Below are 288,358 nucleotides of genomic sequence, written 5' to 3'. Positions count from 1 at the left end.
AAATAAACATGTTTTAAATTGCTTTCAAGTCATGTGAAGTATTCGCTCACTTTTATGGGTATGATTTTGCCAGCAGGTAGAAATGCATTTTTATTATGTTTTCTATTTCTTATTTAGTTAGTAGCACTTTGCAGATCCCGTTTCACCTCTCCCACCCATTTCCATCTGCTGAAATAACAACAGCCCAGAGTGCAGTGAAAATAGCATTTTCATACATGTACTGGAGAAATCAATTTGTCACTCTTAGGAACACTGATTTCCTCTAGAGAATCTGTCTTGGCTTACTTAGCTTACAGGAAGAGGTTAATACTTGCTGCTTTTTTTTTAAAAAAAAAGGTAATAATTGGTTTAAGCCTTAAATGAACAAGCATCGTTAAACAGCTGTCAACAGGCTTAGAACTAAGGAACACCATTTAGCTTTGCTTAATTGTGATGTGTTGCTTCTCAGAAAGTGAGGCTGCTGCTCAGGAAACCAGCCTCCTCATCCCTGCCCCATTTCAGAAGACAAAAGCACTTGAGGTTGATATCATCAGCATTAAATGAACTTTAGGATGGAAGTATTTGAAAGGAAAGCCGCTACCAATAATATTGCTCTGTGACTGAGACTTTAAAGACCTGAGAATCAAGTTGCACACTTTTAGGGAAGGAAAATGGTACAACATCCAAGGAAGATATTTTGAATGTGTGAAGGGATTGGGGTTTTCCCCCTCCCTTTCCCTCCTTTCTTTTTCAGAGCTGAATTTTGTGTAATGAGTGCACTAGAAAATTAAAAGAGGAGATTAAAGTCCTGTTTGTCACGGACAGAGATTTCCGAAATGCTTATCAGCCCTTCGCAGCTGAACGCAGCTCAGATTAAAAATGATCTGACAGAAAACGGGTTGACTGCGAAAATGGGGCTTTGCTTCCAAGCTAATTACAAAGTGCATATTAAACACGGGGCCTGTGAGGGGAGCAGCTGCAAAGGTCTTTATCTATATTAAGAGACTGCCCACCTACATAATAAGTGTAATTATGAAGAGGGGTTTTTTTGTTTTTCAAAAAAGGGAAATTACATATAAAGGGGCACATTACATATTTGCTAATTTTATGGATGTGTTTAACGGCTTGTGTAAAGGTGCCACTTTTTTCTTCTTCCCTAGGACAGGTGCTTTTGCAGTGCCACAAAAGCGTCTGTGGTTTGCTCGGCAAAACCAACAATTTATTCATTTTCTTTTTCAAGGGAGCCTGACTCCTCTGGGGATGGAAATTCTAATTGAATCCAGGTGCAGCAGCAGCGCCAAGTCTACACGACTCCATTACAGTACCGTGATTATACCACCGCTGCATAGAATCCAAAAAGAAAAAGAAAAAGCAGATTTAGAGCCAACCAACACATTATGGAGAGTGGGGAAGTAGAATTCTGGATTACTGGGGAGGGTGGTTTTTTGTTTTTTAATGCTTCTTCATGTGAAAATCTCCCTGCCTGTAGCAAACTAGTACATCAGGGCAAGGACTATTCTACACTCCACTCTCTTTCTGTGATGTGCTAGCTTCTCCTTTATATTTTGGAAAGTTATTCATTATGTATTTGGACAGCTCTTATAGTAACCAAACTTTGCATGGTGTTTCTTGAGGACAAGGAGCAGGTTTGGAGCTATGTTAGACATACCCTCCAAGTGTCCCTATTTTCCAGGGACAGTCCCGGAATCACAAAAGCCATCCCTGCTTCTGATTTGATCCCAGAATGTCCCTATTTTCCCTGCCAGTGCCATTTGTTTTGTCTAAATTCAAATACCACTCTGGGACATTGTTAGGGAAGGGGGAGCAATTTGATTCAGTTCATGTTGAATGACATATTTACAGTGGTACCTCAGGTTAAGAACTTAATTTGTTCCGGAGGCCTGTTCTTAACCTGAAACCATTCTTAACCTGAGGTACCACTTTAGCTAATGGGGCCTCCCACTGCCACTCCACCACCGCCACATGATTTCTGTTCTCATCCTGAAGCAAAGTTCTTAATCTGAGGTACTATTTCTGGGTTGGCAGAGTCTGTAACCTGAAGCATCTGTAACCTGAAGCGTCTGTAACCCGAGGTACCACTGTACCAACATTCAAATGTTCCAAAACAATTGAAGCACAGCCATCTTTTGACATTCCTACTTCTGCAAACTTTGCCATGCAGCTCTTCATCAAAAACATTATGAGAAATTAAAATGGCGGCAGGCCCAGCTGCCCAGTGTTGATTGGAAGGCCTAGAGAAGGCATCCGTGACTGGGCACTAAGACCCCTGAGGATACTGCATCTTGATGTCACATCTGCATGCTGGTCCATGCTCTTTGGCAGAGCCTCATCCACTTGAGAATGGAGCAGCTGCACAATGGTAGCACCAAACTATTTGCACCCTCTTGATCCTTCACCTCTTTCTGTCTCTCCATTTTCACAAGGGAAATGAGACAGAGAGAGACAGAGAGAAGAAAATGATGGAGTACGAATGTCAGGAGCATGTCACGAAGCAATTAGGACAGCTCTATTTTTCCCCCTTCCCGTTTTTAGAAACCAATTGTTCAACATGTTTATTTTTGGCAACGGTAACAACAGGCATTAGGCTGTTCATTAGAAAGGCACTGAGCACACCCTTAAGCCTGAGGGAGGGGGGAGTCTGAGAGGGGAAGTCAAGATCTTGCTTTTTGTTCGGTGATAGGCCTAAATGTGGGATGCTCTCTCTTCCTGCATATTAAGGATTTTAGTGGTAAGCCTAATTATGGGGTGTTTGTTAGTCTGTGCAAACAATTCGGATCTAAATAGACCAGTGCTCTGACTTGGTATAAGACAACTTCCTATGTTCGGATGACTTCTCTGCAAAATACTGTGGGAACAGGACAGTTATGTGAATTTCTTCTTTGAGACAATCAGGACAATAAAACTTTGTTTATTTTTTTATTTTTTTTATGGTGAGGGGGAGAGATGAGAGGATGAAGTTCTTCCAATCTGGATATGTTTCTGCCTGAATGAAACCACTCTTTTGCTGGGGCATAGTCACTACGCTAGTTCCTTCTCAACTGGCTTAGTTGCTGGGAGGGAGAAGGCAAGGGACAAGGTGACTGGGGGTCAGTACAGTGCAGGAGTACCAGATTGGCTCTGCCAGTGCATCAATCTCCCCACTTCCGTGCCCCCTCTGCTTCCCAGGGGGCAACAAGGCTTCACCTGAGAGGCTAGTATAGCAGCTATATCCCAGCCTGAGAGTTGCTACTGCTGCCTTGTGTATGCAAAACTTTTACAATTATGCTTCAGCTAGCATAATTGTCTGTCAGTGAAAGCCTGTAGCTAAGCCAAAACAATTGCTATCCGACTTGCCCCAGAATAGTTGTTGTATTTGTTTATGCATTATTGTATTTCAAGCGTGTTTTTTTTTTTTTTAATTTGGAGGGCTCATGTTTTTAGAACCAGTAATAATACTCCCTACGGGCACTGATGTACCTCCTGAGGAAGATAAGCACGTTTACACCCATTCCGAGCTGGTTTCACTTTTAAGTGCTCCTTGCACTAAAGTGTATTGTGCTGACAAGTGCAAATGTCACATCTGCCTTGGGTCTTCGGAGATTAGCCATTACCCAGCTTCTGTCAGACTTTTGTCAGTGTGGTAATTCACTAGCTAAATCTAGTATTTCTACTGGGAATTGAAATGTTCATCTTCTAATGCAGTCTCGTCTATACTTTTAGACCATTGGAAAAGTTGGAATGGTGTTCTAGGAGACTACCATTCTAATCATAAAAATGGCGGCTGTCTTCCGGAACCGAGGAATCACTTGAGAACATCTTAGCTCTTCTTTGGAAATGTGTTTGAGAAGCTTGTACATGCCTTTTAAAATCAACGTATTATTATGTCTAAGGGTAGTATACAATGAAGTCAACCCATTCACACAAGGTTTTCCACTTGCTTGACAGAACTTCCCCTTCTGCTCCCTCCCCTCCCCTATCTGTTCTGGGGTTCCCCTAAACCACCACAGTAAATTGAGAGGGGGTGCAAGGGAGAAAAAATATGTGTTCTGTTGCACAGGGGGAAATAGTTGCACTATTGGGACAGCTTTGTTGCATACTACCCTAATTTTATAATGTCCTAATGTAGACGAGCAGTCTGGAGCAATTTTGGCACCAGCTGCCTCCCTACACTGAGTACAAATCACTGTGCTGCTCATATTACCTATAAAACCCTAAATAGCTTAGGCCCAGCACACATGACAGACCACATTCTGCCATGATGACCTCTGAAATCCACTGAAGGAGCTCTTTTTTGATATCAGCTATGTATCTGGTTCAGACAGGAAGAAAAGGGAGAAGCACCCCACTGTAGATTCTTCAAAGTTTAAGCCTGAGCACAAGCTGTACAGTGGAGAAAAGGAAAAGCTACAGCTTCCCAATAGAGATCAAAACGAAAAGTAATAACCCGCTACACTATCCTGAACCAAGCATAATTTAATATGAAAATTTAAGGTTTGCTTTAATAATAATAATAGTAGTAATAGTAATAATAGTAATAATAACAACAACAACCATATAACATCAAAGAATCCTTCTGTAACTTACCTGTGTCTGGATCAACCAAGCATTACTCCCATTTGGGAATGGAGAGAAATATGGAGGGTGCACCACTGCCAAATCAGATTGCGTTGCCATATCATGGATTCTGGTTTTCAATTTGTATTTTGTCAGCTGCTATCCCATGTTTCATTAAGCTTCAGAGAAATCACACCTCTCCATATATATCAATGTGTGATATATCAGCTCAAGGATTTAATGACCCTTCCATTCCCAGAGACTTCTTCTGCAAGTAGATGCATTTTCAAGGATTTGTTGTCCTCCATGCTATACATCAGGCATAGGCAAAGTCGGCCCTCCAGATGTTTTGGGACTACAACTCCAATCATCCCTAGCTAACAGGACCAGTGGTTTGTCTATGCCTGCTATACATTTTGATCCATTCATTTAACTGATGAAAGCCTCACAGAGGAAATAGTGTGCTTACTAACCTTGTCCCTAAAACACAGACCTAGACTGTAATGTTTGGAAACAGATATCCTGGTGAATTGTGTTCTAGGAATTGGAGGACTTTTCAACCTAATGTGTGTGGTAGAGGGAATAACCACATCACTGAGGTGAGAAAAACGAGCCAGCTGATTGGCACGAAGAGACTCATCTGCAATAATAGGGTATTTCTTTGTTTTTTTAAAAAAAAACACATTTCTAATCCACTTAATATTTAATATCTCTTATGTGATGTACAAAAATATAAACATAAAGCCCATAAATGCAAATACAAATCATTGTTGTGTATTGCATACTTACTTTTAACCACAGGAGGCTTAACTTCACAGCATGTTTCCCATTTCCACAGTTGCCTCTCTAAACAATATAATATAGCTCAGATTTACCGTATTTTTCTGTCCCCATGTATAAGACGACCCCTAGTTTTTGAGCCCAAAATTAAGAAAGAAATATTTTAGACACCAAACAGAAAATTTTTGATATTTTCTTAAATATTCAAAACTCCGGTATATTTAGTACCGTATATTTAAGCATCAAACAGTGAGGCAAGCTGTGTAATGGCGGCTGCTCCTGTCAGCTCAGTGTAACTCCACTGTAGCTGCAGCTCCAGCTCTCCTGCCTCTGTGCTGCGCTTTTGTCTCAGTATTTACGGTATGTACTGTATTTACTCCACGAGCGAATTCGTGGAGATGCGAATTCTGATCAAGGAGCTGAGACTGCCAGAGCTGCCTGAGTGACTGCGCTTGGGGAATGAGGGGTCTGGGTAGCCAGGGGGCAGCTGAGGGAACTGGGTGGAAGGGACAATGTCCGGAGTGGGGGCTGCTGGGGGGGGGAGTACCAGACCAGGGTTTGTCATGAGGCCAATAGTGAGGGGAGGCTGGGGGGGGGAGAATATGGATGGTGGAATGTATTTATATATTTAATTGCAGCATTCCGTGTATAAGACAACCCCCAATTTCAAACTTAAAAAATTTGAATACACAGAAAAATACGGTACTTTTTCCTCATCATGTGCACAATTGACTTAACTGTGCATCACCCTGCATGCAAAGCTTCAATTATTCTCCCAGACAGCGGCGTAGCGTGAGTTATCAGCACCCGGGGCAAGGCAAGTAATTTGCGCCCCCTCACCCGGGGCAAGGCAAGTAATTTGCGCCCCCTAACCCCGGGCCGGCTAGTCCCCACGCGGCTTCTTTCTGGCGCGGGGAGGGGGCGGCTCTGGGGCCAGTGCGTCGACCGGCCTCCGGCGCGGGTGGGGGGGGGCCGTCGGGGCGGGTGGGCAGTCTTGGCGCGCAGGCACTAGAGCGCCGCCGATGGCGCGTTTGGCGGGCTGCGCGCGTCCAGACAGCGACCAGAGCCTGGGCGGCGTGGCGCTTGGTGCCGGAGCCTCCGCCCGCAGCGCCCCGTCGGGAGACCCGGCCGGAAGGAGCCTCGAGCCGGCTGTCGGACGCAGTTGAAGCTTCCTCGAGGAGGGCCGGCCAAACGCGCCCCCCCAAAATGTTGCGCCCGGTGCGGCCGGCACCCCTGGCACCCCCCACGCTACGCCACTGCTCCCAGATCCCACAAAAAATATTCTTAAAAATTGCTGTTCAGGACACTCACCTTCCGATTTTGTATCAGGAACAAAAGATCACAGATAATCTCAGCATTCCTTTCAATATCTCTTTTGGTTTCCAGCAGTGGAATTAAAGTTTCTGTCATTTACACATCCCTCGCTGGTTGTTTCGAAAAATTGTCAGCCGTTTGCATCTCTTTTTCATTCTGAACAAAGAGACATTTCTAAACTCATATTTGAGTCTGGAAAGAAAACCAACTTTCATCAAGTTTCCCAACTATTTACAGTACTGTGAAAAATTGATTCTGCCTTTCTAGCTGACTTCCAGATATATATATATAAAACCCACACGGCTGTATCAGAAAGACAAAGCATCATATCACATCAGTGGGAGTAAAGGGCAAATTTCACCATATTGGTACTTAGCTGGCATAACAAATACCCCTCATTCTGACATCTGGCTTCCAGAATTGCATTTGATTTTGCTGCAGTGCAAACAGGTGATCCGTTTTCTAAAATGTTATTCAGGCTTCCTGTAAAATTATATACCGTATTTTTTGCACCATAACACTCACTTTTTTCCTCCTAGAAAGTAAGGGGAAATGTCTGTGCGTGTTATGGAGGGAATGCCTACGGGTGGCATGCCTGCGGATTTTCCTCCTCTAAAAACTACGTGCGTGTTATGGTCGGGTGCGTGTTATAGAGCGAAAAATACGGTATGTTGCTTCTGGTTAAGATCATGTCTGTTAATTTTTATGCGGGGAAAGAGGGGAAACAAAACTGTTAACTTTCCTAGCAGGTAGGTAAATAACATTGATTAGGCATTGGTCCTCTTGAGTCAAACACTGTTGAGAGCAGCACCAATCAATGGGTCACAACAGCAAATATATGCTTCTCAATATCGCTTCAACTTGGTGTAATTCTAAGCAACTGACAAGCATTTTGAACACACACACAGAGGCATGGATAGGCAACTTGTTAAAATATCCTCAAAACCTGCTGTTTGCATGCTGTCATTTGTAAAGTCTTACTGCAGAAGAAGAACTAATTGTATCCCAGAGATGACAGGCTCCTAGGAGTACAAGTCTGTCAAGACTACTTGTCATAACATCTGCTCTTGGGACAATTGTTTCCTGTCTGCTTTCACGTTTCTGATATATCTTCATTTTTATTTTTATTGTTTGTATTTCCCCAAAGTGATTTCTCGTTACATCTTTTATGCAATTTAAATCACCAAGAAGTGTTCCCTGACTTGTCACAAAATGAGGTCTCCATCCTACCTGATTTGACAAATGTGTCACCACCAGCACAAAGGTGTCTCGAGGCCTAGTGTTTGATAAACACAAATTGATCACCAAAGGATTAATTAGCAAAATACTTTATACAATACCACAAGGAGCCAAACTGTTCCATAAATGCAGACACAGATGGGTCTTTTCAAGTGTTACATTTTATGTCACAGTAACATCAAGTACCTAAGACTTGATCTGACTCATCAGGAAAAATTATATGTTTATTTATTTTGAAAGCATTTGTAAACTACTTCATATTTAAACGTCACTAAGCGATGTGCAATATAATAAGCAATATCATTAAAACAAAACAAAAAACAAGTAAAGTAATTGCAACTATAAATGTTTTTTATTGGATTTAATTGAGGTCAACAATACATCCTGAAACCTCCCACAGGAGGCAGTGATGAGCATCCACTTAGATGGCTTTACAAGAAGATTGGACAAATTCATGGAGGAGAAAGCTATCCATGCCTACTAGCCATGATGGTTACGCTCTGCCTCCGGTCACAGGCAGAAATGCTTCTGAATACAAGTTGCTTGAGACCACAGGAGGGGAGACTGCTTCTGTGCTTGGATCCTGCCTGGCAGTTTCCCATAGGCATCTGGTTGGTCACTGGGAGAACAGGATGCTGGACTGGATGGGTCAATGGCCTGATCTAGGCAAAAAGATACATGGTATCTGAAGCAATTGATGGCAAAGGGAAGGGCATTCTACAAGACCAAGACAATAACAGAAAATGCCAGTTTTCAAGTCACTACCCTATGATATCCTGTAGGGTGCAGTGCCACAAGTAGAATTTCCTCAGATCATCTAAATCAGCAGTTCTCAACCTCTGGGTCCCCAGATGTTGTTGGACTACAACTCCCATCATCCCTGAGCTCTGGTCTTGCTAGCTAGGGGTGATGGGAGTTGTAGTTCAACAATATTTGGGGACCCACAGATTGAGAAAGGCTGACTAAATGATCTTACCGTCTATACACAGGGAGGTGGCCAAGCTGTGCCAGATCATAATGTGTTGTATTAGATTCTCAGAGGTTGGCATCTATGGGAAGAAAACTGCTTTTCTTCAAATCTCCCAACAGTTTACACTACCCTGAAAAATTAATTCTGCCTTTCTATTTGATTTCCAGATATATACAGGGCTATATCTGAGAGACAAACATTTCCTACCAGCCGTGGGAAAAATGGGTGAATTTTGTCACGTTGGGGCCTACGTGAAATAACATCTCAATCCCTTATGACTGTAGGGATTCACAGAATGCTGTGTGAGATAGGAAGTCTGCAGGCTTGAGTTTGCTAGCTGATGCAACTGGCTGATGCAATCAGCCTGCAATACTTTCTATGGAAGTTCTGGGTCAGAATGAATCAGCAGTACAGTGGTACCGCGCGTTAAGAACTTAATTCGTTCTGGAGGTCTGTTCTTAACCTGAAACTGTTCTTAACCTGAAGTACCACTTTAGCTAATGGGGCCTCCTGCTGCCATTGTGCCACCGCTGCGCGATTTCTGTTCTCATCCTGAAGCAAAGTTCTTAATCCGAGGTAATATTTCTGGGTTAGCGGAGTCTGTACCTGAAGTGTATGTAACCTGAAGTACCACTGTAATGTGCTGTCAGTTGATTGGCTGTCATCGGTTTAAAAGGGAAACCTGTCCACCAGCAGTAAGGGGTGGTGTAGAAGAGTGTGGTCAGAGAAATAGAGAGATAGAAAGGTCTTCCTATTTGCCTTAAGGTGCAGCCAAGTACTCTGTTTGACTGTATGAACTTCTCGTGCCTGAAGATATTTGTATATATAAAGGTAAAGGTAAAGGGACCCCTGACCGTTAGGTCCAGTCATGGACGACTCTGGGGTTGTGGCGCTCATCTCACTTTACTGGCCGAGGGAGCCGGCGTACAGCTTCCGGGTCATATGGCCAGCATGACTAAGCTGCTTCTGGCAAACCAGAGCACCGCTCAATATATAGCTCACAATAAATATACTGCACTGAAGAACCTGGAACTCTGAGCTTTTCTGCTAAAGCACTGCAAAGAATTTGCGACAATGACAGCCTTCCCCAACCTTCTGCTCTCCAGATGTTTTGAATGACAACTCTCACAGCCAGCTGAAGAATCCCAACAACAGAAGAGGGGCAGACAGATCTCCCTTGCCTGAAGGAACTGAAATTCTTTAGGAATACTGCCTTACTCACAAGGAATCATGATGCATTTCTACACTGCAAGCCTATATTGGTTGTATACCATTTTACTACAAAGGCCAGGAGTTTGGTGAGGATACAAGCAAGCTCTCACAGCATTACAATACCCAGAAATGACCATTAAATCAGTTTTTATTCCTAATGAAGATGTACCCATTAAAAAAATGGTTTTTTTAAAAAAATATTTATTGCATTTTCAAAATGCAAAATGCAAAAGAAAAGAATAAGTTAATCCTAGACTATACATACTGAAATGAAAAAATAGTGCAAAATACATAGCAGGAAACTTTAAAGATCTAGAATAAAAATAAAAAAAGTATATTTAAAAAAATACAAAAGCAAAAAGATAAAAGAAAGAAACAAAAACAAAAAACCAAGATATTTATCAAATATATCAATATATTAAGGAGTACAAACCATATCTTGAACATTTTATACAGCAACTTTCTTTCTTTTCCCCTAAAATGGTTTTGTTTTTGTCTTCCTTCTCATTTTGTGGAAGTGGCAGATATTCTGGAATTGTTATACTTCTCTTTATTTTTTTAATACTTCTGCAAAAATTTCTAAAGATACTTGAGCCCCTCATGTATGGGAGTCAACCGTTGTTGTGTTCCACTAACTATCCTTTGTTGCTCAAGCAAAATTCCTTTTAAAAGGGGAAACTCTCCCGATATCTGTGTGATGTCACTGTCAGCTCAAATCACATCCCAGCTGACAGTGGAAGAATGTTGTGGTAAGTGTAGTCTCTGAAAAGCACAACAAATTGAAAAGCTTTCTGCATCATGAAGATAAAATGGTTCGGATGGACTCTGTGGAACTCATCCAGCTCATATTGTAAACATGTCGGCAAATGTGAGGAAACGATGGAATAGGCTGCCAAATTGCTATAGAATTCCTGAAAGAGTATCCAAGAACCTGCTTCCTGCCAGCCAGTAGAGGAGGCTTGTTAGCATACACCAAGCCCCCAACAATTCAAGAAAGAAATACTGAAATAAAACACTGACATCTGGGAACAGAAAGAGACAATCCAGGTGTCGGGCATTTGCATGTGGATTTTTCTTCTTTCAAAGTTATGAATTAATTTGAGGTTTGTGAATGTATCTGTCTTGACTTGAGCCAGAGATTCTATGGATGACAGTATTCCTCAGACAGCTGCACATGTAAACATCTTTAGAAATGCTGCTCTTTTGAGTCTCTTTTTAAAAATCAAGTAATTATTTAATAAAATACACAACGGAAAGAAGGGGGAAAGAGTCAAAGTATGGGGCGATTAAGTGTGGAAATACTTACAGTTTATTTAAAAATAAAGAAGGCACTTTAAACCTGGAGAAAACACTGGCAAGTTTTTATTTAAGGACCAAACACACACTCTCTCTCTCTCTCTCTCTCTCTCTCTCTCTCTCTCTCTCTCTTGTGCGAGTGTGTGTGTGTGTGTGTGCGCGCGCGCTCACCTGTGGAGCTCAAGTACAAGTTGGGAGTATAAGTCAATATTAGAGGGCTGTGGAACCTGCAGCCCTCCAGATGTTGTGGAACTCCAACAGCCATCAAGCCCTGCAAACATGGCCAATGTCTGAAGGGCTGCAGGTTCCACATCCTTGTTGTACTGTTGTACTGTCTGTAAATGGAGGAGGCTGTATGGCAGGGCTAGGGGCCTGTGGCCCTATAGACAGGGGCAGCTAGTGGGAAGGTGTACTGCTGTGCACCTGGACTTCTGTCTCGGATATTACAGCCACTCTTCTCCCAGCCTAGGTCCAATACCAGGAAGGGGCTATAAGCAGGGATGCGGGTGGCGCTGTGGTCTAAACCACAGAACCTAGGGCTTGCTGATCAGAAGGTTGGCGGTTCGAATCCCAGCTCCTGCCCACCTAACAGTTCAAAAGCATGCCAGTGCAAGTAGATAAATAGGTAACGCTCCGGCAGGAAGGTGAACGGCATTTCCATGCGCTGCTTTGGTTCACCAGAAGTGGCTTAGTCATGCTGGTCACATGACCCAGAAGCTGTCTGCGGACAAACACCGGCTCCCTCCACCTATAGAGTGAGATGAGCACCACAACCCCAGAGTCGTCCACGACTGGACCTAATGGTCAGGGATACCTTTACCTTTACCTTTATAAACAAGTTAAGATAGATGAGGAAGCAAGATTCACCTTGCCCACTTCTTTGTTGTAAAAATAAGACTTTGTACATGGGCAGCTCAGACACTTGACTAAACCAAGATGGCTGCCCCATTATTACTACTATTATTTTATATATCACTTACCTGCGAAAATGTGTTCTAAGTGGTATGATAAAAATGATAAATCTGTATCCGCACATAATTAAAATGCACATTGAAACCATTTCATCAAAACATTTAAAAAATCCATAATTAAAATGTACAAGGAAACAAGCCCATTAAAATGAAAACAGTTGAAACAAGCCTTACAATGATTAGATCAGGGGGGTTAGGTTAGATAATCTGGGGAGCGCTTGCCTAAGCAGGTACGTCTTCAAGAGCCGGTGGAATGCCAATACTGATAGGACCCCTTGTATTTCAGCATCATTATGCTAGGTTTTGCCTTGAGAGCTATTCTTGAACAGGAATAAGAATTCTCTTTGGGAGCACATTTATCTGTGTTTAAAAAATACAAAAGGAGTTTCAAGTTAAAGATTACCTTCCATGATTTAAATGATCACAGAGGTCATGCTGGAAGCCACACAGAGTGGCTAGGGAAACCCAGTCAGATGGACAGGGTATAAATTATTATTATTATTATTATTATGCTAAACTGTGTGTTACTTATACTCATTGTGTTGATGAATGAATTGCTTCTTTTTAACGAAAGTATGTGTTTTTTGTATTAATGCATATATTGCTACATTAAGAAAATGATCATTTGTGTCATATTTAGAGGACTTCTGTTCTATAAATATTTACTTGATTATTTTTCTTTTTGGCTGTTTGTAAATGTAGTAGTAGAAGCTATAGGATGCCCCATGTTATCTGCAATTAAAAGTCTCTAAAGCAGCTGCACATTGCGCGCAACCTCGCCGCCGCTCCCGTAGCTTGCGGGGCTGGAGACGGGGGAAGCCCAAGCTCCACCCAACCCCAGCCCCCAAAACAGGTCCAGGAGCGGCGGCAAGATTGTGTGCAACCTCGCCGTCGCTCCCGTAGCTTGCAGGGCTGGAGACGGGGGAAGCCTGAGCTCCACCCGACCCCAGCCCCCAAAACAGGTCCAGGAGCGGCGGCGAGATTGCATGCAACCTTGCCGCCGCTCCCGTAGCTTGTGGGGCTGGGGGCGGGGGAAGCCCAAGCTTTGCCCGACCCCAGCCCCCAGAACAGGCTGCTATCTGGGAGTTGGTGCTGCGCTCCCCGGGCTATCCGCAAGCCTTCAGAGCCCGGCGGGAACTCCCACCACGCTCAGAAGGCTTGCGGATAGCTGCCTGAAGGCAGGGGAGCGCAGCAGGAGTTGGTGCTGCGCTCCCTGGGCTTCAGGCTGCAGGCTGCTATCCACAAGCCTTCCGAGCGCTCTGAAGGCTTGGACACTGAACCCTCTCGCTCTCCAAGCTTCAGCGAAAGCCTGCATTCACTCCATAGGATGCACACACATTTCCCCGTCATTTTTGGAGGGGGAAAAGTGTGTCCTATAGAGCAAAAAATATGGTACACACAAACATACAAGTAAATATGCTTTTACAAAGTTTCTTTGGAATTTCTTCAAATACAACAGTCCATGACAAGGTACAGCCACGACAGCTGGTAAGGCCAGAGGTCTGAACTGATGTTCTTTATAAGGAGCCTCATGTCATTTTCAAAGACTTGATTTATCTGAACCGCTGTATTGTACCAACTCATTCAGCCAGCTAGCTATATGTGAGATGCTTTTTAGATGGGCCACCTTGCAGTCAACATGTTGAGACTTGGACAGCTGTCTGTTTTGGCCACATAATGTGCCGGCAGGCTTTTAAAGAGATATTTTTTTGAGACTGTAAAACATATTTTTGCTTGAATGAACCCTAATGTAAAACGGCGTTTGCTGTAGCATTTCCAGTTTTAATGGGATTCAGCTAGGATTTCTCCCCTTCAAATGTACAAAACAATATCTATACGTGGCTATATTATTTAGGTGCAGTAGTGCCTGAACAGTTAAAGTGGCTCAGAAGTATAATGGGAGATAATACAGTGTCGTCCTGATGATAACTATTTCTGTCAGCAGATCTGCCTGAAGGGCCAATGCCATTTGTAATGCTTTTACTTCCCAAGAGTTGGAGTTCTATGGGCACTTTCATAAAAGCCTTAGTGAATAAAGGACTTCCCTAATCATCTTAAAAAGCAGGGATATCACCTTGTCAACAAAGGTCTGTGTAGTTAAAGCTATGGTTTTCCCAATAGTGATGTATGGAAGTGAGAGCTGGACCATAAAGAAGGCTGATAGCCAAAGAATTGATGCTTTTGAATTATGGTGTCGGAGGAGACTCTTGAGAGTCCCATGGACTGCAAGAAGAACAAACCTATCCATTCTTAAGGAAATCAGCCCTGAGTGCTCACTGGAAGGACAGATCCTGAAGCTGAGGCTCCAGTACTTTGGCCACCTCATGAGAAGAGAAGACTCCCTGGAAAAGACCCTGATGCTGGGAAAGATGGAGGGCACAAGGAGAAGGGGACGACAGAGGACAGTGTTCTCGAATCTACCAGCATGAGTTTGACCAAACTGCGGGAGGCAGTGGAAGACAGGAGTGCCTGGCATGCTCTGGTCCATGGGGTCACGAAGAGTCGGACACGACTAAACAACTAAAAAACAATCTTTGCAATGCTGGAGCAAGCCCTGGTATCTCCCAACAGCGCAATGAATGAGAAGCTCCAAGTGAACATCACTACTATTTGTTCTGTGAAAGCTTTGACCTAATCCCTTGGGCCTCATCTCCAAGCAAAACCTACTTTAGAGTTTCAGACTTCTGGAACACAAGCAGGCATGGCGGGATTGAATAGTGGGCTGGTACTGTGGAGGTGCAGGGGCAGGGCATGGTGGCATCGAGGGAAGGGTGGCATGGTATGACTGCGCAAGAGTGCCAGATTGGCCCAGAAAGTCAGTCTGACATTTTCATGCAGCCTCACCGCAGGTGGTGAAGAGAAGAGCTGTGTGGCACCACCCCATGTGGGCTGCTCCTGAATACAAATAATATTTTTCAGTCAAGTTATCAGCCCCCCTTTCCCCTGCTCCAAATATTGGAGCGGGGGGCAAGTTTCATTAGGATCCCAGGAGAAATGATTAAATACTTCCTCCCTCCTCACTTAACTCCCAAACATGGTGTAACCTAACCGAGGAAGAAAATGGAAATACGCTGACATGAAGGCAATGCTATTTTTTGTAATTTAATTTTTTTTATTGCACTAGCCAAAGGCCATGACAACATCCAGAGAAGGGGGGGGGGGGAACAGTCACTACATATGCAGTAAAACCATGATCAAATGCTATTTTGAAAGGGACAGGTTGAAACAGAACCAGTTCCTAGATATCTTTGGAGAGATGCTGTCTATTCCTGATTTTTATATCCCAGCACAGCTGTACGATGGGTCATCTACACCTGAGGAAATAGCTAAATTTTTCCCATTGTGTAAAAACCAAGGAGAAAAGAAAAGAAGTATTTTCTGAACATTAGGGTGGGTGGGTGTGGAATGGTAGCAGAGCAGGGAAAACATGGGAGCATAATGCTTTGATCCTTATGTCATGTGGATGCCCCATAAAAATGAGTAAGTAAAGTGTGGCTGTTCCACAGTAAACACATGATGCAGAAGCAGCCTTAGGTCACATTGGCGCTATACATTTAAAGCATTTGGATACATTTAAAGCACTTGGGATGGGGTATATCTTAAAAGTATGCACTGTGTACAAAACTGTGACCTTCTAAAGTATTGACATTTTTTCCTACCTAGTCCAGTTTGTTAGTGGATAAATTAAACAAGAGACAAGTCATATTAATGAGTCTTAGGGCAGAACAAGAAAGGGGAGCAGGGGGAATGGGTTCAATCTGGCACAGATTGTTTGGCATAAAGTTGCTTTAGGTATCTAAGCTTCATCATTCCAAGAATGTGTGCCTTCAGTTTACTGTTTGGATATAGACTTTGCCAGAAGAGGGTAGCTTAATCTAGGTTGACATATGCAGCCATGCAAGCTTAAAAGTGATGCTATGTATAGTATATAAATTTACAGTCACTTTAAATTTTAATGTTCCAGTAAAAATAACCTGCCAATTTGATTTTTGTTTCAAACATTTTCTAGACATTGGCAATTATCCAAATTCTACTGAGACGCTTGTATTTACATGCAGTGTAAGCCAAGCTATATTTACCCAGAAGTAAGTTCTACTGGATGTTACTTTCCCGGAAGTTTGTACAGTTTCCATTAAAAAATTGTTTTGTTTTTGATCACTCTGTCTAATAGCAAACCCACATAGTGAGTACCACTGGATTTGTAGCTAAAAGGGTGCAATTTAAAAATAAGAGGAGGTTGCAGTATGCTTGGGAGAACCCCAACACTTGCAGAAATAGATTCCAAATCATTAAAAAAAACAAAAACAAAAACAAACCCCAGTGGTAATAAAACCCTCCAAAACAGCCCAGGGAGGATTGGGCAAAGTGAGCATGCTCAGTAGCCACCAAGTATCAAGTGACCATCAGACAGAAGAATGGGGAAGTGGAGAACCCTGGCTGTGGTTGGAACCCTGAACTGGAGCCCTCCTTTTAGGAGAGAGGATATTTTGTTGCAGGCCCCATTTTTGCAGCATCAGAAGTGGCAACCTCTTTTTTGGATATAGTTTACGGATTGGACAGAGTCCTAATCAAGAGGCTCCAAGACATTAATGAACTACTAAATAATCAACATCTTTATCAGTGACCCAGGCAGAGGGCCTTCTCGGTGGTGGTGCCCGCCCAGTGGAACGCCCTCCCATCAGATGTCAAGGACATAAACAACTATCTGACATTTAGAAGACATCTGAAGGCAGCCCTGTTCAGGGAAGTTTTTAATGTTTGAAGTCCCCCCCCCCCCGTTTTTAGTGTTCTGTTGGGAGCCACCCAGAGTGGCTGGGGAAAGCCAGCCAGATGGGCGGGGTACAAATAATAAAATGATGATGATGATGATGATTTGGACAAAGGAATTGAAGGAACGCTCATCAGATTTGCAGGTGACACCAAACTGAGTGGGGGAGCCAGCATCGTAGAATACATAAAGATGACAAAAGTTGACCTTGACAGGATGGAGAACTGGGCCCAGACATGAGATAAATGGGAAGTTCTGCATTTAGGCAGGAAAAAGCAACTGCACTACAGGATTGGTGACACCTGGTTTGACAGCAGTACAAGTGGAAAGGAACTAAGGATCAGCCATGTGATATGGGTGCAAAGAAGATGAATTCATTTCTGGGTTACATCGACAGAAGTACAGGGTGGTAGCCAGCATTTCTGTCCTGCTAGCACAGGAGACTTCCACTCGCAGGATGACCATTCTCCTCCTCTTCCCTGCAGCCCTTCATTTGCCCCCAAAGTCATCTCCCGAGGGTCTGGGGATCTTGGGTGGGGTGAATAGGGGGAGGACAGCATTAGTTACAACCTAAAATGTCTAGATCATTAGAAGTAATGGTACCAATTGTATTCAAGATTCCTGGCCATGGGCAAAGGAATCCCTCAATAATGCAGTGCTTTATTAAAGTGCAGTCTGGAATGGGGATTGCCATTTTAAATCCGCTTCCAGCTAATTGCAGAAAAAGCAATGCTTCAGCAGTGATAAAGCCTTTAGGGTAGAGGCAACCCTATAGACGAAATCTCCAAATAATGTATGGGTTATTGTGCATTCAGATATTGTATTTGATGCAGGAACCATTTAAAGCATGTTTGCTTTGGTTGACAAAAGCTAGCGCAAAAAAGGAACTAGGATAAAACTGAAATATTTGTATAGTCTTTTCTTATATCCTCTGTTCAAAGCTGACCAAATCCGAAGGGATTCTCTTGGCAGAAACGCTATTGCAAATGGCAGATTTATTGGCACAAAGTAAAGCAACCTAAAACTATCTGTGCCTGCACATTATTTCTACTGTGCACTGAAAGCTCAGATTTGATTGTGTCTGATTACTTGAAATGATTTATGAAACTGCACTCTGGTTAAAGCTTTAGAGGAAGATAAGCTTTTTTTTCTTCTTCTCTGAATTCCCCTTCTGAAGTACAAGAACAGAAAAGTTGATTCAAATATCCCAAACAGCAGCCAACTCCTTTGTTGTGCTATTATGCTGCTACTGAACACTGGTACTGAGATCCAGAATCTTGACTTGCAATTGTAATAACAGCAGATTTGATGAGGTGCATATGAGTCAGATTACTTACAGTCAGGATCCCCAACGCAGCACAGTGGTGCTGCCAGTTACCTCCCCATGGCCCCCTCAGGTCCCTCCCATTTTTAAATTCTTTTTTAAAATTGAGTTTTTATTTACTGTATTTTTCCATGTATAAGACACCACCTATTTTGGGGGACTCCAAATTAAGAAAACACTCCTCACCACTACCCATGTATAAGCCGAGCCCCAATTTTAAACCTAATTTTTGTGTTGTTTTTTTAATAAAAAAAAACCCTATTCTTATACACGGAAAAATACGGCATTCAATTTTTGGGTGGTTTGTTTGAGGGGGATTGTTGTCTTACTTTTTCTTTTCTTTTCTTTTCTTTTCTTTTTCTTTTTGCTTGTTTGTGGGGAGATAATAATGTTTTGCCTGTTGAGGTGGAGTGTTCTGCGCAACACCAGTTTTTATTCTGTGAAATGGGCATTTTGTGGTTCCCACAGGGGGTTCTTAGAGTGCCAAACCTGCCCCTCCACCAGCCCCCCTCCCCCCCCAAAATTGGGGGACTCATAATGAATTGTCATCTGGACTTTTTAAAATTAAAAACAGTGACAAACTGATGTGGAAATGTGGACAACTGGCTGGAAATATAAAGAACTGGGGGAAACCAAAATAAGGAACTGAGGGAAACCCGTCTCTAGGACCAAACCCAGGCGCAGAATGCATTTTATCAGTCCTGCGTTAGTAGAGCGTTCTCATCATCACAAGTTCACATATTTTGTTGCTGCAACATAACTAAAATCTATTCCTTCTAGGGATGGTTTCTGAATTGCTTTTTTTTACTTCTACCATAGAGAAAATGGGAAACGCATTGGCAATAATTCACCATGTTCCATACTGTGAGCGCATGTTGACAAGACAGAAAGCAAGAGATTGAGATCAAAGAGTTTGCACTGTGCTGTCTCTGTAATCCTGTCAATTGTGTGGCAATGGAAAGGAATCTTTTCAAAGTAGCAAAGGCTTTCATTAAAATAAGTTAGTGCTTTTTTCCTCTCATGCGCTTGATATTTTTGGCATCTGAAACTGAAGATGGATAGAACCTTTAAAAAGACAAAAAAAAAGCCACCCACCTTCATAACTTGGGTTCCAAACAGAGTTTCCTCTGACTGTTCCACCTTATGGTGGAGTTACCAGCCTTCTGTTGCAGCAATAGGAAATGTCAGGCCACTGGCACGGAACCACTCTGACATACATTGTTTTCCTCTTCTGAACCGAGGCTGAGATGCTCTTCCTTACTGTATCTGCAGGGTGTGACAATGTGTGCTTCTCTGGCATTTTCTTTCCCTGTTTCATAATGGTATTTTGGAAGGGGCACAACACACAATCTGCCATACAACTGGGCTGAACTTTTCAGCCGAATGAAACATTAACAAATATTTCAAGCCTGAATTCAAGATTTCAGAGTGCAAAGTCATATAAGCAAGCAGATTTTTGTCTTCTGTGTCTTCTGTTCTATTCCTTGTCAAAATAATTTAAAAAGCCAAAGCATTCCTCCAGCCAGCTTCCATGGGGTTTGCACTAATCATGAGTTGCTCTGAGAGTCAGGCTGGATTTTACCTATCATTTCTGCAAAAGGCCAAACACTTTTTCTCCCCTTTCTCTCCCCAGACTGGATGACCTTTTTCGCCCTGTTCACTCAAGGAAAATGTGGTCTGTGAGATGGTGTGTTACCTTTTTAAATGAGTTCATTTTCAGAATTTGTATACAACTACAGTGGTTCAGATATGTTGTCATTGTCCCCAGCTCTTGATTCAGGAAAGCTCAGGTGGCCTCCAAAGGGCTCCCCCTTCAGGCACAGAGTTGGACTTACACCCACTCTCAGCTCCAACAGAACACCCATTCCAGACAGTTAACAGCCTCTGGTCTACTGCTATGGAGCTTCTTCAGATATCTTATTGATTGCTCGTTCATGACAATTTATGCTCTGGATGGTATCGGTACAGTTAGACGTTATTCCACTTTCATTACTGTTTGCTCCTGCAAAAGTTTCATGGCAGACATACTGCACTGCTTCCAATCTGGGGTTCATCAACAGACTCAACTGGACCAGGCATGAAGTCAAAGACTCAAATTGCTACTGTGACCCAGGGTCAGGCTAGATCTATGATCAGACTTTCTATCTCTTTAGTTTTTTGTTAGGTGATTGTGTGTGTGTGTGTGTGTGTGTGTGTAGTTTGGATCAGGACCATGGTTCTAGAAAAAGGGGTTCTAATCCTTAATTCCTATGCATGGAAGAAAAGAAGGGAATCTGTGACTCTTCAGATGTTGTCAGACTACAACTCCCATCAGCCACTGGCAGTATGGCCAATGATCAGGGGAGATGGGACCTGTAGTCCAACAACATGTGGCGGGCCATAGACCCTTGTCCTGTAGCAAAGTTGCAAGACATATTTCTCTGTCACTATTTGGAATGCAGACCGTGTGGCTGGCACTGGCAACTGTGGGCATTCCTGCTCTGTTCAGAAACATACCGAATGCACTTCCAAGCCTGCCCTCAAAGTGTTGCCTTCTCGTGGAGCAGCCCCTAGGATAAATCAAATTGCACTTGAGGATCCTGAGGAGCTGCTTTGTCAACTCCAGATTTACAGTTCATTCCGTAACATTGGGTGAATGTAGCCATTCATACGTTGGGAATTATTGGACATATGTCTAGGTATGGAACAGGAAACCTAAGACAGATACTTACACAAGAGTCCTGGCATCTGTGGGGTCGTTTCTCTACGGATCCTGAATGTGTGGGATTTTGTGTTGACCTTGCTTCTCACAAAATGCAAAGGAGTAAGGAGTCCTCCCTTCTTGTTCAGATGCTTGCCAATAAATTTTCACAGGGCGTAATCCTTTCTTGTCAGTCGTCACAATTTTCCTGGTGGAGGAGTGAGATAATGAACTATGAAATTCTCTGTAGCACGCTAAGAAGGTGGACTAATCTCAGAATCCCTTCATCTTTCGCGTGAACCCTTGATGATGTCAGGTGGGGAGGGGGAAATTGCAGCCGGCTCTGCATGCAGTGAAGAATGCATGGGAAATATCAGTCAATAACCTTTGCTTCACCCTTTGAAGGAAGTTAAGAGAATAACTCTCCCTTCCTCTGCTCTGACAAGAGGTTATTAGATAGAAAGGAAGGAAATGAGTTCAGATTGTCACCTGCTCTGCAGACTGCCAGAAATGCAGTTAAAGCCATCTTGGGGGGTGGGGGTGGGCTGGGCTGAGCTGACAGATCCTGGAAACGAATCAACAGAAGAAAAATTGAACACTGGTATCCTTTATCACCTTCTGACTTTCCCGCAACACCTGGAAAGTCTTAGTTTGCTCCAAACCACATTCTACAAAGCAACTGCATCCGCCACAAGATATTTCCATGTGATAAGGAGCAGAGAAGGAAGACAATATTTGTATAAATGGCTCACTATCAGATTCTGATATATCTCCAGGATTTAATTTTTCAAGAAATGTTAGATGGATGGAGGTCAAAATGCTAAATGAGAGTTAGGGCTGCAGGAAGAAATGCATTTAAGAAGCTTGCATTTAATGGAGAATATACTTAATTTCCACTTTCAAAAAGAATACTCAAACCAAACCACAACCGTCCTTTGAAATCTGCACTCCTCTGAATTCTGCAGAGCAATTGTCCAGCAAAGTAATGTGTAAAGAAATGCATGTAATAAGGTAACGTATACACACACACACACACACACACACACACACACACAGAGAGAGAGAGAGAGAGAGAGAGAGAGAGAGAGAGAGAGAGAGAGAGAGAGATGCATTATATAAGAATAATTTGCTTTGCAAGAATGCATATATTAAGAGTATATTAACAAAACTTAAAGATTGGAGAAATGAGGAACTTAAATAGACAGATTCACCTATCCCTAACGACAGTGACTGTAGTGTGCAAGCTCTGCCCCCCCTTTCTTGATCTTTGCAGTCTATTTGGGGAGAGGAAACTGAAAGGGAAGACAAATAGGAAACTGCAAGGAACCGTTCCTTTGTATGCACGTGGTAACTCGGTAGATAGCGTTGACATAATTTGTGAACTGTCCTCTTTGGCATTACCATTTGCAAACTTTTTTCAGTATTTCATAGCATTAAACATATTACTAGGGAATCTTGGATAGAGCCACCTTGACAGAGTACAAACTATTTAAAAATACTAACTGATTTATCCTCACAAGCAGACCCTGAGGTAGGTTACGTTAAGAGGCTTGCTCAAGGCCACACAGAAGGCTTAACCGCGGATAAGAAAGGCCAGGATCTCACACGTACGAAATGAATAATGCTCTAGGTCAGCTTTCCCTAACCTGTTGCCACTCCACATGTTTTGTACTACAGCTACAGCTCCCATCAGTCTCAGCCAGTGTGGTTGATGTTTGGGAATGATTGAAAATAGTGCATCTTCTGGTTAAAATATTCAAAGAGCATAAAACCTCAGTGGGGTGGGGGGCAGTCAACTGCCTATGATTCATGGCCCACACAACATCCTTGAACATGAGTGAATCTACACATAACCAAAGCTTGGGCTTTCCTTTCTTTGTTGTTATCAGGCCTCAGAGCTTGCTGTGCTGGAGTGGAAACCTACAATACGTTGCCTCCTTTTCTTTTCTTTCATCTTGCTGCTGTTTCAAGACTGAGCTGGTGTGTTGTTGCTGTGAGCCTCTGCTACTGATGCTTCTACAGCCATCACACTGCAGGGCCACTCGACTTTCCATTGGACAGATCCCATTTCCCGTCGCCGGTTGGGGTCTTCTGAGGCAATTATTTAATTCCCCCATCTGATTCCACACAACTTTTAAACAATAGTCTCTATGCCAAGCCTGAGTTATCTTCGCTAACATATTTTTAATTCATTGATGGGAAGCTCTATTTTTTTATTATTACTGCATCCAAGCACGATCAGTCATTCAATTAAAGGTGGGTTTGTTCTCCAGATACACATCTGGAATTTTTATTTTTATTTTACAACCGCTTTTGGTGGCCAAATCAGTGCTCTTGCTTCAGTCAATTAGAGAGATAAGACAGAGAGATTATGGCTCTTCTGAGCGCCTACACAAGTTTACAATGCCGGCTTTGCTGTTAGAAATTCTCAGCATGAGTTCATGAGCACTACATTCACAGTCCTTGAACAAATCCCCTTTGGCCGGCTGCAATCCTCATAGCTTTTAAACCACGAACTTGCTTCTCCTAATGCTATTCTTTTTCAGTAGTCACTTTTAATCCACCTCTCTGTGTGTGTATTGATTGAGGGAATGATGCCTTCCTTGCTAGTAACTGGTGTACAGTTCCTGAAAGTCTGGAAGGATCTAAATCAGGGGTGGCCAACATGATGTGCTTCAGATATTGTTGGACTGGAACTCCCATCGTTCTTGACCAGTGGCTATGCTGGCTGAGGCAGATAAAAGATGGTTTCAAACAGCATCAGGATGGCATCACACTGTCAACTCCAGATCTGAATCTGGATGTTGGTAAGTGTCCATGTTCCCTGGTTCAGAGTACGGATGCTTGAAGTAACTAATATTTGTGAAATTTGATATGAAGCAACCTCATCCACACCCTTGGCAGATGTTCAGATCAGAACCTAAATTACCCACAAGTTCCTGCATCTCCCAAATGTTCTGACATAGTTCTTGGCTCAAAACCCAAAAAATCACTGGATTCCAGTGAGGAAGTGTTTGTTGTTAAGCTGCCATGATTAAAAAAAAAATAGACATCTGCTGAACAATTGCTTATCTTCTCTTTGGATATGTCTGCAATCTTTTAGGTGTGGTATGCCATCAGTTTCCAGTTTACTAAAAAGGGCTGGATGATCCAGAGCAGCTGTATTGCCAAAAACACACGGTGAGACATTACCTCCTCCCTGTCTGGCTGATTTAGGATTGAATTTATCCATATGAAAGTACTTTCTTCCTTTTCAATGTGTGTGGTATACAATAAGAAGTTTTCATTCTGGTTCTGGGTTACTCTTAGGTAGTTCCATTAGTCATCTGTTGAACAAATCCATTCCCTCCTTTTGGGTTTGTTTCCATGCCTAATCAGCTGCACAATAGCTAGAGTCCATTGACTGTGATCTCCATTAATTGCAGTATTTCCTGTTGTCCACAGTCCCACTCATAAAAGAGGGACATAGATTAATCTTGTCCTCCTCTCTTTCTCCCCACTCTCTGCAGCCCCCTGAGAAATCTGCTCTGAAGTAGTCATGGATGACCCAATTTGGATCAGGACCATGGCTACATAGAAAGTGGCTCAGGAGAAGATGAATCTGCAAGGGAAAAAATACTCCCCCTCCCTTCTAGCCTTTCCTGGATCATCATCTTTTCCAGAAATGGATGGAGCCCTTCCATTCATGCAGGATCCAATCATTTATAAATATAGTTTGTAAACTATGGCTGTGTGGAAACAGGGCAGATAAGGGGGTTAAGGTACAGGTTAATTGTTCATTCTATTGCTAGATCCTTGAGGACAGCTTTAATTTAATTTGCCAGTTGTGCCTTTTCTTGTTTATAACTGGGAACACAATAAAACTATAAGAGAACAATCCAGGTTAATCTGGTGTCTCTCACACTAATTAACATGGATTAGAAACCACAGCTATGGAAAAGCCCTGGGCACTTTTCTTTCACCACATAAATTATATGAACTGAAGAGTGATTGGAATGCACTTAACGGGCAACTCAATTTGGATTAGTGGTCTTATGAACAATCCCTGAAGAACATTCTTGCTCTACGAAAGTTTTCAAGTCTGAGTGTTCCTGCTTCATGTCCTGGCACCTGGAAATATGATGAAGAGTCAAAGAAAAAAGCATCTGGATAGGGTCCTAGCCACATCATAAATGGCTTACAAGTTGTGGAAGCTAGCACACCTTCGCCATGTTCACTCAACAGGGGTGGTGTGACTGAAGGGAGATACTGACATTATGTGTATAATGTTATATTGATTCGAAGCCATCTGTCTCCTCCTTGGTGAGCCTCTAAATTATAACCAGTGAATGCTAAGACAGTAGGAGGTGCATTATAAGGAAGCCTTCCCTTCCATTTGGACCTACTGTCTTGCAAATGGAGAAAATTTAATAAAATTACATGAATATGAAAGAAAATTATTTACAGACCATTAATACTATCATGAAACTTTATGCTCTTTTTATATTAAACTTTAGAATAGGTAATAAAAGGACGCCATACATTTCTCAAAATGCATCCATTTGTATCAGCTCCTGACACTGTCAGTGAGCTTGCCATTTCAGCAACTCCCAAAACTGTTGGCTGCCACTCAGATTAGCAGAGGGGCTGAGGATTTTGTCATTGCTATGCATTTGTACTTTTAGACATCGTTCTAAGCATTGTGCTTATTGGATCCATTTATAATCGCTTAGGAACTACATCATGATTAAAAAGAACCAAACTTTTTGTTTTCTCATTTCAGGTTGTGGGAGAAGGTGAAAAACCCACCCATTATTTTAACTGCTTCAGTACTTGCATATTTCCCTCGTGAACTAAGGTTCACACTACAGAATCAATAAGTACCCCATGTACTTACTGCTTATGGCCATCCACTTGGATGGCTGTAAAAGGGGATTGGACAAATCAATGGAGGATAAGGCTATCAGTGGTTGTTAGCAGTGATGGCTAAGCTGTCTCAGTGTTTGGAGGCAGTCATGCATCTGAATAAGGTAAACATAAAGGACCCCTGGACAGTTAAGTCCAAGGTGACGATGGGTTGTGGCGCTCATCTTGCTTTCAGGCCGAGGGAGCCGGCATATGTCCACAGATAGCTTTCCAGGTCATGTGGCCAGCATGACTAAACCACTTCTGCTGCAACGGGACATTGTGCCAGAAACCAGAGCTCAAGGAAACGCCATTTACCTTCCCGCCACAGTGGTACTTATTTATCTACTTGCACAGGCATGCTTTTGAACTGTTAGTTTGGCAGGAGCTGGGACAGAGCAACGAGAGCTCACCCCATCATGGGGATTTGAACCGCCAACCTTCTGATCAGCAAGCCCAAGAGGCTCAATGGTTTAGACCACACCGCCACCTGCGTCCCTTGCCATGCATCTGAATACCAGTTGCTGAAAGCTACAGAAAGGTGGACTGCTCTTGTGTTTGGGTCCTGCTTGCTGGCTTCCCACAGGCATCTGGTTGGCCACTGTGGGAACAGGATGCTGGGCCAGACGGCCATTGGCCTGATCCAGCCGGTTCTTATATCCTTTTGTATACATCCATGCACAAGCTCTATCTCCTAGGGGCTTCCTAATTATTTAATCATCAGTTTCCTCTGTGTTTTGCTTGGTGCTCCACAGTCTTTCCTCTTCTTTCTCCCCTCTCTTTACCTCAAGGATTAGGCTGGTCCTTTCCCCTCTTTTCCCGCTTGCGTTTGTGTGTTTTGTGGTGCCGTTTTGCACCGTTAGGTTCTCAGTTCACCATCTTAGCGGAAGTCCGATGTAATCATCAGTTGAAGCTGAATTGAGGGGCAGAGTGACGTTACCACATTGATGTGTCATTGGGCTAAGAATAAGACAGTTTCTATACTGTCCAGTAGGGCTCTTGTTCTAAAAATTGCAAGAGTCATTCGCTACTTCATCATCTCATTGACATAACACCCATGTTCTCTAAGGATATTTTGATTGCTGTGAACATTAAGAAACACTGATAGGGGCAACATTTTAAAAAATCACAGTATTAGGGTTCAGGTGGAGACACCCGTCTCTGCCCGCCTAGTAAGCGAAACAGCTCTAGACTGCATTTACTGTCGAAAACATCCAAAGCACATATTTTAAAAAGCCAATGTCACCCTTGTTGACTCAGAGGTCTTGCTTGAGCTGAACAGAGTGTTATGACACAGGAACAAAGTTCATCAGATAAGGCATTTTGTATGATTGGGTGCATATAGTTCTTCTTTGGTCATTCCTGTTATTTAAGGAACTGATCTTTATTTTAGGAGAAGGCATCCTGAGTGCAGTACTTTTCAATTTGAATCCAAGGGGAACTGCTAAAAAGACATGCTTGGAGGAGGATCAGGAAGCAGACTCCTTCTACCCATGTTTCAGAGGACTTATGATTATTCCCCACGTGCAGATATAGCACTGGTGGGGTTTTTTTCCCCAGGGTGCGGGCACTGCCAATACAGTACATAATACATCCACGCCCAACAGGAAATATTATTAATGATTCCTCCTATTCGGTGCTCCAATCTATTTGGTTCCATAAATTTGCATTTTATTTTATTTCTGATTTAACATGCACCTAATTTTAACATATTTAACCCAACTGGACTGGGAGAATACGAAGGAAAGTGGCTGGTTTTTAAATGGCTGACAAAGCTCAACAGTGTCACACATAGTAATGTGTCAGAATTCTTGGATCCGTTCACAGCTGAGCGGCTTCTCGATAAACTTTGCACACTTTGTTGCAAAGCACAGAATATCGCAGCACGCTCACACCTTGTCTGAAAACAAACCTGTTGCTTATAATGACTACCTTCTCCGTGTACTGCATTTCTTTACAACAGGTTTTTGCTGTTTTCCCTAACACTTCAAAAGAGGATTATCTTTTCAATGCAATTTCCCCGTCCAGTTGACCTTTAGGAAAGATGAGCATTTCCAAACAAGGAGGCCCCCAACTGACCTCCTCCATTTGAGACAAGACAAGTCACTTTGTTTAACTCCACTACAGTATTTTATTTTTTAAAAAAGCTTTTGTTAAACCATGGCTTAACATTTCAAAGCTAAGGACGTGGGAGTTAATTTTGAAATGTCACCACAAATAATAAACAGATTTAAACCTTCACTGCAAGACCCCTACGTTTGTGCTCTGAGCTGAAGATGAAACAAATGTTTGCAGGGATTCAGACAATTCTGATCCCCATTCCGAATTGCGTTTGTGAAATTATATTGAAATATGCAGCCTCACGTAGACTCCAGCAGACTAGGCTCCAGCTGCCCCTGTTAAATAGGAACAATCCTTAACGCCTGGCAAATGACTCTTCCTATTTTGCCTTTTTGGAGAAGCCTTGTAAAGCAATTATTAGTATGAAATCAGGGCTGGGTGTAGCACCAAACTGAGCAAGGTGGCAACTCAGATGACTGATGGTTTGATTTTTAATTCACTAGTGTATTTTTACTGACAGAGAGAAGGTGTGGAAGAGCCAAGGTGTCAAAACAACTTCACTGGCCTAGGTTACCATGCATGATTAGGGTCTCAGCTAGATTGGTAAAGTATAAGTGATTTATATGCATTGTATATGCAATATAACATTGTGCTACCAGACGGCACTATGGAGCCCCGTTTTTCTCTACCAGCTTTCTCTGTTTAAATTTCCAATGCGTTGAACTGAAACGCTTCTTTGATGTGTCTAGATCCAGCTTTGGTTTAGTCCGGTGTGAGTTGCTAGTGTCATCTTCAGGGTTCAGCTCTATCCTCAGAGCCCTAAGGCTGTGTACACACCATGCATTTAAATCACATATAAAACACACACCCCAAAAAGAATTGTGGGAACTGTCATTTACCCAGCACTCTTAACAAACAACAGCTCCCAGGATTCTTGGGGGAGTGCATTAAATGTGCCTTAAATCACATATAGGGTGATTGCAGCCTAAAAGTTTAATTTCTTAAGTGAGTGCATCTAGATCCGTTGTGGACGTGTGGATAAATGCACAGGAGCACTAAGTATTCAGTACTGTATTCAGCCTCCCATTCCACCCATTTTGGTTCCTGAAGAATGCTTTGATGATAACAATGATGGGTTTTCTGGTATAGTCTGAAGAACTGCTACCCTCTTGACTTTTCTATCAGTAGAAGACTAGCGTGGGGGGGCAGATTAGCCTTCCCAATGTGCCCGTATTGCTCCTGCTTCTGGTGTATTCTTGTAACAGGAAATGAAAAATAAATAAATATTCAAGATGGCCCCTCCTTCTACGGTAGCTCATTTGTTATCTATTTCATGTATTCCTTCAACAGCTCAACAACAACCTGCTCTACAAACATTTCTGTTCCAAATTTATTGAAATGAAAGCAATGAATGAAAGCCTTGCACCCAATGTAGTGCAATGCGGCCGTTCTGTCAATGCGTGGAATTATACTTGTGCAGTGTGATTTTCTTCCTCCTCCCCTCAAATATTCCTCATGCACTCCAGCGAACAGATTAGGAAGTGGTTACTTTGCACCAGGACACAGGTGGTGCTGTGGTCTAAACCACTGAGCCTCTTGGGCTTGCCAATCGGAAGGTTGGCGGTTCAAATCCCCGCGACTGGGTGAGCTCCCATTGCTCTGTCCCAGCTCCTGCCAACCTAACAGTTCAAAAGCACGCCAGTGCAAGTAGATAAATAGGTACCACTCCAGCAGGAAGGTAAATGGCGTTCCCGTGTGCTGCTCTGCTTTCGCCAGAAGTGGCTTGGTCATGCTGGCCACATGACCTGTCTGCGGACAAATGCCGGCTCCCTTGGCCAGTAAAGCAAGATGAGTGCTACAACCTCAGAGTCGTTCGTGACTGGACTTAACTGTCAGGGGTCCTTTATCTTTACCTTTACTTTGCACCACATTGGATCAGAGGTGTCCAGCAGGTTGATCCCGGACTCCTCCATGGTGGAAAAGGATCATCCGGCCGTGCCCCCTTACTCTGTCTATCATTCGTGGCCAGTTGTGAAGATGGAAGACAGACTTATCGTACTTGCCCAAGAAAGTGGCAGAAGTATTTTGTTTTGTCCCCCCCCCCCAAAAAAGCTCAACAATTTGGCTTGCCCTCCCTTAAAGAAATCTCAACAACTTTGGGTTCCCCCCCCCCAAAAAAATGGGTAGATCACTGCTAGTCCCCCCTCCTCCGGGAGTAGATCAGTCCCTTGGGAGTTTGTACTAGATTAAGAAGTTTTGAGTTTTAACCAGCTCCATTTTTAAAACCTGCTCTTAACCCCAGTGATAAGTCTTCTGAATAGGAACTGCATGAATTCTCCGTTATGTACAGCACCTAGCACACATTCGGCACTAAATTGGTATGTTGTAGTCACTGTAATGTTACTGCGGTATCCAGACAGATGCCAGAGCCTTTGCTAGAATAATTATAACTACAGTCACACCTCATGTTGCGTCTGCTTCAAGTTACGTGTTTTCGTGTTGCGTCCCGCGGCAACCCAGAAGTACCAGAACAGGTTACTTCTGGGTTTCACCACTCGCGTATGTGCAGAAGCGCTAAATTGCGCCGCACACATGCACAGAAGCAGCACTTCGGCTTGTGTCAGTTCCATGTTACAGACGGGCCTCCGGAATGGATCCTGTCCATAACACAAGGTTCCACTATATGTTCCTTCTGCTCATTGTAGTGGCCTCACTTCCACTATCGTCCACTTATCACCTGCTTGAACCTACAGAAGGTTACCTGTACTCCTGATAATTTACCTGCATTCTGTTATCTTCAAGATTTAATACAGGGGCAGCTCCAGTTCTCTACATAAAGTAACCCCACACCTCATGAATTTAAACTGGGAAGTCCAGTGCCTGTGTTATCGAAGTGTATTCTGAATCACAGATGCAAGAAACATGCTGAAGGTTATCTAAGATGATTGCAATTAAGTGTGAAACTGAAGCCATCTCTACGGGCATCTCTACAGGCGACAAAATGCCTTCAGGACAAGGACAAATATTCCCATGTCATATAAAGTATAAAATAAATCAATGCTGCACCTCATTGAATTAGATGGGTGAAATGCTACTCTCCCAGCTTCGTGCAGGCAGGGAGGAGAGGAAGAGAAAAGAACAAAGAGTTGGGCGCATGCCATTGTGTGAGCTTTAAATTTTATTTGTGCTTGAAAATGGACAAACCGGTAAAATTTCAGCAAATTCAGAAATGGTTCCCATATGCTTTGCGTCAGTGCTTTCATAAATCTCCTTTCATTGTCTCTGTTCAGTATAACTTTATTAGATCGCCTGCCTAATTATTCCTCCGTGTGAGGGTAGGTTTCTCAGCCCTCCAGAGAGTAGCAAGGCATCAAATGATATCTAGCAGCTAGTCCCAGCTGTGCACATTACTAATTCCAGATGTGGTAATAAAATAAGGGTTGACAAGAGTGTGCTGCCCAAGATAAGGGGGAGGGGCGGGTGACATGCACGGCCTGTTCCCCATTCCTAACTTCCATGCACATTGTTTTCAGTCACCCGAGCAACACAGTAAAATGAAGTAAAAATCAATATTTACATTTTAATCTGTGGTTAATTTTAAATATTACAGAATCAACTGGATAGATAATGAAAACCAGTTTGGATGTTCTTTGAAGCCAGTCATACTTTTTCCCCTCTCTTTTTTTGGAGCGAAAATTTAAGCAACTATGAGCATAATTTAGTCAAACCATGTTCTCCCCCTCCCCTGTATAATGCCACAATCCTGTCCTGTCAGTCCCAGGGCATTTGTGGCCCTGTTTTCAATTTCAGTTGCACTTTCCAGTCACTTCAAGATGCTATTACCTGTGCAAAAAGAATGAAAATGTTTAGAAGGCTGCCCTCAGAGCACCGTTAAGTAAATTGCTTTTTACAGAAGAAAATAATAAACATTTAAAAGAAAACGCTATATCAATGTGCAAATGGTATGCACTGGACTTGAAAATAATAGGAAACAAAAAATCCAGCACAAAACAAATTTAGATTGATCTCTCCATCCCTAACATTACCTGTTCAGCCCTAAATGGGTTTGATGAGGAAACTTGAATGACAGTCTTTCGCCCACATGATTCTGCCCACCCCAGGTCTTCAGAGGAGGCCCTGTTCCGTATCTCGCCACTGACAGAAATTTGGTTAGGTTAGCACGTATACAAGAGAGAGCTGCCTCTGTTGTGCTGCCGAGACTCTGGGATACTTTGTCTTTAGAGACTTGGCTGCCCCTATCATTGATGGTTTTTGAAGCCTAATACTTTTTTATTGTTTCCATACTTTTGGCCTAGAGATGAGATTCTTATTTTACTCTTGTTCTCCTTGATAAAGTTGGGCTGAATGAATCTGTTTTATTTTGGGGTTTGTGACACTATCGCATGTTTTTACTCAGAATTCTATTTCATTCCGTTTCTGCCTTCACCTGCAAATTGCAGTTTTATTTTTAAAAATGCTTCTCAAAATATTCATTTAAATACATATGTTAATACATACTTGAAGCGTGCACCTCCCCTTATAATACATATCGATATGTTTAAACTTCCGAGGACTACACCGCAACATTCAGATAAATGAAAAATCAGTTTAGTTAGTATGCAACACAAATCTAGCTCTGTTGTTCGATGGGTAAGTTCCAATTCATGCATTAGTCTTTTCGATGGTTTTCCCTGTCACTTTCCTAACTGCAAAATGGAGCAAAACTAAATTTCCTACTAGGTGTGGTTCTTCTTTGTTCTGTGTGTGGTATGTGTGCATGTTTGAGTGAATGGAAGTCTGCATGGTCTGATTTATCTTGCTGCAAGGTAGCTGTACTTATACGGTCTCTTTCTAATCAAAGGAAGCTATTCATCAGCCTACCTGTCTCTGTTGAGCACTGACTTAAGAGCGAAGCCAGCTGATGCCTGAGGAAGTTCTCCAGCCCTAGGACCCACAGGTAAAGTGGAAATAGTATAATTAATGTAGCATTTTCAATACAATGACATAAAAAAGCTATATGGATGTTGCTTGTATCACCAGTTAACATTAGGGATGGACAAATCACTCTATTTCTGGTTTGTGTCAGTTTCACATGTGTTCATTCACAAATCCATTCTATCCCATTTCCACATTAGTCACCATTTTTAAAAATTCCACATGAAAATCCGTATTTTAAAAATGAATTTAAATACTTACTTTATTGGAAAGTAAATATATAATCAATTTCACACATTTCTAAAGGTACTTTACCTTAAAGCATCCATTTTCAAATACATTTTGATATTTCTGAACCATTAACTGTTATCACGGTTAGAGAAGCATGAAATCCATTGGATTGTGTCCAAACTGTGTCTGTGTCTGAGATATGTCAATTAGGTCAGTTTGCTTAAAAATGAAGAAGAAACAACGTTCTCCTCCATCCCTATTAGCACCTTACACAGCAGGCTTTGATTCATATTTTTGACACATGTACACACAGATTTGCATTTTCTAGGGTGAATTTCCAATTTGTGTCCCTTCTCAAACAACAGCACGCACAATTTAGTTTATAATGGTCGACATATATCCATGTAAACTTGTTTTTCGTTCTTCCAAGTTCATAAAGAGAACCAATTCACCGCTGTGAATTCAGTTCCTTCCTTTTATGCAGGTACACTCCGTGTGTTTAGATCGTGTAATTCCACTTAACATATTGGATTATTTCCATTTTCCAATTTTAATAAATATTTCTGCTCCTTTTTTTTTAAAGCCATTTTTTCTTGCATTATACCACCTCCTCATTGCCATTTTAGTGTGGTCTGCTTTCTGTCATGAAGAAGCTGGCACTGAATTTTACAGGAAATCCCTTGCAATCCTATGTGAAGGTGTTGGAATGGAATAATAAAAGAAAATGTGTATTGAGAGATGGGGGGAATGTATTTTTCTGCCAAACTTAACTTAAAATTACCCTATGTCAATATATGCTGAGAAATTTAAAAAGGGCTCAAGTTACCACCTTACATTGTTGGAGCAAACAAATCGATGTTTGCTCCCAATGGAGCGCTCTTCTAATTTCCCTCATTTCCCACAAAAAGTGGCTTTTTAGCCTGTTCAGCTGGGGATGTGTCAACACAGATCTGTTGGAAAGGGTCAGATAGATCTATAGCGCATTGTGGTCGTAGCCTCGGGCAGATGGCAGGATACCATTATCATCTTACTCCTTGTCTGCCATTGATTTTTGCTGCTTCTGAGTCCTATTAAATATTGAAGGGTACTCCTGCATTTATTTGGTCGCAAAATAAGAAAGATTTCCCTGTCTCCAGACAGATTGCTGTCTTTTCAGTCCCATACTACCTGCAATCATGCTCTATTTAACATTAGCCGAGTGTGTTTAAAAAACAAGGCCTGCACACCAGATGCCTTTTGCCAAGTGTGTTGACAAGAGGCGACCTGTCTGTGTGCATTTGAGCCTAGTGTCCATATAAATGTCCCAGGTAATGCATGGCTGAGGTTGCTATGGTTATGGCCGAGAAATTATTGGTATGGAGGCCAATTACAATACCATAGTGCACCGAGTCACGTCGCTGGCACCAAGCTGAACACAGTGTCCTCAAGATTCCTAGCGGGGCGGTTTTTGTTAGCTTACATATCTTCTCTAATTCAACAAAGGTAATATAGTTTGATGCTGATAGAAGAAATCAAGCTTGCCTGTAAACAGAGGTCGAAACACTCATAAATGGAGGCCTGGAATTAACATGAATCAAGGAGAAACGGCACAATGTTTACTGTACAGTGGTACCTCGGGTTAAGAACTTAATTCGTTCCGGAGGTCCGTTCTTAACCTGAAACTGTTCTTAACCTGAAGCACCACTTTAGCTAATGGGGCCTCCTGCTGCCATCTCGCCGCCGTTGTGCAATTTCTGTTCTCATCCTGGAGTTCTTAACCCGAGGTACTATTTCTGGGGTAGCGGAGTCTGAAACCTGAAGCGTCTGTAACCTGAAGTGTCTGTAACCCGAGGTACCACTGTATGACTAAGGTAATCTTTTCCCACTAGGACTTGAAACGATACAACACACCAAGCAAGGCACAGCCTTTCAATGTGGCCTGCTGGGTTTGGAAGCATAGAGTCATAGAACTGTGGAGTTGGAAGGGGTCATCGAGTCCAGCCCCCTGCAATGCAGGAATCTCTGCTATATCATACATGACAGGTGGTCATCCAACATCTGCTTAAAAACTTCCAAGGAAGGAGAGTCCACCACCTCTCTTGGGAGTCTGTTCCACTACCGAAAGCATTTACTGTTAGAAAGTTTACTCAGAATCTCCTTTCTTGTATTTTTGCAGTTCTAGGAAAGCAACAAAATAAAACCCTCAAAGGGCTGCGGGTAGGTCTGCCACTTTAAAAAATAAAAAAGCTGGAAGGCTTCTGAACATAGCAGCTCCAATGGATTCAAATTCCCTAAAAAAGAGCTTAAGAACTACCTAGCTTATTGTAGCAGCAGCACCTGAGCTGAGTTTCAGCATAGCAATGTTTGTTGGCCTTGATGCACTGGCATGTCTCTCTGTGCAGCACAATTGTGCTCAACTGTGGTGCCCAGAAAGTGCAAGATGAGCTTGAAAAACAAAACTTACCATTCCTTGTCCAAACAAAAATTGAATATTCATTCTGTGTTACAGTAACACACAGAAGCAAAGTATTCTCTCTTCAAAAACAAACAAGTCAGCTCTTAATTCACAGTCCCTCTGACCAAAATGTGTCTTTACTAATAACAGCCGACCTCCACCACTTACATCTATTTGCCCCACTGAACCCCAAGTACCTTGCTTCCAGGTAAGTGAATATTGGATTGGAACTTGATCAGTTGAAGTTCTCATTGATTAATTTACTACAAATCTAAAGTAAATGTAATGCAAATTCTTAAAAACAACAGCAACAACAACAAAGTTGAATCACACATTAATACTCTATACTAAAATTCTGAATCGACAAATATTGGTCTTTTCTACGTTATACTGTTTGGCTTCCTGCTGTACTATTTTTCTGATTCTTTTGAAATATATTTCACTCTATTCTCACATAGCCTCCGAATATAGATTACTTACCTTAGAATTTGTTCAGAATAAATTGCTAGAGCGTACATGACAGATGCTACAGTGAAGCTGCTTGTAATTAAATGATACCCAAACTCTGTCATACATAAAATGACAATATTACCAGCAGGACAAATACAACCCCCTTTAATTAATCTGGATGATATCACTGGCTCAATGCCAACTTTTAATTGCTGCACATTAGCTCGAATATTCAGGACAACTGAAGAACACTTTACCAACACATCAGCACGCATGCAGAAAATCAAGAATGGTCAAAGTCAGTTCATTACACTTCCTGATTTAGGACTTTGTGCATTAATGAAAAGAAACCACAGAATGGTGGAGTTGGAAGGGACAACCTCCAGGTTTCTATAGTCCTTGTCAAGAGCAGCATGTGTGGTTGGGTGAAGCTGCAGAGCCACCTTTCCAACACCAGTGTTGCTGCTTATCTGGACACAGCTGGGGCAGACAGAGGCAAGCCCAGGGCTATATAGGAATTCCCCAAGACAGAAAATGCTCTCTAACAGGCTACTGTTACCATGACCTTCTGAAGAAGGTGGAACTGCCAAGAGGGCCTAGTCTGCTGATTTTAACACCCAAGAAGATCTGTATGGAAGGAGGCAGCCATATGCCTGGCACATCTGTGGGTATGATTGTAGATCCAGTCCAAGTCCAGTTTAAAGAGAGACATCAGAAGGGAGGGAAGGGACTTGGGATGTTGATCTGGGCAGCAAACTGAGCAGCACACAGTTATTCCAGCTATGGTGAGATGTACTGTATTTCTATTTTAATTACAGCCATTACAGTCATACCTCGGGTTACAGATGCTTCAGGTTGCACACCGCGCTGAACCGAGAAGTACTGGAACGGGTTACTTCCGGGTTTCAGTGCTCGCGCCTGCGCAAAAACACTAAATCGTGTTTTGCGCATGCGCAGAAGCGCCGAATCACGACCCACACGTGTGCAGATGCGGCGCTGGGGGTTGCGAACATGACTCCCGCACGGATCACATTCACAACCCAAGCATCTACTGTATTTCTAAACATATATCTGCACATATAAATTAGCATGCTCTCCATGTCCTCTTTGGACCTTTTTTTTTTTTTAAAAAAAAGTATTTTCTTTCATTTTGGCAAGGGATAAGGAGCCACCCTACAGCAGCATCAGCTTTCAAAGGGTTAATGGCATGCAGCATCATTAGCATGTCTTTTATAAATGCTCGGAGTCAAGTGTTTGAAATGGATCCCAAGGACAATAGGAAGAGAGCCCACATGTTCACGGTTTCATGTCGTGTCTAAGAGAAGAGAAGGGAATGTCTTCTAAAAACACCACTTCATTGTAATGTTAATGAGCATTGCTGGTGAATTTATTTCTCCTGCCTTTGGGCAAGCTCTCCTACAGTACATTTCATAGCCTATGCAATATTCAGCCTCGCTAACTCGTATTGAATTTTTTGGAACTCCAAGGGTTTCTATTAAAAAGGGGTTTTATTGACTCAAGCACAGCATTAGCTGCATAAATAATTTTACATACACATAAAAATCACTGTCATAACTTCATCGCTATGCTTTCATTTGAACACTTGCAGTACTTTATGATTTCATTCGGGGTTGGTTTGTTTATTATTATTTTTAAAGAAAGATGGGTTGGAATTCCATATATGGCTCTGTTGATAGGACTGCACACTGTTCTTATGGCCGACAGCATTTCACTTCAAAATGGAACACACGGTATACATAAAATTACAAAGAAAATGCCCACCAACATTTACCAGATGAAAAGGGGGACCGATTTGTGCACTTGTCACGTCCCTCTCCACCTCTTCAATGTTGCTGAAAACAATGCTACACATTGGACTTGTTTACCCTCTCCTGCCTCAGTTTCAGAAGCAAAGCGTATTAGTGTATATTTCCCCCCTCACATATAATTTCTCCATCAATATTTGTTTCAAGTATGCAGATATCATCTAGTTCCTGGGAACTAGAACTGGGAAGAACGCTGTTGCACTCAGGTGCTTTTTGCAAGTTGCCCTCAGTTAGTCACTGTGAGAACAGGTTGCTGGAGCAGATGAGCCTTTGCCCTGATCCAGCAGAGCTCTTATATTCCTATATTCTCATGTACATGCAGTAGGAATAGGGAGGACATTTGATTCAGTTCACATTTAAAGGTGAACCTACCTAATTTACACTTTTTGAAACAGTATGCAAAGGAAAACACAGCCATCCCTCAAAATTCACACCTCTCTGAATTGGACTGCAATCCTCCGTCCAAGTATTGTGTAAAAAATGCATATACTAGGGTAAAGTGTATATAAAAATGCATATATTAGTGGAATTAATATACAGAAGTGGATTATATTAGGCAGGCACAAGCCAACTCGGCCCTCCAGATGTTTTGGGACTACAGTTCCCATCATCCCTGACACTTAGTCCCAAAACATCTGGAGGGCCGAGTTTGCCTTTGCCTGATATTAGGTTTTCCTCCCCTCAGAAATACATTTAACTATCCATTAACCAAAATGCTTTTTCTCTAAAATAAAAGAACAAATTATTTCAGAAAAAAGACTGCCCAGTTGAGCCAGGGCACAGCAGAACATGTTTGGAATGCGTGGCTCAGTCCTAGAAATGTGAAGCAATAATCTCTGCTCATGGACAGAGTACATCACACCAGACTAACCATAACCAGACTCTTTTGTCTGAGATTAGAGCAGATACCTTACAGGTTTGGGGAAGGATGTGGAATCAGTCAGTTCCAACGAAGCATATCAAACCTCATGCCCAACATCCCTTTCCAAAGCAAAATACAGATGTGTATTAGAAAACAGGGGTGCTCTGAGGCATTTGACTTTCCCTTGCTATACTTGCCATAAGTTCAGGGCCTGGTTGTCCATTCAGGAGCAAATATTCTATCCTGTCCATCCATTCCACAAATATCCTTTTGTAGAGATGGAGCACGCCTTTGAAGAGCAGTCTCGCTATAGCTATGACAATGCAACTTTAAAAAACCTGGCCAAATGAATCAAACCGGGGTGTTTTTTTCCCCTGCCATGCTTACAATATGGAATTAGATTAAAAGGAGGATGCTGTTTAATTAAATTTCAGACACCCCCCCACCAAGAGAGGCTTACGCTTGGTTGCCTGGCATTTTGTAAGCAGTAACACACAACAGGGAGTAGAACTGGGATGCCTTGTATCTCTCACAAAGCACCAGCAACGCACGCAGGAAGATGAGGCAGGTAGCTTACAGGCTGTTGCCCTGCTGTGAAATAAGAAAAATTAAACCAAACATCAGCAGGAAAATTATATGACAGGCAAACAACAGCACACGTACACGCACCCAAAAGTTTGAATTTTGTGTTAAGCGAAAACTTTTACAATATTCTTTCAGCTTTTCAGTAGCTTATTGAAAAACTACTTATGAAGCCTGATCCTGCTTGCATTTTCTTGAAAGTAAATGGGACTGTATGTCTATGCAAGCAAAACACTTATTTGTTTCTTCCAGTTATTTCTAGCTTGCTCATCTATCCTAAAGTGTTGTCAAGGCAGCTTACAAATAAATAACAACTGCAACTCATAAAGACTGCTTCCTGTGATTCTGACAGTGTTGACCATTGCGGCCCAGTGAAAGGGCTGAGGGAGGGAGACATTAGCGTAAGCAGTCAACCAGTGTCAGGACTGGCCTCGGCCACCCCTGGAGGCTGGTGGGATTGCCCGCCAAATTTCAAATTTAATTGGAGACCTGGAAGTGGGGAGTGATGCTCCATCAACAGACATGGCTGGAGTAATCTTACATTAGGTCCACTTGTGGGACATGAGTGCTGGCTGTGCAGGTACCTGGGCCAGTTGAGAGGGGGCCGGCTCCTGTGGCAGAAAAAGGCATTGGGTTGTATCCTTAGTCTTAGCCTGGGAGGTAGGTGTCCCACGCCCCCAGTGCAGGATAAAACTCAGGGTATCCCAGTAAAGCGGTCCAAGGATAGGATTGTGTCCAAAATCCCAGATTGGGGGGAGGGGGCTGACTGGCCATAGAACATTCTGGTGATTTCCTCATTAGATTTGCATCAATGGTGATATCCATTTGCCAGGATCAGCCCTGATGGAGATATCAGCCAGCAATCAGGTCATGTACCCAATGCCTATGGCAAAAACCAACTTACATCTTTAATCAATAAAGTTGTGGCCATTTTGACCCCAAGCTGGTGCCATGTCTTTCTTAGTGAATACACCCTGTCAACCCCCTCCCTCGGTAGCCACTGGCCCTCTATGCTGTGGCCCACAAAGTACAGAATATAAGTAAGAATGAACAATAGCATAGTCACCTAAGAGACTTCAGTCACTATACTAATGTAAATATAAAAACCACATCCAAATGAAAGCAGCACATGGACTGCTAAAGAGCAAGATCTCTCTTGAAAGCCCAACATAGTCTAAGAAGGGCAGATCAGAAGAGAGTGGAATTGGACCATACTCTTGAAACAGGGATCAATCTCTTGCAGGCCTTTGCAACTCACCACTCACCAAACCAAGTACAGTCAGCCATTTGCAAATAAGAGCTCCCCAGGGACTCAATAAACGTCCTGTTTTCATTTGTAGGGTCTGCCTGGGATTGGAAAACAAAAGAACTAGCAAGCACCTGGTAGACCATAATAAATGGTGAGTGTCCTGCCTTCAGCTTGGTCAGCCAGCAACTGTTGAGGCCTGACGCTTAGCAGCCCACTGCCATGAAGCTCCCTAGATGAGTCCATGAAGGGGAGACTCCAGAAAAAGCAGTTTGGAGGAGTGAAAGGGTCGCAAGATTTTTGCTATATATTAGAGTTGACCGTCTGATGTTCTTGGGCGATAGCTCCCATCTCATCCCTGAGCATTCACCATATTGGCTAGGGATGATAGGCATTGGAGTCCAACAACATCTGGAGAGCCATAGGTCATCCCTCCTGCTATGTACTGTGATTGAAAGCTTGGATAGTGAATGGGGTGGCAGGTAATATTTTAGGAGAGTGCCGCTACCCCTCATTACCCTTGGAGTTATCCTGAGCTGATTGCAGTTTGAGTGTCCCTCATAAAAATACACACTATAAGAGGAGAAGATTGACATGACTCTGGAGGGCAGCCAATTCCTTGGAGCAATTGGTGGGTGTTTCCATGTACTTCATACAGTTTATTGTTGTGTACTCCAAAATAAATTGCTCCTGCGAATGGTTTTCTTTCTCAGATCTGACAGTTGAGTGCTCAAGAAAGTTTAGCTGCTCCCAAGTGTCAGGAGGACTAAATTTGGAAATAGAAATCCAAAACGCGGCACCACAATTATTCATGCTCGGCTGTCTCTTGGCTTCAGAACTCATTAAAATGGGAATGTGAGTGATGTGACATCTGTGTTATGTCCAGATGATCTCCCTGCAGACTTGCAAAAAGGTGACACAGTTTCAAAAGCCACCCGTTGGATCTGCTTCACTCTGAGGCCCTTGGCTGGGACAAATATTGCAGTGCTGCTATGGCTGTACAAGCTACTTCTAACCATGTGGACTAGTCCCACTGCCAATACAACCCACAGCTGCTTCCCCGCCCCCCACTGCCCACACATTCAGAAAAAGCTCTAGATACATCACAGCTTTGCCGGGGTCCTCTGAGCACATACATTTGAACATACACAGAGTGCTTTCTGATGTGCCTCAAATAGGTGGGAGATGTGCCCAACAGGCACATCACTGGTGAAAGCCCACATAGCCCCACAATCCACTCATGCAATTTCTCCACATGTGAGAGGCTGTCAGCCCTTGCACACCAAATATGTTTTATCTGCACCCAAGAGAAAGAGTGTTGCAGTGCTTGATCTTCTTTCCCCCTGCCCCACACTGTGAATACACTGTACATTGCTAAGGAAATGAAGTTCTTAAATAAATCTGTATATATTGCTCTCAGTATCCCCAAACCAGCCCATAACTCTATCCATAATATATTCCTCTTATTGTTTGCGGTTTTGGATAACAGCAGTTTAACTCTCTGGAGTGGAAATAAATAATGCCTGGTAACTTCTTCCAGTGCCCTCCACAGTCTGGCATTCTTTGAGTAACTTTGTACTCTTTTTTTCACTGTAGAGGGTTATGGATTGATATCATCTCAGAACATGAGGGCTCCAGGAAGTAATGATCTAAGAGAGTTTCTGTGTTATAGCAATTTATTTCTCTTTGCTTATTGGTTCTGCATCTGCAATTTGTTCTGTTTAGTTATTTATGATAATGAAGGATAATAGTTGCCCACATCATCAGTCCTGGAATCAATTTATGGTAGTAATGATAAAAGTGGATAAGAATGCTTGGCTATTACCACTCCCCACAAATATTTGTGTATCTTCTTTGTTCTTTTTACACATTTAATAGGAAAGGAAAGCAGGACTGAGTCAAACCACTGGTTCATGTAGCCCCCTCGTCTCTACACTGAGTAGCATTGGCTTTCTCGGGTTTCAGGCAGGGTCTTTGTCAGCCCTATCTGCAGATGAAACTGAGACCTTCTACATGCAAAGTACATACTTGCCACTGACCTACTGACCTTTCCCTGATCTGACTGATAGAAAATCATTTATGGATTAGCTACAGGTAAAATGTATCTCTAGTGAGTAATTGTACCTGACTTCATTGATGTTGCATGAAAATAGAAGCACAGTGAAAGCCAACCCCAAAGTTCTTTCATTTCCATCTTGGTTTTGTGGGTTTACCAAGAGTTCAGAATGAGACATATCCTATCCATTATTACGTATATTCATGGATTTCATAGTCATTTGCCTTCGTTTCTCCCATGTATCTCTAAAAGCGATGAGATGAAGCATGCAGAGGAAAGTGAAATATTCTCTCCTCCTTCTGGGCTAGAATGTTGTCTTTTGTGCAAGACCTCCAGATCAGCTTTGAGTGACCTGAATTTGCTGGCATTTGTTTGAAGCTCACCTCCAAATGGTGACAGCCTGGAAGCACCCTCCGTTGATTATTTCAGTTCTGTATGCAAGTGCATTTTTAGGCAAATGTAGCAGGGAGTGGGGTTGTGGCCTCTACCTGCCCTCAACATGTAGTCATCAGAACTTGTGAAAAGGCATATGTGCAATCAAACTGTGCATGGGCAGGCTCTGTACACCTGATGGGAGACCCTGCTCTTTGCAGGTATCCTAATGGTGCACATTGAACCTATGTACACACAGAACCTATGTACACATTACACCTAGTCAGGCATAATGCTATGCACATGCAGAAGGTGAACAGGGTTTAGGGACCCAGGGTCCTGCTCCACCATCTAGGTAGGGGATTGCTCAGAGATAGTCCTCAGGCATCTTTAAGACCGCAAGCGTGGGAAGAAATGATTCAAATTCTGGCAGTAAAAAGTAATTCTTTTGGTAAAGAAGAAAATGAGATACTTAATTGCAGCATAACAATTCTGAAAAGCAGCACTCAAGCTGTATTCTGAACTTAGTTACTCATTCATGAGTCTAAAGGCGTCTATTCATGCACAACCGATGGTAGGATTATATGATATTGCAATGTTTATCTGTGTGTCATCTTTTAAAAAAATGGCTATTACTACACTCCAGCTGGGTTATTTTAGCAGGGGTCAACAGACTCATCCATTGCATCATCCACAAGAATGTTCCAAGTGGATTGCTTCATATTGTCCACAATGCAATAGACTCTGCGCTGTGACCTTTCCCCCTGCCTCTTCCCATCCTCGTAGCATCATTTCCTTTTGTGCTTATTAATAGAGATCCTGGTTTTCTTTCCCCCTTCCCTTCCCTTTCCCATTGAGCTTGCTGTTTAGCTGCCTGAACATGGTGACCTTGTCATTTGCATGCCATATGCATGACTCTGTGGCAAAGCGGAAGCCTCAAGCCTGTGTGCAAGAGACCAGTTGCAATGGTCTCTCACATTTAAACTCCACAATGGAAGCTTTCCCAAAGCTTACTTTATAGATTTTATAGGAACTGATGCATTCCCCCAACCCCAGGAAATGCAATGCAATGAATTGTAATCTTAAAAAAATAACCACAATTTTATGGTTATGTCAGCAAAACCTTAAAAAAAAATAAAAATGTTTTGACTCCTTGGAGGAAAGGAATGTCTGGATCCAACACAAAATTACCGGCAGGTGGGGGTGAGCATAACAAAGTGAGAACTCAGTCTGATTGGGGTCCCAGCAAATATTCTTCTTCTTCTTCTTCTTCTTCTTCTTCTCCTTCTTCTTCTTCTTCTTCTTCTTCTTCTTCTTCTTCTTCTTCTTCTTCTTCTTCTTCCTCCTCCTCCTCCTCCTCCTCCTCCTCCTCCTCCTCCTCCTCCTCTAGCAGCATGGAAATTGTTATGAACTGAAGTTCTCACCCTGGGCCAGCAGGGGGATACTGTAGATAGTTATGCAAATGAAGGATTGAAAGTGACGTTCAGTGATTGGATAGTTTTAGAAAGTTGTTACAGTAACGTGGTACTGGAGCTCTATATAAGCAGGCTGACTGAGCCCTTCTGTTCAGTTCTGTCCTGGCCTGTGAATAAACAAGAGCTGTTTGAAGAATCGCTGTGTCGTCTGATATGTTCACCCACAACTTAACAGAAATCACTCACCCAGAGGCAGTGATGCCCACAACTTGGATGGCTTTAGAAGAAAGCAAGTCTATCAACTTCTACTAGCCACAATGGCTATGTTCTGTCTCCATTGCCAGAGTCACCCCCCTCTGAATACCAGTTCCTGGGAATCATTGGTGGAGCAGAGTGCTGTTGCACTCATGTCCAGCTTTCAGGTTTCCCACAGGCATCTGGTTGGACACTGTGAGAACAAGATGTTAGACTAGATGGGACACTGGCCTGATCTAGCAGGCTTATCTTGCATTCTTATTTGCTACTGCTATTGCTACATTCACAGCCTGCCTTTCCCCAAAGGAGCTCAAAGCGGTGGTTCTCCCCCTGCCCATTTAATCCCCACAATGACCCTGTGAGGTACATTTGGCTGACAGACAGTGACTAGCCAAAGGGCTTCATGTCTGAATGGAGATTTGACACATGGTCTCCCACTTCCTAGTCCAGCACTCTAACCACTGCACTGCACTGTCTCTGGCACTAGCATGATCTGGTGTGATGACTGGTTCTTGCCTCTACTGATTGGTGTGGCCTTGATGTGGCCAGCTGTGGAATGTAATTCAACCTCACACACTTCCTCAGTTGCTATGTGGTGCCAAAGCTTGTAAATACTGCAAGACCTGTCCAAGTCTCTGTGTGACATGAAAAGTTCTTATCTTATGGTGTGCATGGAATTTTTAGTGCACAATCTACAATCTTGTGTGGAAGAGGGGGAGCGGGATGTAAAAATATGCATCTTATGAGGTTTTATACAATTACTTTATGTATGACTGTGGCGCTAATTTGAATGTAATCCAGTTTTCAAAGCAAAACCTTATCCATAATTAGATATAAAATATGTATCCTTGGTAATGCTGCATTTAAATAACATTGTCAAATATTTACTGATTGGTTATTATTATGGGAAAACATGAGCTACCATATACAAATCTTTTGACAGAAGCTGTCCGTCAAAAATAATGATCCTTTTAAGACTCATGAATAAATAATGATGCTGATCTCTTTTACATAAAATGTGCATTGGCTTACATTGTGTCCGCAGAAATGAAATATGGTTATTTAACATAATGATCTGGCGATGCTTAGCTAATGAGCCGTGATGCATTTGATGCCCACAATATTTTGCACTTGTGTTTGGACTACTCAGATTAAAAGATTACATTCCTGGGCGCGTTCCTGTTTACTCAGTGCCTCCTATGTGAATCTTATGTCAAGTGTGCTACTGTGAATAAGTACTCCTTTCCATTACCTTTATTACAGAGCAGACGGTAGCAATATGGGAAATCTGAAATAGCAGATAATTTTAGGTGTTTGGATATGTTCTGTATTTATTAAAATGGCAGTCTTGATTTGCTTCAATGGGCTCAATTATCTGCTAATTTTGACTTGCGTTTCTGGAAGTGTGGAAATATTTCTGCACATTTCTAAAGCCCTATTCAGGGATTCATATGGGTGTGCTCCCTGAATCTGCTCCATCTCACACTTCACCATCACAACCCTCTCACACACACCTCCTACGTTGGAGGCTAAACCTCTGCAGTCAGGAGCCTGATCTATCACTATTTTGAACCCTTGAAGTTCAGAGTTCCAAAGTCTGCAAGAAAAGGTTTCAGCAGTTCCATTGTTGTGGTGATGATGATGTTTTCTCTCCCATGAGAGTTGGGATGCCTGCCAGTGTGGTATGACTGCATGCATCAGGATACAGGCAGTTTAGGACATCAGGGACAGAAAGTTAAGAAAACTTTGCTTGGGAATTCCATTCCCACCTCAATTCATTTCAGCCGTAATCCAGAACAGAAAAATGAAAACAGTGTGACGAAATCCACAATCATCAAGTTAGCACAATGTAGCGCTTGGAGTGGGAGGTTCAAATGGGGGGAGCACTCAAGTTTTAAATCCCTGAGCTAAGAAGCCAGGTAACCTTCAGCTAATCATAAGGTAAAGGTAAAGGACCTCTAGGTGGTTAAATCCAGTCAAAGGTGACTATGGGGTTGCGGTGCTCGTCTCGCTTTCAGGCCGAGGGAGCTGGCATTTGTCCACAGACAGCTTTCCGGGTCATGTAGCCAGCAGAACTAAACCACTTCAGGCGCAACAAAACACCGTTAACAGAAGCCAGAGCGCACAGAAACGCCGTTTACCTTCCCGCTGCAGTGGTACCTATTTATCTACTCGCACTGGTGTGCTTTTGAACTGCTAGGTTGGCAGGGTGTCCCACCACGCAGATTCGAACCACCAACCTTCCATTTGGCAAGCCCAAGAGGCTCAGTGGTTTAGACTACAGTGCCACAGGCCAATGCTCCATCTAGCCCAGCAGTGGCTGACCAGATGCTTATGGGAAACCTGAACACAGCAGTACTCTCTCCTCCTGTTGTTTTCAGCAACTGGCATTTAGGAGCATTGCTGCCTCTGACTGTGAAGACAGAGTTCTCCTACCTCACAGAGATGTTGTGAAGGTAAAGATGAAACTGTTTGCTGCCCTGACCTTCTGGGGGGGAAGCATGGGATACAAATTGTTCCTCACTCTCAAGAAATAATATAGCAATCTCTCTTCCAATTAGAATGCGTGTTCTCAAAAATGTTATTGTTTTAAAACTATATGCTCTCAGAGTTGTTGCTAGGCATTTTCTTGTATTGATTTCCTTCTTTTCTTTTGAGGCACTTCTTTCTACAGGTGTGTCTAATCTTTTCAAGGTCTCCTAGAAAGAGCCGCCTGAATTTTAATGAGCTCATATGCTTCAGAAGAGTCCCCCCCCCCCGCTTTCATTGTTCCAAATAAAAATTCTGATTATGTCACCGCTGAAAGCCCGGGCTCTTTCTTTCAAGGATACAGCTGAATTCTTTTAATTTCTTTTTAATGTATACGAAGTTCCCGATGACAGGAGTTGTGTCCGGGCCAAATAATAAAGAGAGAGAGAGTTTGGAGCTGGAGAGCCGGCACAATGGCAATGATATTAAGCATATTGCTACATTTTTGGAAGGGCAAAGTCTGAATTAAATGTAACTGCATTTACACGGAGCCAAAATTTCCATCCCCTTAAGCTCCTACACAATAAAAAAATAAAATGAGCCATACTGAGCAAGTCCAAAGGCCCATCTTATTCGCCATTCTCTTTCTCAATAGGAGTAGCCGGATGCTGCCCGGAAACTCACAAGCAGAGCTTGATGGCAATAGCCCTTTCCTGTTGTTTGCCAACAACGTGTATTCAGAGGCATCGTTGCACCTGACAGATACGTGTGTGGGATCACAGCGAAGCCGTCTGGTTAAACCCCCTACTTACTTGCCATTGCCCCGACCGAGCTCCCCATTCGCTGTTTGTAAAACAAAACAAAACAAGCTACCGAATGTCAAACTGCAATGATAAAAGTCACGTTATGTTTGGCGCAAAGTGAAAGAATTTAGTAAGCCAGCCAGGGGAATAACTCGGCGACACAAAGTGAAGGCACAGATTGATGGAACAGCTATCAGGATGTGACTCAGCACCACAGCACAGAGCGAGAGGAGGGGGAGCACACAGAGAACGCGAGTTTGAAGCTCTCTTGTTTAGTAAAAGGCTTTGCTCATATAATTTCTGTCTCGTTCTTTACTGGCTGCAAACATCGCTTTGCTATTAGGGCCAGGGGAGGAATTCAGTTCAGTTGACATTTTAATGCTAGCCTATCCTGCCAACCTAGCAGTTCGAAAGCACATCAAAGTGCAAGTAGATAAATAGGTACTGCTCTGGTGGGAAGGTAAACGGCGTTTCCGTGCGCTGCTCTGGTTCGCCAGAAGCGGCTTAGTCATGCTGGCCACATGACCCGGAAGCTGTACGCCGGCTCCCTCAGCCAATAAAGCGAGATGAGCACCACAACCCCAGAGTCGGTCATGACTGGACCTAATAGTCAGGGGTCCCTTTACCTTTACTATCCAATTTGCACTTCCCATAAGCAACTCTATTTCTGAATTCGCGTTTCTTTGAATTTTGCAATGCAGTTCTCCTACCCACCCCTTTGCACAAAACTTCTCAGCATAGTTGCCCCAGCCTCTATAGTTTCCATGCCAGTCCAGATATATGTAAATTCTACAAAGTTTGGCTTATGACATGGTTTACAAACCATGCAAACAATGAGCGAATGGAAATGATACTTCCAATTGGAACCCAGGTCAGGGGTAAGGGCACCGCCAGCATCTTCTCAGCCTGCCCTCTCTGCTCCTGACCTTTCTGTGCTGGACAAGCAAAGTCTGAATGGGTCTATCTCCCAGCATTTGCAATCCTATGCTCAATCAGGAACTTGGATAAAGAGAGGTTTCCCACCACAGTGAGCCTTCAACTCATGTTTGCCATTTAGACCTTCTCCACTCGATCAGAGAAGGGCAAGGGCTGAGCAGACAGGGACATTAGGGATAGAGCCAGCATGCATAACCCATGTCCCCTATAGAAATAAAGCCTGCACAGGACTTGCAATATTGAATATTTTGTTCTGTTGATTTCAAGAAATCTGTTATGTGCTTGGTCCTCCCTGTGATGTGTTATTCACTTCTCTGCATCTCAACAGCACCATCTAAAAGTATGCGCCTATCTGTTTGTTTACCCATTTATTCACCTCTTCAAAATGCACGCTTCCACTCCATGAAGGTTTGCGGTGAAATTTATTTAGATGACACTCAGTAAAACACAGTCTGAATGTATTGCACTGATGTTAACCAGTGTAGGATATTATGCATGTAAAATATGCACATATTAACAGGATGGAAAACAGAGTTTAAATTCAATTTACTGAGCACTGCAGAGTTTCCTAGTACTGCTCTGCTGCCAAAAAAGATACAGAAACTAAATAGCATGTAATACCATCTCATATTTTAAAAATTGTCAGCTGATTTTATCCTTCATTTCTTGCTACTGTATCCAGCTACAGGGTGTAGCATAGTATACTCAGGAATATACTCCCTGAGTATATTCAGTGAAATAGCCTCCTTAACATTGCCTGTTTGGGGTGCAACTGTGGGTCCCATTTCAATATTGCTTGATATTATTCGATACAGGAAGCAAGAGGCTTTGCCCCATACACTTCAGCTCTCCTGTCTTAGCTAACCCTCAACTGTGCCCAAAAAGATTGCATGGGAATTTGGGGGAATACAGTACATTGGCTGGGTGAGAATTATTGCCAAGAGTCCCTATTGGATTTATAGATCCCTGCACACTGATTCTGTTGCAAAATCAAGAGCATTTTTCAAAGCTGGCAATGGCCTGACTCCTCAAGGTTAAACTGTGCAATTGGCTTACACATTTAACAATACACACATCTCCCAGTGTACACACAGGAGGCTGCATTCCTCTGGTTATTTGTTGAGAATGAACTGGTTTCACATGAAGAATGATTACCCTGCTTTACATTACTGAGATTAAAAAAAAAAAGTCCCACTGCATGAGAAATGTTTTCCCTTCTTTTATTTATAACCATTATTTACTTAACAGCAGCTTTGATTGCCTCACAGCCGACTAAAGTCAGCAATCAATAAGATCAGCTCTATTAGATCCTGGAGACTGGAAGAGATGTATGATAATTCCCTAAACCAGCTTTTCCAAGGGGTTTCCCAAGGGTACAGCCTTTGATTTGCCGATATCCTGTGCAGCTGATCTTCCTGCTTTTCAAAAGTCATAGACAGAAAATGTCCCCTTCTTACCAGGAGGAGGAACCTGAAATGGTAGGTTCTGCCTTACAACATTTCAGGGCTGGCTGTGTATGACTCTCTTCTTCAGATTTTCAGTTTTTATTATGTATGACAACCTGTCACTCCTGTTTTCCATTTATTTGGGTGGGTGGGTGGGAATGCACATTGCCAGATTTTTCTATAGTTGGTGTTTCAGCATATGGTAAAACAGGTTGTCCAATGTCCACATGGAAACTCCTCATATAAATCTGTTGTCTCCCTTCCTGCCTTAGTAGAGGGAGGATATATCCACCAATACATGTTGTTTGCTTCCATAATCACCGTCATCTTTATTATGAATTACTTGCCCTTCACCCTAAGGTTCTACAACATTAAAACACAATATTTAAGACAGTTTAAAACTACAGTCACACAATTAAGGTGGGTCCTAAAAATATAAAGGTAAAGGTAAAGGTACCACTGCCCGTACGGGCCAGTCTTGACAGACTCTAGGGTTGTGCGCTCATCTCACTCTAGAGGCCGGGAGCCAGCGCTGTCCGGAGACACTTCCGGGTCACGTGGCCAGTGTGACAAGCTGCATCTGGCAAGCCAGCGCAACACACGGAAACGCCGTTTACCTTGCCGCTGGTAAGTGGTCCCTATTTATCTACTTTCACCCGGGGAGTATATAAAAGAGTATATAAAAATTTACTCTTTGTCAAAAACCAGGGTAAAGGGGTACATCTTCAGCTTTCAGCTGTATAACGAATGTGCTGGACACATCTCTGTGGAGAGGTAGTTTCACAACTAAGGGGCTGCCACAGAGAATACCCTCTCCCAGCTTGCCACCACCACCACCCGAAGCCTCGGAGGGCAGACTTCAGGGCCAGCCTGAGCTTGCAAAAGCGGTCCTAATCACACCCATTGCTCTACCCATGGCAGTGACATTAGGAATGGATGGGTGGAAGGGCAGAGATGTGATTCTCTTCCAATGCTTCCCTCTCCCCACATTTAGGGCTTCCAAAAGGTGAGAAAATTGACTTCACGATTGCCTCCTGCATCTCCAGCAGACTGCCTTTCTGGTTTCAATTATATGAGGCATGGAATCGGTTTTTAAAAGTCAGCCTTGAGCCCTCCGGCTGAGCCCCGGGTGCTGGCTGCTTAAATGGGCAAGGGGCGGATCCGAGGTGAGCCCACCGTCAGCTCAACACACACCGCACAGCCCAAGTCCCAGCCTGCATCATCATTTGCCAAAGCAGGGTGCAGGCCTAGGATCCGGTTCCTGATAGGTAGAGGGGGCTTATGCCCTCTCCACCCATCAGGAAGGGCCCAACCAGTTTGAATTCCCTCATCGGGACCCCAGTGAAGCCTCCTCCGTCCCGCAATGCCATCACACTTGAAAGGGTGAGCAGGCTTGTGCCCTTCTTTGTTCCACAGCAGTGATATCAAGGAAGGACCAGAGAACAGGCAGCAATGGGAACAGCCAGTACAAAATCATGCTCTCTTGCCTGCAGCTTGTATAAGTGCAAATTCTAACTATGAGGTGAGTAATGATCAAGAGTGATGATAAAACACTCTGCACGTGCTCACAGTTGCTTTCCTCTCTTATAACTTCACATGTTCTGAGGCTGTTCATTGGGTTCAGCTTCAGCCTTGATAAACACCTACAGTAATTAATTAAACATTGTCCTAATTACTGCTTGGATGCAGCAAGACCTGGTTCTGCCTGTCATTTCAAAGTCCGGGTGAGGGGAAATTCTGGGTCCCCTCTGACTCCTTCTGTGTATATGTTTCCTTTTCAATGTACTTTCTTTTCTTGTTCTTTCTTTTCCTATCCTTTTGTCTTGCCAAATTCCTTATTTTGCTATATGGAAGCATGCTGGAAAGCTGATTCTGTCCCTTTAAATTGGCTCTGGTATTTCAGGCAAAATCTTATGGAAGGGCTTGTGGTAGGCCAGTCACTCAGCAAATCTGAACAAGAATGACAAGGGACAGCAGCGCAGTGCTTTACAATAAATCACATTCCCTGGGCAGTATGAGGAAGAGTCAACAACAAAAGCCTATCAATAAACAGAATCATTTGTTTCATGTTCCTGTTCAGAATCTCCCAGTATGACTTATCTCAAAGCTGTCTTTCTGCCTTTATTCTTCGACATGATTTGAAAACAGTGCTTGATGGATAAAGCCACCAGGGATTTCAAGCACTGAATCAGACACACGCACACACACTTAAAAAGAAAAGTTCAGTACACAGTCATTTTCCATGTGATATTTTGGGAATGCAGGCAACAAGCTCTTTCAAAAGCAAATACTTTGTGATTTCCCAATTCTTATGGCAAGTGTTCAGAGTTCAACTTGGTTCTTGGAAAAGCTGGAAAAACTTTGTTGTTTTTTATTAAAAAAACAACAAAGCAGGGGATGGGAGCTTAGTCTGTTGTACTGTTCTATGCTTCCAACACCCCATCCATTCACACACTTCCATCCAAAATGCTAGAGACAGTTTATGTTTCTGCTCAGTTGAGTTTATGTGATCCTGGAAAGCTCTTAAAGGGAGCAATCAGGGCTGACCCACACATGAGGCAAGGTGTGGTGACCACCTCATGTGGAAGAATCCACAGGATCCTGATGTAGATCTTCACTCACCCCTTTTTCTCTGGTGGGGAGGGTGTGCCATTTTGTGGTTCACCTCAGGTGCCAAAATGTCTTGGGCCAGTCCTGGGAGCAATGTTATATATGGGTTAATAAATAATATTTTAAATTAGGGATATATCAATACAGTCTAATGATGGGGAGGTATCTAAAAATGGTAAAGAGGGTTGATACTGGATAGCTGGAGCCGCCTTCCCCATCCTGGGCCATATTGGACCAGACCAGGATCTTCCAACTTCCATTGGAAGAGCAAAGAAACTTAGCAGTGAGGCTGACAAGCACAAGGGATAGGGCCTTTGCAGCTATGGTTCCACACCTGTGGACACTGGGGAAGGAAAGGGGGCAGGGGGGGTGCATCGCCCCCGGCACCATTGGGGAAGGGGGACCATCACAGCCACCACTGAAGATGGGCATCTTCAGTGCTTTTTTTTCTGGGGGTACGCAGGGGTATGCATACCCCTAAACATTTTGTGAATCTAAGTTTGGCCTCATTGAGGGGCAGTATTTCAATATGAGTAGGAAAATGAGACTACTCCTAAACACTTTTTTTAAAGAAAGAAAAAAAAAGCACTGGACATCTTCAAGACCCCCCCCCCTGCTCTTTCTTCTTTGGGTTCTTCCATTTTAAAGCAAACTTGGATGGGGCAGCCCTTTAAATAATGAAGTAAATGTGGCCACCTTATATATGTGGGATATTGCCTTGAGAGTGTTCAGTCTTAAAGGTGTCCTACAAATAGTTTAAATAGATAGATTAGCTAGCATCTTTGCCAGTTCAGAATAAATCTGCTTACAAACCAGTTTAATTTCAGACAGACAGCTGAAATTTGCCCAAACCTCTGCGATGAAAGGACATGCAAGTAGGAATGTGGAACATTCATATTTGAAGGAGGAGCCATCTTACACCCAAGAAAGCATGTAAAAACCAACCAATGTGCTGGTAGTTGATGTCGCTGCTGCTGCTGCTACTGCTACTAGGATGACTGGCTATAAATAGGAGCTCTGCTCCTTGGTTTTGTTTTTATCCTAAAATAAACAATTTTAAGTTATTTCATAATAAGCTGTATCTGTTGTTGCTGAAAGCTAAAGGAAATGTCTAAATCTGTATACCAGTACCGTTTTCTTCACAGCCTGTTCTTTTTCCAAGTACCACTCTCAAGTTGTTCCTGTTTCTCAGCCTGAACACACTTTGCACCATTCCTTCAGCTACCTTTTTCCTTTTCAGATGTTACTTGAACATGTGTGTGTGTGTGGGGGGGGGGTGATAGCAGAATTCCACATACCCAACAAGTATTTGTTCTGGAAAAGCCCACCCCTATGCGTTGATAGATGCATGAAGGGATTTCTTCACCAGATCATGAAACTTGAAAACTGTAGGCTGCCGGATTGCATGGAGAAATTCCTTTGGCACTGATTTTTTCAAGGTCAGTTATGCACAAAGCTATCCCTCCTCTACTAAAGTTGGGGCAGAAATTTGATTCAGTTTCATTTCAAGAGGAATTTATCTATTTTGCACTTTCTAAAACAATACAAGAACCAAAAAAGCAGCCATCATTTGAAATTCTTGAATTTTGCTATGCAGTTCTGCAGCCAAATATGTTATATTAGGGAATAGTGTGTTGCAAAACATTAAATATTGGGCAAAACTACATACAAACATTTGTATATTTAGAGGTGTTCACACTGAAATGCTGATGGGTCACAAACTGAAGGGGAAATGTGGAGAACAGAAAACGGGGGGAAACAAGATACAGATAGAAAACAAAAGTGACCAATTTGCCCATCCCTACTGTCTGCCTCCTGATCAAAACCTCTTTCCAGTCCTTCAATATTCACCAAACCAGCTGAGCCAATTAGTCACCAATGTTTTACAACCACAAGTGCAATACATGGTACATTTCCATACCTGAAGGCTTTCTTCCTCCTCTGTGATGTCCTCTTTGTCTTTGCCCTTCTCCCCCTTGCCAGCTTGGTATTTATTCAACTTAGTATACTAACAATTTTGAAATGTATAAATATGGAACATCTGACTTATTTCTAGCCATAGTGGCAATCATGAGCCAATTTTAGACTGTCATATTGCAATGCCCTGCAATATATGTATGACATTCTAGGAAATACAAGCCAAATCACCAGCATTTAACTCCTGTTTTTTGCACATTTAAGTGGAAATGCTTACATTTATCAACAGCAGTACATTTTCCATCCAGTTCCAGCCTTCCAAGTTAAGCCTATTACTGTCAGCTGTTCTAAAAACATTACCCCCCAAAAGTATTGAACCTTATGTCTTCACTATGAGCAAAAGGATAATGCTGTTATTGTACTGGTGCAATGTCCCCAAGAATGGCAGGATTTGAATTTCTTTTTCCTTTACTTCTTTTCTTATCCGTGGTGTTTCTATTGTTGTGCTATTTTTGAATATGAATCAAACTTTATAGAAAAGGAAAAAATAGAATTGAATTTTAGTCATATCCTTATAAAGCAGTCTGGTTTGTACTTGCACAGAGTGCATTGGATCAGCCAGCTAAGAAATTATTAACTTTTAATAGTGAGCCAAACTCTGCAATTCTACTCCATGTTTCATCAGGTTGTCAATCATATTTTGGCACATCCTTTGGCAGCCCGGTCAGTACAACCTGTCACAGAACAAGCAAACACCTTGCACCACAACAGATGAAGAACAGCTTAATGGCCTTTTCTATGGACTCCTCTCTTGCTTAGATTCATTTGGATTTCCTCTTTCTGATTAGAAGTTAAAGAGAAACCCTCAATCTCCGTAAAGTTATAGCTTAGTACAAATCAGAAGCCAGAATGAGCAGCGCAAGGCACCAATATAATTTTACTGATGAGTTTGGTAGGCTGGTCTCAAAGCACGGAAAGAATTCAGCTGACAGACTTCCTTTGTACACAGGCAAGGCACCACTGGCTCAGAAAAAATAGTCTTGCTGTGGATGCTATGACAGAGCACAAAGGTACAGTTTGGCTGATTCCATGGGCCAAGGATCCTGTTTCCATGGTGAAGCAGTGGGCATGTCTCCTTCTGTCACACTCAGTGTTAAAAATGAAAGGGTGGTGCTTCACATCAATGTTCATAGGTGCAGAAGCCTCCAACAAAGATTGGGGGATAGAGGGAGGTCATTGGGGTGGCCCATTTTGTTTTGCCACCTGAAGCGAAATGGGAAGGTGCCGCCTTTCCCCCCTGCTGCTGCCCACCCCTACCGAAGTCTTGCTTGGTGTAGTGGTTAAGAGCGGTAGTCTCGTAATCTGGGGAACCGGGTTCGCGTCTCTGCTCCTCCACATGCAGCTGCTGGGTGACCTTGGGCCAGTCACACTTCTCTGAAGTCTCTCAGCCCCACTCACCTCACAGAGTGTTTGTTGTGGGGGAGGAAGGGAAAGGAGAATGTTAGCCACTTTGAGACTCCTTAAAGGGAGTGAAAGGCGGGATATCAAATCCAAACTCTTCTTCTTCTGCTGCTTACCAGGGCTGTGTGGGTGCTGGGGTGGGGTGGGGGACACCTGTGGGGGCAGCACCTTGTGGGATTCCTCCACTCAAGGTGGCTGTTTGACTCTGCCTCAGGGCCGGATTAAGGTTTGATGAGGCCCTAAGCTACTGAAAGTACTGGGGCCCTTTATATGTCCAGCTGTCCTTTGTCAACAAGTTGTCGCTGTTTTTGTATGTTGAATATATGCTTTATGGTAATTTATGGACCTAATAGGTATCTACAGCCATTTATACATAACACATAGGAGCCTACACAACACAAACACTGTTGCTGTATGTAGGTTTTATTTTATTTGTTTTTTATCTTATATTTTGGAAATGTACATCCAGGTTTTTTCCCCTCAAAAATTTTTTTTTTGGGGGGGGCACTGCTCTGCCTTATGTGTGGTTTGGCCTTGGAGAACATGCAGTTCAGCAGTACATGTGTATACCAAGTCTCTGGGTCAGCCTGTTGCGTTATAAGTATGGCTGTAACTCGATGACTCTCTCACACACGATTAGTGCCAGGCTGAGGAATGTCAGATTACATTCTCCCCAAACCAGAAGAATGTTTCATTGTATAGCACATTCCTAGGGAAAGTTGGTGTTAGTATGAGCTCAAGCAGGATTTTTCCGATGCGAACCTAATTCCTGAGCTCTGAACTATAGCTCCTTCTGCTGATACTTGACATCTACGGTGAAAGCAGGGTCAGGCTCTCTTTGCTGGTTCTTTGATTAGTAACTCTAATGTTTCCATTTTCCTTCTCATTCCCTTTGTCAGGCCGACTTGTAAGAGAAACTGCAAGGTCCTGGGGAGAAAATGTAAAATAATCCCTGCCCAATGGCTTCTTGAACAAGCTGAAGTTCCAACTCACATGTGATGATTCTGTCAACCCAGGATCTTATTTATTGGTTTCAATGGAGAGGACAGATCTGGGCACAGAATCTGATGGATTCCTGTTGAATCAAAGTCCACTTAGGAAGCTGCAGAATATCCTCAGAGAAGTGTCTTGGAATAAATATAAAGACAGGAAGAAGAAGGAAGGAAGCAACTGCTTCACATTTCCTTTGCAGTAATTGGTACAGCTAGCCCCAAATTCATCTCCATGCTTCAAGCGAAATGTTGCAATATTAGTGCTTGTCAGCATAAGCATTTCCTCACAGAACGTGTGTGTTCTTCGGTATTGTTTATTCATGCTTACAGGGCAGAGTGCATTATCCTGCAAGGTCATCCAAAAAAGAGCAGAAACTAGTTTGCTTTTGTAAGATGCTGAGGAGACAGTAATGGCAAAGCTCTATTGACGCTAGGATGCGGCAGTGCATGTTGTACTGGGATTAAAGACATTGATTTTTGGCCCTAAAACAATCAAAATATTTCCCTTCCCAATCAGTGTAATGGTTAATACACAATTTAACATTAAAGGTCATAGTACAAATGTACCAACGTACAAAACTGCTTACTAATCCTTTCAAGCTAATAAAAGAAAAATCTTTTTTGAGACAGAAGAGTCTACTTGCTTTCTTATGTTAATATGCTCAAATTTTTAAAACAGCAGATTAACATCTTGCTTCTACTATTTATTTATTGCAGAATACAGTGGTACCTCGGGTTACATACGCTTTAGGTTACAGACGTTTCAGGTTACAGACTCCACTAACCCAGAAATAGTACCTCGGGTTAAGAACTTTGCTTCAGGATGAGAACAGAAATCGTGCAGCGGTGGCACAATGGCAGCAGGAGGCCCCATTAGCTAAAGTGGTGCTTCAGGATAAGAACAGTTTCAGGTTAAGAACAGACCTCCGGAACGAATTAAGTTCTTAACCCGAGGTACCACTGTAGTTTTTAGCTTGGCCGATTATATCTCAAGATCTCAGGGTGGTGGGTTATAGTGCTTAAAATAACAAATCAAATAAGCAGGTAAAAATAAAAAAATGACATTACAGTGTGAGCAGTGGACAAATATCCCATTAAAAATGGGCAACATGGTAGCCTGATTATGGAAGTCTGGAAGAGTATTGATACATTTTTTGAGTCAAGAACTCCATCAGAGTGCCCACCCATGGGTCTGGCCTGGTATAAGGCTGCTTCTTAGGTTCTTAAGAGGCTGGAGAAGAATAGTGTAAGTAATATGCCCTTTCTTTTCTGCTCCCCCTGCTTGTTTGTGCAAAGTGGTGTAAATCCAGAACTCCCTGTTATGTTCTCGGGGTTCTTTATTGCCTATAATTGCGAGAGCTGCCTTGAACATTTTCATGGAAAAGTAGGATGCAAAGCTAAGTAAATAAATAAAAGACATACAGGGTGGTATCCAATGCTACATTCGCTTAGTTCCACTGTTGGAATGTTTCCTACTCCTACTCCACATGGCCCAGAATCTGATTCAGAGGGTCCCCCAACCTTCTGGAGCTAATTTTGCAGGCATGTTACTGACTGGAGAGGACAGAATAGGAACAGGAAGTTCTGTTGCATGCACAGAAGTCTGTTGCACCAGCAGAGATGCACAATTGGATACCTCTTACAGAATCAAAGCACTCCAGGCCATAGATTACTATGCAACATGTGATTGGCTGCACTGGCACATTTCCATTGTATTGATGTTGCCACCACACCCTTCGCCCTTTCCGTCCATCTAGAGACTGAGGTCAGCTTAGCCCCACCAAGTCTTCTGCTGCTGATTCACAAATCTCTGTAGAGTTTTCTGAACATAGAAAAAATAGCCTAAAGCAGCAGTACTCAGAAAAGGTACTTATGTAACGGATCTTTAACGGGGAGGAAAACTCAAAGTACAATAAAGAACAGCTCATCTCCATGGTTTTATGGGCCAGAATAATTACTTTGGCAAGATGAATATGGATATGCAAACAATAATGATTTATCATAAACCTGGAAGATGTGGGTTCTTACTTTTAATAAGTTCAAGATGGTAGGTGGGAAGGTGTGTTAAAATTTTATAATGTGATTCACTATTTTATTTTAAGACATGGTGTTTGGTCGTGTTAGCTCAGCCTCTTTTTCTTGAAACAAAAGGGGTTATTAATCTGACATTCTTCACCCAGTAGAAAATACTCAGAAATGCTGATGACTTAGATGCATGAAGTATAGTCCAGAAGGCCAGTTCTTCCAGGAAAAGTGAGAGAGGGAGGCAAGCAGACGCTATGATCTCCCTGCTCACTTTGCAATAACGCCTTCTGGATAATCGTAGGAATGCTGTCTTAGCAGCAGATCCATGACTCCTAGCAATGTCTACTTTGCTGGTCTGCTAGAAATCAGAACACTGCTGAAGTGTTCAAAGAAGTCCTTCCTCCTACACATTGTGGCTGCATTTCACCAGCTTGGGTGGCCCACTGCTAGGGTCTAGAATGGGACACCAGTAATGGAACAATAAATAAGACTGATTTTGTGTGTGTGTAGAATACCTTGTCATCACCCCTAAAGAGAAGCATGCATTTCAAAGTAGGAATGAGCTTAAAATGAGGGAGAGCATTAGTTCCATACTGACTTGGCCTGAGGCATCTCTCACTTTAGATCTGAGGTGCCATTTTTTGTGCCATCAACATTATTATATTGTGGTCTAGAGGCTGCTAGTTAAATGGAGCCCACCAAGCTAAATGAAGCCAACCTAAGCCTTCGCAAGCAGCAGACATGAGATTTTTAAAAAAAATATATTAGATTTTCCACAATGATAACAAAAACCACAAAGCAGAATGATACACAAAAACAGAAAAAGGAAACAAAAACAAAAAAAGGAAAATACATCAATGAACAAAAAAAGGGGGGGACAAAAAAGGAACAATGAACAGATAAACAATAATAACAAACTTAATTCTTCACAAATCCAAACTTTTAAACATCTTGGTTGACTTCCTCAAGTCCCTCGCTTCTGAGGTTCCTTGTAGTTAAAAGTAACAGCTTTCCAATATCATTATTAAACTAAAACAATTTCCAATTATAGTCCATCTTATTCACTTTTCTTAACATTCTAAATCCCATTTATTTAATTATAACTTAGTTTAATCCTAGGCCTATTTGTTTCTTTCAAATAATTTCTATTTTTTTATATTACAATATTTATTCAAATAGTTCTTAAATTTCTTCCAGTCCTCTTGAAACTCCTCTTCTTTCTGGTCGCGGATTAGCAGACATGAGATTTAACATGCTTTTAGTGAGCTGCTCTAGGTGGCTGGTTGGCTATGTTTGATTTGGTGGGTCATAACACATGACTCGTAGGTTCCTTCTGTCAATTGAGACTGCAGTGCTTTTCTCCTATTAAGCTTTTGCTGAACACCAAACTATTCTGCTACCCAGTTTGTCTTTCAGAGCTCCAGATGTATCTGAACGTCATACTGAGCGTGTCTATCAGAAGCCAGGGATAGGAGACCAAAATAATGGCTCAGCATGCTGCAGCAGTGTGAGCAAAGCAGCTGTGATCTCCTCTCCAGGAGCTTGCACATTCATGCCTTCACACTAAGCTATGGTTTGGCTTAGTGTTATCTAAAAACTTATCGCTATCACAAATTTTCAAAATGGCTTTTGTATATATTTGACTGAACAGACACGGAAACTTTGTGAATAACTATTATGATCATAATGTCTTGTTAACTCAGTTTCTTACTGGTTTGTGATAATCTCCAATCTGCCCTACAAACCAGGAGATCCTGTTTCAAGCTTTATTTCCTGTTGTCAGCCATGGTTTGCTTGTTTCTCCCACAAGGTTAGTTTCAGCCCCACAGGAACAAAGAGAAAGGAATAATTGTTGAGTGCAAAAGAAGCAACATCCCAAGATCAGCTTGGCATGGTGTGCTAGAAGAAACTTTTCTTTTTCTTTACCAAGAGGCAGCTGACAGAGTCAAGTGTTACATCGATAATCTGCACACAAGTATTAAGAAAACTTTGCTTTCCTAATCGGGCCATTTCTTAAGCAGCTTAGATTTTTCTTTGTCTATGATATTCCAATAAATAGGCCACTCACTGCTTTAGCATAACAAGTGTCTTAAAGGTGCTTAGTGGATAGACAGGTGTGCCCTAGTTCAAAAGCCCTATGCAGATGCTCGAAGTGTGCACAATGAACGCATGTAATCAAGCACTATTTCTGAAGTATTCTAAACCTATGACTAGTAATACATTTATTAAATTGTTTATTTAAATACTTCTGTTCCCACTTTATAGCCCCTAAAGTCTCTCAGAATGGCTCACAGAATATTTTCACACCATGTAAAGATATTAAATAAGAACCTAATGTTTGTTTTAACTTAGAGAAAGAGGGGAAGGGGGGAAGATTATTTATCTAAAATTCCAATTGGGGTTGAATCGTTGCTCGAGTTTAGAATTTTTATTTCATTTTCAGGATCTTGAACATGATTTTCAGTTGTTGTATTTCTCACTTACTGTATATGCACTCCTTCTCTTATCGAACATCATTAACTTTCTACAAATGGCTTGTTGTTGTTTTTTAATAACAGGCAGCTGCTGAAAATTCAGAATTCTCTGAAGGAGGGAACAAAGTGTTACTTTTTCTGATTCTTATCATAAAAGAATGTCTTCAAAAATTGTCCTTGAAGAGCTTTCTCCAGCATATGGAAATAATGGTAAGAACTGCACTTCTCTGCCTCACTTTCTTCTTGGTGCAAGGTTAAAAAAAAGTTTACTATCTTGCTATACCAAGGTTTCCTTGTGGTACCCCAGAGTTCTGACAACTGTTCTTCTACCATGGCCTTGTGGTCATAAAGACATTAGGACCACATAAAGCCAAGGACAAAGGAGGCCTGTTGTAGGCTACAGCGCCTCAAGAGAACTGGCCCATTATCCTAGAAGCTGAAGCAAATATGCGATTCCAGCTCTAGAGAGGAAGTTCAGAGAAAAGAGTCAGATACAGATGAACTCTATCTGTAGGCCAGCCAGACACTTCCTGAGTAAATAAGATTTCTTAGCTTTAGGGAACTGTTGAACCCATGGCAAGAAGACAAAGGGGGGGAAGACAGGTTATATTTTCCACTGTTTCCACAACAGCAAAAAAATCCCTGCCAATTCCTAGGTTTGAAGGACAAGTTATATGATTCTACTTGATGTCAACCCAGTTCTTTGAAAATTCCTATTCAGGTTCATTTCATCAGATTGTTTCCAGAATTCTTAAATCCTTTTCAATAGGTCTGTTTCAGTGGCTTGTTCTTCTTGTGGAGTAGCTGGATGCTGTGGGAACAGAATGCTTGGCTAGTGGGCCTTTCATCTGATTCAGCAGGTCTCTTTTAATGTTATTAATCTATTGTAAATGGCATACAAAAATGACTAGTGTTTAATTGAGCAGTTTAGTATTATTATTCTTTTCTAAAATCTGAATTTCCTTTGGTTTGTTTCTGCAAGTACGGTTGACGAAGCCAATTTGTTCCCCTTAAAGATTACATGGCACCAGTTTTGCTTTGAGGCAGAGCCTGTAATTTGGCTGCTAGCAATATCTGAACTGTTAGAATCTGGCTGACACTCTGTACAGACCTGTATTATCACAGGAAACAGCAGTCCTGGACTGCCCATGGCCTCTCTCTACACACACACACCTTACATCAGAATTAGAGCTCTCCTGCTAGTCTACAAAACGTAAAGTTTCTTAGAAATCTTCTTCAGAGTGCTAAAAGGCTTGTCTTTTTAGGTGAAGACCAGGAACCTAGTATGAAAAGTTGTTTTGATATTCCTAGCTGGAAATCCTTGCTGAACAACGCATTTGATAATCATACAAGGTCTCATAGCTTCCTACGCTCATGCCCATCTGTCAAGATGGCACTGTGCCGGCTTTCCAGATGGCTTCCCAATTTCAGAAGGGTAGAGGTGCTAGAAAAAGATGGGTTTCTGTAACATTGTTAACACCACCTTTTTTGCATTCCTTCCGCCCTGACAGCTTAGATAAATTGACACTGCCACAAAGTATACAGGGCATCTTTGAAAACTGCAGGAATCAGAAATAAAGGGTTGGAGTGGGGGGAATGTCAGTGTAGATGACCTATCTCCTCGCTAGAGCCCGATCATCACTCTAAACTCCTCAAATATGACTATTGCAATGCAAAAGAGAAAAGTGGCCTGATCCCAGATCCACAGTTGCCATAAACCAAGCTAGGGTTTAGGGCTTGCATGTAGGAAACACTGGGACCATATGGGCTGTCAGAAAGTGTGTTGCAAGAATTTGACCTGTAGGCAATCTATATGCAAGTGCATATCTTCCGTGTGATATTCTTAGGAGGGGATTTGAAGCAAGCCCTAATGAGGGTCGTTTCCAAGATATTGTATAACCTATGCAAGCTGTTCCCAGAACGTGTTCCCTGTTGAAACAGCTCCTGTATATTCATGCAAATTGACATGGGAGGCGCCCATTGCGTTTGGTAGTACGTCATCCAGTAAGGTAGGTTAACAGCTTCAGTCCACACTTTAGTGACATAGAGGCTGTGGGAAAGAATAGAAGCAAAGACTTCAAAGAGACCAGCTGAAATGTATAAATGGAAAAAGGTACATATGAATAGACCTGGTCACATTAACTTCTCCTATGGTTGCCAATTCTGTATTTTTTAAAAATATAATCAGTGAAAAGAATCATCTTGCTAGATCAGATAAAAGTTATGTCTAGTCCATAATTCTGTGTGATGATGTCCCAAAGTCTGGTTGTGGTTGTACTTTGATGTGTGTGTGTGTGGAAAAAGGAAAAAACTGGGTATTATGAACTGAATTACATGCCCTGGTCCAGCAAATGACATCACAATCCTCTGCACACATAATTAAAGTGTATGCACATCATCACTAATCACTTGTGACTAGTTACCCATTACTACAGCTAATTTGGATCCCACTGTCAATCTCTTTTGTCACCCGGAAGCAGCCATTCTCCCTGGCTGCTGCAGCAGAAGTAGAGGTGAGAAGCAATGACCGCTCCCCGCTTAAAATGGGGGGTGCCCTTTGCGTGGACGCGCACAGCCCCTAGATCTGGAGCGGCTCCATCAGCATAGGCTTGGCTTTGCCTTCCCTCAGGTGGGATACCTGGAGGTCTCCGCCTACCTCAGTCAGTTGTCCAATCCCACCTGGGGGAAGCGTTGCCAAGGAGACCAGGCCAGGTAGGGGAGGGATTACCTGCCCACACAATAGAGGGAGGATCTTACCTGGGAATCCTCACTTGGCTCCAGAGCTTCTCCCACCCTACCCACCCTCAGTTAATGTCTTATTTTGCAGGTTAACTTTTCTTCACAGATTTTGCAGGTTAACTTTTCTTCACAGGTATGCGGGCACTGCTACGTTTAGGTCACTGTTAAAGGGCTGGAAAGGAATTTCCCTGCATTGGCAGGTTTCGCCTTTCCCGTAGCAAAACATCACAACTTTGGTGGTATCAGGCCTTGGGCGGAATCGTTTAGTCCATCTTCCTCTTTGCGGCGGCGATACCAGGGTTCCCCGTTAAAGGGGTTTCTGAAGGGAGGCTTTGACCGTACACCAAAAGGTCGTCATTACTCTCCCCTGCGGTGGCGGTGTAACGGGGGCGGCTATCTCTGCTTGAACATATGTTCTCCAGAGCCGGCCCATCCCCCCCCCCACTGGATAACCCTGATGCTCCCTAGGTCCCCGGCTGGGCAATGGGGAGGGAGAACGCCCAATGCCTGAGCCAAGGTCTACCCACATTTGAAATTTAATAAAGTTGTGGCCAATTTAATCCCATAGCACGTTGTCTTGAGTCATTATTCCACATGACGGGGGGGGGGCCGCTTGGGATCTGGGGACTCCGCCTGTCCACGCAAAACCATGATATTGGCTGCACTGAGAAACACAGCCCAGCCCCCTCAAAAAATACATTGCGGGTGACAAAACTGCCTCAGCCCCTAGGAGCTGGCACACATGGACCTGAAGATAAGGTGACAGTCCTCCCAGTTGAATAGGCTCCCAATATTCCGGAAAACTTCCTTTCACAGCCTCACATTCTGTCTATCTGCTATTTCTCAGGCAAAGAACATCAAGCCACTAGCATGCCCAGGCAGAAACTGCATCCTCTGCTGCCACCATGCCTCCTGCCTACTCATTTTCTACAGCTCTAAGGGAACCAGAAACGGCATTTCCCCCACAATGTTCTCAGTTTGGCCCAACCTACATAGACTCTGGCATTAAGCATCCAGGCGGTTAGCTGTATCACTTTTTTTTTTTAACTCCACTAGTAGAATTGGCTCCTCTGATGTTGCACATGCACCTCTGGCCCTTTGAGAGAAGACTAATGCAACATCCATTTCCATTAGGCCTCCCTCTTCCTTCCTTCCTCTCAAGCACATCGTGTCCAGGTAGCCTTGACAGCAATGGGAATTGTCATTGTCTGTGCATACAAGCTATTTGATTGTTTAAGTATGAGGCTTCTGAAGACTGTCATTCTCCGGTTCAGTGATCCGATCCAGGTTTGTCAGGAGACAGAGAGGATTCAGAGCTCCAAGGAAGGTTTCTGGCTTACAAAAGTGCAGCGTTATTTGCTAAGAACCCCATCAAAGGCCTGGTGACCTCATTTTCTTTCTTCCACAACAAAAACAAGCCTGAAGCAAGAGAGACAGAAGGAAACCAATGGTCTTTGCTTCCTTTGTGAAGGGCAAAAGGACATCTAATGGGACCAAATGCCCTTCAGACATGATGCTCAGTTACATGTAATTTCCTTTAAGGGGAAAAAATTGTGAGAGAACACAGGAGGCTTTCCCCTTGGACCATTTTACTGCCCAAAATCAAGCCTCCCAGTTGTTTCTCTCGCTGAGGAGGAAATGATATGGGAATCTCTCTTTTTTTACCCATGGGGAAGCCTTTATGGGTTGTATTCAATGCTTGTCCTACTCAGAGTTAGACCCACTGAAATTAATTGACACGAGAAACAAGTCTACAGTGAGTTGGAATAGCATTGCTGTGACCCTATGTGGACAAATGGCAGGAATGGAATCCCACACTGGAATTTAACACAAGAGCATAGCTTCCTGAAGCTTATTTCCCCCTTTGGGGGGGGGGAATAAAACCCATGGGAAATTTCCACAGAAGTGTTATTTGTCATTACATACTTAGTAGCTGTTCTTCTACTATGTCTTGTTGACCCCAGGCTTAGAAGCAGTGAAAAATGCATGCTGAAGGAGAAGGTTTTTCAAGCAGCTCTTCCCCTGAATAGTTTAATTTCTTCTTGAAATCTCTCTCATGCTATTTCTTAAATACCGTTAATTTATATATGAGACACTCCATGTGGAATTTCACACAAAGATCTCAGAGCTATGGGTTCTGTCTAGCAACTGTATATATATATATATATATATATATATATATATATATATATATATTACTATTCTTTGGCTGATAAATTATTCAGCTTGTGGAACTTGGAACACCAAAGTTTTGCAAGAGAAGTGAATTTCTGTCACTTCTTCCTTAAGAGTTAAGAACCACTGAAATTGCTTTACTAACAGTTTTCAATGAAACCTCTTTTGGTTGAAGATCAGGACCTTCCCATGATCCACTGCAGTGGGAAACTTTTGAATGCCTAGATGCTCTGGAAACAGAGTTACCAGCAGGCAAAGGAGAACAAGGGTTAGGCTCCTTCAACAGTTGCAGGGATGATAAAGTGTCCCAGTACAGCAGGCATGGCCAACCTGGCCCTCCAGCTGTTTTGGGACTACAGTTCCCATCATCCCTGACCACTGGTCCTGTTAGCTAGGGATGATGGGATTTGTAGTCCCAAAACAGCTGGAGGGCTGAGTTTGGCCATGCCTACAGTAGAGGAAACGCTGGCAGCTGCAAGCTGACTTGGGGGGGGGTTAAGAAAACTTTTCCCCTTGTTGACATTTGCTGTTGCCTCAGAAGTTCAGAATAGCCTCACACAACCACCCAGCTAAGGTTGGTTCGGTTACAATTGAGTGTGTCCAAAGCTACCTAGTGAGGTCATTGGGTGACCCTGCTAGGAGTATGAGACTCCTGACAGCTTTGCTCACAAGAGTGACAGGAACATGCAAGCCCACTCACCACGACAAGGTGATGATCCAGCGTGTGATCACCTTGCATTGAAGCAATGATTCTTCAACATCAACTTCGTTGGACTGGTCATGTTGTGCGGATGCCTGTTGATAGTCTTCCAAAGCAACTACTCTATTCCAAACTTAAAAATGGAAAGTGGTCAACAAAAGAGGTTTAAAGACTGTCTCAAGGCAAATCTTTAAAAAGTAGTATAAACACCAACAACTGGGAAAGACTGACCTGCGAGTGCTCCAGTTGGAGAACAGCCTTTACCAAAGGTGTCATGGACTTTGAAGACACTCAAACTCAGGATAAAATGTGCTAAGAGAAAGGCACGCTTGGCAAACCCTCACCATGATTACCTCCTGCCTGGAAACCTATGCCCCCATTGTGGAAGGATGTGTGGATCCAAAACTGGCCACCACAGTCACTTATGAACCCACTGTTAGAACCATGTTCATAGAAAACAATCTTACTCAGCTACAAGTGATCGCCAAGAAAGAAGAAGTGAGATCACTGTGCAGCATCACAACTTGTTGGCATTATACTGCACTCAGAATACTGCACTGATAAAGCAGAGTATCCTTTTCTGTGGATACTGAGCACACCTCCTTTTGTACACATTTGACTCCTTGTCATCCACAAGTCCAAGCACAAAAGGTTCTCTCTGGGACATTCATTGGTTGGTTTTTATCCACTTAGCAGCTTTTCACCCTAAAGTATTTTTGTACTTTTGCAATCTTGGGATTCTCCCAATCCTGTTAATATCTCCCTCTTATGCATGAATGCTGTCATTTTGCCTACCTAGGCAACAGTCATGACTGAACACCAGGAAGTATAAGGAATTATATCAAAACAGAAAACACTTTTTAAAAATGTGCTCTTTTTCATGGCAGTAGCTAATAAAATGGTCCAGAAATTCAGAACATTAAAAACATTCCATCGCATAGATGGAAGCGACAAGAGTTCTATTCAGCTTCACTGAAGTGCCCCTTCGGGGCAAGTATTCTATGAGCAATCAGAAGTTCATCAGGATAAAAGGAGGTAAAAAAAAAAAAATCATTGCATTACAGCACACAGAGAAGCCTGGGTGACTAGCCACAATTTAATCTGTGAAGTTCTGCCAATCTATGTATTCAAAAACAAAAACAGGAAAGGCCAACTTTGCATTTACAAAAACTGAGCTGCCTGGCACAACACAGAGGAAATAATATCTGGATCCAAGAATCTATCAAGGCATTAAATGTGCCAAGGAAATTACGGGTGTTACATATCTCAGCTAAAAGAGTAAAAGATTTTAAAAGTACATTATAAGCAGGAAACCAATAATATTTCACTAGGTTAGCAGATATATAGGCCAGTGTCGTATCTCTGGTTGTTTAGAAATGGTTGAGATAACTGGAGGGGTGGGGTTGAGACTAACGAAACAAATAAACAAGCTATAAAATCGGGGGGGGGGGCGCACCTCCTACAGGCCCTATCAGCAGAGGGAGCCCTCTTGGTAGTTCCACCACTCTGACATGACTCTCAGACATGCCATTCTCTGTGACAGTCCCCAAGTTCTGGGGCTTTCTTCTCACAGTGGTACATGTGACACCTTCATTATGTAGTGTCTGTTCTATGCCCTGAGACCTTATGGTGAAGGGCAGGTAAGAAACTGAAACAGCAGCAGCAACAACATTAGACTATGTGCATCCCAGAATTACAATAGCTGGTTTGTTAATATGACCTGTATTAGGTTCCATGACAGTCACTTCATGCACCAGGCCCTTGGAAAATGGGACAAGACTAGAATACAGGTGCTCTAACAGCGGAATCATTTGTTTGTCCTTGCAGAAATAAGCTCCACTGAGTTCAGCTGGACTTCCTCCTAGGTTTCATTCATAGGATTCAGTTCATAGGATTGCAGCCTAAAGTGACTGATTGCCAAGCTAAATTTAAGTCATTTTCACTTTTAAATCTTCCTTCAATTATCTTTTTTTTTTTTTACTTCTAATTTGGAGTTTCTGAACATCACTATGGATTGTGAATTCTCACCTAGCAATAAATACAACTATGTATCTAATATCAAGCATGCAAATAATTGTAATGATTCTTCTCACATGCCTGTAGCTTAGAAGGGGTCACCGAAACTCTCAACTATTTGAAAAGAGCAAATCCTCACCTCACCACACTTTAAGCATGTAATACGACCACTTTAAAGTCCTAAATTTTATTCATTTGGGCTCTTAAAATAGTACTTCTCTGTAAGAGCCCTTTCTCTAGCCCCTCCTTTAAGAATGTTCACTACAGAAAAAGCCAGTAAAACACCTATAACCTTGTCACCTCATAAAATAACACATTGATCCTGTGCTACGTGTTACCTCATACCAAAATCCCTCTCCATGTGGGATGGGAGTTCACCAATTTCCTTTGTACATTCTGACGTAGTATAGTCACACATCAGAGGACTGTACCATAATCATTTGAATCAGTTATTAGCCAAAGGCAGGCAGGAGCAACCTAATCAAAATACCTCAAGACCTCACAATACAGTGGTACCTCTGGTTATGAACGCTTTGGGTTATGAACGCTTCAGGTTATGAACTCCGCTAACCCGGAAGTAGCTGCTCCTGGTTGCGAACTTTGCCCCAGGATGCGAACGGAAATCGTGCACCAGAGGCATGCGTGCAGCAGGAGGCCCCATTAACAAAAGTGTGCCTTAGGATACGAATGGTTTCAGCTTAAGAACGGACCTCCAGAACAAATTAAGTTCGTAACCAGAGGTACCACTGAATGTTGACATGTTACCCGATAGCCATCACTCACTTTTAATGCTAGCTGTCAGATTGATGTCCAGATTCAATGCGAACATCACTCTTATATCGATGCGGACAAAGAAGATGAGCAATGAATTTTAGTCTTAGAACTGCAATTGCATTTTTTATTGTGCATACTCAATAAAAGGTTTTTGTCTGCTTTCATGTGGGTTTCTTGGCTTTTTAACTTTGAGCAGAGACTACTGAGTGTTGTGTGATTTAACATTATGTAAAGTAGTCCAGAATGGAAGGACAGAGAAGACTTTCTTAGAAAAATGCATAAAAGCAAAGCCTGCACTTAGGAGAAGTGGAGAAAATCAGGAAATCATTTCCTGGAAGCCAGGACTATATGGCTAGCCATTTTGCTTAGAACACCTCAACAGAGGCCAAATTAGGACTCCAATTATCCATTAGTATTAATTGCCAAAGCCAATCTTTCTCCTGCTTCCTCTGAGAAGATCCTTTGAGATTTCTGATTTCCTGCAACTTAAAACAGGTCAGCTGCTTTCATCGTATAACAGGGAAGTAAAAGATATATATATACTAGTCTACGGGGAAAGTTTAAAATCCATGAGAACTAGGTTTACAGTACGTTTTTATCATCATTGAAATATAGGTGAGAGGAAGACTCCCTGTGTATTTGGATGTCCGCATTTATGCTTTATGTGGCATCGTTTAGCCACCAGAACTTTAGATTGACCAGATGCTCACTGGAGTAAAATGAATAGGATATCAAAGGGCTCATTGCAACCATAATATAATTATTGGTGTTGGTTTACTTTGATTATTTTAATTATTAAACATTTATTTAACAAAATTTATATACTTCTTGATTGAAGGGGGGGAGACCACTAAGTGGAGTCTGTTACCCTATATACTCCTGGACCTGATTGTTACAAGAGAAAGCAGGACAGGTAGCCCATATTAAGTGTGTGAATTTGATTCTTGATACACAGGATAAACTGTGCACCAGCCATCCTGCTGCCTAACCAACTCTTTGACTAAGCTGGTGCAGGTTGCCTTGATCATCATGTTGAGGTTCCCCAGGTTTATTGTTCCATGCCAAGATTTCAAGAGGTGCTGCTCAAGTAGTTATTGGTCCACCATGACAGTGATCTCATAATCTACATCTATCTGCACATATATTGCAGGTGATACAATCTTGTTCTTTTTATTGCAGAGAGGTGGTTGGTGATCAGTTAGTGATTCTGTTGTCAAAGACAGATGAGTGTCTGGTTCAGTCTAAGTTTACAGCAGCTACAAATATGGTGGACCAGGTTAAGCTGCTCATATCTCAACAGTTGTAGATCTAAATGGTTTCCAGATAGCTTTGGGGCATTCTGTAGCTGATTTGGGTCACATGTCCTTCTCCCAGAACCCTAACTGAATAAGGAATCACTTGCACAGTTGTCATAAAAGCTCCTACGAATCCTGCCAATTGTCACTATTTAGTTCAGTTCTTCCTATGTTTTACAAGGAGGGACTGAAGGTAATGTTTTACAATGAGGGACACTAGGCATGACAACCTTTGCACAGGTAGATGAAAACTTATGGTAAATACTTCCTTATGTACTTCCTTGAAACAATGAGGTCCATAAGCACTAACCTTGTCAGTGCAGTCCAGAAGGATGCAGACACTTTTGGGACACTAGATTGTCCTCAACTATGAAAAGAGTTCTCCGCTGCTGCCCTTTGTTTATGGAAGGTATTGCTGCTTAATATTTTTTGGCTATGAGAACATTGGCTCTTTAGATGTGCTATTAAGATTCTTCCTTTTATGCAGGCTTTTAACCTTTGAGTGTGATAGAACTTGATTTAATTTGGTTTGTTCTTCCAGCTGCTAATTTAGTTTGTTTATTGTTTTTCTTTCGCTTTTCAATATATTTTTGGCAGATTTAATATTGTTCTGTGCTTTGAGAATTCATTAGTCTTGAACAGCAGATTATAAATCCTAATGTAAATAAAAGTGTTCCAGGTTGCTGGTATTGTTATAAAACAAAATGGATTTAATGGCAATTCCCAGTTGCCATTAGAACTAATTGCCTTTGGGCTAGCTGAGTGTCCATTTGAGGTGGGTGGCAAGTCGCTGCAGAGTCTACTAGATATCCCTTCTGGTCTTTCAAAGGTCCAGTTGAGATGCACCACCAAGTGTGGTTTACAAAAACCTCTGACTTCCAGGAGACCTTCCAATAGCCTAGTCCCACTTTTAAGATCAGGTACTAAGTTTGTTATCCCTGCATATGACTTTCCTGATGGAAGTCCAGTTGACATGCTGTGATCTTGGGCAAGTCATTCTCAGCTGTAGGTTTCCATTTAGAATATGGACATAATGGTGACCTTCCTTACCAGGTTGATATACTTGGATCAGCTGACCCTTGGGATCCCTTCCAACTCTACTATTCTATGATTCTATGAAAAAGTGGAGGCATATAGTAGCATTCATTATATTAGCAATATGCATAATCATAAGAACAACCTAACGGATCAGCCCAATAGTTTTGCACCCTTTTCTCACAGTGGCCAACCGGAAGCCTATGGGAAATCCACAGCAGGATTTGAGCCCAGGAGCACTCTCCCTTCTGGTGTTTTTCAGAAATTTGTATGAGGACCTTGACTGCCCCTTAAGCCATCTTAGCCATCGTAGCTGAAGTACAACTGTTCTCCCTAACCACAGTAATAGTCAAACTAATGCCATCTCCGATATTCTGAGAACAATGACCGCTCTCCACATCAAATGGAGGGCGCCCTTTGCATGCCCACGCACAGCACCGCCGATCCAATGTGACTCCCAGCCAAGCACTCCTGGACCGCCTCCCCAAGTCGCAAACCTTGAGGTTCCCGCCAAACCTCAGTCCTAAGAACCAATCGCGACTGGAAAGGAGTAGCCAGGGGAACGGACCAAGTAAGGGTTGGGTCTTCTCTTTAAGCATAAAAAGGGGGTGGAGCCTACCTGGGATATTCTGAGAACAAAGCAGGAAGTAAAGTAAAGCATTGCATTTTCCTCCTAATGCAGTGAGGATGGCAGAGCATCACCCAAGATGCTTGCAAGATACAAAGCTCATTGTAGCTAAGGGAGTTCTGTGGTCTTCCTCAGTTATCATTCAGAGGAGTGATTCAGGACTCAGCGTTACAGGATGGCGCACAAAACACTTAAGCTGCCATGGTTGTGTTTCAAAGTGCCCCCAGTCTCCTCTAAATCAACAGGGCTAAACCCTTTTAAAATCTGCCTGCTAGATTAAGTGGGTTGTTATTGCAAGCTCAAAAGTACTCCCAGACTGATGAGGCCTATCTGCTAAAAGTTAGAAAAGCTAAGCTGGGAGGCATCTTCTCTGAAGCGGCAGAGATACATTTATTGCACTGGGCTTCCTTATGAGCTCCATATAGTTTTTACCGAGCTGTAACAGCTGATCATTGTAAAACTCACCGAGGCCACCATGGCGCAGAGTCGATTAACTAAATGATGACAGATGGTTCTAAGTATAAGCTGCACAAACTTGCAAGTCAGAGGTCAGTCCTGGGGCTCTATCAAAACAACAAATTGTTAAACATTGCCCAATGTGTTTATAGAATATGGGAAACAATTTTCTTTTGCATTTGCGGTTATCACAACCTTCTGCAGCCTTTGGGTGGGTTTTAAAAGAAGAAGAAAAGGAATCAGTTGCTTTGAGTTGCTGAAGGAGGCTATGTGTTGTTAACATACTGCAGGCAGCTAGGATGACATGGGATTATTTCCTTTACAATCCTTCCCCAGCCATGGAGAGAGGCTATTAACTTCCCTGACCATCCAACTTGGCTGTCCTTGAGGGAGAAACCTTCCACCAGCACTGCAGTTGCTGCAGAGCTCTGGGAAGTCAGACTCTACTTCCTCCAAAGCTGGAAGACCAGAGAAACCTAAAAAAAAGAAGCCTACAGACAAATCATCTTGGTACCCATTACAGTATCCATTGCATTGGTAGTGGCTGTCCCTTCTCGGGCTGGAACTGCATGACCACATGATGACACACTGAAGCATTTGCTTGTGTTTTCTGTAGTCCTTTAATGTGTGTTGTCCCGTAAGAGGACATCCTTGCACTCATGTTTTGCAATTCCACAATCTTTATCATGATGTAGATGACTGTTAGCTGATATGGGGGACAGGTTTTATTTCCTGTGTTATCCTCTCATTCAGTTCTTTGGTTGAGTAAGCTTCATTATTAACCAAATGAGGCTAGCATCTGAAGAAGCAATCATTAAAGCAGGATGCTCTGCCATCAGTCTCAATGGTACTGCACATACTTCATTTTTCAACATGTATGTATTTGGAACAATAGATGTTACAGGACTACACACTGGTCTCCCACCTGCCTTTGGTCCAGTCGTTAACACTTGCACAACCAAATAGTCTACATGTGTCGAAGAACCTACGCAACCCCTAGAAAGCTGTATACAATATGTACAATATGTATGTTTCTTCACTCAGGCAGCAAAATGCCTTCAGGCAGACCTGTGCTGTTCAGTAGCTATGTTGAGGCACTTTATAAAGAATAAATATTTGCTTTTATCACAGGGCTTAAGTAAGAATTCACCAACCTGTTGCAATCCTGATGTTTGGGGGGACAATTTTGGCCAACTGGGGTTTATGGGAGTTCTAGTGCAAAACATTTAGAGGAGGCCAGGTTCTGAAAGCCTGGTTTAAGGCATGGAAGGGTTCACATATACATAGCTGTGATATTTGTAGAAGTGCAGGCGCTCATATGTGTAAGACAGAATTAAATAACACTGTTCTTTATTGCCATGCCCATGAAGATGCTGAAGATCAACTTAGGAGTGTGCAGTTGATGTGAAAGTTAAGGTGCATCTACACCATATATGTTCCTCTGAGCCCCACTGAACTGGCTGTAATGTACATAAGACACACATCACTAGCCACAGCTACCACATGTTTCACACTCTTTATGTGGGTTTGACCCCAGTGGCTTCAAAGCACAACTTTGCACTAATATAATCTAGCAGCTGTAAAGGAACGGTGATAGTTGTATTGCTATATCTACGCTGGTCAATAGAAGACTGATGCAGCAGGTGAATAGTGAGGGATAGATAATGAAAAATGCCCTAAGCAACAGCAACCACAGTGGCAGAAATCTCACTGATTCTGCAATGCTGCTGTTATTTGAAGATGTTTTTGAAGTGCTTGCAAGGCTTGAAAGTTGCCTGACAGGCTTGGTTTATCTAACTCATACCCCAGATAGTCAATTAATTCTCTTCTCCGAAAACAACATCGAGTTCCTTACAGTCTGAGCAATTTCCTGCTTTATCCCCCTGATAAACAGAAATTTGGCAAAGGTGTTGCTGAAGCGAGCTTTGCTCAGTTGCCGAAAGCAGTGACATTTGTATCCACAGCCCGGTGGAGCTTAGCGTTATTTCACGTTTCTCTCTTTCCTTAAGCATCACATGTGCTTTGAATGGATTAACAGGAGGGGGATTTAAAGTGTTTAATTGGGAAAACATGCACGGGTTTCTCTCTGTGAGAGATCTCCTCCCGCTGATGCCAACGCAAATCAGGAACCAGTCTACGAGAGTTCAAAGATCTATTCCTGGAAAAAAATCAACATTTTATGTGCTGGCCAGAAGGGAAAAAAAAGCTATGTGGGAGAAATTCACAAGGCCCAGGCCAAACAGGGAAATAAACACTGGGTGGAATGTTAAGTGGTGAAGAATTCCCCCAAAGTACATGCAGCTACGAACGGAGTCCAATTTAGTGGGTAGCTCTGTCATCTCCCCTAGTATTACAGAACGTTGGATTTTACACAGCAGCATTTCATGCTTGCCCCCACTACTTCTAACATGGTGGGCTATAATGTATTTCTTGTCAATAAATAATTGATGTGGCATGAGCAAATTTTTATTCTGAAAGTGTAACAACCCAGAGGGGGGGAAAGCTTGAGAACCACTGGTCTACAGAACTATCTTTCCAATGGGTCACTGAAAGGATTTACCAGCATGGAGTGATATTAGTATGGATTTAGTCCATTACAGCAGTAATGGACTAAAGGGGAACATGACTTCAATCATCCACTTCTTTCTGCAGAAGAAGTTGCGGGTGGTATCTATGGATGTGGTGAATAATAATTGTGTTATAAATGGTACAGTATTAACCACAGTATCATGCATGCCAAGTCAATGTGACTTGGATTCATCAACGTTCGTGTTGAAAGGGGCTTGCTCATTCTGTCAGAGCAGTATTTCTAGTAGTGATGGAGAGGCGGTGATATTTTTGCAACCTTTATGCAATTGACAGTCAGATATTATTATTCCTCTCTAGATGCACAAGAAACTTCAGGATGTTTTGGCTGCACTTCTTTACTGGCCTACTTGATATCTTCACAGGTTCTCAAGCTTCCTGTTGAACTTCACCAACCAAATACAGTTGTCCTTTCTCTGTGTATGGGTCCATTTGCACAAAGATAAATAATATGTGCCACATCATGGCCATATAACCTACAGATATATTGGAGCACTGCTGAAGGTACCATCTCACCTCACCCTAACAGAAAGATAATAATAATAATAATAATAATAATAATAATAATAATAATAATAATAATAATAAAGAACTCTGTTCAAACTACAGGTGGCCAAATGGGGCCAACATTCTGTGATGTTCCCTTAGCTACTGTTTTTAGAAGTCTATAGAGAGGAGCATGATTTGATTAAAACAGGGAGAAGTCATGAGGTAGAAACCTCTGTCTTACCCCTCACAGTTTGAGCACTGGGACAGAGAAAGTACACCAAGAAAGAATCAAGTGGAATCAATACCATTCCTTCACAGATCAAAACCTACATACAGGAAGCTAGCTGACTTGTATCAGTACAAGTGGAAGGAAGTACAGTATGATCCCTTTGCCAGCACAAATAGGATTCATCTTAGCCCTTCTTAAATGAAAGATCTTGTTGAAATGACAACTGGTATTTGAGTTCAAAACCATTGGTGTTTCTCCATGAATTTCTCAGAAATGGCATAATTCAACCCAGTTTCTTACATAACATATACATCTTTGAAGTTCAGCCCAAAGTTGATGAAAATCCTGACAGGCTTGTTCACATATTTTTGGTTAGCTGAAACATCTTACCACATGAAGTTAATTTCATTTCAAATGTTATAGAACATATATAAAAAAATCTCTTTCTTCCCAAACACAAGAAGGAGGAAAAACCACTTGGGTTGGTGGTGATGTATACATTCTGCGAGACCACACAGATGCACAAACACAAAAGACCGATATCATGATCCTGAAAGCACTGAATTGGCACATAAATTACAGAACCATTCCCACTTAAGGTTGTCACAATCCAAGAAGTAAGAGCAGGACTTGGCAGGATTGTTTTGAAAAGGCCAAATGCATAAGAATTGCCTTTGCCAAGGAGGGGGAGAGAGATGATAGAGAGAGGGGATCTCATATGTATGCCAGATGTTTAAGAAATGCCCTGTGTACTTTAAAGAAATGCCCCACATACTTTTAACAGGACTCCAGCACGTCTTATCAGATTCATTTCAAAATTTATTTTAGAAGAAAAGCAAGTTCAGACTTTTCAATCTGAACTGAGATCCCATGAACATGAATTTCCATTCCAATATACAGCAGTGCAGCTTTCTTTACTACTCACCAGCTTGTAAACCTGGATTTTTTCTGAATCAGTTGTTAAAAGCTTCCTCTCTTTGATCTTGTAACAAAATGCACTGTTTGTTACAAATGCAATAAAAATGTCCATGAGTGGCACGGCATGCAGATGACTGTAGAGGTTGAGAAACAATGCTCACATTGTGATCCCAAAATTCTTAGAAGACCAAACGTACCTGCCTGTAGCCAAAAAGAAGCAAAATGTGCATTTATTAAGTATACTGTACTTGACGGCAGGGTTGCATTTCATCAGAATGTAAATCTTGATGCACGGCTGTGTTTCATTGTGCATATTGTTTCAGAAAGTGTGAATTCAGTAAGTCTGCCTTTCAATGTGAACTGAATTACTACTTTCGAGTGCACATATGGGCAACCTGCAGCCCTGGGTCCTCATGTGGCCTTTGCTCTAATTTTGTGCAGCCTTGATTAATTTCTGGTGGCTTGGAAGCAGGGAGGCAATTGGAAGAAAAGGAGATGTCGGGGAAAGAGTGAAGGTGAGCAGGGAGAGTGAAAAAGAGGTCGCCAGAAAAATAGGAGAAGTCTGGCTATACAGTGTTACCTTGGGTCTCAAACTTAATTCATTCCTGAAGTCCGTTCCAAAACCAAAGCGTTCCAAAACCAAGGCATGCTTTCCCTTGCAAAACAGATTAATCCATTCCAGACTTTTAAAAGCAACCCCTAAAACAGGAATTTAACATGAATTTTACTAACAAGACCACTGATCCATAAAATGAAAGCAATAATCAATGTACGGTACTATAAAATGAATAAGATAGTATTGTAGATGTTAAGAATTATTTTTCCCCCCTTACCTGCACTGATGATAGTCATTGTTTGTATGGGGAGGCTTTTATCCATTTCCGCAGCCACACAATCAATCAATCAATCAGTAGCTGAACTGGGTTCCATACAGTCACAAAAACAAATTAACCCAAAAAGCCTCAAAAACAAAAATGCAAAATAAACAGCAAAAACAAAAGCACCAAACTTAATCCATTCTGGAAGTCCATTTGACTTCCAAAATGTTCAAAAACCAAGGCACAGCTTACGATTGATGCAGGCGACCTGGAAACAATAGCCGACAGCCACATTGGACGTTTGGCTTCTGAAAAACGTTCAAAAACCAGAACACTTCTGTCAGGGAACTGACATCGGAGCCAGAGGCGGAGGCGAGGCTCTCAAACGATGCTCTCAAAGCCCGTGGCATTTAAGCTCAAGTTGCCGGACAGCATGAAGATACACCCGGTGTTCCATAGGTCCCTACTCTCACCGTACAGGGAGGGGCGGGGAGTCCTGGGGCGGGAAGGCGAAGTCACCACACACCCGCAGATAGAGGAGAGGGAACACCACAACTGGGCCGTGGAAATACTCAATTCAAGGTGGCGAGGGCGCCAGGTGGAGTACCTGGTAGCTTGGGAGGGAGAACCCGGGTCGGAAAACACGTGGGTTCCTGCGGAGGCAATCAGTGACGGGTATCTTGTGGAGGAATTCCACAGCCTGTTCCCGGACAAACTCAAACCACTAGTGAGATTCTGAGAGGAGCAATTTGGGACCACAGACGATGAAGAGGATTTTGTGGGTTTTTCTGCCTCCGAAGAGGAGGGAGGAGAGGCTTCGGAGGAAGAAGAATCAGACTGGGAGGCCCACCCCGCGGGGAGAGATTGGAGCGGGTGGGAAGTGGGTTTTGAGTCCTCAGAGGATGGCAACAGCTCCTTCCGGGGATTCCCCGCATCGTCGGCCGAGGAAAGGGACGAAGTGGGATCAAAAGGTCGGGCCGGGGGTGAAGGGGGTCCTGGGGGGGAGGTGGATGTCAGGGAACTGACATCGGAGCCAGAGGCGGAGGCGAGGCTCTCAAACGATGCTGGAGAAGGGCCCAGCAGGGGGAGAGGCGGCTCACCAGCTGGGGAAGGAAATCAGCGTAACACCAGGGATAAAGGAGGGCAGATGGGGGAATCGGCGAGGGGGCTCCAGGACTCTTCACCGGAGATCAGCGAGGAGAGCACGGGTCCTCCACTACCCACGCCCTCCCTGCGCAGAAGACTTCCGCGCAGAGAGAGTAAGAGGAGACTTGGAGTCAAACAACTTTTATGCTGGAAAAGGTTTAAGAAACGCCCAGTGACGGATTCTGCCAGCGACTGAACAGCCACGAAGTGTAGGGCTGTCAAGACAGAAAAGGTTTAACAAGGCAAACTAGCCAGGAGTGGCACCAACTTGCGCACGAGTAACCCCTACAGTTATTACAACTTCCTTCCGGGTTTTTGGCGTTTGAGAACCAAGGCATTTGAGAACTGAGGTACCACTGTATCTACTTTAGCCTATGTCCTGCCTAATGTTGACTCTGCCTCCAACAGACGACCCCACACGTGACATGCAGATGGTCCCAGGTTCAATTCCTGACATCTCCACTTTGTAAAAGGATTGGGTAACAGGTCATGGCTGTGTTTCATTGCGCCAGAAGCGGTTTAGTCCTGCTGGCCACATGACCCAGAAAGCTGTCTGTGGACAAACGGTGCCTCCCTCGGCCCGAAAGCAAGATGAGCGTTGCAACCCCATAGTCGCCTTTGACTGGACTTAACCGTCCAGGGGTCCTTTACCTTTTTTACTTTAATGGGTAAGACCTCTGCTTAACACCCTGAAGAGCTACTGCTGGTCAGAGTAGACGATACTGGACTAGAAGTACAGATAGACAGACTCGGTATAAAATGACTTCCTGCATCAGGTCAGACAGCTGCGTCTTGTGCTTGAATCTTCCTTGTTCATGATTTACCAACTATCGAAGAATGGCACATAAAGATGATGGACTATATGGAACTTGCCAAACTGACCAGGAGACTCCGAGACCAGAGAGAAGAGACAGTGGAAGAAGATTGGAAGAAGTTTAAGGAATATTTGAAAAAAATATGTTAATATTTAAATCTTAGAATAGCTTTGGAAGTGGATATAAGCAGTAGGGTTAGAAGTAGAAGATAGTGTATTTTATAAGTGATAAAATGTGAAGTTTTTAATGGTTAAAGTAAGTGTGTGGGGGGGGAGATGGTTAGAAATTATGATATATGTAAACTGCTAAAGATGAAGTAAAATGAAAATCAGATAGGTGAGACTTGGGGAAGCCCACTTAACAATGTTTAGAAAAATAAGGATATGACAAGAATTTGTTTGTATTGTTTGTCTTTTCTGTTTGTGTTATAAAATGAATTAAAAAAAATTGGGGGGGGGATGAATCTTCCTTGTTCATGGATTTCTCTTAAATGGAAGAACTACAGAAAATGCACTTTAAACTTAGATCCGGTTCTCATTTTGTTGAAATCTCTTGGTGGGAAATCTGATAAAACAGGGATTTTCATAGCCAACCTCCATTAAATGATAAAGGTATTGGAATTTGTCCACACTAGGGGTGACATGTTGCCCAGCAAAACGTGTGCCCTTCATGCACATGCAGGAAATGACATAAGCCACTGGGCGGAGCCAAGGAGGGTGGCCTCCAGGCTTCAAGTCGGAAACACAGCCAATGTTGATTCAAGCCAGGATTTCCTAAAAGGCCATTTCCTAGAATAAACATTAGGCAGAGGTTTTGCATGTTCAAGAATACATGCACATTGTGTGTTTTAATTTGTAGCAGCACAGCATAAGGATAAAAAGATTCCGTGCCGTTTGCCTTATGGCCCCGTTTAACACAAAATATATCTGTAGGGTTATGTGTTTTCGTTTTATTTAGCCATGCAAAAGTTTGAAACTAGGATTAGTTCACTATATGAGGGCAAATACCACACATAGTTGTGTTGAAAGGATTAAAATTCCTCAGCCAGTGAGTTGTGCCTGTTTTTAGCTTTTAAGATTAGATTAAAGAAAAAGAGAAATAAGGGGGGGGGGGGACCTGTGGAACTAGCCACAATGAACTTATTTTCACATAACCACGTGAGGGGGGAAATGGTGGTTAGATTAATTTCAGTACAGTGGTACCTCGGGTTACATATGCTTCAGGTTACATACGCTTCAGGTTACATACGCTTCAGGTTACAGACTCCGCTAACCCAGAAATAGTGCTTCAGGTTAAGAACGTTGCTTCAGGATGAGAACAGAAATTGTGCTCCAGTGGCGCGGCGACAGCAGGAGGCCCCATTAGCTAAAGTGGTCCTTCAGGTTAAGAACAGTTTCAGGTTAAGTACGGACCTACGGAACGAAATAAGTACTTAACCCGAGGTACCACTGTACAGTGGAAGCAACTGTTGACAACAGTGGGGAAATATTCCAAGGCTACTGTAAATTATGATGCTTGCATTGGATGAATGGAATGGTAAACGTGGTTGCAGAGGACTCCATTCCTCCTGTGGCAAGGCAATGCTTCTGGCTACCTTGCAACAAGGAAACTTTGGGCTGAGTTATTGGAAAGGTCTGACATACTCCTACCAGACACAACACAACACAACACTACACTGATTTTTAGAGCAGGCTTTAGTAGCTATATGGAATCCTTTTCGCAACTTGGAGCAGGGCTGGCAGAATGTCATGTGGGTGGGACTGGAGCAGCCCTGTTTTTATGGTGACAGGCTTTTTAAAAATCTACAACGCACTGGAACTGGGTCCAGGCATTTGCCCATCCACGCTGCATGGTGGCACCATGGCTAACCCAGAGCTATAACTAACATCACAAGGGCGCATTAACAGCATTTCTGGGAAGCAGCAGGTGCTGGAATGGGAATTCTCCATGCCAGGCAGCGAAATGACGCCATGGCTATTCATAGGAACACAAGAAACTGTTACAAGGGACAAAAGCAGACCGTTGTTCATATAACTTAGTATTGTCTACAGTGACTGGCAGATAGGATGTCTTTTCCAGCCCTAAGTGGTGATTGAACCTGAATTTTTTGGCATGCAAAGCAGGTTCTCAACCAATGAGCTATGGCCTCTTCCCACACTTTTACAATTAATATAGTGCAAATCTTCATTATTTAGGGTGCTGATTATATCTCTATCTCTATCTCTATCTCTATCTCTATCATCTGAATCTCTCTCTCTCTCTCTCTCTCGCTCTCTCTCTATCTCTATCTCTATCTCTATCTCTATCTCTATCCGTATTTTTCGCCCTATAGGACGCACTTTTTCCCCTCCAAAAATGAAGGGGAAATCTGGGTGCGTTCTATGGAGCGAATGCAGGCTTTCGCTGAAGCTTGGAGAGTGAGAGGGGTCTGTGCGCACCGACCCCTCTTGCTCTCCAGGCAAGACATCCGCAGCCTAGGCAGCCCTGCGGGAGGTCCCGCAGGGCTGTCTAGGCTGCGGATAACAGCCTGCTTCCCAGAGCGCCCGGCGCTTCGGGAACGCATCCGCAGCCTAGGCAACCCTGCGGGAGGTCCCGTAGGGCTGTCTAGGCTGCGGATAGCAGCCTGCCGCCCAGCACGAGGGACGCCCTGAAGCAGAGCGCCCCTCGTGCCGGGCAGACATCCGCAGCGTGGGGAGCCATGCAGGAGTTCCCTGCAGGGCTCCCCACGCTGCGGACAGCAGCCTGCCGCCCGGCGCGACGGGTGCCCTGAAGCAGAGCGCCCCTCGCGCCGGGCAGACATCCGCAGCGTGGGGAGCCCTGCAAGAGTTCCCCGCAGGGCTCCCCACGCTGCGGCTATCCTAGGACTTGCCGATCAGAAGGCCACCGTTTCGAATCCCCGCGACAGGGTGAGCTCCCATTCCTTGGTCCCTGCTCCTGCCAACCTAGCAGTTCGAAAGCACGTCAAAGTGCAAGTAGATAAATAGGTACCGCTCTGGCGGGAAGGTAAACAGCGTTTCCGTGCGCTGCTCTGGTTCACCAGAAGTGGCTTAGTCATGCTGGCCACATGACCCGGAAGCTGTACGCCATCTCCCTCGGCCTGTAAAGCGAGATGAGCACCGCAACCCCAGAGTCGGTCACGACTGGACCTAATGGTCAGGGGTCCCTTTACCTTTTTACCTAAGTAGCATCATAGGGGCAAGTACTTCTCCTTGCCTGATGGAATGATCTGGCCATTCCCCCACCTGCACATTGTTTTATTTGGGGGGGGAGTTCTCCTGATACCTCTCCCCCAGCTAATTTAGAGGACTGCAGTGGGAGAAGAAGCAGGAAAGCTCCACTGCATTAGTGGAAGTCCTTATGTGGGCTTCCACTGGTGGGACTAGCTGAATTCAGTCCATGATGTCTGTTTTTATCCATATGTTCTGTAACGAATTGTGTTTTTCATATGTCATGTTAATAACCTAGTTCAACCCATCACTTAGAAAAATAGACTGGTACAGCTGGAAGGAAAACCTGATGATCATCTCGTTCAAGCCCCTGCCATGCAAAAACATGCAACTGTTCCATACGGGGATTAAACCTACAACCTTGGCATTATCAGCACCATGCTCTAACCAACTGAGCTAGCCATCTCATGTCTTGCCTCTTGATTGCCAGGGTCCACTTTCAAAAGTCCATCCTCAGCTCTGTTCCATTGAAATCAGTGGCACTTAAAAGATCATAGCTGGCTAGATCACAGCCTAGATTTTTAATTTAGTGAAGAGCACAAGAAAAAATGCAGGGTACAAAGGAAAAAAGCCCAAACTTGTATCATGATTTTGTTTTAACGAGGGTGAATAAAAAGAAAAATATCCATGACTATGAAAATAGTATTTATGTAGTAGTAGTAGTAGTAGTAGTAATAGAAGAAGAAAAGTATTATACACTGCAGCAGCAGGTGAAAAATAATGATTTTGACAGCTGAAGTCTATCATTATCTAAGGAATCACTTAAAATAATTAGGTAAAAGTGAAAAAGTAGAATAATGAAGATAGAAAACTTTCAGACACTTTGAATTTTGACCCTCTTTGTCTGGTTTTCAAGTGGATTTAACCTTCGTATTCAAAAAGAATATCATTTTGGCACCTTCCTGAGAACACAATGACAGGTAATGCTATCTACTTACTGCACAATTTCGTATCTATTATAGAAGCTGTTGATTTCTTCAGCCACTGCTCTCCTTCCATACTTCAATCACAAAGGAATTAGGGAAGCTTCTTCTGTCAAAGAGCCAGATAAAATGACAGGCCATCTTAATTTTGAAATCTCAGAAATGTGATACAGTTGTCATGCTTCTTTGATGATTGCAACTTGTTTCTTAAAGCAACTTTTTGCAATTATAAATGAGCCCATGAAAATGAATTTGAAGAACTCAACAAAATTATGGAACTCTTACCAAAAAGGGGAGTAAATCTTTTGAAGAATCTCCAATTCTCAGCAATATGAAAATCAAATTCTTATACATGATGTCCTACTTTCAAATGATGATATCACTTTTAAAACTGCATATGTTTCATAGATATTTAATGTCAAACTTTCAGAAGACAGAGAAGACTGACAGTTATTGCTTACAACATAGAATGCATAGCTTAAAACCTAACAGGCACAGGCCAAATAATAAACTGTGTACTTTAGGATTATCTCTCATTACATAGAAACACCAACCATATGTGTTCATAAATGAAGACCATATTTGATCAAAGTCTTTTCTTCTAATTTTGATTTTCTAGGTCACCCTGCATCTCTCAAGCAGGGTTATTAACCCATCTTTAAAACATAATTTCTCTGTCAGTTTGAAGGTAACACAAACAGAAGGGTAGACTAGGAAAAGGAGGCAGAATCACAAGCTGTGTTTAGTAAGCAAACATGGAAAAATTGGGTGGATTTTTGGGTTTCTAGGCCAGAAGGACAATCAGCCTGAGTTCCATTTAAGGGATCTAATTGAACCCACATTTTTAAAAAATCAAAAGATGTCTCTTCAAGGAGTCTGAAAATAAGAGATTCCTTAAATGTAAAGCTTGTGGTTGTATTTACCAATACTTTCTTCAGACATGTCTAATACTGACACAATAGACTTCAGATCAATATGGAAGCAGGATATAACACAGCCACTTTGAGTACCTCAGGTTTGATCCTGGAATGTCCTGCTTTTCCTTGGGACGTCCGTATTTTCATCAGAGAAAGGTTGGAGGTTGTATGAATGCTCAGTGAATAGGTCATCTGGGGAAACAACCAGAATACCAGCATTGCCTATGGACCCTTTCTTAACTGGGAGGCTGGCTTCTTAAACTCTTGCTCTTACACAATAACTTTTCTCTGCTAAGGGCCCACAATCCAGTTGACTTCCTCCTTCTTGGCATACTTCTTGCTTGTTCACTGACCTTTCGCTCTGGTCCAGACCATGGTGACTGTGAGAAAAAGGAAGAGGAGCCGCCACTGCCTGTTGCTTCATTAGCTGTCTGCCAAGAAAGCGAACCAGAACGCTGTTGTGGTACCATGTGTGGTCCAATACCTCACTGGTGAAAATCAAAGCAAAAGGAAGCAGGAAATGTGGATTTGAGGCTTGCCCTAGGGCAGGGATTGGGAATCTCCTAGGGCAAGGATTAGGCTCGCAGAGCTAATTAGGTCCTCCACACACACACACCCCTATTTGGCCCTTGAGGCCATTTTAGGCCAAGCCCGCCTTTCCTATACTCCACATAGCTTCCAAGTGTTCCTATTTTCCAAAGGCATCCCCAGATTTACACAAACCATCCCAGTTTCTTATTTGATCCCAGAATGCTTTTCATTATGACATCCCTATTTTCATCGGAGACATGTTGCATACCCTCCAATATTTCCCCAATGAAAATAGGGTCATCCCATTCCATAATGATAATTTTACTATTTATGCCTCACACATCTTACTGGGTTGCCACTCTGGGCAGCCTCCAACATATATAAGAACACAATAAAACATTAAACATTTAAACAAAAAACAAAAAAACACCTTCCCTATACAGGATTGCCTTCAGATGGCTTGAGGGTCGAATAACTCCATACCCTCCAACATTTCTCCAATAAAATAGGGACATCCTAAGGAAAAGTGGGACATTCCAGGATCAAATGAGAAACTGGGATGGCTTCTCTAAATCAGAGATGTCCCTAGAAAATAGGGACACTTGGACGGTCTGAGGTTGACAGAGACATATCTATTTTCATTGGAGAAACATTAGAGGCTGTCAGGGATTGGCTGGATGAGGAGGAATGGTGAAAGTCACCTGACCAAGAGCCCTCCAGGGAAAGCCCAGAAGGAGAGGATTTGGATCCTGGCCCCTGGTGGTTGGAAACCGGACACACCTCAGAGGAGAGGAACAGCTGTCCCAAGTTCCATTGGAGAAATGTTGGAGAGTATGATATGATGTCAGGTGTGGGTCAGGTAAAGATGCAGCTGAGCCAACAAGGGGTTACAGGTACTGCCAGTCAGTTGATTGGTAGCACCTGCAAAGCCCTGTGCACAGTGCTGTGCAAGTGTCACCAATCAGCTGTTTGCTGAGGCTTGCATGGCTTAGTCCCTGGCACTGTGCAAGCCCCAATGGTTTGCTGATTGTAGGGACTTCCATAGTTCCATGACAAAACAAGCTCAAACAGTCCACTGGTTGTCAGGGTGTGGTGCTTTGCACTTGGAGCTGTGCAAGCCTTGAAGACCAGAACCCGGAGAAACAAGGTAAACCTTCCTAATCTGGGTAAAGCTTCCTATATGCACCAAATTAAGTTTAGATGGGAAAGAGAGAGGCAACTGATAGGGCTTCTGCTCCAGTAACTTAAAATTAGTCTATGTAGGCCAATTCTCCTTTTGCTTCTAAGGAGTTCAAGTTTTAGATATCATAGGAAAGTATTTTCTTGCTACTCCCCCTTCCTGCTAGGTCAGTGAGATACATTATTTAATGTAATTTCTGGAACAGAACTGGGTTTCACAACTATTAATGTGATGCTGAACTCAAAGCACACTCCTGCCACTTGACACTATTTCACCGACAGTTCTCTCCTCATGTCTTCCAGTAATTAAAAAAGAAAAAGAAAATTAGTAAACAAGAACACACAAAAGTATAACTATTCTCACCAGGGAATTACAGTGGTACCTCGGATTACATATGCTTCAGGTTACAGGCGCTTCAGGTTACAGACTCCACTAACCCAGAAATAGTACCTCGGGTTAAGAACTTTGCTTCAGGATGAGAACAGAAATTGTGCTCTGACGGCGCGGCGACAGCAGGAGGCCCCATTAGCTAAAGTGGTCCTTCAGGTTAAGAACAGTTTCAGGTTAAGAACGGAGCACTGTATTCTGCTCTGGTCAGACCTCACCTGGAGTACTGTGTCCAGTTCTGGGCACCACAGTTCAAGAAGGACACTGACAAACTGGAACGTGTCCAGAGGAGGGCAACCAAAATGGTCAAAGGCCTGGAAACGATGCCTTATAAGGAACGGCTAAGGGAGCTGGGCATGTTTAGCCTGGAGAAGAGGAGGTTAAGGGGTGATACGAAAACATGTCACAAATGAGGAGAAGTGCTGTTGTACCTGGCTCCTGTTGTTATACCTAGCTCCTGTTTGCAAGCTTCCTGTTGACATCTGGTAGACCACTATGAGAACAGGATGTTGGACTAGATGGGCTTGAATCTGATCCAAAAGTGCTATTTTTATGTTCCGGAGGAAATGGCTGACATAAGTCAATAGGCTAAACCTGTTGGTTTCCAAAGGCATTTCATTGTTTGAAAAAAATAATGAGCAGTTAATTTCAATCTACTTCCTCGGACAGCAGTGGGGGACCATTTCTGGCCTGAGAGCCAGGTCTTTATCTCCCTCCACCCGTGATAGGCCAAAGTTGACAGGTTGGTGGGGTCATCCATCTGTCAATCACCTGACACCATAGTATTAATGGGGATAGGATTGAAGACTTTCTCTCCTTTTAAGGTGTCAGGGGCTTCTTAAAGACTAACAAATTATATGAGTTCAGAATGGAGTGTGACTAGATTGTCAATAATGAATTTATAAGCTCCTGGGTGGCCTTCCTGCAAGTCATAGTAGATAAAGACGAGCATGAGGAAAGATACTTGTGCACCTACTGTTCTGTTAGGCAAAGTAAGGAGTCAAAGCTTTTGTGTGTGTCTACCACAAAATTTCTCTTTTGGGTTGCTGTTCAAACCACCAATCGATACTCCTGCAAGAGATTAACACTGCTTAATTTTCACATATATAAGTGACAGTGAGATAAATAACAAGAGTGCTCTTTGAATACATTTTGAAACTAAGGATGCTTAAAGATAAAGCTATGAGAAAAGGAGTTGTTGGTTTTTTAGAGGCTAGGATTGTTCATCAGCTGCAAACATTTGCAGTCCCTCAAACAGCAGAATCTTGTTGTCCACATTAGCGCACAGCAGGCTATCTCAGATCTTTAAAATTCAGACAATATCTCAGAAGAAACATACTTTGATCCAAAATCGTATGAGACTGCATAAGATCATAGGAAGCTCCCTTATACCGAGTCAGACCATTGGTCCATCTAGTTCACTGTTGTCCACACTGACTGGCAGCAACTCTCTGGCTGCTCAGACTAGAGTCTTTCCCAGCTTGAGCTGGGAGATACTGATGACTGAACCTGAGACCTTCTACATGCAAAGCAGATACTCTTCTTCTGTGTGTCACTAAGTCTGTGAAGCTGTGAATCTAGATGGATACACACAGTAATGGTCAAAAAGCATCACAATTGAAGTAAAAAAACTGTAAAAAGGTAATTGACCCCCTGGACAGTTAAGTCCAGTCAAAGGCAACTATGGGGTGTGGTGCTCATCTCGCTTCAAGCCAAGGGAGCAAGTGTTTGTCCACAAACAGCTTTCCAGGTCATGTGGCCAGCAGGACTAAACTGCTTCTGGCAAAACAGAACACTGTGATGGAAGCCAGAGCGGTACCTATTTATCTACTTGCACTGGTATGCTTTCAAACAGCTAGGTTGGCAGAAGCTGGGACAGAGCAATGGGAGCTCATCCCGTTACGCAGATTCAAACTGCCGACCTTCCAATCAGCAAGCCCAAGAGGCTCAGTGGTTTAGACCACAGCACAACCTGCACCCCTTAAACAACTTGAACAACTGAAGTATGGGAGAGGGGAGGGGGGGGAGAGAGAGAACATATTATATGAAACCTGCCACAGAAATACTTGGCACAGAGTTTTTCAAATTTCCTACCTTCAGAGAATAGTTTCCATGTTGACTTGATTGTCATGGATCTTAGGTTTTATGGAGAATTCTGTGGAATATTCTGGGATAGACACTCAGCTTACCAGGGCACTGTTTGGCTTCACTGTCATCCTCTGCGTACCAAACATAAAAATGTAAGAAGAGCCTTCTGAATTAGGCCAAAGGCCCATCTAGTCCAACATTCTGTTTTCAGCTAGATGCCTGTTGGAAACACATGGGCAGCACCTGAGAACAATAGAGCTCTCCCCACTCCCCGTTCTTTCCAGCAAGTGGTATTATTCAGAAGCATACTCCCTCCAAAAATAGAGATAGAAGCAGGCCATTGTTGCTAGTAGCCATTCATTGATAGCCATATTCTCCATGAATTTGTCTAACCCTCTTCTGAAATCATTCATGCTATTGGCCATCGCTACCAATAGTGAATTAACTATGTGCTGCATGAAGAAATACTTTGATTTATTTTTATAATCATTTTTATTAGTTTTCAATTGCAATCATCCAATGGTAGACTCATTATAACAATGCCATAATACAATTACTAATCCCATAATACAATTACTAATCATTCATATGCCAAATTATATAGTTTAGGTAGCCTCCCGCATGCTAGAATTGATGGTCTGGTGGTTTACTTTATTTCTGCATTCCAAAATCTTATTCATCTCAATTACACTCCAGTCAAAATAACAATCCCTTATATAACAACTGCAATATTAACGACATCCATTCGCATTGACAAATAAGAAATACTTTATTTTTATACTGAGAGTGTGTCAATACCTCCTTGTGGATTGCAATGAAAGCTTGGGAGACATAGAAATTTTGCCTCCTTCCTGGTCATCTCATGGAAAGTTGTGCATCATGACCAATCATCTCTGAGGAGTCCCACACTCAGTGAAGCTTCAGATCGACTCCAGAGTTGCCTGGAACGCAACCTGACAACCACAGCCTCAAGGTTACATCCATGCCTAACAGGCAATAGCTATAATTATGACAGAGGAGGGAAAGAATTCTAGCACTTGGTGACAAAGGCTAGCTTAATCTTCAACTCTTATTAAAGTGTTGTACAATATGGGCCTGCTTAGCACTTGAAGATCCAACGTTGCCCTGGTGGTTGTTTCACTTCAAGAAAAGCACTTGCAGATCTCATTATTTCCAGCCTCCTTTGGCACATATTTTTTAGAAGCGAGTCAGAGAAGTCTCCGTAACAACACTTTGGGGTCTAATTTGTTGCTGCTGCCAGTGCATGTCTGTAGCTGCCATTGTGATTAACTGGAAAGGGCTGTCAACACTTGTGGGAGATTAAAGCTGCAAACTAAGGATGTTGAAAAGAAAACGAAGAATTTTCTTTGTAGCTTCCTTTTAACAACTTCCATCCTGAATGACTCCTTTCCCGTGACATAGGAAAGCCTCTTAAAGTTTGTGGTCTCTTAAGTGTTTAGGATTAAACTGGGGAAAAATTAATGTGAAAACAAATGGCACTTGAATCCGGTTGTCCTCAGAACAGCAGAATTACCATTAAATAGAAAACAGGCCTGTGAGCAAATATGTTAGTAACATATTCCTCATAATTGCCCCCCAGAAAACACATTCTTACACTGTGATTCTGAAAACCTTTCTTGGAATTAACCAGAGTTACTGCCAAATTGTGAGAAGTAATCCTGTATGCTATGATAATGAACAGATTGGAACTGACAGCGTTCGCCCATTCCAAGGGTATATCAAATGAGAGACCGGAGTGGTGTTTCATATTATTATTAAGCAGCCAAAAAGAAAGCGGTATCAGCAGGATCGTGGGAACTCTATTGTTGCAAAAAAAAAAGGAACTAAATTAGGAGGAGAACCCCAAAAAGCACCCTAGTGGAGACTGAGCATGCTCAGTGGCCAATGGAATTCAGAAGGACTGTTGTGGGGGTTGTGCCCACAGCTTGATGGAAATGTAGGATTGGAGGAAGTCTTTGAAGGAAGAAAAAGAGGTGGCATCAAGGAAGCGTTCTGGGAAGTAGGTCTTGGTTTGAGATCTGAGGGATTTTGTACTTTTAGGGCAGGTAAGAGTTTTCATAAGAGTAGCAAGATTTCTTGTGAGAAAGTGACTTGCATCTCTACGCTGGTGCAAGTTGGTTGGAACAGGAGGACTGTATTCTAGGAAATGGGGAGCCTTCCGCTGAACCAATTACTTGAGTTGGCCTTTAGTATAATAGTTAGCTAGCCATTTGCTGTGAGCGTAATAAATAATAGTTTTGTGTAAAATAAATAAAGCTCACTGATGGATGTCCTTTGGCAGGTAAGTCGGCACATCTGCTGATGTATTGCAATCTCTTTGACAGTCATGATAACATGTCCATTATTACAGTCATGCTCACATGCCTCCTCAACTTCAAAAGCATGGGTTTTGACACCACATTCACTTTTCTATGTGCCAAATCCCATGATTTTGAAAGTGCTGCTGTACAATCCCGCTACAAGGCCATTCATCATGGAAATGTCTTGGGAAGCCCGCTCAAAGAAGAAGACTTACCTGTCAAATATCATCCATCTAGGAGAGTTTTCACATGTAACTACAGGATTTCTTATTTCTCTGGTTGATGGTAACAGTTCTTAGCATCCCATTGCTGGGAGGACACTTCATATGATTAAATTGCAGGAGTGCAGTGGAGGTGTGTGTTGAACACAAAGATGCGCTGAATCTCCCTTTTCAACACTTCCTGAAATCCATAGCCTCTTCATGCCTATCCGAATGGTGGACATTTTGCTGATTACTTAGGACTCCACCAGATGATCTGTTTAATGTGCATTCATCCTGAGTTGGTTCCACAGAGGTTGGGTCATAGCCAGTCTTTATTGAGCATACTAATCTGCTTGTAGGGAGGTTATACAACAATGAACATTCATTTTGCATTCAACCTGATTTGCTCATGGAGTGTTTATGCATCTTCCCATGAACCATTTGTTCATTCCTTACTTTTCAACGCATTTCCTCATTTGTTGTGCTTCAGTGTACTTCAATTGCTCCAACCTAAATTTCCCAGTTTGCACTTAAACCCCTCCTGCAAAATGCTAACAATCTGGAGGCTCCCTTACACATGTCACATTTGTATCCTACCCTTCTTTCAAGCAACTACTTGGTACAGCACTACTACAGGCGTAATACTTCCTTGAAATCCTAGGCATGTCTACTCAGAGGTAAGTCCTACTAAGTTCAATAGGACTTATCCTTAGGTAAGTGTGTATAGTACTGTATACTAATTAAGTATATATGGTGTTGCCTTGTTTTATCTTCTTAAAAGGCATGGGATAAAGCTTTAACTAAAAGCCACCAAAGAAGCTTTCTAGGGTGAATGGGGATTTAAACCTTAGCTTTTCGACATCCAAACCCAACCATTTGGGTTTTAATTAGGTTCTCAAAACACAGTTCTATAAACTCCTGGAATCAAATAATGGGATTTGTACTCTAGCCATTGTCACACTGAATTGGGTGGAAGCGCATAGTCTTGAGTCTCCATTAGCCAGTAGCTGGATCATTTTGTTGAATTTGTTCTGCTCTTCTGCTACCATCCCTTCCTCGGCCTTCATTTCTCTGTGTGTGTGTTTCCATCTACTTGCCAAGTAACTTTCTGAAAGCGATTTCTCCCCCACTATTGGTTTCATTTCTTAAATGACCTCTTTCTTGTCTCTTTTTCTAATTTTTCTGTTAATTTTCTCTTTCCCTCTAGTATTTTCCCTTAAGTATACTCCCAAAGTATTTGCTTTCATCTATATTTTGCTGGGAGTTAAAACAATTGACACCAAGCCTACTTCAACTAGTTATGCATTTATTATTTGTGGAGCTTGATCTCAACATTCATGAGTCATAAGAAAATAGGGATTTCTCTTTGTTTTAAGAATGAAAAGAAAATTTCTAGCACAGCCGGAACCCAGAAGAAGCTGTTGAATGAGAAAAATAGCTAATAGTTCCCACTTAAATGTCACATAGAAAATCTGAAAATAATTCTTGTGAACATCTTTTCTGCTCTATCAAGCCATTTCTATTTTCTCCCCGGGTTAATGTCTCAAATAGTGATTTGGGAACTAATAAACCTTATTTTTTATTATCTGGAATAAGTGGGCAAATCAATGATGTGCTATTTAATATTTTACATCTGATGCATGAATGCATAGTTGCTTTTTATGACCTGGATTCTAATTTAACTAACTTATAAAAAAAGGTGTCTGCTACATATAGCCAGCCAAGGAGAACAAGAAGTTCTTGAAATACATTGATAGCATTTTCATATAGTCTGCAGCAATTAAAAGAGCACTGAAAACATTTCTCTTTTCCACCTTGTTTCTCATGACTGGCCATAAGCAGGGCAATATTAAGGTAAGTTATACTAAAGAATAAGAAAGAAGAAAGGGGAATGAAGAAGACCAAGCTTTTATCTTTTGATGAGCATATTTGTATTATTAATTTATTTGTTAAATTTATATCCCACCTTTCCTCCCAAAAGGAGCCATTTAACATGGCTAAACTTCACTGCTGCTGTTCTGCTCACAGAACAGCATTTAATCCAACAAATGTCTCCACTAATGTAAGAGGAAGCGTGTTTCCCCCCCCCTACCAATGATTCATGATTTTAAAAGCCTAAAGTCGGTGAGAGCCCTGGGTAAGTAATACTTATACTTGAACATCCCATAATAAATGGTGTTCCACCTTGTATAAAAGGCAGACATTCAATCTGACTGTGCATCTCTTTCTTTTATTAAGACCTAAAGGTAAAGGACCCCTGACAGTTATGTCCAGTCGCGATCAACTCTGGGGTTGCGGTGCTCATCTCGCTTTACAGTTTTTCCAGGTCATGTGGCTAGCATGACTAAGCCGCTTCTGGTGAAACCAGAGCAGTGCACAGAAATACCGTTTACCTTCCTACCAGAGTGGTACCTATTTATCTACTTGCACTTTGATGCGCTTTCGAACTGCTAGGTTGGCAGGAGCAGGGACCGAGCAACGGGAGCTCACCCCGTTGCAGGGATTCGAACCGCCGACCTTTCAATCAGCAAGCCCTAGGCTCAGTGGTTTAGACTACAGTGCCACCCGTGTCTTGCTTATTAAGATCTACAACTATGAAAACTAGGAATTCATTTTCAGTGGAACCCTAGAAGAGGAATCTAGCCATGCTTTATATGCTCCTTGCATCTTCAATATAGAAATTTATAATATTAATAATGCTGTTATTAATGTAGTACATCTCCCTGCAAAGGAGCCCAGGGTGACAAATGTGTCAATGCTAAAACAATACAATCTTTAACTATTTTTTGATGTTTCGACTATATAGTTATCTCAAACTCAGACAGGAAAGGAGGAGTGGATCACTAGTTAGCCCATCATTGCACTCAAGGTAAATTTCTACTTTATGGAAAGAGATATGGGAGAGAATGCATGCTAATAGAAGTGGGCTTTGTGGTCCTCTCTCATTCTGATGTCAGATTTCAGGCAGGGGTATCTATCTAGAGCCTAGCTCTGAATTACTAGTTTGTGAAATTCATAATGCCCTGTATTACAAATCAAGCACTATTTTGCCCAATAGTTCTGAATGTAATGAAACTCTAAACATCTCTGTTTGGACCGCTTCTGATGGTTTCTTGCAAACTGTATGTCCTTATTGTCCCCCATTCCAGATGCAAAAGCCTTTCTTTAACCTCTCTTGTTTGGGGGAAGTGGTCAATATAATTCCAAGTGGCTCTCTGCCAAAACTGGTGCTAGGAACTCCAGGTCCATGTGCTGATTGCAATAAGGTATCTGAATGCACTGTCACCATGATGAGCCAGGAGGAGACTCTTGGAAAACAGATGAGCTTTTTCCCCAAAGCTCACTGAGAAAGCTTGTAATTACTGGTCCAATTTCAAGTTGAGTTTCAGGGCAGTACGAGAGTGGCACCATGTCATACTTGCAATCTAACTTGAGGCACATGTGTCACAAAGGTTGGCCACCACTGAATTATACTATGTATGAGCTAGATTTTTGTCAGGGTTTTTTTTAACCAAACTTTTGTTCTATCACTGGGAAAATGGTATAGTTGGGGATTTAAATGTATGTCTTTAGCTAGTGTTGTCATTTGCATGTGAGTGGTGTGACATGCTGTGGACGCAATCACTTATTTAATTTTTGAAGAAAAGAAATCACTATAAAGTTCTGTTATTATCTTTCAGTACAATGGAAAACTTCCAGATCAAGAACGCTGACATACTAAATTATATGCTAGTTTAAAAGAGGCAAACCATGATGTAATCATTTCAGAAACTTGCAAGATTACAGGGTTTAGGTGGAAAGTAAATGAAAGTACACTAAAGCTACTGTACACACCTATAGTTTTGTATAGTACATTAATTGGCCTTAAAATCTCAGGCCCACCCAACAGCTCCAAGAGAGGTGGAAATAGTTGCTAGGGAAAACACAAACTCTCCCAGGAGTCTTCCCGTGGCTGAAAGAAAGTTCTATCCCATGACATTTAAGAATGCCTTAGGGTAAAAAGATACTCCCTCACCTAGCCCCTCTCTTTTTTGTGATCACCTTGTCTCCAGGTCAAGGGCAAAATGAGGCATTGCCAACAGACTGGTCTTTATGTTGTCCCGGTTACACTCAAAGAGACTCAACCACTTGCCTCCCTCAGTTAGGAAATAGGTTAGCTGTGATGATGCTTGAAGACAGTCACCTGTCAAGGATGCTGTAATAGTTCTGTCCAGCACTGTAGGATCCTGCAGTCAGCAAGGGATTCAACTAGATTACCTCCAAGGCCCTTCCCAGTTCTGAAATTCTATGTTTCCATGATCCTCCACAACTGCACCAAGAGATGCAGCAACTCCAGCTGAATTCAATTGACGTGATGAATCGGATCTAGCAGATCAGTGTACTAATAAATTGAGTAAATCTTCTTTGCTATATTGGTGAAACAGAGTAGTATGGTGTGAGGTGTTTTTTAAAATTATTATTTTTTATGCAAATATTGCTTCTACAAAACTCATTACACTCCAGTCTATCATTTAGATCAGTAGAAAATGCCTACATCCCTCCAGCCAAATACAGGCCTTATATTAGACCTCAGGGGGGTTGCAACAGGTACTCATGGAACCAGTTGCCGTCTGTTTGATAGCTGAGTTATGCAACTGAACTAGATAAAAACATATTGTTATTCCAATATACTGAGGTTGCCGGTACCTTTAAGAACTGTCTGTTCTTGCTGCTTAGGGTGGGGGATTCTTTTCTTTTTCTTTCTTTCTTCCCACTGAATTTCCCTTTGTTAAGAGGGTTGAATACCTCATGTTGACACAATCCATTTTCCCTGATCAAGTGCAAATAGACAGAAAATTGTGTCTGGGGATGACAAGGCAACCGAGACAGCTCATCATCAGCATCTCATCTTGCAACAGGCTCCTTGTCTGAGTTCCTTGCCAAGAAAAAAACAACCAGGGAAATGATATATATTTGTTCTGGTAAATATCTTTGGCAGCTTCCCACTCTGCTCCAAGAAGAGTGAGTCCTAAGGAGCCAGGTGTCTGCCTCACACTGCAGCCCAGGCATTTCTGATTATCTAGGCAAGTGAAGTTCTGCCTAAAACTATCATAAGGTGATGAAGTACGTTTCTAAGGAAAGCAGAAAGAGAAGTGTAGTTACGGGGTTAATAGGTTCTTTCTCAGTTCTCCTTCCAGGGGTTTTCCTGAAGATATTTTACGTAGCGTGTATAGGTAGCTGCTGTCTGCAGAGCTGCTGTACAAAGACCAGAAGATAGTCAGGTGTCTAAAGATGTGGCCATGTTCATACTGGGCATTTAGTGCCACCAGCCCTACCATGTGCAATGCTCTTCTCGTGAAGGCTAAGCAGGCAACCTCACTACTAATTTTCAGATACCATTTAAAGATCCTTCAATGTCAAAAGGCCTATTTAGTTGTTTAAACTTCTTCAAGAAGAGCCAGTCATTTTTATGCCTTAAAAAAACCCACAATATTTTTAAAACGGAAATAAACAATGAACCCCTGTTATATGGTATTTTATGTTTTCATTACTCTTCCAGTTTTTGTTGCAAATACCGTATTTTTTGCTCTATAAGACTCACTTTTTCCCTCCTAAAAAGTAAGGGGAAATGTGTGTGCATCTTATTGAGCAAATGCAGGCTGCCCAGCTATCCCTCTTGCTGTTCTGGCTTCTGAGATTCAGAATAATTTTTTTCTTGTTTTCCTCCTCCGAAAACTAGGTGCATCTTGTGGTCTTGTGCGTCTTATAGAGCGAAAAATACGGTATATGCGGTCCAATGAAAGATAACTGAAATAACTGGGATCTGATATACATGTGCACTGCCTCTTCCAGGCTGAAGCTATTTTGGGGTGGGATTCAGTCACATTCAGCCAGATTACAGCAGGTTGCACAATGAAAGCTTATTTGAAGCTCTAAACCACTTCCCCAAATAATCAGGGGTGCTTGTTTGTTTTTCTAAATAAGGAAATGGATAACACTTGCTTTGATGCAACGTCATCCCCTCCACACAAACAAATCAGAGGGGATGCACTTAAAGGAGTGACCAAAATCTATTCTGCAAACTGCAGAGGTTGTCTGGAAGCACCCCATCTGGTAAAAACGCATCGAGTTACTATTTACCAGACTCATTTCTGACTTCCTCCCAAAACTGATTCCCCATCTATTTTCTCTTGAGCTCATGAAACAGTTGCAGGATGATGGTATTCACATGTGATGTGCACAACCCAAGTAATGCCATGATCAGGCATGGGAAAGATATCTTTATCCTGCTGCTGCTGCTCCTGCTGCTGCTGCTGCCGCTGCCGCTGCTGCCACTGCCACCTTCTCCCTACTCTGAAGCATCCCACCATGTTCACGTTCCAGCATAAAAGGAGTCTGGAAATGTGTTGCCTTATTTCATTATTCAGGAAGGGTGGAAGAGGCAGGGAGGCATGAAGGAGCACAGAAAGTTACAGGCTGATGAATGTTTGGAAAAATACGGTATGTATTGTCTGACAACGGGAGATTGTTCCTAATGAGAACAACTCGCCTATTATCTGTTTCCATTATTCTGTGTCTGCCTGGAAGGAAATTAACATGGGAGATTCCAGGCAGGTTAAACCATGAATTAAGAGGCGGCAAATGCTTATTAGCAGTGGCCCAGCACACAAAACAAAAGCAAACAACAACATCCTCCCGCCACAAAAGCCAATCCTACAATGCTAGTTTGCACACATATCACATATAAGAGCTGGTATAAACTTTTACTACTTCAGATTTCAGGTAGTGGATCTCGTGACTGAATGTTTCTCAACACAAGAGATTACAGGCACATAGAAAATTAACATGCAACTGGGTTTGGGGGCAGATTCTTGATTAGTGTTCCTTTAATCTAATCTCACTTTCTATTTGTTGGGAATGCCATATCCTGAGGAACATGCAGTTGTATTAAAAAAAAAAAAACCAACCGCAGGCTGAAATAGCGTGCATTAAGCTAAATGTGTAGCTAGCAACTATGTATGGGGGCTTTATTTCATGCTAAATAATGTTTAGTAATAGTGGTCGGTATTCAGCTTACTAGATCCATGAGCGCAAAATTTTCTGTTTGCACAACAGAACTTCCTTTCTGTCTCCCTTCCCCATGCTCCCCCCACCCTCCAGAAATCTGCTCTGAGTGGTTGGAGGAACCCCCATGTTATGTACTGAGTTGAATAGGATCCAAAATGCAGCAGTCTGATTGGTCCTAGAACAATAGGCTCCAGAATGCAGCAGTCAGATTGGTCCACAGGAGCCACCCAATCCAGCTCCAGGTGGAAGTGAATCCGTGACCTGATTGGCTTACAGGAGAATCCTGGAATTAGCCAATCAAGTGAAGCCCTTTGTGTAAATAATATATATAAAGTAGACATTCTGGGGGAACTTCTATTCCTCCTCACCACTATGAGCTGAATAAAGAGCATGAAATCCACTCTCAACTCCGAGTATACTTCACCCCAGAAATGATTTGGATGTGCAAGGAGACAAGAATGGGGGGCATGGAGTTCCTTTGCACAGCCCAAAGTCCTTGCACTACTGGATCTATTTAGTATAGGGTTGCCATAGTTCAAAAACTGAATATCCGGACACAAAAGGATTTTTTATTTGCAAAATCTAAAAAAAAAGTTTCTGAGCTATTCATAAGGAAATTTGCTGAAAAATCAACACTTCTGACTTCTGACATGTGTTGCCATGTGCCCAGGTTTTCCAGACATTTTTACTGCTCTTCAGAAATTCTGCCCGGACACAATTTCTGACAGACAAATCCCGGACATGTAGCAGCCCTAATTTAGTCTGCTACTGCCCAGTATTAATAAAGAAATGGCAATATTTAGTATTGAAAATGTTCAATATTAGATGTGGGGTGATTTTTATCAGGACTACAGTGCATAGGGGTTCCTCCCCAGCTGTGATTCTAACAACATTCTCCCTCCAAGCACTGTAATTAGTCTAAGAGTGTGGGAGAGGAAAGGATTTTCATCAGTACTGCAGCAGCAGAAGCAACAGTTAGATCTCTACAACATGGCTCAGTCCTGAGAAATATCAGCCCGCCGCCCAAGAAACCCTCCATTTCTGCCTACACATTTAGCATGTCCAATTTGACCCCTGACACACAGGTTTACCACCTCAGTCAGAATTAGGCCCTAGTAAATGTAGGTTTTTACTGCAGTTGATTGTCAATTGTCATGTTCTAGTTGATGTTTTAAAATAGGTTGTTTTATAAACTGCTTAGAGATTTTTGGGGGGGAGCAGTATAGAAATTACTGGCATTTAAATAAATAAAAAATGTGCTACTATTTGGTCAGCGATTGACTGCCCTCACCAATAATTCGAAAGTAATCCTGGCTCTGGAAGGAGAGAGAGAGAGAGAGAGAGAGAGACATCTGTATGTTGTTTATTGTGATTTATATTGTTGGGAGCCACCCCAAGTTCATATGCGATGAGGGACGGGATATAAATTCTGTAAATAAACAAGTAAATAAAACACCTGACAGTCTGTGATAAATAAGGAACATGTGCAATATAAACCATAAAGAGGATAATTTCAAGGACAGTCGACGGTGGATTGGTTTGCCTGCTGAACTTCATATCCCTTAACGGCTAAGGGTTTAACTCATCCAGGGATAATTTGTTGTATACATTTCTTGAAATACTCTATAGGAGTAATTTACGTGAACTATAAATCTGTACTCCAGATTTATTTCGCATACTGGTGAAAGCTGGAAAAATATGTGAATCGTTTGTGTGTTGGGGGGGGGGACTCTTCTTCATCACATGCCTGAGTGCTTTCATTACACTTGCAATTAAGATTGCTCCTCAAAAAACATCAAACCTCCTCTGGCAAGTGAACCAGTAGGCAGTTCAATTACAATGCCTTCCCAAGGTATTGGGGGGGGGGGCGTTGCTATGCTGAAGAGAAATCAGGTTCCTAACAATGCCATGGGATTTCTTCTGAAAACAGAATTTACCAGGACAGAGTTGTGATGTCCTGTTTGGGGAAAAGAGAGACAGAGAGCAAGTAAAGATAAGGCTGGCAAGCAAATTTTGTGAGAATATAGGAGCTGCAAATTATTTCCTCAACCTGGAGGAGGCCCTTGTCCTGCCTTCTGGATTTCAGAGAACAGGATTTGTCCCCTTCTGTGTGAGAGCCTTTCCGCTACCATATTGGCCTGAATACAAGCCGCACCTTTAAAATTGGAGTGGGGAAAAGAAGAAAAGGGGGGAAATACCCAAATATAAGCCGCTTCATTCCACACTGCTCCTGACTGCTTACTGGTCAGGCAGGGAGAGAGCCGCGCTGCATTGTCGACATCCTTTTCCCTTCCTTGCTCTCTCCCTTCCAGGCCTTGGGGGAGAGGATGGGGGATTACGCACGGGTGGACACCGCTTTGCTGTTTGCCCCACGCTCCTGGCTGCATACCGTAAGGTCGTGAATATAAGCCGCACTTTAACTTTTCATGGTTGGAATTTGGGGGGGGAAGTGAGGCTTATATTCAGGCCAATGCGGTATTTGAAGAGTATTATCATGTCTCTCTTCAGCCTCCTCTTCTTCAAGCTAAATACTGTATACCCAGTTCCTCCAACTTTTCCTTGTAAGACTTGTTTTCGAGACCACTGTCCATCTTCATTGCAAAAGTGGGGCTTGCTATAAGTGCAAATATACCTCTAAACAACAGCAGTAACACAAAAGATAACCCCTTTGGGTAATCCTCAAAGATACTCTCTTTTTTTAGTTTGGGTCACCTGACATTGTGAAGTTGGTGATTGACATGGAGAAGGCCCTGTCAATATGGCCCACATGAAGGGAGGGACATTAGAATCGGGCCCGCTGACCGTATCCTGTTCTCCACCCCATTCTATTTTTTTTTATAAAATATTTATTAAAGGTTTTAAACAATACATCACCAAACACATAAAACACCATCACCAAAATAGAAAGAAAAATAAACACAGAACAAGAGAAATACAACATAATTAAGTTTCAAAAACCAAATGTCCATAACCTTCCTTTCAGACTTCCTCACATCTCCCTTTCCTGTGTTCCCTTTTATAAAGTTATAATTAGCAGTGCTTCACCTTCTCTCAAATCTTATTTTTGTACTTTTCAGATATTATGTCTCCAGTTTTAAACTTTGTTATCAAATATTAAGATATTCAAGTTTGACATAATATTAATCAAATTTCGTCCTTGTTCTTATGATTCAATTATTTTCATACTTCTTTCCACTAAGTTACTAATGCCAGATTATTTTCTATCCTGCATCATCTTAACATTCATACAGTTTACAATACTTTTGCAAATAGTCCTTAAATTTTTTCCAGTCCTCTTCCACTATCTCTTCTCCCAGGTCTCGGATTATGCCAGTCATTTCTGCCAATTCCATATAGTCTATCAGTTGCGTCTGCCATTCTTCCAGTGTGGGCAAATCTTGTGTCTCTGTTCTCCACCCCATTCTAACTCAAGCTCGTTACATTTGTTCAGTAATGATGTCTTAGCCTAACTACCTATTTTAGCTCTAGACATGAGGCTTGCTACACAAAGACCTTGCAGATCATTTTACAGTTTTATTTTTTGTGTAAATCTAGCATGGCAGCAAAACAGGCAAACAAATGCCGCCTGCAATGAATATGCAAATGTGACTTCCCAACTGACCACCTCCAGTCCCAATGACCAATTACAGCTGACATCTGCCATTTATCAATGAGAGGCCTTCCCCTCCCTCAAGAACCTACCCTCTAACCTAAAATTAGACGTGTTGTATCAGTTAATTGTTTTAAGATATTCCTCTGCAGATCACTAAAATAATTATGGAAGCTTTATCTTTCTCCAGGGAACATCATGTCCAGAATCAAACAAAGACACAAAGAGAGAGTCTGGGTGGTTCCACCTAATTAGACAACTGGTGCCTAATTAAACACATACACACTGCAACAGTGTCTCAGGGCAGTTGTCTCATTGTGGGGTGAGTTTTCAAATCTTTAGTCACGCAGTCAGATTCAATCGCAAACCAAGATCAGATTTTCTCTCCAAAAAGCCACTGTGGTTAGAGGTATGTTTTGGCCATTGCTGGAATAAAAATTAAGAAAACTGAACAGGGCCCTTTCCATGCTCACACAGGAAACTTCGCTTGCTCACAATGGCCTTCCGTTAAGAATACCAATAAATCATCTTCAATAAGAAATGGCCAAATCTATAAGCCTATTTTAGGGTGATCATGTGTCATGGAATCCTGTCAACTCTTCTGGCATTCAGCATGTTCTTTTTGGCACAGATCCCCTCAGTGGTCATAAACTGAAATAATGCTCTTTAAGTTAATGGGAATCAAATCAGATTAGAACTGTTCGGCATTTCACTTGGAGGTAGGGGTGGAATTCAAGGGTATGTTTTATTTTGTTTTTAAAAAGTCACAGGATTTATGAGATCATGGGATGCAGTCTTAACACTAGGTTGCAATTTAGGTTACGGGTCAAGGAGATGGGTGTTTGGAGCGACCGCTGCCCAAGAACTCTGTCTTCTTTGCACCTATCTTCTTCACACTTTCTCTACTTTTGTTTATTCATTTGAAATGCTTCCAAACTGCTTAATATTTTAAAAGCCCCAAACAGTGTTCAAAATAATACAACACATGCGATTGTTTCAGAAGCTTCGTGAGCCATCTTTGTGATGTGGTGATCGGCAGTTTCAACCCAGCACTCTGCTCTCTGCCCAAGTTGTGCTGTTGGACTCTATTCCTGATTCTGTGTCTTGAGGGGGGGAAATACGAGACAAAAAAGAACTCTGCCAGTTCTAATTATTGATCCACCATCACAGACCCATTTAGCATTTGGAGCTATTTGCAGTGCCTCTTGTTCTTTCTCCTCTTCACTTGACTGCCAGACACTCTCAGAAGTAACTAGGTGTCTGCCCACATTAGCATCTTGTAATGTGCTGCCTATTTTTACAGCTTTCGTTGCATGTGACATGTGGGACTGGAAACAAAAATCTCTCCCACTGCAATGTGTGTGTGTCAGCAAGAGCCACTTCACTTTATTCATTTTTCCGCTACATTGTGCTTCTACATTCTCTCTCATAAAAAAAAAAAAATCTTTCAGAAAGAGTGCTGTTCTTATGGCTCAAATATGTGTTTTAAGCGGCCTGATAGCACAAGAGACAATGTGCACCTTAGGGATGGGAGTGGCGAGTTGATTCAGTTCACATTTAAGAGTGAACATGCCCAATTCACAATTTTCAAAACAATACTTGACTGCAATGCAGCCAACCTTCAAAATTCAGGTTTCTCTGAATTTTGCGATGCAATTTTCCAAAGCCAAGTAATGTGTACAAAAATGCATGTGCTGGGGTGAGGTGCACATAAAGATGTATATTTTAGTGCAAATGACATACAAAAGCACATTGTACCAGGGGGAAAGGCACAGAAAAATGTGAAAGAAGAACGAGGAAGAACGGGGAATGCAATCAAGTGAAATGCACAAGTATCTATATTTAAGTTGCACCTCCTTAAAAGTATTAGACAGACCAATAAGTGTCTCTATTTCTCTGGATTTGTCTGTTATTAAATTCACAGTAAACAGCAGGCAACTACAAGTTTCCCTCCTCTCTTACTGGATTGCCACTTTATAAGAAGGAAGGCAGAAAAGTTACATTCAGTGGGGTGAGTTAAGTGTGTTTCTGCTTTCTTTTGATGGAAATTAGGAGTGCATCCAAAGGATAATAAAAACTTAAAAGGTTCCATGCCTTTAATACAATTTTCTCTTTCTAAAAGGATTTTTGTCATTGCGTTCGTCTTTCCATACAAAACCAGAGTAGCCTAATACAGAATAATGAAGCCCGTATAAACTCAAATGTGTCCTTCAGATACAAATACTTCACTTCCTAGAAAACAGTAATAATAAAGACATAATAATAAAGACAATTGGGAAAATCTTCACCAATAATTTTTCCTATATTTTCCTTAGAGAAATGAGGATACCTTATTCTCGGGTCCGATGAACCATACTGGTCAAATCATATCAGTGAAACCTTAGCAGTCAAATGTTTGACATTTGGTATTACATTTCATCATTAAGTGCCTTTTCAATATTTGACTGTCAGAATCATGGCAAATGTCCCTCCTACTAGAAACAGCTAGCTAAACCACTTGTCAGTCAACTTTCGCTTGAGTTCTAATTCAGTAATAAGAGGATGTGCTTGGACTGACTGAAAAACAATTCCATTCCTAGCCTCAAAAATGCTTGGGATTTCCAGTGACTGAGGCAATGCTTCTTGATATGGCCTCAGGGCCAAATGATATGAACACAAGAAGGAACATAGGAAGCTGTCTTATACTGTCAGACATTGGTCCATCTAGCTCAGTATTGTCTATGCAGTGACTCTTCAAGATTTCAAAAAGGAGTCTCTCCCAGTTCTGCCTAGAGATCTGTGGGTATAGCATGGAAGAAGAAGAAGAAGAAGAAGAAGAAGAAGAAGAAGAAGAAGAAGAAGAAGAAGAAGAAGAAGCATACAAAGCAAGTTATCTGCCACTGAGTTATGGCCCTTCTTCAACATCTTGTAGACTGTCAACTTCTTTGTTAAAATAGTTCTCTATTTATTTACCTATTACCTATGAAACATGTCAATGTGGTTTTCATACAGAACTTCTAGGCAGTCACTGCCCCACCCTAAAGTTGTTGTAAGATACTTCAGGAAAACTGGGATCTAAAAGGTCCACATTACAAGTTATAGGAAATATAATTTAAATTAAAATCCTGTTTAATTTTTTTATATAAAATTGTTGTTTGCCACCTATACTTTTTAGCAGAAAGAATATAAATTATCTTAATTTTTTAAAAAAAAACTCTAAATAAATTGGGTTGTATCCAACTAAAACATTACTCAGAATAGACCCACTCAAATTAATGGACATGTCACAAAGCCACAGACAAAGGCAGGCAGACAAAAATCAGTACAAGTCTGGTCTCTTGCCGCTTTCATTTGTTGGAATATTTTCCCCCATAATGAGGACATGTGGAATATTTTCGCAATCCTTTTGAACTGAATGTTCTTTTCTCCTTTTCTCCCTTAGCTGAGATACATTCCACAGGAATGGAGCCTTCTCTATCCTCCTCGTGCTATTTGGAACCCTGGAACATACCTATCATGGGAATTGGGGTTGCTTGTGGGTAAACCTCCAGCTGTTCCAAACTGCTTAGGGGTGGTTGCGTCTTTCCCTGGCTGAGCAGCCCTTTTGCGCGGCTGCTCAGTCGCTGGCAGAATCCGTCAGTGGGTGTCTCCTAAATTTCCTCCAGCATAAGAATTCCTTAACGGACAACCTTTTCCTTGCCTCTCTGCGCGGAAGCCTTCTGCGCAGAGTGGGCGTGCCAAGCGGTGGTCCTCCACCCTCCTCACTGACTTCACTGGAAGAGTCTCGGAGCCTCCCCTCCGAAGTGCTCTCTGCCTCTCCCTTCTTCCTGGTGTCACCTGGAATTCTTTCCCCAGAGGACATTCTCTCTCTTCCCTTACTGGTTCCCTCTCAGGCAGAATCTAGGAGCCTAGCCTCTCCACTCTGCTCCGATGTCAGTTCCCTGACAATACCCAAGGCTACCTGCTTCAGAAGTTATTCCCATTTACATGAGGGACCAGGAAGATCCATAATGGAGCACATCCTACATCCTCACTGTCTCTTTGTGTAACTAACCCATGAAGAGAGTTTATTTTATCTAGCAGGGTAAAACTAACCCTTTTTCTCTGCCCAAATTTTACCATGTTATGTGGATTTCCTAAACGATTTGTCACAAGCAAATGGTACCACAAACCTCGTGGTTACTACAGAGAATGAAGATATGAAATATTGTTCTCAGAATTCAGTCATGCTGCAGCCAAAGAAGATGCATGTTCTACCTCCATAGTCAGAAGTGGTTGCTGGGAGTCATGAATATTGTGTTCACATCCTTCTTTTCCCATGGTGGTCTGGTTATTCACTGTGAGAACAGAATGCTGGATTAGATGGGCCATGGACCTGAACTAACCATCTCTGTTTATGTTAGGAAGAAACAACAACTAGCCATATGAAAGGTATGAATTGGCCTTAAAAATAATAATATTGGAATCAGCCTAAATTTATTTTATTTTTCCCCCTTTGTTTTTCAGAGCTGTCCTGTTTTGCTCTCTAACATCCCTTCCATGATGTTTGGGCTCAACAGTCTTATCAGAGTGATGTGCTTAGCCCCAGTTATGCTGCATGCATGAGATAAAAGACCAGATGATGATCTCTCATTGGTGGCAATCAGGAGGAGAAGCACTCCATTTGATCATGGATGGCACCGGTTTAAGTGCTGGAGAATAAAATCAGGCTCCATCAATGTTATTCAGCATGACAGCCTGCCAGCAGAAGAGAACCTGATGAATCGTCAGCAAGACATGCTAAAGTTATTTAGCCAGAAAATGTCTCCTGTGCGGTAACCGACATTGTAACTAATGCAATCCTAACTCCCTTAAACCCAGCTGGAATCTTGCCATCTGTATCAATGAAACCAACCCCATCAATCTGTTCTTGTAATTCATTTTTAGAGAAAGATGAGAATGTTAACATAATTCCCTCAAGTTTTATCTGGTGGGGCTTAAAAAAATTAAACACTATTTACAGGGGACATTATTCCACTGTTGATCCATATTAGATTCCACTAACCTTTCTTAGAGACAGTCGTGTTTTTGTGTTTACTGGTGTTGGCATGGTAATGTTTAGATTTCTTTCCCGCCCCAATTTCTGCACTGCAGGTAATGTTGTTTAATTATTTTATTAAAGAATTTGTAGTGTATTCCTTGCATCAAAAATTCAGAGCGGAGAATAATTTTCAAATTATTTAAACGTGCTAGGGATAAATAAAGTATGCAATGAAAAAGAAGAAGTGCATGTCCAACCAGGAATTGTCAGTACAATTCCTTATAGCACCATATTGGGCCTGGGCTCTGAACACTGATAGTAAGATACACTGCACAGTGCTGTCATGCCCTGTTGAGTATGCACACTGAGTATGCACACCGAGCCACACTGGAACAAGACGTTGCATAGCAATCCAGTTGAAACCAATGGAACTAAAGGCTACAACTCACTTACCAGAGAGCAAGGGCTCGCCCACAATTCTGAGCAGCTTTCTAGGCATGGGTCTGAGTGGTTTTTCCCTTGCCCCACCACTTTTCCCAGGAAAACCTACTCTTTAGAGTTAAAACGAAGGAAACATCAATCCAGAGAAAACCCATTTGAGGTTTGCTCCACTTCAGTAGCAAAGATTGGGTTCCCCCAGGGAAAATCAGTGGGGCAAGGACAAGTCTGGGTTACCTTACATCTCTTAAACACTTCATGGACCCAAACAAAGACAGGTAACCATCCCTGAGGCTCTTGCCTCCCCAACCCACAACACCCTGGCTGACCCTGGTTGCTGTGGCCTGTTTAATGGCTGCACTCAGTATAGGAACACCCAAGGGGCAAAATCAGTGGCACAAGCTTATCCTCCACCAAGGAAAACACCAACATTTCTTCAGGCGCTGGCTGCTCCTCTTGCATGTTCATATGAACCTCCAGCTCCTCCTGCTCCACCTCTTCTTCTGGCATCTCCAAAGCCATTGATTTTTCCTGCACCCCTTATTTCACAGCAGGCTCCCAGAGAGCGGAGAAAACAATCAGAAGCAGCTCCTCAGCTCCACTCAGCTCACCTTTCTCTGAGGCCTTGTCTTCCCGCTTGCCTTCAGCTACGGACTGCATCTCTTCCCAGTTGCAGCCCCTTCACTTCCCATCTACACTCTCAATCTCCTTGGCCACCACTTCCACCTGGTCACTTTCAACTCCCTGTAGCATCTCACCAGGTAGGGTCCTCACCTCACAGGGAGTCACCCTTTTGTCTCCAAAGTGGCTTCTCACACTGTGCTTGCAGCTGCTCCACTTCACTGAACCACTGGTTCTGCCGCTCCAGCTACTGCTGGACTTGCTGCTACAGCATCAGCTTGAACTGCTTCAGAAATGCTACTGTTCCTCCCTCCATTTCAGCTCAGGCACACCTCACTCACAGGTCCTCCTCCTCCAGGAAACACGAATCCCACTTCAGTGGTGTCTTTATGAGTTATGGTTTATTTACTCATATATACAGCCCCAGCCTAGGTTGGAGGGAGTCCCAGCACTGACACCCCAATATAGTCTTGCTTCTCCCATAGCCACAGCCTTGGATTCCAGCAGAAATCAGGCATGGCGCTCTCTCTCTCTCTCTCTCTCTCTCTCTCTCTCTCTGCCTTTCCAGCCTACAGCTTTGCTTCCAACTTCTTGCCTCCAACTCTCCTTTCCATTCTGGCCATTTGTCTTTCTAACTAACAGTTGAGGGAAGGAGACCCATCCATTTGACCTCTGGCATAGGGCCAGGGGCAGAGAAACGGGGGTGCAGTGGGACCACTCCAGGTGTCACCAGTGAGAGGGGTGACAAATGCCAGGCAGAACTCACCCCAGGGCCTGCAGCACACCCATGCCACATGTCTTGCATGGTGGCTTGGGCATGTGCAGGCTCCACTCTGCCCAAATGGCCCGTCCACCACCTCCCCCTCAGCTGTAGGGTGGCTGAGTGGGAGGAGGCAGGCAGACTCTTTGGAGACCCCGCAAAGCTTCCTTCCCCAACTGGTCCCGCCCCATGGGTGGCTGGCCCTGCCCCCATGGGCAGCTGGCCCTACCCCCGCAGGCGGCTGGTCCTGCCCCTGGGGGCAGGGCATGTGTGCCGCCCCAGGCACCAAATTGGCTTTCTCCACCGCTGTACAGGGGCACTCCCTTTGTTACCTTAATGACCCATATTTAGCAGGCCATTACCAGGCTAGCCAGGGCTATTCCAGCAATTGAATCAGTAAAAAAGTCAATAGTGTGACTTTAGAAACTTACCCAAAATTTCCAGTCTTGAGGCAGGTATGCTATTCTTTTTTCTGTGATGATTCAATACATTTGATCTGGATCTTGACAAGTCACATTGAGGCTGTGCCAATCCCTAATTGCGTGTACCACACAAGATCAATCGGAACGAGATGGTTGAAAACACGCTGTGATGCAAGCCTCCCTCCCACATTAGCTGACACTTCTTCCTTAAGGAAAAAGGAACATTCCCGTTTTCCGACTTAGTGTTAGAGTACCAAATGAGCCACAGGAAAACGACCATCTGGACACTGCTTGGAAAAAAAGAATTAAAAACCAACTTCAGAACTTTCTGACAAACACAGTTGAAAGTAGAACGTTACAGTTCAAGTCCTTGAAAAAGAACAATCAACTCACTGGAGAGGCTGACTTTGGACAGCTCAGGAAGCTGTCATGCTAAATTACCCCCAATATGTTTCTGAAAGTTACATTCACAGTCCATGTAACATCAGGCCAGAGAGTTAACTTTAGAACAAGTTAGCTTGGGATGCTACTTTTTTAAATGTTTGGTTACGTTTTTATGTATGGGGCTAAGCTCTGATATGAGGCCAACAGTGCTGGAGAGCTATTCGTTTTCATAGAACCAGAGTTGGAAGAGACCCCAAGGATCATCTAGTCCAACCCCCAACAATGCATGAATCTCAGCTACAGCAGCATCCATGACAGATGGCCATCCAACCTCTGCTTAAAAGCCTCCAATGAGAGTCCACAACCTCCCAAGGGAGACTGTTGCACAGTCAAACAGCTCTTACTGTCAGTTTTTCCATATGTTTAGTCGGAATCCCCTTTCTTCAAACTTGAAGCCATTGGTTTGAGTCCTACCCCCCCCCCCAAAGCAGGAGAAAACAATCTTGTTCCCTCTTCCATGTGACAGCCCTTGAGATATTTGAAGATGGCTATCATATCTCCTCTCAGTCTCCTCTTTTCCAGGCTAAAAGAGTTCCTGAGAACTGAAGTTTTACCCATGGTGCTACAGTTCCCAGCACCCTGAAATCCATGTGCCAGGATACTTTGGAGAAAGTCCTGTGCTTTAAATGTATGGTGTGTATACAACCTAAGTTTAATGTTCTTTATCTTCTTGATTATCACCATGAAAGACAGCAAGCAGCACAAAAGCATCATCTATATTTCAGACTTCTGGCAAGATGAAACTAAATGCTACATGCCACAAGATGTGTGGCCAGTGTGGTGTAGTGGTTAAGAGTGGTAGACTCGTAATCTGGTGAACCGGGTTCGCGTCTCCGCTCCTCCACATGCAGCTGCTGGGTGACCTTGGGCCAGTCACACTTCTTTGAAGTCTCTCAGCCCCACTCACCTCACAGAGTGTTTGTTGTGGGGGAGAAAGAGAAAGGAGATTGTTGGCCGCTTTGAGACTCCTTCAGGTAGTGATAAAGCGGGATATCAAATCCAAACTCCTCCTCTCCTTCTTCCCCCGCCCCTGAGAAAAAGAGTAAGCTGTTTGACAAAGGATATTCATCTTCCACCAAACACTATCATCTCACACTCTCATTTGCCATGGTAAAGGAGAGAAAAACCATAAACATGGCAGAAAAACTGTGTCCAATTCACACATACACACTAATACCATATCAAGCCTTCTGTTGGTAGGAAAATACTTTCACACATTCTTATCAAATAAGGGCAAAAGCACTCCTAATGAGCGAAAATCAATTAGTGCAGCAGCAAAATGGATTTATTTGTGCTGTCAGCACAAAGATATTTGCATGGCAGTTTGCAGTGTGTGTGTGTGTAAAGGAGATACTGCAGTCTGTAGTTCAGTTAATGAGGAGTTTTTGCTTGAAGGTGTGATGGAGTGGGGGATAGCAACTCAAAGAGAGATTTTTCTGCCAGCAGCAACTCCTCCTGTGGCAGCAGCTGACACTCTCAAGGCTGGGCGCATCAAAGAGGCATTGTTGGGAGTTTGTGAATTTTAACTCCACTTAATAACTGAAATCCAGAAGTAATTAAATAACAAAGGCCCATATGCTCCATCTTATGTAAATGCACAGGGAGGGGGTATCTCGCTGTGATAACTCTCTGAGGTTGCACAGAGCAGAAACGCTAAATCTGTATCTTATCCTCCCTGCTGATTTCAAAAGCCAGTGTCAGAGACACGGATCATGGATACCTTCGGGATTATTGGTTCATCCCTGTCTTCAGGAAGCACAATCTTCCTAAAGCTGCAGAATGCTGCTGTCTGTAGAAGCCAGAAAATCATCTTCTGAAAGCTGCTCTTATAGAGTTTTGACCCCTGTAAAAGGTAAAGGGCCCCTGACAGTTAAGTCCAGCCACGAATGCCTCTGGGGTTGTGGCGCTCATCTAGCTTTACTGGCCGAGGGAGCCGACGTTTGTCCACAGACAGCTTTTCCAGGTCATGTGGCCAGCATGACTAAGCCACTTCTGGCAAAACCAGAGCAGCGTATGGAAACGCTGTTTACCTTCCCGCCAGAGTGGTACCTATTTATCTACTTGCACTTTGACATGCTTTCAAACTGCTAGGCTGGCAGGAGCTAGGACCAAGCAACTGGAGCTCACCCCATCGCAGGGATTCGAACCGCCGACCTTCCGATCGGCAAGCCCTAGGCTCAGTGGTTTATACCACAGCGCCACCCGCGTCCCATTTGACCCCATAAGATGCAATATTGCAAAAAGGGTGAGAGAGGGAGAATCCAAGGCAGAGGAACTGCTAGATCCAATGCTTTATTGGGCCTGTGCTGGCTAGACAGAAACTTTGTCCTTCCCAAGGCCAATTTAAGATGAAAGTAATGCAATCACATTTGTAAGGTCTTCCTACGAAAGAGTAGGGTAACTCAGTAGGCATGGAAATATTCATTTGCAGAGGACATGCATGGCCTTCAGAAGCTCCCGTGTTCTATGCCTGACATCTCCAGTTAAGAGAATCAGTTAGCAGGTGGTATGAAATGCCTCTGCTTGAGATTCTGCAAAGCCAATGAAAGTCCAAATTGGGCTGTGCCAAAATCTGTCTGCCAACTTCTCAAACATTTTCTTCCCCTTTCCTCCCTCTTGCTGTCAGTTTGTATTTTTTTTAAAAGAAAAAGAAAGAAGGACACCCCACCACCACCACCACCACCATCATTGGTCCTATACTGGATTGCACCCTAGGAGTATTTGGCTAATGCAAATAAGTAGCATGCTATATCTTTCAGGTACCCTGAACTTCTCAGTTCAAAGTATGCGAACAATCTGACATAGATGATCATGAAGATGTAGACATACATCACACTCCTCATCCAGTCCTCATTATATCCTGCCGATTTCAATAGGAGTTACTCTTGTGTAATTTTGTACCATACAGCAGCCTAAATTAGTTGCATCAGGCTCCATGAAAACAAGTGACTTAAGTTCCACTGATTTCAGTGGGAATTCGATGCAACTAATTGAGTCTGGATCCAACCCATTAACTATTTCTAGAGCATGGGTAGAGCATGGGTAGGCAAACTAAGGCCCAGGGGCCAGATCTGGCCCAATCGCCTTCTAAATCCGGCCTGCGGATGGTCCAGGAATCAGTTGTTTTTACATGAGTAGAATATGTCATTTTATTTAAAATGCATCTCTGGGTTATTTGTGGGGCATAGGAATTCGTTCATCCCCCCCCCCCAAAAAAATATAGCCCGGCCCACCACAAGGTCTGAGAGAAAGTGGACCAGCCCCCTGCTGACCCCTGTTCTAGAGTGTGTTCACTCTTTCCATTGGCAATTGTGCTATTATAACCTTTATGCTACTGCTTTGCTGTAGAAGGAAACAATATACACTGATTTATTTAAAGAAGCAGAAACTCGAAGTCCATGAAGAGTGTGGGCCAGTGAAGAATGATCGGTTAGATCAGATGGGGCACTGCTCCGCCAATCTCATTCTGCCTTCAGCCAGCCCCTCCTACTTGCCTTCATACTTACAGCCAATCCAAGGGGTGGCCATGGCCGTCATCTTCCTCTTCTTTAGTCTCAATGTTGCCTTGTAGAACTTGGTAGGGGAAAGACGAGGACAAAATAAGAATCAAGTTGGTTCTGCCAGTTATCAGCTCTGGCTCCATCTACAGTACTGTTTGCACTCCCTGCATTCTGCCCTATCAGTGCCAATGGCCACGAAGTACCACTGATGTGGGCACAAACCTTCTGGATCTGTTTGTTGTTTTAGCTTTATTTTTATATAATTTACAATTTAAATTCTACAAACACAGGCAAAACAAGACAACTGAGAGAGTTTGAAATGCCAGTGAAAAAAGCAGAAAGAATATACCATTTGATATATTAATGGCATTTAGCAGATAAAGAGAGATGGAATACAAATATTTCTTGGTGATCCGATCATTTCCACAGGCTGAGTAATGATGTACCGAAGGATCATTGTTAACATAAGAAATGAAATGAAACTATTGGGCTACACAATTATCTGAGTGAGAATTACTATTGACTGCACACACAATTTTCCCATTGTGTCAATTTTTTTTCCATTAGAGCTAAGCTTCAAACTGTCTGGTACCAATGCACTATATCAAAAACACAATTTTTCTTCCAGTGGAGTGTTGCCTCTTGTCTGGCAGCAAATAGTAACCAGGTGATAAGCAGGTTTTGTGTCATTTATTTAAGCCTTAAGATCTCCATCAGAGACATTAAACAGAATTTGGGAGGTTTTAAGCACTACTAGATATTCTTTTTTCTGTGGAAGCACCAATGAAATCTATGCATGTTGAGTGGGTATATAGCTCTGCTGTCATATAAGCTTCTTTTAATACAGTTTTGATTAAAGAAGTTCTCAGAAGATGTACAAAAGAATCTTTCCTTGCATTTATTTAAAAGAGAGACAGACTGTAGCAAAGCATGATTTGTCCATTGTAGATAATGCTGGATCGAGGTTTCAAACTAAGGGTATATATGTATTAAGTTAGAAACCTTCCTTGAACTTATTTACAAGAAAGAAACAGAAGCAGATTTTTCCAGCCCGCTAAAGAATTGTTGCTCCTGTGTGTTCTGAATGTCAGATAGAGAAATCATGTATTATGTTATTGTTTAGGTTTAGGCATATGAGAACATGTTTCACAGGTTCTGGTAGAATGAATGTTGCTACAGCATCTGATAGCATAATGCACATCAGTTCTCAACAAGCTCCTTCACTGTAAACTCAATTGATTTCAGAATATTCAGCAGGCGAGCTGTGGATCTGATTCTGTTATGAAACCGCAAGTTCAGCTTGAAGAATGTATGACATTTAATTATAGGATCACACCCGAAGCCCATTGTGACCAGTTTATAGGTTGTTGACGACTTCAGTTAGGATGGAGCAGAGCAAATAAGTTCCACTATTTAAAATACTGAGCGGAGTCAGTGCTTTTTTTGCAGCCAGAACTCACCAGAACTCAGTTCTGACACCTCTCAGGTGGGCGCCATTGCCATTATAAGAGAACAAGGGAGGTTTTCATGTTGAGTTCTGGCACCTCTTTTTCTAGAAAAAAATGGCACTGAGTGAATTAGAATGAATCCATTCCTTTCCACACAAATGCTGGAGTGGATTGCAGCATATCACTTCCCCTTCTGTGCTCAGTAAGCTTAGCAGACCCTGGAGGTGATACAAGACCTGGCACAGTCCTTTGGGCTATACCAGCCCTCGCCTTATCTGCAAGGAAGAGCTATGGCTTGGTGGAAGAGCATCTGCTTTGAATACAGATGATCCCAGGTGCAACCACCAGGTAGAACTGGGAGAGACCCCATTCTGAAGTCTTGGAGAGCCCCTGCCAGTCACTGTAGGCTATTAATTCTATTATTCTATTATATATTATTATCAGAGCAAGCCCCTTTCCCTCCCGTGATGGCCTTTGATTTCCACTTCAACTGTTGAGTAAGCTCGATTTGATTCCCCCCAACTTGTTCCCAAGGTAGATCTTCACTCACCCCCTTGTTTCCAATGTAAGTCTCTATTCCCCCCTCCCTTGTTCCTGATGCTGCCCTTTACTCACCTCTGGCACTGTTTTTTGGTTCACCCCAAGTGCCAACACAGCCTGGGCTAGGTCTGGTTGGCATTGTGCCTATGCCCAAGTGTCCCCCAAAATCTAAGGTTGGCACTGCCAGTGGATGATGATAGTCATCTAAAGGTGATTCTATGTCCAACTGTATGCTTCCCTAAAGTGAGGCAATATCGATTTCACAAAATCAATCTGGGATTGTCAGCATTCACCTGTTAACATGGGTATTCACCAAACTATAGACATTCTCTGTAACATTTTTGTTTTCCCCCAATTAGACTCAAATTGCCACATATGTGCTTAGACAACACACAGATTAGAAACTGCCCAGGTTTATTTTTTTAACATCACACATCGCTGCTTACTACATGGCTAACAATTTTAGCTGCCATCTGGGATTTACTCTTGAAAGCAGCCAAAAAATATTTATCCCATCAACTAAACATGTTCATCACCAACCAACCACATCTCAATTCTCAGTCCAGTAATTTTTTACATTACATTTCATTTCAAAAATATTGATTGCTGCTGCATTGAAATACTACCTTTATTTTTATCCTGAAAACCTTTTAAAGAGCTCCAACCAAAAAACCCAAAGAATATCAAAACTGCCAAGTAGGGCTATCTGACAGCACAAATCTCAAAACATAGCTTTTCAGTTTTACTCTTTTATGTAGTCCCAACTTTCTTGGTACTTGTAATTAGCATTATATTTTACAGCTCTGGCAGGCTGGCAACAATGTCAGTGGAGTGTAAAAGTCTTAAAGTGATGCTTGGAGGTCTATAAGTAGCTGAGATTAATCTTTAGTAGCAACACATCCAGCAGCCAAACAGCAAGTCAGAAAACAAATGGGGAAGCCCCTGATCTTAGGGCCAGCTGAAGTTAGTTAATAGTGCTACAAAAAAGCAACATGGTGTGACTAACCATGGCTTGGAGCCTATCTCTACAATTCCACGCATGTCTCTTCAGAAGCAACTCACATTGACTGTAGTAGAACTAAAATGAATGGAAAAGTGTACAGTGTACCTGAAACTGTTCTTAACCTGAGGTACCACTTTAGCTAATGGGGCCTCCCGTTGCCGCTGCACCGCCGTTGCACAATTTCTGTTCTCATCCTGAAGCAAAGTTCTTAACCCAAGGTACTATTTCTGGGCTAGCAGAGTCTGTAACCTGAAGCATCTGTAACCTGAGGTACCACTGTATATGTGTTTCTTGGGTTTTAAAAAAATAAAATGGGTTGGTTTATTGTTTATAGTAGACTTAATAGCTTGGAAGCTGGATCATCTCAGTCCCTCTGCTACCTGTTCTGCTTCGTCCACACATTATTAGTATTGCTTAAAGAAGTAAAATAAAACAACCAGAGCTACCTTTGGTAAGGGGGGGGGAAGAGTTTTTTACTTGCAGTTTCTTTGTGTTTACAGGGATGGCTTTGGATTCAAAGCCTACATGGTGGAAGTTGAGCAATGCGGGATTCAGTACAGTGAGGCAGAGAGAGAAAAGTTATTTCCATGAACTTCCTTAAGTCAATTTAATCCTTAATTCTTAAATCAACCTAGACAGCATCTTAAAAAGCAAAGACATCACCTTGCCAACAAAGGTCCATATAGTTAAACCTATGATTTTCCCAGTAGTGATGTATGGAAGTAAGAGCTGGACCATAAAGAAGGCTGATTGCCAAATAATTGATGCTTTTGAATTATGGTGTTGGAGGAGACTCTTGAGAGTCCCATGGACTGCAAGAAGATCAAACCTCTCCATTCTTCAGGAAATCAGCCCTGAGTGCTCACTGGAAGGACAGATCCTGAAGCTGAGGCTCCAATACTTTGGCCACCTCATGAGAAGAGAAGACTCCCTGGAAAAGACCCTGATGTTGGGAAAGATGGAGGGCACAAGGAGAAGGGGACGACAGAGGACGAGATGGTTGAACAGTGTTCTCGAAGCTACCAACATGAGTTTGACCAAACTGCAGGAGGCAGTGGAAGACAAGAGTGCCTGGCGTGCTCTGGTCCATGGGGTCATGAAGAGTCGGACACGACTAAGCAACTAAACAACAACAACAACACCCTTGCCCTGCAAATTGTTCAGCATGCAAGGGGCACAGGACACTGCAGGGTGGGTGAGGAAATAGGAAACATTTCCCTGTACCTCTATAAATTCAATTAACTTTGGATCCAAGTGTAAATTTGGGAGATTCCTCCCACCATCAGCAGTCTAATGCTTTCTGGATATGCCAGGGACATCTAGAGCAATATAAAAAGAGGTGTGAAGAGCTACTGTTACAATACACCAGCAATTACCAAGAACTAATAACGTAAATGGAAAAAAATAAAATAACGTAAGTTTGCAACTGCTCTGCTATGAGGTCAAAGCTTCTCAAGAAACTTTGCCTTAAAAATAATAATTCTATTTTTCTTATTAAAGATAGACCTACCCTGTCAATAATTCAAAGGAAAACAGTGTGGCAATCCTGGCAACTGTTTTAGGTGTGGCATTCCTTGGATGAGCAGTTTCATTTGGACAGGTTGGGATGTAAAGATATGTAATTTCTTACCTGTTACAACATGCAGACATGGTATCAACTTGTTTACAAGGTAGTAGCATCTGGATAACACAAGGAAGATTATTAGCAGCATACATACCAGAGTTTGGGATCGTTTCCATAATCCAGTCATGTAATGTTAAAACTGAAACCTCTGTGGGAGGAGAATCAAAAGCAAGCCTCCATACGTGGAGATGTGGCCTCAGGATTTGAGAAATGTTTGACAGATGAGGTTATTGAAATTCAGGATTGTTCCATTTTGTATCTGGTTTATTAGATGCTTACAGGACTATGTCCACAGATATATGCAAGTTGCCATTTGATTTCTCCAAGACATTACACACCATTTCTACAAGGATATTTATGCTGCACAGAATATCTAGTATTTGTATTTTGTGCTTCTATCATTTATATTTGCATTCATATATATATATAGTGCCTCTTCTTGTTTGATAGGTTGTAAGAACTTCATCTTTAAAGTTCTGCCATTTCTCCACATAAACATGGACTAGTACATCAGATATTCAGTGTTAAATTGAAATGTTATTGTTAGTCACATACTATATAAAGAGTCTCAGGAGTGACTTACAAAATTTTAGAAGCAAAAAGCATAACATAAAATCAGAAGAAAATATCAATACATTACAATGAAAGCCACACAATAATCCCTAGAGCAGACCCAATAAAACAGATGCAAAAATATATCAATGAACAGCAGAATCATCAGCAGAAGGTACAGGGTTATAAAGACTAGGACTAGCCGCCTGAGGAACAGTTTTTATCCAAATGTGATTTTGGTTTTAAACGCAGTGTAAGGTAGTTTCTGTGGGAGTGTATTGTATTTAATTGTGGAGTACCGGAGTTTTTGGGGGGTTGACCATGCTGGGATAGCAGGCTTGTTGGTTCTGAGTGTCTGATGTAGATTTTTTCAATTTCGTTGGTCTGTATGGGACAATGACAATAAAGATTATCATATTGATTATCGTATCTTATCATAATCCATCAAATGCTTCTTCCCACACCTCAGCTGACCAGTAGCCAAGTACCTACTATCTTTATTTTATACAATAGAATATTAAGTGACTAAAGAAATCTGCTGAGTTATGGTAAGAGGAATCAAAGCTTAGAACTTATCTTCAGCACATAAAGCATAAACATGCTTACGAATAAAATTTTCACACAAAAATGGTCTATTGGTTAATCACCTGGCCCATCACTCAAGCTTAATTTGTGGAATGCTTTCCCCAGGGAAGCACACCTGGCACCAGTTATGACATTTTTGTTATACTTCTGAGATATGGGTTCTGGCTTGTTTTATGGTGCCCTTCTCATAGCGGAGTGGATAAGACCTGTAGCTTTTATAGTTATTGATGAAAGAGCACTTTTTAGGTACCGTATTTTTTGCACCATAACACTCACTTTTTTCCTCCTAGAAAGTAAAGGGAAATGTCTGTGCGTGTTATGGAGCGACTGCCTGCGGGTGGCAGGGGGATCTGCTGCAGTCGTGAGCAGAGGATCCATGGTTCCCCTTCCTTCCCTCCTCCATGGTTACAAAAAATGGATCCACATGGATCCTCAGGATTTTTGCATTGGGGTACTCCAAACTCACTGTCAGATCACATGTCTGTGGCCACAGCATGAACCACAAAAATCATATATCCACTATTTCGTTTAGAATATTTTTTTTCTTGTTTTCCTCCTCTAAAAACTACGTGCGTGTTATGGTCTGGTGCGTGTTATAGAGCGAAAAATACGGTAATTTGTTCTCTTGTTTTTATTTCCCTCCTGCATACAGGTGGTGATGACTGACACCCAGGTCCTTTTGGACCCAGAAGAAGATGGAATGTGGGAAGGAGCAGGCTAGAATGGGGGGGGGGCATAACAGACAGGTGAGTGCCTGTACATGGTTTTTAATCATTGCTAAGCTATTTGAATTTTATGAATTTGTAGATCACTTTGAGGGGAGGGTGATGAATAAATATCATAAATAACAAAATAATAAAAAGGTAAAGGTAAAGGTAAAGGGACCCCTGACTGTTAGGTCCAGTCGTGGATGGCTCTGGGGTTGTAGCGCTCATCTCGCTTTATTGGCCGAGGGAGCCACGTACAGCTTCCAGGTCATGTGGCCAACATGACTAAGCCGCTTCTGGCGAACCAGAGCAGCGCACAGAAACGCTGTTTACCTTCCCGCCGGAGTGGTACTTATTGTGATGGCCTGGGATTCCGAGTCTGAGAGCGATCCGGAGGAATCCCAGCCAGCACAGGAGTCCCCGCCTCCAGGGCCGGCTGAACTGGGGCAAGGCCTAGATGCTGAGGAAACTCAAGAGCAGGCACCAGGTGAAACCATTCTGGCCCCAGAGGTGCTGGATGACTCAGTGGCCACAGGTGAGCCTCCTCCAGGGCCCAGTAACCCTTCGGCCTCTCCTGATCTGCAGAGGCTTAGGGCAGAGAGGCGAAGGGAACTGGTTGCCCCCAGGAGGAGTGCTCGCCTTAAGGCCAGAGGAGGCGGGGCTCCTGGGGGTCGGGACCGCCCCTGACCTTAGAAGAGGATAAAAGCCCAGTCAGGCCGGCCCCAGGTTGCGGGAGCAACGTCGTTGTTGGCTACGGACCTTCCTGTGTTCTTGATCCCTGCTCGGCTTCCTGTTCCTGACTATCCAGTACTCCGGTTCCCTGCTCGGCCTCCTGTCCCCGACCATCCGGCGTTCCTGTTACCTGCTCCGCCTTCTGTTCCAGTGTTCCTGTTCCCCGCCCGGCTCTCTGCATCGGACCTCGCCCCTCTTCGTGTGGACTCTGCTACACTCACGGTACCTTACCCCTGGGACCAGCACAGTTTGCTCCCGCCACACCCGCACTCCCCCTTCGTAGGGGTGCGTTCGGGAAGAGTCAGAGGCCATGGCCGACCAAGCGGCTAGACTGTTGGCAATCGCCCAGGAGAACCAGGCTTTGAGGCACACCGTGCAGCAGCTCAGTAACGCGGTTACGGCACTGCAGCAGCGTTTGGACGCCCTACCGGCTCCTGGGGCCGACGCCCCGGCTTCTGGCAAGTACCCAGTGGCTTTGCCTGAGAAATTTGATGGGGCCCCGGCCAGCTTTCCCATGTTCCTTGCCCAGGCCAAGCTGTATATTCAGGGGCGCGCCCGGAATTTCCCTGACGACCGCACCAAGGTGCATTTTTTGATTAGTTTGTTAAAGGACCAGGCGGCCAAGTGGGCGTTGCCGCTGCTCAGGCAAGACTCCCCCTTGCTGACAGACTACGGGGGGTTTTGCAATCTGTTGGAGGCCGCGTTCGGCAACCCCCAGAAGGAGAGCCAAGCCAACCGGGCGATTCGGCGGTTGAGGCAGGGCAAGACCACGGTGGCCGCATACACCACAGAGTTCCGGCTGCTGGCACAGGACTTGACCTGGAACGACTCGGCTCTCCGGGACCAGTATCTTGAGGGGCTTTCAGATGAGATACTGGACCAGCTGGCCACAATGGAACGCCCCACCACGCTAGACACTCTTATTCAATGGAGTCTACAGATTGACGATCGGCTAGAGGACCGGCGTCAGGCTCGGGACCGCCGGCACCTCCAGTTCTTGGCCCCAGTGTCTACCAGCAGCCCCACGGGCCCAGCTAAGTCATTGGAGGAACCTATGCAGCTTGGGTCAGTGCGGCCACGCCTCTCCCCCGCAGAGAAGTCGCGGCGTCGGGAGGGGAATCTATGTCTCTATTGTGGCGGAAGCGGACACTATGCAAGGTCCTGTCCTGAGAAACGCCAGCCGCAGGGAAACCACCAAACCCCAGTAGCTGATGGCCCTGGCTACCTGGGGTCCCAAACAGCACAGAATGGGGCCGCACCAATTGAATTACAACACCTTATGGTTCCGGTACATCTATACCCTCCGGGAGGGCCATGGATTCTTACCCATGCGCTGGTGGATTCGGGCGCAACCCACTCTTATATGGACGCTGCTTTTGCTGCCCAGCATCGGGTGCCACTTCGGAACAAGCCAGAACCGGTGCAGGTGGAGGCAATCGACGGACGGCCCCTGCGTTCGGGTGCCGTCACTCAGGAGACCCAGCCCCTGGTCCTGTGCCTCCAGCAGCACCGTGAGATGCGAACTCTGGATATTGCCTCCATGCCCCGGTTCCCCCTGGTGCTTGGGATGGACTGGCTGGAGGCTCACAATGTGCGGATCGACTGGGTCAAACGGACTGTACACTTCCCAGACCCCAGTTCTCCTGCTGAGACTGAGATGCTAGCAGCTGCGCCCACTGAGGAGGTTGCTGCAACGCTCCCCGCTGAATACCGGGAATATCACGACGTGTTTGAGGAACGGGGGGCAGACCAGCTGCCGCCGCATCGGTCCTTTGACTGTGGCATAGACCTCCAGCCCGGAGCGCCTCTACCGGTGAGTCGCTTATACTCGTTAACAGAACCAGAGCGCGAGGCTTTACAGGACTTCTTGCGCAAGAACCTGGAGCGTGGGTTCATTAGGCCTTCTACCTCGCCCACTGCTGCGCCAGTGCTCTTTGTGAAAAAGAAATGTGGGGAGCTCCGCCTTTGCCATGATTACCGGGCCCTAAACAAAATTACCATCCCGGACCGGTACCCCTTGCCCCTTATTTCGGAGTTACTGGAGCGGGTGCAAGGGGCGCAGGTGTTCACCAAGCTAGACCTCCGGGGTGCCTACAATTTGATTCGGATCCGCGCCGGGGATGAGTGGAAGACCGCATTTGGGACCCGGTACGGACAGTTCGAATACCTGGTTATGCCCTTTGGTTTGTGCAACGCGCCTGCTGTGTTCCAACGGTACATCAATCACGTGTTCCAGGACTTACTAGACAAGTACGTGGTGGTGTACTTGGATGACATTCTGGTTTACTCCCGTGACCCGGCGTGCCACGAAGGCCATGTCCGGACCGTGCTGCAGCGCTTGCGCGAGCATCGTCTATATGCAAAGCTCAGCAAGTGCGAGTTTCATCAGCGGTCAGTGGACTTCCTGGGTCACCGACTCTCACCAGGTGGGGTGCAGATGGATCCTGGGAAGGTGGCAGCGGTTCGAGAATGGGCGGCACCTCGGAACCGCAAGGACCTACAGCGTTTCCTGGGGTTCGCCAACTATTACCGGACTTTCATTGCGGACTATGCTCACCGCACCACCCCGTTGACCCGACTACTGCGCCCCAAGACGCCGTTTTCCTGGGACAAGGAGGCGGAGGAGGCGTTTCAAGGGTTGAAGGCCTGTTTCCAGAGAGCGCCAATCTTGCAACATCCGGATCCTTCTCGACCCTTTGTGGTAGAGACTGACGCCTCCAGTACGGCTCTCGGTGCCGTCTTGTCTCAGCAGCACGGACCGGAAGCGCCACTTTTACCTTGCGCCTTCTATTCCCGCCAGCTCCTCCCAGCGGAGCGTAACTATACCGTGTGGGAGCGGGAACTACTGGCCATCAAGGTGGCCTTTGAGGTTTGGCGCCATCATCTTGAAGGAGCACAACACCCGGTGGAGGTGAGAACCGACCACCGGAACCTGGAATACCTCCAGACCACCCGCAAGCTGAACCAAAGGCAGATCCGGTGGGCGTTGTTCTTTTCCCGGTTCCAGTTCCGGATCCGCTACATCCCTAGCTCCCAAAACCAGAAGGCGGATGCCCTGTCCCGGAAACCCGAAGACAACGTAGACACGGTTCAGCAAGCAGCACCCACCACGATCCTACCACCAGCGGCATTCCTGGCCACCCAGGAGGTTGAGCCACTGCAGGCTCGGGTGCGGGAACAGCAGCGGGTCGACGCTTGGGCCCAGGAACGACTCCGGGAACTGGCCGAAGGATCATGCCCTCAGTATCCAGGGCTGGTCTCGCATCAGGGTCTTCTGCTGCACCACGGGCGCCTGTACATCCCATCAGGGCCGCTGCGGGCTGAGATTCTCCGGATGACCCATGATGCGCCAGCGGCGGGGCACTTTGGGCGGTATCGGACCACCCATCTGGTAAGCCGTGAGTTTTGGTGGCCCCGTTTGAAGGCCGACGTGGCTCGCTACGTCGCTGGTTGTGACATCTGCAGGCGGGCCAAGGGGCCTACCGGGCGACCCCCCGGCCTTCTTCAGCCGTTGCCGGTTCCACCACGTCCTTGGCACACGGTTTCTTTGGACTTTGTAGTGGAGTTACCCCCGTCTCGTGGCTGCACCTGCCTTCTAGTTTTCTCCGACCACTTCACGAAGATGGTGCACTGTGCCCCCTGCCCATCCGTACCCTCAGCTAAGGAAACCGCGCAGCTGTTCCTCCAGCATGTCTTCCGCCTGCATGGCCTACCTGAGCGTGTAGTGTCCGACCGTGGCGTTCAGTTCACGTCCCGGTTTTGGCGTGCTTTGCACCAGGCCCTCGGGACAGAGGTCTGTCTCTCATCTGCTTACCACCCACAGACTGATGGCCAGACGGAACGGGCGAACGCGGTGCTGGAACAGTACCTCCGGTGTTACTGCAGCTACCAGCAGGACGACTGGGTCGACCACCTAGCATTGGCGGAGTTCGCTTATAACAACGCGGTGAATGCGTCCACCCAGCAGACCCCGTTCCAAGCCAGTTATGGTTTTCATCCACGGTTGTTTCCGGATGTGCTGCCGACATCTGCGGTCCCTGCGGTGACAGAGTGGCTTCAGGAGCTCCAGTCCCAGCAACAGCTGTTGATGGAGCAGCTGCGCCAGGCCAAGGAGGCGTACAAGGTCCAGGCCGACCGCCACCGCCAGGTGGGGCCGGAACTTCACGTCGGTGACCTGGTGTGGCTTTCCACTCGCCACCTCCACCCTTCTCGACCTTCGCGGAAGCTGGACGCCCGGTTCACCGGCCCGTTCCCTATCGTGAACCAGGTCTCGCCTGTGGCTTTCCGTCTCCGGTTGCCAGCACACCTGAAGGTTCACCCGGTATTCCACAGGTCCCTTCTGAGTCCAGTGGCCCCACCCGACGAGTTCCACCCGAACCGTCCCCGACCGCAGCCAGTTTTGGTGCAGGGAGAGCCTGAGTACGAGGTGGAACGCATTCTGGACTCCCGATACCGCAGGGGAAGGCTGCAGTATCTCATTGACTGGAAGGGGTATGGGCCAGAGGACCGTTCCTGGGAACCAGCGGCCAACGTCCACGCGCCTGCCTGCATCCGAGAGTTTCATGCGGCGTACCCCAGCAAGCCGGGTCCGGACCCTCAAGTGAGGGGGGGGCCTGGGAGGGGGGATGGTGTGATGGCCTGGGATTCCGAGTCTGAGAGCGATCCGGAGGAATCCCAGCCAGCACAGGAGTCCCCACCTCCAGGGCCGGCTGAACTGGGGCAAGGCCTAGATGCTGAGGAAACTCAAGAGCAGGCACCAGGTGAAACCATTCTGGCCCCAGAGGTGCTGGATGACTCAGTGGCCACAGGTGAGCCTCCTCCAGGGCCCAGTAACCCTTCGGCCTCTCCTGATCTGCAGAGGCTTAGGGCAGAGAGGCGAAGGGAACTGGTTGCCCCCAGGAGGAGTGCTCGCCTTAAGGCCAGAGGAGGCGGGGCTCCTGGGGGTCGGGACCGCCCCTGACCTTAGAAGAGGATAAAAGCCCAGTCAGGCCGGCCCCAGGTTGCGGGAGCAACGTCGTTGTTGGCTACGGACCTTCCTGTGTTCTTGATCCCTGCTCGGCTTCCTGTTCCTGACTATCCAGTACTCCGGTTCCCTGCTCGGCCTCCTGTCCCCGACCATCCGGCGTTCCTGTTACCTGCTCCGCCTTCTGTTCCAGTGTTCCTGTTCCCCGCCCGGCTCTCTGCATCGGACCTCGCCCCTCTTCGTGTGGACTCTGCTACACTCACGGTACCTTACCCCTGGGACCAGCACAGTTATTTATCTACTTGCACTTTGACGTGCTTTCGAACTGCTAGGTTGGCAGGAGCAGGGACCGAGAAACGGGAGCTCACCCCGTCATGGGGATTCAAACCGCCGACCTTCTGATCAGCAAGCCCTAGGCTCAGTGGTTTAGACCACAGCGCTACCTGTGTCCCAATAAAAAGGTATCCAGAACCAAAGAACCACAAGCACATCATCCGGCAGATCCAACTTCTTAAGGTACAAGAAAAACAGCAGACATCCCCAAAAATCCCTTCTTGGAGTAGCTGTTATTTAATCCTTTGCAAGAATGACTTGTAATTTTGTACCATATCAAAATGTCAGGTATGACCAAAAGACAAATATATCTTTGTGCAATTTAAATAGCAATCAGCAAGCTATATTTTTTCTGATTAATATACAGAAAGTTGACAATCGCAGCAGGGGACTGATGGTGCTAATCTGTCAGTGTCTTGATAGTTCTCTGCTTGATTGCTTCCAAACAGAGGAGCTGCATAATCACACACAATAAGCCAAGGATTGTATCAGTACCAGAATGTTCAATCAGTTGTCCTCCCATCATTTGCGATGTTTGCATCTTGCCTGCCTTTGTGTATTATATTTTGATGATGTCTCAAACGAGTACTGCAGATGAAATGGAGAGCAGGGAAATATGTCCCCCACAGGAGAAGTTGACATTAGGTATAATCATCATGAGAATTCAGATGTGGAACACTTGTGTCTTTCAATGTGCTGCTTTCAAATTAATCTGCAACAGAACAAAACAAAAAATTCTAGAAAGTTGCAAGAACTACTCTATATACCATAGATGCTTTAACAGAAGGGCATACAGTAATCAAATTAACTGTAATTAATTTTTAAGCTGTTTTCATAAACAAACATGAGGCTAGATTGGGCAAGTGGAATCATCCCTTCTAGATTTAAGAGCACTTTTCATACATTCTCAATGAACGCAATAAATGCTCACTAAAGAAGGGAGTATCATAGCAGCAAGCTCCACTCCCCAACACATGAAATTAATTCTCTGTCTACAGAGAATGCTGCCAGTACTGAGGTTTGTGGGTGGGTGGGTGGGTGGGTGGGTGGGTGAGCCACAGACATCCTAATGAATGCACTCCTCTCATTAAGCCCATTTTGAATGTTCAACAAGGTCTAAGGAGTAAATTGCTGCTTTGTAAATAACACCCAGGGTTTTTCATCCTGTGACGTTGAGAATGGAACTATACATTACAATAAATGCAATGGGGGGAAAGGACACCACCTTGTTGCATTCACCCTCTGCATAATGCATCATAAGATGGTGTCCTGACATCACTGTGTTGTGCATTTCCCTTCCTCCACTTCACAGCACTGAATACCACTGGTGGAACTAGGGGGAATGCCCAAAGAGATGATCTCATGACATGGGTCTTGATTACATATAACAGAGAGGGGAGAGGGGCCAGATGCTTTTGATGGCAGGTTCTTGTTTTTCAGAGTATATCATTCCACCCTAAACATTTCCAGATGGCAAGCTCAGGAAACTATTCACAGGAGGATCTGGGCAGGCAGAATCATAGGTTGGACAACAACAGACTGAAGTACCCAGGGAGGTATTTGTGAGACTATCAATACTATGTCCAAAATCTACAAAAGGTTAAGCAGATTTCTTAAACGGGTGCTCAGACCAGTTTCACTGAAATCAATTGGACAGAAGAACACTGAGCAACATAGGAATATTCCTTATACCAAATCAGATAAATCTAGCTCCTTATTGTCTACTACACTGATTGGAAGCATCTCTCTAGGGTTACAAGTCATGGACATTCCCACGGCTTGAAACCATTCCTACATGGAGATGCTGGAGACTGAACCAGAGACTTTCTTCATGAAAAGCAGATGCTCTGTCACTACTGGATCATGCTTATCAGTGAGTGGCACTGTGGTCTAAACAACCGAGCCTCTTGGGCTTGCCGATCGGAAGGTCGGCGGTTTGAATCCCCACGACAGAGTGAGCTCCCATTGCTCTGTCCCAGCTCCTGCCAACCTAGCAGTTTGAAGCATGCCAGTGCAAGTAGATAAATAGGTACTGCTGTGGCAGGAAGGTAAACAGTGTTTCCTTGCACTCTGGCTTCCGTCATGGTGTTCTGTTGCCTCAGAAGCGGTTTAGTCATGCTGGCCACATGACCCAGAAAGCTGTCTGTGGACAAACACTGGCTCCCTCAGCCTGAAAGTGAGATGAGCACCGCAACCCCATAGTCGCTTTTGACTGGACTTAACAGTCCAGCAGTCCTTTACCTTTTTTATCATTCATTAATCACACATCTGATTAATCACGTGCTTCTTTCCAGAAGCAACATGTAGCCCTGTTTCTAAATACATGACCATCAAAGCAGGGACAGATTTATAAAACAACAGGAAGTTGTCTAGGAAACATAAACATCACCACCCAAAATTGTAACACACACGAAATGTAATTTCCTGCTCCAAAGTAATTGCTTTGACAAAAAGAGAGAGAAAGAGAGGGTGCAAAAAAGCTGGAAATGGCCAAAAGTTCTGAAAGAACTGAAGGGGAGAAAGATATGTAGAAACCTACTAATGAATTTATGTACCATCCAGCACAGGCGTGCTTGCAGCTCAAACTGGGAAGGAAAATTCCTTTGACAGTATGTTAAAATGAGAGGGCTCCCTGCAATGCAGGAATACTAGATACTCTGGTGTGAAGAAATGAGAAATTTCATGGACTATTGAACACTGCAAATAGTCGCAGCAGATAAGATTAAGGCCCAAATTATTTCTTTGGTAATTGAGATTCATTGGGAAAGGAATCACTGGGCATATAGTGCCCAAACTCAAATCCCCTGTTTTAAGCCACTTAACAGTGAATATAGGGTCCAATACTCACTGCATGGCAATAGCATAAGATGAATTGTGAAGATCCTGCAAGTGGAAGCAGAAAGGAGGCTTAAATAGCCAATTATGACTATTAAAAAATAAGGTAAGAAGCCATGGGCAGAGTCACTGCTGAAAGCCACTGGCTTGTTGAAAATACGTTGGAAGCCGTTGTGAAGAAGTAGCAAACTCTGCAGGAGATAGCAAGCCATATGGGAAGAGGCAGCTACGTAATATATGGAAGAGGACCCCAGTTCAATCACTGGCATCTCCAGGCAAGGCAAGGAAAGATTCCTATCTGAAGCTCTGGAAAGTCCTGGCCAGTCTGTATAGGAACTGCAGTGGTAGGGGATCTTCAGCCCATGGGCTGAAGTGGGACATTCCAGGATCAAATCAGAAACCAGAACGGCTTCTCTAAATCAGGGACATCCCTGGAAAATAGGGACAGTTGGAGAGTCTGTACTACACATGGCAACGAGGTAGGAATGAACCCACAGGCCTGCAGAGAAAGGCCTAACTCTCCAAGTACTCCTTTTGCAGTGAGAGAATGGCTGAGGACTCCTACACTTTTAATCATCACCCGCAAACCTGGGAGGAGCACTGTGAAATACTAAGTTGGTTTATTTTTATTTTTTTTATTTTTTTTATTGTTATCATCACTAATGATATTACAGACAAAAAATACAATTTTGTTCAGCTCCTACCTACAGTCTAATCAGAACTCAGCTGACCCCTGTAAAGGCAGCAGATAAAACTTTTGAAGAATTGGCAAATATGCCAAAGAATCATTTTAACCCAAATCCCAGTGAAATAGTGGAGCGATTTAAATTTAACTCGCAATCAAGGCGGTCTGGGAAGACGGCAGGGGAGTTTGTGGCAGAACCGAAGAAGCTTTCTCAGAACTGCAATGATGGTGCAACCTTGTCTCAAGGGACGGGCTAGAATGTGGGATTAATGATGAGAAAATGCAGAGAGAACTTCTTCCTGACCTGCAGTTAACCTTTGACTCCGCTTTAAAGCTGGGCCGGGAATGCGACCTGCAAACAGAAGTGTACTACACCAACCCCACACCTAAAGCCACATATGATGTCAAGTGTGGGACAAGTAATCACACGGCTGGGTCGAAAAGCGGGTTGCAGGCACCAGGACTTGCACAGAGCCACACATGGCACTTCCAAGTCCCAACAATCAGCTGACTGAATACTAAATTAGAGGAACCAATGATCTGACTCAATATAAAGCACCTTCCTATGGTTTAAGTGGATTCAAGTCATGGTATGCTTCTTCTGTCATCGCATGTCAGCATAGAGAAGCCTTTTTGCATGTACACGTACAATTCTGCTGTGGGGTTCACGAGGGCCACAGCTGGTTTTATGAACTGACTTTGCGAATATATACCTATGGGGAGAAAAACAGAACATCAAACCCAGGAACTTTTACTGCTGCAAAGAGGAAAAGAGGTCGGATCCATTAGGCAGCCTTGGAGCAGCCGGAGCCCAGTAGTAAAGATTCTTTACCTCCAAGTTGTGGTCAGTGGCCCGACAGATATTTCACCAATTTACAGCAAGTTTTTAATACAGGCAGTTTCAAAGCATGAAGCAGAGGAGACTAGAGTGTCCTCAAAATACCTTTCAATGTGGCTTAGTAGGCGAAATTGGGATCTCAACCAAATTACCATCCTATGCTGCGATCCATTTTTGCTCACAGCATTCTATAATATTAAACTAAGTGGGATCACGGCAGGACCAACACACGTTTGTGATGGATGATCAAAGAAATATACTGTTGAGGGCATTTTGTAACACTCATCGTTTACTGTTTGACGCATAACCCGTTACTGAAACCTGACTGGGGTGGGGGGTGGGGATGGAGGTGTTCAGTATTCTCTCAGCTTTTGTGGTCCATGTCTCATTTTGAGGTTTTCCCAAACAGCGTTTTTAGAAGTGTTGGTGCTTCAAATGTTCCAAGAAACTTACATGACAAGCATAAATAGCAGACCAGCTGCTTTAGACACCAGCTGGATAAAACCAACACTTCCAGATAGAACGGGGAGAACCTGCTTCTCACTTTTCACATAAGTTCGCAAATCTTTTTTTAAGTTCTTATGAATATTCACCAGCATTTTTGTGTGAATTTCTCTTACTAGGCATGTGTTTATATGCAATTTCCCCTAATACAGTGATACCTCTGGTTACGAACTTAATTCGTTCCAGAGGTCCGTTCTTAACCTGAAACCATTCTTAACCTGAGGTACCACTTTAGCTAATGGGGCCTCCTGCTGCCACTGTGCCGCCGGTGTGTGGTTTCTGTTCTCATCCTGAGGTAAAGTTCTTAACCCGAGGTACTACTTCCTGGTTAGCGGAGTCTGTAACCCAAGGTGTTTGTAACTCGAGGTACCACTGTATATAAGGTAAAGGTAAAGGGACCCCTGACCATTAGGTTCAGTCGTGACTGACTCTGGGGTTGCGGCGCTCATCTCACTTTATTGGCCAAGGGAGCCGGCGTCCAGCTTCCGGGTCATGTGGCTAGCATAACTAAGCCGCTTCTGGCAAACCAGAGCAGCGCACAGAAACGCTGTTTACCTTCCCGCTGGAGTGGTACCTATTTATCTACTTGCACTTTGACATGCTTTCGAACTGCTAGGTTGGCAGGAGCTGGGACTGAGCAATGGGAGCTCACCCCGTTGCAGGGATTCGAACCGCCAACCTTCTGATTGGCAAGCCCTAGGCTCAGTGGTTTAACCCACAACACCACCCGCGTCCCATCACCACTGTATATACATTTTTGCAAAGCACGTTCCCCAAATATGCGCACATATCTATATGTTATTTTACATATAATATGGATTTTTCTACACATTACTTGGCTGGAGAACAATACTGCAAAATTCAGTGAAGTGCAAATTTGAAAGGATGGCTGTGTTTCAGTTCACGTATTGCTTCAGAAAGTGTGGATTAAGTAAGGAAGCCTTTAAATGTGAAGAGAAACTAATTTCTCCCCCATTCCTACCAGCAGGACCCTAGAGCCAACCATCCTTTGGGGTTCCTACACACACAAAAAGGCCTAAGCCTGAGTCAACACACATATAACTCTTTGCTTAATGAATTTATTAAACAATGACTTCGCACATGTGAAGCAGCCATCACAGATCAAAAAAAAAAGTTTTTCAATGTTATGTTATAGCTCTTTTATACACAAAATATTTTAAATATTCAGAATTTATAAGGAACATTTGGATGGTATGGAGTTCTATGATGCTGGACAACACATTGTTTTTTATAAAGATGTTAATTATGCTTAATATAGGTAACTTATAAAAACTGATGGTGATAGGCAGCATCTCAGAAGAAGCGCTCCTTTCACTCTCACATGGAACTGGGTGCCTGTTCTAAAATGCCACTGTGGCATATACATGCACCATCCAAAAATAAGATTTTCCCCATCAAATCCAGTGTTATATGCAAATGTACTCAGAATTACTCGAGCTGTCATTAAAATAACTTAATTAATTATCCAATACTTCTTTAATCAGGCCTCTTAGGCAGTCAAGTCCTAATAATATTGTAATCCTACAAGATTGTTTCCTTAGAAAATGGAAAAGCTGGAAAACTGTACCAACCACTAAGATAGCGTTTCAGAGGAGCGCATTTCACTGACCGATGGATCACAAGGTCACTTCATGCATAACTGATATAGCTAGCATGTTTTCCCTCATATATTTCAAGTTGCCAGAATGCCCACCTAAGATATGGAGATATTTAAAGGGTCAAGATGCTGCATAATGTAAATGAAGCAGTTGGTCAGACTTAAGGGATGCAAAATCCCATTATATATTCCTGCAGTAACAGTGCCACCCTTAGATGATAGACCTTGCCTTCCATCTGAGGCCTCCATCATTTCCCAAGGTAATAACAGTGTGTGCTTTGCTAAAGCACCTTGTTGCCTTCTTTTCACAGAGGTCTAACCCTTTGGATGTGTTTCCCCTGTCATTCGTTATAAAACCTCACATTCCAGGCTTCCTGCATGAACTCTGAAGTGGCCTCATATGAGCATTTTCTACAGCAGCACCTGCTTGTCAGAATTATTTTCTCCGCCAAGTTGGGGGTGTGCAGTGCAGTGACCTTATGAACTGAGAAAAGGATGTGCTTCTCAGAAGGCAGAGTGCATACAACTCTAACAGCAATCTATGCCGTGGAAGAATGAAGGAGATTCCCCTCCTCCCAAATGCATGATATTCCTGCAGTGATCATGGTTCAAATAATTCCTCAAGATATGGTGATGTTTACAAGGGTTTCGTCTTTTTGTAGTCCTGAGATGGGCCAGCTGATCAAGTTCTGAGCTCCAAATGTTCTGCTTCTCATCAGTGCCAAGGAAGGTACCCATCACAAGTGACTGCAACAGTGTGAGAGCTCTCTCTCTCTCTCTCTCTCTCTCTCTCTCTCTCTCTGTGTGTGTGTGTGTGTGTGTGTGTGTGTGTATTTAACTCACAGCACTCCAATGTATTTTAAAGACAAAAAAACCCACTTTGGTTATTTTCACAAAATCCACACTGCTCTACAAGGGACAGTGCTGATTTCACAGTGAAGGTCTATGTGAAGAAGAGTTTGGATTTGATATCCCGCCTTTCACTCCCTTTAAGGAGTCTCAAAGTGGCTAACAATCTCCTTTCCCTTCCTACCCCCACAACAAACACTCTGTGAGGTGAGTGGGGCTGAGAGACTTCAAAGAAGTGTGACTAGCCCAAGGTCACCCAGCAGCTGCATGTGGAGGAGCGGGGACGCGAACCCGGTTCCCCAGATTACGAGACTACCGCTCTTAACCACTACACCACACTGGCTCTCTGGCAGTCTGGTAATATTAAAAGGCCATGCAATCATGTGATCAGCTTACATGATTGCATGGCCTTTTAATATTACCAGACTGCCAGAGGATGAACCCACAAAATGGTAACATGTGAAGAGCATCACAATGGGTTGTTGTTGTTGTTGTTGTTGTTGTTTTGACCAACTTTTTTACCTGGCATTATCTACTCTAAGGTAGCAATCCTTATCATTACAGTGGTGCCCCGCAAGACGAATGCCTCGCAAGATGAAAAACTCGCTAGACGAAAGAGTTTTGCGGTTTTTGAGCTGCTTCACAAGACGAATTTCCCCATGGGCTTGCTTCGCAAGACGAAAACGTCTTGCGTTTTTTGCAGTTTGTTTCCTTTTTCTTAACACCGTTAATACAGTTGCGACTTGACTTCGAGGAGCAACTCATAGAACGCGGTGTGGTAGCCTTTTTTGAGGTTTTTGGTGATTTTTGAAGCTTTTCCAAAACTTTTCCGACACCGTGCTTCGCAAGACGAAAAATTCGCTAGACGAAAAAACTCGCGGAACGAATTAATTTCGTCTTGTGAGGCACCACTGTATTTGAATTATTCTACTGCTTAGAAGGGAACAGAGGACCACTTCCATTTCATGCTAGTCACATATTTTCCCAGTGTTAGTTTTAAAAAGAATTAAAATATCCTGCCGTCGCCCCGCCACCTCGGCCAGTGGCAATGCAGAGAGTGAATTTCAGCTATGCATGGATCCCTTTGCCGCCTGTATAATTCTTGGCATGCATGAATAGGGAGAGGATTAATTTTAATAGTCCAATGTGAAACAATACCATCTCTCCTCATAACTTCCCTTTGTCACTGATGCCCATGGATCATGTAACTGAACTGTTCGTAAAAACAAAAACAAAAAAAGGCCCCCGAACGCTTTTTCCACAAAGCACACAATCAGAGCTGATCAAAAAAGTGAAAAGGGTATCTGAGTGATGTCATGCAAGCTGCAAGCATATATTTGTGCATGTTGCTTCATTTTGTTACTCCAGGTTGCAACAGCTGTCAGATGTCTGGATGAATACTTTCAAGTGAAATGCTTAACACTAGGCAGGGATGATCAATAGGCAACATTGATCTCCTGCAGCATAGTCCCTTTTCAATGTGTGTTCATAATGAAAAAGCATACTGTAATCAGCCATCTACAAAACTCAAAAAAGTTATATTTGAAGCCTTAACATTCTGTGAACCTCCCTGAGACCTCCAGGTATAGGGCAGTATTTAAATTCAATAAACAAACCAACAAACATGGACATTTTAAGCTGAAAATCAGACATTGCCACTGTCTACATTCATAGAATCATTGAATTGTAGAGTTGGAAGGGACCACGAGGGTCATCTAGTCCAACCCCCTGCAATGCAGGAATCTTTTTGCCCAGTGTGGGACTCAAAAACCCACAACTCTGAAATTAAGAGTCTCATGCTCTACCAATTCAGTGGATGACCTCACCCCCCCCCCCCCAATTTATGGGTGCTCTATGACAGCTATCCAGAAACAGATACCAAAAAGAAAGAGAGATCACTGTAGACATGCAATCAGTGCTGTGTAGTGATTAGAGTGTCACACCTGAACTGGGGAGGCTCGGGTTCAAACCCTTGTTTGACCGTGAAGCTCATTGAAATCTTGGGTCAGCCACTCCCTCACACACAGGAACCAGGGCGTGTTGCTGTTTTGTTTCTTATTATGTTATGGATTTTTGTGTTTTTATATTGTATTGATTGAAGGGCAGTATAGCAAACAAGCAAACAAACATTCTCTGTAGGTGCTTCCTCCCTAACCCCAGCCCCAGTTATGTAAAGAATGTTGGAGCACCCTGTGTGTGTCTGGTGCTCTTTCCTCATAGAAAAGCTGCTCCTGTAAGAGCACCCGGGACTTCCTGCCATGTCACAAGGGGTACTGGAGATTGCGGAACAATTTTTATTGAAGTGAGTTGCCCTTTTTTGTTGAGATTGTGAATGGAATGTGCTTAAATTTGTCTGCTCATGCCCAGAGAACTGTGCTTCCGTACACGAAGAAAGAAAGGGCAAAAAGGACTTCATGCTCTGAGGTAAATTATGCTTATGAGGGGATTATTCTTTGCAGCTGTCATATCTGAACCTTATCCCTAGCATCCCTGGAGCAGTGTCCTTGATTTGATCCCAGTTGGGCACGACCATGTTTATTGCCTTGTAGTATAAACACTGACGAAGACAGAAGTGCCTGGCGTGCTCTGGTCCATGGGGTCACAAAGAGTCGGACACGACTAAACGACTAAACAACAACATAAACACTGACAACTGGGAAACACTGGCCTGTGAGCGCTCCAGTTGGAGAACAGCCTTTACCAAAGGTGTCATGGACTTTGAAGACACTCGAACTCAGGACGTAAGGGAGAAACGTGCTAAGAGGAAGGCACGCTTGGCAAATCCACACCGTGATCAACTCCCGCCCAAGAACCAATGTCCCTACTGTGGAAGAACATGTGGATCCAGAATTGGCCTCCACAGTCACTTACAGACTCATTGTTAAAACCGTGTTTATGGAAGACAATCTTACTTGGCCACGAGTGATCGCCAAAGAAGAAGAAGAAGTTTATTGCCTCATGTTACATCATTACTTTCTTTTGGCCCTCACCCTTTCACATATTCATACCCTCAAAACACCATGTCCATTCAGAGAAACAAATCAAGACTAGCACTTCTCACCCTTCACCCTGTGAGGGGCCAATGAATTCACCAACCCAGCATGTTTTCTCTTCTGAAGCAGATGTTGGCATTTAAAAAGAGATAAACCTGGAATGAGTGCAAATAAACTTAACTGTGTGCAAACAAAATGTGTAGATTCTGTTCTTTCTTGAGCATCAGCACCCTGAAGTTTCCTAGTGCCATTATGCATTGACTTTAACGCTGAAACCACTGTATTATGCTACCAAACTGATGGTTTGTTACATAAACAACACATCAGAGCTTTCACTGTGCATGTTGCAATAGTGATGTGAGTTCAGATTGTTCTTCTGTAATTTCATTTTGTATTTTCACCATTCACTGGAAAGGCTGACTAGAAAATTCATAAATAAACAGCCCTGAAGATTCAGACTAAGGTTGTCATGCTTGACAGTCCCATTGATCTAGATGGTGCTTATTTTTTATAAACCAGCATAGGATTGAGCTGTTTTTATGTGTGTGTTTTTGACAAAGTGAAAAACTAAGTCATAGAAACTCAAAAAAGGACCAAAAGGGAAGGAGGAGGCTCTTCCATAGAGTTCCCTCTCCACCTTAACAAAGAGTCTGGTCTCCCAAACTTGGGTCTCCAGCTGTTTTTGGACTACAGTCCCCATCATCCCTGCCCACTGGTCCTGCTAGCTAGGGATGGTGGGAACTGTCAAAAAACAACTGAAGACCCAAGTTTGGGAAACGTTGATGCAGAGTAAGTTAAAGTCCTCGTGAAAATTCCATATCATCTTAGTGTGATTGTATGACACATTATTGTATGCAATTTCCCATAATATTCGTGTTTTTGCAAAGCAATTTTCTCTAATCATTTTGCCTGTTGTTTATCCTTACTAATATATGCAGTTATATGCACTCTTTACCACATTCTATGCATTTTTGTACACATCACTTGGCAGGAGAACTGCACTGCAAAACTCAGAGAAGTGTGAATTTCAAAGGATGTCTCTTGCTTTGCTTCTCAACTTGTTAAATGCAATTTCTCCCTCATCCTTAGTCTAGACTAGAGTCTATGTGAATGCAATTACCTGAGCTCTTTCTACATAACTGGGAAGTCTGGAAAAGCAGAGGTTCCAATTGTGTGGGTAGCCTGACATATATACTATTGAGGTTTTATACCATTAAACAGTTTTCACATGGTGGTTCAAAGCACATGCTTCCAGAAAGGCATCTGATCCCATATTGAAGGTTTGGTGCTTATTTATTAGATGGGGGTATTTACAAAATAGGGATGTACAACATAGGTGGCACTGTGGTATAAACCATTGAGCCTAGGGCTTGCCGATCAGAAGGTCAGCAGTTCAAATCCCCGTGATGGGGTGAGCTCCCGTTGCTTGGTCCCAGCTCCTGCCAACCTAGCAGTTCAAAAGCACATCAATGTGCAAGTAGATAAATAGGTACCGCTCCACCGGGAAGGTAAACGGCATTTCTGTGCACTGCTCTGGTTTTGCCAGAAGCGGCTTAGTCATGCTGGCCACATGACACAGAAAAACTGTCTGCAGAGTGGACAAACGCTGGCTCCCTCAGCCAGTAAAGAGAGATGAGTGCCACAACCCCAGAGTCGTCTGCAACTGGACCAGTGGCATAGAGTGGGTTGTCAGCACCCGGGGAAAGGCAAGTAATTTGCGCCCCCTAACCCGTGGATTTTAGCACTCGAGTGCGAGCGTGCCCTCAGATTTTTCCGGTAACACTTGACTTTATAGAATCATAGAATCGTAGAGTTGGAAGGGACCCGATGGTCATCTAGTCCAACCCCCTGTGGTGATGATGATGATGATGATGATACATTTTATTTATACCCCGCCCTCCCCAGCCAGAGCCGGGCTCGGGGCGGCTAACACCGGTAAAATTACAATAGAAACATAATGGGGGGAGGGACCAATTTAAAATACAGGTTAAAATGCAATTTGAAAAGCAGCCTCATTTTTAAAGTAGCCCACAAATCAAAACTGTAAGGGGAGGGAAGACATAAGGGTCCCACTGAGTCCAAACCAAAGGCCAGGTGGAACAGCTCTGTCTTGCGGCCCTGAGGAAAGATGCAGGACCACGCAGCTGTCCCGTGCGGGGATTGAACCTGCAACCTTGACATCCCTATTTCCATAGGGTTCGGGTTTCCGAGTGGCTAGGGAAACCAAGCTGAATGGGGAGGGGAAGCCACAAACATGAGTCTGACCAAACTGCGGGAAGCAGTGGAAGACAGGAGTGCCTGGCGTGCTCTGGTCCAGGGGGTCACGAAGAGTCAGATACGACTAAATGACTAAACAACAACAACAACAACAACAACAACAACAACAACAATGTATGAAGTTACATTGAAAGACCTACATTGGCTCCCTGTACGTTTCTGAGCACAATTCAAAGTGTTGGTGTTGACCTTTAAAGCCCTAAACGGCCTCGGCCCAGTAGACCTGAAGGAGCGTCTCCACCCCCATCATTCTGCCCGGACACTGAGGTCCAGCGCCGAGAGCCTTCTGGCGGTTCCCTCCCTGCAAGAAGTGAGGTTACAGGGAAGCAGGCAGAGGGCCTTCTCAGTAGTGGCACGTGCCCTGTGGAACGCCCTCCCACCAGATGTCAAAGAGAAGAACAACTACCAGACTTTTAGAAGACATCCGAAGGCAGCCCTGTTTAGGGAAGCTTTTAATGTTTGACGTATTAATATTTTTTTGGAAGCCGCCCAGAGTGTCTGGGGAAGCCCAGCCAGATGGGCAGGGTATAAATAATTTATTTTTATTTTTATTAGACACCCCCCAAGCCAAGGAGATAAGTAACTCTACAACTTCAGAAGTCATCTGAAGGGAAGTTTTTTTAAATGTTTCATGTTTTATTATATTTTTATCCAAGGTGACTGGGGCAGCCCAGTCAGATGGGAAGGGTATAAATAATAAAATTATTACTATTATTATTATTATGGAATAGGGCGTCTCAATTTTCTTTGATGAAATGTTGCAAGGTATTCCGATTAATGCTTTTTATAGGATATTGGACACGGTGCGAGTTTATGGCAGCCGGCGTCAGGGAACTGCTGGAGGATGGAGCTTGCAAGTGTTAGAATGCAAAACGCGGACAGGTTCAGGCACGCAAGAAGGTGGGGGAAAGGGGAGCCCGGATGGCTCAGTTTAAGAGCACGGCGCTGATAAGGCCAAGGTTGCAGGTTCGATCCCTTGTAGGGGGGCAGCGGCGTATTACTGCATTGCAGCGGGTGGGACTAGATGACCCTCGGCTCCCTTCCAGCTCGACAGATTCTATGAAAGCGCATGGAGCGCGGAAGTTGCATTGCAAGTAGTACGCAGGGGGGGCGCAAGGGTTGCAGAGAGAGAGAGGGGGGGGGAACTGGCCCTCCGATGGACAACTGACCCGGCCGGGCTCTGTTTCCTAGGGAAGCAGGAAGTTGCAATCCAAAGTTGCAGAAGTGCCCTGCTCTTTCTTCCGCGGAGGGAAACGCTCCTGCGGAGGCGAGAGGCAATGAGGAGGTGACGAGGTGAGGCTTTTGTGAGGTAGGGAGAGGAAAGACGGGGGAGGGAACCCAAGGAGGATTTGCACGAGAGGGAATGAAGGGGAAACGCGCCTCCCACGCGGAACACTTTTCCCTGGGAAATGCACGGGGTGGGGTCGTGGCTGATCCGTGCTGCGCGCTCGCGTCGTGCAGCCCAAAGTGCTGTAGGATCGCTAATGCAAGACCCCCTTTTAAAACCTCCCCCTCCCCCAGCTCTGGAAAAAAAGGGGGAAGGGGATGGTGTCGGCGTCGGGGTACGGAGGCTGCCCGTGCCCAGCCAGGCGTCGGTGGCGGCGTCAGCGCTGCTGCAGCGGCTGCTCCTCCTGCGAGCAGTGAGTGGAGCGCAGCCGCAGCGGCGGCAGGGGGTGCGCGCGCGCTGGGGCGCTAGGGCGCAAGGCTGGTGGCGGCGGCGGCGGCGGGGAGCCTGGCCGAGGAAGGAACTTGTCCCTTCCCTCTGGACTCGCGCCCCCCGCAGATGTTGCGCCCGGTGCGGCTGGCACCCCTGGCACCCCCCACGCTACGCCACTGAACTGGACTTAACTGTCAGGGGTCCTTTACCTTTACCATTTACAAAATGCCTGCAGTTGTTTCTTTTACTGGATTGCTATTTGTTCGTTAATTGGATAGATCTATTACTATTATATCTGAAAGAACAATGAATGACAAGGGTCCCTTATTAGCACAACTTGGGAAGTATGGAGGAGGGGGGAATAGATGCAAAAATATTCAGCGAGACCAGTGTTTTCCAAGATGGCAAAAGGGAGAGAAGAACAAAACCTTCTATAATTCTTAAGCCAAATTCCCATGAGAAGGTTTAAACCTTAATCTCCGTGTTAGGAAACACAAAAGTAGCAGCCAATGCACGTCAGCAGAGATAATGACCACCCCTGTCGTATCATGCTGGGTTTTCATCATTAAGAGTATTGGGGACAGAGTACAAAAGATACGCACGTGTGTGTGTGTGTGTGCATGTCGTTTTTGACAGGAATCACAGTATTAGTATTATGCAACCAGTGCTCATAACTCCCGTCAGTAGGATAAATACAAGCAAACACCTGCATAGTTATTGGCCAATCTTGTATTATAATTAATGTGCTGCATGAGAGTGAGTTATTCTAAGAAGTCAACTGGAGGTCAGATCTGCTTATTTTTGCTTGACTGTTTTTCATACTGTTGGAATTGTTATTAATTATTATGATAATTTTAACACTATTTCCTGATATTTAGAGGATTTTTTTGCTTTAGTCGTGGTGATCTGTTGCAGTAAAGCCAACAAAGAGTTCTTAAAGCACTTTGAAGACCAGCAAATTGTTTGTGGGATTACAAACAATACTTATGAATAATACTTACGATTATTAACCATAATCTGAAGGGGGCAGAGGTAGTCAGGCAGGGTAGCCGTTTATTCCTCCTGTACCTTAAATTACGTGTAGGCAAAATATATTGACATCTAAAGGTAGGTCTCTGAATTATTTCCAGTAGATTAGGCAAGACTCTATCATTCCCAGTTACTTAACAATAACAATATAGGGGTTTTCCTCCTCTGAATTAGGCTACTCCTGCTGCTGCTGCTGCTGCTGCTGCTGCTGCTGCTGCTCATGACTGGAGTGAGGACAGAAACCAGAAGTGGATTTTTGTGTGACAGGACTATGAGTTCTGTTCTGGAACTGAAAACTAGGCTGAGTATGTGCTCAGAGGTTCCATGTTCCTTAATTCTAAGGTCAGTATCCAATAAAGTTGTTCTGCTCATGCAAGGACTTCAGCTTCCACAATGGGACTTCCTTTACTGTCCTCCCCATGCACTGCCCCCAAGTCTGTTCTTGGGGAAATCCCAGAACAGATTTGGGGGAGATGCAGGAGGCAGGCAGGGAGAGGAGAGGGAGAGGGAGAGGGAGAGGGAGTTCCATTACATAAGTGGAACTTCTTGAGCAAATGAGACTACTTCATTAGATACAACTCTGGTTGTCTTTTGCACTTTGAGCTCTGATTGGTGGATTGTTGGGTTCTAATAAAAAGAACAACGTGGACCCCATAAGCCTAAGGTCTGCCCATCCCTGTCATAAACCATTGGTACTGACGTGGCTTAAGTCACAGCAGCCCCCGTGTGCCACCCAACTTAGAATGAGCTTTACTTTCTAAGAATATTGTCCATATCCAACAGCTCATTCCCAGTAAAAGCTGTATTGCGAAAGGAGTGGTGGCAAAGTCTAGTTCTCACTCCTATTCTTTGCCCTTCTATTCCTTCAAGGAATTTGTCTGGGGAGGGGAAGAGAGCCTCCAGAAGAACTCATAGGGGAAGGAAAGGAGGGATTATTCCACCTAGCAAGCTGAAATGTTTGTGCAAATGGAATGGTCGTAATAGTCCAATGTTGAATCCCACCCATTGCATTTATTTAAAATAAATTTCATGCAGTAGCTCTTAATAAAAACACACACCTTGAGAGATATAAAAGATTCACTCACAATATAAGAAATGTATATCTATTGCTATTCATTCCACTGTAATTTTATTACTACCATTCACAGATTTCACTGAAAACTGCAGAATCCAAAGGGACCATTCCAGGCTCAGGGAGTTGACTAAGCTGCTCTTTGTACTTGCTCAAATGGGCTATTATTTGCAATTGGGTGCTTTCATTGTTCACCTTTCGAAACCATATATTTTGTACTGTGACAAGTGTTTCCATCTGGGCTTTTTCAGAAGCACAAATTCAAGATCTGCCTGCTGTTACCTTGCCCGTGTGTCCTGAAAAAGAGAGGCTTATTTAAACATCCAGATGATTTTGGTTAGGGAAGTTGTGCTACAGTTTATTCCCAGGTGTATAGCATATTTCTAGAAAATAAAGTCGTTCTAAAGGACATGCTTTAATTAAAAGCTCACAATAATTATTTTTTCTCTTGGGTTTTAAATATACACTATGATGATGATGATGATAACTCTACAAACTACTATCTGTAAATGTGAAGACATGAAGATAGTTCATTCTCTGGAACAGAAATTCTTTTTTGAAATGCAAATAAAGGTACCTTTATATTTCCTAACTGGGGAATATCTGGGAGAATAACAACTTTTAATTTGGTTTAATCGCATCAAAAAAGAAGACAAAGGACAGTGGTTCCTCATTTCAGTGTAACTCCCCCCACCCCCAATTTATCAAAGCATAGATGAGCATAATTGATGTTATGCTGGCCTGGGAAATCCATCAAGATTTTGATGAACGATTCCTAGGCAGAAATACTGCAACCTTGGCCTGGTGAGGAAGTGTCTAATGGGTGGTGGGCATTGAGCAGCTATATAAGATCTTCCCCAGCCCAGCTGGACTTCACAGACAGCTGGAGGTGTGGGGCTCAAGCCAGTTTCTCACGAACATCTAGCCCAGGGGTGGGGGACAGGAACATCATTGGGCTTTCCAATACTAGGCCATGCAAAATCAATTGACTGAGCATGGGGGAGCATGGTTCAGCTCTGAGGTGGTAGCAGTAAGTGGCCCACAATTTCTGATGCAGAACCAGGATGGAGCTTACCCAGATATTCACACCCCTTGTATAGGGGAGTTTCAGCACAAGGGAGATTAAAATAGGTAGGAATGTTTTTGCTGTTGTTGCAAGTTGATAAAATTGTAGCCTTTCCTATCCCAGTGTTTGTGTCTCATCTCTGTATTCAAACAAGTACAGTGGTACCTCGGGTTAAGTACTTAATTCATTCCGGAGGTCCGTACTTAACCTGAAACTGTTCTTAACCTGAAGCACCACTTTAGCTAGGCCTCCTGCTGCCACCCTGCCGCCAGAGCACGATTTCTGTTCTCATCCTGAAGCAAAGTTCTTAACCTGAAGCACTATTTCTGGGTTAGCGGAGTCTGTAACCTGAAGCGTATGTAACCTGAGGTACCACTGTACTGGCAAAGCTTGGTTCTGGATTGGCCATAACCAATGTTCTAAAAATTCACATTTAATTTTTCTTGTCACATGTGCTCTTTTTAAGAAGTATACTTGTTCATGTTTCAGAGATGGTTCTGAAGCTGAGCGAGTTTATTGCATTTTGCTTCCCAGAAATGCTGTCTGTTTGATCTGTGCTTCCTATTGCTATACTTCATGCTGGAGGTTCGCTAGGATTGGAGGGGACAAGACTAAAAAGGAAAATGGTAATGGGTGGTACGTTATGTTAGGTACTCAATTCAGATACTAAGCTTTGTTGTGCGAATAGATTTCATCCTAACTCATTACTGGAAATGGGTATTTACTTCAGAGGCTTAAAATGCCAACGTAAAGTCACTGCGTAGGTCTGCACTGTGAAACATTCTACGACAAGTTTAGTATTAGGTCTCCTGATTGGCTTGCTGTTTCACTCTTCAACACAATATACCCCCTTTCAAGGAAGAGATGAAAAGTAACATTTAAAATATAAACTGGTAAAAGGTCATACTTGCAGAATAAATTAGAATGAAATTAGAAGTGGTACTGTAAATGTCAAATGTCAACATAAAAATTGGAGCAAGACATTCTCAACAAACGAACACAAGAAAGAAAAACATTGCCTCTGAACCTGCAGATGAAGATAAAAAATTGCGGCAACACTTTAAAAAACAAGAAAAATGAAAGATACAGTATTTTCCACAATGACAACTCAAAAACATGGTGTCTTGTGGGTGTATAGCTCAAGAATATCTAAAGATACCAGAAAATTTGTCTATACAACACATCTGACAAAAACTATTTTATTCTGAGAGTGTGTGCATATATAACAGGCTTCCTCAACCTCAGCTCTCCAGATGTTTTTGGCCTACAACTCCCATGATCCCTAGCTAGCAGGACCAGTGGTCAGGGATGATGGGAATTGTAGCCTCAAAACATCTGGAGGGCCAAGGTTGAGGAAGCCTGGTATATAAGAACAGCATTATAGAAACAATTGAAACCAAACTGTAGGTCATTATGATTATTGTTACCATTATTATTACTACTACTACATAAAAAACCCACAGCAGAAGATCTAGAAGTTCAAAATCTTAGCATAGTATGCAAAGGTACAATATCTATAAAGTAATTTTAGATTAGTGCCAACGGTTTCCTGCCCTGTGGAGGAATCAGGGGAGAATCGAGAAAACACAGGGTGCCAGAGACAGAAGAAAATATATGAAGGATATGTTTTTACTTCAGTTTCGTAGTACTTGACAAGTACTGCATTTATACCAGCTAAGGTCCTTACCAAACACTGTCCTCTCTTTCTCTGTATATCCCTCCGCTACCAAATCTTAGCCTCAGCATCCCTTGTGGAGAATGTTACCGTAAAACTGACAGAAAAGGAAAAGTCTGGCAATGCATAGAAAAGCAGGTGGTGTGTTCGGGAACCAAGATAAGGACAATTCCCTGGGATTACTCCTGCTCCCATTGTCTCTTCTTATTTTAGAAGGTATAAATTATATCAGTACATTCTTATGAAAAGGCAAAACTGGCCTTCATCTGTTAGTAAACACATTCATTACTATGTAGCTCCAGGAAATTATTTACCTTCCGAAATTAATTACAATGTTAGAAGTCCGTGGATAGAACCACAGGGAGAATTTCGCCGCCTGCTTAATAATGTAGCTTATGTTGGAGGGCATGTTTGTGAGTTCCCTCATTCCAGCTCAGGTGTGCAAATATGACTTTCGTGCATCCAAATGCTCTCTGCATTGTTAGCATCCAGAGTATCAGCAGTTGCAACGGTAGGAAAAGAGTGGATAGGTAAGGGTCCACCACTATGCTTCCTGAAGCTGGGCTGCAACTAACTTCCCAATACTGTAGTTGTTTGATGCTTCTTGGTCTGTGAAGGTCCTCTTCAAGGTGGGTGGTACCTCTCTCACCATTTGTTCCTCACTGGGCTTCCCCAGTCAATCCCTGACAGCTTTCTCTAAGAAGCCAAGATGTGCAGGAGTCAATAGAACAGGTGGTCAATTATACTTTTTCAAGTACTTGCCCATAACTTTGGTCCACAATCCAATTGTAAGAGTAGTTGATTTTATTTATTTATTTATTTAATATGTACTCTCCTTTATGAGGGCAAATTTGAAGAGACCTTGTGAGACACAAAGCCAGGTTTTTTTGGGGGGGGGGTATTTTAATGCAGTTTTTGTTTTTGTTTTTAAATGCAAATTTGAGGAGGTCTTGAGGGCTAGGTGGTATCTAGGTCATAGGTTAGCCACAATGTGTTAGTCCTACAGAATGTCTGGAAATAATTAAATATACAGTATTGTTTTACACACAGAACACATTCCCCCCTCCCCAGCACTTATCCTTAGGTGGGTCCCCTCCCCATTTTTTTGTTACCATTTTGTGGTGAGAGGTGGATCTTATTTATTTTTTTGCAACACCTTAATTGCTTTTTAAAAATATTCCATTTCACAGTGGTTTACAAACACAATGAGAGTGCCTCTCGATGATGAATCATCATTATGCATGATACGGAGGAAAACCTTATTTGAATGCTTCACAGTGTGTCTCCAGTGACAAGGCGGAATGGAAACTTGTGCCAAAGTCTGTTTTCAAATCACAATGTGGAAAATATAAAAATTACGTTGGTGTGTCCAGACTCCCACAGGACACAATAAATTTGGCTTCTTGTCACATACGAGTCTCTAGAATATTTAAACACTCTGTCAGTCTCAATTACCTCTTGGGTCCTTGCTTTTGTTACCCCGGGCCCTCTCCTGTCTAAAAACGAGGCCTCAAAGAAGCAGAAATTGGTGCCAAATGAAGGCGATGCAGGGAAGGCCTCACGCTTCAGCCTGCAAAATGTCACTCTGTCTCTTTAGACTGGTGACTGGATTGGCTTCCTGAGGCAGATTGTCAGTTAGATTTCTGACTTGCTACCGCAGTTACACATAGAGGTCTTTTGAAAGACAGAGCGATAAGACCTATTTCCCCATTCAGCAAATCATAACAAAAACATATAGCAAGTGCACTTCTGCCAAACATGAAGGTCTGCCCTTGCTTTCTGAATATCAACTGCAATCCTCTTCCAAATGGAAATGCATAAATCAGTATCTTCCCTTTTGTTTTAAAAGTGCAGGTTTATTTATTCTTTTCCTGAGGGATAGGTATGTTACATGATGCATTTTCATTTGATATGTCATTAGTGACCTGATGAGATTAGACAGTACACTGTTTCTCTAGGACAGGGATGAGGTGTTAGAGTTTCACACATCATACTACAGCTTCCATCATCCCTGAGCATTGGCCATTCTAGCTGGAACTGATGGGCTTGGAGTCCAATAACACCGTGAAGATGGTTTATATGCACAGTTTATATGCTGATGACACCCAACTCTGCGTCTCATTTCTATCTGCATCTGAGGAAGCTGTTTCAGTGCTAACCCAGTGCCTGGTGTCAGTAATGGACTGGGTGAAGGCAGGGGCCATAGCTGTCAACCATCCCTTATTTGGCGGGAAAGTCCCTTATCCCAGCGCTGTGTCCCGCTGCTGTCCCTTATTGATGCTGTCCCTTATTGATGATGTCCCTTAAATTTCCTGGGTTTCAAAGGAAGCAGCTCCTCTCCCTCCCTCCCTGCTGGCCAGCCAGGGAGGAGGGAGGCTCCAACTGTGTTGCTTGGCTGCGTTGCTCACCCAATAAGGAATCTAAGAATGACTGGGGGGTGGAGCTTGCATGCCTTGTGCCGATCAAATCGGCTGCGTTGCCTTTGCTCAGCGCTTCCCAGCGGAGAGGTGACGGTGGTTTTCCTTGCTGCATCCCCTTTGCCGGGTTGCTGCGCTGTGGGAACCACCACTTGAGGCTTCGTTTGGCTGCTGGCTGGGCTTTCTGCCTTTGGCTCGGAGGGGCTCAGAAGTTGAACATACCTGTGTTCGGAAAATCCCTTATTTTGGCTGCTGATCCCTTATTTTCAAATCTGTAAGTTGGCAGCTATGGCAGGGGCAAAGGAAGGCTTCATGACACCCAGGGCAGGCATCGCAATGTAGGGCACATGCGTGGCGTCACTACGTACAACATATGCGCAGTACGTAGCGACGCTGCACATTCGCTGTACATAGCGGTTTGCCACTGCCGCTGCTCCAGTACTGTACAGACGGTGCCGGAATCCTCTGCTCGCAGCTGTTTTGGCCTCACACAGGGCGCCACTGAAAGTATACATTTTTTGACAGCAGTTGAAGACAATTTATTAGAAACAAAATTTTAAAATTCCTGAAGTGTGCATGCACACGAAAACTCATACCAATAACAAACTTAGTTGGTCTCTAAGGTGCTACTGGAAGGATTTTTTTTTAATTTGTTTCGACTACGGCAGACCAACACGGATATCTACCTGTAACTAGAACAATTTATTAGGGCTTTCTAGCTGACACTCCCCCCCCCCAATGAAGCCTCCAGTTTCAAACATAATCTTTTATTCCCCCAGGAAAAGTTGACTTCTAGGAGAATATGATTCTGTTGCTTCCTTGTTTAGGCATATTTTGAAATACTGTCCTAGTATTTGGCATTGACTTTGGATCATGGATACCTCAAGATGCCCTAGGTTAGAATGTATACATCAAATTGAGATAGATGACTCAGAGGAGTAGCAGAATCTAATGAAGAAGTAGAGAACACTTTTAGTCATCCAGAATTTCATTTGACCTTCTTTGTTCAGTCTTCCATCTTTAAAGGCAACAACTAATCTGCAGAATGACCTCATCGTGGAGACCTTTTATCTTGACACTGATTACAATTTCCAAACTAATTTGCAGTGCTGCAAATTAAACTCTTGTCTTCACGATCAGTCTTAGACCAGATTGACTACTATTGTATAATTAAACTATTAATAGCTTTTCATTTAATATTTTTTTTAAAAAAAATCATACAGTTTTTGCTTCAGTGTCTGCACATATTGGGGTTAGTGGGCAGGGGTGAAAAGCAGGAAGCCCAGGTAAAGACTAGGAGAACTGTAATAATAATAATAATAATAATAATAATAATAATAATAATAATAATAATTTATTTATACCCCACCTATCTGGCTGGGTTTCCCCAGCCACTCTGGGTGGCTCCCAACAGAATACTAAAAACACAATAAAACATCAAACATTAAAAACTTCCCTAAACCGTGCAAAGTTTCTGCACCATTAATTTCCTGTTTGATCCAGATGTAGCTGTTGTTCATTGATCAGAGCATTACTTTCAATGGGAACTCAAACGTGCACCTCATCTACATTCTGATGCCATTAGAACTGATTGGCGGGGGGGGGGCGGTAATTCAACTTTCCCCCTATCTTGGTCATTTCCATTCCTTCATCATCTGCTATTCATTAACCTTGATTCCCCCTTCCTTCCCTCTCTTCTTCCCCTTGCTGTCAACATGTACATTCTCCTGAAAGTCTTCTTTCTTTTAACTATTTCTCTCTGAAAAATGCTATATACATTGATGATGACGACGACGATGATGATAATGATGATATAAAGTAACAATCATTCTGTCTATTGCCTTGAAAATTTCTACTCTTCATAGACCTTCAGCCTTTGCGTGACGAGTTCCCGTCCCCCCCAGTGGAAATAAAGACACATGACACAATTATTTAAGGTTAATGGGCTAAATATGGCCACAACTTTATTGGTTACAGGTGATGAGCGGTATTGGCTTAGGCATTGGTCCTAACCGACTATATCCGGCTTCGGCCCATCTGCTTGAAGTCCAGGAAGGGTAAACCACCAGTAGGGTGATGCACATCAACTAGGAACTCCCCCGGGGTCACCGCTCGGGGGCGTGCCTTAGGCCCTCACCTCCATAGGCTTCGGACAGGGCCACGCCCCTGGAATCCTTTATTGGACTGCCCTTCAATATGCGGGGCAGGTGATGGCGCTTCCTCCCCTCTTCCATCCACAAAAGAATACCAATACCAATGCCTAACCGCCAATACCAAGAAAGTTGTGATGATTTGCTACGAGATAGGCGAAAACCAAGTGGCTGGTGCCAATTTGCGAAGTGGAAAAATTCCTACCAGGCCCCTCGACGGCGACCAACCAAGGTCCATAGCAAGGTCAAGGAACGAAAACCTTAAAGGGCGGGAGGGTGGGAAACAGGAACAGCTGATAGGCGGGAAACGAGGGAGATCCCCAGCTGTGCCTGCATTAAATAGGGCAGGCCATACCCCCAGAGCCAGCCGATTGGCTGGCCAGGGGGTGACACAGCAGAGGATTCCCCCGATCACGCAGGAGCTGGACTCCAGCCTCCGCGCGCGTGGTGGGGCCATGACCCTGAATGAGTAGAGGAGGGTCTTTGCTTCACATAGTCACCCCCCGTGAATTGGAAGTCAGCAGCAATACAGAAAGCAGAGTTTTGTGCACTCATCCCTGCTTGCTTTGCTCGCATGTAGGGTTTACACTTGAGCAGAATGCCTGAATAGGGCTTATGATTAAAGGCCTGGAAGAAATAAATTCACTAGCCTCTTTGTTAGTGATTCTGCAAATTAAGCTATTTCCTCCCCTTCATAGTTTTTTGTTAATTTTTTTAATGGAAGTTACACCAATGCATCTTTCATTCACAGTGTAAAGTGTTTCGCATTTTTTAAAAAAAATTGAAGCTTTTAATAAATTTATATCATCCTTGGAAAGAACAGATCTATACAGAAAACACAATATGGAGGAAAGATAAACACAATATAAAAGAAAGATAGACTCTGTAAATATCAGTTTCGTCTCAAGCTGCAATTAACCTTTTCGGAGGTGATATTTTGATGAAAGTGCTCATCATTTGTACATTCTGTGCAATTTTGCCCTTAATAATTGCTTTCTCCCACAAACACACAAACGCAGTATTTGTATGAAATCAAGCTTCCATTAACCTTTTCCTGAGTGATGGTTTGAATAGGTTACACTTGGGTTTCTTTGCATTCTGCTTTCTAATTATTTCCCTTTTTAAACCCAGGAACAATTTGTAGCAACACTGCTGTGCATGACTGAAGTCTTTTGAGATCGTGACAAATTAGCTTGGCCTTTGTTACCTCAGTTAATCAATATTGTTAACTCTGCAGCTTTATCTTCTAACCTCAGTAGTTCTGCAAAGCATTAATATAGACTGATTTCCACTGAATGTTTACTGCATGAGTAGATCATCCAATCCATTTTTCTGGTTTGATCAGGGGGAATGGATGATAAAAAGATATTTGGGGATTTTTTTAGTCCAAGATTGAAGTTGTTCATAATGGCATAAAACCAGTCATTTGCATTCTGTAAGTCCTCTGTGGCTACGATCAAATCACTGTATCTGGCTGTCATAATCAAAGTAGACCCAATGAAATCAGTGGACTTGTACATCCACAGCATAGATTAAAAGCACTCTTATACCACTTTAAGAGTCATGGCTTTGCCCAAGGACTGTAGTTTATTGTCTCCTAACAACTCTCAGCACCTTCAACAAACTACATTTCCCAGGAGTCTTTGAGGGAAGCCGTGACTCTTAAAGTGGTGTAATAGGGCACCATCTTTTCCTTTGCTGCAGACCACTATATGTCTGAGTCCAACCCTCTTTTAGATGAACCATACTTTAGCCATAGTCCCAAATGAGGAACTTTAAAATATTGAGTATCAATCTCCTCCTGCAGTGCACTAAAGAATCAAGGAAGGGAAGCACATGAGTCTGAGAACTGCCATCTACAGTGGTGCCTCGCAAGACGAAAAGAATCTGTTCTGTGATTCTCTTCGTCTAGCGGTTTTTTTCGTCTTGTGAAGCAAGCCCATTGACGGATTAGTGGATTAGCGCTATTAGCGGCTTTTAGTGGCTTTTAGCGGCTTATCTGCTGATCGGATCAGCTGATAAGCGGCTTAGCGGCTTAGAAAAAGGGGGGGAGGGGGAAAAACCAGCAGGAACTCGCAAGACATTGTCGTCTTGCGAAGCAAGCCCATAGGAGATTCGTTTTGCGAAGCACCTCCAAAACGGAAAACTCTTTCGTCTAGCGAGTTTTCCGTCTTGCGAGGCATTCGTCTTGCGGGGCACCACTGTATTTTGTGGGAAAACATGGTCCCTGGTGAATCTGAGCCAGAGCAATGCATTAAAAAACTTGTTCACACTAAAGAGTATCCATGCAATTATGTATGTAAGTAATTGATTGATTGTGTGAGAAGGAGCTGATGGTGATAGATTTGACCAACATAAATCCAGGCTTATATTTATTATGTATGATTAAGTAAGGAATAGTTCTACAGATATCCATAAGGAAACTACAGACTGAACAGAATTCTCTTTAGGTACAAGAAAATTTGCTGAGATGTCCCATGTGTTTGGTACCCTGTAGCAAATGGATTACTTTTTTTTGTAAAAATGATGGCACAATACTATCATTAAGTTCAATTGGCCATACTCTGCAACTTCAGGCATTCATCAAATACAACCCAGTAGTCTAATGTTTAAATACTGGTGTCCTCAATTATGTTTTCTTCATGCTGTGCAGATTGCTTCTCAATGACAAGCAATTTTAAAAATTCATTCCTCCCACCACTTCTGAAAGAACCCATGTACTACTTCAACTGGCAGACCAAGCATACAATCTCACCTCCCATGCTATGCCTTCAGTTTTTTCCCATCTAGAAAATATTGCTAGACCTTTGCTTCACCAAACGCGAATCAGATGTACCGTATTTTTCGCTCTATAACACGCACCTGACCATAACACGCACATCGTTTTTAGAGGAGGAAAACAAGGGAAAAAATATTCTGAATGAAACAGTGGACGTATCATTTTTGTGCTTCATGCTGTGGCCACAGACATGTGATCTGATGGTGAATTTGGGGTGACCCAATGCAAAAATCCTGAGAATCCCTGTGGATCCATGCTTTGTAACCACGTTTTTGCACCATTGCAGCCCCAGGCAACAGTGGGTGCGTGATTTGGGGGGGGGGCAGGCTGTAGCCATGGACATGCTATGTGCTCTGATGGTGAATTTTGGCTGACCCAATGCAAAGATCCTGAGGATCCATGTGGATCCATGCTTTGTAACCACGTTTTTGCACCATTGCAGCCCCAGGCAACAATGGGTGTGTGATTTTGGGGGGGCAGGCTGTAGCCATGGACATGCTGTGTGCTCTGATGGTGAATTTGGGGTGACCCAATGCAAAGATCCTGAGGATCCATGTGGATCCATGCTTTGTAACCACATTTTAAGTGGGGAGGGAAGGAAAAACACAGAAGTCTAAGAATGCAGGAGAGGGCTATAACGTGAGGAAAGGAAGGCAAAAGTTTCCCCCCACCCACCCACACAAGCCAGCCACTGTTTAAGGATTTCATCCTTTTAAATGGAAGAAAGCATATTTGAATGCTGTGTGTCTCCAAAAACAAAAAGCAGGAAGTCAAATCAGAATTTTAAGCCGAACCTGTAATCTCTCTTCCCTTCACATACATTGTTCCCTCCGGAGCAGGGACAGGATAGAGCGACGCTCTGCTTTCCTCTCTACTTGCCTGGAGGGGAGGGGCTTTCCCTGCTCTTTGTTCCGTTTGAGCAAACACAGCAACGAAACAGAGCAGGGTGGGCAGTAAGACCCTGAGGCAGAATGCAGGAAAGCAACAGCTTTCTCTCTCACGGAGCTCCCTTCTCCCTGAAGCGCGGTTTGATTTTTGCCTTATTTTTCGGCTCCAGGGACCACACATTCGCTGCATAACACGCACAGACATTTCCCCTTCCTTTTTAGGAGAAAAAATCTGCGTGTTATAGAGCGAAAAATACGGTATTTCATTAATTTGACATTTAAAATACCAGCCGAGAGTCACTTTAGTATCACCGAACATGCTCATCAAGAGTTTTACAATCCACGCGAAGTGTCAGATTTCTACTACCACGTTTAAAGCAGCTCCTCAATCATTTAGTTCATTTTTAATTGCTTTCAGTGTTGAAATAACAGAGTAGCTGACTTGGGTGTGGGAAATTGTCTGCTAGTTCTGCCTCGTGAAATCATTCTGCTTTGCTCGAATTATGCGGGCAAATCTTAATGAGCCACTTAAAGTCAGTTCGTGACAGACCTGTACTTTTGCATCTCATAGAATTAAACCAACAGAGTGATGCTTTGGCCCAATTGCCTGCATATTCTTGACCTTTCGTGATAGGTGACAAAATTCAGGAATATGGGGGAGGGTAGGGAAGCCTCATCAAGAAAACATGGGCTTCCCAGATCAGGTTGTGAGCCCACAAGGGCACACACAGAGCCTCCACACTTCTGCCATTTCCAAAGCATAGAAAGTAGGGTTGTGCTTTTGTGATGTGAGTGGTATGGTGGCAACCAGGAGAGGTAACATTGCTTTCTTAATTTTCTAACAGTGCAATCCTATGCATGTCCACTGAGAAGTAAGTCTCTGGAGTTCAATAGGACTTACTCCCTGGTAAGTGTGCATGTGATCACATCCTAAATCGTTTTCTCACCTGCCATTACTCTTCCAATAGCTGTTTCAATGGATGTTTCTAATTGCTTATGTGACTCAGTTAACTTTTCCTTGTTTCTGTGGCTATTAAGATTTATTGTCCCTGGAGCTAAATCACTGAGGTAATTGATTAGAGCATTTGTCTTGGCCGTTGTTAACCTGGTAGGACAATGAACATTTATGTCGCTGTCAATATCTCCTTAATAGACTCCAGTTAACATTGGAAACTATGAATTTGATGGCCAAAGGTACTGCTCAGTGGTCTGGAGTATGAACACCATGAAGGAATGAAGACAATGGGGTGAAGCAGAATAGAAAGCAAGTAAAGAAGAAATAGGAGCCAAAATCTAATCTACCACCAGTTTCCTATCAGTTCCAGTCCTGTCATTTTGGTTGCTACCAAATGACCTGCTTATTGAACCTTCATCCAGATTTGTTTTCACAACATTTGTGAGGAGGCTAGACAACAGTAGATGTTTGTTGAGCATTCATTCTGATTTATTTGCAGTGAGGTCATACAATGTGACATCAGCAGTTGTTATCCCACACTTTCCATTCGCCCATCACTTTCCTTATCACAAAAAGTCAAATCTTGGGAAACAAGTGAGTTTCTTGCACAAGAACACTAATCAACTTGAATTGTGCAAGCTGAATTTACCGATATGTGACTGACTACTACCCGAAAATAGTGATAGCCTGGAACCTCCCTCTGTTTAGTCTTGCACACCATATATTCTGTTTATATGACAATCTTATTCTAGGCAAACATTTACGCCAAACAGATTGTAGCCATCTGCAGTGACCAAAGCTAATGCTTAAATTATCCCTTCTGTCGGACAAAATCCGTAACAGCTTGTACCATATATGAAGTCGTGTTCTGCTGAAATCTATTATCCAATTTTTCAAAAATTTACTTCCCTTGTGAGAGAGATTTTCATTTTTCTCATTCCTTGCCAGAGCACTTTAGAATTCCAGTGGGTGTAGGACTTTGAGATTACCTTATTGTTGTGAGGTTGCCAAGGGTGGTTGTATATTTTTCTTTCCAGTATACAGTGGTACCTCGGGTTAAGAACTTAATTCGTTCCGGAGATCTGTTCTTAACCTGAAACTGTTCTTAACCTGAGGTACCACTTTAGCTAATGGGGCCTCCCACTGCCGCTGCACAATTTCTGTTCTCATCCTGAAGCAAAGTTCTTAACCCGAGGTACTATTTCTGGATTAGCGGAATCTGTAACCTGAAGCGTCTGTAACCTGAAGCATTTGTAGCCCGAGGTACCACTGTACTTTTCTCTGGCCCTCAGCAGCCTCCTCCAATGATCAACAACCTCCCTTTTATAACATGAGCAGGGAGTTACCTCCTGATGTTACCTTGACAGGTTGAATTGAACCTGTCAAGGGTCAGGAGCAGACTTTGGTCTTTCAAATTTCAGTGGCGCCCTGTGCGAGCCCAGAATTTGGTGCCCCCTCACCTCTTACCTTCCATTCTGCAAGTGCACTACGTCATAATTGCAGTGTCTTGTGGCACCCAATCCAGAGCGGAGGGACCCATCGTGCTACCGTAAATCTGCCCCTGTAAGACTGCAGAATGCAGACCACTAGTGAGATGATTTGTAAAAGCAAAGAGAATCTAGAGGCAACCATACCCTCCAACATTTTTCCATTGGATAATAATAATATTTATTTTTATTTCATTATTTATACCCTACCCATCTGACTGGATTGCTCCAGCCACTCTAGGCAGCTTCCAACACATATAAAAACATAATAAAACATAAAACATTAAAAAAACTTTCCTATACAAGGCTGCATTCAGATATCTTCTAAAGGTTACTTGTCTCCTTGGCTCATAGGGTTACATAACTCCATGCCCTCCAATATTTCTCCTATGAAAATAGGGACGTCCTACCATACCCTCCAACATTTCTCCAATGGAAATAAGGACGTCTTAAGGAAAAGCAGGACATTCAGGGATCTAATCAGAAAACGGGATGGCGTCTGTAAATTCAGGACTGTCCTTGGAAAATAGAGACACTTAGATATGTACTTCATATCTGTTTAATCCAAGAATAACGGTTTAAGAATTTCTAGTTCAGGAAGTGCACAGGAAATATCTTTGAACATATGGCTCCAAATAAAAGTGCAATGGCTTTGTCTAAATTGCAAATTACTAATAGAACATTATGAAGTTTGTTCACATTAGGAGCAGTCAGAAGTCAAACATAATGGAACACCATACATGCAACAGAAAGCTCATACATGATAATTTAGCCATGCGGAAATGGGTTTTGAAGTGGTCCCTGGTGGGTTTTGAGGGGTTTTTTACTTGATCCCGAGAGGATCCAGATGCATTCCAGAAAAGCATTTTAAACCCACTATCTGAAATTACATACTCCTCTCCAGTCATTACAGTGCATTACGATGACATCCTGCCATTGGAATGTTATAGGAGAAATTACCGTACTTCCTCACTGCATCTTTATGTTAAACACTCTCCTTACAATATTTGAACTCCCACATTTCAGTGTTCTTTGTATTTGTTGGCTAAATTCTGCTTTCACACACCCTTCTGCATCTCATTAAAAATAATTAATGTCGGCTTAATTAGCAATGCAGTGACTTCTCTCAAAGCACAAAGGAGCCTTTCCCAGATAGTTTTAAATAGGCCCATAGGATACAAGTTTAAAACCGGGTAACACTTTCAGTTTTTACAGTCATGACTGATATCAGTGCATGGGGAATAACCTTTCTTCTTTAGCTCAAGCTGGAAGTTTTATAGCTTTAGACTGCAAACCGCCCTGTGATCCTTGGATGAAGGACGGCGTATAAATTTAGTGAAACATGTAGTGCTAAAACTATAGCATTGAATAGCAAGCTTTTTCATGTTTATTAGTGGGCAACATTGTCAGGAAACACAAATTTCTATGCCTGCATTTGCTGAAACTATGGGAATTCGCCAGGCCTGGGGAGGACACTCATGGGAAAGGACTGGCAGGTAAAGAAAGCTGTTTAACCCACCCCAAGTCCACTGATTCTCCCATGCTAATATCTACCAGCTATTATTTTTCCTCCACTGGACTTATTTCTGGTTTTGAACCCAACAGAGAAAATGACAATTACCAAAGCCTGAGGGTGGGGGGACATTTGCAAGGAAGAAATGGTGGATAGGGCAAGGAATGACCAGTTCTCTCCCGCCTGCTGTTCTATCTTGTTTTGCACAAGGAGCCAAAGATAACCTAGGTACTGTACATAACTTGTTGAAACTGCACTAAAAACTTGTATTATGCAATTAAATATGGCTGAAACAACTAAAGAACTGTATGCTTCCATCCAAGGTGTATAATCTGGAATCACGGCTTTTTGTTCACTCACTTCATAAGAGGACTGCACAAAAACATCAGGGGTGAGTAATGAAAGTTTATTAACCCCCTCTCTCCCCCACACTCCCCCTCTCCCCCTCTCTTTTCTTCCAACCTTATACTTACTACACACTGAGCCTCTTGGGTTTGCCAATCGGAAGGTCAGTGGTTCGAATCCCCACAATGGGGTGAGCTCCCATAGCTCTGTCCCAGCTTCTGCCAACCTAGCAGTTTGAAAGCATGTCAAATGCAAGTAGATAAATAGGTACCACTGCTGCAGGAAGGTAAAAAGCATTTCCGTGCACTCTAGTTTCTGTCACAATGTCCCGTTGCACCAAAAGCAGTTTAGTCCTGCTGGCCACATGACCTGGAAAGCTGTCTATGGACAAACGCCGGCTCCCTCAGCCTGAAAGCGAGATGAGCGCCGCAACCCCGTAGTCGTCTTTGACTGGACTTACCTGTCCAGGGGTCCTTTACCTTTACCTTTACCTTACTACAGCATGAACGTCTCACATCAAATATAACTAATCTGTAGAAAGGACTTTGTGATCTGAAAACAGAAGCAATGTATGCACTTTCGTAACGCAAGAAAAACTTTAAGAAAAACAAGAAAGAGAGAGAGAGAGAGAGAAAGAGAGAGAGGGAGAGAAAGAAAGAAAGAAAGAAAGAAAGAAAGAAAGAAAGAAAGAAAGAAAGAAAGAAAGAAAGAAAGAAAGAAAGACACAGCAGTAAATAGGAATACCATACATCTGGGAAAACCCAACATGCCCATCCAGCTGGATTTTTACATTTTAAAGGAAATATCTGGGGTTTGGGGTTGTTTCTTTAGTGGCTCAGTCTTGGGCAGCTCGGTCTTGGGTGGCCTGGGCTCACGGCCCCTGCCAGTTCAAGCCAGGGAAAGAGGCATGCTGTCATGGCAGCAGTCCATGCTCTACAAGATATGGCAACCCTGCCAATAAATAATTTTTAGAAAGGGGCAAGATTAGAGGCAGTTACACAACACTTTTTAAAAAACAAAACAGAACACCCAAAGCCCTTGTGCTCTGCTCCGCTCCCCATTTCTTCCCACCCAGGGCAGCCCTATATTCTGACTGAACCTCATAGCCAGTCTGCCACGTGAGGCTGGGCCTCGGAGGCAGTGATAGCCTCTCCTCCTCATCTGCTCTCTAGAAGCTGCTATGAGTTGCCCAAGGGAGGAGAGGCCAGGGAGAGGTAACAGGATGCTCCCTCACATTCCAGGATTAAATCAGAAGCCAGGATGGATTTTGTAATTCCAGGGCTGTCCCTGGAAAATAGGGACACTTGGAGGCTATGCACTCTTCTCAAGTCACACCCCTCGCCAGCCCCGATTTTCACCTTCCTTGAGTGTGCAAACTGATAATGCTTCTCACTTGCCTGGATGGAGGGTAGAGAAGAGTGTCTGAGTGCATACAGAAACTAGTCTACTGTATAATAATAATTATTATTTATTTATACCCCGCCCATCTGGCTGGGTTTCCCCAGCCACTCTGGGCAGCTTCCAACAAAAAATTAAAAATACATTAAAACATCAGTCATTAAAAACTTCCCTAAACAGGGCTGCCTTCAGATGTCTTCTAAACATCAGATAGTTGTTAATTTCTTTGACATCTGATGGGAGGGCATTCCACAGGGTGGGCGCCTCTACCGAGAAGGCCCTCTGCCTGGTTAATATAAAGGTTAAATTGGCATTTGCTGCTTTGCCCACTTTTGCTGATGGCCCTGAATGTGCTTCCTGAAACATTGCCTGGAAGGGAATGTAGCCCTCAGGCTGAAAAATGTTCCCCACCCCTGGATTAATTACAGTTCTCCTCATAGGAGGGATGGAGGATAAATTCAGTTCAGTTCACATTTAAAAGCAAATCTACCTCATTTGCACTTTCCAAAACAGTACAGGAAACGACATGCTGCCATCCTTCAAAATGTGGACTTCTCCGAATTTTGAAAGGCAGTTCTCCAGTCAAGTAATGCATACAACAATGCATATACTGGGGTAAAGTGTGCGTCAAAGAGCATACATCGGCAAAAACAGCATACAAAGATGCCTTATATTATGAGGAACTGCTCCTCCCAAATGTGTCTGTTCGGCAAAATTGCGAACAAACGTGCACAATAGGAGAAATGATCACTAGTGAACTTTCATTAGAGCTTTTTAAAAAATAAAGATAAAACTGGTGTACAAATATGCAGAAGTGAACTTAAGACTGGAAAAATGGGAATCTATGAGAAACTGGAATTGACTTCACCTAAGAGTGAAGGTATGGGTGGCTACTTCTGACCTTGCTGTCTCTGGACTCTTCTCTGGCCCCTCTACCCCAGTTGCTTAGCCCATACTGAGCCACCCTGGCATAAATCCAGGCTGCATAGCAGCATAGAAGGGACCACAAGGGTCCTCAAGTCCAATCCCCTACACTGCAGGAATCTTTTTGCCCAATGTGGGGCTCAAACCTATGACCCTGAGATTAGGAGTCTCATGCTCTACTCACTGAACTATTTAGCTTCGAGTACCTGCATAAATGGGACGCGGGTGGTGCTGTGGGTTAAACCACAGAGCCTAGGATTTGCTGATCAGAAGGTCGGCAGTTCGAATCCCCACAACGGGGTGAGCTCCCGTTGCTCGGTCCCTACTCCTGCCAACCTAGCAGTTCGAAAGCACGTCAAAGTGCAAGCAGATAAATAGGTACCACTCTGGCGGGAAGGTAAACAGTGTTTCTATGTGCTGCTCTGGTTCCCCAGAAGCGGCTTAGTCATGCTGGCCACCTGACCCGGAAGCTGTATGCCAGCTCCCTAGGCCAGTAAAGCGAGATGAGCGTTGCAACCCCAGAGTCGTCCACAACTGGACCTAATGGTCAGGGGTTCCTTTACCTTTATATTTTACCTGCATAAATGCCACTGAAAGAAGACTAGGGAAATAGTTGAAGGGTTCCTCCACTCTCAAAAGCCTAAACAGAGCTGATGCGGCAGACCTCTTTCTGTGGTGAAGATTGCCTTTGTGAAAGGGAGCCAGCGGAGACTCTCTTGCAAGGCAAAATGGGAACAGAGGAAAGTTTATGTTGGCTCTAATTGTGCTGCCATTTGTTTTGAAATTGGCATGAAATAACAGACTCATGGGCACGAGAAAAAAGCTGTTTCGTGGTTTCATTACAGCAGCTCAATACGTGGTCGGGGAGTCGTTTCTACCAAATTTTATTATACACCATGAACCTAAGAGCTGAATCACTTTAAGAAATGAGGAAACGCGTATTTGGGGTTGTTATGCCTTTACCTTATGAAGCTGTGAAAGGTACAGAGAGGGAAGCTTCCCAAGAGGTTCCTGTCTACCTATTACGTTTCTATTTATGCTGGTCCAGGTTATAATTAACTTTCCCCCTCCTGCTTTTGCATTTGGAGGAAAATGTGAGAACACAGAGGCCCAGAACATATAATGAAGACCTCTGCAATCTTAATGTACCCAAACAGGGCTTGAGAGAGAGTCTTGCTGTCACACGTGCTCTGCTGCTTCCTGTTGTGAGTGTAATTACAGTTTTTATTGGCACTTCAGACTGTCTACCTCCCAGAGAGATAACACTGTTTATTATCAAAAAGCTTTCTGGTTATACTGTGCTGACTGCTACAACGTATTATTCTATGGGCCCTTTTAAAAAAATGTCCACTTACGGTAGTGTTTGGTATTCCATGTAGCCAATGCTAGTTTACCCTATGAAAACATCCATTGTGATTTTTAAATATATTTTTTTCCTCCCCTATGTTAATCACTGCCTCCCTGCCTCCCCTTCTTTTCTTTTCTTTTTTTGGATATTTGCTTATATTCAGAACATGGGATCTGATTTTCTTCACTAAAAATAAATAAGACTGAAGTAGAAGTAATCCAAAGGCTGGATTCCCAAATGAGCAGGAAAAATACAAATGACAATTCAGATTAGATAGCAGCATTCAAATCCATAAAAATCTTCAACACACATCAGGGAAGGAGCAAGCCATTGCTGCAGATTCTAGAAGTGGATAGAAAGAAACAAATGATAAGGAAATAGCAACCTTCACTTTATGATCATTCCACAATTTGTTTATTTATTTATTTTTTACATTTTGAAAGCCAGTTTTATTCTAAGGCAGTGTGTATTATCACATCATCATATCATGTCATGTCAAGGTGCATATTCCCCAAAGCGAGTCAAGTTACTAGAGGCAGAAAATCCCACCTGCACCTCACTCTGCCTAATGGTAGAACCAGCCCCAGGGGCGGAGGAAGGGGGGCGGTGGCTAGGTGTCATCACTGAGGGGGTGACATTCGACACGCCACCCGCCTGCAATTCCCAAGCCTATCCCGAGCCGTCAGGGGAAGGGGCGGAGCTGCGCCTTCCCCCCTTCCCCTTTCATTTTGACAGCTCAGGGGAGGCTTGGGAGTCACAAGCAGGTGGGACACCATTGTCCCCCATGCCCGGGCTGCTTCCTGGGGGGGGGGGAGTCTCTCCCAAGCTGTCAAAAGGAAGAGGGAAGGGAGGAAGGCTGGCAAAGCAGTGTGGTTCCCTCCCTCCCCTCGCCCAGGAAGCAGCCCGCCATGGGTGGCTCTCTCTGCCCCCCATGGGTGTCTCAACCCCTGGGACGCTCGCCCCGCCCCTGGGATGCTTGCCCTGCCCCCACGGCCCTGCCCCCGGGTGCAAAGCATGTGCGCTGTTCCGGGTACTGGAGCAGCTAGCTCCACCTCTGACCAATCCTATTGGGGGAAAAACATTTGCAAATGCAGCAGAAAGAGGAGACTGTGTTTTCCCAGTAAAGTCCTGGTACATGTGGTTCTAGTGTTCGTCAATCTCTGGATAGGAAGAGTTCAGACAAAACTGCATTTTCAAGCTCATTTATCTTTTATCCAAAAAAGTTCTTCCCTTCCTTTTCAATGGTTTGGAACCCCTGCAGATTTTTGTCCAATTTACTTGTGTAGTTCTGTACTCATGTTTGAGACATCATCGTATCATGCATCATTATTTACAGTGTATAATTTCTTACATGGCATCCAACAGGCTATCTTCTGATAGGCTCTCTTAGCCTCATGTGACCTTGTATTTTCTACAAAGAGCTAGCCTAGTGTAATGGCTGGGCTAAGAACTGAGAGACCCTGTCAATACGCCCTTAACTCACTAGGTAGTCTTAACCGAAGGACAGCTAGAACTCTGAGAATAATGGAGGGCAGTAGGTGAAGCTGTAGACCAAGCAGCACAAAATAAATGAGTGTGTTTATCACAGGCAGCAATGACTCTATCTTAGCACTTTCAAATCGCTATTATACTGACTCCAGCTTTAGTGTGTATGGATGTTTTATCCATTAATTTAACACAGTTAAGAATAAAGAAAGAAATCAACAGATCATCACAGAACTTGGCACCCTGTTGTGGCAAGACTTAGCCCATAGCTCTGTTAATAAATACTTACAAAGCTTTTAAGGCCACAAAGTTAATGTTGCTGCTATGGAAAATCAAATTTATTTATTTATTTTTGCTTGGGCAATCAATTTGGTTTGGATTGCTGGGTGTGCAGTGCCAACAGGCATGAGTTTAGGATAAAGTTATTCAGAAATACCACACCTTTAAAATTATTTTGCCCTGAGCATCATCAAATCTTTCAAACAGCATGTATGTCAGTAATGGGGAGTGGGTGGAATTTGAGAAGGAGAATGACTGTCTATTAATCACTAGAAAACAAAAGTTGATTATGTGCATACAGCTGCAGTTGTCAGTAGTATGTCGTCCTTATAGGTGAGCAAAATCAGAGCTGGAAGGGACCTTGGAGGTTATTTGGACCAACCCCTTGCTCAGTGTAGGTTCTACAATGCAGGATACAACTATAGCATCCCTGACCATTGGCCATCCAGGCTCTGCTTAAACATATCTAATAAAGGAGCTCCCACCACACCCTCCCAGAGACCATAGGATTGCATCCAAAGACTGGAATCATATACCTGCTTGCCTGAGAATTAGCCCTGCTGAACTCTATGAGACTGGCTTCACAATAGACATGTACAGGATTTCACTGCAAATCTCCAAGAAGACTTCATCCCATTTTTACAATGAGTATTCTGGCTGAGATTCACCCACCAAACCCCATCAGTGGGAGCTCTGCACAATGGCACTTCCACCTCCCCTTATCTCATGCCTCCCAAAATTGGTTTTGGGGGGTGGGTTGGTAAGGAGCAACCCCAGAAAAGCATGTGAGGTAGGAATTGTTCTATCTGGAAAGCTGGTATACTTGCGCAGATGAAGTCTGTGATGGTGTGACGTTGACTACCAGATCCACAACAAATAATAAGCATACAGGAAATCCAAAACAGAGTGTTTGGCATAACGCAGCTTTGCTGGAGAGTTTACAATAGGCCTGAGCTTACACACCATCGAGGCCAACATTTTCAAGCATCACTTCTTACACATCAATCAAACCAGCTTCAGAAAGACAGGGTGAAAGGACCAGTCGTGTTCAGTGACTGTTTCCATAGAGACACAGAAATTAAATGACAGGAAAGACCTTTAACATCATCTAGCCTTCCTGTGCAATGGTTTGCGTCATTCACTGCTGACTGTGGAATTTCATACTGTAGCCTTTCCCCATTATACTTATAGATGGCTTTGCTCTTCAAAGGCTGGGAGCTGCAGCCTTGTCTCCCTCTCATATCCTAAGTGTTCAATCGTTTGTCTCCATCAGCTGAATCATGACGCACGCTGTGACAAAATTAGTACTCAAATGCAAGAAGACAGCATTAGATCTCTTTTGTATAGCTTATAAATCCATCTTTTGTGTGTGTGTGTGTTTTAAAAAAAAGCACCCAAGGTTTCTTTTGCAAATAATAAGTGCATCAATAGATTTCTATCAGATCTTGGTAGTTTATCATCAGTATATGTTTTATGTCAGCCTCAGCTATGAGACTACTATGAGTATTAAAGAGATTATGTACTTACTCTTCATTTCTTCTAGTCATAAACCATACACTAGATTAAAGCTGATCTTTTCTAGTTGTTACAATAATCTTGATGTCCTAGAAATTAATCAGCAAGAGAAGGAGCTGTTCTGCCAAGGTCCAGCAGGTGTGAACCAGCTTTAGGACTCATCTAAAATATCACAAGGCCAGCTTCATATGCAAGAGAAATCTAGAGTGAAGGAATGGGTTGTGGGGTGAGGTGTCACAGAACTGACAGCGAAGAAAATATCCAGGTGCCTTTATCTATTTACACTTACACTCCAGTCTTCATCAGAGGAGCTCACGTATGCAGCAGAATAAGGTGAAAGAATGCTGAGTTGGTGAAACGAGTTGAACACTCTTGAGTGTTCCCTCCAAATAGAAACCTACCACATCAAGGAACATGGATCTAGTCCAGCCTTTGCTTGTTGTGCTGGTTTTCTATTCACAGCAGACTTTTTATGGGGGGCATGAAAAACGTGACTCTCCACCTACAATCTGAAATGATGCAAGCTGCTCTATCATTTCACCATACTAGCTCCTTAGTCTGTTGGCTGTGTAGAGCAGCCTTATGTGTGCCAATTGTGAACCGGGGTCCTTTTTTACATATTCACATATATAATGAATAGGAGTTGGGAGTGGGCCTTGACGATGGCGGCCTCTACCCCTCCTCACCCACTCTCCGGCAGCTTCGATGAGCTGCCCAAGGGAGGAGGCCAGCAGCGGGGGCCATGGAGAAGTAACAGTTGCTCACAACAAGCACCAGCTCATCCTTCTCCTGCAGTTTGGCAGTGGCTGCACTGGCAGGGGAAATAGGGACCTTCCAAGATCAAATAAGAAGCTGGGGTGGCTTTCATAATTCCAGGACTGTCCCTGGAAAATTGGGACACTTGGAGGGTATGTGTTATTTGTATTTCAACTACATCCAGAGCTGGCCAAGTTGGCTGCCTCTGGTCCACAGAATGTCTCAGTCCTATCAGATTCAGATTCAAAATGGACTCTGTTTGTTTCTAGCTCTTTGTACTTTTGGTACTTTATAAGCATCATGGAACAATGGGCACATCAATTCTAAACTGAGTTTAGGTGGTAGAATTGTAATTGAAAAGGGCACGCCCCAAATGCACAAGTGCTATTGAAAAGTTAGCTTTAGTTCACCAGCATTAGCTGGTGGAGCCAGAATACACAGATTTGAGGGGGGGGGGATATTTCAGCTGCAAAGAAGATAGGGGATACCACAGGTTGGATTTAATCCAGAAGGTCAGTAAAGCACAGAAATGGATGAGATCAGCAAATAGAATATATTGTTCTAAAGTCCACAGCTGGAGTTGGGTTGTTGTACAGACTGAATTTTTACTGAAAGCTAAGAAACATTTATCTTGAGTATCCCTGAGAGAAGGTTTTGCTTACATACTCCAGGTCTAATTGACCATCACATTTGTGGTTCAAGAGAACTTTTTTCCCTAGGATCAGATTAGCCTGGAGAGCTCTGCCCTTCCCTGAAGTGCTATTTGTCTCTAGCATAATGTATTTGGCTGGTCCTCTGTTTAATCTCTGTTTATTGCACTGCATTATCTAGGCAATGTTCATAATGTTTTAGGACGATGGCTATAAAGAATCTGGCCTTCAGGAAGGGTGTTGAAGGGCATTTGCCTTCCAGCTGAGTTCTTCAGGGCTATTATATTACTCCTGTGACCCATAATGCCCTGCTATGAAGAGATGGGTCTCTAATTTAGTCTTTGATATGTCATTGTCTTTAATATGGTCACTGACAGGAGACAATGAGCATTTCAGGCCAATTTGACTATCCTTTGCCCCAAATTTAGACAATCTATCTGAGCAGATCCTCAAGCCTGCTGGGCTTTTGCAAGTGCCACCAGCCCCTGTTATCAGCACTTGCAAAGCACTCTGCGTGGGCTTGATGAGCATCAGCCATCAACTGGTCATTGGCTCTTGCAAAGCCTTAGCCTGCACAATTTTATTTCAAGTGCCACAGGCAAAGGAGAACAGGTCACCAGATATCATGGTGATAGGGAACATGGTGATCTGACCTACTGGCCAGGTCCGATTCCCTACCACCTTAAATGCACATTGGGAAATGGCAGTACCCATTTATTTATATGTTTAACAGCACTACAGCTGAGGAGGGTGGGTGGCAGCATTGCCACAGCTCTCCTATCTCTGCTCCTAGGTCCAGCTTGACCTGGGAGTGTATCAGCAGCTGGCAGCATTGGACCGATTCAGGCTCCAATGAGGGCACCTGGCCATGTCCCTAAAAAAAATATGTGCCTGGGTCTATGCCCCTCCAGCCCCCTGCTATGCCACTACACCACACACACACACACACACACACACACACTTTCAGAATTCTTCCTCTAGTGCAGAGAGCATAGGCACCACACCACCAGGGAATTTGAGTTCTGTTCACAGAAAGTCAATGTATGAAAAACTAGGCATTTCATTTTTCTTTCCCTTTCAACATCAGGTTTCGCCAGCACAGGAACATAGCCTTTGCTCTGACCACTGGCCCATCTAATGCTCCTATTTTTCACATCATCTTCCTGGGGCACCCACATACTGCATTATTTTTGGTTAGGGCTTGCATATGCACCTCATAATCGTCTTTGACTGGACTTAACTCCAGTCCAGGGGTCCTTGGCCTTTAGTTATTTTTACCTTTTATTGACAAAAGTCTAGGACTTCACCAGCGTGTAACTTGAAGGGAGGATGCTGCGATCTTCAGCAACTGTTGAGATGATCAGAATATCCAGATGGAAAGTGCATGCATTTAAAAACTGAGGATATCATTATGCACAGTAAATGATTGCAGGCTTTGAGCCAGATTGCCTCACTAGACATGCTCGGATGAAAATGACAGCCCCATTTGGCCCTCACCGTCCCTCCATCTGAACCTGCAACAGTTAATCTTAAGGCAAGGCCAAATGATATTCCACAGATTCTTGGATGGCCACCATCCATCACTGTGAATGAATGGTCTAGCATATCACACACTTAGCAACCAAAACAAATTTTACTGCCAATGTATAACATTTATAGGAGAGCTTTCTCCTCCTGTCAGGTCTCAAAATATTCATGCATGGACATCACACAAGTAAGCCATCTGCTCGATTATATAATTGCAATCATGTTATGGTAGCACTTCACACTCCTCCATCAGAATGCTGAACCCTTGAATGGAATGGAAACCCATAAGCAGCAGAAGAAAGAAAAAGGACTCTCCTAACATAATAACTCTCCCATCCTTACACAAGCCAGAAATGTTCTTGAATTATTCTGGTTGCCACCACAATCTTGATTAACATGACAGATTTGATATGATAGACCACAACCCTTTTTCCAGTGTATTCTTGGGTGTGTTGAACCAGTCTTGTTTGCTTTTTCACAAACAGACAGGTCTAAGGACTTGGTAACCTCAAAGTTAGTATACTGCGCTACATGGAACCCTTGAGGTTGGCTGAGAGGCGGCAGCTAGAGCAGAACATAGTGGCTAGAATGGTTTTTGGGGGGTGAACTACTGCCAGCAGGAACTTTCTTTATTTGTATCCCCAATTTTCAGCCAAAAAGGTTCCCAGGGCAGCTTGCATATGATCAACTATAGCGAGACAGTCCCTGCCTGCAGGCTTACAATCCAAAAAAAACCACAACATGCAAGGGTAAAGTAACAGAGAAGAATGAGGAGGAAAGCAAATTTGGGTACCAATTCTTTACAGGATTTCCGTCTACTTGTTTCCCATGTAACTTGCTTTTCATTGTCATGTGAAGACATACCTCTTTGGCTGGTTTAATGAGCTGGTTTCTTCTGCTGGATTGCCATTCCATGGTGTTTATTGGTTTTGTGGCTTTTATGGGACAGCTTTATGTTTGTGTGCCACCCTGGAAATCTTTGGGTTGAATGGCAGACTACTAATAACAACAACAATAATAGCAGCAGCAGCAACAGCAACAACAACAGATTGAGATGATGGTGATGATATGAGCACTGAATCTCTTTACCACTGAATATTTCTGGGGATATCAAGGGTGTTTTGTAATTAATATTGGAAACATTTTGGCAAGTGCTTCCAAAAAGATCTTTTTGCTGTTCAGCTTTATTACCTCTCAGAAGAGCTGTAAGTCTAATGCAGAAGGTTGGAAATGAAAACATTTTATGCATTTTTCTGCATGTTTTGAATAGGTGTTGATTCACATTATCCTGAGACCTTTTCATTATGAAATTAAAAAAAAATTCACTGATGGAACATAAAAGTCTAAAAACTAACGTTCAGGGTTGTTGTTTCCTCTGACACCTGTACTTCGTCTCATAAAGTTTGGGAGTGTATATACTTATTGGAATATTTCTTAGAATTTACGTTTTTAGTATCACAGCTGATATTCAATATGTCATGATGATGATGATAACTAAGATCCAGTTCCTTAACTCAGGAGGAAATTATCTTAGCACCACTAAGTTCAGGAGAATATAGCTGTTTAATGTAAAATCTGGCTGCCTCACAGGAGTATGGATAGGTCAGTAATGTAAAAAATATTTTCCAGAAAATTGGAAAAAACAGAACTAGAATAACTCTAACATGTAAGATGATAAAGAGGCTTGTGGTTTCATATGAGTCCTTCCCTAGCTTTTTGGAGAAAGGAAGGCATTATGTTGCTTGACAGCATACAGCAACCAGGAAACATTTACTAGCACTGGGTAAATGCTAGTGAATCTTAAGGAAGCTTGGTGGTAGAGCATCTGTCTTGCATGCAGAATGTCCCATGTTCAATTCCCAGCATCTCCAGATCATGCTGGGGGGAAACTCCCACCTGACAATGTGGAGAGCTGCTGCCAGTCAGTGTAGATGAACCATGGGGTCTGACCTGGTACAAGGAAGCTTCCTCTAAGGCAAACTTAGACAGTGCTGAGAGTATTAGGTCAGATATAATTAAAATGTTGTTGAACTTAAACTTACATCAGCCCCAGCCACCATGGTCAATGGTCAGGAATGGTGGGAGTTGGGACAGCACAACATTGGATACCTCATGTCTAGGGGTAAATCAGGGATGGGGAACCTGTGGCCTTCCAGATGTTGTTGCACCACAACTCCCATCATCCCTGACCAACTGGCCATGCTAGCTGGGTGGCGATGGAGTCCAGCAACATCTGGGAGCCCACACGTTCCCCATCCCTGACTTAAACAAGCAGGGAACTACAGAGCTGCTTAACTCTAAAAGCAATGACAGTTACAGGCAGCCAGCCCAGTCCTTTGCAGAGTATATTCCAAAGCCTTCTCTGAGCCTCAAAAAGAGGACCGCAGGGGATGCATAAGATCAGAAGGAGAAGGTGGTTTTCTTTTCCCTTAGGACAGGATGACACACAAAGCAAACATGCATGCAGTACTGATGTCCCAGTCTGCGTGACCTTTCCATCTACTGTCAAGCCATCAAATTTTAAATAAGGGAATCTGTGCAGACACATGCTGCCGATGGATTCTATTTTGGTCTGACAACTTTGTGCAAGGGACCCACTTTTTAAAATGTGTTCTCCTAGCACCACTTATGGCTTGAATGTCTATAGCTGCCTTAAACTTTATCATAATATAGGTCTACCTGGCCTGATATTGCCTATCCTGATCAGCTGTGACTCTCCATGGCAGAAACAGCAAACATGGTACCCCGCTGATGTTGTTGAGCAGGGATGGGGAACCTCCAGCCCACAGGCCATTTGGCCCATGAGGCCATTTCCCCTGAAACCATGCCTACCTGCCCCATACCTGGTGTCATATGTGTTATCAGGTATGGAGCAGCTAAGGGTGTAGCTTAAAAGGAACAAGCAGGAGCACAGAGTAGGCTCCCAGTTGTTTCTTTGTCAGTGGGACTCACTAATCAGCCCCACTGGGATCAGCTGCACTAAGGGATTTCCTAACAGGAACTTCCTAGTGCAGCCAAGGGGGCTCATTGCTAGTGCTTTTACAAAAGCCTGTTGCTGAATTTGTTAAGGACAGCAAAGAATTTGAAGCAGATTTGACTGCATGTTTAGCTACATATGCTCCAAGGTGACAAAGGTACTTCTGGATATTATTAAGAAATGGTGACAAACACGACCATGCCTAGAAAATAATTCCACACTTGGACTATAATATGCATTTTGTACTGTAGTCCTTTGGTTTCTGGGTGTCCACATATCACACCCAAAGCTATTTGGCCTTGTTTGAGCAAAAAGCATTTCACCCATATTGTGCAAGCGTATAAATCTTTGTAGTGGTGTAGGAGAGCTGGGGGGTGGGGAATCGCATCTGGCAGCCAATGTGCTCCTTTGATTTCAGATAGTATATGGATAAAGGTAAAGGGACCCCTGACCGTTAGGTCCAGTTGCGGACAACTCTGGGGTTGCAGCGCTCATCTCACTTTATTGGCTGAGGGAGCCGGCGTACAGCTTCCGGGTCATGTGGACAGCATGACTCAGCCACTTCTGGTGAACCAGAGCAGAGCACGGAAACCCCGTTTACCTTCCCGCTAGCAGCTATGGTGGTACCAGAATTAAACTCTGGAATAAACAACAATTTGGGTTTTTCATAGATTGCTGTTTGCTCTGATTCAGCAGTAATGAGTGGGTTTTCACAGAGTAAGTGGCAGGCGGGCAGACACAGAGCTTTAAAGTGTGGACCTGTGCCTAGAAACACAGCACAAAAGGAAGTCTGGATGAGCCCTCTTTGAGGGCCGTAGGAACATCTATCTTAATTTCCAGCCAATGACATGTTTGCTCATCTGTGGGACTCTCTTCTTCGAATGACATGCTCTCAGCGAGTGTGGTTCATGTTTAATGTGCCACCATGGAGTAAATTATACAATCAGATCATTGCACATCACTGGGCATCACCCTTATGACATCACTGCCCCTAGATGGGCCCTGAAATTTCAGAGTCTGGGATGTTCCTGATCTGGCCACCCTACCGGTGTCCTAAATATGATGCCCCAGAGAGAGGCGGGGAAATGTGGGATGTCATCACATGAGGACATGACAAATTCTATCAGACGTTTTGGAGTGGGAGGGGAAAGCTAACCCTCCAGTTGTCCTTTTCAGCAATAGCTAGCCACACGGTTGGCTCAGTATCTAGTCTGGCCCTCAATAACTCAAGGCTGTCTTGCAAGGAAGGCCGGGGACAAAGAAAAATGCTGCTTCTTGTAAACCAGCATTGATATCATGAGCATCGTGCAATACACAGATAGGCATTCTCAGCTCAAAAGGGATTACAATCTTAGAGAGGAAGAAAATGCAAGCAAACGGAGATAACCGGCTGCTTCAGTCTCTAGCTGCTAAATTCATTTCAAGCCTTTCTTTCCCATTTGCTCTATTGATCTTTGCAGCCAACTGAAACGGAAAAGAGGCGGGGGAAATACTTGCATTTATAGACCTGATTACTTCAGCCAGCTCCTATTAAATAAAAATAATTAGATAAATGTTTACATTTTCAAATTAAACTTAATCATTTTCTATTTGTCTTTCCACATCAAGGAACTTCCGCTTTCCCCATTTTAAGCATCGAGAGGAGGAGAAGGAATTTGCAGAGGTATCAATTGAGAGGCCAGGCATGCAAAAATACACATCTCATCATATAATTTACTCAATTCACTAAAACGTGATTTTAATATCCCTTTATATCCCCAATTCCTTTTTTTTCCCTCCATAACCAAAGGACTCTTAATTATCAATTTTTCATGCTGGGAGACTCAGAAGTGAAATGTCACAAATAAATTTATACAGCAAACATGTAGAGTTTTAATTGAGTATCTTTCCCCAAATAATCCAAGGAATTCAGTGACACTCCTATTGCTTCTCTACACAAACCTACAATTCCCAGGGTTTCAGTTTCAGTTGTTGGTGTAGCTATGACCACTAAGTCATGATAGCCAAGCATAAAGGCACCACAAACAGTATGATTGCCCTCTCACAGACTACACTGCAGTGGCAAGGAACCTCCTGCACAACCTTCCGAGGACCACCTGCTAGGGATGCATGGGGCCAGAGGCAAAGTGGGAAGAGCAACAAATGGAAATTTTACATTTGCACTGTAGGCTCATTTCTATACTCACACACCCCTCTTTCCTCCATCCAGAAAAAGCAAGGGGCATCAGTAGCGTTCAAGAACATAATCCAGTTTGGCAAAAACACTTGGGGTGCAGAGAAAGACCACTAGGTATGTGTGGAGAGTTCCATGGGCCATATAAAGAAGACTGGAGGGTACACCCCACAAGTGTCCTCGAAAAACTGGGACATCCCATTTTTTTCTTGTGAGAGAACGGTGGCTCTTTTGGATGCTGTGTTCTCACGCAATTTCTGCTGCAAATTTCCCACCCAACCCCAAGCACTTTTTCAGGACCACAGTCTCACACAGCACCCCAAAACACATGTTTTGGGGCACCAAGCCCAAGAAAAGAAGTGTTTCTCAGGAGAAATCACAGCATGAAATTGTGTGAGGTCACAACATCAAAAATGGCTGCCATAGTCACGCAAGAAAAAACGGGAAGATGGCATCCGGGAATGTTTGGGTCTCAGATTTTGCTCTCAGTGTGTTGGAGGGCATGGGATGGTTGCATTTGGCCCCAGGCCTGAGATTCCCCAACCCTGGCTTGCAGCTTCCCTGTAAGTTAGTGGAATGTTCTGGTAACTCCTCCCAAGCAGCCAGTGGCAGAGTGATACTTTCCTACACTTCTGATTCTTCATGGTACCCCTGTTTTGTCATCCACCTACCACTCTGCTTCTTCTTTCCTCTTCACTGGTGCCTTCAATTCCCTGCCTTGCTGTATTTATAGCACATCATCCTGATCTTGCCCAGTGGCTCCATGGCATTTGCTAGTCTTCAGAACAGAAGCAAATGCCCCAAGCAGGCAGGAAACACTTAAGGTGAAGTTGGCTTCGGCTTCTTTTACAGGCTGTGATCTAGGCAGCTAATGACCTGGACGACAAGGAAACAGGCAATTGTGATACGCTAACTTGATACCAACTTTGTTACGGCTAGAAACATGTGCCATGTGCTTGACTTTGCATTTTGGCAGGAAACCTTGTGAAAGACACCCATCCACTTCCCGCTGCAATCAGAGACTGCTTGGTTGGTTTAAGTGGGCCCAGGCAGCTAATATAATAAACATAGATGCTCCTAGCAAATTTCCTGGATGCCTGGAGTTTATGAGCAGTGAGCTAACTGCTTCCAAACTAAAATCATCCAGGAATGCTTGCCCTCACCGTTCCACTTCATAAAAGGAAGACAGTAAGTAAGTGCATGGTTTTCAATCTGTGGCTCACCTCTGTAAAATAGCTGCAGGTTTATTCACAATGGTCTATCTACCTCACCGCTTCCATGTTTCCCATCAATATATACACTTGAACTCTGCATATGCATATATTTATTGAAAAGACCTCAACTTGCCATGCTATTCGACCAAAACATCCAGCATGCTTCATGTTTCAGAGGCTTTCTGATGTCTTTTTACTTGCTGCCGTGCGGAGATCTCATGAAAGGGGCAAGCGGGTATAGACTGAGAACTCACAGTGCACACACACAGCTGCCCCCAGCACTGCAGTTCAAGGGGAACTTTTTGCTTTCCAGGAATTACCGTATTTTTCACTCCATAAGACACACCTTTTTCCTCCTAAAAAGTAAGGGGAAATGTCTGTGCATCTCATGGAGCCCGGGGCAAAAAGCAGACTGTGCTCTCTTTTTTTTAGAAAGAGGGAAGGGGGTGTTGAAAAAAAGCCACTGAGCAGCTGAGCACTAAGCAATCAGGAGGGGATAAAGGAGGCTGCCCGGGAGGGGGGAGGTAAAAGCACATGGATGCTCAGGATTTTTGCACTGGGTCACCCCAAATTCAAGATCAGATCGCATAGCATATCCATGGCTATAGCCTGCACCAAAAAAATCACACTTCAACCGTTTCATGGGGCCGCAATGGCGCAAAAATGTGGTTACAAAGCACGGATCCACATGGATTCTCAGGATTTTTGCATTGAGCTACCCCAAACTCACCGTCAAATCACGTATCATGTCTGTGGCCACAGCATGAACCAGAAAAATCATACACCCACTGTTTCATTCAGAATTTTTTTTTCTTGTTTTCCTCCTCTAAAAACTAGGTGCGTCTTATGGTCAGGTGCATCTTATGGAGCAAAAAATTTATTTCTCTTATTTTCGCATGTCAGAGTGCCTGAAGAGCACTGGAGTAAATCCGAGCATTTGCCGAAGTGTGAGCTAGATGCCACTGTGCTATTGATGCCTGGTTCTATTTACCTCAACTGGAAATGCCAGAGATCAAAAATGGGGATTGTGCAGTGGGGGGCAAGGAAAGAGAGAGAGAGATTATACAAAGCAGTCACCTTACAATTGAACTGCAATTGAACAAGTTTAAGTGTAATGTTTGGATACGGATTGTCTTTATAAAAGACTTTTGGAGCCAAAGCTCATTCTCATGTCCAAAGAGCACTGCTCTACAAGGAAAAGATAGCTGCTAATGGCTTCCCCAGTCCCTGAAGAATGGCACCTGAGTCAAAGATATACATGATTTATATTTGATAACTTCGCCATTGGGTTGGATTGCAGCACATTTGAAAGTAATTTTAGGAATTCACAAAACAGATTTTTAGGGAGGAAATAAGAAGCAATAGGCCTGATACCATCTAACTTTTAGTATACTTGTGCCCCACCCATCTGGGTGCTGCCCCAGTCACTCTGGGCAGCTATTGAGTCTTTATCTATTGTGTAACATTGTGTCTTTATCTTGGACAGAGTCACAGTCACCTGGAAGGAGCTGGTGCATAGCTTGTTACCGGAGGCTCAGGTAGCCTCAGTGGTTAGGTGTGCCTGTTTCCAGCCGTGGCAGATTCATCAGATGTAGCCCCTTTTGGACAGAGGTCGACTCGACCACTGTCCTCCGCTGCTATTGTAACCTCCAGATTAGACTTTTGCAACAGGTCTGCCTTTGAAAACAGGTTAGAAGCTGCAAATGGCACAGAACGCAGCAGCCAGATTGTTGGATCAGTTCAGGAATGAAGACCAGTGGGAAAAGTCCTCCTAGTGGTTTGGAGGCAGCAGCTTCTGAGAGGATCTTCTCATTGATGGCCCCAAGAATGTTCCATTTCCTCCCCAGACAGATGTGCCTGGGATCGTCTCCTTACAGCTTCCATCAGTTGCTGAAAACACACCTCTTTATCCTGGACTTGGAAGAAACGAACTGGTTTTGGTGGCCTCTCTGTATTGTATTGCACTGCAATGAATGTTAAAGAGGTGGGGAGGGTGTCATGAGGGTGGTTTCTTCTGTTTTAATTGGGGGTTTGTGTGTTATAACATCCTGGGAGCTTTGGGTGAAGGACAGGTAAGAAATGCAACAAATAATCATAATCTTCTGCAAGGTTACATGCACAATCCAATCCAATTAAAATAAAAAATTGTATTTTTTTTACAGACCGCATGCAGCAATCATTCCATTCATTTAACCAGACAGAAACAGACCCTTAAGATTGGTTGCACTGAAAAAGTGCATGAGATATAACATATAATATTATATCAAATAACATATAAAACTCATTTGTAATGACATTTTCCAACAGAGATGCTTCGAAAGTTGATGTAACATACTCTGTTTTAGTACTTTAACTTTTATCTTTTTAAGTATAGCTGTCGGTTTTTTTCTTGATTTTCTTGTTTTACCTTTTTGTAAACAATTTTAAGTTTTTTTTAAAAAAAACAACTCCAAGGGTGTGATTAATTCTATGAAATAAATAAAATAAAATCTATATCCTTATATTTTCAGCAACTCTCAACACGCAGGTCCAGGCCTGCTGTGTTCCCATAAAGGTTGTCCCATAAAGATTATCAGGGGAACAGCCTGCCCTTTCCTTGTGGTTTTAACTGAGACTTGTGCAAAAATCAGCAAAGTGTGTTTCTTTACAGCACAAAACAACACAAGATTCTAATGTCATACATCATGCTGTCATAGTTGATGCCATAGGAACAGTGGCTGTTTTATATATTTAAAAGGTTCCGCTAATGGTCCTTTCTCTCTCTGCATAATTCAGATATGGAGAACCTATGGATTCCAACTCCCATCAGCCACAGACAGCATAGCCAGTCCAACAACATCTGGAGTCCAACAACATCTGGAGGGCCACAGGATCCCCACCCCTGCCATAGCGGGTTAGAGCCAGATGTTAGTGATGCTTAGACTAGTCTCATTGCAGTCTGTGGGAATTTAGTCATCTGGATCTAAACTTATGCTTAGGCACACCTTACCTGTGTCGTGGGAATTGGAAGCCAAGGGTGTGCTTTCCACTTTTGTTTTAGCAAGACGAGTTGCTGGTTCCACAATGGTTAACACTGATCTTTCTACTTTTAAGCATGTACAAAAACTTGACCAGCACTGCCCCCAGAGGCCAATTTAGGGAGAGCACAACTAGTTTGGTCGTACTGGAGGGGCAACACAGGGACACAACAACTATGATTTACAACGGAGTGCTGAATTTAGGCATTGCACAGGGCACTGCTGCAATTTGAGACCCCAAGGTCTGCCTCTGCAGCCTTGTATATTCACAGCACTGCCGCCTCCTCATGACTCCGAAACACAACCAGACACATGACACTTACCCTCCAACATTTCTCCGATGAAAATAGGAACATCCTATTCAAAAATAATAATAATAATTTATATGCCAGCCGTTAAACATTTAAAAACATCCCTATACAGGCAGTGGCGAAGCCACTCCGGGGTGGAGAGCAGGCGGGGGCATGGCTGGCACCCCTGGGAGCATGACGCGCATCCCAAGAGTGTGGGACACCACCTGCGGAGGCGTGATGTGCCTCCCAAGGGTGTGGCATGCCACCCGTGGTTGTGTGGCGTGCATCCCAGGGCGTGGTACGCCACCCACGAGGGTGTGGCATGCCACCCTGCAGGGGCGTGGGGCGTGTTCTGGGGGCATGGCGTGCCACCTGTGGGGGCATGGCACACGGCGCTTGTTCGGGGGGCGCCATGACAGTACCCTACTGGAATAGTGGTACAGGGGGCAGTCCGCTCCCTCCACACTCCCGTTCCTCCACCAGTGTATACAGGGAGGCTGCCTTCAGGTGACTTCTAAAAATGTCTTATTTTCTTGGCTCAGGGGTCGCATAACTCCACACCCTCCAACATTTCTCCAGTGAAAATAAAGACATCCTAAGGAAAAGTGCCAACAAAGGTCCGTACAGTGGTACCTCGCAAGACGAATGCCTCGCAAGACGAAAGAGTTTTCCGTTTTTTGAGTCGTTCCGCAAGACGAATTTCCCTATGGGCTTGCTTTGCAAGACGAAATGTCTTGCGAGTTCTTGCGAGTTTGTTTCCTTTTTCTTAAAGCCGCTAAGCCGTTAATAGCCGCTAAGCCGCTAATAGCCGTGCTTCGCAAGACGAAAAAACCGCAAGACGAAGAGACTCACGGAATGGATTAATTTCGTCTTGCGAGGCACCACTGTATAGTTAAAGCTATGGTTTTCCCAGTAGTGATGCATGGAAGTGAGAGCTGGACCATAAAGAAGGCTGAATTGATGCTTTTGAATTATGGTGCTGGAGGAGACTCTTGAGAGTCCCATGGACTGCAAGAAGATCAAACCTATCCATTCTTAAGGAAATCAGCCCTGAGTGCTCACTGGAAGGACAGATCCTGAATACTTTGGCCACCTCATGAGAAGAGAAGACTCCCTGGAAAAGACCCTGATGTTGGGAAAGATGGAGGGCACAAGGAGAAGGGGATGACAGAGGACGAGATGATTAGATAGTGTTCTCGAAGCTACCAGCATGAGTGGAAGACAGAAGTGCCTGGCGTGCTCTGGTCCATGGGGTCACGAAATTCGGACATGACTAAATGACTAAACAACAACAACAAGGAAAAGTGGGACATTCCGGGATCAAATCAGAAACCGGGACGGCTTCTGTAAATCCAGAACTGTCCCTAAAAAAATAGGGACCCTTAGAGGGTCTGTGACACCACTGACCCACCATTTCATGCCACATGCTGCCTTTACTTAAAACAGGGATGGGAACCTGTGGCCTTATAGATGTTCTGTACTACAGCCCCCATCAGGCCCAGCCAGCATGACTAACGGTCAGGGACAAAAGGAGTTGTAGTCCAGCAACTTTTGAACTAAACATTATGAGGAAATGAAAGATCTGCAAGAGGAAGGGGAGCTCCACATCTCTGGCAACATCTAGATTCAGCTGTAAATTGTATTAACATATCCTGGCTCCATGGAAGTATGAGCTGGCTATATTTTTACTCTTTGGTTGACCATAGAGTTCTAGAAATGCCTCTCCCCCTCAAAAACAAACAAATCAACCAACCCCTACTTTCATCAAATTTTACATTGCCTGCTTTGTTTCTCTCATTTGCTTTTTCCTTCAGCTATGCCCAGCTATAGTTCAGGTGTGATTTCTAGAGAAAGATATAAAGTATACAAGTTTCTTTTTTTAAAAAAAGAAAAAGGAAATATTTTAAACAAATCATTGCTGCCATCTGGCGGAAATCAGCAGCAGAGCATCACATTTTAGTAGCAAAAAGCTGCTACACAGTCCTCACTCCAATGGTGCAAAGCCCACTGAAATCAGGGTGGCTTGCTTCTGAATAAACAGGTTTAGAGTTGGGGTGAAAGTTTACTAAAGCTGCAGTTCAAGTAAGCAAATGGCCTGGATGCCATCCCGCACACACCTTGGCTCCGCTGCCAACCGCTAAGTGCTTAACTACCATGACACACACACACACACACAAACACATGTGAAATGAACCCTAATAACTATATATCTGAAGATAAATAGTTTACAGAGTGGGATAAAAGAGGGGCCAGAGCTCACCATGAACCCTTCCCTTGTTCTCTTATAATGGCAATGGCGCCCACCTGAGAACTGAATTCTGGTAAGTTCTGGCTGGAAAAAAAGCTCTGCTTACAGGTCCTTGCAATGTGTAATCATTCACAACCTTTAAATTCATGTTCCCTTAAAATTATTGTTTTATTTTTCACTAAATAATTAGCTACTGGCATTCATTTTTGGAACACAAATGTACATTTAAAAAAGATTTTTCAAAGTTAGCTAAAACGTAAAAGTAAAGGACCCCTGACAGTTAAGTCCAGTCACAGACGACTCTGGGGTTGCGGCACTCATCTCGCTTTACAGGCTGAGGGAGCCGGCGTTTGTCCGCAGACAGTTTTTCCGGGTCATGTGGCCAGCATGACTAAGCCGCTTCTGGTGCAACAGAACACCAAAACCAGAGCAGCGCACAGAAACGCTGTTTACCTTCCCGCCAGAGCAGTACCTATTTATCTACAGTGGTGCCTCGCAAGACGAAAAGAATCCGTTCTGTGATTCTCTTCGTCTAGCGGTTTTTTCGTCTTGCGAAGCAAGCCCATTGACGGATTAGCGGATTAGCGCTTTTAGCGGCTTATCTGCTGATCGGATCAGCTGATAAGCAGCTTAGCGGCTTAGAAAAAGGGGGGGAAAGGGGGAAAAAACCAGCAGGAATTCGCAAGACATTGTCGTCTTGCAAAGCAAGCCCATAGGAGATTCGTTTTGCGAAGCACCCCCAAAACGGAAAACTCTTTCGTCTAGCGAGTTTTCTGTCTTGCGAGGCATTTGTCTTGCGGGGCACCACTGTACTTGCAGTTTTTGATGTGCTTTCAAACTGCTAGGTTGGCAGGAGCTGGGACTGAGCAATGGGAGCTGACCCCGTCGCGGGGATTTGAACCGCCAACCTTCTGATCAGCAAACCCAAGAGGCTCAGTGGTTTAGACCACACTGCTACACTTTAAACTTAAAAAAAAAAATTCTAGGCATTTTCCAAATTTTGGTTCAGATGTTCCTCAAGATAATGTAAATGAAGATGGATGTCATAGACTGTTTAACAAAAGAGAGAGTCAGGTCACTATGAATGTAATATTGCAGTAATATCTACTATGGCATTTCAATCTTAAATATAGAATTGAAACAATACTATCTGTGTTACTTAGTTAATGTTGTATTTCATTAATATCCATATTGAATTGGTAGTTAAGCACATCAGAGTGTCATCCATTGATTAGTACAGCGCAATTTTTAAAGTACTACAACACTGAAAGGTATGTTACAGTGAAGGCGGCTGGGTACCGCAAGGAGGACAAGAGAATTGCATGGTTATATCTGAATTCATACAGGTCTTCTTTGTTGGAGAGAAACTGTATAAGCAGTACGGCACAGGAATGCCAATATCTTATGCTACATATTGTTTAAGATAACTGCAAGAGAGTAAGTATATCTCTTCTCCTGGAGAAAAGATATACTTACTCTCTTGCAGTTATCTCAAACAGTATGTAGCATAAGATGTTGGCGTTTCTCCTGTGGCACCACATAGGCAAAGAGATCCTCCATTGAAGTGTCCCCACTGCACATGGGAACTCTGTTGGGTGATGCTTACAGGGACCATGTTCTTCTGTTGGCCCCAGTTCAGCTTTAGTATAATCTTCTCCAGATGCACACACCTCCAGAGTTGGTACTGCTGTACCTCAAAAAACAGAATAGGATTTTATTTTACAAATTGTCACAAGGGTGCACCATAGCTCCACTTCGCACACAGTTTGTTCTGTTGTTGTTGTTTTTTTAAAAAAGCCTAACCAACTTGAACATAGGTGAGGTGTGCTGCTATGGGCATGTTGATAAGTGTACTGTAAAATATCTGCAAGCAGAAGACCAGGTTGCACCACAGTTTGTTTGACAAGTGAAGTTTGTGCATGTTAAAGTTAAATAAGACAATTGCTAATGCCAATTCGTGTGTGTGTGTGTGTGTGTGTGTGTACACACATACACACACCTACATTGCATGCATATAATACACCAAATGAGTCTCCTCAAGTGCAAAGGGATGCAGAATTACAGGCCAGCAATGGGTGGCCAGAGATGGCTGGTGTCTGAACAAACTGCACAAAGAAATTCAGGACGATTCCACAACAAGCAGCACTTCCTGCAGGCTGACCATTTATAAAAAAAACACAAGTTTTAAAATCCTGCCACTCTTTGTGAGTTGGCACATGCTCTGCAAGGTGAAATACCGGTAAGTAGCAGGTGAGAAACCTTCGGGAAAGGAATGGTCTGTGCTTGTAGAAAACAAGAACCTAACAGCCTTGCACTACCACCCACTGGCAAGAATGGGCTGCAGCAGCTGAAAACACACTTGGAAAGGTGTGTGGAAGATGCCATAGTTTCTGCCATAGTGGGATATTTTTAGTCGTTTGTTTGTTTCCGGTTGGTTTTAATGTATCTATTGGGGTTGGGGGTTGTTTTTGTTTGTAAGGCATTTTGGCAATATAAAGCAACAAGTTTAATAAATAAATAGTATCCTAGGTCCTGCTTAAAGAGCTTTTGCTGCGACACAACCTGCAGGCGCTTCCAATCAGGGAATTATTATAGCCTAGGTTCCCACGCCTACAAGATGTGTATACACCTGGGTTTGTGTGTTGCAGTGTTCACAGGACGTCCTTGCCATTAAAACGCCACCCCATTTTTTTTAACCATTTAATGCGGATCTATCCCTCTTTTTGCAAGGAGATGAGATAAGTTAAACAAAAATTGTGCATGTCCCGTTTGCAATAATATCTCAGCTACCCATTTGCAAACCATGTGGAAACACCCTAATACTGTCAGCCCCTCTGGGAGGGAAAAGAAGAAAGAAAAGAAAATCATTTCTGATACGGAAAGCAAACCACTGGGCTGAGAAGGTGCTCCGGAGGCTACCCAGTTACTCCACTCGGGTTGCGCCTCTTTTGCACCCCGCGCGCCTTAAACAAAACAGCACCGACCAACCCGCGCGGGCAAAGCCTCTCTTCCGACTCCGCCCACTCTCCGCATCGACGCGGAAGCACTCGACTAGGCAAGCCCTTTCGAGGATTGGACAAACTCTCTCTCTCTCTCTCTCTTCCCGTCAGCCGGCTGCTCCGTCATTAGAGACGTCGGCTCGATTGCTCCGGCTAAGCAGGAAAAAAAGGGGGGACGAGTCGCGCGTCGAGCGTCTCGTTTTCTCTCCCCGCCGACAGCTTTTCCCTCTTTCTCTCCCCCCCTCCCACCACCCTTTGGAAGCGACGGAGGCGAGGATCGATTGCTTTGGCCCGGGGGTTGCCATTTTACAGGAACAAACAGAACGTGAAAAGAAAAAGAGGTAACGAGCCCGGTCAGCGGCGTCTCCCTCCCTCCAGCTCACCCCCCCCGCCAAATGGAACTTCCCGACACCCCCCCCGCTTAAACTTTGGGCCAGAGGCGTCCTCAGGCCCCGCTCCCACCTTCGCCCCCCCCCCACACCGCCTCCCCTTCAGATAAGCGCTGTCCCTACGCACACGGCTCCTCAGTGCGGACTAGCCGCTTCAGTTCCCAGTCTCAAACCATCCCGTCGCCCTTGGACCCTACACGGGGGTTGGGGAGCAGGCGTAGGGCCGGATTTAGGTTTGATGGGGCCCTAAGCTACTGAAGGTAATGGGGCCCTTGATATGTCCAGCTATAATTTGTCAACAACAAATTGTCGCTGTTTTTTGTGTTGAATATATGCTATATGGTAATTTATGGACCTAATAGGTCCATACACAACACAAAAGACTTGCTGTATGTAGGTTTTATTTTACAGTGGTACCTCGGGTTGCATACGCCTCAGGTTACAGACGCTTCAGGTTACAGACTCCACTAACCCAGAAATTGTACCTTGGGTTAAGAACTTTGCTTCAGGATGAGAACAGAAATCGTGCTCCAGCGGCACGGTGGCAGTGGGAGGCCCCATAGCTAAAGGGTGCTTCAGGTTAAGAACAGTTTCAGGTTAAGAACAGACCTCTGGAACGAATAAAGTATGTAACCAGAGGTACCACTGTATTTGTTTTTTATCTTAAAAAAAGGTAAAGGGACCCCTGACCGTTAGGTCCAGTCGCGGATGACTCGGGGGTTGTGGCGCTCGTCTCGCTTTACTGGCCGAGGGAGCCTGCGTTTGTCCACAGACAGCTTCCGGGTCATGTGGCCAGCATGATTAAGCTGCTTCTGGCGAAACAGAGCAGCGCACGGAAATGCCGTTTACCTTCCTGCCGGAGCGGTACCTATTTATCTACTTGCACTTTGAGGTGCTTTCGAACTTCTAGGCTCACAGGAGCAGGGACTGAGCAACGGGAGCTCTTACGTTTTGGAAATGTACATCCAGGTTTTTTTTCCTTTAATTTTTTGGGGGGCCCCAAAGAGAGCGGGGCCCTAAGCTGTAGCTTGTTTAGCTTATACAGTACGTAAATCCAGCACTGATGCAGGTGGGATCCTCACTGGCCAGCAGTGAACAGCCGCCCAGTGGCAGGACCAGGGAGCCTCCCGTATTTGCGCAGCAGCTACTGCAAGTCCAAGGTCCCTTATTGCTTTTGTTGTTAGAAAGAGTTGCGTCTCTTCCAGTGTTTCTCCGATGAAAATAGGGATGTCCTTCTCCATAATAATAATAATAATAATAATAATAATTTTTATCATTATTATTCTGTGAACTGCCCTGAGACCTCCAGGTATAGGGCGGTATATAAATTCAACTAATAATTATAAAAAAATATTATTTATATACTCCGCCCTTCAGACTGGATTGCCCCAGTCACCCAGGGCGGCTTCCAACATACATAAAAACAAAATTATTATTATTTATTGAATTTATATACTGCTCTATACCCTGGGGTCTCAGGGCACTTCACAGAATAAAATCAAGCTATAAAACCACAAAATACCTAATAAAAATTAAAACAACAACCCAGTGACACCTCCCCTCCACAAAAAAACCCCAACACATTTTAAAAGGGCATAGGATGTAAATCGGATCAACCAAAGGCCTGGTTAACGTTAAACATTTAAAAAAACAAAAACCACCACTTCCCTATATAGGGTGCCTTCAGATGACTTCTAAATGTTGTATAGGTACTTATCTCTTTGGCTGGGGGGGTGTCACTTAACTCCATACCCTCCAACGTTTCTCTGATGAAAATAGGGACATCCTAAGGAAAAGCAGGACATTCCGGGATCAAGTCAGAAACCGGGACAGCTTCTGTAAATTCAGGACTGTCCCTGGAAAATAGGGTCACTTGGAGGGTCTGGGGTGATCATCATCTAAATAAAATAAAAAAGAAAGCCCCTAACGCATCACTTCGGCCCGAGGTGTGCACTGGCTAAGCATGAGGCAGAAAACAGCACCACATTTTGTGTGTGTATGTACTGTATAGGAGATTGGAAAGAAACCTGATTCTGGGGTGGTTAAAGGGAGTGAAGCCAGCAATGGTAATTTTACCTGGCAGTGAGGTGGGGAGAAAATGGGTTATTGGGCAAGGAGGTTTCTGGTTTCTTGTCTCTTCCCATTTGTCATCATGAAGCTGTCCTAGTCCTCTTCAAAATTGTTTTCATGGGCACCAGAATGGTCAGATCTCTTAACAACCTAAAAGAGTTTTTCAGGCATCTGCAGCTTGTGAATTGCCTGCAATGTGTGCCAGTGTTAAAAAGGAAGCGTGAAAGAGAAATAAGCTCCTATCTGTCAAGAGTTTCAAGGAAATTATTCAAAAGTAGTATGCGTTAGCATCTCAGAATCACAAGTTCCTTTTTGTGTTTCAACTTTAGTGTTGAAATTTTAAAAGAATTTAAAATTCACATGGACAGTGCTTTAACTAGTGCTCTGGAGGTGACAAAGACAGATCTCCAATTGAACAGGGTGTAAATTTTACAAACAGGTTTCTTTACTTTCTGAGCCTGCTTTTTTAAGGTTTGCATTAGCATTAAAAAAATTCTCTGCACAATGGAAAGGCTAGAGATTTAGATGTTTAACTGAATGTAAATTCCGAAACTGTAGTCATGCAACAATTTATAAGCTATTGACATACACTTTCCCCTCCTGCTGAAGCAAAATAATATCTGCATCCCTTTGTAGTTTTGTGGTAAAGTGGAAAAAAACATTGTTCTGGTTTGTTTTGCACAGGTTCTAACAGCTGGTTCAGGCAGTTCTCGGAAGTGTTTGGGCATGGATCCTTAACAAGTTGCAGCTCAGGCCCAACGTGTTGTATAACCAGCCACTCTGGTGTGTATGTCTCTGTTTTAGGAAGAATCTTTAGACAAAGATACCCATGCAAATGGCCACTGTAAGTAATATTGCTGTTTTCAGTGTTTGTTAAGAATGCCGTACAAATGTCTCTAAATGTGTTCCTGTTTCTATTCTTGTTCCTTAGCTTATGTGACATGACATATGAATAGTGCTTTATGAAGTTTCTTGATGTATAAACCTGTGAAGTCAAAAATGGAAGCACTTAGACTGGTGTATATATATTTTAGTATGATGTAAATCATGATGCACTACTGAACTGAACTAGATAGGTAAAAAAAAAAAGATGTGCAGCTTCCTAATATGGAATGCTTTAGGAAGTAATTTGCATCACTACTGAAATACCTAGAACACTGGATTATTCATTGGCGAACTGAATTTTCCAGTGTCCTATAAATACCTAAAACATTGGCTTTGGTACACACAAGAATTTGGAGGGTGTGGGCCTGTAAAGATGTGGGATTGGATCCTATGGGCTTCTTGTGTGCATGGAAGGTATTTTGACCAGTTTCTCCCTTCAGCCCAGCATCTGCTGCTGCTTTGGGAGGTGTCTGGGAAGGCAAATCCTGTTCCTCTTGAGGAACACTCCCCACAGTTCTTAGGCATCAGCCTATAAATTATAAAGGCCGTAATTGTAGAAACTAGTGCAACCCAATCCTTTGTGGGTGTACTCGGAAGTCAGTCCTACCGAGTTCAACAAGATTCATTCCCAAAGTGTATGTAGGCTTGTGGACTAAGAATTAAGTTGGTTACATCTGATTTATTTCTGTTAGATTTAACAACAAATTATTTATCACATATGAAACGCCTACAGTTTTCTACAGGTTGGTCAGGGATTAAAAGATTAGATTAGATTAGATTAGATTAGATTAGATTAGATAAATTTATTGTCATTGTCCGTATATACACAGTATACACAACAACGAAAATCAAACACCCACCCAAAGACCGGGTTCACATATACATTTGCACGTATCTCCGACACTCTCATCCTATTCAGACATAATCTATAAAACATAACATAATCCAGAATATAGCATGACCTATTAAAGGCATAACATAACCTAAAACCTATCTCATTCCTTCCTACTCCCTGCTTGCTAAACCTTGCAACTGGCCCTGAGATCATTATTTAGTGCAATCAGACCTCTTGGATAGAAACTATTCAGAAGGCGTGTGGTTCGTGTTTTCATTGTCCTATATCTTCTGCCCAAAGGCAATAGTTCAAAGAAGTTGTGAGCAGGGTGGGTGGGATCTCTCAGAATATTATGTGACTTCTTCAAGATGCGAGACGTGAAGATCTCATCCAGGGTTGGTAGTCGGAGCCCAATAACATTCTGGGCAATTTTAATTGTTCTCTGTAAAGCTTTTTTATCCGTTTCAGAGCTGCTCCCATACCACGATAATACACTATAGGTTAAGACACTCTCGATGGTACTATGATAATAGGACAGAAGTAGGTGCTGGGATAGATTCAGTCCCCTGAGCATTCTCAGGAAATACAACCTCCCCTGCACCTTCCTCACAACCATATTAATATTTGCAGTCCATGAGAGGTCCTCCGAGATATAAATGCCCAGGTATTTAAAACTACCAACCCTCTCCACTTCCTCGCCATTTATGTGCAATGGTAAAAATACACTTTTCTTTCTCCTAAAGTCAATTATGAGTTCTTTGGGTTTTTTGGTGTTAAGCATAAGATTATTTTCTTTACACCATTGAATTAACCCCTGTACTTCTTTCCTATAAGCAGTCTCATCGTTCTCACTGATGAGCCCCACCACTGTTGTATCATCCGCAAATTTGATGATTGTGTTGGACTTATACAGTGGGGTGCAATCAAATGTGTACAGGGAATAGAGAAAGGGACTTAGCACACATCCCTGAGGGGCTCCTGTGCTTAATACTAGAGTAGAAGAATAGTAAGGTCCCATTCTCACTGTCTGCGGCCTATCAGTCAGGAAATTCCTTACCCACAGACAGATCTTCTGATGTATACCCAAATTGGTCATTTTAAGAAATAACCTGTCTGGCAGACAGTTCATGCAGGCCTACAGTCTAAAATAAATGAAACAAAAAGGAAAAGGAACATATGCAGGAGTGTAGCCAGTGTGATCTTAAATCAGTTATACAGATTTCCTTATTGTACACTTCTGTTGGCTCAGATAGCTTACAGATATAATGAGAGAGGCAGAGCATATGCATTTTGAATACAGTGGTGCCTCGCAAGACGAAATTAATCCGTTCCACGAGTCTCTTTGTCTTGCGGTTTTTTCGTCTTGCGAAGCACGGCTATTAGCGGCTATTAGTGGCTTTAAGAAAAAGGAAACAAACTCGCAAGAACTCGCAAGACGTTTCGTCTTGCGAAGCAAGCCCATAGGGAAATTCGTCTTGCGGAACGACTCAAAAAACGGAAAACTCTTTCGTCTTGCGCGTTTTTCGTCTTGCGAGGCATTCGTCTTGCGAGGTACCACTGTAATAATAACAGCATTAATACATTTTTGAAAGCTCATATTCTGGGTTCAAAACTTAGGCTTTGATACAATAGCACATTTAAGCCTGAACATTTACAACTGTATGAAATGTTGCACCATTCAAATTTGAATTGGAATTACTATTTTTCATCATATAAACTGATATGCCTATAAAAACCATGAATGGACCTTCCTTAAGGGCTTCAGAGGTCCTTTTCTGTTTGTGGAAATAGGGTGAGATAGAATCTCTACCATGCACAAAACTGAAATGTTTTATTGGCTAAACATCTTTCCAAATATACTTCTTAAGGACACTTAAAATCCACCCCTCTGTGTTCTTTAGTGTGCTCCATAACACTAGAGAACAGAATGGTGTGCTTGTTGTTATTGTTGCTTGTTACCCAAAGGTGTTCAGGAAACTTCAGAAAACTTACAACACATTTAAAACAGAAACGTAAGTATACCAGAACGAAACAACTCCCATAACAGCCACATGAAGCTTTGGCAGTATACTAGTGATATGCAGTGTCCCTGCAGAAGAAATATCCTTTGAAACACATTGGGCCAATACAAATCATTATATCTGTGCATCCTTGAGATTGTTTTCTATTACTGCCTTCCTTCTTTTGATTTGGGTTGTCTAGTTATGATCCTTTTCTTACTTGCCCCTTTTTCTGTGCTGCCACTGGACCAACTGCTTTCAAAACATGGGATTCTTGACAGTGGCCACTAATGCAGTGCAAAGAGCTGCAAATGAGCCAAAATCCAAGAAAGGCTCAGTGTTGAAAAAAACATATACATAGTGTGATTTCAGACTGCATTACTTCATGTTGTGTCTACGCTACCATAGCTGCAACTATTGTCCTTATATTAGCATTGTGCAAGTTGCATCCAGTGCAAAGAAGAGGGTTGCTTTTTGCTAGGATGTGGGATTAGGTATTGTAGCAGTCTAGTATTGGGTCACTGGGGCCAGTGGGTCACAGAAACATACGTTGCTGTGGGCAGTACGCCATAGGTAACATAAAAGTGCTATATTTATTACATTATTTTAGGAAAGGATGCATGTATCATAAGAATTGTAAAACTTAGTGTAAAGATTGTGTACCTCCAAATAAAAAAATAACCATTTTTGAAGCTAACCTGTAAAAAACAACCTTTCAAATTTAGAAACCACTGAGTTTTCATTCCCTGTTTAGCACCTTACCTTTTAGATTCCTTTCTAAAGCATTCTGGATTTTGATGCAATATCTAGCCAGGCTTTTTATTTAAAAAACAAAACAAATGCCAACCCACATTGGCTGCAGATGCATTTCTAAATGGAATGGTGGAACTGTAAAAAAAAATAAAAATCCGCTGAGCTCTTAATAATCTTGCAATACTTTTCAAAAGGTTAGACCTGGGAGGCTAGGATTGCAAGACAAGCGTTTGAACACGGTGTCGGCCAAATTAATCAGTGGTGCAGTAGTTAATAATGTTGGCAATTGTTGTCGATAAGCTTCAGAATAAAACTACACCAAGATGGTATCGCACATCTGAGCCCTGTTGATTCAGGCTGTTTTCAGATTCAGGAAGAAAAATTGAAGCCATTTTCCCTGCGGTTCGTGTGTTGTAAGATTTCCCCCGGTTTTGTTGTCATGAGAGTTTTGAGCTTAGGCGTGAGCTCACTACAGTTGCATGGGTCTGGGATTGAATGCATACAGAATGGCCAAGCAGTATGGTCACCTTACCTTACCCTAAAGTGGCTTGCCAACTTTGCAGTGGGAAATGTGCCATTTCCTGATAAACCAGAGGAACTAACTTGTCTGCTCTGCTTAACTACCCTGGCCGGAAGAAAGAACCGACTCACATGTGTTTTTTCTTTTAATACGCTTTGCTTATCAGATGTTTGAACACATTCCATGTATGTATTGTGGCGCTTTTCTTTTTTCTTTTGCTAGATAAAAAGTGTCATTTACTTAATGCAGCATTTTATCCATGTGGCAAATGGTGTGCAAAAATTCCAGCATGCGGGATTTTTCATACTAAACTTTTAATTTTTTAGCCACACCCAAAGAAAGCGTAGTACATTGGTAATATAGAAGGTCGGGATGCAAGATTCAGCTAATAAGATTCCTCCACCCCTACGGAATGCGTCTCTGCATACTGACTTGTTGTTTTGATGTGCAATATATGCTACATTCAGTTCTCTTTGTGTCCCCTTTAGGTACTTTGTAACAGAGCTAGACTGGTGACGTACCTTCCGGGATTTTATTCTTTGGTTAGAAGGGTTGTAGCTCCCAAGGCCTTTTCCACAGCAGGTTCCTCTGGCTCAGACGAGCCTTCCGTTGCTGCTGCACCCCCAGACATATGTAAGGAACATTCCAAGAATTTGTTTCACCCGTGTTTACATCTAAAATTATCTGTATTGTCGGGGAAATCATACAGCTGTATCCATCTAATGCGTCTCATCAGCACAAGGCTTTTTGCTTGTCCAGTGGACTTTATCCCCTCCTCCTCCCCTGTGTGCACCCCACGCCCTCCCCACCTCTGCTCCAGAGCTCTAGAACAGGTTTTTTGGGGGGGGGGCTGTGGGGAGTTCTGTTGCACAAGTGGAAATCCTTGCCGCTCAGAGGGTGTGTTAGTTGGATACCACACACAATATGTCTTTCAAATCATCTGTATCTTATGGTTCCTCTGGTCATAACATACTTGGAATTAAGTATCATGAAGTTCAATGGAACTTAGTTTTCCCGTTTTCTGCTCAAACTTGAGTTACTAGCTTACTGAGCAGCATGCAAGAAACATTTGTGTTTTATAACACAGTGCAATTATATGTGTGTGTGTTTAAACGACTTAATTCTTAACTTTTGGCAGGTCCAAGAACTGTGTGGCCTGATGAGGCTATGGGACCCTTTGGTCCGCAAGACCAACGATTTCAGCTCCCGGGGAACATAGGCTTTGACTGTCACCTGAACGGTGCAGGGATTCAGAAGGCAACCCAAGCGCACAAAAAACTGCCTGACATATTAGTGGAGCCCCTGGCAAGCGAAAGGCATGAATTTGTGATGGCTCAGTACGTCAACGAGTTCCAGGTAAGAACTCAGGTGGAAAACATAGCTCCAAAGTAACTGGCCTGCCTAGCAAAAAAGCAGGTATGTGGTCTTTCCCTCCTGATTTTGAAATGAGCACCCACCCCTGTGTTACAGGTGGGCTATCATAGTATTTTTGGAGTGGTGCCCTGGAATAGAATTGTCTGGAATAGAATTGTACTTCAGCTGTGCAGAAGCTTGAGGATACTAGAACTGGGTGATATATGGCGCAAAACTGGCTTGAAATCCATATCGTGATATTGGCTTCATAATTTTTGACTTGGCACTATATTGCGAATCATGGTGTGTGCGCGTGTGCTATGCAAAAAAGCACAATGTGGGGGAAACCGTGAAGCCAGCCAATGCCTCTTCTGCATAGCTTCATCCTTATTTCAGACATTGTCATGTATCAGTATATCTCTCTGTGTTTAGCTGGTGATACAGTGTTGAAAACCAGGTATCGCCCAGCCTTAGAGGGTACAACTTTTTAAGAATAAGAGCTGGGGCAAATTTAAATATCAAATAACACTGCTGGCGTTACTGTTGTACGTAGCTCTGAACAATTACCTGTTGTTGTTTTTGTTTTCAGAACGGTAATCCTCCTCATAAACAAGAAGTTAGTAATGCCAAGGCCTACTTTGAAACCACTAAGGTAGAATGTGCAATACAAGCGTGTCCAGAGTTGTTGCGCAAAGGTATGGGTGCTGCTGCCCTCATCCTCCTTTTCAAAATTTTCATTATCTCAGTAGACTTTATACCTTGACCCTTTTTCCCCCTTCTTTTTTTTTTTTTTTTGCTGGAGCGTCACAGTTTTCTTTTCGGTTGCATAAATGAACCCTCTTTTTGTCATTATTCTAAAAAAAAGCAAGCAACAGTGCGCTTTTCCAGATGAGCAAAACCTTTAGCCTGGCAATCTGACAGTTGTCAGATTTACACTGTGTAGTAAATGTGTCTCCATTGTGTGTGCAAGCTGTTGAAGAACACAGTGGCAATTCCCCATACTTACAAATGGGGTTGATGGAGGGTAGCCGGTGACGGAGAGGTGGGGCTGTGCTTCTCATCTTCTTGACTGAGTCACTGCAGCATACCAGAATGGAAAGAGGGAAGGGTGAGATTGGCACGGTGCGATCTGGCACTCTTTCCTGGCACATTGACACCATGCTACATTGTCCCTCCCTCTTTCTGTCCTGGTTTGCTGCAGTGACTCAGCCAGGTGGAGCTCAGGCAAGCAGCTCGATTCCACCATGGCGCCACTGCTGGTGGAGCAAAAGAACTGTAACAATCACCTAAGGCTGCAGTCCTAATCCTGTTTACCTGAATTCAGTAGGACTTGTTCTCAGGTAGGCCTGGTTAAGATTGTGCAGTTAAGTTTCATTGACTTCTTCCTTCCTTCATAGATTTTGAGTCAATGTTTCCAGAAGGAACTTCCAATAACCTCACAGTCTTAACAGTAACACAGAAGACAATAAATGATATGACTGCATGGAGTGAAGAGGTGGAAAATGAGCGAGAAAATCTGATAGAAAATGTAAGTCTCATCAGCTTTGGGCAGTGAATTATGATACTGTTCTCATTGGAGGTGAGACCATGTGCGTTTGTGTGTTGTATTGGATTCAGTGCTTGATATCATGCTTTAGGAATGTGGAGTCTGCCCTAAGAGTGGGTGACCATTATAAGTTGTGACCCAATATTTTGTGACCCAGTGTTAATGAAGCTCTCTTAGAAAGAATTTAGATGTACACGACTAACGCTTGGTCCTTAACATTTAATGCCCATCTTGATTTTTCCTTTAAAAAATAAATTTAAAAATTGTCCAGTAGCACCTTAGAGACCAACTAAGTTTGTTCTGGGTATAAGCTTTTGTGTGCACACACACTTCAGATACACATATCTGAAGTGTATCTGTGTATCTGAAGAAGTGTGCATGCACACAGAATCTTATACCTACCCAGAACAAACTTAGTTGGTCTCTAAGGTACTACTGGACAATTTTTTAATTTTTTAATTTATTTCGACTGCGTCAGACCAACACGGCTACCTACCTGACTTTAAAAAATAGTAACTTTAAATATATTTTATGCATACGCACTATCTACATGCTGTAATGTTTTACATTCAGTTTACTAAGTTGAACCTTTTATACCACATCTGTTAATAATTGCAGTAAATAAATCAGACATTTTGTTTGCCCAAGTGATTATATGCAGAATTGCCACTAGGGGTCATCCTTTCTTAAATGTACGTTTTTTGCTTGGCTTTGGAATCAGTAGTTGAATCCCGACAAATGTCAGTGTTTTGCTGCTGCTGAATTTTCCCCCATATGTTATTTTCTGAAAATTTTCTGTACTTTAATAGTGCTTTTAAAATAACCTAAAAATGCCAGTTTCTTTTATTTCAACTTGATTTTTTGGCTAATATATCTGAGACCAGTTTCTAGTTAACACCAGCCACACTGCAGTTCCTTTAACTCCATTTGAGAAAGTTTCACAATGGCAAATAAGCATTTATATGGGTCCTAAAGGTTTTCAAGGGGTTAGGAAGGAGAGTGCAGTGTTCAGTCATCACCATGAAAGCTGCACACAGAATAAAGCTCTCATTTTAGCGTGTCAGTGTCTCTGTGTTAGTCATGGTCTGTTGGGCCTTGGCATTGTAATCTGGTCTAATTATATTTTAATTGTCCTCCTCCTTCCTTGTCCACCTTCCTGTCAATTCCAATATATTGAACACAAGGGTGCTGGGATGGTAGACGTAACCTTCTGGCCTAAAGGTTACTAACAGCAAATTCACAATAGAATGGACTGTTTGTTTGCATTGTAGACAATCTCAGGAGAACTTAACTTAACATGAGAGACTTGGAGTAAAGTGATGAGAGTTAGTGGCAGGCAAATGAAGGTGTTATTGTATTGAAGACTCAAGTTGTCTTAATTAACATCTGTTTGGTGAGTGGCTACTGTGAGATTGTAATTCACCAGGATCAAAAGAGTCCAGTGCATAAACATGTTTAGACTGTTTACTGGGGTTCCGTTGGCTTAATCTGAAATTGAAATGGACAGATACGTAGACCTTTGACTAATTGGAAAAATAGGTCCACACTGAATATAAATCTGTTCTGTTTTAAGATTATTCGGAATCTGAGTAAGCCCTTATGATAAAGGGTCCAGATATCTGGCTTACGTGCTTTGAGAAAGAAATGTGTGTATTTATCAATTTCAAATAAATGAGGGGATGCGGCTGTTCAACATTGTGTGCCTCAAGAGGTCCGGAGGGTGGCAACCTGAGAACAGGCCTTTTCTGTAGTGGCTCCCCATTTGTGCAATGCTCTCCCCGGGGAGGTTCGCCTGGCTTCTTCACTATATAGTTTTAGGTGTCAAAGTGTTGAACAAATGGAATGCAAACTAGCAAAATCAGTTTCAAGTGATGTTTCCCATACAGGGGCAGCCTACCAAACCACAGTTAGCTTTTCCATTGGATATGTTAAATGTAGTATCTTTTGCCGTAGTGCAAAGGATATACGAGTGCATTTGGTGAGAACCTCCACAATTCCTTTTGTTGAAGAGGCATGCTTCTCCTGAATTTTTAAATTAAGAAGTGTCACTTTCTTTGACAATAGAGTCTATTCTGGCAAAAATAAAAGAGCGTTCCATCTGTGTGCACAGTTTCATCCCACACTCTCGTGTAGCTCCTTTTTAGATTCTGTTTCTTTCTAAATTAGCACCATGTATTTAGAGGTTAGCAGGAGTTTTGAGCATCTGTGCTTTGTGTTTGGACGATAATTTTCTTGGCATAGGTTTTGGGCAGAGTTGCCATTGTGGATTAGAGAACTGCAAAAAGTGCTTTACTGATCAAGATACAGGAAGTTGAGACTAGGAAACAAACCTAAGGCAAAAGGAGCATGCATAAAAGTGGGCAATAGGTGAGGTATGGATTTGTTTAATTTTTTTGTATTTGCAGGTATGGCAACACTGCAACCAACCCGAGCAATCAGTTATATTTTCCTGCCTGTACAGAACTATTAATGCTTCACTGACCATCACAAAGAATTTCTTCTAGGTTCCATGTGACCATCGTATCTCAATATAGGTTATTAATTTTAATCCTCTTAGTCTCGGTTGACAGAGTTGAATAACAGTACTGTGTTCAATTTCACATTTGTTTGCTGGGGAAATGGAATATACATTAGCCTTAAAAGTGTGCTTAGCATCTTTTATTTCCTCTCTTCTTAGTTTATCAGTGGTGCCAAGGAAATTTGTTATGCTTTGTGTGCCGAAGGCTATTGGGCAGATTTCATTGATCCAACTTCAGGATTGGCAGTAAGTATTTCTACCAAAGCACAGCAAGAAGAGGGAGGCTGAGCACCGTGTGTCTCAGACAAGGGGGGAAAAGGAATATGACGACTCCCACTTGAGTTTCTGCTCGTTCCACTTGAAACCATTTTAAAGGCTATTTAAAATTGTTTCTGGAATGTCCGTGACAGTCTTTCTCAATTCTCGGCTATATCATAGAAACCGTTGTCATAGCTGGCACCTTAAGAGGCAGTTAAACAAAAGAACGCAAGACTGTTTTTATTTGTTTTAGTTATTACATCTATTTTCTCCTCCAAGGATCTCAAAGCAGTGCACATAGTTCTCCCCAGCCCTGAGTTTATTCTTACAACAATCTTAGGATAGGCTGAGAGAATTATAGGCTCATGGTCACCCAGTGAGCTTCACGGCTGAGTGAGAATATGAACCTGGGTCACACTAGTCCTAGTTTAGCACTGGAATCACTACACCACTCTGTCTCTCACCTCGTCCCCCCCTTTAACCTAGTGGTGTGTCATGGATTGTAGGTATTTGAGATGTTCCTTTGACAATTATTTCATGTACAGCCATATCAGTATTATTTCTAATTGTTAAAAAAAAATGTCCCACATCAGGGCCCTTAGAAATATCCTAGATCCAAATTATTTGGAAAGCTAGTCGGTATGGAATAGCAAAGCACCAAGACCTGTTATAGGGATGCGGGTGGCGCTGCGGTCTAAACCGCTGAGCCTTGGACATGCCGATTCAAAAGGTCAGCAGTTTGAATCCCCATGATGGGTTGAGCTCCCATTGCTCACTCCCAGCTCCTGCCAACCTAGCAGTTCGAAAGCAAGACAAAAAGTGCAAGTAAATAAATAGGTACCGCTCCGGTGGGAAGGTAAACAGTGTTTCCATGCGCTGCTCTGGTTTCGGTGTTCCGTTGTGCCAGAAGCATCTTAGTCATGCTGGCCACATGACCCAGAAAAACTGTCTGCAGATCGGACAAACACCAGCTCCCTGGCCTATAAAGCAAGATGAGCGCCGCAACCCCAGAGTCATTCGCAACTGGACTTAACTGTCAGGGGTCCCTTTACCTCTACCTTTAAGACTGTTATATTCTCCTACTAAATGTGTACATAGTTTTTTACCCAACTTTCATTGGTGAATCTTTACTGTCTTTGCATGGGCACTGCTAGAATCTGCTGTTGCAGTATATAGAATTGCAAGGGAATCCTGCTCACAGCTGTTCCTGTGTGGGCTTGAACCATCAACCTTCCGGTTAGCAGCTAGACACACTAAACCATTGCGCCACAGGGACCAGGCTATTGATTCATAAAATCCAAGGAATTAGAAGTGCACTTTCCTGGTAACTGTGTCAATTTGAGGGCTGGATCTGTGGGCTCCAGAATTTCTAGTTGCCATGGGATATAATAAACAGTATAGTTATCCCTCTATAGAAATGTCAATGCAAAACCAGCAGTTGTACATTTTCTGCCATGACATTTGAATGCATTTAAGCTTAGACTTAAAACTAGTTTGATCTATTATGTTGAAATATATTCAGAAATCTTACTATAAACGTACACCGTGTTTTGTTGTGCTTCCTTTGCAGTTTTTTGGCCCTTATACAAACAACACCCTTTTTGAAACTGATGAACGCTACCGCCATTTAGGATTTTATGTGGAGGACCTTGGCTGCTGTAAAGTTATTCGTCATAATCTCTGGGGAACACACGTGGTAGTCGGAAGTATTTTCACTAATGCTTCACCTGACAGCCCTATCATGAAGAAACTGAGTGGCAATTAACCGCATCTTCAGGCTTAAGAATTGGCCAATAAACACATTTGGGACATATCAAGCGATAAATTACACTGATTTCTAGAGAGTAAAAGATCTGTTATTTATTTTAGTCTTCATCGGATATGTAGTCTCTATACACGATTTATAAGGTAATCCAACATTTTACTTGAGAGATGTGTGTATATATAGCGTATGATATTCTAAAGTATTACTTTTCCAAACTTTCAATAAAGTGAAACATCCACAGTAATCTTACACTGGAACACAAATCCTCAGCACTTTTGTAACATTTCCCATTTTCATTCTGGTGAAGTCAGATTTAATTTACTTGCAATATATTTTATAAATGTCTGTTTGACATAGGTTGCAAATTGATTGGAAATAGAACAATGTTCATTTCACATCTTCATTTTTTATATTTTTGAAAAGAAACATTTTTGAGGTAGGGATAGTCCACTTGTTCGGTTAGATCCCATTAAAGGAAAATAATATCAGTCATTCTTTTATGCAAGAACCTGTATTGTCTTATTTCTGTTTTTCATGTTTTATTTGGAATATACTTCAAGCAGGAGATTTTGTGGCCTACTTCATGATTTTCAGAAAGCATAATGGCTTGTACCTCATGCAGCCTGGATATTCCTGTGAGGGAAGAGGTGATTTTTCCCAATTTCCCTGCCTTGTCTGAATCCGCCATGTTTTGAAAATTTGCTGCAGGAGGTTGGGGAACCTTCCAGAACAGCATGCAAAGTGCCCATTAGGGGATGCAGAGGGAAGGAGAAATCGTAGGGGGAAAGCCTCTGCTCACATCTCATCCTGTTTGTGGATCCTCCTGGATCTCACTCAGTTCCATGAACGGAAAGATCTCTTCCATTCATGGAATGCCCGGTCTGGATGCAACCCAATATTCCAAAATATATCCCAACTCAATTTTTACAAGTTGTGATTAGATTTGCTTGAAGCTAGTACACCTAAGTGTGCCTGACTTTCTAACAGGCCTCCTCTCTAAGCTAGCCACAACAATATGAATTAAAGAATGGTAGTCAAAGGAATTAAATCAGTGTAAATCAAAACTGTTTCTGCACTTTCTAGACCCTTTCTAGATCTCATTTCTGCCAAAAGATAAAGAAAAGAAATCAGTGTCATATTTTCATGGATCTGGTTTGAATGCAAGTATGGGTTGAATTCTTGTCTGTAGAATTTTGTTTCTGTGAATATTGGCTGAGACATTGCAGTAGGCTGTTTTATTTCCTTGAATATATGCAATACAAAAATGTGAATGAACTATAGGCCAAGCCATCAGATCCTGTTAAAACATCGCCTGGCATCATGAGTTTCTCTGGTTAGTATTCTTTCTCTGGATACCAGTGGCGTAGCGTGGGTTGTCAGCACCCAGGGCAAGGCAAGTAATTTGCGCCCCCTAACCCGTGGATTTGCGCCCCCTAACCCGTGGATTTGCGCCCCCTAACCCGTGGATTTGCGCCCCCTAACCCGTGGCTTTGCGCCCCCTAACCCGTGGATTTGCGCCCCCTAACCCTAACCCCCAGATGTTGCGCCCGGTACGGCCAGCCCCCCCTGCACCCCCCACGCTACGCCACTGCTGGATACCTACCGTTGTGCCAATGCTGTTAATTAAAGAAAGAAATTGTTTTCCAGGTGGCTTTCATCAAAATCCACTGTTACAGTGGTTCTATTGTAGGACAGTCCTTAGCTAACTACTTGCATGTGCAGAATGACTTCCACTTGCAAAATGACTTCTACTTGCCCAACCTGGCTTTCCTCCCATCTGCTCACCCACTAAATATTTTACTTCATTTGCCTCTTTCTATATTACTATACACGAGGGGGTTTACAAGCTGAAGAAACAACAAAACAGACAGCAAAGATCATGCATGTAATAACAATCTGATACAATACAAAGAAGTCCCTGTAACTTTAAAATAAACAACTTCCATCAGACAAAGCAATATTCAAGAATCCACCAGAATATAATAGTAAACAGTCAAATTAAATACCAGCAAATGATAATTAAACGGTTAACATTTACCATTATAATAAAGAATCACTAAACTATAATCAAGAAAAACAATGGCAAGTCACAATGCATAAAATGCCACAAACATACAAAACCAAGTAAAAGGATCAAATTGAGAAACAAGGGCACACAATTTATAATCTATCTATCTGTTCCTGAACTTCTCTTTTCACAGCTGCTTCTGCTGTTCTCAAAATCATGGTCTGGGAAAGAATTCTAGGGCTGGAGGGTGGGGCAAGACAGGTGGGAAAAGCCATTGCCTGATGAGCAGCAGGAAGTCTCCCCTGTGTTCTAGAAGTTCCCTCAACCCTCCAGAGCCAACTTGGAGAAGGCGTTAGGTGCATGCAGGGGAACAAGAGGAGAAGAAAGTCACACTGTGCAAGTGGAACCCCTTCTGCACGTTTGAGGTTAGTTGAATGCCGGCTGTAATTTTTGCTATTTCCCCCTCTGTTTACAGTGGCTAAAGGTGCTATATGTGGCCCTGTGCTCCCATTATGTAAAGTCTGGTTTGCACAAGTAGTAGAATGATATAGCAGAATGAGCTTTTTCTTATCAGCCTGGAATATTTCTTAATTTCATTTTTGTGTCAACAGTTTAGAAGGGGTGGTGTGCACACTGTGGGACATAATACGAAATAGCGCTGCCCTGCCTACAAAATCAAATTTTGCCAAAAGGATGATAGAGAGAGGTGCCCTGGGTTTTTCTGATTTGTAATGAATCTTAAGAATTTTTTATTTCACCTCTGGCTAGTTACATCACTGTGTAAGTTTCTTTTAAGTTTCCTAATCCACCTGGTCATACCACCTTTGGAAGGTAGGCTTCCAAAGGAAGGTTGTTTCAGTTTTACAGAGAAACACTCACCTCCATTCACACAACCTTGAGGAGAGGGATTGTTAGCGACTTACAGATTTATTTGACCCCTGGAAGAGAGTTAATAGAGGCAGCCCTGGATCCAGTTCAGCAGCTCACCCCTGAACATTTTAAATTGAAAGGTGGTGTTAAAATGTTTTCATGAATTGTACCACATTAAGAGTAAAGGTGAGGAAATTGCCACTTGAATGCTTTCCTGTGTAAAAACAAAACAACTTTGCAGCAAATAGAAAACAGTAGTGGGGTGGACTAAACCTTACTCCCTGATTTGCTTCTTACTTGCAAGTAATTTTATTTCGCGGCCGTGCATTAAGAAATTGTACCGGATGTTATTCATTCTTCTGGCACCTCATCCTGCTGCAGGTATAAGCCCAGGCCTCAGCTTTCTTAATGATCAGTCCAAACATCCCATTTTGATGGGTGGCTGTTGTGTGAAGAATGAGTTCAGTAAGAATAAAGGCAGCCTGGTCTCTTAAGCTGCCACCTTACTTTGTGGCGCCATATTGAGAAAAGCAGCAGGACATCACTAGCAGAAGCCACCCAATTGTGAAGCAACACTGGCATGAGAAGCAGCATAACCAGCTCAGTTGAGGGTCGATTCCTCTTTTCCCCAAAAAATCTGTGACACAAGGGATTTCCCAGAATTTTAAAGACTCAGGACCAATGGCAGCAGTAGCTGGAACATAACAAGTTGGTGCAAGAGGCAGCAGAGCCTATGCCACAGTGCGATTTGGGGCACAAGCAATTTGTTAAGGAGAAAATGCTCAAGTAAAATGTGCATGTTGTTAACTTGCATTTATTTCTCTGCTCGCCTCTTCAGAATGGATTTTTTTCAGGCTGGAGTATTGGACGTTTTAGCAACTGTGAATTTAGGCACAATTGAAAATATGTACACACATTTATTTATTTTTTGCACTGAAATAAATGCTCCAAGGAGCAATGTGTGAAAGTGCTCGTTATTAGTGCTGACACTTTATTTATAATTTATGCAGCAATGGTACTGGAAGAAAATATGCTAGAAATCTTCTATATGAGCACATTCTCCTTGTCTCTTAGAGGAAAACATTATGGCTTCAAGACTGTCCTAATATGAGCTACAGCTGAGCAGTGTGCTCTCTGTGTTAAGGTGATAAACACACACAGCTGCCAAGATCTTTGTGCTGAATGCAAGAGAAGTGACTGGAAATAAGTTAATTTCACTGTGGTTTTCCGAAAGGGGGTGGGGGAGAAAATGTGGAAAACCTCACAGGTGCAGAATTCATATTTCACAAATCTGCATCACAATGTATCTAAAAGAAAATACAAAATGAGATACAAACATCTTGTCTGAGAAAATTCTGCATGTGGTTTTGTACTTTATGTCTACTATGTTTTATGGGTTAGTTCCAAAGATCTCATTATTTGACACCATGTTTTAGGAATTCTAAATACTTTATTAACAAAATAGTTAAGCCAATTTTGGTCTCATTGGCTTATTATGAGTAAATGTGGTTAAACCTGTGTACTTCCTCTTCATTCAGTTGTAGGATCCTTCTGTGTTCTCTTTCCTAGAATAATTTTGCTGCTCAGCCAGGAAGTTCCATGATTCAAATCTCAGCGCAGCTGTGAAGTTCCTGGCAGGCCTTAGGCTTATCTCTAAACCTTGGGTCCTTTTCTGCTAATAATATAGTATTGGTGCAAAGTTTAATTAGATGGTGAACATGAAGAGTTGTAAGGTTTTAATTAGAGGCTGGAAATGAAGAGTAGTAGCTATTATTTATTAATTAGTACGCCACTTAATTGCCAAAATGGCTTCTAAGCCATTTACAAGTATAAAACTAATTGTATACAATTAAAATGCACATTAAAACATTCACAATTAAAACGACTGTTCTAAAAATATATAAATAATATGAAAAATAATATATAAATCTCCAGGGATAATGAAGATGGTGACGGTCGAAACTGGGGTATTCTGAAACTAGCTCAGGTTTGGGGTTCCAAGGCCCATCATGAACTAGTTCAAACCCCCTCTAAAAATTTAGGCCTAAAAGTGGATTAACCAAGCTTAACTATAGTTGTGAGGCAAATCGTGGAGGAAGAGCAGCTCTGAAATCATTTCTTCCTGCATTATCATGTTATAGAGTGATCTTAATGGGATAATAGAAATTTAAATGTTTAGTCTTAAGTGGATGTGGATCACCTTAGTGCACTTTCTTACTGGCATGGAAGAAATACATTTTTTAAAACTCTGTAAGTAATTGTTTTCCGTATTCACTCATCAGTGGGGAGGGGAACAGTTTGAAAATGGTTATTTGAAAGCACTGGAACCTTCGGGTATAGGGCAGTATAGAAAGAAAAAAAGAAAAAAATGGATTTAAAGTTTTTTAAAAGTATATCATCTACCCATATTCTTACGTGTAAAATCATTTTTTTAAAGCCACCTTTGCATATTATTGTTTTACATCGCATGCTGACGGTTGTCGGGTAGTTAGTGTTTTCCATCTGCATGGTTCAAGGGAGCATGAAAAAAGATCTATGCAGTTGGTATGGCCTCGTAAGTGTAAAGATGAAGGATTCTGTTGACTGTTCGCTATTGTTGTCACGAGGAAAGCAGCCCTCAAAACACCTAAAAGGTCAAAGATGCACATTCAAGGGGAGAGTCTCTAGTCTTTCCCTGCCATCTTCATTTCAGGCCTTTTGCCCTCTAGAAGTAATTGAGGAGAAATTGTAGTTAATAAACTTCGAGTGAGCAGACTGGTAATTTTAGACAGTGCTGAACAGCCGGCCCAAGACAGGTAAGTCCTCAAAAGCAGTCATTGTAGATTCTAATTACTCTGCAATTCTTCAGAGTCTTCTGCAGAGTCAGCCAAAACTAATTGCTGCAATTCGGAATCGTATAAGTAGTTGTTAAATGAACAGTATTAATTTTAAGCAATACCTTGATATTGTGTAAGAAAGCATGCTAGGTGTTCCTGGGGTCAGTCAAATAATAGCGTCATTAGGACCAACCAGTATTCCCATAACTGCCCTGTAATTCTCAACACAACTCCAAGGACGATTTTGAAGCAGAAAAAATAAGTATGATTTAAGTCTTAAAGTGGTAAGAGTGAAATACTTCCAGATTTCATTTGTATTGTTAAGATTGAAACTTTATCATACACTCATTTCTGCAGTTTATGCAGAGACATGATGGGCAAAAAAAGGAAGATTTCTTTAAAACTCAGAAATAAGCCGTGCATTGCTAAACACACAAAATCCTTTATAAGGTAGAAAGCTGTAGAACAGAAAAATTAAGTAGTCCTATTTTCAAAGTTGGAAATAGTTTCTAGTATGTTTCATGGAGGGCGGGGGACATCAAGAAATTATGCAGGTGGTGTTTATTCGGGGTTGATGCAATTAGATAACATGAAGTGAACCACTTCAACAATTAACTCAAGGACCTAGTTAATGCTAGGAAACAGATTCTTGCAGGTACCCAGTTGTTCATATGAAGAATTTGTCAGTATAATTCAGCCCAAAAGAAGTCACTCGTTACGTGGGCATTCTCAGTTGCCATAGTTCTGTATGAGCAACCCTGCATACAAATGGCATGCCTGGATTCCTCTGCAGTTCAGCTTCTCTAAAGAAAGTGCATTGCCTGGATAACTAGAGAACTAGATTGAAATCTCACCCCCTGGTGATAGAAGGTCTGAGTGTGGTTTTCATCTCTCTTGCTCGAACTCTGCTGTGGGGCTGTGCATGGTTAAAGGGGCCTCTTGGCATGTGTCAAAAGATAAACTCCATCTATAAAAGCCATTCTTAGCCCCATAGACTAGGCCATGTCGCCTATACTATATTCAGCATTCTCTGAGATTTCCAGTTCTAAAAATAAGAGGAGGCTCAAATGGCCAACTTGAAAAAGTACAAAGTATTCAACTTGGAACAGTTGCACTAGCTCAAAGATCAGTGCCAGCACAAGGCTGAGGAATCTTTTTGGCTTCATGGTCCAGCTTCTTATCAGGATCAGCTTTGTGGAATCAATAAGATTCCCGCTCCCTTCTTTCCTGCTCCAGAGGACTTCAGGGGGACCAGAACTGATCTAGGGGGGTACACAAGGGGAGGAGAGTGTGAGAATGCAAGCAGAAGTTCACCAACAGAATGTTCTCCTTAGTGCTACTTTGAGTATAGTTCTATCCTTGTCTTCCTTTTAAAAAGCTCATAGTAGCTTATATGGGTCACCCCTCAAGGCACCGACCAAATCTTCGTTTCACCATCGCTATAAATCTAGGTGCTCTTGAACAAATTGCTGTTTTATTTTGACCATGTAAACAGTGTAGGAACAAGCGGTTCTTTCAGTGCCTCATTCGTACCACTTTGTTATGAGGAATAATGTTCTAAAACTGACCCATCTAAAAACGAATGGATGTCTACTTTTAATATGTCAGACACATACTGCATTGGTATTCTCTGTGGCCGCTCTCTCTTCAGCGAGCTCTGCTTGTAAAGAGGCAACAAATAATCATGGTGTGTTGTTTTTCTACCTCGGCGAACAGCTAATACAGTTTTTGACTCGGGAGGAATCTGAGCGTTCTGCACACCTTGTTTCATATTTATTTCAAGTGCACTTAGCTGATCACTCATTCTTGTGTAACATTCAGCCAGAATACTTGTTGAACAACAGCTAATGAAAGTTGGTCATTAATATTATTAGGCTTTTGTTAGCTGTTCATTAAATGCTACACACAGGCCACACTAAGCACAGATTTATCACTGAAAAGAAATGGGGATGGGCAGCAAAAAATCAAAAACCTCAGCCTACTATAAATATGAGAAAAGCCTCCTGGTGGCAATACAGAATTAAAACACACCAATGTGCCCCTTTTAAAGTCCTAAACGGCCTTTGTCCAGTATACCTGAAGGAGCGTCTCCACTCCCATCATTCTGCCCTGATACTGAGGTCCAGCTCCGAGGGCCTTCTGGCAGTTCCCTCACTGCAAGAAGCCAAGTTACAGGGAACCAGGCAGAGGGCCTTCTCGGTAGTGGCACCCGCCCTGTGGAATGCCCTCCCACCAGATGTCAAAGAGAAAAACAACTACCAGACTTTTAGAAGACATCTGAAGGCAGCCCTGTTTAGGGAATGTTTGATGGACTATTGTATTTTAGTATTTTGTTGAAGGACGCCAAAAGATGGGCTCGGTATAAATAATAAATTATTATTATTATTATTTCCTTTTGTGATGGCAAATAATGCTATGGGTCTAACAAGAGCCATTTGTAGTGCTGGGGCAGTGTCCTCTTCTCTGCCTGAGGCAGCGAACTAGTTTAGAAATGGGATGTAGCATACACAGACCTGCCCTCCAACAGAGGGGAATAGATAGGAGACTTAGGAGGGACAGTCAGGGCACTGTCACTGCTGTCCTTCAATATCTGCTGACTGAGGCAGGTTATCTCACTTTCCCTAAAGGCAGGACCACCCCTGTGTGAAGCTTATCAAACAACCTAACTTGGTATTCAAAAATTAGTAGTCATCAGTGGTAAGGCGTTTTGTTCATGTTTTTCCTTGAGCAGGAGAAACATGATATACAAGCTTTTTGTGTGTTACTCAACCATCTAATTAATAGTCTTTTCTCCTGTCAGGCATAGCCTATGGTTTCAGACAAGATCTAGGAGTGTCAGGAGATGGCTAAAGCCAGTCATTGACATTTGGGAAAGAATTTTTTAAACAAACTCCACAGATTTACTGGTGGACAATGTTCTATAAGCACGATCGTATTACTCGTGCAGTTCAGTTTCTAACTATTGGGAATAAAAAATGTCACTGGACTCTCTTTTGCTACCTCCTCCCTTTCCAAACTTACAACGAAATGTTAACATCGGGGATGTTGACATCATTCTAAACACTGTCAAAGAGGGACATAAAGCATATGTCTATCTGAAAAGAAGTTTCTACAGTCCAAAGGAGGTTCTCTGCTGACTGCCCGCAGTAGGCAATGAAAAGAAATATGGCTCTATCAGTTAGTGTCTACAATACCAGAGAAATGGAGGCACCTCTGGGGCAGAGGGCAGCAGAGAGGTGGTAGCTGTTGTGGTCTGCCTTCGCAGAAAAGGCCAGAAGGTCTTCCAGGCTGGAGGTTCAGCTTAAGAGTAGTTCTGAAGTAGAATCATACAATCGTAGAATTGGAAGGGACCCCAAGGGTCATCTAGTCCGACCCCCTGCAATGCAGGAATCTCAGCTAAAGCATCCATGACAGATAGCCATCCAATCTTTGCTTAACAAGTGAGGGGAGGGGAGATACTTTAGTGCACTATGCTGTATGGTAACACAAAGCTACAACTCTGGTAAAGATGCACATATTGGAAGACATATGTGATAACCCTTTGTCTTTGTGAATCTGTAGGGTGCATGTGCCCACACAGGCAGGGTTTTTTGCTGTGGTTTGAAAATTTTAACCTAAAATAGAACAAAGCCCCTTACAGCATACAAAATCTCTCTCTCTCTCTTTCTCTCTCTCATAAAAGCATCAGTCAAACATTAGTAGATACTGGTTGGTTTTAAGGGGAAAAATCATATTGGAAAGTCTTGTTGAAACAGTGCAGTTTTCAGAAGACACTTGAAAGAAGGTAGGAACTTCCTTCCAACCCTTTCCCCCAACACAGTTCATTCTGGTGGTGGTAGCAGGTTCTCACTGATAAGATGCTGTAGAACAAAATAGACTTTGGCATGTTTTGCTATGAAATCACATCCTGTGGTTTTAGAATAGCTGGGTCAACCAGCAAATAATAATAAGCCTGGCTGTTTGTGCTTTTTGGTCCCATTGCCAGCAAAGCAGAAGAGCAAAGCATTGCCAGCAAAGCACACAAATCCTTCTGTGCTGGGTTCTGTCCTGCTAGTGATGAACAGGGCGAGAGCCAAAAATGGCTGGAGCAATGTAGATTAGGTTACATTCCTGCCATGTTAAGGTGAGGTTTCCATACACACCCCTCTGCCATCCAATCCGAAAGAGGTTCAGTGACATGTCCTAGCCAGACAAAGGTACTCAAGATGAGTGAAGTGGGGTGTAGTCTCATGAGGGGCTATGTGACCTACGGAGGGTCAGAAACATGGGGGACTGCATTTTAGCCCTGGTCCTGTGGTGTAGGAAATCAGCCCTGAGTGCTCACTGGAAGGACAGATCCTGAAGCTAAGGCTCCAATGCTTTGGCCAGCTCGTGAGAAGAGAAGACTCCCTGGGAAAGACCCTGATACTGGGAAAGATGGAGGGCACAAGGAGAAGGGGACAACAGAGGACGAGATGGTTGGACAGTGTTCTCGAAGCTACAAACATGAGTGACCAAACTGCGGGAGGCAGTGGAAGACAGGAGTGCCTGGCGTGCTCTGGTCCATGGGGTCACGAAGAGTCGGACATGACTAAACGACTAAACAACAACAACAACCTGTGGTGTCTCCCAGCTGAAGTACCTCCATTTTTTAGGTGTTGTTGATTATTTGCTAGGAGTGGAAAAACTGTGTTTCCCAATTGTTCCATGAGCAGGGTGCATTTGACATGCCTAGTATATTTTACACAGTACTGAAGAAAAAGTGCTGTTGTGGGCAACTCTTCCAAGCAAGTAATTGGAACAGCCATTAGCATGTTTCCCATTCATCCCTATCACGGCAGTTCAAGCTGGCATTCCTTTTCATACTGCACCAACCCAGTTTGCAAATTATTTCAAACAATCTTCTTTGAAATCAGTTAGACTTCTCCAGATTACCTGTGGCTTGGAGACAGCAACATGCATTTGGACTTGCTTCCCTGTAGGGCTCCAGAGTTTCGCTGCTATAAATTCTGAAAATGGGATTAAAAATTCATAGCCCTGCTAAGTTGAAAATGTCCTGATTTTCATTGAATGAAAGGCATTCCACGCCTCTGGTAGTATTGCTGCTGTGTGCGACGACAACACACACACACACACACACACAGAGAGAGAGTAGCAATTCTCATGCATAATGTTTACAGGTACCTTTCAAGTATGTCAGCAATCTCCAAGAAAATCTAATAATTTATATGCTGCATATACATCACATTTCATCAGTGTTTATTTTCTTTCTCCCCTCCCATTCATCCCCTACTCAAGAAAATGTCTTACCGTTTGCACTAACTTGGCCAAGCTTTGTTTGGTAGTGTTATGATATCTGTCAAAGATTCCACAAGAAGTTGGTATGGCCTGAGGCTGCATGACAGCAGAGCTGCTGAAGAAGTATGTGCGTTTAGCTCTTAAACACACAGCAGAGCTAATGCGATGGCAAATAGGGTGGAGGATGTTTATTAGCTTCAGTAAAGTCCAAGCGTAATATCTCTACAGATCAGTAATGCTATAGATAGTGGGGGGTTTTCATGTGTTCCTAAACACATCTAATAATGCTTATTCTTGACATAGCACATCAGGCTAGGGAAGGGCATGTGAGTTTGTGTAGAAACTAGCCTCCTTTAGAAAGACAAAATTTACATTTGCTGCCCCACCACTGGCATGTGGCCCTCAAAAGGTTGCCCAGAAGGGGGAATGGCCCTTGGTCTGAAATAAGTTCCCCACCCCTGCTCTAGCAGCTGAATTTTAGTACGGTGGTGCCTCGCAAGACGAAATTAATTCATTCCGCGAGTTTTTTCGTCTAGTGAATTTTTCGTCTTGCGAAGCACGGTGTCGGAAAAGTTTTGGAAAAGCTTCAAAAATCACAAAAAAACCTCAAAAAAGGCTACCACACCGCGTTCTATGAGTTGCTCCTCGAAGTCAAGTCGCAACTGTATTAACGGTGTTAAGAAACAGGAAACAAATTTGCAAGACATTTTCGTCTTGCGAAGCAAGCCCATGGGGAAATTCGTCCTGCGAAGCAGCTCAAAAACCGCAAAACCCTTTTGTCTAGCGAGTTTTTCATCTTGCAAGGCATTTGTCTTGCGGGGCACCACTGTAAACCAAAGCACAGTGGATGTCTGCACAACATAATAATAAGCTCAACCATAAACTGACCAGACTGAAGAGAATGTAAATGCTTCTCTTACCAAGTAGCAAAATTCAATTTATTTTTTTTTTGTATTTGGGTGTCCATTGACGTCTCAAGGCCCCTTTTAACACCAGGCCCCATAATGCCAAATCACTAACTCTTTTCTCTAAAGATTCGTGAGTTTTTCAAATAACAATTTTCAGAGTGGTTCCCTGCTTACCTGGCTGAGGTTCCTCTCTGCATGGTGGGAGATGAAGGCATTTTTACAAGGGGAGAATAACCTTAATTGGCCTGGGAAGATCCACACATCAGCAGTTTTTCTCTTTGTTGTGACTTTGGGAATGCTGATATGTCTCTTTTCAAATGTGCTTTCTGCAATCTTCTGTTTTATTTTCAATTGATGTGATGTAGATGGTAATACAGAATGTAGATTGAATTCACATCCAGTGTATCAAAAGGTCTATGAGGTGGAGAGAATGATCTGGCCATATTACCTGGGAGCAGAAATGCAGTGCTTGCACTCTGGGTTTATAAGAGTGCAAGAGGTCAGCAGTGCTGCAATGGTGGCAAGTTCAACTACACCAGGAGCAGCCAATGCGGTGCTCTCCAGAAGTTTGCTCGATAACATCTCCCTTCATCCCTGATCACTAGCTAGTCTGGCTGAGGCTGATGGAAGTTAGAGTCCAATGACATCTGGAGGGCATCATCACATTGGCTTCCCCTAAACTACATTAAGAATTAAATGTCATTTGTTCTGAGCAGCCATAATTGCCATAATTATGTTGTTAGCGATTCAGCTGCAAAGGAGCAATGGATTATCATAGTAAAGTTTGAAGAATGGGGAAATGTTTTAACAGATCGTATAATCTACCTTCCTGTGTGATCGCCAAAGAAGAAGAAGAAGAAGCTTTAAACACTCCTTATGTGTTTGCCTCTGTTCTCAAACAGGCTGTAAGTAAAATGGTTGATCCATCTTAAGACAGGATTCTGAAGGTGCAAGGTGTACCATCTTATGCAAATAGGAACAGCTGCTAGTCATGGTGCAAATTTCCTCGACTAGCAATGCAAATGTTGGGTACATCTTGACACTTGCTTACAACCCATGCACACACCTTTCAGATGCCCCAGTCAATAGCCCAAGCAACACCATGCATTCTCTCTTGCACTAATTGCTAGCTCTGAAAACCCAGTGAATTGACCCCCTATTATTTGCAGGATATTTGTTTTGGTTCCCTGGAGTGCTTCCCGTAGAGTCCTTAAACCGTGCCATGCTCTGTTTCTTTTTCACTGAGATGCTTGGCATTGTGCCTAGGATAACAGTAAGCACTACTACCCAAGTCAAACTTGTTTTCCCTTAGCTGTACGGGAGAGAGCTCAACCAGCTTGTGCCTTGATTGAGAGAGGCTTGCTATGACAAGGTTTGAGACTTCCTGCATAAGCCCATTTCAGTGCAGCATCTGTAGCATAGCCGAGTCAACATCTCCTAAATGGCCTAATCTATCACAAGTGAACTCATTATTGGAGCAGAATGAATAGGGAGTATTTAGTCAGCAAGCAAGCTTACACTCATTCTGAATAGTTGTTTTATGAGTTTTGAGTTATAGTACTCTAAAATAGATTGGAATGCTTGTAACAGCCCGGTAACATGAGTTGATTACATTATAAGGATAATAAGGATGGAGTCATTTCACTGAAGCAAGTTTTTCCCTTTGTTGAATTCTCATCTTATATGCTGCCAGTGATTTGCAGCCTCCCAGGAGTTTGATTAAAAATATATCTGTATTTGCCCATCAGGGCAAAGGTTTTCATCTTTACAGATCCACATGGCGATGGCGCTTTAAGTTAATCTTGTTAAAGTATGCGCTACACCTGTGGTGGAATGAGATTAAGGCTCAAAGCATATTTATACCTGGGTGACTTTTCCAGCCTTGCCACAAGGCTCTTGTTGCATTTGCAATTTTTGTAGCAAACAAAACCACAATTATAGCAGGCTGATCCTGGTGGAAATTCAAGACTACTCTGTAAAAAGGAGGAGGGCGGGGAGGAAAGCTCACACCGACTAGCTGCCAGAAACGACGAGGCGAAGAATAACAAGCCCTGTGTTCAACTGATATAATCATTTTGAGATTAGTCTACCTTGGCTGCTTCATCAGATTGCTACTCAAGTTATTAGGGTCCCTTTACAAGGGTTGCATAAGATCCAATCTGAGGACTGAAAGATAAATTTAACAAAGTTATTCCATATGGAGTAACTGCACAGAGAGCATTGATATTTCTTCCAAGTTCATCACCTGTTCATCACCTTCCAAGTTCATCTTTCTCTGCTGTTTCCCAGAGAAAGACCGAGCTCAGTGGTTAGAGTGTGGTGCTGATAACACCAAGGTTGCAGGTTTGATCCCCCTATGGGACAGCTGCATATTCCTGCTTTGTGGGGGGTTGAGCTAGATGATCCTCAGGGTCCCTTCTGACTACAATTATATGATTCTGTGTCAAATCTAGTGGTGAAGCTGTCATTTAGTAGCAGAGCATCTGTTTTACATGCAGAAAGTCCCTGGTTTAATTCCTCACATTGCTAGTATAGACAATACTGAACCAGATAAGCCAATGGTCTGACTCAGAAGAAGGAGGAGGAGGAGGAGGAGGAGGAGAAGGAGGAGGAGTTTGGATTTGATATCCTGCTTTATCACTACCCAAAGGAGTCTCAAAGCGGCTAACATTCTCCTTTCCCTTCCTCCCCCACAACAAACACTCTGTGAGGGAAGTGAGGCTGAGAGACTACAGAGAAGTGTGACTGGCCCAAGGTCACCCAGCAGCTGCATGTGGAGGAGCGGAGACATGAACCCGGTTCCCCAGATTACGAGTCTACCGCTCTTAACCACTACACCACACTGGCTGCCTATGTTCCTAATTAATCAACTAATGACTTCCATCCCTTTCAAGCTGGACATCAGCCTTGGAATTCAGCACTCCCTTTCCCATGGCCATCATCCTTTCTTTCAGGGTGACAATAGAGATTACATTCTAGTCTAGATCTCGGCCTGATATGTGAATGGTCAATATACTTTGGCTAGCTAGCACATTTGTAACCCCAATGTTTCCTGTCTAACCAAAGGAAACAGACATATGGCTCCAGAGGAAATTCTACCCAAGCAAAGATAAGGGAACATTGGTGAGGACATGTGCCCAACACCCTGAAAATCCTTTGCTGTGTATGTTTTTTTTAAAAAAAATCCTCTGCTTTTTTTGGATTTTAAAGAGCAGCCAGAAATAAGCATACAATTTCCCTAACTTCCTTCCTGTTTTATGGATTGAGTTAGATAAGAGAGAGAGAGAGAGAAGTTTATAACAAGTTTAACAATATATCTAAACTATGCTTGAACACTAGTGAATCAGAAGGGAGTTGGCCTGGAGAGATCATTCCTCGCATATTCCCAAAACTATGACTGACCAAAAAACTATTTAATGTCACCAGAAAAAACCTTCTTTTTGGTGTATTTCTGTCATTTAAAAAAGGGGCTGCTGTGTTACATGTGTCCTGTGTAGTCGTGGTTATGCTTAGTTTTCTATGGAATACTCAAGGATTTTAATGTTTTCTAGCCTTTATTTCAAATCATGCCTCCTATGTTAACTTAAATAATGTGATTGCTTTCTGTGCAAACATTTATCTCTCTCTCAGAGTTTACCCTTTTTTAAAAATAGTTTGAGAATGATTTAAAATTCTACCATCTAGTTTCATGCACGTAAGGCTTTAATCACTGTGAATGCTTAGGGAGAGCGGCTAACAGGATTAACAGAATGAAATTTCCTCAGTGTTATGTGACTCATGAAGGCAGTAACTCCAAACCATAGAGCTCAACTGTAACAGAGAGGCTGGGGATTGCTGAGGTCTACTTCACAGTGCATTTTTGGCTGACTGTTTAAATACTATTTCACATCGCAATGAGAAAATCTGCTGAAAGCTGGAATATAAGGGCAACATCCACTGATTTCTGCCTGCTTGTGCAGAGGAAACTCACTTGTGTAATGGGATTTCTGCTTTCTCTTTTCCCACCCCAGATTCTGGTCCCTCACTGTAGAGTAGGGGGTGTGAGGAAATTCTTGAAGGAGGTAAGGAGTGAGAGATTCCATTGTTTTGTCTTGTTTTAAAATTAATTTTGTCATCTGCTTTATCTTGCCCTGATAAACCCAACCCAAAGTGGCTTAAAAGAAAAAAAAGGGGGGAGGGGAAAAGAAAAGACGATAAACTGCATGTGGATACATTAAAGCCAAGAGGAAAGAGAAATACAGTACATTCAAAACACCCCACTTCTAAAAGCCCACAGATACTTAAAAACCAAAGGCCTTGTTATAGAAGAACGTTTTGCCTGGTGCCTAAAGATATCTAATGATGACACCAGGCAAGCCTTCCTGAGGAGACCCTTCCACAAATGGAAATTGTGAAACGGCCTGTTCTCATGTTGCCACCCTCCAGACTTCTCATGGAGGAAGCAAACGAAGAAAAGCCACAGGTGATGAGCACAGGTTCATATGGGTAAAAGCGGTCCTTCAGATATTGCAGTCCTGAACCATTTAAGGCTTTATAAGTCAAAACCAGCACTAACATCAGTTGGGCATATTCATTATGCAGTTGGTGCATTCATGTAGTTTGGTGGAACAGCATCTGTTCTGTGTGCAGATGGTCCCAATTCTGGGCACCTCCAGGTACAACTGAGACCCTGGAAAACCACTGCCAGTCAGTGTAGACAATACTGTGGAAGATGGGACTGGTGGTTTGACTCAATGCAAGGCAGATGCTTATGTTCCTGTGCTTTTTAAATGTTACAGAGTGTGTGATTCCCCTCCCCTCCCCTCATGCAAAGTGATTGCAATCTATGAAGGGCGGTATTAGCATAATTAAAATTTATCTTAGCATCTCAAAAACATGGGTGCGTGTTTCGCTTTTTTTAGTTGCTGATTTACATATCACACATTAGAGCTTTCTTTCTTTTTCTTTTCTTTTTCACCCAAATCCAGTAACCACAATAGAACTGAAAAGTTTTTTTCCATGAATTGGGCATGTCTAATGCCTGAAGTCAGTCTCTCTCTCTCTCTCTCTCTCTCTCTCTCTCTCTCACACACACACACACACACACACACACACACACACACCCCAAATGGGTTAACACAGGGGTCAGCAACCTAAGGCCCATGGGCCGGAAGCAGCTTGCGGAGATCGTTTGACTGGCCCACAAGCAGCCCCCGAACTGAGCTGCCCGCTAGCATGCTGCGCTAAACTAGTGCGGCACGGGGACTCACTTCCGTGGCACTGGAAATCGCGTCTGCGCAGACGCGGACGCCCAAAATCATGTCTGCGCATGCGCAGATGCTGAAAATCGCTCACACGTGATCCATCCCACAGAGGGATCTCCATGGGCCCAGGCAAGATAAACCTTGCTGACCCCTGGGTTTACTCCTTCAATGTCAAAGAGAAAGGAATAAAGTCCACTGCTACTGAAATCAGCAATCTCTGCTCCCAAATGCCTTCCATACTTTTCAACCAAGTTGCATGAATTGTACTTTTGGCATTTGTGAAAACTGAAAATAATGTCTCTGACCAGCCAGAGTATTAGCCATAACAGCCACACAGAGAGCAAGCTTGTCCTTGGAGAGTTTAGAGATTCTCATTAGTTTCAAGAAGCTAAAAAGAATTGAGTAGTGTTGGGGCAGTTGACTCTAAATAATATACTTGAATGTATGTGCTTTTAGATTACATGAGAGAGGAACTCTATCTTAGGCCACACTTAAAACCAATCTAAAAAATATATACAACAGTTATGACTACCTTGTTCCATTCATCCCAATAACATTCGAGTATGACTAACCTGGGAAACAAATTGATTTGCCAAGTTTGAGAGGATAAGCATGACTCATCCCTCACAAGTTTGGCTTACTTTCATTGTACATATAGAAAGTCCAGAAGAGAGAAAAACTCTGGAGAAATTTAAGCATAACAATGGCTAACAAAACTCCATAATTAAAAGAAACATCATAGAATACAAAGTCACAACAAGAAAAATATTGCAGCAGAAGAACAGATCAAATTCCAAACTAAAACTCGTTGTTGTTGTTCTTTGAAAGCCAAGTGCAATGAAGAAATCTTGGCATGGCAGTTTCAAAGTGAGCCTACTACGTGACAACAACCTACTTTTGGGTAGGGCATCCATAGAAGAGCCTTCATTTTATAACTTTAATGTAGACTTTCTTAACCTGGAATCCTCCAGATGTACTGGACTACAACTCCATTTCTGATCATTGACCATGTTGGCAGGGGTTGATTTGAGTTGTAGTCCAACACATCTAGAGGGAAGGCTGCTTTAATATATAGGCTGATAGGGAGGTAGGTGATCCTTCACTGCCATGCATCTGGGGAATTTGTGACCCTCCAGATGTTTCTAGACACTGACTCCTATCAACCCCAGCTAGCGTGGTCCAATGACCAGGGCCACAGTTTTCGCACCCCTCCTATCCCTATACAGTGGTACCTCGGGTTAAGTACTTAATTCTTTCCGGAGGTCCATTCTTAACCTGAAGCATCACTTTAGCTAATGGGGCCTCCTGCTGCTGCCACGCCACCGGAGCACTATTTCCGTTCTCATCCTGAAGCAAAGTTCTTAACCCGAGGTACTATTTCTGGGTTAACGGAGTCTGTAACCTGAAGCCTATGTAACCTGAAGCCTATGTAACCTGAAGCGTATGTAACCTGAAGCGTATGTAACCCGAGGTACCACTGTACTTGCTGCTATTTTGTAATCTTGAAACTGAGCAAACGGGTGGATATGTCTTTTTAAACATGGCTATTTTCAACCGAATTGACTCGTTGGGTTGCCATGTGTCCTCTTTTTCAGGGGTAGAGTTGTCATAGCGATCCATAGTTAAAAGTAGAAGTTGACTCATGTGTCCTCTGCTCTTCCGAATATGGCAACCCTAAACTGAGACTCAAATTATGGAATTGACTGCCACATAATGTGGCTTTAAAGAGAGACCTGATAAATTCATGGAAGGTTTGATCCGGGCACCCAATCGTTTCTTTCTGTTGTTCACCCATAAACGTGGGTCCACAGAGATTCACATATTTTCCTCCCCACAGTAACTAATGCTGGTTTAACATCCTGTTTTTAAAGGGTGGTGGTGATTGGTTTTGGTTTATTTTTTTACTAGTGTTGCTACTTACAGTCAAATCCCAAGTCAGTAATATTCGATTAACTGCTAATGTATGTTAAATTCTTCTGTGGTGGGCACTGAGTCTCCTTTGTCTCTAAGCAAATGTATTTTGCAGAACCCACTCATACAAAACATCTTTCATTTAACTCCCCCCCCCAAAAAAAAACTCCCAGAGAATTTTAAACCACCCAGTCCATTACCAAAGAGATTTCTTCCTCCCTCCCACAGAAGAATGCCCAGGGCAGTAATGGGACATGCTGGGGCAAAGTCTTTCAGCTGCCTTGTGCTTCTTATCTTTTTCAGATATTTATGGAACTTGAAGACTTCAATCTTTGCACTGGTTGGGGCCAAGTATAGTTCTGAGACATTACCATTGCCTATGGGCTCAATTTATATTAAAAATTGTTAGGTTCTCTTAAAGGTCTTTGCAATTAATACGATTTAACTACCGGACTGCATATTCAAATCCCACTGAATTCAATGAGACTAAGAACCATTGTACACACAAAACAGCAACAAACTCGGGTTTGGCACAGGGTTGTACATCGGAAAAAGCAGCTGAAACCAGTTCTGATTCTCATGGCTGCAGCTGCATGACCTATGTTACGAAACACCTGTTTGTTGCCGTCATGCTGCACATTAAGTGTTCACTTTAAAAAGCGAACGAGTGGAAGTGTGTGCATGTATACAGAGACATTCATAAGTACACATAGAGTGGTTCCTGGTCACAAAGCACGACTTCACAAATCTGGAGTTCCTGTGTCCTAGACCTAGAGCACCAATGGACAGAAGATAGATATGGATTGCTGACTCATAATAGATCAGCAAGGATTTCTGACTTGCATTGGTTTAGCAGCAGCTGAAGCAAAATGACCTCTTGCCCTAAGCTTTCTATAAAGAAAGCCTGAGGTATTTAGGAGTGTATTTTTGTGTGTGGAAGGACAGTGTGCTCCATTCAGTTCTGGTACTCAGAACAAGTCCCTGAACTCGGCATCCTTTAATTCTAAGCATCTTTCTCTTGCATCAGACTCAGGTTGGTGGGTCTCAGAGTTCTAGTAAAAAAAAATCAAAGTAGATCCCACAAGCCTGACCTCTGGAGGTGGCAATCCTGCAGAAGGGCCTTTTGTGTAGTGGCTCCCTGATTGTAAAACACTCTCCCCAGAGAGCCCCCCTACCCCACTGCTTGATGAGTGTTAGGTACCAGGCTGACTTAATTTCCCAGCCTTCCCCAGTGTACAATCTGCATGCACTATAGGTTTATTTTACCTGCAAGCTTTGTTGTAGTTCTCCCTGATTCCTAGTTGTTTGCAGGTGTTTTTTTTACAGGCCAATTCTTCATAATTTTAAAGGTTAATTTAAATGTGCTTTGTATTATTTGCTTTTGTGTCACCATTAAAATGCTTGCCATTATAAAGGGGAGGTCTGTGTCCATTTCTATGTCTAAGCACAGCACACTTCTGCTAGTGCAATAGAATCTCACCTTCCTCTCCTCTCCCTGCTTACCCCCACAAAAACAGACTTTGTTTTAATTAAATATTTTCTGGGTTTACAAAAGTATGAGCAATGTCTCTCTCTTTTTTCCCAAGTTACATTTTTACAGATCAGATTCATTTGTTGAGACATTAGTGTTACATTAGGAAGAAAAAGGGGGGAAGAGGTGGAGGGGGAAAAGGTGAGTGGGGTGGGGGCAGGTGGCGATGTTTCTATTTTACTTACCATATTTTTTGCTCTATAGACTCACTTTTTCCCTCCTAAAAAGTAAGGGGAAATGTGTGTGCGTCTTATGGAGTGAACGCAGGCTGCGCAGCTGTCACAGAAGCCAGAACAGCAAGAGGGATTGCTTCTTTCACTGCGCAGCAATCCCTCTTGCTGTTCTGGCTTCTGCGATTCACAATATTTTTTTTCTTGTTTTCCTCCTCCAAAAACTAGGTGCATCTTGTCGTCTGGTGCGTCTTATAGAGCGAAAAATACAAATGCGGTAATATACGTGTGGGGTTTGGTGTCAGCGTCGCTTGTGCAGGTTCTCTGTTATTTGCTTGTGTTCCTTTGGTGGTGAGAGAAGTTGGGGTTGGCCTAGGGTGTGGTTGTTCATTTGTGATTGGCTGTGGTGAGCTTTGTTTTCATGTGTGAGTGGGGTAGCTGGGTGTTCGGATCAAGTTAGCCATATTAATTTGTATGCTGTTGGTGGATTTTTGTCATTGTCTTGTTGGGCTGTGTATGTGATAAAGGGGAGCCATACCAGGGTGAAGGCATCTTCTTCTATTTGTCCCTGTGTCAGTTTCAGTTTATTGGTTAGTTTTTCTAGTAGGGCTGTTTCCCATACTATTTGGTCCCATTGGTCCATGCTTACTCCTGACAGGTCTCTCCAGTGTCTGGTTATGACGTTTCTGGCTGCTGAAAGTAAGCAAGTACTAGAAATCAGCCCAGAATTGGCCCTACTAAACATCTTCCAAGACAATAACACCCATTTATATCACAAAGAACTCATAACCCACCTAGTTATTTTACATATTTCTTGTATGGCTGTTGTGCAGAATAGTTGGATTTTGGGGCATTCCCACCACATGTGGAGATATGTGCCTGTGGAGGTGCACCCTCTCCAGCATTTAGGTGAGGTTCCTGGGCGTATTAGCGCTAATTTTCTTAGTGTTAGGTACCACCTGTGGGTGAGTTTCAGAGTGAGTTCTTTCCTTTTCGTTTATATGGATATAAAGGGGGGTTTAGACCATATTCTGGTCCACTGGGTGGGGTTAATCTTATAGCCTATGTCATCCTCCCATTGTTTTTTGATTGCGTCTAGGGGGTTTGTGGGATTTTGGAGTAGTATTTTGTATATTGTGGATACCATCCCTTTGCTATGTCCCTTTGTTGTTAGGAGGAGGTTTTCGAAAGCTGTCAGGGGCCTAGTTGCTGCTGATTTTACTTCTGGATTGTTTAAGAGTGCATGTAGTTGATGGTGTGTTAACCAGGGCATTTGGGTGTCTTCTAGTTTGTCCTGTATTTCTTGTGTTGACAAGGGTTTGTTATTTTTATAGACGTCTATTAGGCGATATAAGTCTTTGGTGTGCCAGGTTTTTATCTGAAGGTTTTGTGCTGTGTGGTGGAATAATGGATGGTGTGCCAGGTTGGCAATGTAATATGCTTCTATGTTGGGGATTCTCCATCCTCCTTCTGAGGAGGGGAGGTGCAAGTATTCTTGGTTTTTTATGTGGGAAGATAAATGAGTGTAGTTTTCTCTGCCATTTGCGGAGTTGGGTTGGGGGAATCCAGATTGGGAGGGTTTGGAATAGGTAGGTTAGTTTTGGGAGGGTGATCATTTTGATCATGGCTATTTTGTCTGAGAGTGTGAAGTTTATGTTGTTCCATCTCTTTAGGTCTTTGTTAATTTGTCACCACAGGGGCTTGTAGTTGTGGAGGTATAATTTATTGAGGTTTCTGGTTATTTGTACCCCTAGGTATCTGAACTTGGTGTGGCAAAGATTTACCTTGGTGGCGTTAGTGAGGTGTGTGTTTTTTGGATGTGAGGAGGGGTTTTACTGCTGGATTGTTTAATTTTTTTGGGATGTGAGGAGGGGTGTTGAAGCACATGGCCTCCGACTTTGCAAAATTTACCTGTAGGCCCGATACCGTTGCGAATGTGTTGAGTTCTCTGATTAGGGATGTTGCTATGTTTATGGGGTCTGGTGTTGTGACCATTAGGTCATCTGTGAAGAGCTCTAATTTATAGGTTCTGACTTTTATTTCTATTCCCTTGATGTCTATGGCTGCTCAGATTCGGATTGCTAAAGGTTCCAGAGCCAGGATGAATAAGAAGGGAGACAGTGGGCATCCTTGTTTTGTGCCTCTTTGGATTGCTATAATATTAGAGTCCATTTTGTTAGCCCTGCATTTTGCTGAGGCTTGGGAGTATATTTGTTTGAGAATTTGTAGGAAGTTGGGGCCAAATTTCATGTTAGTTAGTACTGCTAACAGGTATTTCCATTCTAAGCAATCAAAAGCTTTGAGGATGTCTAGGGACATAATTGTCAGTGGGAGTTTAGTTGCCTTACTGTGTTTGATCAGGTTCAGCAATGTCCTGATGGGGTCTGTTATATTGTGACTAGGGACAAAGCCAGTCTGGTCTGGGGCTATTAACTTGTGTAAGAAGATTTTTAGGTGGCTGGCCAAGATTCATGTGAATATCTTGTAGTCTTGGTTTATTAATGAGATTGGGCAGTATGATTCTATTTTGAGGCTGTATTTCAGTGGTTTGGGGATGGAGACTGTTTTGGAGTAGGTCAAGATTTTGGGGGTGGGTCCCCCTTTTATGATATCATTAAATAGGCGCATCATGTAGGGCATCAGTGCTTCTTTGAATTTCTTATAGAATTCTGCTCTAAAGCCATCTGGGCCTAGGGCTTGGTTTGGTTTCAGGTTTTTGAGGACCGCATCTATTTCCTCTGGGGTGATAGGACTGTTTATGAATTCCTGTTCCTCATCAGTTAAGGAAGGCATAGTCAGTCCTGCTAGGGATTTTCTGATTTCCTCCTCAGGTGGGTTATAGGTTGGAGAAGAATTCTGCAAATTCTGAGGTTATTTCTTTGGGGGAGAAATTTATGCTGCCATCTTTTTTGGTGACACAGTGTATTCTTGTTTTGAGTGTTCTTTTCCTACATCTATTTGCTAGTAGTCTGGAGTTTTCCCCTCCATATTCATAGAAGCGTCCTTTAGAGTATAGAATGCTGATCATTGTTTTGTTGATTTATAGAGAGTCTAGTTCTCTCCTTTTTTGTTCTATAAGTTGAAGGAGTTTTTTGGAACCTGTTTGTTTGTAGCGTAATGAGAGGGCTGTGATGTCTTGTTCTATTTTGCTAATTTTTGAGGAGGTTTGTTTTTTAAGGAATGCTTTCTCTTTTATGCAAGCTCCTCTGGTGACCGCTTTCATTGCGTCCCATAGGAGGGGGATTGTTATATTGTCTACATCGTTTTCCTTGAAGTAGTTTTGGTGAGACTCTCTCTAATTTGTTTGTAGTTAGGATGGGACTGAAGGACATGCTGGGGTGGTTTGTGTCTCCTCTCCTATTTTAAAGGTGGCTTCTACTGGGGTGTGATCTGTGATCTGAATGTTGACTCCACTGAGGGGATCAGACCATGTCTAAGCAGAATGCTGTCCAGTGGACACTGTACCGGATTGGAATGTGTGGCTGGTGTCTCCCGGGTTTTGCTCACCCCAAATGTTGTAGAGACCCCTGTTTTTTAAACATTTTTAGTAACTTGTAAGAGTCCCTAGTTGTTGGGGGATTTCCTTTGTAGGGAGGTTGCCCATGGGGTTGTAGGGTGGATGCCTTTCAGGGATATGCCTTTCATATTTAGGTTGAGGTCACCTCCTAGGATTGCTTCCCCTTCGGAGAAGGAGAAGAACTTGTTTAGTGTTTTTTACAAAAGCAGACTTTGAGGGGCACATGATGGGGCTGCAGGCAGTGGACAGGAAAGTGAAATCCCACTGTGAAAGCAGAAGTCTGCTTGCATTGCATTGGAAGACACTCTATGGTAATTAGAAATAAAAGTGTAAAAATATACTAGGGCAGGGATGGGGAGCTTTTTCCAGTCAGGGGGACACATTGCCTTGTATGCAAACTTCCAGGGGCCACATGCCAGTGGGGACCCAAGGTAAAAATGGGCAGGGGCAAGAGATTTGACTCTTACCTTTGTACAATGGGCTATATTTCATCCACACAAGTTATGAGGTTTTTACACACCTCATCACCATCCTCTATGCAGGCAAGCAAGAGAATGTTATTACAGTTTCAGGAGAGATTTCTGCGGAGCAATGGAGCAGAGTTGGTGAGGGATGTGGCTTAGGAGGAGTTCCAAAGACTAGATAGAGGTCTGCATTGACCCCAGGTATGAAGTTCCCTATCCCTGGACCAGGGCATAAGGTTAGGAAGCAAGCTCACAAGACAAAACTCTCAAGGGTCAGGCAGCCTTAATATTTTGCTTCTACGAAAACAACATTGCGTAACATGGTAAATGCCATAAAATAAGGCACGTGTTTTGCTAAAAGTGACAGCATCTATTCCCAGTGCTTTTGTTTTTCCAGGGGGTACTCAAGAGCATGCACAACTGGCACCTCTTTTGTTGTTGTTGTTAAAAAGTGTGGCACTTACTGTAACTTCATGGTAAGTACCGGCACCTATTTTTCAAGAAAAAAAGCGCTGTCTATTCTGAGTGTGCATATATGCGATGGGCAAACTGCTTTCATTAACTACATAGTATATTTAATCATCTGCCCATTTTATCCATGTTGCAGATTTTATTAACAATTCTTCTAGAATAGTTATGGGGGACCTCCCTCCCTTTTGTGGCTCTGAGTTGAAATGCCAAATTAAGACTGACAGGTAAGCAGGCAAGAATGGGCACCGATCAATTCCACATGTTTTTTGGCATCTTAAGTATCCCCAATGTTATGCATTAACTCTACAATGCAGGGAGAACAGAATATTTTAAGCTGGTTGAGCTGCTTTGTGATCTATCTGTGGACAGTTTTTGGATGCCAACCAGAATATATTAGCATTTTCCTGCAGAATGTTCTGGTTTGCTTCCAAAAATCATTTCCGAGCAAAGAATTCTCTCTCTGTGGAGGCCACACTCTTTTGCAGCGTTTTCCAACCAGCACTCTTTTTATTCTGGTTTTAATGGTAATATTTGAGCTAGGTTGAAATCACTCTCCTCAGGTTGTAGCCACTAATATAAATTGTAGGAGCACAATGTTTACAAAAAAGAAAGCAAGCATCAATCTTTTCCATTGGCTGTGGACCAGTTCCAGGCTTTCTTGGATGAGATTTATTTTCTAGATCCATTTCAATTAGAGTTAAAGCCCAATTTTGGCACAGAAACTGCATTGATCACCTTGCATGATGACCCTTGCTGGGACAGAGACAAGGAGAGTGGGTGCCTGTCTATTCTCAGTGTTGTCTCTGTAGTTTTTGACTCCATCAGCCATGGTACCTTCAGGAGCAGCTATCTGAGCTGGGGTAGAGGGCACTGCTTTGAGTTGCTCCCAATCCTTCTTGGGTGGCCATTTTCAGATAGTGGTGCTTGCAGGTGTTGCTCTGCCCTTGGAGCTTTCTGTAGGATTCAGTACTACCCCCCGTGCTGTTTAACATCTACATGGTGTGTACCGTCACACACAAATATTAATAATTTTTATTGAAGATTTTCTTGGGTTACAATAGTATGTGCATTGTCTCTTTTTTCAGGCCATAGAACCATTTCTATTGATCAGTTGCATTCAGTGTGAGACATTAATGTTGTATACAGTATAAGTTGGTGGTGAAGTGGGAGGGTAGAAAAGCTTACATTCTTTTACTTAGTGTATGTGTGGGGGTTTTGTGTCAGCATCACTTGGGTAGGTTCTCTTTCTATTCATTTGTTATTTCCCTTGGCAGTGAGAGAGGTTGGTGGGGGCAGGGCATAGTTGGTTGTCTTTAGTTGACTGCAATAAGATTTGTTTGTGTGTGGCGGGGGGGGGGGAGTATTGTTGAGTCAAGTTAGCCATATTGATTCATATGCTATTTGTGGGTTTTGTGTTGACTTTTCGGGCCCTGTATGTAATAAAGGGGGGGGGTAAGGTGTCCTCTTTTATTTGTCCCCATGTCAGTCTGTAGGTTAGCTTTCCCCCATACGATTTGATACCAGTGGTCCATGTTCACTCCTGACAAGTCTCTTCAGTGTCTAGCTATGCTGCTTCTGTCTGCTGTGGTTAGGTGGGTTATGAGCTCTTTATAGTGTGAGTGCACATTATTGTCTTGGAAAATATTCAATAGGGATGGTTCTGGGGTGGGTTCCAATATCTGTTTGGATATTTTGCCTATTTCTTGTAAGATTGCTGTTGGATTTGGGGGCATTCCCACCATATGTGGAGGGTATGTGCCTGTAGAGGTATAAATGATTTTAAATAAATAAGCAAACACCAGGTCTTAGTTGCTACTCTGTATATTTGTACAATAAAGAGAAAGCTTGGCACACAACTTTGCTCCTTACAGCTAAGTAGTACAAAGACCGTCAAAGAGAGTGTGAGGATTATAGAAAGAAAAATCATTCAAACATGCCATGTTTAAAACATTATTTATTTATAGAATGTACAAAATTTACAACATTAACAAGTCTGAGCACTATTTACACAGGAATACATCCACAGAAGGTTACAAAAACAGTAGAAAGGATAATAACCAGGAGATTTTGCACAAATATGGCTTCAGATGATCATGCTTTTACTTAGACACATTTCAATATTTTTTTTCACAGCATAAAAATCTAAAATTCAGAATGAAATACAAATGCAGAGATACAAATTTAGTAACACCATCATGCTTAGACTGCAAAATTTTCAAATTAAGATTTCAAAGTGTGGTCCAATTCAATGGTTACAGAGCAGTATAATAAGTTTCCTGAGTGATGTATCACATAATAACCACAGCTTTCACAGACAGGACAATCCAGTCATTCTTGCTTGTGAAGAAGTGCTTAACCACATGGTTCAATCGTGCAACAACGAACAACTGACTACCTTTTCAGAGATCACAATGTATGCAACACATCTCTTTGTAAGACACAATGCGAACAATTCTCTTAGTGATTAACATGTAGACCAGCTCTATCACAGAGACTGTTTAAAATAGCATCCCCATGAGGTGCTCGCTACACTCTTAATGTGTAGGGTGGCACTCACCTGTTTCATGCTAGCCATTGCCATGAATGGTGCCGAAACTCTCCATATGACCTAGTCACATTACTTCATAGCAGTGGTGTGGCGAGGGCACAAAGGGATGCCATTGCTATCTGCCTCCTTATGGTGAGTGCACAAGTGTGGTATGTAGACAACGTCTAAGTGCCTTGCAATCCTTTCACATTTCACATATGGAAAGTGCTTTCCAAATTACTGATGCAACATGACTTAAAGAGCATATAAATCAAACATATATTTTGGCACACAGTTTCAGCCCCAGTCATGACTTTGGTGAGTTGAGGGGTACTCTATGAAAAAAACCCAGTAGTACAGATTAAAAGCCGGCTGAAGTGATGTCTTACTGTCCAATCCCAACCGTTTTAGTGGTATGCCACAACATTGGATGAGCAGCCCCAATTGTCAGTCTTGCATCCCTTTGAACTGCAATTATATTTGAACTAGATTTTACACGGGGCCTCAGGAAAAGGGTATGTCAGATCTGGTGTATGAAATTAGAGGTTACGGATTAAAATGTATATGATGTAAGAAACGAACAAACAAAAAACAAGCCATTGCTGGCAGAGGGACATGGCTAGGTTGGATCCCAGGAACAAGAAGAGGGAGTCGAGTTTTACTGCCCCCCACCTCCAAAAAAGCCACTCCTGAGGGTCAAGGTGACTTCTAAAATGGAGTAAGTGAGAATTGAGCAAAATTGGATGGAGACACCTTGTTTTCAAATATATTCCTTGAAATTTCAATAAGCCCTATTTATCCCTGCTGGCTGTTAGCAGAATAACGTAAGTTAGTCACACAACTAAATGCATCTCATTGCTTTCAATGGGACTTCATGACTAGTTTTATCAACATCATGATGGCTCACATTGCCAACGGATCTGACTCCCAACTGATTCCCCTAGCCATGAAATGCAGTGTACATGGGACTTTGAACCAGGACTGCTGAAAAACACAGTGAAAATTACTTCCAGGTAGTTGCCTCCAGTTCAGACTCCTGTGTGCGCCTTGATGCATAAATGGATAGTATGGCCTGTTCTTATAATAGAAGCAGCAGGTTTACATTTATTTATACACATACATCCCACACACAAAGTCCTGCAACGAATACAAGAGTTCATGTTTTCATAAAGTAGCTGAATTACAAACATTTTAGGATTTGGGTGTGTGTCTACAAACACAGCACAGAATATGAGGCTGGTAGATGCTGGTTTGTTTGCTTTGGGCAGAAGTTTTTATGAAGCACTTAGGATTTAGAAAAGGTTTCTTATTGGAATACATTTGATCACAGTTCCCTATTCCCATTTTCCCCTCCCCCCTCCCCTTGGTTTACAGCAAGAATATGCGTTGTAACTTGGAAAAGTGCCAGGTCCCCGTGGATCAGCATTAGCCAAACATAATAAAAAGCCAAAGACAACTCATAAAAATCACTATAACTCATGATTACATGGCTGTTCATTGTATATAAAATCCCACTGATCCTTTATACTGTCATAAGACAGTGACACATATTTGAATTAGCTTCAGCTTTACTTCCCCACCCCCCACAGCACTAGTCTAAAAAAATTGTCATTGTCACATATAGGCTGAAAACACATATCATAGCAAGTCATGGTTGTTTGTGGGAACACACCATGATACCCACTTCTCAAGTGGGAGCAACAAACCGTGATGATCCCCAACATACGAACCAAGGTTAGCTGGTGTTTTGCTCCAGTTAGGATTTGATGTTACACCAGAGGACCGCATCTCATTGCCTCCACTCACTAGTGAACAAGAAAGAAGTGGGAGCTACACATTCTGCAGGTTCACAGTAAGCAATCAACCATGGTTTGCCATGACATACTAACAGCCCATGCACCGCCCATAGCTGCTTAACAATAGAACACTGTATAACGTGTCACCAATCCTGACCATGTCATAAAAAAATAAATACTGTGATCTAGTATGTAAAATAAACCCTCTGATGTGCCAAAAGTATTGTCTGGATTAGCAAAACACATTTCAGTGGAAGCATTTCCTTAGTGAAAAGAAATTTGTCCACAACGTTCCTCTGTCAAGAAGTTCTGATCCAAACTCGGATTCTCATTAGACATTTTGTAGGGGAGTCCTACTGACCCATGACAGAAGCCTAACAATGCCCAATGTGCAGCTTTTAAGGGGCTCCAATGCACACAACCAGCATCGATCACAGGGACGGATCCACAAAGGAAATGGGGATGCACATCTGTAAAGCACATCAAAACTGGGTTTGCAACATGTGCAGTGCCCTCCTGGAAAAGTTTACTCAGAGGAATGTTCCACTGGATCAGAGAGGTGCGCACAGAGTGTGCAGGACTCTACTCAGAAAGCCTCATTGAGTCCAATGGTCTTCACCCTTGGGGAAGTGTATACAGGACAGAAAGTCTTACTCTATGAATTGGTTAAATTAAAAGCCTTTTGAAATACAGGCAGTTCCCCATTTGCACAGGGGTGGCATTCCAGGTCATTGCGTGAATTCACATGAAATTGGAAACCCATTGAAAAAGCCTGCAAACACACTGTTCTGCCCTTTTAGTGATGTCTTTCTGACGTTCCAGGTTTGGGGCTGTGCATGTGTGTGCTGTCCTAAATGGCCTCAGCACAGTATACCTGAAGGAGCGTCTCTACCCCCCCATCGTTCTGCCTGGACACTGAGGTCCAGTGCCAAAGGCCTTCTGGTGGTTCCTTTACTGCAAGAAGCAAAGTTACAGGGAACCAGGCAGAGGGCCTTCTCGGTAGTGGCGCCCGCCCTGTGGAATGCCCTCCCATCAGATGTCTTCTAAAAGTCAGATAGTTGTTCATTTCCTTGACATCTGAAGGCAGCCCTGTTTAGGGAAGTTTTTGATGTTTTATCGTGGTTTTAATATTCTGCTGGGATTTGCCCAGAGAGGCTGGGGAAACCCAGCCAGATGGGCGGGGTATTAATAATAAATTATTATTATTATCGGACATGCCTAAAACAGGCCTGTATTAAAACAATGACCCAAATTAACTGGGTAGCAGATATGTGAAAGAAAATGCTACTTATTTTGTAAAACAAAAACACTGACCCTTCATAAAGTAGAAGGTGCAGGAACCATCTTGGAAGAGCCATGGACTTCCTTCGTCACACGTAAGGAAATGCCTCTAAGCTGGTACCTGTTTTCCATAAATGCGTGAATCAAGAATACTTTTCCTTCAAGAGGATCTTTTCATTCATATGCAATAACGTATGCAGTTTATTAAAACTCGAATGATCAATCAACTAATATTTCTTTAGTGCTGTCAGCTGATTAATCAAAAGCCTTTTTTTGCATAGTGGAGTGGCTTCACTGGGGAGCCCTGGTTTTAATTTCTTTACTGTTATGTAAAAAACTCTAGATATATTCCCTTCAGAAGTTGAAAGCTACTACTTAGGAAGAAATATAGCTTTTCGATCAAGTATTTGCAGTGACCAAAATCTTCTGATTACGAAAGGTTTCCTTCAAATTATTAGAGTTACAACAAAATTCTGCCCTCTTTTTTAAACCAAAGACACAGATTAAAAACAAAGGCTTTTTAATCAGCCAAGGCTAAAAGGAATTCAAGACAGCTGACTTTAGAAATGTCACTAAGAAAGAAGGGTTTAAAACATATATTAAATTAAAGTCATATGTATTCATAAATACTTTCATCCTTGAATGCTTTTCTCAATATGTAAGTGGCACTTTATCTTGGGATGTCTACGTAGCAAAAACTAGCAGGAGACATGCCATTATGACTGGTACACTTTGCAAATGTCTCTGGGTGTGATTTATGGGAGTTGTTGTTGCAAATATGGCATCGCTTGAATTTCTGGGTAACGGCAAGTTACAGATGTTTCCCTCACAACACGAAGTGCAGACCTGGAAAAAGGAAAAAAAAGTATTGATCAAGAGAACTGTTCCATATGTGAAAAGACCTTCATCATATTGAGATAACTACATGTTACACTCCAAGTTCCAGGTTTGGGGTCGGTTGGTTTGTTTTTAAATGATAATGGAAATATAAAATAAAATGGAAATTTAGATTACAGAAGTTGCAGGAAAGGGCTAATTTATCTGCCTGTTTCCAGATTCAGGTAGGTAGCCGTGTTGGTCTGACACAGTCGAAATAGATAAAAAAATTAAACAATTGTCCAGGAGCACCTTAGAGACCAGCTAAGTTTGTTCTTTGTATGCACACAAAAACTTATACCAAGAACAAACTTAGTTGGTCTCTAAGGTGCTACTGGACAATTTTTTATATATTTTATCTGCCTGTTGTTCCATTTTTATCCATCCACAGCAAAGGGCCTCTTTGTCTCATGGCAAACCACTTTTGGAACTAGGAAGGACTTTAGTATGCTATTTGGATTTATGGCTTGAAGTTTTGTTTTTAAAGAAAAAACAGCCAAGTTTTTAAAAATCCCAGTGGATGTACCCAAGGCCTTTCAGGGTGGGAGAAAATTCAGCTGAATGCAATCCCCACTTGCAACTTGAAGTGGAAAGTGATACCCTTCTAGAAGCTGCTACCATGCCTAAAATAGGTTTTTTGGAGCTGAGTTGTATTGTGGTGTGAAAAGTAAGGCTAACCAAAACTCACATAATACAAAATTTCTGTATACAGTAGTACCTCTGGTTACGAACGGAATCTGTTCCAGAGGTCCATTCGTAACCGGAAACCGCTTATAACCTGAGGCGCCATTAGCAAAAGCATGCCTCCCTCTGCGTGTGCCTCTCTGGTGCGCAATTTCCACTTGCATCCCAGGGCAAAGTTCGCAACTGGGAGCGGCTACTTCCGGGTTACCAGAGCTCGTAACCCGCAGTGTGTGCAACCAGAGGCGTTCGCAACCAGAAGTACCACTGCAGTCTCAAGAAATTAATAACGAAAACAACCTCATCTGTTTCCAGATCATTTCCAAATTTCAAGAGGAAAAAAAAGGCCAGCTGTTGTGAACTTTGGAGAAAATCACCCAAGAACCCCATGGAAGATCTGATTGGTATGTACAATATTTCTGTGTTTTAAAAATGAACCAGTTTTATTCACATGATTACAGGTAACCACTTCCAAAAGTTAACTTACCATCACATGCATAAAACCATCTTGGTAGCATCCATACCATAGTTGAGAAACATATGTAGGCAGTGCTTTTTTCTGGGGGGACACAGGGGTACGCATACCCCTAAACATTTTGTGAATCTAAGTTTGGCCTCATTGAGAGGCAGTATTTCAATATGAGTAGGAAAATGAGAGTACCCTTAAACATATTTTTTTTTAGAAAAAAGCACTGTATGTAGGATTAGCCAAGGGGTTTCTATTTCCCCAAACTTCCACTTGATAAATGCCTACTTACAACCCTCCAATTTTAATAGCAAATATGCTTACTTAATTTTGGGGTGCCAACAATCCTCAACTCAGTTCCTCCTTTTATGCAATGCATAATAATTGGTGCCTATCTGAATACAAAACAAAGCCACAAAAATAAATCATCCTAACTAAAACGGCCATGTCCCCATTTTGTTGGGTAGATACACACAAGTGGTGTGAAAAAGATCTGCTCTGTGTTGGAGTGAGCGTGGACCAAGGATCGTCCATTTCACTTCTTACCTTCAAACCCTTATGCTGGAGATCTATGCATCCTGTGGACAGGCAATCCTCCAGAGGAACACAGCGCTTGGTAACAGATACACTCTTTCCATTGGCTTCCAGCGTGTGTTGAGTATAGCAGTATCGTGTAGCTGTCAGGACAGAGGGGGAAAATTGTTTTTGTATTTTTCCTGTTTGTAAGAGGTTTCATAGGGCTTTTTGGTTTGGAGAAAAGGCAAGCGAGAGGTTACATGGTAGAAGTTTATAAAATTATACGTGGCATGGAAAAAGTGGAGATAAAAAGGTTTCCCCTCCCTCTTTCATAGCACTAGAAATGGAGTGCAAAATGTAAATCTTGGGAAGCTTCCAAGAGAACTTCTTCCTTCATCTATTTTGCACATCTCCTTCACACATTTTCATGAACCGAACCTTTCTTTTAAAAACAGTCCAATTGGACTGTGCAGTCCAATGCCTCAAAGCTTGCTATCCTGAAGCCATTTACTCATTAACAGCATCCCATTATTCTGCAATCTCTCTCAATGTCTTCGGGGATTTCACATTCTCTAAGAAGTAAGTGAACCCGATTCTAGCTAGGACTAATATCTAGCTAGCGTGTACATCATTTGCCGTGTATTTTGATAGTTCAGCTAATGTAGTCATAAGACTATGAGAATAAAAAGGTTATCCAAAAGCTGTGAGTCTAAGCAGCTTGTGGAGCCTTTGCGGCAAAGATAAAAGATGGATTAGATTTTCCACCCAGTCGATTCCAGCCTCCAAATCCCATATTTTGCAGATGTACAGCAATCCCACTGAGAGGAGATGTAAAAGGCTCCCGCTATCTTTCAAAGTAGATAACACAAAAGAGCTTTAATAGAAGCCTAACTATGGCAAGTGCATCTCAGCTAAATCATCAAAAGCAGGTAGCTTATGAGCTACACTAATGAATTCACGGGAGTAATGGAAACCTGAGTCCAAAAATGTAAGCTGTTGTGCAGCCTAATTAGCCACTCTCCTTTAATACCCCAAATCATGTCTCTTTGAAGTTGGGAAATATTTTCAAAAGTCAGTGCTGCTGCTCACTTTGTTATGTTTTATTGAGCAGCTCCTTGTAATACAGCTTTGGGCAGTGTGGCTGCTCCCAGAAATCGTTATTCTGCCCCCAAATAGAAAGTTCATGTAAATTGGTTGGAATCTAATTTATTACTATTATTATTATTAATGCCTTAAATTTCTATACCACCCTATCTGAGGATCACAGGGCATTTTACGATATAAAAACACAAAAATATATAACATACAACACACACACCCCAATAATCCCCCCACCCGCCAGTTTAAAAGGCCATAGATTGTTTAATAAGTCAAATTCCTGGGGGAAAAGGAATGCTTTTGAACGGCACCTAGATACCAGGGGAAGCCTCCTTGGTGAGAACATTCCACAAATGGAGAGCCACCCCAGAAAAGGCCTGCTCTTGTGTATCCGCAGGGTATTCATTTTTGAAGAGCTTGAGAAAGAGGACACCAGTCCTTCAACTTCCTATAAACTGCATTTACCCACTTCAACCCGCTTTGCCATCTTGCTCTGCTCAGAAAAGTGTGCTGGGTGCTTGGAAAATCCAGTTTCATTCCTCATGGGTAGCATCATTTTCAAGCAACCTGGCAGAGCATAGTATTCCCCCAGCAGCCTTCTCCCATAGCGGGAGCAAAACATGGTGTCTGCCTTCCCTTCCTCCCTTCAAACTAGATTTCCACCACACTGGCTTCCTTCCAACTAGTTGCCACACTCTGAGCAGGACTAGAATAAAACATCAGAACAGGCATATCTTTGGGCTGTACCAGATTCATATTTGATGAGGTAACCCTAGCGTCTGTATTCACTTGAATTAAAATGCTTCCACAAATTTGCTTCTTCCCTATAGTCTCGTCATTGGGAGCAGAACGACAACACCGTCTGTGGTCATCAAATCTATCCCAGCGGATTAAATGGTAAGGCCAGACCATGTGGAAGTTCTACACCGATCTAGAAGGGACTGCAGATGTTGCTAGCCAGCTTCCAAAGCACTGAAGTCTGAAATAAGACTGAGGAGAAAGCTTGCCTCCATATTTGTTTATAAAAGATAGGCTGGTGGATGTGAATGTGGGAGGGAGTTGCTTGAAAGTGAAGAAAGGTTTTGGGGTGAAGGGTCTGAATAGATGAGAGTGAAGGCAGAGGAGCAGTGGATACACAGGGTGTTTGAGAGTGGACTCAAGTTGAAAGAGATGGGGGTAAGAATACACAGGGGATGATGAGAGGAATCCTACAGGAAGCAGTGAAAGGGACTTCTAGAATGGCTATTTGCAAATTGTTTGTAATGTGCAATCAATGGGACTATTTTGCATTCTTGTTTGCTGGTATTTCGTTAATATTGTCTTGGAATACTGTATGTGAAATGTATTCTTGAATTGTTAGAGACTGGAACCACTGTTTTCGAACATAATCTGTTCCAGAAGACCGTTCGACTTCTGAAACGTTCGAAAATCAAGGATCAATGGGGCAGTCCACAAAATCCACTGGAAAAATGGAAAAACATGCAGCGGAAGCCGTTTGACTTCTGAGGTGTGTGCGAAAATGGAACCAATTACTTCCAGGTTTTGGTGTTCTGGTTCCAAATCATTTGGCTTTCGAGACGCTCAAAAACTGAGGTTCCACTGTACTTTGAAATGTTATAGGATGGCAATGTGACATTTGTTGTACATTTCAGCTGTAAACCATCTAGGGTACAGTATATAAATTACATATGAAATTGGGTTTGTTTGTGGTTTGTGTTTATGTACGTAGCCTTCCCATAACAGGAGTTCTTTGGACAGCTCTCAAAGCAAAAACAAGCCAACGTAACATGCAATATAACATACCGTATTTTTCGCACCATAGGACGCACTGGACAATAGGACGCACTTTGTTTTAGAGGGGGGAGAACAAGAAAAAAAAATTCTCCCCCTCTCTGCCCAGCGCCCCTTCAGTGAAGCGGCAGGAGGCGATGCACAGAGAGGCGGAGAACTTTCCCCCTCTTGTTTTCCCGCTCTAAAACAAGGTGTGGTTTAAGGTGCGTTCAGGCGGCTACCTTGGAAGCCTGGAGAGTGAGAGGGGTCGGTGTGCACTGACCCCTCTCGCTCTCCAGGATTCAGGTTCCTTTCGACCTGCTCTTTGGGGCTGGCGGGGGAAGCTCACCACCAGCCCCAAAGAGCAGGTCAGGGAGCAGCGGAAAGGCACAGCGGAGAGGCTCCTGCCATAGCCGCGCGTCACCTCTCCAGCCGGGAGAGCGCGCGCGGGGCTAAAGCAGCCCCCCGCGACCCTCTCCCGGCTGGAGAGCTGACACGCGGCTATAGAGGCTCCTGCCGGGAGAGGGTCGCGGGGGGCTGCTTTAGCCCCGCACGCACTCTCCTGGCTGGAGAGGTGACGCGGGGCTGTAGAGGCTCCTGCCATAGCCCCCCGCAACCCTCTCCCGGCTGGGGAGGTGACGCACGGCTATGGCAGGAGCCTCTACAACCCCGCATCACCTCCCCAGCTGGGAGAGCGCGCGCGGGGCTATGGCGTCTTCGCTCCATAGGACGCACACACATTTCCCCTTCATTTTTGAAGGGGAAAAAGTGCGTCCTATAGAGCGAAAAATACGGTAATAAAAACTATTGGAAATTAAAGTAAAACTGAGACACAAGAGGCCCAGATTATAAAAAGAGGAGTTATTTAAAAGGCCTCGAAGCTGCTTCCTTCTTCATAGTGCAGGGGTCAGGTAGTCTGTGGTAGTACGGCACCTTGAGCAAGCCCAAAATTGGGTGCCCCCAAATGAACCTTCTCAATGATAGGTCTTCTCTACTTTGCACCCCCTCAGCTAAATCTAGCACTGCAGGTAGGAACCTCTGGACTGTTGGCCTCCTGCCCCACACCTCATTTCATAAAGAATGTCAGGCATGGGACAGGTAAGGACGTGGTTGAGCCAAGTGGGAACTGCTGATCAGCTGATTGTCAGACATAGCCAATCAGCTGATCTGTGAAGCCTTGCATAGTGTTCTCAAAGAAATGAACTGATGGTCAGGCTTGTGCGCGATGCCTATGCCTGCTGCAGGCAAAACCAGCTCACCTGAAATCATGATGCAGAGTGATTCACAGGTGGGCAATAATCTGTCCTCAGTACAATTCCTTAGAGGTGGCAGGAAGGCCTATATCTGCTAGAAGAATCTGTGTAGCAAGTTTCAACCACATCTAAGACGGACGCACATTCTGAAAACACCTTCACTGCAAACACACAGCTCATTTACCTCTTGGGCAATAGATATCTGGAGCCCACTGGTTGCAGTCATAGTTGTCGACTGCTTCTTCACAGGTGAAACACTTGAATCCCCCAGGATACGGAGTAGCTGGAAGACAAAAACAAAAAAAGCCATAGCTACATTAACATCATCAATCCATTTGGAACATTGTTTAAGGGGTGGGTGAGAATAGAAACAAACGGTGCCAAATGTTTATACAAGATTTATACAAAAGTTGAACACTATTGGTGATGTGATCTGGAGTTCCATGTTTCTTCCTTGCCATTTAACCTCAGAAAAACCTTCAGATGAAAAAGAATGTCAAGCCAAAACAAGAACAGTATTTTCTTGGCTGAGGAAAAAGAATATACGGCAGGGATAGCCAGAGCTTATTTTCAGCTGGAACTCAGTTCCGGCACCTCTCAGGTGGGCACCATTGCCGTCAGAAGAGACCGAGGAAGGTGTTCATGGTGAGTTTTGACACCTCTTTTTCTAGAAAAATAACATGGTATCTTCTTGTCTGCCCCAGACAGCAAGGGCCATGGGCATAATGGAATGATGGAAGCTGCAGATCAACACATAGAAGCGGCACTGTGCTGCTATTCCTGCTCTGGGGATTGTGCCTCCGAGAACCAGTTTGTATAGTAACTGAAAGGGCTGATCTTTTGGGGTAGAGAGCCAGAGCTGCCATTTCAGGCACTATCCAAATCAAGGTAGAATTTGTATTGAACCGAAGCACAACAGCAGCAGCAGCAGCAGCACCTGTTCAAAAAGTGCCCAACAAGAATAGAAGGGGAAAGAGAGAAACTGAACAGGAGAAAAACAAACATAACAGATCGTGTGTACCCCAAAATGCTTTACCACTCATTTGTGGTATTTTATAGCACTCTTCGAAATTTCCAAACCAGAACCTCCTACTGCAAAGCCAGAGAAAAGCAGCTTGGCTATACAACTACATGAGCAACTCCAGGAGAAACATTAAATAGATCCCCAGCTGTTTTCCTGATTTTCCTGCAGACCTTCCTTGCCCCAAATAAGCTATATTAAGTGGAACAGCTGGTTGAAGGCTGGTTAGATGTCATTCTGCGAGAGGCAATTGCCCTGCTTCTTTCTCCAGCAAGGCAGTTCCATGGGTGGAATTCCACTCAAGGCATGCGTCAATCTAACCTTTTGGATTCAGAAGCCTTTCAAGTAGCCACCGACATGATGGACATAATGTTAAGAAAGGTCTACTGAAAGGGAGGGGGAATCAGCAATCCAAATACCCCTCCTCAATGCAGCAAACAGAGCAGGGGGCAGCTGAAAAGTGAGAAATGGACCGACACCAGGATCAGTTGATATTGTTCCTGACTCTAATCAGCCCCTGTATTCAGAAAGTGACATTTTATTCTCTCTGCATATCTGCACTACAGACCCGCAGCACAAGCCTAGGCATGTCTACCGTGAAGTGCCACTGAATTAAAGGAGGCTGACTTCCCAAGTAAATGTATATAGAACTGTAGCCTTAAACTGGTTCAATAGCAATTTCCTGTCTCTGGGAATCGCGGAAACTGCAGCTCAGGTGGGGTTGGGGGAGTGTACGCGCTAGGGAGCTCTAGCAGAAAAGTATCAACACCTTCACCATCTCCCGTTAAGAAGTGCCCTGATGGATCAGTCAACAACTAATCTAGTCTGGCATTCAGTTCTCAGAGTGCCAGAATTCTTTGAGGAAAATCATTAGACAACTTAAAACAAATATAAAAGATAATGTACATTTGCAACTAAACCCTAATGATGCATCTACAGTGACCCCTCTACATTAATTTAGCCAGTTAATTGAGAGAAATAAATAGCATTCAAAAGGGATGAGGGAGATAAATGTCATAGTCTCACGTTTGTCATAGCCAATAGAGATTTGGGGACTAGGCTACAGGGACGAAATTGATGTGCAGATTTGGGAGCTACGTTTGCTTTCAAGAAAGAGGTAGCAAAATTCAAAATTTGCTTCTCAAACAACTTGAGCAACATAAAGCATCACAGTTAACCTCTGCTTTTCAGGAACACTGTTCACTACGCAGCCACTGGCAGATTATGTCTCCCCAAACCTCCGAAAAGCGTAAATGAAAACATATAGACTTTTGCTACTGTGTTCTCTAGAAGCCATCACAAAAGTGATTGCTTTCTTCCTCCTGGGAAAAATGAAAACCTGTTACAGTGATTGTAACATTGGCAAGCAGCCTATATCAACTCCATATATCACACTACCATTGCTGGCTTACAAAATGTGCCTTGGGCCTTGGAACGCAAACACTCCTACAGTTCCGTTCTGAGAATGAACCACTATCTTACGAAAGAAAGGAACGAAGTCTTTCTATGTTACACAAAGTCTAGAAAAAATTCCTTGACGCCTACATACACTCCAGTACCCATAAATCTGGTGCTAAAGCTCAGAATTTTAGTGCCAGTATAGTAAAAACAAACAAACACCCTTTTTAAAAACTGGCTTTGCATAATGTGATGTGCATGCAGGCACAGATAATCTACTGTGACCGAACTTTCACAATATGGGAAAAATACCGCCACACTTTGCAAGGTTGTAAGTATTTTACAAGCAGTATACTATTCATGTAATGGGAGATCATTCAGATCTGGATTTCTCAAGTGCCCATGAAGGCCAAACAAGCTCCTGTTTTCTTAGATGTCACAAGTTAATTGTAGGATGTACATGCTAGCCAGGCCTTGGTCTCAGGGATTGCAACAAAGCTAGCTGCTTTGGGCTATAGCAAGGATAACCAGAGTGGATCGTGCATCCTTCGTGGATACATAGGGGGACAATGTTATGGGGCAGTCCAAAGGGACCCAAGGTCCAGGTTTTGTGCATCGGCCTCTGAATCTTCTGCCCTTATCATCTTAAAAACACACAAAGAGACAGAATTTTTATGAAAACTTTGCTTAAACAGGGTGGCTTTCCTTCTAAACATCAGACTCCTTTTGCATCTATATTACAAATGAGTGCATGCAGTTTTTATGTATATTTATGCCATGGGCCTGGGTCTTTTAAAGCACCTACCAACCCCTGGAATGCAGAAACCCTGTTCATGGGACCTGGACCAATAGCACAGATTCCACAGTCTTCAACTCTTCCTATGATACTTAAGAGAGCAGAGCTAAAGCAGAAGGGCAGCATTGCTCCTCTCCTGCGTTCAGAGGGAAGATATTGCTCAGCATTGTGACTCCTTGATGTTATACCTCCAGTCTGTAGGCAAGAGACACATACATGCAAAGCTAAGAAGGGCTGCAAGAAAAAAACCTCCAGGAGGTGCCTGTAATTTCTTTGCTTCTGCTCCCCCCCCTCCTTGAACTGAAAGGAAGCTTCAAAAAGCAGTAGCCACAGCTGTGAGTGAGATTTGTTTGGCTCAGGATCTAAGAAGTTAATAAGCCTGATAGACTGTGGTTCAGAGCAAAAGGCCCCAGTGCCCTAAGAGGACTATTCTAAAGGAAATCAAAAGCAACTGCCCAGTGCCCAGAATTTGCCTGTAACTATATCTTGCAATTCACTCTCTTGGTCAACAGGAAAGCACCTAACGATGCCAAATTGAAAGAAAATAGCAGAAATCAACTCCCCACCCCACCTTTGTGCCTTTGTTTAAAAACAAAATTGAAGCTGAAAGTAAAAAAAAAGGGTGGAAAGACACGAGAAAGGTTGCTTATAGTTGTGCAAGCATCATTTTTAAAACCACCTGTGAAAATATAAGCCAGCCTTAAAATGTGTGTGCTTGTTGGCTTTATGATACTTACAGACCACCTACCTGCCAAAAAAAGGGGGGGCATACAACAGAATGCATAATGAACAACACAAACAATAAGGTGCTATAAATGCAATTTAATACAAACTAGAACAGAGATACTACCTAAATAAGATGTGGCTAGGCTGCCAACTACGGAATGTTTGGGAAAGGTTTGCTCATGCCAACTGGGGAGAGCTCAGGATAAAAGCAGGAAGAAGCAACACGACCAGAGAAGGCAAGGAAAGAGACCACAGATGACAGTAAGATTGCATGCAACATATGTAATGTGTACAAGGTCATTTGCTTTTTTTGTCCCGCCTGCATGCAGAAGCTCAATCTGCTCCTTTTCAATGATTCTGAGACAACTTGCATGCTCACTCTGGATTAAAAATATGAATAAGGTTTGCCATTTATTCCTGCCCCCCCCCCCGGACTCCTACCCCGCAGGCCAAGAAAGAAAGAAAGAAACACACACACCTGACAAGCAGAAATGCACAACATTGAATTCCTACCATGGTTTATGATTCTGGCTTGTTTAGACTAATCAGAGTTCCCAGTAAACTCCAGTTTTAAATCAAGAAGCAGGTATTTCCAAACTTTGGCTTGTGGGTGGCCATGCCCAAGGAGGAGACTGGAGCTTGCTGAACCAGGCCATTAAGGGGAGGGGGAAAGTGGGAGATTGTTAGATATGCTTTACCATTCCAGAAAACACTTTCCCCCCATTATCTACAAGATCTAGGCAATTGCTATTTGTATTAGTAGCAACCTTGTTCTCAGGAGCTGTTTTGGATTCATAGGGTCTGTTTCATTGGATGGAGGGCAGAACAGAGACATTAAGCATTTTATTTGTTTCTATAAGCCACTTTAGTGCCAGCAGATATAGTAAATACTGTGTGGCGTTTCTGGAAGCGTTTTTGGCTTTAGCTTTTTTTACAGTTCTGTTTTCTTTTACTGTTTACAGTGGAGAGAAATGGGAAGACTCAGACTCAAGAGACGCAGCACCACACGGGGATCTGTGGAGCGACACTTTTGTTCAATAACTGAAATGACTTAATCAATGGTTGTCATTATTTTAAGATCCTGTACTTCTCTGTTGGGGAAATGTTTAGGGCTTTTTCCTTTTTAGTGTTGACACCCAAAAATGAAAAAAATGCTGTTTGTAAAGAGCTTATGGACTTTGAAATGTTAGCTTCCTCTCCTCTTTTTCATATTTCTTGAGTGGACATCTTAATACATGGGTAAGCAAACTAAGGCCTGGGGGCCTGATCCGGCCCAATTGCCTTCTAAATCGGGCCCACGGACGGTCCGAGAATCTGCGTGTTTTTACATGAATAAATACATCTGCGTGATTTATTTTAAATGCATCTCTGGGTTATTTGTGGGGCCTGCCTGGTGTTTTTACATGAGTAGAATGTGTGCTTTTATTTAAAAAGCATCTCTGGGTTATTTGTGGGGCATAGGAATTTGTTCATTTTTTCCCTTTCAAAATGTGGGGTCCAGCCCACCACATGGTCTGAGGGACGGTGGACCGGCCCCCTGCTGAAAAAGTTTGCTGACTCCTGTCTTAATATAATAAGCTGCTCCTTGAGACTTACTTGAAGGATGAAGGTAGACAATATCTTTCACTGTGAACTCCCGGGCTTGAATTCCATTCAGGTAATCAGCAATGAAACGGATGAGCAGGACCCAGGCCAGCACAGGCCAAGATGCCATTGCAGAGGGGGAGCCTCAAACATGCGGATTTCTTGGGAGTTCGTTCTCCTTGTATCTGGAAGAGATGTGCACCTGGAGGGAGAGAAAAAAAGAAAGAACACAACATTGGTCAGTCAGTAAACTCAGTTAAACTATTCCCAGCAGCGGCAGACTCTAATCATCTTTCATAATATGGCACCCTGAATTTGGCACCCCAAAATGGATTTCTTTTGTACCCCCTCAACTTGGTTGGGGCAGGGGAGTGCCCATGCCACCCTAATCAATGTCAGAGTACTAATCAATGTCAGAACGCAAAGAATTTGGGATCTCTGCCATACCTTATACTCCAAAACTGGATTGCCAAAACACAGCGATAATTATGGCCCAACCTTTTACTTTCAGAAAAGGATAAAGAGGCAGCACATGCTTTCCCAGATCTTATCCCTTGCGTCTCCAGTTAACGAATCTTGGGTAGCAAAGCTAGAAGCAAATTTCAGTCCTCTTCTGCTTACTCAGAAAGGGCAGAAACAGTACAGGAAGTAATGGAACCAGTGGTCTGATTCAAGTTACCATGAAAGTTGTTTCCCCTGTGCACATCATCATGCAAAGGCCCTCATATTTTATGACTCTGCAGGTTTATTTTACCATATGTACAGCCAACGCATGCACCCATCTACACCCAACTAAAGGAAATCTTGCATATAAACGATTCCTTTGCAGAAGGTACATTTCAGAGGTTATCTGGATTTCAATCAAATAGGTAAATTTTTATTTCATTAGAATAAGATCAGTACAACTATCTCTGTTCTCTTCAGGCAATTATAAAAAACAACAACTATGTACCATAATGCTTGAAGCACCAACCTGAGTCAGGGCTTGGAACTGAACTGACGCCAAAATCTTTGGCACCGGAAAAGTGGCACAAAGGTGTAAGTTTAGAACACTTGGTAAAATTCCACACAGCCACTTATTTATTATACAAGGCCCTACAGTCCACCGAGGGCTATCCCCTTTAATATGCCAGCTACAATTTATTTTTAATCAGGAGAGATTGTTACCGTGAGATCCTATCATGAGATTCTTCGGCAGTTGCCAATGAAACCAAGAAAACCATTGTTCACAGAATGTGGTCTCAGCCACAGTAAAACGTGTGCCTTATGGAACTGTAAGGATCAGCACACCAAGAAGCTTGATGTGTTGTCATGTAATGTGCTGTAATGTAATACATTTTTTTTTTTACACCGAGATCTGTGGCCCTTCAGGCCCTCTCATCAAAACTACCAGCATGCTCTTTCTAAGCAGTTATGTTCAAGTCCATAAGCTGATTCACCTGGCAAATTCTGCAGCGTAGCCAGTCTTTCAGACTGAGATAAACAGATCCATCCTTTCCCCTTGAGACAACAAAGTAATTACTGTAGCAGTAATTAAAGGAGAGTAAGTTGCTTGAAGAGGTGCCACACAAATGATGGCATCTAGCTATACCCACTTGTTGGACAACTTTTTTGTAAACAAAAGAAGAAGAAGATCTAGCTTATCCAACAAATGGTGCCAACAGACATAATGGGAAGAAAATATAAAGCAGCAATTGTTTAGACTATCTGAAGCAGGCAATTTTACCAAAGTCTTTCCATCCCCATTTACACTCCTAAGAAGACACGCAGAGTGGCCTTCTAAAATCACCCCTACCAAGTTGAACATGAAAGCTATGAGAGATAGGGAACAATTATTATTATATTATTATTATTATTTAAAGAGAGAGAGCAGAAGATATATATTTTCCCCTCCCACACACACAATCTTTAAAGCAACCTATTCATTATAATACTTTTATCCTTACTCTAATACTATAGCTGCTCTCTTTGACATTCTTTTCTGGAGCCATATAAAGAATTTAATTCTATTCTACATCTATCGTCTCTTCCAAGGGTTTCAGTAGGGGGCAACCAAGGAACCTGGAACCCCAGACCTTCTAGGATTGCTCCCAAATCTCTTGCCCCATCCTTTTCTCAAAGCTTTAAAAGGAAAATTCTTGCTTGCAGGATGTGTTATAACACAGAGTGCCATTGACACTCCAGCCACTCACTACCTTAATTTGCCCAAAGGCACTGTGTCTTTTCATGCCAATCTGTGTCAGGAGCTTGAGTCCAAAGTTCTTTAAGTACCTTGCAGCACTCCTTGTCTCTTGCATTGAAGAGAACATGGAGTAGATTACATGGGGTAAAATGGCCATAGTTATGTTTACACCTCCAAATCCCATTCAAATAACACATCCCACCCTATTCTGGAAGGATGAATGGAACTGCACCTGATGAAGCCATGGGCAAAGCCACACTGATGGGAGAAGCTTCCCACTCACATGTGCATCAAGGGAGGAAAGGGTAGTGGACAACCCCACACGCTTCTCACTACGTATGCAAGAAGGCACTGTTCCCCCTTCCGCTCATATTCACTGCACATAGCACTGTTTCATTGACATTACTTTATTCCACTCCATTCATTATAATGCAAATGCAGTGCAAAGGAAGTGGGGGAATGCAATCAATTATGTATCGTTTGTGGAATGAAAGCAACGACAGCAAATACCAATCATATTCACTGAGTTGGCTTCCATTCTGGACACATGATGAATAAGCCAACATTGGCCACTTCTGCTTGCTCCCATTTTCAATGGAATTCTCCAATATCCCTACTCCTCACCCATACAAGTCTGAGGGAAAGAGTGAATATGGCTAATATGAGAGCTTTATCAACAAATACAGAAGCCTGATCAGTTCTCTCTCTCTCTCTCTCTCTCTCTCTCTCTCTCTCTCTCTGCCAGGAGAGCTTGGCTGTTCTGGAGGGTTGGCAAGCAGATCTTCAGCACCCTCCTACCTACCTGGCAGCAATCACATTCTTCTCCCTGCTCCTCAACATAAAGTGAATGGCCTCCTTATATTCTTCTAAAAGCCTCATCCTTCCAATCCGTAATGCTAGTAAGAAATGTTGCGACAGAGCTGGTGCCAGCCTTTAGGGCAGACATGCAGCTGGCTCCTGTTTTCAGTCATCAGTCCAATGGAGAACAGGGCATTGAAAGAAGTGCTAGCAGAACTAAAGCCATCTCCCTTCTCTTAAAAGGGTTGAAACATTACATCAAAAGCTTCTCAAAGATGCAAAATTCAGGATAGAAATCAATGACCAGGAAGGGCAAATAAATGAGGTTATCAGCCAGGCCCAAAGACTTTACTGAAGAGCCATGTTTTAACTCGGCATCTGAAGGATATGAAAGGCTAGCAAAAGGGAAAAAAGGCCCTGCTTCTTTTTGATACCTGCCAATCTTCACATGACTACATGTAAGAGGGCCTCAGATGTTAGAACAAAGTACAAAAGGGGGCACATACAGGGACTGGCCCTGCATAAACATAATGGAAAGATGTGTTGGTATCCTTGTGGCAGGCCTGAATGCTAGAAATGGTTGCTGGTGGTTCTCCAAGTTTTATTATTATTTATTGAATTTATATACCGCCCTATACCCAGAGGTTGAGTTCCAGTGAGGTTCTAGTATTACAGAGTTAGGAAAACTGTGGCACTACAGATGTTGACACTCCATTTACTAATGACTGGATAGGCTGGCTGGGGCTGAAGGGAGCTAGATTCCCAACACTGCCTGGTAGACACCAAATTTGCCATCCCAGATCAAAATAAACCAACACCAGAAAATATAGATGATGATTTATTTATCCCAGGAACATACTGCAAAGGCCGATGCACAGTTCCAGACTTGGGAGTTTTGTCCTGTCATTGCCCAAAAAACCCCAGCCATTTGTACAGTATCTTGTATGTTACATAATAGGAAATACAGGGGATGTGTTCTTTATTTATTACTCCACTCATTCTGTAAGCTGCCTGCTGTAACAATAGTTCTCTGGGTGGCAAACAAATGACCACAGTGCAAACGAACAATTGTATTAGGCAAGAAATTACAGGGTGCAGTACAAGAGTCACCACAGCTGTTACCACAAGAGTTAATGCTAATGCAATTAGTCCAGGTTCAAGGAAGGATGCCCAATCCAATGCAATCTGCTGCTTTGCGAGTGTGTATGTCATCATGGTTTCTCCAGCCCAGAATAAACCAGTAAAATGACTATGACTGGAAACATGGCCACCAAGTCCCTCTTTACAGCTGTGCCCTAGGAAGCTTGAAAGTGCAGGAGGCAGAAACTGGAGAGATAAAAGGCAGATCAAAAGAGCAAGCTACAAACTCTCGAGGGATAGAGTAGGGAGCTGTGAATACACTAAAATTGCCCTCGGGCAGAGCTGTTCTAACGTACTGCATGCATATTACCACCAACTCCCCGGGCCAAGCAGACAAGTCATCTGGGTCTTAGTCACAGCTGCTTTCATAGTGAAAGCACATTTACATACTTAACTATGGAGGGTTATCTATTTGCAATTCATATTTGCAAGAGGGTTCCTTTTATGAAGTAAACAAAGCAAGAACTGGAAGGGGGGGGAGAGAAACCAAGGGGTTAGTAGATGCCAGTTATTCACTGCATGTGGTTCAGATATTTTGTTGGCTTAAAGCATTGTGGGGAAAAGCATGTCCTCTTATGCAGTGCCAACACAACAAAAACAGAAAACTAAGAAAAACAAACAAAAATTATAACCTGTTCTTGAGTAATAGTGCTGGCTGAAGCATTTTTTAACCAAGAAGATAGAGCACCAAAAAATAGTACAGTATATGGAAAGCCTAGGTAAAGGGACCCCTGACCATTAGGTCCAGTCATGGCCGACTCTGTGGTTGTGGCACTCATCTCGCTTTATTGGCCAAGGGAGCTGGCTTACAGCTTCCAGGTCATGTGGCCATCATGACTAAGCTGCTTCTGGTGAACCAGAGCAGAGCACGGAAACGCCGTTTACCTTCCCGCCGGAGCGGTACCTACTTATCTACTTACACTTTGCCGTGCTTTCGAACTGCTAGGTGGGCAGGAGCAGGGACCGAACAACAGGAGCTCACCCCGTTGCGGTGATTCGAACCGCCAACCTTCCGATCGGCAAGTCCTAGGCTCTGTGGTTTAACCCACAGCGCCACCCACGTCCCCCCAAATGGAAAACCTACCACATCTTTAATGATCCTAGACCAACTTCAAACCAATCGTTAAAAAGAAATTTAAAATCTGAGCGGTGTTTCAAAGGGAGCCCAACCTATCCAACTGTCACACAGAGGAAAGAGGTGGATTTTCCAGAATTCTGAGTGTTTAAATTCTTCTATTTGTCCAATCCCCTAATATAATGCTTCTCGCAATCAACCTTGAAATTTCCACCAAAGGGGCATTGCTCTAGGGCAGTGTTTCCCAACCACTGTTCCGCGGCACACTAGTGTGCCGCGAGATGTTGCCTGGTGTGCCGCGAGATGTTGCCTGGAGGGAGGCGGGCGAGTCGGGCGGCGAGAGGCGGGGCGGCGGCGGCGAGGAGAGGCCGCCCAGCGTGGGGCTCTCGCCGTCTGCCTGCCTGGCTGCCTGCGAGCTCGGCGGGCGCCTCCGTCCGCAGCGCCCGCCTCGCGGCTCTCATTCCCTGCCCCTGCCAAAGCTCACCCAGCCAAGCCGCGCTCTCCTTCCTGCCTCGCTTTGCTGCCTCCTCCCCCCCCCCCAAAGCTTGGAGGTTCCCCGGCAGGAAGGAGGGAACTTAATCCTCTCCAAGGGCTGCGGAAAACAGACATGCAAATGGGGGCTTGCCAGCTCTTCAAGCGCCGCCGGCTTTCTTCGGGAATTACCGCCCACCGAGCCCGGTAACGCTGACAGGCCGAGCCGCGGGGCTTGGCAGCGCAGCCGGCAGAGTGTGGGAAAGGGTGGCCGCCACGCGCCGGGCAAGGCAAGACTCGACGGGGAGGACACCGGCAGCAGCGCCCCCCCCCCAGAAACCCGCTCCGGGCAGGTAATTCACAGAGAGTGGACAGAAGGAAGCCTTAAAGGGCTTCAGCCTCCCAGAGTGGCGGGGAATAATAATAATAATAATAATAATAATAATAATAATAAAATTGACAGGTGGTGTTTTTCTAGGTGAGGGGGTGGGGACTGTAATAACAAAAAAATCAGCTGTATATCAACCGCTGTTTTGCAATGAGGAATTGCAAATAAGATCAAAAGGAGAATTTTTTTTTGGGGGGGGACTCTCTTCCTCTTCCTCCTGCTCCTCTTCCTGGCAAAAGGGCTGCTGAGACCCCTTCTCTCTTGGGTGCCGGTGGGTGCTGTGACGTTGACGCTGCTGTGGCAAGTGCCTTTACTTAGCAGAGTGCATTCCCCTTTACACAGGAGGGGAGGGAAAAAAATTGAAACTTACACTTTCGTGCGTCCCTCCCGGCGTGACGCTGCGCGCTGACGTCACGGGGCTGTAATGGTGGTGTGCCTCGAGATTTTTTTCATCAAACAAGTGTGCCTTTGCCCAAAAAGGTTGGGAAACACTGCTCTAGGGCATTCTCAGCCTGGTGCCTGACAGGGGTTTGGGGCTCCAACTCCTATCAAATGCAGTCAACACAGATCTTTGTAAATCTACTGTCCCCTGGATTCACTCTCACTTACTGCGTCTCCTTCCCTTATGTTGCACCTATTCTGTTTTTAAAAGCTTGCATTCCAATTGTCATCTGTCACCTTGTAGTATTCTCTCTGTGTCTCATTTCCTTTTCTGACAACTTCTTGATCCTCTCAAACCTGCTTTTCACTCCTTTCAATCAAATGAGACTGCTGGAGTTTGCATTTCTGAACATCCCTTGTTTTCCTCTGCCGTATATCCATATTCTTGACAAGTCCTCTCCTTTTCAATTGATCGATACAGCTAGAATCACTACTCTCTCCACAAGCACTGCTCTTTTTCCTCTGAAGCCTCTACCATCATCTGAAATCATAGAATCATAGAATCATAGAACCATAGAGTTGGAAGAGACCACAAGGGCCATCGAGTCCAACCCCCTGCCAAGCAGGAAACACCATCAGAGCACTCCTGACATATGGTTGTCAAGCCTCTGCTTAAAGACCTCCAAAGTAGGAGACTCCACCACACTCCTTGGCAGCAAATTCCACTGTCGAACAGCTCTTACTGTCAGGAAGTTCTTCCGAATGTTTAGGTGGAATCTTCTTTCTTGTAGTTTGGATCCATTGCTCCGTGTCCGCTTCTCTGGAGCAGCAGAAAACAACCTTTCTCCCTCCTCTATGTGGCATCCTTTTATATATTTGAACATGGCTATCATATCGCCCCTTAACCTCCTCTTCTCCAGGCTAAACATGCCCAGCTCCCTTAGCCGTTCCTCATAAGGCATCGTTTCCAGGCCTTTGACCATTTTGGTTGCCCTCCTCTGGACACGTTCCAGTTTGTCAGTGTCCTTCTTGAATTGCTGCTTATTGACCCATTATTTTCTACTCATTTCTCAGTTCACTCTCTTCTTCATTGACTTTTTTCTCCTCGGCATCACTTACCTTTGGAACATGGCTACTGTATATCCATCTTGTCTTCTCCCTCTATTGGTACCAATCAATTTGCTCCTTCTCTTGCTGTTTCCTACCACCCAACATCAAACCCTTTCTTCCTCTATCATTTCAATCAAGCACCTCCCCAATACACATTTTTAATTCTACTTTTCCTGATTGATTCATCCTTTTCTTCTTCCCTACTACGTCTTGTCCTTGAAAATATTATAAGCCTCTAGGAAGAGCCCATGTTGCTTAAAAAAACACACCAACCTAGTCTTTCAGGCACATTGAAATGAAAATGTATTACTGACTGTGACCAGAGATATCAAACTATCCTTCCAAAGATCGCATGGTCAACCCATGGTGGAGATCCAGGGATTCTGCTTTCCCTTGTAATATATGAACTCACCCACCAAAGTAACCCAGACCCCACACAATATTACCTATTGTTAATTATGTACAGCAGGAGCAGGAAACCTCTGGCCTTCCAAATATGGTTGCACTACAACTCTCATCGCAACCATTATTCCTACATGCTAGGACTGATGAGAGTTGGGAGTTCAACAACATCTGGAGGGCCACAGGATAGCTATTCCTTATGTTCAGCATCACCAATGGTGACTTAGTAGCTGGAGAGGAAAGGAAGGTCATCAAGCCCTCTATACAGAGAGAGAAAGTGCTTGTGTTCAAATATCTAACAAATTAGTCCATGCCACCCAAATTATTGTATAATTTATGCAGAGAACTGGGCCACACTAAAGTGTGCCAAAATAATGGTATCTCCAAAACAAATATATTCAGTTATAGGCTTTCCCTGACTTGTAAGATCAGGCCTGTTTTATGTGTTTGAATCCCCCCAAAACCTATTTTGTTTTTTATATACTTCTATATTTCTTTTTCCTTGCTTCATGCCATTTTTTAAAATTATTTTTGTTTTACACTGTACACTGCTTAGAGAGTTGTAAAATATCAAGTGGTTTATAACTGTCTCAAAAAGCAATCAATCCATAATCAAGCAAGAGAGCTACAGGGGTAATTATCAGTACAGCAACAGTAGGTTTTTAAAGGAAAACAAAAAATGCCGCACAATGCTTAGTTCCTTCAGCCTGCATGCAAACTATTCCTAACATTCCGGCTAACTTGAAATTCCCTCATCCTCACCCAGCTTGCAGCAAGCAGCAACACATCTTCCCCAACGTTAGGCAGGCCTGTTCCCCCTCCCTTGGCCTTTTGCTCCGAAAATGGAGCTACTGAAGTCACCCAGCAAATTCGCCAAGCAGCAACATAATTGTCCATTTGTCAGATCTGATTAAGATGGCGACATGTTGTCTTTGCTATCACCAGCCCTGGAAACAATAGAAGGCCGGGGATAATAAACTGCAGAAGAGACTTCCTTCATGTGCTGCAGTAACAACATCAACTGTAATGAAACTTTTAATCCCTCTTGAATGCTGGACAGGACTTGCAGAGTGTCTCGTGGCACCCCGTCAGACCCATTCCCAGAACCAGCCTTTGATTTGTTACCCTCAGATAGTCCTTTGCTAAGAGTCTGGTCCACAATCCATTTGCAGAAATGGGAACGTTCCAGGGCACAGCATCTTCAAACAGCCTGCTGGGTACCAGCACCTCCAATTATTAAAAAAAAAAAATATTATTATTATTGTTTGGTTTGAGGATTCATTACAGGGGGTGCTACCTACTTTTCTGCTTTAGGAGTTGTGGTTGTTTCACCCCTTGGGATGTTTTGCAGGGTGGGAGGGTTCTGAGCAGCACCAGTTTTCCTTTTGCGAAATGGGTATTTTGTGACATCCAGAATTTTAGATTTCCAAATGTGACTCCAGACCCCTACACTGTTCTAGTATAGAAGACCATGGTTAATCAGCAGAAGTATACCCAACTTGAATTAGTCTTATTTTTAATCTTATCATTGGCCCATCCAAATAATCCTCTAGTCACATTACAGAGACATTCAAGCAGAATTCTCTCTTTCCCTTATTACCCCTAAGTGTCATAATAACGCAGGGTTGTTCTGTCAGTCTCTTATGATCTAAACTCTTGCATGCATTAAGGATTGCACAGGATCTTGTGTGAAAAGGTTGTGGTGTATATTATCAACTTCTTTCCCTTCAACGATTACCACAGCCTTCCTAAAAATACCTGTTTTAGGCTTTCAAGTAATAATTTAGTTCATCCAATCTAATAATTAATCACCTAAGATGTTCATCTTGAAGTCTAAGAAATATTTTTCTTCCTAGTGGCACTGCAGTACTTGGTACAGGCAGATTACCAGGAATTCATATGGCTTTTGGTGTGGAAAAATTGGTTTTTTTATGTGACAGAAACCACTCACACAGCACCCTCAGAATAAAATTTAGATAATTTATCAAGGTGCAGAAATAGGGATTTGAACTAAACAACACAATTGCCTAAATACATTAATCCATAAATAATGCCATATTCTGACATTATCATTCCTATGTGGCTTATTTTCCACATGTGTAAGGTGATTGAATAAACATTTCTATGGTCTATGATTGTTATCAAAACAGCAGAATGCAGAAGACAGAGGAAAACTATCCAGAAGTAGCAACTTTCTTGTTCATGAACATGCATTTCAAACGGCACTGGGGAAGAGGGGAAAGATGGTAATTTTGAGTGGGAAAAGGTGGAGGAAAGGTTTGAGGCTCCTATCATCTCTGACCTTGCTAGCTGGGGTTGATGGGAGTTGGAGATGTCTAAGAACATGTGGTGTGCAGATATCCTTCAACCCTGATTTAAGTGGTCCCTTCACATCATCTACTGCTTCTCCACTCAAATGCCCTCTTGTTATTTTATTTTCTTCTGCTTGGACTCAGTTACATCCATTTGTTGGCTCCAGAAACTTAAATTCGTTTGTAAAAACAGAAGCTAAGGCTTTCCATACAGAATTCTAACATGATGCAACACCACTGTATTGAATCTAAACAAAATATGAATGCAACCACTGTATTTCAACTGTTTTTATATACAAACATTTTTATATTATAAATCACTTTGAAATACCATATCTTTCGCTCTATAGGAAGCACTTTTCCCCCTCCAAAAATGAAGGGGAAATGTGTGTGCATCCTATGCAGCGAATGTAGGCTTTCGCTGAAGCCTGGAAAGCGAGCGGGGTCAGCGCTGCGCACCCCGGGCTTTGGGCAGCTATCCGCAAGCCTTCGGAAAAGCCTTGCGGATAGCAGCAAGCTCTGGGAGCGAAGGCGAGGTTGCGCGCAACCTCGCTGCCGCTCCAGGACCCGTTCTGGGGGCTGGGGTCGGAGGAAGCTCAGGCTTCCCCTGCCCCTGCCCCGCGGCTAAAAAGGAAGCCAAGACAGTGAGCGGGATCCATCCCGCTCACTGTCTTGGCTTCTACCAAAGCCGCGTGCAGCCTCTCCCGGCTGGAGAGGTTGTGCGTGGCTAAAGAGGAAGCCAAGACAGCCAGCAGGATGGATCCCGCTGGCTGTCTTGGCTTCTCTGCTCTTTGGGGCTGGGGGGGGAGTAAACATTTTTTTCTTTATTTCCCCCCCAAAAAACTAGGTGCACCCTATGGTCCGGTGCGCCCTATAGAGCGAAAAATACGGTACATTGTGGGAAGTGATTCATAAGCGAGATGAACAAACAAATAAATAAGCATGTAACCCTAAGCCATTATGATGAGCCTCAGGCTCCCATACTCCCTCTCTTGTTCGACAAGGTAATGGGAAGCTTCCATTTCCATTTAACCGCAGTTTATAGCATTACATCTGAACCCTAAACAGTGGTCAATCTTAACTATTATTTATGAAAGGAAGCTAGCTCATTAACTATAGTTTAAAGTTGGCTTATTTTCGTAAACCATTGTGAAAACTAACAGCAATTTGTCTGATTCAGACAATGCAACAAGATGAGTTCTAAAAGAAACCAAAGGGTTTTCAAATTCCACCATGCAGCGGTGCCAAAAGAAGGACAAGCCCTGTTGCCCAGACTTTTCCTTCCATGTGTTGCTAAATCATGACTTAGTACAGGCTTCCTCAGACTCGGACCTCCAGAAGTTTTTGGCCTACAACTCCCACGATCCCTAGCTCAGTGTTTCCCAACCGGTGTTCCGCGGCATACTACTGTGCCGTGAGACATTGGCTGGTGTGCCGTGGGAGGGAGGCGGGCGAGTCGGGCGGTGAGAGGCGGCGGCGGCGAGGATCCGCGTCGAGCCGGGGGCGGCTCCGCGGTGGTGGTGCCGAGCGGCGGGGCAGCGCGTGCAAAAGGGAGGAGCGCGAGACAGCGGAGGAGGAGGAGGCCGGCATGTCCGGGCAGCAGCAGCAACAACAGCAGCAGCAACTCCCGGCGACGGCTCCTCAAGCCCCACCGCCGCCCCCTCCTCCGCCCGCCACCACCACAACAGCCGCCGCCGCCTCAGTTGCCGCCGTCCCTCAGTCCCTCGCTCTGCTGCCTCCTCCCACCCCCAAAGCTTGGAGGTTCCCCGGCAAGGGGGAGGGAAAAAACTTTCACTTTCGTGCGTCCCTCCCGGCGTGACGCTGCGCGCTGACGTCACGGGGCGGGGCTTTAATGGTGGTGTGCCGCGAGATTTTTTTTCAGTAAACAGGTGTGCCGTTGCCCAAAAAAGTTTGGGAAACACTGCCCTAGCTAGCAGGACCAGTGGTCAGGGATGATGGGAATTGTAGTCTCAAAACAGCTGGAGGGCCGAGGTTGAGGAAGCCTGACTTAGCACAAGAGGAGTCAACATGATGCCGTCCAGATCCCAACATTTAAATTTGCATTGTTTTATGGAATTTTATGCTCCACTGCATTTGTATACATTGCTGTACACCACCTTGATACATCTTGTAGGAGAAGGTGGCTTAGAAGTAAGTTCAAATGGCTAGTGATCCTGCATACAAGTAGTTTTGCATTTCCTTTCGGCTTTCACCTAAGTCCAGTGAGGGCGCCATCTGCAACACTAGCATAGCAATCCCTTAAAATGGAGCCGCTTCCACAATCCTTTCAAAATATCATTTTGGGGATGGGGTGGTGAAAGCTATCAAAGGTACCTCAGAAAGCAACATCTCACACACCCTTTGTCAAGTGGGGCAACCTCCAGGCAGGTCAAATTTTCAATCTCACCCCCCCCCACACACACACACCAAGTCACAATAGTATTTGCATGTCTGAATCAGGCCTCCGGCAGCTTTGCTGTGCAACATGCTTACAATGGGAAAATATGTGGCAATGAGAAGTAATCCAAGCTAATCCAACCTCAAGGTCCATCAATACCAACACCCTAGTGGTCCCGGGCCCTAAGGAAGTTAGATTGGCTTCAACCAGAGCCAGGGCCTGGTGGAACGCTCTGCCTCATGAGACCAGGGCCCTGCAGGATCTGATTTCTTTCCGCAGGGCCTGTAAGACAGAGTTGTTCCGCCTGGCCTTTGGCTTGGAGCCAATTTGATTCCCTCCCTCTCTTTCTTTTTTCTTTTCCTTCTCCTCCTGAGATGAGGCGACATTTTAATATTTTAATGTTTCGATATTTTAATGTTGTATTTTAATTTTGTTTTTAAGTTGTAATCATTCAACTTGTTTTATTATTGCTTGTAAGCCACTCTGAGCCTGGCCTTGGCTGGGGAGGGCGGGGCATAAATAATAATAATAATAATAATAATTGTATTTCATTGTGTATGATCTCCCGTCAGATGCCATGCAATGGACTTGAACAGTAAATAATCTGACAGCACACTCTGCAATCCCACTGTAGTCCTTGAGCCCCTACCTCACTCCTGTTAGGCAACAACTGACATTGTTTTGGATATAGCGATCTTGGTGCAAATTTGATTTGGGGTGCAGAAACGAAAAATTGCTGTGATGGAGTGGAACGCTGCAATGCAATGGAAGCAACTGTTCCCAGAACACCACAAAATTCATGCTGCCATATCATTTCCCAGAATCTCACTTTTCGCTGTACCTTGCTGTAATCATCACTGGAACTACAGAAAACAGAGACCAAAAAATCCCCTCTGTAATAATAATCACATGGTGCAGTTTCACAGCACGTACCCAGGCTTTTCCTGTTACTGTTGTATTTGGAAGAGTTTTGTTTTGTTTTCACCAAAGGTAAGGACAAAAGCATGTCTAAATTGGAGAGCAGCAGCCAGGAATAAATTGGATGAAATTTGATAAGGATAAAGAGCAGAATTAAAACCACCAAAATTGTATTTACTACTTGAGAAACATATGCATGGCAAACAGCGATGCAGAAATAGGACGCGAAAGGTCAATGCTGATGGCCAGCTAAATAAGGAGAGTTTTTCCATACATTTAACACATAAACATTTCAAGTGCTAATCTCACACTGGTCCTGATTTAGCATCACTAGTGGATATTCCATTAACTCCGTCCTGAAGCCATTTTTCAACTATATCACTACTACTTTTATTTGCACAGCACCAGAAGTGGTTTATGTGAAGTGGTTCAAGTAAGGTAAAGGACCCCTGGACAGTTAACTCCATTCGAATTAGACTATGGGGTATTCTGCTCATCTCTACTTTCAGGCCGAGGGAGCTGGCGTTTGTCCGCAGAAAGGTTTTCCGGGTCATGTGGCCAGCATAACTAAACAGCTTCTGGTGGTGGAGCACACAGAAATGCCATTTACCTTCCCACTGCGATGGTACCTATTTATCTACTCACATTGGTATGCTTTCGAACTGCTAGGTTGGCAGGAGTTGGGACAAAGCAACGGGAGCTCACTCCGTCGTGTGGATTTGAACTGCCGACCTTACGATCAGCAAGTCCAAGGTGGCTGCACAGCAGATGGAATGTTGGTACAGCTTTGGAACATAGGAAGACACTGTGCTAGGCCATTGGTCCATCAAGCTCAATATTGTCACCACTGACAGAGGCTCTCCAAGGTTTCAGGAAGGGTCTCTTAAAATGCAGGACATGGAACTTGAAACCTTCAGCGTGGAAAGCAGATGCTCAACCACACAGCTATGGACCTCCCCATAAGACATCAAACTAGCTTGTCTTCCAGTATTGAGGAAAAAAGAATCTATCTGCTGAAATTCCCTTTTCTTTTTCATACTTATAAAAATATATGTATGTAAGCAAATCACCCTTTTGCCCCGAGTCACCCTCCCCATGCCTTTCCTTAGGAAGGGTGGGGGGAGCAAGTGATGCCACTGCTGTGACTCAGCATAGGTCAGATTGTGTCCCACTTGTGGTTTCGAAGCCACCAGATGAAAACTAAGGAGTTGATGGGATATCGCACCAGTGATGTTAGATTCCATAATTCTCCTGAACTTTAAGATTACAGTGGTACCTCGGGTTAAGAACTTAATTTGTTCTGGAGGTCTGTTCTTAACCTGAAACTGTTCTTAACCTGAAGCACCACTTAAGCTAATGGGGCCTCCCGCTGCCGCCGCTGCACGATTTCTGTTCTCATCCTGAAGCAAAGTTCTTAACTCGAGGTAATATTTCTGAGTTAGCGGAGTCTGTAACCTGAAGCGTATGCAACCTAAAGCGTATGTAACCTGAGGTACCACTGTACACACTTGGATTCTGTGGGGCTTACCTGTAAATAGAAATACGCAGGACTGCTTGTTTATGTTTTTGCTTATTCTTGTATTCTGTGTTGGTGCTCAGTTTCACTCCCACTTTTTCTCCATGCCTGGGCTGGCTGACATTTTAAACAGGCAAGAATCATTCCACGTCTTTCTCTTCTCAACAAATCTCCCTCCCCAACACCTCCACTCATTTTTTTCCGCTTTCCTGTCCCCACCCCCCACCCCTTTCTCCCAAGCCTTGGGAAAGGTCAAACACACTCTAGCTGGTTTGACGTCTGTGCAGGCTTCATTATATCACATAGTCATCGGTTAAGACCCAGAGCAGACATGGTGAAGGAGTTCACCGTCCTACCTCAATTACAGCAGGCAAGTATGGTCAAACAGTCAAACACAATTAGTGTACTAATTACTCCATGAAAAAGTGGACCATCTAGTCTTGCTGCTAATTACAAGTTGCAAGGGGAGTTCATGGAGCTAAAAAGGGCAGCATTTTTTCAAGCGCTCATGAATGTGCTCTCTTTGGCTACATACACACCATACTTTTAAAGGATATTCTACAGACATACACACACACATACACCCCTCAAAGAATCCTGAAAACTATAGCTTGTCCCTCACTTAAATACAATTCCCAACACCCTTAACAAATTACAGGTTTCTTTTTAGGGTGGGGCATGCTTCAAAGTGTGTTTTCAACCTTTCTAATCTAAACAAATTTGTATTCCTGTCCTGTTTCCCCCCCCCCCCACCATTAGTGTTCCAAAGCAGCTTATTTCATGAGGCGTGAATATTCTAGAAGAGCAATCATAAATAAAGTAACAAGTAGCCAAAAGTAAAAGCAGAAGCAATAATAATTATTTAAACCTTGAAGAGATTTTTTTTTCAAGGACCAAGAAAACAAGATAGCCTTCTCTTGGTACCTGAGCAACAACAAACTCAAGCAGACATCTCTCCAGAGATGTGGCATTACCATAGAAAAAGCCTTGTTCCCAAATTAATCTGATAACCTGGTTTGTACTTCTACTTAACCACTGACAAGTTATTCATATCCTCCAAAAGGTGACCAAAAGGTCGACGGTGACCCCTTGCTGGCAGAGGAGCTTAACCTCTTCTTTGCTCGCTTCGAGAAGGAGCCACCTGAGACGCCGGTATTACAGCCACCAGCCCATAGGGGCCCCTCATTCACGGTAGAGGAACATGAGGTGAGACAGGTTTTGAGGATGGCGAATCCGAGGAAGGCGGCTGGACCTGATGGCATCACTGGAAAGGTGTTGAAGGGCTGTGCGGATCAGCTGGCGAGGGTCTTTACTAAGATCTTCAATAAGTCCTTACACCAGTCTATTGTCCCACCCTGCCTGAAGTCGTCAACTATTGTCCCTCTGCCTAAAAAATCCACAATCAGTAGTTTGAATGACTACAGACCAGTTGCACTGACTCCTATCATCATGAAGTGTTTTGAGAAACTGGTGCGCCGTCACATTATTTCCTGTCTTCCATCAACTTTTGACAACTACCAGTTTGCATACAGAGCAAATAGATCCACAGAAGACGCCATCAATACCACTCTCCATGCTGCTCTGTCCCATCTGGAGCAGCCGGGGAGTTATGTGAGGCTGCTGTTTGTGGATTTTAGCTCTGCTTTTAACACTATCCTCCCCCATAGACTGGTGTCCAAGCTAGAGGCGATTGGACTCTCCAACTCCACCTGTCTCTGGGTTTTGGATTTTTTGTCAGAACGTTCCCAGAGGGTTAGAGTAGGGTCACACATGTCCACAGCCCTTAGCCTTAACACCGGCTCACCACAAGGTTGTGTGTTGAGTCCCCTGCTCTACACTCTCTATACGTATGACTGTACAGCCATCTATTCCAGCAACAAAATCATCAAGTTTGCTGATGATACTACGGTGGTAGGGCTCATTTCAGGAGGGGATGAGTCCGCCTATCGGGACGAGGTGGAGCGGCTCTGTGTTTGGTGTGGAGAGAACAATCTGGCTCTTAATACGGCTAAGACCAAGGAATTGGTGGTGGATTACAGGAAAAAAAAGGCGGACATTCAGCCCTTGTATATCAACGGGGAACGGGTGGAGAGGGTGGCGGAATTCAGGTTTTTGGGAGTAGCTATCGATCGGGGCATGACTTGGAGCGCACATACCACTGCTCTGGTGAAGAAGGCCCAGCAGAGAATTTATTTCCTCAGACTTTTAAAGAAGAACAATCTGAGTGAGAGACTGCTGGTGTCCTTCTACCGAGGCTCCATAGAGAGCATTCTTACATACTGTATTTGTTCTTGGTTCTCCAGTTGTACAGCTAGGGAGAGGAAGGTGCTCCAGAAGGTCATAACCACAGCCCAAAGGATTATTGGTCATCCTCTCCCATCTTTGGAAGAACTGTACGGTTCCCGTTGTCTTAGGAAAGCAAATAACATCCTGCAAGATTCATCTCACCCGGGACACGGTCTGTTTGCACTATTGCCTTCTGGCAGGAGATATAGAAACATCAAGTCAAAGACAAATAGACTGAAAAACAGTTTCTATCCAAGAGCCTTTTTGAATGCTGTAACTCGATAGTGTGACCTGGGAGTTTGATGGGTGTGGTGTGGGTGTGGTTGGAATGTAGTTTGTTTGGTTGTTGTTGTTGTTTTGCTTTTGTTGTTTTAAGGGATGGCATCCAATTTCGTTGCACTTTGTGCAATGTTGCACTTGTGTAATGACAATAAAGAATCTATTCTATTCTATTCTATTCTAAAAGATTTTCCCATTTCCATTTCGCAGGGCTCTGAAGTTTGTCAAGATAACACCGTATCTTTTGTAATTCAAATATGAAAGTAAAAATATATATTTTATCTATTAACTACAACACTCAGTTTCAAATAGAACAAAATGCATACTTCTTGAAGTCACCAACTTGACAGTTCCCAAGTACTGGCTTCTGGGAACTTAACTTCTCTGTTCCCAGCAAGACCCAGAACCTGAACCCAAAAGCCTTTGGACTGATTCAGCAGGGCTCTTCTCAAGGGTACAAATACTTGAGGAATTCAATTACTCTGAACTGTGATGGAAACAGAAGCTCCATGGACTAATGGGTGGATTAGATGCAATTATTCTTCTATTTTTGCACTTCTTTGAATTTTGCGATTCGGCACCTGGTTTAAAAAAGTGCCAAGGTGAATTAAAATATATATTTTATGATGAAATGCATGTAATTGAGTTAAAAGGCATATTTCAATGTGATCTTTGTGTTGAAACTCATAAATATGTGTTTTAATATATAGGCAACAACCGATTTGTGTGGGACTTATGTTCCTGACCCCTGTGTGCGTTCGTGGAGTAAACATAATCCCACTCCACCTCAATATGCCTTCTATTACAGCCCCTTTTCCAGCAACTTCTGAGTTGCTGCAATGCACATGTGTGCAATTGCACATCAATTGTATGTGCATAAATCAGTTGTTGCCACTACACAGATAATTGTGGAAACAGGATGGGATGAACATATGCAAAACTGGTAATAACTGGACACAGACTGATCTAAGGATGGTTATTCCTCCTGCCACGTAAAAAGTACTTTGCTCATCAGATGGAAGGTGATACCCAGGCTGACACTAAGGCAAACTGGGGCAGTTTCTTCCAAGCAGACTGGCTGGCTCAGAAGAGCTCGAGGCTGCAAATAATTCCACGGCGAGAAGAGCAGACAAATGCCTTTTCCCCCAAGTGCTTCTCTTTGCTAACAGTGTTTCCAGCCTACCAGGTGAACACCGGAACTTTTCCCTGCCAAGAGACCTACTAATAAGGAGTTCTCCAGCTTGTCACAACATGGCAGGCTACAAGCTGCAGCCCTCCTGCTTGGAAGTGGATCTTTTTACAAGCAGCATTCACCCCTGGGATATACACAGTTTTCTGGGAGGGAAAGCGAAATACAAAAACACAGCCACAACAACAAATCTCTAGGAGCTGGCAGTCATCTGAAACAGGAATCAGATCATCTACTTGATTGCAAATTGATGTTGCAGTGCATTATTTGCAAGAACAAAAGCGATGCAAACTTTTATTGATTTATTGTATTTGACTCTACCGCACACCTTTACTGTATTTTCTTTTGTAGTCTGTTTAAGGGCCTTGGCCAAAAAGCAGTATATAAATAAACCAACGATGATAATGATGAACAAGAAACATTAAAAGAGCATCCCAAGACATGCATATAAGCTACCAGGAAGGACCATTCCACAACAGTTTAATACTGTTCTGCGCCACCCCAGCCTCCGAATGATGCAAGATTCCAGGGGTTCTAGACACTAACCCAGGGTTCGGTTTCCTGGGAATGAAGGAAAGTGGAGACCAGGCCCATGCAGAGCTTGTCTGAGGCCCAGGCAGGTGTTCCTTGTTGGCTGGGAGGCATGGGAAGTACTTTGCATGACAGTGTAAGTCCGGTAGGCCCCAGGTGGGGGACTGCAGCCAACTTAGGCTTCAGACGCCCGGCCCAAATGTACCTGGCTGCCCCACTGCCTGCACAGGCCTGGTGGAGACTGTGGTGTCTTTAGGATATATGGTTTATTTACACATATATTCAATCTTAACACCACAAGAGGGTCTTGTTCTCCCATAGCCAATGCCTTGGTTTCAAGCAGAAATCAGGCGTGGCTTTTCTCCCAGCTGCGCAGCCTGCAGCCTTCCAGCTTCTAGTGAACGTAACTCAACTCCCAACTCTGCCTTTTTCTTTCAAACTACCAGAGAGTTGAAGGAGGGTGGCCATCTCATTTTTCTTCTGCCAGGTGGAGCAGACAGATACACTTGCCCCAGGCCTCAGAGGCCCAAGCCCGGCAGGAGGGGTGTTGGTCAGGGGCCTGCCAAATTTATGCTACCATGCATAGAAAGGCCCCAGGCCTCCCAGCCAACCAGGGACTCCTGCGCAGGGTCTCACTTCTGCTACTTCCTTCGTTTCCATAATGGTCTATCCTTCGAGGACCATGACCTCACCAGAAAGCTAGCCTGGCTAGTCCAGGAATTGAAGCCATGCTAGATTGAGGAATTAGAAGGGGACTCAGGCATACAGCCACCCCCTCCCCACAACAATACTTACTTAACATGGCAGTTAAGGACAATGCCACTTGCTATTTCTTCATCATGAGAATACCAAGTACATAAAGCTCAATGGGACCCTGGATAATGAGACAGTACAGCTCTTATACAGAGAGTACAAAACAGTGTGAATATAACACTGCCTGGTCTTCTTGCCATGTTTAGGATGGCACCCAATTCCCTCCAAATGCTCCTCTCTTTCATTTTTTTGGAGCTTAAGACACAGAAGAGTATGGTACAACTGTGCTGGCATTTCCACAAAACTAAACACAGCCTGAAAATCCACTTTCAACTATCAATAGGTAAAGTGTCTGGTGCAGACATAACAGTAACTGTCGTGAGGTTCTGAAAAGTGGAAGGAGGGAGGGCCACATACCCAACCATGGATGGTTAGAAGATCAAGCAGAGATGTAGCTGAACCAGAATCAAGTGTTAAGAGGAACAAACAAGCAAGCGCGCGCACACACACACACACACACACACACACACACACAGTATATCTGCACCCAAAAAAGTCCCCATATCCAAAATTTACTAGTTCAGAATATTCCAATGAAGTTAGTGCAAACTGGGTGAGAGCAACCAAATCTGAATTCAGGCTCTTCAAAAATAAGGCGACTTTATTCAGATTATTATAAAATTACATTGTTTAAGGTTGTCACTACCCTTCCCCTTGAGGGAGGCTCTGTACTTATATGGGATGCAGGTGGTGATGTGGTCTGAACCACTGAGCCTCTTTGGCTTGCCAATCGGAAGGTTGGCGGTTTGAATCCCCGTGATAGAGTGAGCTCCTATTGCTCTGTCCCAGCTCCTGCCAACCTAGCAGTTCGAAAGCAGGCCAGTACAAGTAGATAAATAGGTACTGCTGTGGCGGGAAGGTAAACAGTGTTTACATGCACTCTGGTTTCTGTCACAGTGTCCCGTTGCGCCAGAAGCGGTTTAGTCATGCTGGCCACATGACCTGGAAAGCTGTCTGGACAAACACCAGCTCCCTCGGCCTGAAAGCGAGATGAACGCCACAACCCCATAGTCGCCTTTGACTGGACGTAACTATCCAGGGGTCCTTTACCTTTTTATTTCATTTTATTTTTTACTTATGGAGCTCCTGGCAGCAAGAGGCTGTGGTCAGAAATGTAACCCGTTGATAGTCCTATGTGGCACAGTGGGTCACTGGGTCTGGCTGGTAACCAGAAGGTTGGTGGTTTGAGCACCTGCAGAGATGGCTGTGGGCAGGAATCCTGCATTTGCAGGGGGTTGGAGTAGTTGACCTTCAGGGTCCCTTCCAGGTCTACGACTCAATGACTCTATGCTCCTCAGCCAATGTTCCTGCCCCGAGAGCATGTGATGAAGGGCAGGTGACAACAACAACAGACTTCCCCGATAGCTGTTCTAAGTGCTTTATGAGTTTGTAATTAAACAGCCTCCTTCACAGCTCATAAAAACAATAATTGCAATTAAGATCTCCACATGGCAGCCTTTAACATGTGCATGTGGCCTTAGAGATCCCACAAACACAAGTTTAGTGTACACACATATTGGGGAATATATATATAACATTTACAAGGCAATTTTTCTCTCTCTTGGGCCTACCTTTTTTGACTGTACCCCTGGTCTTATCACATTAATAATTTGGGAGCTTCATTTCCAGAAAGCAAGAATCAAATGAATATTTTATATTTGTTAACACAGCCCTGGAGCAAAAAGAGCAGGTGGGGAGAAAGGAGCCCATACTCACTGATTCAGAAACCTTTAAAACAACATCCTGACGCAGCCAGCCAGCAACGGCAGCTTCAGCTGAGCTGATCTTTCTGGTGCTGCTTCTGGAAGCATGGAAGAATGAGTTTAAGCTGACATTCCTTCAAGCTAGATCAAGGCACTGAAATATTGAACATGATAGCACCCATTTGAACACAAACGCCAACTTAAATGCATGTTAGTTCTTGAACTGAAGCCTCATCCCAATACTCTCAACTCAAATACACACGTAAGCAATTTGGGTTGTACTGCAGGGTCACATTAGAGGCAGAAAATGGGTTGCAAAGACAACAGCTATATTCAGTCTGGAGCACAATTTAGCAAATTTGCGCTACCTGCTTTCACAACATAGTTTTGCAAAATATGGGGGGGTGGGGGGACCTACAGCTGGTGAGCATGCTGTCTTTGTTCAACAATATTTTTTGATGACATATTCTTAATCCTTGACATGTCTGCAAATAAGATATTTGCATTCATAAGTCATGGAAGCAGAGACTTCCAGCGTTCAACCACTTTGCCTTGCAGTGTTGCATGTATGGGTCCAGAACCCACCCACCCAGTTAATGGTTTTAACAAAGTGTGGGCTGAAAACAGCAGAAATAAACCAACCCGGGGTGGGGTAAAGCAGTGGCCAGGGAGGGTTAAGCAGCCCTCCCTCCACTTCTCTACTCCAAAATTCCCCCTGCCCTACTACCACTAAGCAGCCGCTTGGCAGAAGTGTGGGTTATGAGAACGGCCATCAAAATGTCTCTGAACCAAACTCATTAACGATATTTGCACAAGGCACCCACTGGACCCTATGGTCTGTCCACCAGGTTCTCCGCCACTAAACAATGTTAGTATTCATACTGTGTGATATACCTAGAATTACATTTTTCTCCAAGGTGGCACTAGTCATAACACAAATTTGGCAATTATCAGGTCCTCGTGGTTTGCAACACATTACAAGCAGCTACCGAAGGTGGAGAAAAGATTAAACCTGTCCCTGCTGCCTATTAGAAATAAGCTTCAGGATCAAACAGCAGCCCACTGCAGAGAGATCTGGAGAGAAAATGAAAACCAGAATGTCATTTGTCCCAACAGATCAAGGCCTATAATTTGCTAACTTCCTCTATGAGCATTGTGTCCTTAGGCTCAGATTTCAAGCTTGACATGTTTCAGGTAAGTGCCCTAGGACAAATGTACTGACATGCAAAAGAGAGTCAATGAGGTAACCATTTTTTTCATTAAAAGAAGTTTTGCGTCATTCCTCTGCGATAATTCTGCATCATATACCTGCTAACTGCTGCACCAAGAACCATGCTTCCTTCACACATTTATATAGCACAACCTGTGCAGTGATGCCCACTGCTAACCTCTATTTTCCCCGCAGAGCATTTACCAAAAATACTGAGAGGTATGTGGGCAAGTTTACCCGGCATAGGTTCTTGCTGGCACACTGAACCAGAACAGTAACTGGCTTTGCTGCATGCCAACAGCATCACTGGTTAGAGCAGTGCTAGAAACTGAGCTATGAAAGCTAGGAGCTAAATGGCACCTTAAACCCAGGTTATGGGCGCAGCAACGGAATATCTAGCCGCACTTTTTAAATAACAAGAATACAAAGCTGAAAACGAATAAACTGCAGCTAAAATCTTATGTTCATTTATCACATGGTCTAGTTCTCATCTGAAGACTGCAAAAAAAAAAAAGCCATGCTCCCCCTCCCCTCCTAATATACTTAAGAGGGTCTCTTCTCCATTCTTTAGAGAGTGGCTGAAAGTGGGGAGGCAGAAAACGGTCCTCCTTTCCTTCCACTCTGCAGACAAGCCCTGGATTCCCCCTACACCCCCTTTCCTTCATATAAATATATCTTTTTGGCACCACAGTTAACACATATTAAAGGCCTATATGACTGATGGCAGAGACACCCACCTTGAGTGTCCAGTTCGCAAACCTAAGACTTAAGCGTTCCTTCAATGATCCCACTCCAAAATTTGTTTTGATTTTAAGCAGAGTCTGAGATAACACTTTAACATGAATTGCTTAAACTATCATAAATAACTGGCTAGTATATTTCAAATTAAAAGGACATCATACATTAAAAGTACATTAAAGTACATTAAACAAGGCAACTAAAACCTAAACAAAACATGTTGGGGTTAAAAGAAAAGAAAGTTTTCAGGTCCCCAATCCATGCACATTTTACTTGGGAGGAAGCCCCATTGAACTCATTTGGGATTTACTTCCGAGTAACAGTGGCAATTTTAATCTGAAATCTTCGGCACAGTACTGCGCCCAGAGCTCAGAAACTGCTCACGTTGATGAAATTCCCTGTCGCAAAATACGCCTACAACAATGAGAGTGTTGAATGCTGGGTTACAGTGGTGGAAAGAGAGACTGTCAGCACTGCCACGCACCAGCAGGATAACTGGGTGCCATTTTCTAATCCCCCCCAACCCACTGCCTCCCATATTGCGCAGAAACCTCAACCACCTCTGCTCCACAATGGCCGTCAATAATCTCAGCACAGAGTACAATGAAAAAGGGCTTTGCTGGAACAGCCTAAAGGCACGTGAAAACACCGAGAAAGGAAAATACCAACAAGGAGAAGGCAGAAATATAAAGTCACATTTAAATCCCTCCATCCCAAATGTTAGAATACCTTCTGTGTGGAAATCCCCTCCAAGTGGTGATTCAGCAGGCCACTCCTTTGTATACTTTTAGGCATTCTGACATTCAAAAAATGCTGAGTGATCTGAAGCTTTTATTGATTGCTCTGCTTGCGAATGTTGTTTTAATGTTGTTTTATCTTGCTTTATGTGGTGTAAACCATTTTTAGGGTGCTTTGTTAATAAATTAAAAAATGCAGGGTACAAATTTAAACACTTACCCCTTTCACAACGCCCATGTTGAAAGACAGAGGAACAATCATATTGCTAAAGTGTTTGGTTCACAGATTTCCAGAACAGCTTTTAAATGGCAAATCAGCACACTGGCATGTTTCTCAAACATCTGTATGTATTTTTTTTACCTTTACCTATACATTTTTTCAGTCTTAGGTTTGGCAGGAAACAAAACAACAACAGACACTCTCTTCAACTGCTTCTCTTCACTTGTAAAGACCTGAAAAATCTGAGGCAGGGTGCATGACTTCCAAATCCACCCACTGAAGTACAGTCACAAATTGTTCACTACACAAAGTTCCAAAAATTACTTAGGCGCTATATACCGGTATGGCATACCTTTTCTTTGGGGGCTTATACACTGAAGTGCTTCTATCTTATTGTCAAGTATGGGGTGAGTATAGAACCGCTTCCCATTTTCTAATCTAATCCCCTACTGCATGTAGGAAAATATGCTTAACATTGTTGTGGGGGAGGGCGAGAGCTAGAAAGCATGGCTTCACCAGTTCTCCATTACTGGGCCTTTCCCATAAAAGAATATTCTTACCTAAATAATAATAATAAAAACCCTACTTTCCCCTGAATTCTATACAGCTCAGATACACAACGAAAACAAACAAACACACATTTTAACAACCCAAAATCAAACAAGATACACTGAAAAAGGGCTCCCTTGCAAATAATTATTAGCAAACAAGGTACAGCCTGGAGGCAGATGAGGCAACAGAGGGGCTGAAACTAAGCAGGTCTGGATTGGGCCAGTGTCTGGGTGGGAGTCCACTTCAAAGCACCATGAATATCACCTTGAGTTCCATGTTGGAAGACAGGCAGGATATAAAATTACAAAACGCATTGCTTTGTAACAAGAAGAAAAGGAACACAAGAGCCACACATTTCCCCCCTGGAATCTTGGATGCCACAAGCCCTGAGGCTACTGCTGCCAGAGCAGACCAGTTCCACTCTGCTTCTCATCCGCTTTTGGTTAGGAGAATTTTGATCAGGATCTTGTCTACTCAAAGAATTTGCAGCAGCATCAAATCCACCTTCATCACATTTCATCTCCATTCACTGTTGGCCCTTACTGTCCCAGAACAAGTGTCTGATTCAAAGAAATGTAGTCACAGTTACATCTCTAAATTTAATACTAATAATAATACTAATACTAAAGTATAAACTTTTTGCTGATTTCGGGCTATTTTCTTTCATATACTTGCCCTCCATCCCAAGACCGCTTTGGGTTGGCATTTCATTGGATAAATTCACCCGTTTATGACTGTGCGCCAGAAAAAAAGGAAGGAAATCAGAAAATCAGCATCACTGGTTGTTTAGCTTCTGACGGCAGACAAGATTAGTAAATTTCAGAGTTGACTAGTAGCTTTCAGAATTGACTGCTATAAAACTACTTCTCTTTTCTTTTTGATGAATCTAACTTAAGAGAGAAAGAGCATGCAACATAATACCAAAGGCTTGCAAAACACTGCAAGTCTTTGGCATGGGCCACACACTCAACTGCTTCTAGCGACATACAAATTATTTTGAGAAAACGAGGAAGTACCTCAACGCAGGCAGAAACAGATCGTGGAATGCAGCATGGAATTGGACCCTACACAAACATCAGCCGACCCCAAACACTGAATGCTGAGCTGGACGGACCCGTAGGGAGAACAGGGGAGAATCCCAGCATACTCAAGCAGCCCATCTCCCCATCCACATACAGAAGAGTAGGTTTCCTACATAAACAAGCTTAAGCTTTCCATTTAAGGGCAGCTTTGTAGACAGAAAGAACACAGCTCAAGCATGGCATATGCTGCCACCTACTTCTCTCTTGCCAATCCCTGCTGGCGTCCATATTGGTAATTTCCATTGGGCAAGTCAACGAGTGCAACTGGGGCCAAATCAACAAATTCAGGCTAAAATGGGAAACACAGGCCGGAGGGAACAATCTTGCCCAACTGTCAGAGCACGCTATCACCCGAAGACCGGCAGCAAGGGACAAACTACTAGGAACTGGTTCCAAACTGTTCTTACTGTCAAGTAGATTTCTTGGTGGTCAACCAAAGTCTGACCTCTTTCAGCTAATGCCAGCAAGCGCTAATACTGTCTGCTGAAGTAGTAAAGAACAAGGCTTTGGCCTTTATAGTATGCTCTTAAAGCGCCTTTCCTCAGTTTTCTCCTCTCCAGGCTATATATACCCAGTTCCTTCAGAAGTCTTGTTTTCCATACTGCTGACCTTCTCTGCCCTTCCCTAAACTGATTCCATTACGCCTGTATCCTTTTCAAGTGTGTCTCCCAGAACCAGACAGAGAACTACAGTTGAAGTCTGACTAGAGCAAAACCAAGTGGAAGGGTTCCTTCCCACGACCTGGAAATTATGGTTCTATTCACTGAAGGCTAAAACTACATTAGCCATGTCAGATGAGCACCATCCTAGACTCCATTTCCTCCCCATGTCTTTATCCGGTGCCAGTTCCATTGTTCTGAATACACAAGCATGAATAGTGAACATATCTGTCAGATCAGCCATATTTCTGCTCCTATTATCTAGCTCTGGGGGCATTTCCCTCCCAATAACCTTTAATCAAAAGTGCTTCCTCTAAAATTTCAAAGTTTGACTGATTTCTTGACCAGTATTACTTAAATAAAAACAGCAAACGCAGAAGGTTAATTGTGCAAAAAATAATCTGCTAGGACCAAATATAGCTCTCTTGGGCAGAGGTGGAGGGCAAGAGTTCAGACCATCAAGAAATTCAAGATTAGCACTTTCAGAGTAGTCAAGTTTAACATTAGTAACAGGCAGGTTTTGTAGGATGCTTACTGCTATGGAAATCATCTGTCTTAATTGCACTTGCTGATAAGGGAAAAAAAGAGTTTACACTCTACATTCCTTATTGCAATTTTTGGCTGTTGAACTTTATGCCTTACGTCTATGCCCATAAATCTTTTTTCACTGTAACCAGTCATTACAATAGCTCTGAGGAAAGTGATGAAATTCTAATTAAAAGCCAAGTGGGAACACCTCACAGCCACAGATTATAGGACTCTACCAGCAAACCTGGGAACCCCTTTGCTAGCAAGCTTTCTTGGTATATTTCAAGGATGGGGAATCTGTGGGGCTCCATATGCTGTAGGACCAAAACTCCCAGCATCCCTATTGGCCATGCTGCTGGGAATGCTGGGAGTTGTAGTCCAGCAACATCTGAAGCGCCTCCTCTGTTATTGGTCTGTTTATCACAGTCTTGCACATTGAATGCCCTTGGTTTCAAATACGCTAAGAAGAAGAGTTTGGATTTGATATCCCGCCTTTCACTCCCCTTCAGGAGTCTCAAAGCGGCTAACATTCTCCTTTCCCTTCCTCCCCCACAACAAACACTCTGTGAGGTGAGTGGGGCTGAGAGACTTCAAGGAAGTGTGACTGGCCCAAGGTCACCCAGCAGCTGCATGTGGAGGAGCAGAGACTCGAACCCAGTTCCCCAGATTACGAGACTACCGCTCTTAACCACTACACCACACTGGCTCTCTAAAAGAAATGAACCTTTCCAAAGCATCCTAAATTTGGGCATTCTTAAATGGCTGAACTGGATACAACTCTGTATTGCAGGGGGGGAATATTTAGTTCAACATAGTATACAATTTATTACAACACAGAAATCTGGAAACAATCAGAACAAGTTACAGAGCAGTGTGACCTTCTCATAAACAAACTGCATAAATACACTGTAAACAAACATTTCTATTTTAGGTTCCCAGGACATTATTGTTAAATTGGAGACATTATTATTTTACCATTAAACACACACACACACACACACAAACATAAGCAAACAGATTTGCCAACAGCAAAAGCTATTTAAATTAAAACTCTTTTTCAAAAATATTCTCTGAACAATTAACTGACTGTGCAAATATGCAATGTCCTTAATTAGAATTCTGTTCTGCTTACTACACTTTGGGGGAACATTTCTAGAGAAATGTTGGCTACCACACAGGACAACAGAAGGAGCTGTTCTCACACACACACAAAGAACAACCATCCCACTCTATTCTGAGAGTTCTTATTGTTTCCTATACATGCCAAATGAACAGAGGAGATAAACAGGTGGTATGCCTCCACCTCTCAAGCCTGCCTCTGATGACAATTGTCCTGACAGTGCATGCACAACTCCCTTATCCTACTCAGAAATTTCATTAGTAAGATTTTTATCTTACTCATTTGTTGACAGCAGTAGAAAGGGGTGAAACAGACAGGGATGGGTGCGTGTATGCTCACATCTCATTCTGCCAACACAGGGCACCATCCCTGTGAGGCCATCCCTGCATCCTGAGATCACCTGTGATGAACCACCAGTCTCGTACAATCCTTTAAGAGGGAGGCTGCCTCTTACCAAAGGAGATGATGAGAAGAGGAATTAAACTCAGGAAACGCACCTCCAGAGCCAATCTCCCTTATGTATTTTCAGAGCTCCCATGTGCCTCTCTTACTGTCTCAGAAGAATGTGTTCTCACGCTCCCCACTGCAAGAATACACATCTCCTGTGCTTCATCTTAACTGAGGTAGTAAAAAAGGGTAAACACAGTGTGGCTAACCCCACCCATTTCATGTGGACAGGTGGCATTTCTGGCACCTATCATGAACTGCTAATAGGAAGGTCCATTGTTTCTCCTCTCCTACCCTGGGACACCAGAAGATGTCAGGAACTAGCAAACCTGCCCTTCAGCCGCACTTGACTTGAAGGCAGGTTGCAACTGAACTCCACACATTCCCACTATAGGAAGAAGAATTCAGGAACAGCTGCCAAGCATAGGTTGCCACTTGTACTGAACCAAAGCTTGCATATGGAACATCGTCTGGGTAAAGCAGGAGCCTGGAGAATAGAGAAATATACTTTATTGAATAAAGAGCTGCCCATTCACGCTTGCGTGCTCCTCATGTAGCAATGTCTAAGGACAGAGCTGAGATGTTACACACCAATTTCAAAAAGGGCAAAATAATCAATGGGTTACTCCTTGTCTGGTCAGAAGTAAGTTCTATCATATTTAACAAGGCTTAGAATTGCAATCTTAATCACCATCTGTTTTCTAAAGGTAAAGGGACCCCTGACCATTAGGTCCAGTCATGACTGACTCTGGGGTTGCGGAGCTCATCTCGCTTTACTGGCAGAAGGAGCCGGCATACAGCTTCCGGGTCATGTGGCCAGCATGACTAAGCCGCTTCTGGCGAACCAGAGCAGCTCATGGAAACGCCGTTTACCTTCCCGCCGGAGCGGTACCTATTTATTTACTTGCACTTTGATGTGCTTTCGAACTGCTAGGTTGGCAGGAGCAGGGACTGAGCAACGGGAGCTCACCCCGTCGCGGGGATTTGAACCGCTGACCTTCTGATCGGCAAGTCCTAGGCTCAGTGGTTTAACCCACAGCACCACCTGCATCCCAGATCTGCTTTCTAGAGCATGGCAAAACCCAATTCTTCTTTTAATATGACTTTGGGAAATTCACTGATCTAAGTTGGAAAGCAGAGGCTAATCCAGCTAATTTCTGGTCTGGGGCACTGTTATTCTTCACCGCTTCCATATTTCTTTTTTATGATCACTATTTGTTGTTGGTAATCTTGAAGACTGATTAAAAAGTGGGATATACATACTTTTTGTTTGGGAAAAATAACCCTAAATAAGTGTGTGTGAGGGAGTGAGGGAGAGAAATACGAATTCACAATCTTATCCTTGCCTCACACCTTCAGTTCTGCAAAATGTATCAATCTTCCAGCAACTAAAAGGTGTGTTAAGGAAGGGCCCAGCCCCATGACAACTATTTGTGACTTGTTTTTTATTTCCATAAAGCTGAACAGAGATCCACCTGCGTTAAGTACTACTTTCAAAAGACTCAGAGATTCTGTAAGATGCAGAGCATGGAACCAGTAAGCGCTAAAGGATTTGCATAATGTGTGATGCACATCAAGCAATGACAAGAGAAGCTTCACGCACATCTGATGTCTTGAGTCAGAAAGAGTTCAGGGGATCCACCTAACTGAAAATGTAAACTATGAAGTGCCGGGTCAATAACTGAACACCATCCCTGCACTCTCATTGGCTCAAATGCTTCCATTTTCAGTACAGTGTAATGTGATGTCCAGACAAAGCTGTCAAAACACTAGGACATTTTACTATGATGAAAAGCTTGTTTGTTTTGTTGGGAGCCCTGCTGTTTAAAGTGCGCAGCAGGGTGCCCAACTGAAGACCTATCATCCAGAGCGTCACTGCGCTTACTCATACCGCATTCTGCAGAATAAAGCCCAAAAGAAAAACTTTCAACTGTATTGTTATTGTATTTATTTATACCCTGCCATTTTCCAGTTCAGGACTTTACACAGATAAAACAGAACCAGCTAAGAACATGGGGAAAGGCAATAATTATTATAATTCAATTAGTGTTGTTTTAATGTGTAAAAATCCAATAACAATTTTTAAAAAATCACAGCACCTGCTCTGTCCTCAAAAACAATCAGTCCCCAAAGCCCTTTTGGAATAGAAAGGCCTTTACCTGCCAGCAGACAGATAGCAAGGAAGGAGCCAGTCTAACTTCTCTAGGAGGGAGTATTACGTTCAGACAGTGCAAGAAATATTTAGTAGCTCTCCGAGAGTGAATTGGGATGATACTCTTTAAAAATCATAAGAAGATTGGAGCTGTACCGATTTCTACTGTCCAAAAGACGGAATGACCTTTCAGTCGGTTAGATTAGCCACTTCAGTTAATATAGTGGCATGTTCTGCTTCCTTGCATTGCCCATCAACAGTTAGTACCTACAGCCGATTGGGCAAGCTAGGTAAGCAACTATTTAAAACGCAAAGTGTGGCTAGCTTTTTGTTTGGTTATTATCAGGCTACCGCTATCCAGCTCACTCCTTCACTAAGAGAACCTTAGAACTGAGAACAATTCTGCCATCATAAACCTTCCCTCTTAGTTAACTAACTGTCCTGTCTGCTTACTTTGCAATACTTGCAGAGGCACGTTGGGCTGCTGAGGAAGGTAATGAAATAGGAACTGGAGAGAAGCAAAGAAGCTGAACAGGTCTCAGACATGGTGATGACCGACTCCACTTAATTTGACTTTCCACTTTTATTTCAGGACCCAAGCCATTAATTTGTAAATGAGGGCAAACGGATAATTTATAGTTCCATCCATCACAATAAATTTATCCTCACCCAGCCAGAAATAACCCCATTAGGAGTCTAGTACAGAGCAAGACTATGTAGCCAAGACTTTTACAGGGTGGGGGAGATCAGACAAGACATCAACCTCTCAAATCTAATCTCGATTATCATTCGTAGTCTGGAGAGAGAAATTAAAGAAATAAATCAATGTCTTTATAGTCTGATGTGCTACATGGCAATAATAAATACCACCTTCTGTGATTATTCATGAACATTCATAAAGGTATTTGAAGATGAAGGGTGCCAAGTAATAATTAACCAGTGTGAAACATCATGAGTTTTGTTTTTGTCCAAGTTATAAAAGCTCAGCAAATATACAGCGAGTTTATCCTGGAGGCAACTATGCTCCATCTGCATAAAGAAAATCTACATTGCCAGTTAACTTGTTTCAAGGCAGAAGAACTACCAAGAAAGCCAGCTTAGAAGTTTAAGCGCCATGGACTGCCCACGACGAATCCCGAGAATTGGAAACTTGGCAAATGTGTTGAGAATTCTTTCTGCTAGGGGTGCCTACTGTATCCCAACTCACTATGATTTTCTGAGCAGAGGGAGAGAGTGAAGGCTGTGATGTACATAGATACACTATGAACCAGTTGCAAGAGGATGGTGAGAGCAGATATGATTGTTTCCCCAACACCATCAAATTGCCAAACACCACCACCCCAATTCCCATTTTGCCCAGAGCGTCAAGAAAGACATTATTAAAGACACCATTAAATAATTATTGGTATCTACATCATGATCTCTTCAAGGCTGAGAGGGCCCAGTAGAGTAACTTGCACCAATATTTAAGCTTGCACTGAATATGCCCCTATTTCCAAGTTGGGGGGGGGGTTGGTTTTGGTCACACAGTGATAAGAGAAACGAGGTTTTGCAGTTTTATTTTATCTTTTTACTTCAAATGTTCCACGACTAAGTCCTGACAAGGAAAGCACAGTACTGACCGAGCCTAGGTACTGAAACTAGATACTCTCACAAACTGAGCTGAAGGGCATAAAATACATTCATATTTCATTTATGCACCTAAAATGCAAAGGCTGTGGACACCCAGGAGAAAGCATATCAGGTGAATGTCTGAAAATTGGGGGTTAATGCCAATAATGACCATAAGAGGATCTGTCCAATCAATATCACAGCTCTGTGTATTTAAAATCCTACAAATGCAGAAGTGGCAATTGGCTCACTGTGAACACTGACAAAATAGATGTCTCCTAACTATACATCTTTGGCACCTGTTAAATTACTTATTCCTTACAACATCAAAAGCATTTCAGCGAGACATACATCAATAACATTCATAACTCTCACATATATACCAGCTTCTGAATCCCCAGTGGTTCTTGCAGTATCCAGCCAAAACATTTTATTAAAATATTATTTCATTTCCAAAAGGTGATTTTCAGCACTGTGGACAGGCCTTAATGGAACCCCAATGAGCCCCATCAAGTGATATAGGCTCTTTCCCATGGCCAGTAATTTAGATTACAATCCAATGCACACTTAAGAAGCAAGCCTCATTGAATTCAGTGGGTTTTTTGCCTATATAAACCCTCTCAGAAGTCTGCTTTACCATCCATGCACTGTACTCCTTTATTTAACATCATTGTGTTTTCAGGGTGCAAACATTCTGACCCAACAGTGGGCAGATTCAAAACAACACCTCCAATAGGGTTAAAATGCTACAGAGGAGATGGAACAAGAGCTCTGTTCATTTATCTCACTGTCCTCCATGTTATTCTTCAGTAGTATCATGCATAATGCAAACATCACATTAAAAGCAAAGAAGATGCACTCACGCTACCCATACGTAATGCAGATCTGACATTTAAGAAACCACCAGTACGGAGTAACAGCAGTAGAAAGAGATGCAAAGATGAAAAACCCACAGCTGCATAAAACAGCATTTATAGAGAAGTCCCAAAACAGTTTCAAGCAAAACATAACTCTTTCTAGGGAATAGCTGTCTAAAGAACAAAGCTTTATTCTAGTGTAAGCGTATGAATTCTAGAAGGCACACTGGATGGGATTCAACTAAGTTGCTGTGTGCATGGAATGAGTTCTGCTCACATTTGGGATTCTCCTCCCCCTAAAACTGTTCTGGAGATTAGGGGAACCACAGGGCAGGTTCAGGAGGAACAGGAGGAAGGAAAGAGGGGGGAGTTTAAATACATGAGCAGACCTCATTTCCTGTGTACATAATGCTACATTAAATTCCAATTTCATTATTATTCTTACTATCATCATCATCAACACCACCACCACCTCCATCAGCAACATCATGTGAAGACCAGAAGTAAACTTAAGTAGCGCTGAAGTGTCTTAATGTTGGCATGTTCCCTTGTCACAAAGGAGGTTCCTCACAGTTAGGTCATGGTCTGCAGCGCTCTTCAGTTTACACATGGACACAAGATACATGTTTCAACAATGTTGTCTATAAGGCTATCTAGTTACAGCCCAGGAGCCAAGAGGTGAAACTGTATCCCTTTGAACTTCTTACCAAATTAGACCACAGTGTTAAAGGTATCGGGGATTAATTAGAGGGCAGGTTTCGGTGCAGTTGCTCCAAAGGCTGGTCATGCGCCCTCTTTCTGCTACAGCTGGGGAGAGCTGGGGAGAGCTGGGGAAATACACATCTGCAGAGGTCTGGCCTGTTGTATAAAAGTGCTCTCTACTGGTGCTCTGAAATGTTTCTTTAAAAAATAATAATAATAAAATAAAATAAAGAGCAACACAGCAAGCAAAGAGTGAGATAACAAGACAAATGCTATGGATGTGGAATAAGAACACTATTTAAAAAAGTCAAGCAGCACAGAAATGCAACACTGCAATTCTATGTCTATTTAGTAGTAGTAGTAGTAGTAGTAGTAGTAGTAGTAGTAGTAAGAATACTACTAATTTCTTACTTGTACCCCACCCATCTGACTGGGGCACCCCAGCCACTTTGTGTGGCTTCCAACAGAATACAATATATCAGGCATGATACTCATGTCCAATGGGGCTTACTCATTAATAAGTCCCAGACAATCACTGAATTGGGTTTGGAGGCTCATATGGAAGACAGTGGTCCTTGAGGCATACAGGTCCCAAAGTGTTGAGGGCTTTAAAGGGTTAAGATCAGCAGCCTGAGTTGACCACAGAAATATATCAGCAGCTGGGGTAGATCTCACAAAACTGGCTATTGCCCTTCAGCATCCTACCTGCGGCACTTTGTACCAGCTGAAGTTTCTGAACAATTTAAGGGTTGACCCACCCAAATCAATTCTGGATGTTTCAAGGACATACACAATGACAGCAAGGAAGGGTCTTGGTGAGTGAGCCAGCTGAAGCTGGAAAAAGGAACCCAGCACCACTGATGCATCTAACAAGAGTACCATGCCAAGGGTATCCCCAAACTATAAATTCAGGGGCACGGCTGGATCAGGACATTTTGCTGCTATGGGCAAAACACCACAATTATGCCCCTTCCCCCATGTCAACTCCCCCCCCCTCCACAGATCTGGGCTTTCTTCCACTGCCCCACCCATACTGCCACTGGTCCCACAACTGCAGTCTTGCCTGAGGCTGTGCCCATGCTACCACCATGACGCAGCAACAGAGGTGAGGACCGTGAAGGCAACAGCGCTGCACCAGCATTGAGGGCAAAGCCCCAGCAGGGCTGGCAGCAGAACAATAGCAGGAGCAGGGAGAGGGCCGGATCCACCACCCGAGGCTAACAGCCTCACCTAGCCTCATGGGTGGCTCACCCCTGTTCAGGGAGGATGCAACCCCCTTCCAGGACAAACTGTAAACTCAAACCAGAGTCAAATGGCCTATCCACTAACCGTAGTTCTGTTTTGCCTGGACTAAATATTGATAGCGATTAGCCTCAACAAGTGAGCCTCATAGGCAAGCAAGGATTTGAACTTAGTTTAACAATACAGTTGTAGCCATGGAAGGAGAATGGGTGGGGGTGGGGAGAATACAAAACAAGGAACACTGAGAATCGAACAAGTATTTAAGAACCGAAACCAGAAAAAGCCAAACCCAAGTTGTCTTTAGCTTGTCTTAGCTCCAAAATAAAGGAGAAGAGCTTTATTTTCTGTCTGTCCCTTTTTGCCCTCCAGATGAAAAAAAGGACAAATTTTATGGCCGCAAGGAAATCACTGCAGCTCATATACTGAGGTCTAATTCACATGGGCCATTGAGATTTACCACAAATTGATATCTACGACAAAGCTCCTGCTGATTTATGGAAAGGGTCACTTGGGACACTGAGGTCTTTTCCAACCTGCTCATGTTCTTCATCCAAAAAGGGATACCAGTGGTATAGTTCTTCAAAACCACATTCCATTTAGTTCTGGAGCAGTTCCACTATTTATTTTTTTAAAAAAATGAAAGAGACAGAGATTTGATTCTCTAGGAAGGGGAAAAAAACTTTCCTCACAAATGGAAAAGGGCTACAGGAAAACATATGGCTCTGTTTTCCAAGATGACACCCTACTACCAGTTGATAAAAGTTAATATTCCCTCTTCAGCTGAAAAAAAAGGAGCCCTTACACGAATTATTTGTACACAGGCTGTGTTTCCATACAGCCTGTGGAGCAGAGCTACTATCTTGCCAGCTATGTGATGTCATATAAATTCTGTGCCAGTTTCAGGAGTGTAAGCCTAAAGCATAATGAGCTTCCTGCTCCAAGAGGAGCCTGTCATTCCAAGTGCTGCCCTTGATGTCAATGCCAGGACAAAATTATCTAGGATGAGCAAATGTGGCTGTATTATCAACTTTCCAATGACACCTGCAAGACATACGTATTCAACACTACCCTCTGTATCTTATTACTCTTATGGCAGTGCAACAATATGCAGTCCTTAAAAAAAATATTATTAAAAATTCAACAAAAATAACAAAAACAGGAAAAAATAACAAATACAACAACAAACGTAGAAAAATATACACAAAAAACAATATCAGATCCATAAAATGGGATTCTCCGAATCCCGTGACTTCCCTCCACCCCTGGTTCCTTAAATTTTCTTTTCAACTACATATCATTTCTACTCCAAAATATTTTTAGCCTCAAATATGCAGCCCTGAAGCAAAGATTTAGTGACAAGATAATGGGATCTCGCAAATCCTCCAACTGAAATTTCCCCCTAAAAAAAAATTCACTTAAATAAGAGCTCAGAAACCCATGGTCCTCCAGATGTTGCTTGACTACAATTCCCATCATCCCTGACCATGGACCATGCTGGCTGGGGCTGATGGAAGTTGTAGTCCAACAACCCTAGTTCTGCATCCCTGACTTAAAGGAAACATGCCCAGGAGAACATTGCATATAACTAGAAGACAAGCGTGGTTCAAATATAGAGAATGTAAATATTGTCCTTTGAGTCATGAGAAGGCATGTATGTCACTGGTTATCAAACCTTAGAATTCCATCTATGATCTTATTGCCTGGACTGACATTTTGCTGCTAAACTCTCTTAATCTCAACCCCTTTTCAGTCATATGTCATTAATGGCTCCAGCAACCACTGCTTGAAGACTTGTATAGGTTTTCAAAGCCTTCAAGATCCTGAGTCACTATCTTGGAAACAGAGACAAAGGATTATACTGTCCCCAAGCTACCATACTGTTTCCCCCAAAAAGATAGATAGGTACAGATAAATTCAAATTAACCTCTGATCTGTAATAAATATGGCGCCTAAAGTATTTGCAATCTGGACTGGAGGGTTTTGGAACTGAATTCTGTTGTAATTAACGACCCTTCCAAACAACTGTGCTCAGGATCATGGTGTTATGTCTTACACCTCAACTCAATAGTTTTAATTTAAGTTCATCTCTATATAAGCTAAGCTCAACCCAGCGCAGGAGACACAGAATGAATTAATTTGAAGGAGCTGACACTGGGTATAAAAATAAGAGGGAGAAATTCTTCACACAGGAGGAGGAAATCAGTGCTACCAGTATCAACCAATTATCTTAGAATCATAGAATCATAGAATCATAGAGTTGGAAGAGACCACAAGGGCCATCGAGTCCAACCCCCTGCCAAGCAGGAAACACCATCAGAGCACTCCTGACATATGTTTTGTGCTGTTCAAGAGCAGAGAGAAAAACATTACAAAGCCATGAACTAAGGTGCAATTGTCCCATACTGAAGGCTTGGCTGAAGAATACAGAACAACTGAAAAAATATTTAGCAAGGTACACTAAATTTCAAAGGATTTTAAAAAGTCAATTAGTGTATAAAGAATGTATCTTTAAGCATCTTTGCTCCCCCACTACTTATCTACCTTATTTTCACCAAGATAGAAATTCTGTTCTGGTTTACTATTTAGGTAATGCAGCCATTAGCCTCAGTTGCAAGCAACACAATTAACTGGTACTTGATAATGCTCATTTAGGTAACTGGATGCTCCAGAAAACCAATGAGGTGCAACTCAGGATAAGTGAAGTTCTCAGAAGATATGCAATGGAACAGTTGTTCTACAGGAACATTACATGCAGGAAAGAGAGAGCGAGAACAAATAAAATGACACCAACATAGAAAGATTATGTTTGAAAAGGGAATTAATAAAGAAAGGTAACATTACGAGGTAAACATTTTTCCCAAACAAGTGAGAAAAAGGAGTACCTTTGTTTGATTATCAAGTTTCTCTCTTTTGTAACTGATCTCCTTTGCTCACTTTACAGATAACAGTGGAATCAAGGAGGAATTTAATGCTTTTAAAGTATGTATTGCTTTCATCTCCAGATTTTCCAGCCCCATACAGGTCTCCCACAGGGGTGGTCCAGGCTAGCCTACTGGTGCCTGGAAACAGCTTCAAGGATAAAGGTAGACAAATTGCACAATCCATTGCTGACATGAGCTTGTGCCTTATTTCCCTCCCCTCCAAGCAAATGCAAGGCATTGCACCTACTCTCTTCTCATATAGCTCAAGGGAGTACTGTTCATAAGACAGGATTTTACCACTGTCCCAAATGATCAAATAATATTTTGGCTGGGATACGGGAACAATACAATATTTCTGTTTAGGCATCCCAAAGGTTACTTATAGCATTAGAACGCTTGGGTGAAGTAGCGTAACGTACCGAATGTTTTAGTTCCAAGCATTTATGCAGCAGGATGGAATAAATTTTCACTAATGGTAAACATTCCTGCAGCTCTGAAACACAACTACAGGATTACTCAACTGATTCAAAGTGTTTGCCACATGAAAGGGAACGACATATGTAAACTTGTTAAGCACAATCAAAGCTTTAGTCTGCACCAGTGCCAAGGATTTTAACAATAGTGCTAAGAATGCATTCTAAATAGAACAATTATGGTTGACATCTATTTACTCTTAATTTTATGATAAAGAAAACTGTCTCACTGATTTAGATCTATTTGAAAGCTCCCTTTAGATCTGCAGCATAAAGACTAAAATGCATATATATTTTTGAAATGTAAGTGTTTAAGAATCAACACACAAATAGGGCTTTTTTCTTGTTGCGGGAAAAAGCATTGGATAAAACGTAAACCACCCCAAAACTATGCTGATTAATTTAGGCTTATCAAATCAAAAGTTTTATGCAACTGCTATTCATTGAAGTTGAGCGTTGTTGCATCCAACAGGATTTGCTCATTCCATGTGTATTAAATTCAAATATTTAAAGGCCTCCCTGTGGAAGGAAGCCACAGGGAATCAGCAACCCAAGCAATTTCTAAACTGACACATGAGGAATGCTGCTACACATGCAACAAATGCAGTCATCTGATTGCTTTGTCAAATGCACATATATCCATTCCATGGTTGTTCACCCAGGGTCAAGTGCAGGCACAGAGTTACTACCAAGACTAGGCTTGTCACTCCACAAGCCTGCTTTGGAAGCAACAATAAATATGGCTTACCATTACATGAATGAGCCTGCGGCTCCCCTCTCTTCCACTGCTACAAGGCAATCGTACGTTTTCCATTCCTTTTTAAATTATCCACTATTTAGCATTGCATCCAAACCTGAACTGTAGGTACTCTTAACTACAGTTTATTGAAACAAGCCAGCTTCATAAACCATAGGTTTCTGGATTCAGACAATGATGCAAAGTATGGTTAAACTAAAAAGGAAACAAACACTTTCAAAATCTTCCTTGTTGCAGCTCATACATACAATGGCCAGCTATGGTTTAGTGTTACATTTTAAGGACTCTGTGGAAACCAGCCAACTTCAAAGCATATTTTATAAAGCTGGCTTGTCACTAAACACAATTAAGATTGACCACAGTTTAGGGTTCAGAGGTAAAGGTAAACTGTGGTTAATCTATAAAGGAAGCAGAAGCTTCTGAACTCCTCACAGCTGTATTGGCAGGGGTGGAGAACACAGAAGCCTATGGTTTAATGAACCAGGCCAGTACCTAAGGCACAAGCTGGTAGCATTTGAGAGAGATTCTATTAAGAAATGCATGGGATTGTGCATATATTATCCCATGCTGGATACAGTAATCTTAAACCATTACTGCAGACTTTGTGATAAATGTGCCCGCAGCAACCTATTTCCACATACATTTGCTAGACTGAGAGTTATGACAGCAGCATTTCCTAAGAACTGAACTTAACACAGACATAAAAAAGTATTTATTGGTTATGAGCCAGTTTTCAATATGGGACTGGAGGAACCATTTTTATCATGCTTAGGATATATCAACAAAGCAGTGGGGTGTGGGGGGAATCCCTTATAGATCTTTCATCTTAAAAGCCCATAGAAACTGCACAAAGCCATAGCTTTATAGAAATGCTCTTTCCTCCACGTATTGGATATGCAATGAGTACACTGAACAATATACATGTACAACAGTTGTACACACTGTGTATATATACATATGCACAATTAAATGAGTTTAGTATTTCCCTCTTACTAGTCTAACCATTTAATTATTGAAAAGTGCATATAGAAGCTAATAGTTCAACTATTTGTGCCAGCTATAGCTTATCAACTCCAGAAGAATCCTGTTCCGTTTCCCATTTACATTGCAAATACCAAAAATGGAGGACGGCTGGCTTTGTGAACATGTTGCATAAATCCTACCCACAATCCTACCCAGTGGAATAATGCTCATTGATTTCCATTATGTGTCACAGAAAGAAATCTGCATTTCTGTATTTGCTGTATTTGTGCTAGTGTAAAGCACTTTTACTTGTGTGAGGCAAGACACTCAATTTACACCAATCCCCTCTATCACAGTTCTCTCATTCTCTCCTGGCAGATCTCCCAGTGCTCTAGAGCAACTTTTCATGGGTCCATAGAGGATGTAGTCGTTGCAGAGGTCAGAAAATATTGGGTGCCCTGCCTTGTCCAAGAAGAAGTGCTTTATGCTGGTGCAAGGCCACCACTAGAGATAATCTTAGTGCCATATTCACACAGAGAGACTTGATTCATAGAAGGTCGATTTTATTTGAGAAAATAAATCTGCTATGTAAGCTATGAAACCAGTAAACCTAACACACAGTCAAAATAATAATTTTAGGTACTGAAGCATATTCTCAGGGATTATCCAGTTCTATCAGAATCATCATCGTATTCAATATCACATATTCAGTAATCATAGACAGTAAAAACCATAGCCACATCCCCACACCTGATTCTACAGCGCTTTCGGTGTTGCTGGACTCTTGACACTGGATTAATGGTTCTCCATCAGCGTGACAATAAAACAAATAAAAGATGGCTTAGTCGATAGAGCAGGAGACTCTTAATCTCAAGGTCGTAGGCTCAAGCCTCATGTAGGAGAAAAGATTCCTGCATCGCCAGGGGGTTGGACTAGATGACCCTCGTGGTCCCTTCCAACTCTACAGTTCTATGATTCTATGAAAAGCTCCAGAAACTAAATATAGTTTGCTAGAAACAGACAACATAAATGTATTTCTTCAAGAAAGCTCTATAATGAATTGTAGACAATTGCGTATTACCCTTCCAGCCAGTTACCATACATTTCTGTGTACAGTGGTACCTCGGGTTACATACGCTTCAGGTTACATACGCTTCAGGTTACAGACTCCGCTAACCCAGAAATATTACTTTGGGTTAAGAACTTTGCTTCAGGATGAGAACAGAAATCATGCTCCGGCGGCGCGGCAGCAGCAGGAGGTCCCATTAGCGAAAGTGGTGCTTCAGGTTAAGAACAGTTTCAGGTTAAGAATGGACCTCCGGAACGAATTAAGTACTTAACCTGAGGTACCACTGTATAAGATGCCCCCATATATAAGACGCCCCCTATTTTGGGGGACTCAAATTTAAGAAAATGGAGGGGAGATGGCACGGAGTTGTTGAGCTTTGGGATGGGATTGCCGAAAATCGCTCACCTGCACGTGTCGCAAAATCTGCTTCGTCTGTCCCCTCGCCGGCAGAAGCCGCCAATTGCACGCCCAATTGCCGCAGCTTCAGTCAATCAACACAATTTACACAGAAACCAATCACACGCACAATAGCCGCTAACAGCCGCGGCAGCAACCAAACATCCACCCTATGCACTACCCATGTATAAAACAACCCCCATCTTTCGGCATGATTTTTAAAGGAAAAACCCTAGTCTTATACACGGAAGAGGACGGAAAGCAGTTATAAATGCCACTGATTTTAACAAGGGGTGGTCCTATGCAACTTGCCTAGGAGTGAGCCCCACTGAACTCCATGGGAATCACTTCCAAGCACATGCAGACCAGACTGCGCTGCCAAACACATACTCTATCAACAGCTAACCACTTTTGCACACACTTTTTACACAGACATATATCCAAGTAAGGGATGCGGGTGGCGCTGTGGGTTAAACCACAGAGCCTAGGACTTGCCGATCAGAAGGTCGGTGGTTCGAATCCCCATGACGGGGTGAGCTCCCGTTGCTCGGCCCCTGCTTCTGCCAACCTAGCAGTTGGCACATCAAAGTGCAAGTAGATAAATAGGTACCACTCCGGAGGGAAGGTAAACGGCGTTTCCGTGTGCTGCTCTGGTTCGCCAGAAGCGGCTTCGTCATGCTGGCCACATGACCCGGAAACTATACGCCGGCTCCCTCGGCCAATAAAGCGAGATGGGCGCCGCAACCCCAGAGTCGGTCACAACTGGACCTAATGGTCAGGGGTCCCTTTACCTTATATCCAAGTAACAACACTACGGTAATTTGTTTTGATAAATAACCATTGCTGCTGCCATGAGTCCTGGAAGGAAGACCTGCTCCCTGCTGTAAGGCCCATTTCCACCTGGCCTAGGGAGTGGGGCCCAGACTCACCCTGAACAGCTAAAAGAGGCTCTTGGGAGGCCACTGGGACATTGCTGGAACAACTCTTGGTTTGGGGCAATTGGCTAAAATGTTTAAATTGTTTTAAACGGTTCTAATTTTGGTTCCTCTGTTTTGTTTTTGTCGGGTTGGTGTTGGTTAAATGCTTAGGTGGAGTTGGTGGTTATTTTAATTTGGGTATAACTGTAAATTGTTATTATTTTTGTTGTTGTCATTATTGATTTCTATTGATTGATTGATTTATTGGTTGGTTGGTTGGTTGGTTATATAGGATATTTTGTTTTTCAATTACAGATAGGTAGCCGTGTTGGTCTGCCACCTGTATCTGAAGAAGTGTGCATGCACACGAAAGCTCATACCAAGAACTAACTTAGTTGGTCTTTAAGGTGCTACTGGAAGGAATTTTTTTGTTTTTCAATGTTTGATGTTTTGTTGTGTTTTTATATATGCTGTAAGCTGCCCAGAGTGGCAGGGGAAACCCAGCCAGATGGGTGGGATATAAATTTTAAAAGAGAAAAAGAAATATTCGATCGAAATAATCAACCAGTATTTCCACATGTGGAACAATTCAAAATCCTTACAATGGGAGTGCAATCTAGTTGTAGATCTTTGGATGATTTCTAGGGTGCCCAACTCCCAAGTGCGGTAGCAACAAAAAGGCTCCGATTGGTACCCCTTTTCTATAGTAATTCATATGTAGAAATGTATCTTATGTGTGTAAGTTGTCCCAGTGTGTACTGTAGATAATTAGCTCCATCTCTCGGACACCTTTTGGAATCTAGCTTTGCTCCTATAGGCCATTTTTTGTATCCATCTGTGATAGATGGACATCAGGATTCTTACAAAAAAACAAAGTCGATCACACAATAGTTTCCTCATGTTTAACTTGACTCGACTTTAAGGCTACATATCTTGCTGCCGACTGCGGCAGCAATCCACAAACCTGTCAGGCCTTACCACCTGGACTTAAAGTGAATTTAAGAAAGATTACTATCCTTTAAATCACATCTCATTGTTTGACTTCAAATCTTGGATATGCATCACATTCAATGAATGTTACAGCTTGAGATCACAAGCTGTAGACGTTCTATCTATAATAATAAATCTTGAAATAGCTTATTCAAACTCACAAAACGAGAGATGGGACAGCGCATAGAATGAGACAGATTTTTAAAAAGAAAAGAGAAAGGTAAGAAGTGGGAATATTTATTGAAGATATAACCCTCTAGTTACCTTACCAAGCCAGGACACATCAATATTCTTTGCCCTACTCTTGTTTTTCCTGAAACACATCAGGTAATTTATAAGCATCATGCATTTATGGAAGACCAGTTCAAAGCATCTTCGTCCCTTTTCATCCATGTGTAAATTATTTGATGTTGTACTTATTAAATGGTTTTATTTATTTATTAAGGGACGCAGGTGGCGCTGTGGGTTAAAGCACAGAGCCTAGGACTTGCCGATCACAAGGCCGGCGGTTCAAATCCCCGTGACGGGCTGAGCTCCCGTGGCTCGGTTCCAGCTCCTGCCAACCTAGCAGTTCGAAAGCACGTCAAAGTGCAAGTAGATAAATAGGTACCACTCCGGAGGGAAGGTAAACGGCGTTTCCGTGCGCTGCTCTGGTTTGCCAGAAGCGGCTTCGTCATGCTGGCCACATGACCCGGAAGCTGTACGCCGGCTCCCTCAGCCAATAAAGCGAGATGAGCGCCGCAACCCCAGAGTCGGCCACGACTGGACCTAATGGTCAGGGGTCCCTTTACCTTTACTATTTATTTATTGCCTTTCTATCCCACCTTTTTTGCCCTTCTTCAATCAATCCCCACATCAACCCTGTGAGGTAGGTATGGCTGGCCACACCCAGTTAGTTTCATAGCTGAGAGGGGATTTGAACCCTGCTCCCCCAGGTCTTACTCCGACACTCTCACCACACCACCACACTGGCTCTCACAACACACAGGTGAAATTACTTGATGCTATGCATGTTAACTCAGAAGTCAGTCAATGAGACCAATTTTGAAATCAAAGAATCACTTCAAAAACAGTCATTCTAGCAAATGCCCAAAATGACAGACTTAGATGAATTAAAGTAATTGCAATTTTTCTTGAGTCATTAAAGTTATGAAAGTTTTTATGGTAAATGAACAATTCCAAAGGAAAACCTTTTGAAGTTCACATTTTATTTTATTTTTACAAAAACAAACAAGCAAGCAAATCTCAGGACTGAAATAATTTTTTTTCCATTTTTAAGTGGCAAGGCGGCATTCAGGCTAGAATGTGCAACATTATCGACTACCACATTAAAATAAATGTGTGAATCACTCCGCTTGTATTACCAATATAGACCACTAGTAAATGTACTTATGATCTAACAGCTTTGTATGTTTATTCAAAAGTAAGTCCCACTGTGTTCAATGGTACTTACTCCCAAGTAAGTGTGCAAAAGATTACAGCCAGTGATTGCAATTTGCATGATTTCCTGGGAGTTAAGTCTCACGGGTTTTTTCCTGGGCAAACATGCATAAGATTAAACTTAGACTTGGACTTCCATCTTCCCTTAAGTGATTTTCTCAGCAAGTACTGGCTTTACCTATCAATTTTTAGCAGTTCTAGACACATGTCCATCCAATGAAAAGAGCATCACCCTACAGACAAAATGCTTTGCAACTATGAGAAGCAACTATTGGAATTCACAGCAAAATGCATTCACAGAGCATTTGAGTACATACTTGAGTCAGGCCTATTAACTTTGTGTGTATGTCACATTAGTAGAAAAGGAGCCTCAAAAAATGTAAACTCTTGAGCCTGTTAAATAAAAAGGAGTTCTGCATCCTCAGTATACCACCAAATGCATTCCGTTTATTCACATTTAACACGCTAAACGGTCTCACTAAAAATCAATAGAGCTGAATCAACTTTAACCTAAGCATCTCAACGCAGCTGTTCTAGATATTCAACTACAAGGCCTGGTTTGTTCCTCTTAATAGAGTTTCTGCTCTAATATTTAAAACTAGGATGTAGCTTTAATTCGAATACCGCAAAACAGCGAAGATGCACGTAGATATTTCTTTTAAGCATTTCATCTGTAGGGATCAAGCACCAGGCTGCAGAATATTCTGCGATCACGGAGGTGGGGGGGGGGGAGGCTTGTTTGTTTTTTTAAGTCCACTTTATTTAGCAAAGAAATACATCTGTATTTCGTAGGTAAGCCTCCCGTCTCGAATCCGTTTGTATGATCTCCAGCTCGGAAACTTCCCCCCAGCGAAGCGCCTATTTCATTTCCTGCCCTCTGAAAGCTCGCCAGCTCTTGATCCTTGGGGGAGATGGACTGACCATGACACTCTCGCCGACGAGGAGGGAAGACCAGACCCAGGAAGGGGGGGAACCACCGCGCTCGTGATCGTGCACTTGCAAAGCGCGCCGATCAATTCCCCAAACATTTCATCTGTTGCTGCAGATCCCCAGCGCTTGCAGCGAGCAACGCACAACAAAAGCCTCGCCTGAGACTCTGCGCCTCTCGCGCGCAGCGCTGTGCCTCCTCCTGCACACGGGGACCCTCCTTTCCCCCTTATTTAAAAACCGTCATCAAGGTGGGGGGGGGACCCGGGCTACTCACCGCTTGCGTGGCCAGCCGCCCGCCTCGGGCCAGCCGCCCCATCCCACGAGCGCACAATGCAGCGAGCGAGGCTGGCGGCGTGCACTGCAGTCCTGCTCTGGAACGCTCAGCCTCCCCGACACTCCCGCCAGCCAATGAGAGCGCCGGAAGCCGCGCTAAATTCTTGGGCTGCCTCGCCATTGGCCAGCCAATTAGCGTGGCTTGGCTGATCAGAGGGGTTGAGACGAGCTGCAGGGCTGGTCGCCCGCGTTGCAAGGCGGAGGGAGAGAGCGAGAGAGAGCCAAAGAAGGGAGGAGAAGCAGCCTTGGCTTCGCCACGCAGCCCTTCGACCCACCTGGAGGTTCCTCCACAGGTCACGAGAGATCACCCCTTGTGCCCATCGCTTTGGGGTTGCATGTCACAGAATCCATGGAATGATTCCCAGAT

At 43.2% G+C, this 288,358-nt stretch overlaps 2 protein-coding genes and 1 long non-coding RNA gene across 5 annotated transcripts; 2 read left to right on the top strand and 1 right to left on the bottom strand.

Moving 5' to 3' along the window:
• The first annotated feature begins 144,467 nt into the window (after positions 1-144,467).
• Positions 144,468-228,863, top strand: LOC310703366. The gene is made up of 2 exons (XR_014524096.1): positions 144,468-144,568; positions 228,675-228,863. It is a non-coding gene; the product is annotated as an uncharacterized lncRNA (long non-coding RNA).
• Positions 183,359-198,327, top strand: MMADHC (metabolism of cobalamin associated D). 2 transcript variants are annotated; one of them, XM_083494998.1, is made up of 8 exons: positions 183,359-183,527; positions 186,330-186,489; positions 191,127-191,271; positions 191,777-191,994; positions 192,581-192,686; positions 193,389-193,519; positions 196,215-196,301; positions 197,884-198,327. In XM_083494998.1, exons 2-8 carry the CDS (start codon positions 186,475-186,477, stop codon positions 198,076-198,078), a joined length of 897 nt encoding a protein of 298 aa, XP_083351124.1. In that variant the 5' UTR covers positions 183,359-183,527; positions 186,330-186,474; the 3' UTR covers positions 198,079-198,327. The 2 variants fall into 2 exon arrangements, with proteins under 2 accessions (XP_083351124.1, XP_083351125.1); XM_083494999.1 differs by having other exon boundaries at positions 183,514-183,835.
• LYPD6 (LY6/PLAUR domain containing 6) lies at positions 225,202-288,065 on the bottom strand. 2 transcript variants are annotated; one of them, XM_083495273.1, is made up of 5 exons: positions 287,933-288,065; positions 241,066-241,255; positions 235,713-235,811; positions 231,438-231,568; positions 225,202-229,714 (listed from the first exon to the last, which is right to left on the bottom strand). In XM_083495273.1, exons 2-5 carry the CDS (start codon positions 241,181-241,183, stop codon positions 229,553-229,555), a joined length of 510 nt encoding a protein of 169 aa, XP_083351399.1. In that variant the 5' UTR covers positions 241,184-241,255; positions 287,933-288,065; the 3' UTR covers positions 225,202-229,552. The 2 variants fall into 2 exon arrangements, with proteins under 2 accessions (XP_083351399.1, XP_083351400.1); XM_083495274.1 differs by lacking the exon at positions 287,933-288,065 and adding an exon at positions 262,959-263,041.
• Between the last annotated feature and the right edge of the window lie 293 nt (positions 288,066-288,358).

Source organism: Podarcis liolepis (genome assembly GCF_965112155.1).
Source record: "Podarcis liolepis genome assembly, chromosome: 1".
Taxonomy (NCBI): domain Eukaryota; kingdom Metazoa; phylum Chordata; class Lepidosauria; order Squamata; family Lacertidae; genus Podarcis; species Podarcis liolepis.
Note: the sequence above shows the minus strand (reverse complement) of the source record. Positions and strands in the feature narration are given on the sequence as shown.

Excerpts from the sequence above, each read along its gene's own strand:
- MMADHC (XM_083494998.1), top strand. Across the intron at positions 192,687-193,388 it reads TCCAGAGTTGTTGCGCAAAG|ATTTTGAGTCAATGTTTCCA; the intron begins GTATGGGTGCTG and ends CTTCCTTCATAG. Across the intron at positions 196,302-197,883 it reads ATCCAACTTCAGGATTGGCA|TTTTTTGGCCCTTATACAAA; the intron begins GTAAGTATTTCT and ends CTTCCTTTGCAG.
- LYPD6 (XM_083495273.1), bottom strand. The coding sequence starts at position 241,183 with ATGGCATCTTGGCCTGTGCTGGCCTGGGTCCTGCTCATCCGTTTCATT. Across the intron at positions 235,812-241,065 it reads TGTCTACCTTCATCCTTCAA|CTACTCCGTATCCTGGGGGA; the intron begins GTAAGTCTCAAG and ends TTTGTCTTCCAG. Across the intron at positions 231,569-235,712 it reads AGATATCTATTGCCCAAGAG|CTACACGATACTGCTATACT; the intron begins GTAAATGAGCTG and ends CTGTCCTGACAG.